Source organism: Terrapene carolina, unplaced genomic scaffold, assembly GCF_002925995.2.
Source record: "Terrapene carolina triunguis isolate 2854851 unplaced genomic scaffold, T_m_triunguis-2.0 Scaffold113, whole genome shotgun sequence".
Classification (NCBI taxonomy): domain Eukaryota; kingdom Metazoa; phylum Chordata; order Testudines; family Emydidae; genus Terrapene; species Terrapene triunguis.
Window position 1 is genome coordinate 15,823,535 of NW_020664464.1, and position 248,923 is coordinate 16,072,457.

The 248,923-nt window shown below is 42.4% G+C and overlaps 3 protein-coding genes and 1 long non-coding RNA gene across 6 annotated transcripts; 1 reads left to right on the plus strand and 3 right to left on the minus strand.

The window, feature by feature from the left end:
• Positions 1-31,481: 31,481 nt before the first annotated feature.
• KCNV2 (potassium voltage-gated channel modifier subfamily V member 2) lies at positions 31,482-37,320 on the plus strand. Its single transcript, XM_024200186.2, has 2 exons — positions 31,482-32,915; positions 37,051-37,320. The coding sequence occupies exons 1-2, from the start codon at positions 31,482-31,484 to the stop codon at positions 37,318-37,320; spliced, it is 1,704 nt and encodes a 567-aa protein (XP_024055954.2).
• A 20,347-nt stretch (positions 37,321-57,667) lies between these two features.
• Positions 57,668-96,439, minus strand: PUM3 (pumilio RNA binding family member 3). The gene is made up of 18 exons (XM_024200178.3): positions 96,364-96,439; positions 94,904-94,995; positions 93,019-93,201; positions 88,397-88,532; positions 87,731-87,806; positions 86,647-86,740; positions 86,298-86,364; positions 84,789-84,963; positions 82,946-83,049; positions 81,703-81,781; positions 79,896-79,994; positions 78,260-78,313; positions 74,536-74,616; positions 70,665-70,807; positions 69,235-69,457; positions 67,261-67,348; positions 64,924-65,014; positions 57,668-59,300 (listed from the first exon to the last, which is right to left on the minus strand). The coding sequence occupies exons 2-18, from the start codon at positions 94,983-94,985 to the stop codon at positions 59,171-59,173; spliced, it is 1,905 nt and encodes a 634-aa protein (XP_024055946.1). The 5' UTR covers positions 94,986-94,995; positions 96,364-96,439; the 3' UTR covers positions 57,668-59,170.
• Positions 96,440-120,025: 23,586 nt separating this feature from the next.
• On the minus strand, positions 120,026-241,254 carry LOC112106760 (histone-arginine methyltransferase CARM1-like). Of its 3 annotated transcripts, XM_026652349.1 has the most exons (13): positions 240,872-241,254; positions 199,140-199,265; positions 179,470-179,576; positions 179,160-179,264; positions 171,644-171,754; positions 150,901-151,078; positions 143,106-143,196; positions 136,825-136,906; positions 133,941-134,026; positions 130,531-130,620; positions 128,055-128,192; positions 124,663-124,752; positions 120,026-120,697 (listed from the first exon to the last, which is right to left on the minus strand). In XM_026652349.1, the coding sequence occupies exons 1-13, from the start codon at positions 241,191-241,193 to the stop codon at positions 120,688-120,690; spliced, it is 1,536 nt and encodes a 511-aa protein (XP_026508134.1). In that variant the 5' UTR covers positions 241,194-241,254; the 3' UTR covers positions 120,026-120,687. The 3 variants fall into 3 exon arrangements, with proteins under 3 accessions (XP_026508134.1, XP_026508136.1, XP_024055949.1); XM_026652351.1 differs by lacking the exon at positions 199,140-199,265; XM_024200181.1 differs by lacking the exon at positions 120,026-120,697 and having other exon boundaries at positions 124,659-124,752.
• LOC112106762 lies at positions 180,447-181,919 on the minus strand. The gene is made up of 3 exons (XR_002908124.3): positions 181,302-181,919; positions 180,746-181,069; positions 180,447-180,570 (listed from the first exon to the last, which is right to left on the minus strand). It is a non-coding gene; the product is annotated as an uncharacterized LOC112106762 (long non-coding RNA).
• Positions 241,255-248,923: the final 7,669 nt, after the last annotated feature.

Sequence of the window (248,923 nt, forward strand, 5' to 3'; positions counted from 1 at the left end):
GTTTGATAGGTCAGATTTTCTAAACCTTTCATCGTTTTTTTGTTGCTTTTCCTTTGTAGGATTCCTTTTTGATTTTCAGATCATTAAAGAGCTCCTGATGGAGCCATTTTGGCCTCTAACTATTTGTCCTATCTTTCCTTCTCAGTGGGATAGTTTGCAGTTGTGCCTTCCATATTGTCTCCCTGAGAAAATGCCAGCTCTCCTGAACTCCTTTATCCTTTAGATCTTCTTCCCATGGGATCTTACCTATCAGCAGTAGAGTGCCATGACAGTTTTAGTAAGGCATGCCTTAAGCAGTCCAAAGTGGCATCCTCCATGTGGCAAGACCTTTCACATATGGTGCACACAGCTGGTATGGCACACACGATATGCAGTGCATTCTTTGCTTACATAGACAGCATGCCACTGCCTATCAGTTCTCTGAGTTTGTTAAAGTCTGCTTTTTTAAAGTCCATTTTCCTTATTCTGCTTCCTTTCCTTAGAATCAGGAAATCGATCATTTCATGATCACTTTCACTCAAATTGCCGTCCACCTTCAGATTTTGCAACCAACCCCCCCCTGTTCATCAGAATCAAGTCTAAAATGGCTGTCCCCCTGCTTACTTCCTCTATTTTCTGAAACAAAGTGTTGTATCCAATACATTCCAAGAACGTCCATTAGATGACTGGATAGTTAAAGTCCCACATTACTACCAAGTTTTGTGGTTTAGATATTTCTGTTATTTGTTCTAGAAATGCCTCATCCACCTCCTCTCCCTGGTTTGGCGGTCTGTAGTAGACCCTCCCTCACTATGACATTTCTGCTATTTCCCCCCCCCTTTTATCTTTACCCAGAGACTTTCTACTGGTATGCCTCTCACCTCCTTCTGGACCTCAGAACAAGTGTATATATTCTTGACGTATAATGCAACACCTCCTCCCTTTTCTCCCTGCCTGTCCTTCCTGAACAAGCTATACTCCTCTATACCAGTCATGAGATTTATCCCATCAAGTCTGCTGAGCCGATTCCCCCCACTAATTGCTCCTATGACCCTATTATAACTTTCCATGTCCCCACCCAATATTTAGTTATCTGTTAAGGTCACCTTTTTTATGCTTACCTGTGGGCTTTTGTCACGTGCCCCCTTTGTAGGTAGCAAAAGCCCTGCTCACTAGGCTGGTAAGTCAGTACACAAAGGTGCTCTTCTCCTTCTTGGTCAGGTAGATCCCATCTCTTCACAGCAGTCCTCCTTCCTGGAACAGCATCCCATGGTCAGGGAAGCTGAAGTCCTCCCATCATCACCATCTGTGTAGCCATGAATTCATCACCAAGATGTACATGTCACTGACTGATACCCTCAAGTAGGAGGATGTACGAGAACGCATCCTGCACCCCCAACTCTTTCATCCTTGCTCCCAGAGCCCTGTAGTCACTGATGATCTGCAGAGGGTCATGTGCCCACAATTTGTGCCCACCCATCATTAGTGCCCACATGGATGAGCAACAGAGGGTAGTGGTCAAAGGATGGATGAGCCTCGGCAACCTTTCTGTAACATCTCAGATGGAAGCTGTGGTCAGGCAGCATACCTCTGGGACACTGTGTCAGGTCAGCAGATGAATGCCTCCATCCCCCTCACAAGGGAGACCCCAACCACCAGCACCCTATGCCTTCTCCTCTTGGCTGTGGTGGTCATGATCCTCCCAGCCTTGGGGACAGGTGGCTCCTCCTTCTCAGCCATTGGGGTCTGCTCTTCACCTCCAATTGCCAGTACAGTATATCAGTTCTTGACTGCAAAGGACGGAGGACCTGGGTGAGAGATGGAGCACCTAGGTGGCCAACAGCCAGTTTCTTCCCCTTAAAGCAGTTGGTTCTCCTTCCTCCTCTGATGCCACTGTTGTTATCTGTAGTTGGCTAGCATCCTGCATCCCAGATGTTTCGATATTCATTCTGTTATGAAGTCCTTGTGCTTCCAGATGCTACGCAGACGAGCCACCTCCTCTTTCAGCTCTCTTACCCGCTTCCTGAAGCACTTCAACAACAGACACCTCTCACACATGGTGGTTTCCCCCACCTGGCTTTCGTCAATGGGAGCATGTAGGCCACATTCCCATTCCTCATTCAAGACCAGGGCCCAAATGGAAGCCTCCAGGGTCAAGATGCCGGTCTGGCGGGTGAGGGGGCGGGTACAGCCAGAGGAAGAGCTAGTGATGGTGTTGGCAACATGCTGTTTTTCTCCCATTGCAGGTTCTTCCTTGCAGAGTATCTGCAAGTTAAGGAAAGAAAAAAAGGCTTTGTGCAGTGCCAAAGGGATATTGTGTTCTTTTTCATGTCCTGTCCTCCACATTTGTATAGAGTTACTGTCTGCTCTTAAATAGCTGAATACATGCTCTCAGCCACCTGGAAGCAGTTTTGATTCACTGAGGGTGAAACAATCCCTTTACATAGTTTATATGAGTTTCTATAGCAGTGTGGGGGTCTAAATTGACTGGATCATAGCCTCAGTTGGTGTAACCAGTGCAACTCCATTAATCACCTATGCTGATCTACGCCAGCTGGGGATCTGGCTAGGTGGGTATAGTGGAGTTTGGATAACATTAATTAGATCAGTGATTCTAATACATTGTATGCTTACCACACCACAGGTCTTACAGATAACAGGTTTGCACTGTTTGCAGTAGGTTAGCCATTTTGTAAAGAAAAAGGTGTCCAGGTGTGCAGTGGTCTTTCGTCTCTGAAGCTCTAGGTTTAAAGTTTGATACAGGAACTGAATTCAGTTTAGCAATTTCACTTTTTGAACCTTCACTGCATCCCCAGGAGAACTGAGATAACTGCATATCTGAGAGCCTTCTATAGCACTAATTAAATACAAGTACGATTTTGTTTCATAGAGCCTAAGGTAGCTGAGGCAAAGAGGTCAGCAGGGTTATCCAGCCTGACACGTTACAGTCTGTTGGAACAATCATGCTTTTCCATCTTTTTTATGACCTTCATTATTTGTCTTGACAGTGCCCAGAACAGACTTACCTCCCGTCTCGGTTCTACAAATGATTTGGAAACATTTTTCTGAAGAATTACTAACTTTGCACCGTGTCATCCAGATAACTGCAGTCAGACAATGGGATGACTGCTGAGATAATTATTGTTTTCCTTTTTATTATCTGAATCCTCTCTACATGAAAATAACCAAAATCAGACTGATGTTCACATTAGCAGTTTGAACCTTTGCACAGAGTGATGCTGTTGGCCTCAGTGACTCCCAATCAAATCAGATACAGCAAATCCAGTGCAATTCTGATCACCTCTTCCTGTGATATAATATACACCTTGCGTCTTTGTACTTGTAATAGGATAACATACTCAAAACTTCCATATTTTTCCAGGTGAGAATGTTTAAAGGATCCAACCCACCCCCCCACTCCTGCCCTCCCCATGCATCACCCATGATTGTTTAAGACAAACTCTGAGGCTGGATTTGCCCCTTTGGGCATAATCTGAAAGCAATAAGATGCCATGGGTGTTACTGAGGGCATAATTTGACCTGCAGAATCTTTATTACAGGTGATGATGTGCAAGAGAGGAGAAAAGCAGCTTGGTTTTCAGATCCCAGGATGAGTTTGCAAGGCTGGCAGTTTAGAAAACATCTTTTTACTTGTAATCTGAGCAGTTTTGCTCTGGTAATCACTGAATGACAACAAATATGGAGCCCCATAATGCCATCTTTGCAGCAGAACCACCGTTTTGGTGTGTGACTCCAAAGGTCACATTCATATCCCACTTTTATAATGAGCTGAAACAAAGCCATGAATCTGAATCCCCTTAACACTGAAGAGGTTAAAATCCAGATTGAAATCTGTATCTTGCAGCTGAGGCTGATGCCTTTTTTTAAAAAAAAATTAAATAATGGCCAGAATGGCAAATGTTTGATGAGTAAATGACAAAAATTAAATAATCAAACCCACAGATCACTTTTACCCACTTTCTTTCCTTCCCATTTGTTTTAAATGTGGGAAGTAATTAAGTAGTAAGAACAGTAATATAAATGGCTTATAAAAATGCAAGCCTGATCACTACAGTATGTTAATTGCTAGTTCTGTCCTTGGATATTTTCCTCCTATGAACAAACTAAAATGTAACTTAAAACTATTGAAAGTTTTTATTTGGCTCAGCCCACACACACACACGTCATGTACTTCTCTGGAACACATCTCCACACTTCATTTCATCTCATGAACTCCAGCATGCTTAGAACTCTTTCCTTCACGTGGTATAACACACTCCCTCCTTTGCACCTTCCAGTCCCTTCTTAAAACACACTTCTTCCTAAAAGCCAGCAAACTCTTGTCCTTAGGCCAGAGAAGTGCTAGCACAATACTGAACAAATCTGAGCAAATATCACAGCATAGCTAACAAGTGTTGTGCTAACTCTTCCATTCTCTCACTTTGGTCACTCTTGTGCCCCATCCGCTATCCTTTTTCTGTACGTTGTCACTTGAGGTTGCAAGCTTTTCTTTCCTTTTCTTTTCTCAGTGCCTATGCAGCGCTCTAGGTACTTTTCAGGCCAGGAAGCTTGTTTTCACACTTCTCTGTTAAGCACCGTGAGCCAGATTTTCAAAGGTGTTTAGGCACCCAAAGATGCCTAAGGAGGCACCTAAGGAACCTTCAAAAGTGCCTTAGCAAGTTAGGTGCCTAACACCCATTGAAATCAATGGATCTTAGGTGCCTAACCTCCTTAGGTGCTTTTCAAAATCCCACTAGACGCCTATCTGTGGCTTTAAGTGCCTAAACACTTTTGAAAATCTGATCCCTTCCTAGTACACAGTTTTCTCTATACAAATTCACTAATTAATTTGGATTACAAACCCCCTTCCTTTCTGTGTGGAATTCATCCCCTGAGCAGAGAGCCAGCACAAGTCCTGTGCACCAGTCAAACTCCATTTAAACCCTACTCTGAGGCCTTCGGTGGAACTTTACGTGGTTCATAGGCCTTGTGGTGCTCTCTAAGGAGGACTGAATTTCACTCTCTATGAATAATCTCACTGAGAAGCATGCTCTGTTATATTTGAAGTATCTACAGATGAATGCTTACTGTACCTTCAGTGATTGACTTCATGCTACATGTCTTAGTTAAATAAAATAGTATTTTTTTAAACCTGAAATACAGGGGAGAGTGTGATGCTGGCAGGCCAGATGCCAGCTCTTGCCCAGGTTGCAGGCATTAGCTAAGAACAGACAATCTTGTAGCTGGAGACCAGACCAGGAACCCTATATGTTAGTTTTGTTCAAAAGAGGTATTAGTCTTATAAGAATGTATTTAGTGTTTAGACTCTGTGAAATGTTTGTAAGTTGCTGCATTCATTAATCTCATGTGTAATGTCTGTATTCCATGTTATAAGGAAATATGTAAGTTTTGCTTTATAACTTTGAAAATATTTGCCCTGAACTTGTGAATTCAGGCACGAGAATCATTCCTTCCTCTCCCCTTCCCACTTTCCCACCACCCATCCAGAAGGATTATCAAAATCAGATGAGCCATCAAGCATCATTGCAATACAAAGGCTGGTTAATTGCCCTGTGATGGGGTGTTTGTCCGACACAAGTGCAGAAAGGGTTAACCTCAGCAGGGGGCAGTGAAGGTGAGTCCTCTGAGCAGCCCAGAGAGGCTGCGTGAGGTGCAGCCAACAGGAGAGAGCTTCAACAAGCATCCAATTGGGGCCCAGCAGGCTTACATAAAAGGACCTACAGGGCAGAGCTAAGGCCAGTTGCTGCTGGGCGCCCAAGGGGTGAGGACTGTGTCCCTAGCAGGCTGAAAGAAAGCTAGCACCATGGACAGGTCAGTTGCTGGCGGGGAGCAAGAGAGAGCTTCTGTTGGGCTGCAGCGATTGAGCAGCTGAGTACCCTGAGGCAAGGGCAAAGAAGGTGCTAGGGTCATGGGGAAGTGACCCAGGGGATCATAGCAGTTGTGAGAGGAACTAGAGACACAGCAGGATGCTGCTATCCATAGGGTCCCTGGGCTGGGCTCAGCCCAAGAGTAGTGGGTGGGCCCAGGTCCTTCCCCACTCGCCACTGGGAAAGTGACATGATTATTGGACTGAGACACTAACCCCTGGAACAGGGGAACACCGATGGTGACACAGCCGGAGGGCTGAGTCATGAAAAGGATGCTGCAGTTCCTGAGGCTGCAAGAGGGGCTGCAGGCAGACAACAGGGATAGGGCAACACTGTGGAAACCATGGATGGGGAGGTGTTGGCCTCAAGCTAATCCCCAGAGTAACCAGGAGGAGACAGCAGACCAGCAGTGAGTGACACACCCCATGACATTGTGGTGGAGAACACAGGCATACAATCACCCCTGATACTAGAGGACGGTGAAAGACTGTGGAGACGAGTGCCCCTGCTACAAGGGGAGGTAGCAAGACCTAGAGGGACTATGGAAAAACTGCAACAGGCAGGGAAAGAGACAATGGAGCTGCAATACGGAGAGGCATGTTTTGCTGAGGGCTCAAACCTTCCCAGGCTGGATTCCAGAGTTGGTGCCCCTGTGGAAAGGGGCTGACAAGCAGCAAGGGTGGCTGCAGGCCCTGCTGCTGCAGGCACTCAAAACCCAACAGAGACAGTGGGAAACACAGGAGTACCTACAGGCCTATTTGGCACAGCTAGCTGAGCAGCAGCTGTATATATTCAAGCTCCCGCAGGAAGAAGCCAATAGAAGCAGCAGAGAGCAAGAGAAGAAGCAAGGTACCAGAGCCAGGAGGCTGTCTGCTGGAATAGGACTGTGTTATGCCTGTGAGCAACAGCGACCCTTGAGGAGGGAGTGCCCCCAGCCAGGATGGGGGACAGAAGCCTCACCCAGAGAATGGAAAGAAGAGAAAGCCCAAGAGAGTCTGACCTGTGAAGAGAACAGGGAAGGAATGAGCATGTTGGGCCTGTGGGCAACAGGGACATCTGCAGAGAGAATGCCCATACATGAGTTATGTTGTCAAGGCTAGCCCAGGGGAAGGGGCTGAGCAAGAGAAGAACAATGGGAGGCCCCAAGACAAGGCAGAGAGATTGCTTATGGTGCCATGGGGAGGTCCATATAAAGAGGCATTGCCCCCTTAGGAGAAGGCGAGATAGAAAAGGGGAAGACGGACCCTGTGAAAGAGAAAACAAGGAAAGCGTATCTGCTCTGTTTTCTGACAGTCTGCTCAGGGGCAGGTACTCAGTCGTGAGCCCCTCTAGATAGTGTGACAGGGACCATTTTGAAAAGGGCCCAGGACTGTCTTTTGTTTTCCAGTTTCTTCAGCAGTTCTTCTCCTCTTGCCATTCCAGCAACATCTCTTCAGTACTTTGGTGAACGAGATGTTATGTAGTTCGGTTATGTGCTGCAAGAGGGAGTCAGAACCATACGGTGTCTCATGACAGAATGCTCCTTTGAGAATATTTCATCTTGGATGTTGATTCTATAGTACCTGTAGTAATTGACATGGCACACTGACTTTGCAAGACACTGTGATTCATTTTTCTGGACTGTTGAGTGGCTTAAGTTCTACATATATGCAGATATTATATTTAACCATACACATGTTTTTGTGCATCTTGGGAGCAATTGCTGCAGTTGGTGAGAGGTGCCATAACAATGGTAAATTGTGCACACAGGACAAGGTACAGAACAAAACAAGTTAAGGAACTGGTACAAACTGGTGGGTTGGATTTTAGTGATGTGTAAAGAGTTTTTTAACTTGTAAAAATCATACAATGAATGCTACTGGCTGAAATGCGTATCTTTGAAGCACACCTACTGCGTAAAACAAACATGCTGCAACAATTTGCGTCCCGGAAGGGGGGGAGGGCCATACCGGTCTCCTTTTCATATTGTACTGCTTTGTCTTTAGATAATAAACTTGGTTATTTGATCGCTTGAACATTTTGAAGAATGAACCACAGGTGCATTCAAACAATCAGCTCTGCATTTGAGACAATATTATGCCTTGTACTTTTTGAGCTATGAAATTTCCAGTATTTCATTGGGAATTCTAATACACAGCTATCTCAAATGTAGCCGTACATATACTCACTACTTAACACATTTCTCACAGACAGGGAAATTGTGAGGTCTCTCTCCTTAAACATCTCACAATATTCATTCAGGCAAGAAGTGAGACTCTATCTGGTCTCATCAACATACTAAATATTACACTCATCACACTGTGCACAGCGTATAACTCCAGGGTGATTAATTACCTAAAGTACTTCAGCTCTCAGAAACACAGTAATCCATTAATATAATTTAACTTTACAGCCAACACTGCAAATTAAAATACAGAAACAAATCCATTTTTTTCAGTTCATTAGATAGGGCACAAACTATCCTGTGAGCAGGCCTGATAGCTGGAACTTCCCTTCAGGGCGTTACTTATGAAAACTGACAAGTGTAACATTTCCATCCAGCACAGTGCTGAGTTTCCGTCAGCAAATCCCAAACCCTTACATGCTTCCAAATTGCTTAGAGGAAGATTCCCCTTTCTGTGGATCTCATTAGGAGCCCTTTTCCCCATAAAACGTATCTGGGCTATGACATTACAGGCTCTCCACTGAGAATCCTCAGAAAGCCCTCAGGCATGGCTTGTTGGCAGGAGGCCAGGTACAACTGATTAAAAATAAAAATTCCAATGTCTTGCCAGCTAGATGGACGTGCTGTGCTGGCACTCACTAGTGTGTAGGGAGAAAGAGGAACCCTTAGCTAAACTGACACTTTATGCCATAGAAAGCCACTATCAAGTTAACCCATCAATCTTTTTCTGCACCCAGTCACCCTGGTATCTTGTCCCAACAGAAACCTCTCTTTATGTATTATCTACATATATAGGGCCATCTTTCACCTCCAGGGCCAGATCATGCTTGCATTGCCCATCCAAATACAGTAGTCCCAATGGCTTCAACTGGGCTACTTCTGTGACTTAAATGAGCAGGATTTGGCCCGTAATAATGATACATGAAGAATCAAATCCTGAGGGTCTTTACTCTATTTTTACTTGGGCAAAACTTCCAGGGGATTTTGCCTGAGAAAAAAATAAAAGGAATTTGGTTTGTAATTATTTATCTTATCTGTTATGCAAACTATTATACATATATAATATGCACATATAATGCCTCAATTCTGATTTAAATATGGGATGTAAATATATTGGTCTAGAATCTCAACTGATGTAAATGTTGTAGCTCCAATGAAGTCCATGCAATTTTTATAACATATAATAGCATAATGATTTACACTAGTTTAAATGAGAGGAGAATCAAGCCTGAAACATACTAAGTACTGTTGTTGCAATGAGGGAGACGTGTTAGAAAATAATATGTATCTTCAATTATGCCTGTATAAATTAGATTACAGTCAAGTAAACAGTATTCATTTTAAGCTTCTGCAGTTACTAATAGACTATAACATCTCTCGAGGAATCATTACCATTTAATCTGTTAGTGTTCATGCCTTCGTGGAATGGATATTTATTTGCTCTTACTGCATTTTCTGAAAAGATAGCTGTGAAAAAAGGAAATGGAAGTAAATAAATTCCTAACTTAAACTGACATTGCCAGGACAATTTAACATCAAAACTTAGCTTTTACAAAAGCATAGTTTTAAAAAAATCGAAGTCAATAGAATTGTTTCTTTTAATTATTTAATTCCAATAATTATGGTTTATTTGAAATAAACAAATATTTGTCTGTAGTGTTGGTGTGATGGAATTGGAGCTGTTCTGTGACAATTTCTGAATACTTACGTTGGCCTGTTATTGGTGTGTTTACTATATGAACATATTGGTTTGGCTCAATATGAGCCTGTTTAGAAAAACAGGCGGGAAAGAAAAGAATAGTTCAAGATAAGTCACCTCTCAGCAAACACGTAAGGGTTGTTAAGAGACAATGCCAGAACTATTAGCTTTGGCTGGAGACAGAAAAAAAAAATCATCAATCTACAAAACTGGTTTAGACCAGGAACAGAAAAGGCCAAAAACCACAGAAGAACAAAGACCAATAGCCGCGTTTAAAGTGGAACATTCTCAAAAGAGTCTTTCAGGGAGAACCAGAGGGAGTTTCAGGAACATGTCAGGGACATCTGAAGAAGCGAGTCCTGCCCAGGGCAACATTAAAGGATGGTAAGGCTTTAGATAAGACAGATGTGTGTGGATGGTTTGTTCTTTAAAGATTTTTTTTTTCTCTAATCCTTTGTTCCTGTTGATAAAATAAAGGTTTGTTTGTTTGTTTGTTTTACGTAGGCTGTCTGATCACTGGATACTACTGGCCACAGGCTCCCTAAAAGAAAAGCCACAGAAGCCTGCATTCAGACCTGCAGGGTAAGTACAACTGATGCACAGGGCCCAGTCTAAGAGTGAGAGCACTGTGAAATTTCAGGCTGGGAGAAGTAAAAGCACACGACCTGACACCTGAAGGAGTGCACTCAGAGGGACCAGAAAGGAGACAGAGGTGCAGCTAGCCCTGTAACACACTTCACAACATAGACATTGCAGAATTTTGCTACCGCTGGGCAGTCTGAAAATTATACTGACTAGGGACAAAAGTGAAAATGATCTATTTTCATGGTGCAAGTTGAAAGAATGGAGAAAGTTTTTAAAAAAACAACAACCCAGCATTAGCGGTGAAAAGAAAATTCTGCCAGTTTGAAAACAAGCCTTAAAATGAAAACCATGTATGGACTCTGGCCCCTGCAGTGAGAATCATGTGAGCTCAGATGTTAATTGAGAGCTGTTCATGAGTGACCTTTTAGTGTATTTTGGTTTTTCAACCAACTGTTACACATCCATTGGCATATATGTACACATGCATGTGCACACACACCTACATATGATCAGTGTCCCCATAATTAATAAAATGTAAGGTTAAAAACATAAGAATTCTTAAGCATCAGTCTTCAACTGTCAAAAGCAAGGTGGTCTAATGAAGTAGATAAAACTCACAAGGATAGGTTGAATGAGTCTATATATCAGGGGTCGGCAACCTATGGCACGCGAGCTGATTTACAGTGGCACACTGCTGCCGGCCTGAGGTCCCCACCGCCGGCCCTGCTCAGCCCGCTGCTGGCCTGGATGGATGGAACCCCGGGCCGGCAGCGGGTTGAGCGGGGCCGGTGGCCAGGACTCCAGACTGGCAGTGGGCTAAGCCAGGCCGGCGACCGGGACCCCGTCTGGCAGGGACAGCAGGCTGAGTGGCTTAGCCCACTGCCAGCCTGGGGTCCCGGCCGCGGGTCCCACTCAGCCCGCTGCCAGTCTGTTCCATCTGCCAGCCCCTGTAAATGTAAAATGTATTACTGGCATGCAAAACCTTAAATTACAGTGAATAAATGAAGACTTGGCACACCACTTCTGAAAGGTTGTTGAGCCCTGCTATATATGTTTAAAAGGTTCCCAGATTTTGGTCATAAAGAACATTCAGGAGATAACAGAGATGAATTCTCTATTTCTGGGAATGGGATCAGATTGTTATAGTATATCATTGTTTCTTGACTTGTTCCCTTCTTCTTAAAACCCACCTCTGCTGTGTTGTCTACAAAACACTCAATGTTTAGGCAGCTGGTGAGATCTGACTGCTGCTTATCTGAGTGATCACAACCATTTCATTGTTACCTTGTGCTTCACCCATCTGTTTGTCATATCTACCTGTCTCAAACATAGATAATATCTTTTGGGATGGAGCCTAATTATGATATTTTATAGTATCCCGCAGCCTCCTTTGACACAGATGGATTTCAATACTTCTTCCCATTGCTCCATATTCAACAGTTCTTTAATTCTTCAAAGTCTGCTTTCCTGAAATCTAATACTCTTGTATTTTGTAAACATATTTCTGACTATACTGAATACAAGGAGTTCACAGTCACTGGTTCCAAGTTTCCGTATTCTTTGTAACCTGTTGGTCTCTATCAGGAAGGAAGTGGATCATAGAAGGTTTCTTTTGTGGCTTTGCTCTCTACTTTTGGGATTATAGAGTTGCCTTTTGTGTAGCATAACACCCGCTAGTACAACGGTTCTCAAACTGTGGGTCAGGACCCCAAATTGGGTCGGGACCCTGTTTTAATGGGGTCGCCAGGGCTGGTGTTAGACTTGCTGGGGCCCAGGGCTGAAGCCAAAGTCAGAGCCCCACCACCCAGGGCTGAAGCCGAAACCCGAGGGCTTCAGCCCTGGGCAGGGGGCTCAGGTTACAGCCCCCCTGCCCAGGGCTGAAGCCCTCAAGCTTTGGCTTTGCCCCCCACACACACACACCCCGTGTGGCAGGGTTCAGACTTTGGGTTTGGTTCCCCTGCCCAGGGCAGCGGGGCTTAGGCTTTGGTCTCCCTGCCCAGGGTCATGCAGTAATTTTTGTTGTCAGAAGGGGGTCATGATGCAATGAAGTTTGAAAAACCCTGCTCTAGTAAGATGTATGGTTGGCTATATTACCCAACAAATATCTGAATAGTTAAACCCCTGCATGTTTGTCATATTACTGTGATAAAGCATCACAGAAACAGTTATTTTCTTCTAACACTGAATAAGGATCTTTATTTGAATAAGGAAAACAGTGTTATTTTTAAAACTATTATTTCTGTCACTCTACTTCACCTTAGAGAGCCTAGCTAATATCTTCCCTAGTCTCCTTCCTGTCTGGCTTACTGCTACAAAATTATAGAAACATACATATAGCCATAAAACATATAGAAGGCAGTCTTTAGATTGAGCTCCTTGAGTCTATCACTATATTCAGTTAAACAAAGAGAAGGTTAAAGGGTGACTTGATCACAGTTTATAAGTACCTGCTTGGGGAACAAATATTTTATAATGGGCTCTTCAGTCTAGCAGACAAAGATGTCACCAGATCCAATGGGTGGAAGTTGAGGCTAGACAAATTTAAGGTGCAATGTTTAATAATGAGGGTAATTAACCAATGGAACAACTTACCAAGGGCTGTGGTGGATTTTTCATCATGGGACACTTTTATTGCAGAACTGCAATTTTTAAATCAAGATTGGGTGTGTTTGTAAAACGTAAGCTACACTGGCACAGCCCCATTGACATTAGTGGAACTGCACTGGTTTACACCTGTAGAGAATTTGGCCTGCAAAGTTATGACAGAGTTGGGAGGGTGCTGGGCTCATGAAAGAGGATGGTAACTGGGAAGGTCCTTCATCCAGTATTAGACCATATGTCCTCTTTTTTAAAGGTTTGTCCTCATCTGGTACTGGGACAAAAACACACGTAATTTTGGGGGGATGGGGGATGCCGCTCTGCCTCCTCCTGCTCTTAAAAATGGTGCCCCTCCCCCCCCCCGGTGGCGTGACTTCACATGCTCTGTGTGTGTGAGGTCACACCCAGAGGGTGGACCCAGGCCATTCCCAGAAGTAACGGAATGTCCAGTATTCTAGGAATGTGTGAGTGGCCAACCTAATGGTGACATGGGGTTTTTTTTTTAAGGGGCACTTTACCCTGGAAGGGGATTCTAGTGGATTATTGGGGTGGAAGTGTTTGGTATGTTGTCACTGGTCCTAGTGAGTGCCCGTTGCTGGCCACTCACTGGGATTACTGTAAGGGGAATCCAAGCCTCTGGATTTCCAGGGGGTGTTTTAAGCGCCTGGAGCCTGAACGGAGTTCAACCGCTGCCCCAGCCTCAGGATCCCAAGCCGCACGCTCTGGGTGCAGACCCATCTGGCACCCCCTTCCAAGTACTGGGACCTGCTGTCAAACCACCTACCCCCTCTGGGCAGAGCCCTGGCTACTTACATACCCCCCTCTCACCAGGGGTAAAGCTTCTGGTTTACAGTTAACAGAGTGGTACCCTTGGGCACATGGTAGTTGTGAAGCATATTCACACATGTACACTTTGTACTATATTTCAACTTTATGGTCGTTATGTTTAATCACACAAAGCGTAGGAGAGTACAGATCATGCAAAACAATAAAACATCCTAAACACAATGTCCCTCACTAACTCACCCTTCTCTTGGGAGCTCTTGGCCTTGGAAGAATCATCTTGGTTCCAGCAGGCAAGCAGGGTTCACTACCCCCTTGCCTACCCCGCCCCTGCAGCAGCCCCCCTCATCTGAATCCAGTACAAAATGACTCTCCCCTAGTTTCCACCTGTGAGGCCCTTTACAGACTGAGACTGGGATCACCTGCTTCTTTGTTCTGCCTTTGGTAATTTTCCATTATTTCCAATCCCCCCACCCCACCCTCCTTTCAGAAAAGAGGAGAACGTGTCTTCCCCAGATAGAACAAACCTATTGTCCCGAGGTATTTTGCTTTGAATAGATGATCATGGAATGCTGATTATTCACTATTGGCTCTGGCCTGGCAGAGACATGACACAACCCTGCTAACAATGACGAGAGCCACATATACAGCGGCTTTCCATGACACAGTAATTTCATGCTATAATTTCATAACATTATCCAAAATTCAGAAGTGGTACAGACAAAACCTTCCATTTGTCACATGCATCTTGTGGAACTTATTGAGTGATAGGACACATGCATAACACCTAAATAACCACAACCTTATATTTGTAAACCTCATCCACCCATCCTCCTATTTGCCTGATTTGTCTGTAGCTCTCCTTTATTGCAACTTGTCTCACATTAGACTGTGTGACCCGGGTCCCAGGGGAGCCATGCTGAGGTCACTCAATTAAGGCAAACTGCAAAGAGTGGGACAGACAATCCCCAAAGCTGGGGGATATTCCAATACTTAGATTTACCCAGCCAGCAGAAAACAGCTTCTGTAATACCTTACTGGTTACCCAGAAGCTAAAACACAGTTCCCTTTAGCAACCCAGCCTTGGGCTTCCACCCAGGTATGATGAAGATTACTGAAAATCTTATTCATCATATAAGAAAGTTCTACCAATCCCAAAGGATCGGACACATTACGTCCCAGGTTAATGAATATTCCAGATCTTACCCAAATACACACTTACAGCCAATTCTTATTCATTAAACTAAATTTTATTTAAAAAGAAAAGAGAGACAGTACTGATTAAAAGATCAGTATACATACAGACAGGAGTTCTGAGATCAGTTTCATAATAGAGATGGTGAGCTTTGTAGTTGCAAAGAGTTCTTTCAGAATTAGTCCTTAGGTGATAGTCCAGTGTTTATATGCAGGGTGATCTAGTTGGGACTGGAGATCTCAGTCTTACAACTCAAGCTTCCCTTGCATAAAGCAGCAAGCAGATCTGAGATGAAAGGATCAGATCTCAAGAGTTTTTATATAGTTTTCTGGCAGCCTCTTGACCATACAGTCCTGGGTGAACAATAGGCTTTTGATGTAACCTTCTGTTTCCCAAACATCACCGGTAATTAACTACATGTATTAACATAAGGTAATTTATCCATTTAGCAGTTTATCACAAACTTTAAAGAGACATATAGACAGTGACATTATTTTACCCAAGATTCATCTAAATGTTAATATTCCCTTTTGATCTCTGAATCAATAGCGATAGTAATAGCCAGGTCCTGTCTAACATCTAACAAGATATAAGTAAACACATACAATTAGGCTTTGTCTACACTGGACTTTTGTCAGTAAAAGTTTTGTCATTCAGGGGTGTGAAAAAACACACACACACCCCGAATGACAAAAGTTTTAGCGACGAAAAGCACCAGCATGAACAACGCTTTGTCAGCGGGAGAGCTCTCTCCCGCCAACAAAGAATGGCTACACTGCACACCTTTTAGCAGCACGGCTGTAGCGGCACAGCTGTGTCGCTAAAAGGTGCGTAGTGTAGACATAGCCTTAGTATCACCTCTAATTTTCTAACAATACAGGTTTCAAAGTTCTAGCCTATCTAACATGGAATGGCCCTAATTACCATTTACATACTTTTCTGACACGTCTCTAAAAGTTGAATCTGGGTCAATTAGCTTGCAAGCTGCTTAACCCTTTCTGGTCATGTGTCACAGACTGGTAAGGTCTTCAAGGTAGGGAATGTTTATAAATATGTTCTGTAAAGTGCTGAATATACCATGATCTCTACAAATAAATAATAATTATACTTTTTCTTCCCTTTCTATCTCCTAATGCAGATTGCATGGTGACATTCTAGTTAGGAAAATAATTTCACTGTTTCAGTTATGCCTAATTGATTATACAGTCGTCCTTATCATTTATTAACACTGTTAGTGTGCCTGGCTTGTTTTCTCCGAGATCCCTCTTATATTTGTGAATAACTTGCACACTTTGGTACCTTACTGCTGTTCTTATTCTTCATTTGCTGTTTCAGAACAACTCCATCCTCTGTTTCATTTTCTGTGTGGGCAGTACATGCCTGATCATTTGAGTTAAGCAAAAGATTTCCCCCTCCTTCCTTCCTACTTAGTTTTAAGACAACCTAACATGACCTGCCAGTTTCGAATCCTGAAAGATAGCACCCCATCTGCTTAAGTGGAGACTGTCTAGTCCCAACAATCATGTCCCATCACAAAATGCATTCCAGTGCTGTGTGAATCCATAACCCTCATCTTTGCACCATCTGCACATCTGTCAGTTGCTCTCTAGTGTCAGTTTTCTCTTCTCGTCACTCTGTACTTGGCACCAGAGGGTTCTCTAAGAAGATCATCTGGGCCTGACTTGTCTTTACTTCTCTCCCAGGATCCTGAAGTAATTCTTGATTATACTGATTTATATTAAATCATCTTTCTCTGGTATCATTTATTCTCACTAGAACTACAAGCAGTGGCAGATCTCCAGCATGTTTAGGCTATCTGGCACCCTGATTTTGATATCTTTTATCCCAGTGTCCAGGAAGCAACATATCATGTGCCAATATTGTATCTACTAAGAATTCTCACATGACCCTCGTTTTGCGGACAGCTGGTATACTTTCTTGATTTTATTCTAATTTCAACATATTTGAATAAAATATTGAAAAGAAGCCAAAGGCAAGGAAATGCATAATGAAGGATGAAAACTCCATGTTAATTCTTATCCTCCCTAATGCTATTTGCTTGGCTCCTGATATTTAACACTGTATTTAAGTTGATGCAGTTCCTCGGTCCGGTGAAAAGAAGGAACACTTGCCTTTAAGGCACCAGGCCAGATCCTCAACAGGTATAAATTGTCTCAGCTCTTTTGAAACAAATGAGTCTCTGACAATTTGTACCCACTGAGGATCTAGCCCACCTACTTTTGCAGAGCATAAACACCACAGTGGAGGGGGAATCAATCCCCCTGCATATCCCAGTTGGGGAAGTCCTGGCAGTATGGTTACAATAGAGCTGAACCCTGCCTAGGGAGCAGAGGAAGTGGGGCATACTCCACCTCAGTGGTGGTAGAATTCAGAGGAAACTCCTGTAAGGGACTTTCACAAAGTTTTCCTCCCCCTCAGAGCTTCTGCTTGAGAATCAGTGATCTAGCCCATAATTACTCCCTGCAGTACTGGCAGCATGTGCCTACAGAATACTTGGTAAATACTGTCTGCCAGGTAAATCTGAGAATAACTACCTTGCCATGTGGAGGTTTGAGATAACCTGGCAACTCTGATATGATATAAAGCATCATGCAATTAACCTGTCATTAAGTCTTCATCAGAAATTGGCATTCAGTATTAATAAATCAGGCTTTGGGGCCTGTTTCCAAAAAGTTGTGCCTACTATATTTTCTAAAAGGAATTATTTTCAGTATGATTTTCCTAAATGGTATTTTATGATGGTGGTAATGAGGTTAAATAGGCAGTTGGCTCTCCCCTCCCCTTCCAGTGACCTTCTGCAGATCACTCAACTGCAGCTCGGTCTGCCTTTCTTTCCTGCTGGCTATCCTGAGGGTGCTACAGCCTTTTCCAAACGACACAGAAAATGGAAGTTTAATAAAGGGTATATTAATGCTTCTCCTTTCCTTCAGAGACAGCACAGGCAAAATGTCTTTTCTGTCTCTCACTCTCAGAACAATGTAAGGAAACAATTTCTGAGAGCAGTAGAGGACACAGAAGTTGAACTCTTGGATAATTACAATACCTTGAGAATGCAGAGGAGTACAGAATTAGAAATTGAACTTTTATCCGAGAAACAATGGTCTAGACTGTAAATCAAACAAGCAGTACATAATGTTCAGTGGGTGTGGGAGACTAACAGACAATGCAAATAACCTTTTAAAACCACTCACCTATAAACTCATGAAATGCATGATGAGAGTTCAGGCTATTAAAGTGACTGACAAATGGCACATGGTTATGGTATGGATAACAATTCTGAGAATGTAAGGGAGACAGAGAACCACACACACAAAATATGAGAGGAGTCCAGGTTGCAAAACTTTTCTCTGCCCATATAGACTGATGTATGCCTCGGTACACAGCTCTGTCACCTGAAGTATGCCATTCTATTTGCTCTCAGAAAATCCTCCCTGCAACTTAAATCAGAGCTTATTACTGACTGAAGTGTCTTCATCAGGAGTGAAATCTCTTCTTCCGCAGCACGAATTCTTTAATACCATTCATTTTCTCTGAAAAGACCACTGAGTAGCTTGTTTATTTTTAAACAGCTTTTTTTGTGTAAAGAAGCGCAAATAATTTTGCAGGCAAATATTTCAATTTGTATGCTAAAACTCAACAGAGTGAACTTCACACTGACAGCATATTAAAGTCTCATAATGAATCTGAGAGATAAGCCCTTCAGTGTGCTGTATATAGAGTATATTTCATTCTATATACAGACAAGCCACAACTGAAATATACTCAAATCATTGGTTATACTTGAAGGGGCAAATCTTGGTTGCCACTGCACATACGCGTATGCAAGGTAGAGCAAGTGGAGTGAGAGATTCAAGGCAGCATAAGACAAGAGCACTATGTGCAGAATAAGTAGCCAATTACCAACTCCAGAAACAAGTGGCATAAAAGCAGTTATGTTGCAGCTGATGTGTGAGCCTGTAGAATGGCACAAAGTGGTGTCATTTGTGCAAATGAATAATCCACATGCATGGAAAAAAAACAGCTGCACAAACCCCCATGTGAGCTTAGAAAATCCACATAAGTATGCAGCACCAGAGTGCTCCATCTCTGAAGTGGAGTCAAAGGGGTCCACAAATGGGTTGAGGTGAAAGCAAACATATCGGTGACATCCTTCATAATAAGGAAGCTAGGTTCTGCTCCCAGTGGGACCAAGGCAGGATCCCTGGGATGTGTATCTTGCAGTTACAAGGGTTCTGGACACAAAGTTCAACAGCAAAGCAGAAGACCATGGGGCAGAACACAAGGGTGAGTGATGCCAACTAATTGCTAGGTGGAGTGCCTCACTCAGCAGGAAAATCAAGGACCCAGGAGTGGGAAGAAAAAGAGTCCATCCCTACCAGCTGAGAGGAAGGGCTTACCTAGGGGCATGACTAGGACGGAAGTGTCTGTCAAGGGAGGCAAGACTTGGAGGAAAAGTCTGTCAGCAGGTCCCCCAATGTTAGTAGATCTAGACCTTGTTGATGCTTTATCCACTCCTAGAGGGTTCTGCTGCAGACCACACGAGTTACCTTTTTCCTGTTACTATCCAACTGCCATGATGACTGCCTCTTATACTGAGTATTGGTGCCTCTAGTCTCTGACTAAGGCAGCATGGAATAAATTATAACAATGAGAACAGGCATTCTGAGCTCATGGAGTGTCTATTCAACCCAAAGCAGGTAGGTGTGTACCTTGTGGTTCTACCATCTTGTCCAGCATGACACCATCATTTCACCACAATGAGTCCACAGCCTGCTGATCACATGCACTGTCCCAGCTGTGATGTTTTCTGTGCAGAGATGGGGGTGGGGTCTGGATCCTGACAATATGGCTCAACAGTGTGCCTGGAATTTATGGCACCTGTCCTCAGAATTACAGCCACTACCCAAGTAGCCATTATCAGGATGAGCAGTTCCTGCTGTCAGATGTGATTATGCAGGGCTGTTGGCAGGCAAACATAGAGTAGCAGTATGATAAATGTGGTGAATGGATTCATGAGATTCTTTCAGATTGGGTTTACAGCGGTGAAGTGGCCAGGTACCAAGGCTCCAGCACACCAGAGGGACACAGAGTCCTGTAAGTGGATGTGTGCTTTCAAAAGGACCTAGTAATATTTTGTGGAATGATGCATTAACACTTCTGTTTCCTAGTGGAAAGAGCACTCGACTGAGACTCAGGACACTTGGATTCTATTCCTGGCTCTGCCATTGCCTACCCTGTGGCTGTGGCTCTATCATTTCACCTCCTGTGCCCAGTTTCCCCATCTGTAAAATGGGGACAATGATCCTTACCTGCCTATGCTTATGGCGCCGACTCCCCATAGGTTTGATTTCTTCCCATCCCCACTTATTCATAATCCCTTTGCCAAATAATTGTTTTATTCTGTTTTCCTTTGATGCTATCTGCACAATGATATTCTGATATCCTTCTGATATTTTCAAGCATCCTGGTTTGGTCAGAGTTCTCTGCTCTGTAGCCAGCATCATATGCTTTGTGTGAGCTAGGTCTAATCCAGAATAAATAGCCCACTGCTTGTAACATACTTCACATTACTCACTTTTCCAATGACCAGCTCACACTTTCTATTTTGAAGATAATGTCTTACCTATAAATGCTTTTTGGATGATATCACAGAGGGAATGACTGATTGTGTATGTCCCTTACTGGGCTCTTTTAAGTGCATCTGGGGTCCACTTCTGATTAAAATTGTATAGTATGGTTTTATTTTATTAAAATATGTGCAACTTCTGTAGATCAGGACAGGTTAACAGGGGCAGGGAAGAGGCACTACAGAGCCAGCTGGCTGAGACGGGAGGGAGAAAGAAATGGATAAGGACAAGGATGGGCTGTCTGGATGGGATTGTGTGCTGAAACAGAAAAAGGAAAAAGCAGACAGCAATGAAGTCCCCAAGTGAGGAAAACATAAAGCACCTGGAGAGGGGTTGGATTTAGGAGGAAGAGGAGGGATAGGAGAGACGCCCCAGAGGAAAGGGAGAGGGAGAGGAGAGAAGCCCCAGAGGAAATCTCCAAGTGGGTGTAGTGTGAAGGAGCCACGAGGGGGCGCTTGTGACAGTCTCTATTTGGAGGCAGCAGCAGCTGGAGCATGCATGGAGGAGGAGGAAGCTGCCACAGAGGAAACCCCAAGTCAGAAGCAGCATAAAGAGCTGGGAGCAGAGAAAGTCTTCAGCTGAGGACAGCAGGGAACTAGAAGAGACTGACCCTTCCCCAACCCAAAGCTTCAAACATCCCCTTGCCCACTGTGGCTTGTTTTCATGTCTTACGTAACTGGACGCGGGGGAGGTTCTCAGTGCTGAGGGGATCTAAGTCTTGGCATGGTTCTAGTTGAGGACTTTTTTTTCCCCCTCACAATCACTCCTTATAATGGATTGGTGTGTGGAGGAGGAGAAGCAAAGAGCAAGCATGAGCAGAATGCTGATGATGCTCCTCCTTGTGAGGGCCCCTCCCCACACACAACCCTCTGTCTAAGTCCTGCTCCCTGTTCTGCCTTGTGAGTGTTTACAGCTCATGTAGAACTTCTGTTGTCCAAATTCTCACTGGAGTCTAATGGTGAAATCCAGACCTATTTAAGTCAATCGCAAAACTCCCATTGGCTTCAATGGAGCCAGGTTTTCACCTGAGCGGTCCAAGCCCATTACCCCATACTGAGACTAAGTGAAAGAGCTTACAGTGAAACTAAACATACAAAGATTTGGTGTATCATGTTCATCAGCATTACCTAGTGTGAGTTTTCCAAAGAATTCCCCACTCACTAAGCCTGAGAGATTGTTCATATAGTGCCTGAAAATTAAACTTAAAGGCCCATTTCTTGCCCTCACATATACTGGTAAAAATCTAATTTAAGTCAATAGGAAATGCATTCGTATCTGAGGGCAAACTTGGTGCCCTAGCTATTTTGATAATTATACCCTTTTCTTGGAACTTACATCCTTGACAGATTGATTTTTTTTAATTACTTGCCACATTCAGTCTTAAAAGTGTGATTCTATGCTGAACAGTGATTTTGTGAAAACGGCTTTGTGCCTTGTTCAGTTTACAAGTAAAAATGTTTTTTCTAACTGCCAACCTAGCAGAGTCACCCTGGGATCTGAGAACCAAGCTGGGTTCTTTCTGGTTTGTGCATCACCAGTAAACAAAGGTCCTGCAGACCAAATGCTGCTCTCCATTACACCTGTGCTGCCCTTCAGTGTCTCTCTGCAAGTGTAACTGAGCACATAATTTGAAGCCCCTAGGGTTGAACAAAGACTCATGTTAATGGAAGTTGTGTTAACTTTAGTTGAACCACAATTGGCTGCAATGCAGGGATTGCAGGGTCAGGGTGTAATTCTGTGGTCAGTATTGGGTAGGACATCAGACCTGATTATCTTAACAGTCCTTCTTGGCCTTGACATCTATGAACTGATATTTCCTTCCAATTCGCTTTCACAGAGCTGTGCTGGTTGTGCAGGGCCAGGGGCAGTAAAAAGTAGTAAAATCATACTTTCTTTCAACCAAGCAAGCAGATCTGGCTCTGAATACACCCACGGAGCAGATCTGCTCAGTAAGAAAATGCCACTTTTATACAGTCACTTTTCAAGGAGGAATAGGCGTACTTCATGGCTTGCTTGCTCAGCTTTGTCTTCCCATGGCCTTTGTCCATTTTAATTCTAGATAGTTTTACCTTTTGTAAAAATGCTATTTTCAGGAAGTCTGTTATAAATGTGTCATCTGATTGATCAGTCAACATTTTCTCAAGGGATGCTGGCCACTGCCTGGTTACCTAAGCCTACTTTCTTCTTCCTCCAGCCCATAAAAATATCTGCACACACATAATTACTGCACATAATTGAAAACCTGCTACCACTATGACCATAAGCAGTACAACTGTAATGGTCAACGCCAAGTGCTGGGTGGTGGTTAATTAACCCAGAAACCTCAGGAAGTGCCAACAGCTTCGGGCTGATGAGTGCCTGAGGGGGGTAGTGCAAACCTTGATAGAGGAAATCCCATCAAAAGGTGGTTGAGCACACTCACTCAGTGTTTTTGCCAACGACATCAACACAGGACAGATTGGGCCCTCAGCGGTGGCTGATAACCAATCTAGGAGTGGAGCCCTAAAAGGCAGGCAGATGGAAGATCTCGTCTGCACTGGCAACTCCTGCAGTGTAACCGGTTCCAAATGTATCGACTCCCGTCCTTCCTTTGGTCCAAACCAGTAAAATCAAGAGGGGTATTTTGACACCTGGGCAAAGCAGTGCCTCCTTATCAATTGCCCAGGCTATTGCAGCCACATCACATGGAGAGGACACTCCGTCCTTGCTTGCAACATTGACACAACACGGAAGGTGGCAGTTATGGGTTATAAGTTCTCACTTGATTGGCGTAGGGCGGGCGCAAAGGGTCACCTTCGATGGTGGGAAGAATCACTGCATTCCATTGGTCAGCCACAGCCTGCCACAAAGACGCGCAGCCCCCGGACAGTTAGGTACTAACCCGCCACGGTCTGTCTGCCTCATGGGGTGCGTGGGGCTAGACCAAAAGTTGAAAGGCAGACAGGAACCTTGCACCTGGCAAAAATAAGAAAAGAACCCGTAGGAAGCAAGCAGCTCCCAACCAATATACATACATTTGCAGTAACTGCCAAAGATCATGCAAATCTCGGATTGGACTATTCTGTCACATGAGACATTGCAAACCATCTCTTCATAGGCTGCAATTCCCACTGTCTCTCGCAGATGAAAGGATGCTAATTTTGTGATTTGTGAACATAACACATCAGGCTTTTATCTTTTTCTTTTTTCCGCATTCCTTTTACTTGTTTTATTCTTTTTTTTAACCACTAGGAAATGTCGGTTTGTAATAAAAGCCGATGGTGGACAGATGCACAAAGTATTGACTAAAGTGGCTAACAAGAAAGGAAAATTTGTTTTACGTGTTAGTTTATTTCCTCAGAGACGGCAAGCCCACTGTCCATCTTATCTACATAGGCTTGGTACTTAGCACCTTAATACCCGAGCAACTCCCAAGTGTAAGAATCACACCAATAGCATCTCTCTCAACCTCCCCGGTCAACAGGAAGCAAGATTAAGGGTGTGTATTTTCTTTCAATTGTACATAAAAATGTGTGTGCACTGGTGTATGTAAGAGTAAAGCTCACGAGAAAAGCTGAGACAAGGAGGTGTGTTATACATTTAGTCCTGGAAGAGGAGAGGTGAGTGGTAATTCTTCCTCTTTCTAGTAGGCATTTCCATGGTCTTGGTCCAGCCCCTGAGAAGAGTCTGTATCCCACAAGTCACCTCTAGTAGTCAACATTTTTATTGTTCCAGTGGAATGTAGCTGCCTGGTGAGTTGGTTACTTTAGAGAGATGATCTCTCAGGTAGCTAGACCCGACCCCTATTACAGCTTTGCAAATCAGGACAGAGATCTCGAATGGGGAGCTTCAGCCAAGTGTCGGACTAGGGTAATGCTTTGCAGTTAGCCTTCAGACTGCTGTGTTGTGTTCGAGCTTGAGCTTTTTCAGGACAGGGGGTTTCATTCATCCAGAGATAGGATACAGAGGGACCTAGACAAATTAGCGGATTGGGCCAAAAGAAACCTGATGAGGTTCAACAAGGACAAGTGCAGAGTCCTGCACTTAGGACGGAAGAATCCCATGCACTGTTACAGACTAGGGACCGAATGGCTAGGAAGCAGTTCTGCAGAAAAGGATCTAGGGGTTACAGTGGACGAGAAGCTGGATATGAGTCAACAGTGTGCCCTTGTTGCCAAGAAGGCTAATGGCATTTTGGGCTGTATAAGTAGGGGCATTGCCAGCAGATCGAGGGACGTGATCATTCCCCTCTATTCGACATTGGTGAGGCCTCATCTGGAGTACTGTGTCCAGTTTTGGGCCCCACACTACAAGAAGGATGTGGAAAAATTGGAAAGAGTCCAGCGGAGGGCAACAAAAATGATTAGGGGGCTGGAACATATGACTTATGAGGAGAGGCTGAGGGAACTGGGATTGTTTAGTCTGCAGAAGAGAAGAATGAGGGGGGATTTGATAGCTGCTTTCAACTACCTAAAAGGGGGTTCCAAAGAGGATGGATCTAGACTGTTCTCAGTGGTACCAGATGACAGAACAAGGAGAAATGGTCTCAAGTTGCAGTTGGGGAGGTTTAGGTTGGATATTAGGAAAAACTTTTTCACTAGGAGGGTGGTGAAGCACTGGAATAGGTTACCTAAGGAGGTGGTGGAATCTCCTTCCTTAGAGGTTTTTAAGGTCAGGCTTGACAAAGCCGTGGCTGGGATGATTTAGTTGGGAATTGGTCCTGCTTTGAGCAGGGGGTTGGACTAGATGACCTCCTGAGGTTCCTTCCAACCCTGACATTCTATGATATTCTATGATTCCTAGATATAAAGATAAATAGTCAAGCCTGGAAATTATAAATATTTGTCACTGTGGCCAGATCTGTGTCAGATAGTATTGGGCACAGTCTTCTGGCCAATCACAGATGGGAATGGGCATTTTTTGCTATCATACCTATTTGGGTATCCAACTGCAGTATGGAGTCTGAGGGTCCCAGAGCCCCCAAACCATGGAGTGTGTTAACAATCTGAGGGCAGATATCTTTAATGAATGGTCTTGTGATGGAGAATGAAAACATTTTAAGCATGTGTTTTCCCCTCCCTTCCCCAATCAGCATCACCCCACTCTAGTCTGGGTTCAGCTTCAGCCAGCTGCTGTCTGCCTGGGTCCTAATCACAGTTAGGCCATTAGAAAGCTGTGTGGTGGTGCTGTTTAGGATTATAGTAAAGGAGGCATAGAGCTGGTGTCATCATCTTTGAATCTGCCTGTCAGCCTGTCTTGTCTCACCTCCGCCCTTAACAGATTCATAGAGATATTGAATAAGAAGATGGAGAGTACACTACAGAGCCTTCCATGAGCTCAATTGTAAGGGTCCTGGAGGTGGAGGAGCAGATGCCCATAATAACCCTTTGGGTTCAGTCTGAGAGGAAAGACCTTAGCCATTTCATTTCCATTCACCCCTGCAGCCTGTTAGAGCTGGAACAGGGGAGTTTACTGATCAACAGCACTGAGTGTCACAGAGAAGAATGGCAGGATGAGTATGGATGTGCTTTCTTTCTCTGTGGATGAAAGGAGGTCATTCATCAGGGCAACAAGTACTGTCTCTGTATTGTGCCCTGTCTTGAAGCCTGATTAGGAAGGATGCAGGATTTTGGCAGCAGAAAGGTGGCATTGTAGGCTATTTTTAGCTAGTTCTCAGTTAGCTGGCTTAGAAAAAAGAAGCCTGGAAACTGGGCATTAATTTGCAAGGTTGCTGGTGTCAAGTGATGGAGTACTGCATGTTTTAAAGTGTTAGGTGGATTTACTTCTACAAAGAAGGTGTTGGCAGTCCCTGTTAATAGAGGCCTTACTCTCTCTTTTAGCAGCTAGGAAGAATCCAACAGCAAAATGCTTTCATACAAATCCAAAAATTAGTAGCTAACAATCCAATCCTGATATTGTGATGTAAAGGAAACTATAACCATTCAGTGCAATGCACATGATGCAGATTGGGAGCAGTGGTATTATAAAATAGTCAGTCTGTAGCATTTGCCTGTAGGGGACCATCTCCAACAACACAAAACTATATGCTTGAACAGAGAAGGAATGCCTGGTCATTGTTTTTGCATGCCCTGAATTGCATGCACTTCTGGGATGTGATCATATACATGGACACAGATGCCGAAGGTTTGCAATCTATCTTCAAACAGTCTTTCTTATCAGTCCCAAAATCTACAAAGAATGTTAAAGAAAGTTCAAAACTATTGCTTGAATGTACAATACAAAATAGGATCTTTGATGTTCACTGAAGACTTTCTTTCTAGAGCTGCAGTGCCATAAAAGTGAATGACCCTTGAAATATATACCTATCTCATAGAACTGGAACGGACCCTGAAAGGTCATCAAGGCCAGCCTCCTGCCTTCACTAGCAGGACCAAGTACTGATTTTGTCCTAGATCCCTAAGTGGCCCCCTCAAGGATTGAACTCATAATGCTGGCTTTAGCAGGACAATGTGCAAACCACTGAGCTATCCCTCCCCCCAAATGAAACATCCAGTGTGCACCAAAACTTGATTCCAGTTAACCATTCTGAATTCCTTTGTGTGAGAGGTAAACAGCTTCTGTAGATAGACATACTGAGACAAACACATAGACTCATAGAGCCAGATCCTCAGCTGGTGTAAATCAGTGTAGCTTCATTGACACCAGCTGAGGATCTGGCCCATACTACTTCTGTATGGAGCTCTTATAAAAGCCTAGGGCAAGGATCATTGCTGCTGGTGTTAGTACTGCCATCACTGCTTCTTGTAAGAATGGTTTCAAATTATTTCAAAGAGGACATTGTGTTTCTTGTCCTGAGCTTGATTTGCTGCTGCAGGAGACTCAAAAGGCCTGGAGGCAGACTCAGTTTACATAGAGTGACCATATTTCCCCAAAATGACTTTCAGCAGAAAGAGTTGTGAGGGGCAAGACTTTGCTGTCTCTGTGGCAGATGAGAAGTAGGTTCCCTTTGCTTCCTTCACAGCAGTGGTACAGGTTCAGAGGAATTCTGTTCCTGCATCTGCCAGTCAGACTGAATTTTTCTCCAGTACTTCTCAGGTTTTCTTCTTTCTAGCTTTTTCTGTCGCATGAACGACACTAGAGCTGTAAAGCCCCCACTGGATAACATCGAGGGTGCCACCTATGAGGTACAAAAAACAGGATATCTGAGATGATCCTGAGTCCATTAAACTGGACAGCTAGCAGTGTGTACTGAGCACCTGTACAGAATTCGCGTGACAGCTACCTCCAAAAGGGGATGATCTTGGAAAAACCTGGACAGAGGGCAAACTTAATAACATCACTAGTGTGCTGTGATCTGTGGAAGTGGAGAAAGAGGATCAGGTTTCAGGAGGGACATGATTTAGTGCATTATCTGTGGCTGAGGAATGTAAGCTCTGACCATGCTACCATTCAGCAGGTAACATTAGCCTATGTTAAGGCTCAGTAAAGATCTCTTTCCTACAGCTCTGCCTGCCTCTCATGTTTCTTATTGCTAATGACACAGCGGGAAGCATTGCCTCTTCCCAGTGTTCTCTAGAGTGTTTTATCTCAGAGCTGAAAGATACTAATGATGCAAGTTAATATCTAGAAACTTTGAACAAGAGAAGATTTAATTTAAGATCATGAACTTTCATAAGTCCCTTTCCCTTACTTTTCAGCCTGTCTTTCTAGGTTGTGAGTCTGTCAGAACAGGGATCATGCCTTACTTAATTTTTTGCACTGTATTTTATTTTAGCACACTGAGCACTACTTTAAACAAATAGTAATAATTAATTATGCCAACATTGTCTAAATTTGCATGCCTAGAATTAGGCACTGAAATCTGTATGAATCTTTTATGTTGACACCTACAAAAAACCAACCTAATATTTCAGTGGCTCTGAATGCATGAAGCTCCCATTTAAGTCAGTGGAGTTACAGCACTGTAAAACCAGAATAAGTGTATTTATTAATATATTTAGATTTATACGGAGTGTAATAAAAGAGCATCCATCCAAAACTCTGAATCCTGGCAATATCTTTGGGGACCAGCCTCCTGAAAAGATTTAGAAAAGTAGCATGATTAGCACTGACACAAAAACACAAATTTTTAACACTAACATCAAGTCTGTCCTCTGTGGAGCAGGGTCGTGGAAATCCACAACAGCAATTGATAAGAAGGTCAACTCATCCCACAGTAAATGCCTGTGAAAGATTTTCAGAGTCCATTGGAAAGAGTTTATTATAACATTAGAAATTCTAAGTAGAGTACACCACCTTAAAGTATCAAACATGGCAAGAAGAAGACAATGGACATATTTAGGACATGCTTTAAGGGTATCACCAACATGACTTCCATGTCAACTGACAACATGGACACCAGCTGGAAAGACAAAAAAGAGGGTGACCTAGAGAAACATTATGAAGGTCAATACAGAGAGAAGCTAAATCCATCAACATGACACTTGGAAGCCTGAACAGACCAGCACAAGACCAAAATAAATGTTGGAAACTGCTGGATGCCCTATGCATCTGCAGGTACAGGAGGATAAAGAGAAAAGAAAGAGATCCGAAGTTCTGGTTGTCCTTGAGAATTTCTTTAAAATACATTAAAATAAATAGACCTGTCTGGTCCCCCTCACCAACCAAATACACAGCACCAACATTAATATAACTGTAATTAATTGGCCCTGCACACAGTCCCCAAAGTCCACTGCCATTGCTACCCTTTCCTGACATCTCCTCACCAGCCAGGAAGAAAAGGACACCCAGCAGTCTGACAAACGTAGGGATGAAATGAGTTCCAAAGGTCCAAGGCCAGACCAGAGAGATCCCTGCCAGCCACAGAGCGTGGATAAAAATCAATTCTTTTTTAATTTAAAAAAGCCCAGATTTTTTTGTTTAAATTAAATACACGGTTTAAAAAAACTATTTAAAATTAACTTTGACGTTGACAATGTATAATGAGTTTGGGCCTCAACCTAACATATTAATCATTTAAATTAAATACAAAAATAATATTAAGCAGTACATGTTTGCTGCCAAATTTTAAAGCAAGTGAAATCGCTGAACTGGTGGAAATCACTGGTGTGATTGAAAGCTCCTGTATTCACACACTCTGCACTCCATTGTAATAATCTTCGTACAAAATATGGCTTGTAAATTAGCATTTGAAACCTAATCCCTGGCTGGTCAATAATACCACGGTGAGATGTATGTAGCAACATTATAAGTAAAGTTATGAACATAAGCTGAAATCACAACTGAAGTGTGTTTACCACACAAGTCTGGGGAGTGGATAAACTTGTTTCTCAAAGATAAAGGACAAACTGATGCCTCTAGCCCAGTGTCAGCAAAGCTGATGGGCCATCACCTGTCTAGTGCCCATTCTTTGGCAAGGAAAAGGTCCAGGAACAAACAGTTCTGCATCTTAGCAAACAACAGCATGAAACCTCTTTCACCTCACCGCACCTTGTCTCTGTCCTCCCAGCAGGAAGGACATTTATCTAGGGGTACCCCTCAGGAAAATGCATTTCTGAGGGGGGCTGAACTATAAAAGCAAGGGGCAAAAACACTGCAAGTTCTCTCTCCCTATCCACCATGCCCTCCTTCACCCAAGAAGATAAAAGAAACAGCCTTTGGTCTTTGGGAGCAGATCCTGAGAATTTGGTCAGCAGTGTTACTGGGAACATGTGGTAAGGGACTTCATCTGGAACCAAGGCTAGTTTGTTAAGTTTTATATTTGGAAGCATGTTATCTTTATTTCTGTGGTAACTATTTATAGTTAACAGGCCCTAAGGGGCCATTCTGGCATCCAAGGATTCAGAGTATAGGGACACACCCTTAACCCCCTGCATTACAGCAGCTCTATACTGCCTGAGGATTCCCCAAAGTAGGCAGTGTCCTCATTGGGCCAGGTAATGTGGCATTAAGGCTGGTTAGCATTGCTGGCGCTATGTGAAGTTGCTGGATCAGGGCCAAGGATCTGGCCTATGATCTATTTCAGTGGGTCCAGAATAATAAAGAGGAGAGTTTTGTCCTGAATGGTGCCCAGAAAAGTGTAATTTTACACTTAAAGGTGACTGGTACCGGAAACATAAATGGCCTTGTACCCCTCTTTTTTCTCTATGATGTATAAAAAAAGGCTTGAAAGTTGGGAGAGAGGGGCAGAATGCGGGGAGGGGAATCTTTTTTTCTGCCTTTTATTTTATCTTAGAAATATCAGGAGTGACAAATCTGAGCTTCTCTGGTTTTGTTGGAGCAGTCCTTGGAGGGGTTGTATGTACAGTGAGTTTTCTCAGCCCTTAACCGAATAGATGGTATGTTGATTCTCCAACTGCATTTTCGTTTTGCCAAGGGAAAACGGGAATAAATATACTCACCCACCTTTTGCAAAGAGCTTTAAGAGCTATGGGCGACAATCACTAAATAAGGTCAATTTATTAATGATGAATTATTTTTATTACTATTATGGAACATTCAGACAATCTGTTGCTGTGTCTGGTGAAAGGCATCAATACTGTTCCCTATTTCCCCATTGCCCCCCTTTTTCAGGTTCAGAATATCCTGTGCACATACAAACTGGGGGTTGGAAAATGCCCTTTTTTTTTATTAGCAATGAAACTCTGTCTTTTTCTCCTGATTATCCACAGATTTATGGATCCATAATCATTCACGTCACAGACTCAGGGAGCCGGGGCTGAAACAGGATAATAGCCTTTAAATCCCCTTCTCTAAGCACTCAGATCTTCCCTGTCAGCAAGATTAAAGCGGTCAACAGCAGTCCCCATGTGTCTGTATCCCAGCCTGAGCTTTAACAACAACTGGAGGTGGTGGCTGGCCAATACAGAAATGTGAAACTGCAGCTGTGTTTGATGCTCCAGAGGGAAAGAAAGAAGCATTGTGTGTCTCAGTGGTGGTGGCAGTGGGGACTGGTGTTAGTGGCAGCAAAGGAAGGAGAGGAGGAGAAGGAGAGAGAAGCATCATGTTGAAGTTTAACCGAAGGAGACTGTTCCCATTCTCAGACTATAAAGGAAGGGAAAGAGCTGCAACAAATGTTGTTCCCCCAGAAACCAATGCGGGAGAGGAGAAAGAAATAATGCGCTCACAGATGAAGAGTGGGGTTTCTGCTACTGCTCCATGGGCCTCTCAGTCTTTGCTACCTGTGGGAACAGAGGGGAACTACCACTATTATGTGGATGAGGAGGAGGAGGAGGAAGAAGAAGAGGAAGATGAAAGGCAGCAGCAAAATCCCTCTCAGGAGGGAAGCAAGTTCTCAACACCCTTTCCCAACCCCCCTGCCTTCTCCTCCAGAACAGCAGCGTCTGCTTCTTCTATGCTGAACATAAATGTAGGTGGCAAAAGTTACCGCCTCACCTACCAGGCAGTGGCCATCTACCCCAAGACCCGTCTGGGCCGCTTGGCCACTTCCACCGATCGCCGTCGCCAGCTGGGGCTGTGCGATGACTACGCCGTTCAGGGGGATGAGTACTTCTTTGATCGGGACCCCGCTGTCTTCCAGCTGGTCTACAACTTCTACGCCTCTGGGGTGCTGCGGGTGCGAGATGAGCAGTGCCCACTCAGCTTCCTGGAGGAGCTGAGCTACTGGGGGGTGCGGCTCAAATACACGCCGCGCTGCTGCCGCATCTGCTTCGAGGAGCGGCGTGACGAGCTGAGCGAGCAGCTGAAGGTGCAGCGGGAACTGCGTGCCCAAGCGGAGTCCCAGGAGAGCGAGCAGCTCTTCCACCACATGCGCTACTATGGCCCCCAGCGCTGGCGCCTCTGGAACCTAATGGAGAAGCCCTTCTCCTCTGTCAGCGCCAAGGCTATGGGGGTGGCCTCCAGCCTTTTTGTACTCGTCTCTGTGGTGGCACTGGCTCTCAACACCGTGGAGGAGATGCAGCAGGTGGACAGGAAAAGCGGAGAGAGTCGCCCTATGCTGGAGCACGTCGAGACGCTGTGCATCGCCTTCTTCACCCTGGAGTATCTGCTGCGGCTGGTCTCCACCCCAGACCTGCGCCGCTTCGTGAGCAGCCCCCTCAATGCCGTGGATCTCATTGCCATCCTCCCGCTTTACCTCCAGCTGCTGCTGGAGTGCTTTGCCGACGACGACCAGCCTCGGGGCCGGGGCTCTCAGCACGAGCATGACATTGAGAAGGTGGGACGGGTGAGCAAAGTAGGGCAAGTGCTGCGCATCATGCGCCTGATGCGGATCTTCCGCATCCTCAAGCTGGCCCGGCACTCCACAGGCCTGCGCGCCTTCGGCTTTACCCTGCGCCAGTGCTACCAACAGGTGGGCTGCCTCTTGCTCTTCATTGCCATGGGCATCTTCGCCTTCTCCGCCATGGTCTACTCTGTGGAGCACGACGTCTCCAGCACCAACTTCACCAGCATCCCCCATGCGTGGTGGTGGGCTGCTGTAAGTAAATGCATTGCACTTTGCCAGGCAGCCATTGCTCCCTCCCCTGCTAGAGTTGCGGCCTGTCTTGAAAACAGGAGGGCCGTCCCAGATTTGTGAACATCTGTTCTGAATTCAGAGCTTTGCTTTTACAGGACATGCGCGCGCGCACACACACACACACACACACACCCCTCTGCTGCAAGCTTACATCGGTTACTGCATCAGGGGATAATCAGTGAAGCAGAGCTGGAAGTCGGTGGCTATGCCACACACTCTCGCTTCCACTGCTGCTCATTAAAGAAAGGGGGAGGACTTGTATGTGGGTGGTGGAAGTGTATCATTTCTTTCTAGTGTCAGCATTGCAGAGAAGTGTACTGCTAGTAGTTTGTGATAAATATAGTGTACAAGGTTTTTTCCCCCCTTTTTGGGGGGAGATTGTAAAAGGCTGTGCTGACCCAGCATGACAAAAGATTGTTCTGATTTCATAGCTCAACATTTAAATCCTCCAACTTTATGGGAGTTGAAGTAGCTGCAGAGGTCTGACCCTGTAAAATATTTTCTAATGGGCAGTTCTCCAACGGTAGGTGGCATCTCTACAACACACTCAAAATGGCATTTGGTTGTTATTTATATAATACCAGTGGCAGACAAAAATAGATCAGGTGGGGTCTGAATGACTCAAGGGATTGGTAATTGGATACAGAGCCTTTTGCATCTAGGTCACTAGTTTCAATCTAGTATAGGTCAGTAGTGACAAGAAGTTGGTGACATGACATTTCATGGCTGTTTAGGAGGAATGAAGAGGGGGTCTCAGGCTAGTTCCTAGTGGGCAGAGGTTTATATTGCAAAATCACCAGTGGCATGGTTGCTGGTGGTCTTAGCTGAGAGGCCAGAGACTGATCTCTCATGGAACCTGAGGGACCTTTTCATCCTTAGCATTTATCCTTATGGATGAGGTTTGAGGCACAGGGGCAAGTCTACATGGGGAACCTTTCACAGCCATTGCCTGTGCTGTACTTGTGACTATACGGAGGAGGTCAGTCTGTTGCCCAGCATTTCTCAAAATGTGGGACGCACTCTCTTAGGCTGAGCTAGGGCCCATTTGCACAGACATGGGACAGTACAGGTTTTCCTCATGCTGCCCTACTATCATGGCAGGGTTGAAGGCTGGCACGATTGCTTTCATTTTCCTGAAGTGGGGGCTCAAACTTCTGAAGTGTGGGAAAGGAATCCAATCCCACACCTGTGCCACCTCTGCAGAGTAATACAGTCACACAGAACCCTTACAGAGCACTAACGTTATTGTCTCAAACAATAGAGATGTCAAAATGATTGTTCTCTCCCTAACAGTGACCTGCCAAGGCTACAACACCACTACTGACGTTACTCCTAGGTGCTTACTGAGTACTCCTAAAAGCCAAGCTAGGAGAGCCTATGCATTAGCAGTGGCCCACAGATCCTTTCTTCTCAGCCGCAGAATTAAACATGCAGGGACTCAGTCTGGGGGTTGGGGAGGAAGAGGTTCTTCCTTTGCGACATGGTCTGCAGAATGAAAGAGCGAGAAGGCCACAGCTCTCTTGTTATTCTGTGATAGCTGTGGCAGGACAGCATGGTGCATGCTAGATTGTCAGACTAGAGTGAGAAACAGCCCGCATGGTAATATGGCTAGTGCTAAAAGAACAAAGGGCTCAAATCTCAGTTGCAGCCAGTATTGTCTGGGAGGAGCAGTTGTGGGGAGAAGGGGTGCAAAGGATCTGCTTGCAGTTCCCTGATTCTAGGGCCAGTCCTAGCCCCAGTGCATCCTTAGGGCTACTCCTTTTTACAGCAGCTGACTCTGGCCTCTAAGGAGCCATGGGTCAGCTGAGAATAGCTAAACCGCACGTGTGCTGGCCACATCCGTGACAGACTCCCCAGACTGTGGGCTACAGCCGTGCATTCTTTTCTGACTCTCTGCTAGCTGTGGAAGCTCTAGCAGGGGAGACCGAGCTCCTTTCCAGTCTCTTTGGATCACTCCAGCTACCAGCAGAAAAATCTAGCCCCATTATTTTTTAACTTCATGTGCTGAGTGCCCCTCTGAGCCTGGCTACTGGGGTGCCCAGCACATATTGGAAAAGTTACTGGAATGCAGCATTTTGCCTTTGCGGGGTCCTGTTTAATCAATAGATGTAGTACACCCAGAGGTTATAAATCTCATGCTGAACACTCCTGTGGAATATTATGACAGTAGACCTAGATCCATGGGTTCCCTTTTCTGCATACATCCAATCATTCATAGAGTTCAGAAGCAGTAAAAATATATCCCAATCCTGCAAACGCTAACTGATGCGAATAATATTTATTCATCCAAGGATTCCCATTAGACTTAATGGGCTTCTGTAAAAAAAGGTTTGCACATAAGAGCAAGGGTTTGCAGGACTGTCTTTAATGTGCAAATAGCAATTATGTGTCATGGCTCTCTTTTAGCCCCATGCATTATAGAAAAAATTTAAGAGATTCAGATAAGTTAAATAGTGGATAGTTTTGTCAGTCACACTCACAAATGATTATTTCCTCAAAATTCTAACACAAGAGTGAATGTAAGAGGACTAGACCCTTAACACAGGATAAAAATCTTGTAGGGGCTATGGTAGATATGTATCTTGCTTTCAACTCAGTATTTGAAGATATTGATCCTGTATGATCATTCAATTCCAGTGACTGAAGTGCCATTAAACCAAATGCCTAATGCCTTTTATGGTACAGGAAGCACCAGGTGCAGCCTTATGTAATCTACTGTTTCATTCATCTGAAATAACATTCTGTCTAAAAGGTGAGAGGCTGGCACACTGCCTGCCATAATGTTCAAAAATTAATTCAGTGCTATAATCACAAGAGCACTGGTTTCTGCTAGCATGTATATTATTATACACACACACACACACACACCCGCAAAATGTATGTAGTAGACGCAGACTGGTAATACCCGCTTGGGATTTATGCTAGACCAAATGTTAGTGGGACGCTTGATGCAGTTCTAACTGTTGCAGTATTTTGTGTCAATGTAAAAGCCAGCATAACACCTCCGCCATCGGTGTATGGTAGAGCAGGCAAAATATGCTACTGAATGAAGAGGGGCAGTCATTAAAGTCTCAGACGAGATATGGATGAAGAGCGGGCAGGATTCACACTTTCACGTAATATGGTGATGCCTAAAAAATTATTTCCTGAACTTTAAAAATGATTTCACTGAAACAGCTAGAGTTGTCACTGAGATCTGGTGTCAAAAGGTTTCCCAGTACCCAAACTTCAGTTAAAACACCCAGGGCAGTCCTATGCACTCATCCACCATCCCTCTGTGCCTGTAACATGGCAGAATTTGAGCAGGAAAGATAATCACTCACTTGCTGACATACACTTCAAACAAAACAAACTTTTAAGCAGCTGAAAAGGCTCTTTGTTATTTACACACTTCCTTAGTCTCTTTATTTAAAAAAAATCCATATTAAAATGAGCTAATGAACTGTTCTTCCCAGAGGCAAGTGTTTTAAAATGTATTTTACTGCTAGAGGACACACCCCAAGTCTGGGGCCTGCTCTTCACCACATTCACCACTTTATGCACCAGACAGGTAAAGGTAAAATTCACTTCACACACACACTTCACCCCCAAGTTATTGGGCTGAAGTGAATGGGGGTGGGGGGTGAGGACCAGTCCATTCCTTAAAAACAGGGTAAGGGCACAAGGCTGCCGTGCAGCTTCAACCCAGCCTCTACTGCAGCTAGTTGCACAGAGTGGTAGGGTTACTGGATGGGTCAGGTCATAAATCTGTGTCCACTCCCTTGAACCTAACGCACACGACCATCTATGAAGACCTGCGTGTGGTTGGTTCAGGGATGCTGTCTGCAGCACGCAGCAGAATCCAGAGAACTTCCTAATTACAATAGTGGAGTTAATTATTTAAGGATAGAGTTTACACTTTAGGATGGTACCCGGGGTGGGAGGTGGGGGGAAGGGGAACAATGTAGAGCCAGTGTGTAATAATTCAGGCTTTTAGTATACAAGTGTTCAAAATATCTTAACTGTGTTGAAAAGCTGTATCCCCAGCTGGATAGATTAAAGAAAGGTATGTGCGCTCCTCTGTTTGGATAATGAATTACTATTGATTTGCCTATAGGTCAGCATCTCTACAGTGGGCTATGGTGACATGTGTCCAGAAACTCACCTCGGGTGCCTATTTGCTTTCCTCTGCATTGCTTTTGGAATAATTCTGAATGGAATGCCCATCTCCATCCTCTATAATAAATTCTCAGACTATTACAGCAAACTGAAAGCCTATGAGTATACAGCTGTAAGGAAGGAAAGAGGCAAGATTGACTTTACACGAAGAGCCACGAAGAAAATGTCCGAGTGCTGTGGAGAAGGCCCATTATTTACCAAGGCCTAGATACAATTAATGCTCCAGGAAATATAAAGGGACAGAGGAGCAGAAGGGGAAAGCAGAGAAAACACTATTACAACGGATCACCCAAGTCAAATAAAGATAAAGCAACAGCTCTAAAAGGAATAAGAAAATACTGAAAGCGAATCTCAAGCTTTTGTCTTTTAAAAAAATTACAGATCTATTTTACTACAGTTTCTTCTCAGCTTCTTTTTGCTGGTGCTCATTATTACAGCAGCAATGCGCCTGGTTTATATGTGTGACGCCAGTATCGCTGGCACTCTATGAATTATCCAGCCAGAGACTCTGAGTTGTGCAGCTGACTCAGGGCTGTAATGCCATGCCCAATATACATCCTACAATAATGACCCACCATGGCCAAACCAAAGGAAACTGAGGCTGTTCCCATGCAGTGGCTGCTACTCAGCAATAGGCAGGATGACTCTTACCTCAAAAATTAAACAGATGTGGAAGGGGGAAAGGCAATATATTGCTTTGCTGTGCAGAAATAGGTTAGGTATTAGGTTTTTAAACATGGAGAGGACACAGATAGTATGTACCCGCTATAGCTACATCAGTTGCTTTCACATATAAACAACGTCTTTCTTGGGTTTTTGGACATTATTTGTGCTATAACACATAGTTCATGGTTCGATTTGCCAATATTATTTTTTAATGCAGCCTTGCAAAATTGTACTTGCTTCCTTGCTCAGAGCGAGTAACTTTAGGTGTGAGGAAAATGTTGATTTTATTCTTTTTGGTTTTGTTTTTTCAATTAATATCCTCCATAATGGCAAAGAACTGGTGAGTAAGTTTGGGTAAATGTTTGTGATAGATTTCCAAGCCCATTTTAATGCATAAATCTGTTTAAGAATGCAGATGTAAACTAAATGTACTTTATATGAGCAACAGTGTTTAATGTGAATATCTTCTATTAGTGTGTTAAGAACAATATGGGTTAGTTGTGGTTCAGATCTAAGTTCAAATAAAGGTCTCAAAACCAGCCAAAATGGAGTGAGAGGAACATAAGAACGGCCATACTGGGTCAGACCAAAGGTCCATCTAGCCCAGTAGCCTGTCTTCTGGCAGTGGCTAATGCCAGGTGCTTCAGCGGGAATGAACAGGCAATCATCAAGTGATCCATCCATTGTTTCCCATTCCCAGCTTCTGGCAAACAGAGGCTAAGAACACCATCCCTGCCCATCAGAAGGGAAAGGACGTGGTTAGCTAATAGGGCATGTTCATCCTCAGGGTTTTATCAATAGGTCTTCCAGTAGTTTTCAAAATATAATAGTAAGATAAGAAGCGTTTGAATTTTTTCAATATTGATAAAATCATAATAAATGGGGATATGAGTACACATTGATCCTCTTGATAGAATCATGTACCTACTGAGGATCTAATGCTGTCACCCCAGGTCACATTCAGTGGTATTTTATTCCATGAGAACATCATTTGAAATCAATGGGATTATTTGCATAACAAGGTCTATCTAATGCCCCATTAGTAAGAATAGCAGAATCTGACTCTAAATTAGCTGTAGCCAAAATCAAGTGGACATAGGGTTTCATTGTTTTAGTTCACTGGGAACATTCTTTTCACATAAGACAAATCATAGGGGGGTTTAAAATAGGAATGAGGGCAATGATCTGAAAGCTAGAAATGTTATTTGTATGCCTTCACATAGGGCTTAAAACGGGGAAAGTTGTCAGCTCTTCGAGGAAGTAATGATGACTGATGCCATCAAGGGCTGCTATTCAGCACAGTAGTCATTTCATAGCAAAATAACCTGACAGGGGATGTGTATTTTAAATGGGTCGGCTTTTGCTTGTTGTTTGCTGTTTGCATTGTACTGCTGAATGTAAGTTGCCAAGTTCAAGTCTTACAGTGACACTGGAGACCTCAGTGTGAGGCAGTCTCTCAGACAGCTGAGAAACACAAGGGAAGGGCATTAACTCTGCCATAGCCATGAAAATTTAACCGTGGTGTTAAGCAGAAAGAACTATTTTTCTATCAAAGGAGAAGTCAATTAGCAACCCAGTTGCTTTTCTTACTCTCGCTCGTCAGACAAACCTGTTATAACCCCGCCTCTCAACTCTCACTTCAAAAACCGTATTCAGAGCACCAGGGCTGGCGTTAGGGGAAATAGCGCTCTGGGTGAATTTGTATTTTGGTGTGCCCTGCCGCCCATTGCCACCCGGCCCCTACTGCTTGCCCAGGCTCCCCACAACAGGTCAGCAGTCCAAGGGGAGGCCCAGCACCTAGAGAGCACCAGAGGGCTATGGTGGCAGGGGAGTATGGTGACCTGAGAGCCCCAGAAAAGGCGGGGGGGGGGGGGGGGGAGGGGGGCAGGAACCAGAGGCATACAGAGTCTCACTGGTGTGGGGATGTGAGGGGCAGGGGGTAGAGCGTCATGGGGGCGCCAAAAGGGCAGATCTCTCCCCACACCCCAATACTGAGCATCCCCCTTCAAGTGCTCCTGCCCAGTCCCAGGGAAGGTGGGTTATTGGAGGATGGAGGAGGTTCAAATGCAAATGTCCCAGCGCACTGAAGGTAGCTCGGGTGGGTGGTGATGGTGGAAGGTTCGTGCCCAAAAAATATCTCCAACCCGCTGCACTACCACCTCCCTTTGGGATAAGCTCAAAAAAGGGGGATCCCCTGAGAACTAGGGACAATGGGAAGCTGGGGGGTCAGAAAAACAGCATGAGGGAACTGCAAAGACCTGGGGGGGGACACCCTGAGAACTGGGGACAATGGGAACTAAGGGGCAGGGGGGATGCCTCTTGAGAGCTAGGGTGGGCTGGGACTTGGAGGCACAGGGAGGGACCCCCTCCTGGGAGCTAGATGGACATGGAGGAGGACTAAGGGGACAGGGAGCCCCCTCCCGGGGGCTTGAGGGATGGGGACCTGGATGCACAGGGAGGGGCCCCCCTGGGACCTGGCTAGGCATCGTGCAGGGTCGGGGGCACAGGGAGGGACACCCCCCCCCAGGAGATGGGTGGGGCTCAGACCTGGAGGCACAGGGAAGGCTCCGCCCCGCAAGCTGGGAACACTGGGATCTGGGGGCACAAAGAGGGATCCCTAGGAGCTGCAGGGGCTGGGACCTGGGGACACATGCATGGGACTACTGGGAGCTGTGGGGGGCTGGGCCCCAGAGGCACAGGGAGGCGGCTCCTGGGAGCTGAGCGGTGGGGACCTGGCGGCACAGGGAAGGCCCATCTCAGAGCTGGTAGGCATGGAGGGGGTTGGAGGCACAGGGAGACTGCCCTAACCACTAGGCTAAAAGCTGTGAGGGAGGGCCTCATCCTACTCATGTTCCCCCTGGCCATCTTGTGTAAGCTCATCGATGGGGCCAATTCGGTAGGTGAGCTCTGAACACACTTACTGGATCAGGCCCCACAGGTAGAGCCCTGCAAATCCGTGGGTATCTGCTTTATATCCGTGACCTGTTTCTGCAGATACCAGTGCAGATGCAGCTTCAAATTTTGTATCCACGCAGGGCTCTGATGGTAAGAGCCAGGCGGGCAGCTGTGAAGAACCGTGGTGCACATCCTCCACCTGCCCTCAGCAGAGGGCCTGTGGGGGGCAGGGATACAGGCCGGGGGCTGCTCGGGCTCCCTGCCCAGGACAGGTGGAGGGTCACCCCCAGTTCCACACAGCTGCCCACCTGGCTCTTACCGTGGCCGGGCTGTGGCTCTGAGCCTCCTCCCCCCCCCTGGCCGCAGCCCAGTAGGGGAGAGCTGGACTGGCAGCTGTGGGGAGCCTTGGTCCCTCCACTTGTCCTGGGCGGGGGGGACAGGGACACTGGGTGGCGGGGGCAGGGACACAGGCTGGGGCCTGCTCGGGCCCATCACCCAGGGCAGGTGGAGGATCCCCCACAGCTCCCCACAGCTGCCCACCTGGCTCTTATCATGGCCAGAGTGCGGCTCTGAGCTGCCCCCCGGCTGGAGCCAGGCTGGGGAGAGCCATGTGGGGAACCTGAGTCCCTTGCCCTGGGTGGGGTGGGGCTGAGGAGCAGCGACACTGGGTGGGGAAGCTAGGGGCAGGGATAGGGACCGGGGGCTGCTTGTCCCTCCCTCCCCCCGCCCAAGGCAGGCGGAGGGTCCACCAAGACTCCCTACAGCTGCCAGTGCATCTCTCCCTGACCAGGTTCCGGGGAGGGGTGATGCCTCGGAGCCTCAGTCTGGCCCCCGGTGTAGAGCCCTGCAAATCTGCGGAAATCCACATATGCAGATATCTGCGGATACACAGGCTAATTAGGCAGAGGAAGTAGCACTTAGGCACTTAAACCCTTGTGTGAATCTAGCCCTAGGTGCATACATATAAAAAGCCTTCATTATTCTCACCTCCTCTTCCACATTCACAAAGGCTTCCATGTGTGTACTCAGTGCACTAAGCTTACTAAAATGAAAGTCAAGTACAGTATGTCAAGGATCTTAAAATCATCCAGTGCAACCTTGGTTATTTGGCCACCATGAGGAAAACAGTAGTTGGATAACCAAAGGAATGTTCAATGCACATAGTAGACATCAGCGGAAATACTAAGAGAGGCAGAGTATAAGACCTTAACTAGAAGTCCTTGTTTTGTGTAAGAGGGAGTTTGGGATAGTTAAGGGTGTTTCTTTTTTCATGGCATTGTGAAATTAAAATTCTGTCCTGTTAATGTGCCATGTTTGAGTTTGTTGCATTTTAAGCGATTACAGATACTAATGAGCCCTTGAGGGAGACCAAAAATCCATTCTTTCCGTATGTTTCAATGCAGGCTTAGTGAAGATCTTGACTCCAGCATTCAAGGGAGCAGCCAGTGTTCAAGATGGACTGGTCTCATCCATTAGAACAATTAATTATTGTTTCCCCCCCTCCCTTATTTTAGCCCTGCAGGATTAAAAGGCAAGGCAGACCTCCCCAGGGTGAGCCCCCAACATTAAGGATTAAAAGAAAGCTGCATTGGAAAGAGCTTTTGCAGAGATGCTTGTCTGAAAAGATCATCACGCTATAGATACAATTAAGCATCTAAGTTTATTTTTCTAATGTAGAAATATAGCTGTTGAAAGGGCAACCAAAGAATAATAATTTAATGGGAATCTGGTACTATTCCCATGCCTCCAAGGCAAGTAGTAATTTTTTATCTTAAACTAGGCAGTTTTAGGTTTAAGAATCATAAAAAGAGTTATCTAAAAAAGTTCAAATTTTTAAAAAATGAAGGGACTTTATTAAAACCCAAGATAATGGAAACCGCTTCTGCTCACTTCAGCTAGCTTTAAAAAGATCTTTAGATGTTTTGGTAACTGAGTTTGTTCTATTATTATGTACCTTAAAATATATATGTGCCATGCTTATCTGTTATTTACATAACCTTTATTAACTTCCTTATTCAATAGCAGAGAAATTGCACAATATATAACAGTCATCCAGGACTTTAGCTTGGATTGGTAAATGAACAGTCAGAGGCACTAGGTTGTTGTTGTTTTTTTAAATGTATTTTGGAATGTTATTTAAAATAATTTAATAAAAATAGTCTGAGTAACCTAAAAATAATCCAGGTGTCCTTAGACAGGGGATTACCAAACACCTCATTATAAAGCTACGACAGTTGATGTTCAGTTCCATTCATAAAGTGATTTTGTAAGAATAACAGTGTGAGGTTCCATATTTATTGTCTTAGTAAATTCCACATCTAGTTTGCTCAGTTTACAAGCAAAAGAATTTTTTCCTCCCTTAACTGCTGCCCATGCAAACCCAGGCTGGGATCTGAAAGTCAGGTTGTGCTCTTTCCTTCCCTTCCATCGTTACCAGTAATAAAGATTTTGCACACTACGTTTTCTCTTCATTGTATAATCCTATTGCCTTCATTGGTTTTGGTAGGTGAAACTGGCTGGAATATGTCCATTGCTAATTGACCCATGGCCACTGGGAGCTGCGGGCGGCTGTGCCTGCGGACGGTCAATGTAAACAAACTGTTGCGTGGCCTGCCAGTGGATTACCGTGACAGGCCTCAGGTTGCCCACCACTGCTTTAAGGCAACAGCATATGCTGGAAGCGGGTTGAAACCATAACTAAGAGCACCGCACGGTTAACGCCCGATTTTAGCCTACCACACTACTGTCCATACAGAAAACCCTATGACCTGGGTTTGAAGATGCATTAAGCCAGGGATTCGCACAACAAAATTTTTGGTGGCCTCAGAGTGCGGCCACCAACTCTTGCTGGTGGCCGCTATGATAATTTTTCCTAAAATACTTAATTAACTTTAGAAAAAACATATAATTATGAACATATACATGTCCAAATCATTGTAATCTATCTATGTAGGGTTTTTTTGCAGACTCAATAATAAAAATAATGTAAAGTTGTCTCTGTTATTTACTAGATCTAAACAGAATAGAAATGTAGATAAGGTGCTTTGCATGTTCTTGTCTTATTGTTTCTTTTGCTTTTTTTGGTTGCATTTTTGTTTTAGACTTGCTAGCTAGTAAGTCTGCTTCTGTAAAAAATGATATTTTTATGTTTATTAATATCACTTTTCACAGCAGCAGACTTGTTAGCTAGCTGGGAGGCAGTGAAACGTGATATTAACAAACATACAGATATCACTTTTCACAGCAGACTTACTCAGCCAGGGCAAGTTCGGGCACAAATTAAGGGCTTGTCTATACTACCCGCCAGATTGGCGGGCAGCGATCGATCCAGCGGGGGTCAATTTATCACATCTAGTATAGACACGATAAATCGACTACTCAGTGCTCTCCCGTCGACTCCGGTATTCCACCAGAACGAGGAGCGCAAGCAGAGTTGACGGGAGAGCGTCAACTGTCGACTTACCACAGTGAAGACACCGCGGTAAGTAGATCTAAGTACATCAACTTTAGCTACGCTATGCATGTAGCTGAAGTTGCATATCTTAGATCGACCCTGCGCAGTAGTGTAGACAACCCCTAAGCCTTGAATGAGGAGGTAGGGAGGGAGGCAGTGGGGGCCAGGGGGGATGGGGTGGATGGGGGATGGAGCCCACCTGGCCCTGCGGCTGGGGGGCCTGAGCCTGTGAATTGAGCCTGCCTGGAGCCTGCTGCCTGCCACCCCCAGGGCTGAAGCCAGAAGCCAGAGCCCCACCACCCCCAGAAAGGCAGGGAACTCACACCAGCTGTCTGCTCCTCCAGCATTTATGGCTCCAGAGGAGGGCAAGGCCCAACGCTGTCCTCCCCGCCCCCCCAAATCACTACCCAGAAGGCTGTGGCCGCAAGAAAAGCCCCTGGTGGCCACATGCAGCCATGGTGGCCACAGTTATGAAACGCTGCTTTAAGCCAAGTCTTGCTTACCTGGGAGTTGGGTTAGAGCCTGACTCTGCTTTAACTTAGACTGGAACTCACATGTTGCAGTGACGGCACAGGGAAAAATCCCTCTAGTGCTAATAGACCTCCAAACTCCTTCCAACAATTCCCCAATGAAAGGCAGAGAAGTTTTCCTGCAATTGACACAACTGACTGGGAAAGAATCATAGAGCATCTCAGCATAAAGAACCATGGGATATGCCCACAGCTACGTGAGCGTGGGCAGAAACAGTGATGACACAGTCACCAGGCAGGACTTTGCAGTGGAGACACTCACCACTGGGCTAGGGCTAGCCCAGGTGCCAATCACTCAAGTTAACTGTGGAGTGTAGCTATAACCAAAGGGTCAGAGCTTGCAACAGAATCGATGTGAGCATATCCCTGTGCCTGCCTGGAGCCCCACTGAAGTCAAGGGGACTCCATGCGGGGGCAAGAGTCTGCTCAGGTAGATCTAGTGCCTGGATCCTGTCCTCAGTGCTTAAAACATAGCAGCCTTTTTATATATTTTATTATATACTGGATAAACAAATGAAAAAATGTTCTGACAGGTCAGGAAGATTTGCTTTATATAATATCTTATCATCATGTACACATAGCTATAACACTGACTGTAGTGGTATGGGGGCGCTATCCTCATCTTATTGCACAAGTGCTAGGGCAGGAGTTCCTGGAGGATATTTAGGCAAAGTATTTTGTGTTGAGAACAGTGGACAACTGTCATCAAAAGGTTAATGGGTGAGCGTGTCTGATTTCCCTCTTCTGCCACTACTCCTGTCCTGCTAAAACAGAAGACAAATACATGAGCAGAGTAGAACAGCTTGCTTACTTTACTAATAAATACTTCAGTAATAAGACTATGTATCAACTTACAAGAGACACATTTACCAACAGCAACTCCATTTAAAGTCCCTGTTCTGTTTTCCATATTTATTCAATCAGTGGTGACGCTACTAAAAAGTAACTTTTTAACCTGCATTGTAAAGTCCACACTGTTACCACACTGAACTAGATGAACCCTCAGTCTAATTCTATATACATTACACCAGAGATGAATTTCCCCATTCTTTTTACTTGCATAAGACAATGTCAATGCCTAAATACTTCCCAAAAGTCACTGCACAAAACAGCACTGATTCCAGGCACCAGTCCCAGGGAACTTCAGGGATTTGTTTAATATTCAGCTTGCATGTTTCAAAAAGGTCAGTGAATGTTTTTACAATTTCACTGCCATTTTTTCTCCTTTAAGACCAGAGCCCACATTTCCAAGTTTAAAAGGAAGTGTAGATAAAATAAAAAAGTGCCAAAACCCAATTAATAAAAGAAAGAAAGAAACAAAAAACACCACCGTCACAACTGACCAGTGAATGAGGGCACAAGCTAAAGTTACTTTAATGGTAGGTTGAACATACTAAGCTTTAGACCAGCTTCACTAATCTTCATCTTTTTGCTGATGGGATTAACAGGCAGCGAACAATGCACATTCTCAAAATCACAAACATGTGTTTCTCTGCTTTAAAACAAGATATGGCTGGAGCCAAATGGCAAGCTCAGGAGCTGTAATGGAATGGTGGATCAGAAAGCCAAAACGAGCTGGCTTTCTGGGTAAATTCTTATTTTGCTGCATGGGGGCTATATGAATTTGTAAGTCTCCATGCACTGGAAGCAGTACAAAATCCTTTATGACCGTGTTGATTTAATGTAAACCTCTTATCTGCTCTCCCAAGCACCCAGCATGCAAAATGCAGAGCTTTTAGCATCCATTGCTCAGACAAATTATGCCTCTCTGAACACTTTCAATGGCTACCTCTTGTCTTCTGCATCAAGCTCAGCCTTCTCATCCTCCCCTTCAGAGTTCTGACCCCGGCTACATCTCTGCTCTCTTGTCCCCTTTGCTACACCAACACATTCATTCTACCACATCACTCCCTTGCCTCCGTGCTGTCTTCTGTGCTGCTTTCTATGCCTGAAATGACATCCCCGACCCAAAGCGCCTTGTGCCAACTCCTCTCCTCATTCAAACCCCTCCTTAAAGTTCACCTCATTCACAAAGCCCACCAATGCTAATGTCAATAACAATGCTGACAAGCAACCTAAAAATATGGCTCCCTAAACTAGAACCATCCCCTAGGCCAGTGGTTTGGCCGGGGAGGCTCAGGGCTGGGGCAGGGGATTGGGGCAGGGTGTTGGGGCGTGGACTTACCTCAGGTGGCTCCCTGTCAGCAGCGCAGTCGGGGTGCAGAGGCAGGCTTTCTGCCTGCCCTGGCACTGCAGACTGCGCTGAACCCCAGAAGCGGCCAGCAGCAGGTCCGGCTCTTGCCTGCAGACACCGCCCCCCCGTTTCCCATTGGCTGGGTGCTCGGGGCAGGGGCAGCACATGGAGCTGTGGCCCCCCCACCTAGAAGCTGTTTCTGGGGTGCGGAACGGTGTTGAAACAATTAGGCACTAGCCTGCCTTAGCTGGGCAGCACCGCCGATGGGACTTTTAACGTCCCGGTCGGTGGTGCTGACCAGAGCGACCCAGTGCCTGACATGTGGCGACCCAGTCCTGGGTCGCGACCCGAAGTTTGAAAAACACTGCCCTAGGCCCCTCTGCACAGTTTGGGTGTGATTTATGTTTTCGTCTGTTTAGGCTCTCAAGCTATTTCATATTAGGGAATAAATTTTAAGATACAGATCCCTGCATGGACCTTGCCTATACTGGGAAAAACACCATGTTAAAATTAGGGCTATCAAGGGATTAAAACAATTAATCATGATTAATCGCACTGTTAAACAATAATAAAATAGCATTTATTTAAATATTTTTGGATGTTTTCTACATTTTCAAATATATTAATTTAAATTACAACACAGAACACAAAGTGTACAATGCTCACTTTATATTTATTTTTGATTACAAATATTTGTGCTATAAAAAACAAAAGAAATAGTATTTTTCAATTCACCTCATACAAGTAATGTAATACAATAACTTTATCATGAAAGTTGAACTTACAAATGTTGAAAACAAAACAATGTAAAACTTCAGAGCCTACAAGTCCACTCAGTCCTACTTCTTGTTCAGTCAAATCGCTAAGACAAACTAGTTTGTTTACATTTACAGGAGATAATGCTGCCTGCTTCTTGTTTACAACGTCACCTGAAAGTGAGAACAGGCATTCCCATGGGACTTTTGTAGCCGGTATTGCAAGGTATTTATGTGCCAGATATGCTAAACATTCGTATGCCCCTTCATGCTTCGGCCACCATTCCAGAGGACATGCTTCCATGCTCGTTAAAAAATGTGTTAATTAAATTTGTGACTGAACTCCTTGGGGGAGAATTGTATGTCCCCTGCTCTGTTTTACCCACATTCTGCCATTTATTTCATGTTATAGAAGTCTCGGATGCTGACTCAGCACATGTTCATTTTAAGAACACTTTCACTGCAGATTTGACAAAATGCAAAGAAGGTACCAATGTGAGATTTCTAAAGATAGCTATAGCACTCGACCCAAGGTTTAAGAATCTGAAGTGCCTTCCAAAAATCTGAGGGATGAGGTGTGGAGCATGCTTTCAGAAGTCTTAAAAGAGCAACACGCCAATGCGGAAACTACAGAATCCGAACCACCAAAAAAGAAAATCAACCTTCTGCTGGTGGCATTTCTCACTTTCTGGTGATATTGTAAATAAGAAGCGGGCAGCATTATCTCCCATAAATGTAAACAAACTTGTTTGTCGTAGCAATTTGCCTGAACAAGAAGTAGGACTGAGAGGACTTGTAGGCTCTGAAGTTTTACATTGTTTTGTTTTTGAGTGCAGTTATGTAACAAAAAAAATCTACATTTGTAAGTTGCACTTTCATGATAAAGAGATTGCACTACTGATTATAATTGAAATCAATATATTTGAAAATGAGTAGAAACACATCCAAAAATACTTAATAAATTTTAATTGGTATTCTATTGTTTAACAATGCGATTAAAACTGAGATTAATTGCGATTAATTTTTTAAATCGCGATTAATTTTTTTGAGTTAATCATGTGAGTTAACTGCGATTATCGACAACTCTAATATAAAACTAAATATTTTCCCTACCATACTGTTTAAATCTGAACGTATAGTAGTATAGTAAATGAAACAATGAATTCACACTACTCTTTTGGGTAATGTTGATCAGTAGTTTGGCTCTTGAACCACTGAGATCTGAGTATCACTGACCTAGAAGGAGAATCATTTTTCCTCTGGCTAGGTGTTTTAACACAAATAAGAGCTCTAAATTCCTGAAATAGTCTTGTGAGTTATTAGCCATTTTCTACTGTATTAGAAAAACAATCGTTAACAGTACACACTGAATATATTGGCAATATTGTAAGTTACATTATCTAACATATCTAACACGAGTGGCTTACCAGGTACAATATTTCAGAGAGGGAAGAACAAGGAAATACTATCAAAATCCTTTTTATACTCAAGATCTTTTAATCACCATGTCTATCAATCTCCATCTCCACACAAAGGAGCTCCCACAGCAGACGAGGAAATTAACAACATGGTGTGTGTTAAATTAGTTTCACCAGGGATCAGGAAAAATTATCCCTCCCCCCCCCCGTGTCAAATCCTTTTTCTTTATAAGTAATTTATGATTTACATATGACTAGTTCCTTAACCCTCAAAAAAGCCCCTTTCATAACAGATGTGAAAATCTTCCTCCCCATCTCAGACAGTCAGTTTTCAGAGGTGTTGTCTGACACTAAGGCCTGGTCTACACTAGGCTTTTATGTCGAATTTAGCGCCGTTATATCGAATTAACCCTGCACCCGTCCACACCACGAAGCCATTTAGTTCGACATAGAGCCCTCCTTAAATCGATTTCTGTAATCCTCCACAACGAGAGGAGTAGCGCTAAATTCGAAATGGCCATATCGAATTAGGCTAGGTGTGGATGGAAATCGACGGTAATAGCTCCGGGAGCTATCCCACAGTGCACCACTCTGTTGACGCTCTGGACAGCAGTCCGAGCTCGGATGCTCTGACCAGCCACACCCCGGGAAAATTTGAATTCCTTTTCCTGTCTGGGCAGTTTGAAGCGCAGTTTCTGTTTGGACACCGTGGCGAGCTCAGCAGCAGTGGCAGCAGTGGCAACGATGCAGAGCTCTCCAGCAGAGATGGCCGTGCAATCCAATAGAAAGAGGGCCCCAGCATGGACGGATCGGGAAGTCTTGGATCTCATCGCTGTGTGGGGAGATGAGTCCGTGCTTTCCGAGCTGCGCTCCAAAAGACGGAATGCAAAGATCTATGAGAAGATCTCTAAAGCCATGGCAGAGAGAGGCTACAGCCGGGATGCAACGCAGTGCCGCGTGAAAATCAAGGAGCTGAGACAAGGCTACCAGAAGACCAAAGAGGCAAACGGACGCTCCGGATCCCAGCCTCACACATCCCGTTTCTACGAGGCACTGCATTCCATCCTAGGTGCGGCCGCCACCACTACCCCACCCCTGACCGTGGACTCTGAGGATGGGATATTGTCCGCGGCCGGTTCCTCAGCGGACGGGGAAGAGGAGGAAGGAGATGAGGAGGACGAGGCAGTAGACAGCGCTTACAACGCTGATTTGCCCGACAGCCAGGAGCTCTTCATCACCCTGACAGAGATCCCCTACCAACCCTCCCCAGCCGTTACCCCAGACACAGATTCAGGGGAAGGATCAAGCAGTAAGTGTTTTAAATATCCAAACATTTATTTACAACATAACTGGCATATTTAAAATATTAACAGTAGCTAAAGTGCTTTAAAACATGTAAACATTTATTTGCAACAAAACAGGAAGATTGAAAATATTAACAGTGGGTAAAGTGCTTAAAAACATGTAAACAGGAAAGTCAAACAAAAGGGGAATCAGTGCAAAGTGTATCATGATTACTCCGTCTTTGGGCGCCTCAATATATAGTCCGAACCATTTTAAAAAAATCTCACAATGTCCGCTTCATGATTATAGTGCCCAAAACCCTGCAGTCATTTGTCCCTCCAAGGGCACCTAAGCCAAGAACTGGTCAATGTAACCGGGGATCGAGGCGACATCCTCCGGGGAGAACTCCTCATACACCTCCTGCAGGTGTTTTTCAAGCCTCATCAGCAGGTTCCTGGGCAGGGACAGCTTATTAGGCCCCCCGTGGTAGGACACGTTTCCCTGCCACAACGCCAGCAGGTACTCCGGGATCATGGCCTTGCACAGCAGTGCAGCAAATGGCCCCGGTTTCTGCAGGCTGTCCCGGAGCATCTTCTCCTTCTGGCTCTCGGAGACCTTCAGGAGGGTGATGTCAGGCATGACTCCCTGCTGTGAATTAGGTAGGGGAAAGTTAGTATTGGGACTGCTTGCCCGTCCCTTTACAGAACTGCAACCGCCGGTTTACAGCCACGCGGTTTACAGCCGCGAGGGGCTGGGACAGGGCCAGAGTTCATGCTTGCAGGATTGCTGCCAGCAGAGACTCGCATTGCTTTCTATGTGAAAGGAGGCCAGTGCCACTCTTAAAGTTTTAAGCGGCCACAAGTCTACGGCTTACCATGTTTGCCATCTAGACAAAGTCCGGTGTCCTGCCCTGCTCCTCAGCTCGCCACAGCAAGACCGCAGGCACTGTAGGCGAGGGCCGAAAATTCGACCTTGTCCTCAGTGCGCGTGTGATAGGTGCTCTGCATGGTCTTGTTCACAGAGAAAGACTATGTTCTCTGTTCACAGATACATTGCTCTGTCTCAGGAATTCACTCCCTTTTTCCAATTCCCACAGCCACATCTGCCCAGAGGCTAGCGCACATTAGGAGGAGGAAGAAGAGGACACGGGAAGACATGTTTGCTGAACTAATGGAATGCTCCCGAGCACAGGCAGCCCAGCAGACACAGTGGAGGGAGAACTTGTCCCAAATGCACCGGGCAAACATTGAACGGGAGGAGAGGTGGCGACAGGAGGACAGGCAGGCTACTCAAACGCTGCTTGGACTAATGAGGGAGCAAACGGACACGCTCCGCCGCCTTGTGGATGTTCTGCAGGACCGGAGGCAGGAGGAGAGAGCCCCGCTGCAGTCTCTCTGTAACTGCCCTGCCCCGCCACCAAGTCCCATACCCCCCTCACCCAAAGTCCAAACACGGAGGGGTGGAAGGGGCCGGGAAAAATTTCACTCCACCCCTGCGGACTGCTCTACCACTAGAAGGCTCTCATTCCCCAAAATTTGAAAAGTCCTTTCCTACCCGCCTCACACAAGACCCCGTCCAAGTTTCACCCCCCCGTTCCATGTGCGGTTGTTAATAAAGAATACGTTTCTGTTCATTTCTGTTTCCATCCTCTTCTTTTGGAGGGGAGTCTGTCTGGAGGGGGGGGAAGGGCCTTGGTCATTGGACAGGACAGTCACCTTTAGCAGGGGGCAGGTGCAGCAGCAGGGCACATATACAGTGCAGTGACTAGTTATCCTGGTCAGTCTGGGAGGTGGTTTTCATGTTCTGTGTGGTGGGGGCGGTGGTGTTGCTCTGTGACTTGGTGGCGGGGGAGGGCAGTTACAGATCTTATGCAGCGGTCCTTACCCTGGATCACAGAGCCGCGCAGCAGGGGATCTGTAACCCTCCTCCCCCTGCAAGACAGTCACATAGCCGACACATACACGCAGTCCCGGCCAGGAGGGCTGGCAGGCTCCGTTGAAACAACCAGTCCACCATCGCGGAGCCTGTCATTCCTGGAGTTTAGAAGCATCATTTGCATCACAACCCTAAACCCGCTCCCCGCCACAGTCTGCGTCCCAGGTTTAAAACATTCCCGTGAAAACAGTAATAAAGACAACGGTGTCCATGAACAAAACAGAACAGATTTTATTTTTTGGGAAGGGGGTGAAGGGGGTATGTAATTGGAGAGGATAGTCGACGGCAACTGGGTAAAGAAACGGGGGCAAGTTCAGCTTCTGTGTCCACAAACTTAAAAGTCAATGGGTACCCTGCTCAGCCTTGAAACTGGCTTTCAAAGCCTCCCGGATGCACAGCGCGTCCCGCTGGGCTCTTCTAATCGCCCGGCTGTCTGGCTGGGCGTAATCAGCAGCCAGGCTATTTGCCTCAACCTCCCACCCCGCCATAAAGGTCTCCCCCTTGCTCTCACACAGATTGTGGAGCACACAGCAAGCTGCAATAACGATGGGGATATTGGTTTCGCTGAGATCACAGCGAGTGAGTAAGCTTCTCCATCTCCCCTTGAGACGGCCAAAAGCACACTCCACTACCATTCTGCACTTGCTCAGCCGGTAGTTGAACAGTTCTTTTTCTGTGTCCAGGGCGCCAGTATAGGGCTTCATGAGCCAGGGCATTAGCGGGTAGGCTGGGTCCCCGAGGATCACTGTAGGCATCTCCACATCCCCAACAGTTATCTTGTGGTCCGGGAAGTAAATACCTTCCTGCAGCCGTCTAAACAGACCAGAGTTCCTGAACACGCGAGCGTCATGAACCTTGCCCGGCCATCCGACGTAGATGTTTGTAAACCGTCCCCGATGGTCCACCAGTGCTTGCAGCACCATTGAAAAGTACCCCTTTCTATTGATGTACTGGCTGGCCTGGTGGCCCGGTCCCAGGATAGGGATGTGAGTCCCATCTATAGCCCCACCGCAGTTTGGGAATCCCATCGCAGCGAAGCCATCTATGATGGCCTGCGCATTTCCCAGGGTCACTACCTTTGACAGCAGTACCTTGACGATTGCCTTGGCTACTTGCATGACAACAACCCCCACGGTAGATTTGCCCACGCCAAAGTGGTTCGCGACTGACCGGTAGCTGTCCGGCGTTGCAAGCTTCCAGAGGGCTATGGCCACTCGCTTCTGGACAGTCAGGGCTGCTCGCATGCGGGTGTCCTTGCGCTTCAGGGCAGGGGACAGCAACTCACAAAGTTCCAGGAAAGTCCCCTTCCGCATGCGAAAGTTTCGCAGCCACTGGGATTCATCCCAGACCTGAAGCACTATGCGGTCCCACCAGTCCGTGCTTGTTTCCCGGGCCCAGAATCGCCGTTCAACAAAATCCACATGCCCCATTGCAAACGTGATGTCCTCGGCGCTGGGTGTCGTGGTTTCTGACAGCTCTGTGCTACTCTCCGACTTCAGGCCCTCACTCCGCTGCCGTAGCCTCCTCGCCTGATTTCTCTGCATCTGCCTCTGGGAAAGGTGTATGATAAGGTGCGAGGCGTTGAGAACGGCCACAACTGCAGCGATGGTCGCAGCGGGATCCATGATCGCAGTGCTGTGGCGTCCGCGCTGTCACTGATCAAAAAGTGCGCGAACTGATTTCCCGCCGGCGCTTTCAGGGAGGGAGGCAGGGCGGTAGTGACTGACGGATGACGACAGTTACCCAAAAGCACCCTCGCCACAATTTTTTACCCAGAAGCCATTGGGGGCTCGACCCAGAATTCCACTGGGCAGCGGGGACTGCGGGAACTGTGGGATAGCTGCCCACAGTGCACTGCTTCCAATGTCGACGCTTTCCCTGGTAGTGTGGACTGACAAAGTCGAATTACTGTCCTTAGTGTAGACACACACGTTCGACTTTCTAATATCGATTGCACATATTCGATTTAACTAAAATCGAACTACTCTCGTAGTGTAGACATACCCTAACAGAAGTTTGACCTGTTTCTCTTGTGAAAACAGTAGAAATTTTAGCATAACCAAAACAACATTTTATTGCAGTGCCCAGAGGCCCCTTTATGTTAGCTGCTGCAAACACATGGTAAGAGACAGTCCTTGCTCCAAAGAGCTTGCACTCCAACTTTCCTTGGTAGCTGCCAGTAGACGTTCTAATAAAAACCAAACACTCGAAACCAAAAACAAGCTTCAAGCCAAATGGTCATATTTGCATGGGATACAAAAGGAGGACTAACCTAATAGGAATTCAGGAGAAATAATTGAGTGAAAGTGTCTCTAGATAGAGAAACAAGATATAAGAAATATATAATCAAATTATGAATCAAATAACAGCAATCCGTTCTAGAGGCATTAGGATAATTTTGAGGCGGGGGAGAGAAAGCTAGGGGGATGTTCAGGCAGAGGTACTGGTATATGGAAATAAAGAAAATAAAGACCAACCAGGATAATGTAAGCAAATATTCGGATACAACTTTGCAATTCAATCTACCAGTGGTTATCTTTAGTGGTATCTTATATTTTCTAACGCTTGTAAGTTCTCTGTACAGAGAAATATTCATATATGCCAGACGTTTTTCTTTGATTGTGAGGCTGTTGAAGAAAGTAGCTAATGATCAATCTGACTGAAAGAGCCTTTTCTATTATTCCATCATTGCTATCATTAGCACTCAGTCACAAATGCTGCTACATGTTTCCATCAGGTTTGTTATTTAGGGCAGTAACTAAGACTTTGGAAACACTTCACTGCAGTTTAAATTCATTATCTGATGCTAATTAAAATTATCTGTTTCACTGTCACAAGAGAAAATCCAGTTAGAGAAATGGATGAGTTGCAACAGTCCTTCAATAGCTAATCCTGGAGTGGATACGTGTCTACAAGTATGAACATTTTATGTCACTGCCAACTAGGTCTAATTGGGATTAACCTTTAAGTGTTTACTACCATTTATAAGATTAAGTGGGATCAGAAAGAAGCATAGTCAGCACAGTACAGCCACATCAGTAGATATGATCTGAGATAATGGTGGAATCTCTTTGCTTTAATTGTGACATGCAAGTGTGCACTTCCAGGTTTAATTAACCTAATATTCTATTAATCTATTTATTGGGTAGGACTTTTGTTTTTTTTGTTTACATATTCACATCACAAGAGTTCTTTATACAGTAACTCCTCACTTAATGTCATCCCAGTTAACGTTTCGTTGTTATGTTGCTGATCAATTAGAGAACATGCTTGTTTAAAGTTGTGCAATGCTCCCTTACAACATTGTTTGGCAGCCGCCTGCTTTGTCCACTGATTGCAGAAAGAGCAGCACATTGGAGCTAGGTGGCGGGGGCTTGGAGCCAGGGTGGACCGGGAGCCCCACTATCAGCTCCCCTAGTTCCCTGTGCGGCAGCCGCCCAGCAGGCTATCAATTGCCGGGCAGTTCAGCTGCCCCTCCCCCCACTGCCCTGTGCTGCTCCTGCCCTCTGCCTTGGAGCTGCTCCCAGAGACTCCTGCTTGCTGTGCCAGTGGCGGGAAGGGGTGCTAATGTCAGGGTCTCCCCTTGCCCCCGCTCCTTTATCCCATCTCCACAGAGCAGGGCATGGGGGGGGACATGACAGGGCTCAGGACAGAGGGAGCTTGCTGGCAGCAGCTGCTGTCTCAACTTGCTGATCTACTTAAAGTGGGGTCACTGTACTTAAAGGAGGGTCAGTGTACATAAAGGGGCAATGCACATGCACACACACACTCTCTCTCTGCCACGCTGTCTCCCCTCCCTCCATTCGTGCTGCCTTGTAGAATGTGAGACTATATTAACAACGTGTTAACCCTTGAGGGTTCAGCCGAGTGCTAGATCATTTAGGAGTTCGGCATTCTTTGGGAAATATCCCACCCTCTGACTCCTCCACCTCAGCCAAGCTTCACAATCATCATTTCCCTGGAACCTAACCCCCCAGTTTACATTAATTCTTATGGGGAAATTGGATTCACTTAACATTATTTCACTTAAAGTCACATTTTCAGGAACATAACTACAACGTTAAGCAAGGAGTTACTGTATAGCGTGTTAATCTGTGAACAGGATAGTTGGAAAGCAAGAGAGATTTGCTTCTCATGAAGATTAAACAATGTGTTTCATTTGTTTTAGGATATGTATTAAACATAAAACTAGAAATTAATGCAAATAGTAGAACCTGGGCACAATACAGCAACACTGAATGGGTTTTCAGAATGGTAGCTGTGTTAGTCTGTATCACTAAAAAGAACAAGGAGTACTTGTGGCACCTTAGAGACTAACAAATTTATTTAGGCATAAGCTTTCATGGGCTAAAGCTCACTTCATCGGATGCGTGCAGTGGAAAATACAGTAGAAAGATATATATACACAGAGAACATGAAAAAATGGGTGTTGCCATACCAACTGTAATGAAACTAATCAATTAAGGTGGGCTATTATCAGCAGGAGAAAAAAAAACTTTTGTAGTGATAATCAGGATGGCCCATTTCAAACAGTTGACAAGGTGTGAGTAACAGTAGGGGGAAAATTAGCACTGGGAAATAGTTTTTACTTTGTGTAATAACTCATCCACTCCCAGTCTTTATTCAAGCCTAATTTAATGGTGTCCAATTTGCAAATTAATTCCAGTTCTGCAGTTTCTCGTTGGAGTCTGTTTTTGAAGTTTTTTTGTTGGAGAATTGCGACTTTTAGGTCTGTAATTGAGCGACCAGGGAGGTTGAAGTGTTCTCCAACTGGTTTTTGAATGTTATAATTCTTAATGTCTGATTTGTGTCCATTTATTCTTGTGTAGAGACTGTCCGGTTTAGCCTATGTACATGGCAGAGGGGCATTGCTGGCACATGATGGCATATATGACAATAAGAAGAGTTGCACCACTAAATTGATGCTTAAAAGCTACCCAGCACTTGAGAGTTGCAGTGCTAAAAGTTTTCCATTTTAATAAGGTACAAGTCGCTCTTTTACCAGAGAAATAAGCTTTGTCTAGATCAGGGGTAGGCTAACTTTTTGGCCCGAGGGCTACATCTGGGAATAGAAATTGTATGGTGGGCCATGAATGCTCACAAAATTGGGGCTGGAGTACGGGAGGGGTTGGGGGTGCTGGCTCCAAGGTGGGGCCAAAAATGAGGAGTTCAGGGTGCGGGAGGGGACTCCGGGCTAGGGCAGGGGAGTAGGGTGCGGGGGTTCAGGCTCCGGCTGGGGGTGCAGGCTCTGGGGTGGGGCTGAGGAGTTTGTGGTGCAGGAGGGTGCTCCGGGCTGGGATCGAGGGGTTCAGAGGGCGGGAGGTGGATCAGGGGTGGGGCAGGGGGTTGGGGCGGGGGGGAAGAGGCTCAGGGGTGCAGGCTCCAGGTGGAGCTTATCTCAAACTAATTTGTCATGCATTTCAATTCAGTAACAGCTATACAATTTACTATCAATGTTATATTATTCATTATCTGAAACCAAAGGAAGTTATATTTTACCAGAAAACAATGGCTAAATATCTGCAGTTATAAATATAGCAAATTTTTAATATACAGCCCTTCAACATTGCTGAAAGTTTCAAGCCATTTCAAGATTTCATCCTTCAAGTGATAATTTCTGAGCCTGCATTACTGACATATACTCTTAATATAAATACTTGCAGATACTATGTTACGTTTCCTGACACATTACGTTCATGTAATTAAAAGCTGCAATATTGCACAAGTATAGGAGGCAAAAATACTGTCACAATGCAAATCTTAACCCTGAGTTTCCTCATTTTGGGGAGATTAAAACCTCAACAGTATTTCACTAACTATGGTCCCACTGCTGCTCTCAGAAAAGTAAGTTACCATATTCCACAAATTTACTAGGAGCAGGGATGGGCTTAAACTCTAGGACTTGGTTCCTGCATGCCTTACTCTCAATGACTTCACTGGGACTGCTCACGAGAGCAAGTGCTCAAATACTAGCCAAGGATATATTCTATAAGGAAATGAATTAATCCTGTGCCAGATGTGATTACCCTGTGTTTTATTTCATATTTCTACATTCTGCTGTGCCAAGAGATTATATGCATGTTGTGGTTGGCAGCACTGTACCTTTCTATTTTCTCAAGGCTAATTAAAATTTATCAGCCAACAGTAATTGTAAGTAAATTAAATGTGTTCATTAAATTCATTTTTGTTTCCACTAAAAGGAGGAGACAAACAGAAAATTCCATTTGCTGAACACCTCAAATGTTAAGCTAAAAAAGCCTATGCTTAGTGGTGGAGTGAAGAAAAAGCATCTTGCCGGTAAGAAATCTGCATAACCCATTACAAATAACTATTGACGCCTTTCAGATCTATTTGCAAAGCCAAAGCAATTTTTGAGAGCTACTATCAGGAGCTCTCTAACTGTGCACGTCACATCCATCTCTGTTCAACAGGACAGGGCAGGATTTTGGTTTGGTTTGTTTTTTTAAAACAAGGCCAGACAGATGGAGAAGATCATTAAGAATGGATGGATTTGTCCAGTAAATAAGACTACCTCCAGAAGATGTGTTTCAGTTTATACAGTAATTAGGTGATCACTTTTAAAAGAAGTATATATAATTATTAGCAGTATGAATCGATTTTATACAAGATAATGGGAAAAACAAGCAGAGATTTAAATTTTGAGCTAGATGTTCAGATGTCTTGATAAGCTGTTATTAGTCTGCTGGAGCTTAAAATCCCCTGATGATGGATTCATGTCATTCAGGTTCTAAACTAGAGACAACTGGATTTATGAGCAGAACAGCCAAATCATTTTAAAAACAGTTTAATTTACAAATACACTTTTACAAAGGATATTACAAAAATAATCAAACACTGTGCAAAACCTCCACTGACTTGTATTTGGTTACAATGATAGGAAACTGGTCTTTCTGAACCTCATTTAAATTAGGAAGTTAACGTCTCTAGCAGAGCCTCTATTCCTTTTACATTTTTATTGCATTTCAATTGCGGAATGAGGCTTTTTAGTCCTCCTTTGACTTTATTTGCCACTTCTTGATCTGTGCTTCGGAGAAGGCTACAAGAAAGGGGGAGAAAACATTATATTTCAAAGGTCAACGTTTAGGTCAAACAAAAATAATGTCAGACAGTATAAATAAAATCATTAACTATTTAAAAAGAAACCCACTTCAGGCCAGACACACACAAAAATATGTCAGCAATTCCACCAGGCAAACACAGCAGATGATGGCATAGCTCTATAGTGGATCTAGTAGTCTCTACTCGATGCTCTGGGATTCCTATACTTCAGGACCATAGAACTTTACCTGGAAAGCCAGCTTTCTCGCTGAAAAGTAGCATTATTTCAGCAGTGATAAGGATGTATAACTAATAGGAATAGGATGAAATTAAGAAAGAAAACATTTAGGATGATCATCAGGAAAAAATCTTCCCAGCAGTGAGGTTAGTCTACAGAAACTTTTCACCTAGGTAAGCAGCAGTAGGATGCCCTGTTGCTTAGGACTTTACACTATGAGGAACAAACATCCATTGGCGGGGAGATGGCCTGAATGACAACAGATCTTTAACATCTCCAACTTCTATGGTTTTTACCATGAACTTGCGATTAGCCAACTATAACCTCTTGTTAATTTGTTAGATTCTTAACACGGATAAATAGTCCAAGCTGCATGGAATGTGAAAAGAGGAATTAATATAGCTTGTTTATATACATATCTGTCTTCTCCCTATGACCTAAAATCCCGCCGAGGCTGATGGTACAAGAGGCAGGAAGCCATGCCACATCCAATAAAGAGCAGGTCTATTTTCTGCTACACTATTCTGAGATGTAATTCTTTGACTATGGACTTATAAGTCCTACTGGGAATTTCTGTTAAGCTTTTAGTTATAACTAGAAGTTCTCTTACAATCTAAGGAGGAGCTTTGTTTCTTTAAAAAAAAAAAAAACCAACACAGATATAGGTCATATTCATATGGCCTATCTACAAGCAACACAAACTAGTAAGGAGCAAGAGAAGCAAGATACTGACAAAACATGCCAAGTATGTAGAAAATTAACACATTCTATAGGGTGAATAGCAAGGAGAAACTGGTATGGTTTACCATTTGGGACAAAGAGAATATTACAGTGTAATCCACTCTGGACTGCTTCTTATAAATTTCTAATTAAAAGTTGTATTTATCAACTGTTTATATGAGCCAAGTTTTGTATAGCAGTGTGCAAGCTTTTTGAATTAAACACACTGAAAAGGAATTTCTGGTCCCCATATTGTTTAAAGAGAATAATTGCTGAATATTTGCAATTATGTATTCCAAAGGGGCAAAATATATGTTGTCCTCTGACTCATAAGACCTCTTACTGGCATAAAAAGCTATGTGTTTTGTCTATACAATATACAGGAATTCTAAAAGCTATGCCTTTAATTCTTGACATTTGTTGATGCACATTTTTTTCATGATCTCTCAATACTGGATATAATCCTTATGGCCAGGTTATTAGGCATTCGAATACCATGGCGACGGTAGAAGTATAAGAACTTAAAGAGAATAGTATCATTCATGTAGTGGTTCCACATAATTTTAATTCTGAGCGAGTTGCCGATAGGAAGTTGCACTCTATGTGCACAAGTGAACTGGATTCTGATCTTACGCTAGCTGAACACTCGCATAGCTCCACTTACACTTCAATAGAGCTACGCCTAATTTACACCAGTCTGTGATCAAAACCAGGAGACCTCTGATTCTCCATTATAAAATCCAGTCTATCAAGAGTGACAAAAATATCGGAAGTGTTCAGCACATGCTATGGTGATTAACAGAATGCACATTTGACACACAAAATAGGGCAGCAATTTAAGCTTCTATAAATATCAAAGCCAAGACCTTCAAGTGAATTGGATTGGTAAAGCAGAGATTTAGACAGGCATGTGAATAGATGCTTCTATAAACCAACAAAAAATGAACAAAAATCAACTTCTACAGGCAGAAAGGCACTTTTAAAACAGGAACAAACAGAAGACAGATAAAATCCTACAGCCATTTGGGCTCCCTTACTGGCAAAAGAAGAAATTGACAGAAATATCAGGGGCACCTTTTATATATACATCTTTGTTTTGTTTTTTGTATTTCAATACATTTTAAATATTTTATATAAAAAATTTTTTGTAGTCATTACCCGTATCTGATTAAGGTACTTTTGAGCTCAGCAGTGCTGTATAATTTAGGCAGCATCTTTAGACTAAAAGCACACAATTAGGCATGGATAAGATTAATTATTGCACATTACGGAAGTTAAATGAGTGCCACACAAAATGGCGGGAAAAAAGCAGCTTGTCAAGTTGCTCTGAGCATCCTACAACAACAACAACAACAAAAATAAAAATGTATGAAGAGCTGATAAAAACCTGAAAGTTGTAATTTATTAATTAACAAACGAATAAATAAATGTGAAGCACTTGAAAGAATTCCTATCTACAAGGATTAATTTGTGATGAAAGCCTAGAAATTCTAGTACAAGAGGAAACTACATACTTATAACCAGTGTGTATGTGTGTCCCTCTCCTTTGGGGAGGGGTTAGATTTTAGTATTGCTGAAAGATGTTGGATTGGCAATCTTGGAAAATGAGTTCCTCTCTGTAGCCACAGAGCAGCAGTAATCCAGGCTTCCCAAACAACTTTCTTCAATCATGACCCAAATTACCAGCTCTTGGGGTAGGTAAGGTCTCCCCTTCACATTCTGTCCTTGATCTCTTCACTGAGATTACTACCAAGCATGTCACAGTTAGCACTAACTGTTGTGAGGTTTGAGGGGTGGACGCTTGTCTACTAGGAAATTAACTGAAACTACAAACTGTCAGGGCATCAATCAATGTTTCAATCACTACTGACCTGAACTGGTGACCTAGCAATTAAAAGGTCCCATATCCATTACAAATCCTGTGATTTATCCAGTTTCTCTTAACACTAGTGACAAGGCATGGTCATTTTCCGGGAGAATTCAGAGAAGGAAATGTGGCAGTCTACAAATTATTAAATCAAAGTGAATTATGTATATTTGACAGAACACATGTACAGTCATATGATTTTAGACACCGTACCTATAAAAGGTATAGATTTTTTTTTTTTTTTATAAATGAAAAAGTCAATGTGACTACCACACTCTACAACAGTGATATCTGAATCATCATTAAGGCTACGATTTTGTTGCGGAAGTCACGGAATCCGTGACTTCCAAACAGGGCCGGCTCCAGCTGTTTTGCCGCCCCAAGCGGCGAAGCGGAGGGGGAAGAAGATAAAGCCGGCGGCAGCTCTACCGCGCTGCTTCATTCTTCGGCGGCAAGTCCTTCACTCCGAGAGGGACTGAGGGACCCGCCACTGAATTCCCGCCTTAGACCCGGACGTGCCGCCCCTTTCCATTGGCCGCCCCAAGCACCTGCTTCCTTTGCTGGTGCCTGGAGCCGGCCCTGCTTCCAAAGACCTCCGTGACTTTAGCCCTAGTGGCGGGGAGCTGCAGGGTCCCACTGCCTCCCGCAGTGGCAGGGAGCCGTGAGGTACCCCCGTCGCCTGAGGAAGAGAGCCCCCAACCTCCGAACCGCCATGGGCAGCGGGGGCACCCCTGCAGCTCCCCATCCAGGCAGGGGCACCCCCACAGCTGCCACGTGGGAAGGGGGGACAGGGGCACCTGGAGCTCCCAAACATCCAGCCCCTTGCCATTTTCTCATGGATATTTTTAATAAAAAGTCAGGGACAGGTCACGGGCTTCCATGAATTTTTCTTTATTGCCCGTGACCTGTCCGTGACTTTTACTAAAAATATCCATGAGAAAATCTTAGCCTTAATCATTAAAAGGTGAAGGGTGAAGATAGAAATTAATTTCTTGAATGCTCTAATGTGTAGGATCAAAAAAATTCAATAGAGGGTACATATATAAAGAAAACTGCCAATGGCACCAGGGATGAATTAATCTTTTAAACAAATCTCAAAGCCCTAAGTTAAGGACAAATGTTAAGTAACAACATACTGTCAATGTACAAATCATTCTACACAAATCCTACTGAATATCTGTGTGCAGGATTAGAGAATTTAAAGGAATTAAATGTGCTCATCAAACATTAGGGGTCTGTTTATAAAAGCTAAGGAAAAAAGATGTGAAAACTCTCTTTGTAAGTCAAACAATTTTATCACAATGCAGAGTTTACTAAATTCGTTTGTACGCAAATAGTATGTTACACTACCAATTCCCATCAACAGCAACCCTACTGAAGTTTGCAAAACAGAATTAAAACTGAACTTGGATCACAATCATCACATTTTATCACTTAAATGGTTTCTAATTATCTACAGAATCAGTCTGAGCATCAGACTATCCTTACCCTACAGCATTAGGAATTAGAGTTGTAAAGCAAAGAGACAAGAGATTCAATTAAAAGATTTTATTTTTTTTAAATTTACAAAGGATATGTTGTCTACTTAAGAGTTACCAGGTGTGTTTGACTCAGTTCTGTCAGATACTTATGAAAAGCTAATTAGGTAATTTGTTATCTCTGCTGAACTAAGGGTTTTGAAACTTCACAGATTAGATGTTTAAGGTTTATTAAGCCACCAATTTCCAGATTTCCCTGATGTCACACTGAAAGTTTCTATTACAAAGTGAAACTGACACCTATTTACTAAATGCCAACAAAATGTATTAATAAGCAAAGTAGGATGCTTGGTGTGATAGTCTCATCCTGGGGAGGTGAGGAAGACCGTGAGCTTTATGGCTCATGACTTTATTACAGAGAGCAGGTTGGCACATAATACACTTCTGCATGGCTTACTCTAAGAACCACCACTCCTCCAGCCCAGGAAGTACAACACAAACATATCTCCAATGCCTCAGGAAAGGCCTTGAGAGACAGCCTGTACAACAGACAAACTGAATAACATTTTACAGAAGATGCCTGAATGCCTGTTTGCTACCTTTGAATACAGGTACATACAAGAACAAAACATATTTAGTATATACTGGCATATTGTTTCAGGATTTTCATACATGTGGTAGGGACACTGGTGGGCACAGTGTTAGAAATAAATAAGTTTTTCAATCTCTAGAAGGCTTTTTCAGCACAGAGCTATTTCATAGCAGTACCAAAGCCTGAGCTCAGGGAACTAATAGGTTTGGTCTGTGCTTGCATGTGCCAAGTGTTATTCTCTACAGCAGTTGTGGGCAACACACGGCCCATCAGGGTAATTGGCGGGCCGCGAGACAGCGTTTACATTGACCGTCCGCAGGCACGGCCGTCCGCAGGTCCCAGTGGCCGCGGTTCGCCGTTCCTGGCTAATGGGAGCTGCGGGAAGTAGCACGGGCCACAGAGACGTGCTGGTCGCCACTTCCCACAGTTCTCATTGACCGGGAACGGCGAACCGTGGCCACTGGGAGCTGCGGGCCACCGTGCCTGCGGACGGTCAATGTAAACACTGTCTCGCAGCCTGCCAGTGGATTACCCTGATGGGCCGCGTGCAGCCTGCGGGATGCAGGTTGCCCGCCACTGCTCTACAGCCTGCTTGTAAACACCACAATTAAAAGCAAGTACGTAAGTGCGTGAAAACTGATTTAGTTTGGTTGAAAACTTGAATGCCATTCTCTATATAAGAATTAAACAATGGTACCCAATTAGAAACAGACATGTCTTACATACCAACAAAGAATCATGGCACCTCGATTTACTTCTGCCCAGGACTTCATATTCTTAAGGCTGACACATTCCACCAACGTTCTTGCAAAATATCCTATTAGAGGGGAAAAAAGAGCAAGGCAAAATTACGCAACGTGGCCTATTCAAAAGTCCTCTGTAACAGTGATTTAATCAAACATTTTAATCCACTCTATATTTAGAAGCTCTTGCTTACTCTCAAAATAATTGACTATTCAATACAGTCAATACCTTTGCAAACGTGAGACTAATTCTAAGCAATGTGCAGAACTAATTAGACAGTAGCAACAGTGAATTTTATGAAAACTCACTGGTATAAAGACAGACACACATTTGTTTCTTTCTACTATTTCATTGTTTAACAGAGTACCAAAAGGTATTCATGTTTAAAAGCATGTTTCCACACTGAAAAGGAACTTGGTAAATGATGCCTTGCAACTGAAAAGATCTGCCTCCTGAGTGCATTCAATCATCGTCACTTACTTACATGACCAAAACAAGCCCATCAAGTTTTGAGCCTGTTATCCCTGCTATCAGCATGGCTAAGAGTAAGAAGGTTCTACCCCTTCTCATGCATTGCCAACAGAATTATTTAAATTTATTCCAATTACAGGCCTCCAGTTGACTCTGTTCAATCCCACTGGAGCAATAGAGTTTACACACGTGTCCCCGAGGGCACAACTGGTCCTGCAAAACCATTGCTACTGGTGATGTGTAAGAAGGGAAGAGCGCAGTGTGACTTTCAGATCCCAAGGCTGAGTTTGCACAGGTGGGCTTTAGAAAAACATTTAACTTGTAACATTATCAAATTTGATTTTGAAACTGAGAAACTATAAACACTGAATTCCATTTTAAAGTCACTTTACAGAGTAGAACTGCACATTAAGGATTGATCAACTACCAATTATCTAAATTAGGCTGGTAGATAAAAGATATTCAGACAAAATTCCCCCTTTTGAATGTGACAAAAAGTTCTAATTCAGTACTAATAAGGAATTAAAACTGTGCCAACCTAAACTCTGACAGGGAACAGTAGATATCAGAACTATAGCAAGACTCCAAAAAAAAGTATTAAACATAGACCAATATAATTAATGCACAAAAAAAGCCTAGTAACGTCCACTCCATATCCACCTGAACTCCTGTCTCAGCTTTTATATCAGCATTAGAAGCGAGCATCTGGTAAAAACGGTGAGCCCATACTAATAGGGATTTCTATGTATTGCCTTTGAAAGAAAACTGTAGCAGGGGTTGAACAAAGTTGCATGAAAATTGTTGCAAATAAGACAATTAAACATTGCAAAAAAAATTTGAGCTGTCAATAGGACAATTGTTTCACAGCAACTTTCAAAATTTGTTTTAGTTCTGCATTGGTTTGCAGACTGGAACCTGAGAGCTTGTGTGCGTATTTTTTCTCTCTCTCAATCTTTCCGTAGGAAAATTTAGTCAAAACCAATAAATTTCCACCTGTTCCCTGAAGTAACATATTTCCTCCAAAATATTCCAACTAGCTCCAATAAAAAACAGGCACACTACATAATCTGTTTTCCAAAGTTGCATTCGAGATACCTAGTGGTGCCAGGCTCAAAATAAAAAAAGAAATACATACAAGTTTTGCATAAAAAGATTAATTTTACTAAGATGGTAGAAAGACATCTTAGGCTAGGTTGAAAAAAATCCACGGGGTGCTAGATTTTGTTGCTCTGTAACAAAATGCTGAATTAATTTTTTAAAGATTACTTTCCGGATGACAACATCTGTGCCATAAAATAGCAGAGATGTCCTATGTTTGAGGTGAAATTTTATAATGAAAGTGGTAATCCAGCAGCAGTAACAAATACACTCTAGTAATTACAGGTCTGCTTAGCTGGTGATCACAATATTCATAAACTGGAATAAAACATCAAATCTTTTAATTAGAAAGATGCCATCTTCAATCTTGTCTACGTTTTTAAATGCTAGATACCTTTAACATGCTAAAATTTATTAAGTAAAATGGCAAAGGAATAGAACACACTCTTGATACCAGCAAAGCACATTTGGGATCTTATGTTTCTAAAAAACAGGTCAACCTCCTCGGATGGAAAAAGTGAGCTTAGCTTCCATCACTTCATTCATACAGCATCTCAACTGCACAGAGACAAAATACTTTTTATGAACATCTAAAGTACATGTAAACCATTTATTGCCTATTCGCCACCTTTTATATATTCTGATACATCTAAAAATCTACACAACAATCTTTTGTTTGAATTTACAAAATGAGTTTAATTATGCTGAAAGCTGACAGATGGTCTATTAAAGATGAATTTCCCAGCCTACCTTCTCTTCCATTATCTCTCATTTTTTCATCTTGCTCTATTAACCATTTCAGAACCAGATGGCCTGCTGGATGCTCTGCGATGTGAAGCTTTAAACAAATCAATGAGTAACTGTTAGACTCAGGAGTCTTTCACATATGTATTGGTGCGTTTATACTTGAAACGCAAAGTACATTGTCAGATGATTTTATAAAAAACATTCCAACTTGCTCTTCCCCCCAACACATCATATAATGCTATTTGATCATTATTAACGATGAGCAAATATCAATACAGATGAGAAAGCAAGTGTTTGGATGCTTATTCAAACATTAACTTACAGAGGTGCAACCCATTCCTCATTTCAGACTCTCAGTGCACAGACTACATCCTCTGCTCCTCACTAGCCAACCCTTTCCCCTGGCCAGCAAACACACCTTCAGCTTCCCATTAACACATAAGTATAGTTTCCTGGTCTAGCTGCCTCTATGCAAGTCTGTGGCTCTTCCAAATTTTCACCAGCTGACACGCACTGAAGAATGGCTTATATGGAAATCCAGAGCTTGTTGGAATATATAAGAGGTCCATGTGGAATCTAGTACAGATTGGTCATAAAATGGTGGAAGTGGGGGTCATGTGAAAAGAGAAGGATATCAGAGATATGGGCGGTGAGAGAAATCACAACTAGAAAAGGTAAGTCAGTGAGGTGCTTTGGTGGCAGTCTGGACATCATAGGGCAAGGAACACTGGTGGTCCTGAACTTTTATAAGTTGGTTCTAGTTCAGCTTGGAACAAACAGGAGGTTTAAAACAGCTCTTATTTTATAAAGAACTATATTTCACTTCCATCCCTAATCATTAAACCAACTTGCTGTCTCCATCTTCAACAGAATCTTGCAAGTGATCTAGTATCTCACAGCTCATATGCACTGAATCATAGACATGTACAGCTGGAAGGGACATCAAGAACTCACCTAGTCCAGCTCCCTGTGCTGAGCCATTCAATGTGTATGCAAAAACACGGGAAGATAGAGGGGTGGTTTTCGCTAGGGTACCACGAATACATGGACAACATGCAGCTTTACATCTCAAAACTGGACAATGCAGTATCTTTGCTTTCCCAAAATCAGGCTAACTTGGGGAACTGGGTGAGAGCAATTTGGCTGAAACTTCATTCAAGTAAGACAGAGGGAATGAGGACTGTAAATGCTTGCCCAATCACACAGTATGGTGAGGATGCCATTTGCATTGTGACTGAAGGGTCTATCGAGAGGGTTGTGTGTTGTGACTGAGGGGTTTATCAATAAAGCTTGTAATCTTGGGATACTTCTAGATCCCAGCTCTTCCTGGAGTCCCACAGGGTTGTGGAAACCACACATGCATGTCTGAAGGCACAATCTGACTTGAGCTTACTGATGAAGTTAGCAATATTACAATAAACTGCTATAGGAATCCAACCTTCTTTCCTTGTCAGAAAGTTAAGAAGTTGGATCTTGGTGCCCCTTCCCTGTGTGCAGGTGTGTGCTTATTTAGTAGCTCACGCCTATTGAACTCCCTCACATAAAGATAATATCTTCATTGTGAGCAGCAATTCTTTATAGTCTCATTTAATTGCTACCACTACAACTCGAGAGATTCTGTATAATATACATTTCTGCCACCCACAAAAAGTGTAAATCCACTGTCATAGAAAGACTTTTTACACACTAGTCTGGCAGATTCAAGACCACAAAGAACTAAGTACCCAATTCGGAGAGACAAATTAAATGCTTAGTTAAGCCATCATTATTTCAAATGCAGTTACAATATATAAATACACAAGACATGGCCAGAAAATGCAACAGAAAGTGCAGATTCCCATGAATAGGGAAAGTTTCAGAGTGCAGCCAGTAAAGCATGTGTTAGGTAACTGTAGTAAATCTTATTTAAATGATTCAATGGAAACAAATTCACAGCAATATCTCTACTGCTTGCCCTGTGTTAGATGCATTACCTACCTGCCCATCTTTGCCACCTGGAACCAGCTCCTCTGCTGCCAAACTAGCAATTGCATTCATGGCAGGCTGGACATCACCGAGAGCAGATCCTAAAATATCAGCCACCAACACGCACGTAGTTTTGTCCATCACCACTTCTTGGGCATGTTCTTGCAGATAACCTAACAAGGCCGGGGAAATGGCTTCTAAAAGTTCGCAACGGCGGACATCTGAATCTTTTTTACTGGTGAAATAGTATACACAATACGGTGGTCTAATTATTGCAGAAAACTTGTTTTGTATAAAAGATCATGTAAAAATAAATTCAATCCATGTTTGCTATTTAGACAGATGATGTCCTCATTAAAAGGTCAAATTAAAACACAGTCCCTTTTCTGTATTCCACAGCAAATCAGGTTTAATACGGTCTTTAGATAACCATCAGAGGATTTAAAAATAGCCAGAATGAGAAAAGTATCCAATCAGGTGACACTGTAGTCTTTAATTTCAAGGTGATTGCCAATGTGCCATACACACCAATTCCACCCTTTCATTTTAATTCTTATTTGTTCTGCCATTATCATCTCAAAGCTCTGACAGAGACTGTGTAAGGAAAACTGTTCACAGATCCTTTTGAAATTGCCGTCTCTTCAGTATTTAATAAACATCAGTAACAGTTAAACTAGCAGAATGGGAAAATAAATATCCATTAAAATCCCACAGTTTATCTTGGGCCTGCCAGACTGGTTTATTATGGTCTCAGATAAGGCATCACATAAAGAAGGGCTGCTTATGCATGAAGGAGAAATATAGATAAGTGAGCAATGCATTAATTATTCAAGAAAAACTCAGTTCAGCTTTTTAAACAATTATCTAAATTAAACCATATGGGGGGCTGAATTAGAACGAAAATCTTCCATTTTTACTGCTAGATTTCAAGTTTACTCTTGTACAACTTAGAACACCAATAATGGATATCCAAAATAAATAAATAAATAAATAAAAGGCTTTAAATCTGTTCTGAGACTTAAACAAGTTTAGCAATGGGTAAAATCTGTCCTCTCCTTTTTACAGCTGAAATACTATTGCAACCCAAATAGTCATTATGTGCATATATTAGGTATATATCTATGCAGAAATCACATCACAACTGTTACCATTTCTGTCAGATAGCTGACACATTTATTTGATTTTGGTGTTTTGATTTGTATATGGGTTTATAGAGTGAGAAGAAATAAAACGTTATAGAAACTGCAAAATATTAACTCTCAGCAAAATTAATGACATTATTTGGAAACCAAGAATTGTGGTAACTGATCTCCATAAAGAAACTGTCACTGTCATTAAACCAAAAAACCAAAACCAATGACTAAGCGTCCTGTTCAAAAAGCTGGAGTAGGGAAAACGTGTGTGGACTGTTTCAGCCTACTAGTTATGCATTTCTTAGTTACCTGTAAGCATTTCCATCTCCTTGTTGCAGAATTTTGACGATCTCTGGTAAGAAATGTGCAGGATCCCTTGGACTTAGCAAGTATAACAGGACTTTCCTTCCATATTTGTTGTTTATAATATCAGGCAAAGAATCACTTATCTCCTGTAAATATACATAAACATCAATAACACACTGCTGGAAGAATACTTTTCAGCAACAAGCCTGGGCTGAATATTTTCAGACTGAAAGCTGGGGAAAAGGGAGATGGGTGCCATCATTTATAGTTACATAATCCAATTCAAAACCCTAAGCAGTGTATAACGTCTAGGTGGGTTTGTCAATGTATAGTGCTGAATGAGACCAAGTTTTGATATTCAGCTTTTGTTTGTAAAATGCTTTGATATCCTTGGATGGAAGATACAATAGAAGTACAAATTATTATTTGCATTACCATAGTGTTCAGACATCCTGAAATCAGGGCCCCATTATGTGAGGTGCTGTACAAACACGTAGTAAGAGACAGACTTCGCCCCAAAGAAGTTACAATCCCAACAGACAAAAGATGGAAGGGAACATATTATCACAGCACCCAAGTATAGCCAACACTGCATGAGTAATCAGGTGTGATTATCATTTGTACATTGTACAATCAGGTGTGATTATCAATTGTACATCTGTGCAGCAGCCAGCACACAGAGGACAGTTGAGGATGGGGAAGAATACAAAGAAGTTATCCTGAATTCAGCTAGGCAGAGAACATCCAGCAGCAATAATTAATTGTAAGTAACAAAGTAAGCCACATTTCTGCTGGGAGGATAACCATTATCACTTGCAGTTTACTGAAACATTAGCAACAAATACAGCGGGCATTTCCTAGGGATTAACGGCTGGCTAGGAAAAATCATTACGTAAACAAGAAAGCCGGTGCCCAATGCAAGTTGGCAATATGATTTTGCCTTCTAAGTGCAGGACACTGCTGGAGAATTAATACCCTGTACGTTAGCAAAGAATTTTCAAAAACTGTTACAGCAGACTTATGGTAAATATTAATGCACATTTCAGTTATATTTTCTGAAACAAAAGGGATGGTGTTATAGAGCTCTGGGCAATTTCAGTATATTTTACAGTCCATACTGTTTGTAAGTAACCCTTCTGCTTTTTAAAATCCCTTGTTTCCACCAAGGAAATCCTTCCAACAACATCTGGTAGAAGATGAAGTGAACAATTGAACCAGTACCTCTTCACCCTTTGTCTCCCAAAAAACATGCTAATAAAGATTATGCTGGGGGTGGGGGAAGTGGAGGGGAGTGACTGGGCAGAAGACAGCAAGGCTCTTGTTATTACATAAAAATATGAAGAAAATGCACAAAATCAGGTAAAATTTTGTTTAGTGGAAAAATGTGCACATTTTACACACACTGCTTTAGGATATCCAAAGTATTAATCTGGCACTGGCTTCTGGATTAGATAATGTGCTTTTCATTTCTGTAGTCTTCACACTTCTGGCCTTATCCAGAGAAAGAAAAAGGTTGAGAACCCCTGCTCTAGGGGGTAAATATGACAAATAAGACACCGGGGAGCTCAAAAGACTATACTGAAAATTTGCAAGAGAAAATATGGACTTTGGGGATAATAAGTTTTAAGTTGATTTCCTGTGGAATTCTTAGGGAGAATTAAAGCAAATTCCCCAACTCGAGTTATGCAAAAAAATAGCCTTTTGAAGCTATGCACTGAGGAGAGGGTCATTGTTAGCTGACTATCTATTACAGAAGGCCAAGATCAGTAAAGAAACAGCTGATCTGCCCAGTCTCTGTTCTGGAGCTAAGAGAGATGAACTTGTATCCAAAGGGGAAAAGCCAGTTGTGGGTTTTGAAGAACTGAAACCTACCAGAGGCCAAGGCTGGAGTTTGGAGTGACCTCTGGTAAGCTTTTTCACATGCGTGTAGGTTCCTTTATTGTTTTTATGTTTTCTCTGTAATGCTTCTACCTTAGGAATAAATTTATTTGCTTAGAAGGAGCTGTGTGGTAACCTATACTTGTGGGCAATACACTGGTCATAGCCCTCAGAGAGAAAGCAAACCACAGGCACTGGCCTTTTTAGGCAGTCTGGCTAGCTGGAGATATCATAATGTAAGGCAGGGAGCTGTGCAGCATACGGTCAGGAGCAGTACAACACGCATCACCACCCAAGAGAGGTGATAACTGGGAGCTGAAAGCATAAAGGTGGTTGCCCTTGGTGGGCCATGGAGCAGGAATACAGGTGCACTTGCCCTGAAACTGTAATATTCTTTAGCCAATTTTAAATTTGACTTTTACATGTCAAACCTCATTGCCTACTCTCTGGTATATAGTGCCATCTCTCTAATAGCCATTGGTCTTCATTTTTAATCAGAAGAGCTGACTTTTAGTCCTAACTGATAATCTGAGACATTTCTATTTCCTTCTTTTCTTACTTTGTTCTGCTAGTTTGACCTACTAAGTTGATACTTCAAGCTCTTGGGCATTATCTCGGATTAATATTTTGATCACCTGAACCAAAAATCTTTGAATTTTCTTGTTAAAAAAGACAAAAAAACCAAACTAACAAAAAAACACCTATACCTTTCCCAGGCATTTGGCCAGGTTTCTTCAACTTCTCTTGGCAGTTTAATACAAATCTCTGTCACTTTGAGAAATCCAAACTTAGTTATTTTTCAATTTGCACTACATTTCTACCAAAGACAATCTTCATTACAATAGAATGTTGTGCAGTAAGAAACTACATCAGGGGTGGGCAAACTTTTTAGCCCAAGGGCCACATCTGTGTGGGGAAATTGCATGCAGGGCCATGAATGTAGGGCTGGGGCAGGGGGATGAGGTGTGGGAGGGAAGGAGTACGGGGTGTAGGAGGGAGTGTGGTGTGCAGGAAGGGGCTCAGGGCAAGGGGTTGCAGCAGAGGAAGGGTGCAGCAGGGGGCTCAGGGCAGTGGTTTGGGGTGCAGAAGGGGTGCGGCAGGGGGTTGGGGTGCAGGGTGGCAGGAGTGGTTTCGGGTGCAGGCTCTGCTAAGGCAGGCTCCCTGCCTGCCCTGGCCTTGCGCTGCTCCCGGAAGCAGCTGGCACCAATGTCCCTGCGGCCCCTGGGGGAAGAGGGGGGAAGGGCGGGCGGCAAGGAGTGCTCTACGCGCTGCCCTCACCTGTGGGTTCCATACCCGAAGCTCCCATTGGCCGGATCCAAAGCCCTGAGGGGCCGGATCCAGCCCGTGAGCTGTAGTTTGCCCACCCCTGAACTACATAGTGCTCGGTTGTAATCCTTAGATGGGTCAAATGAAATATCTGTTCTACGAGTCTTCTAGCACTGAAGAAACTTAGTTGAACTAGTGAGAGCTCTCAAAGTCATCTATTACTTGTAGTCTATTTTGAAGAATTTCAGTTAAGAGAAAATCCAGAATTTTGTAAAGTCAATAAATGAAATGAAGTTCAATATACTTTAAATTTCTAGCACAACCAGTCCCTAGCTAGGTCAACAGAAGTACAAAGTAGGGTTTCCAGTAGATTTTAGATCTAGTTTGAAGACTGTAGTAAAGGGGATATGCATCTGAAGAAGTGAGGTTCTTACCCACGAAAGCTTATGCTCCCAATACTTCTGTTAGTCTTAAAGGTGCCACAGGACCCTCTGTTGCTTTTTATAAATTACATAAACATTCAAAACCTTCACCAAGGCCTCCTCATGCTAAGAAAAATCATAATCGTTACTGTATGCATTGAAATAAAGACAGAGAGAACTCAAGACAAACAATAGTTTGAAAAACATGGCTAGAAGTCATATATTAGTATCCTAAGTATGAATGACCTCTTTTGTTAATTGCATTGGTAACATTTAATAGAATATTTTAGGAAAATTCAACTACTTACAGATATGATTAGCTGTTTCATGAGCTTGGTATCATCAATGCAATCAAATGCTGCTAGCAAGACCAAGTGAGAGAATTCACCCTGTAAGGGCAAGGCATCAAGAAGGTTTAGAGACATGCAATGCTGCCCTACATACATATCATTTCCTAAATGTTAGCTGTGATGAAAACTTGCCCAAATTGTGAAAAACTACACTAAGATCTGATGAATGATTTCCTCTAATGACTGGCTGAAGTAGTCCTACAACATACAATTATTTTCTGGAGGCAACGTTTATAATAAAAGCATCTTGTTTAAAACAAAAGTGATAAAAATCAGAGCTGTCTCTATAAACTGATGAATTTCCCTGTCTAGACAGCTGTGCAGCATGCTGCACTCTCAATAATTGCCAACTGGATTCTATGAATATTCATCCATTTGAGGACAAAGATTTGCTTTACAGAATAAAAAGTAAAATCTTATTTCTCCAGTAGCTTTACCTTACAGTCAACATCTTTCACCAGATTTCTGGAGAGCAAGTCTCAGTGAAATCCAAACCTACAGGATAAGGGCAAGATCCAACTCCCATAGATGTCAATGAGACACTTTCCACCAACTTCCCTAAGAGCACAACCAGGAGGTCTTGGCACAGTTCTTAACTCTTAGCTACCTGTTGTCTCTCACAAAGTGATTCATATATGCATATACTATAGCTTTTTTCATCTAACAAAACAGGAGCTGCTATACTGAAACAGACCAACAAGTCATTTCCATTAGTGGCCAAAGCTGGATGCTTCAAATAAAAGTTATTATTCCAATAATTCTCCAAACTGAACAATATGATACTGTGGAAGAAGGCAGATGGAGAAGGAAAGATTTCTTCATGGTTCCAGATGGCAGCTAGCTTTTGCTGTAAAGCATGTGCCATAATAGCTAGTGAAAAGGAGCAGCAAACAGGGGAGTTCTATGAAGGAGTTCTCCAGGTGAAGCAGGTGTGACTACGTGACCCTTGGGGTAAGTTTGTTACGTTTGTTTGCTTGCTGTGTGCCTGCTTCAATGAAGCTTATAGTGCGGTCTGTTTGGGGGACCATGTGCTGAGCCTAGTGGCCTGGTAGGCAAGGCTGAGAGTATTTTAATGAGACTTTGATCCCTAATCCCTTTAGGATCCGTTAACCAGCAGGCAGGGCTACTTGGGGAGAACAGGGGTTTAAAAAGCCAGTTCCTAAGTGACCAGAGGAGCTAGTGAACAGGAGCAGCAAACCTGGGAATTTTGCGAGGGAGTGTGAGCGCCAGATACACCTAACATTCTTCACACATACAACCCCAACAAAAAAAACCCCAAACCCAGAAAACAAACTCATGGCTCTGAGAGATCAAGTATGGACTCTTGATGCCAGAGTGGCTGAATTGGAAGATATGAGGGAGACCGAGAGGTACGTAGATGAGACTTTCCGGGACACGGTAGAATAATCCCACCCCTAACCTGGCCTTTGTGCTGTTGAGGAAGAAAGTTTTGCAGAGGAGAATATCAAACCGGAGCAGAAGGAAATGGTCCCATAGCTGGAATCCTCCCTCTTTCCAGATGACGTCATGGTATCCTCTCACAATGAAGATATTCCTCTTGGGCAGGAAGCCCCACTTATTAGAAAGAGATAGGTAACTGTAATGGGGGATTCGATTGTTAGAAATATAGATAGTTGGGTTTGTGATGACTGGGAGACCTGCATGGTGAATTGCCTGCTGGATGCAAAAGTTACAGATCTCTTGAGACATATGGACAGACTTATGTGCAGTGCCAGGGAGGAGCTGGTGATCATGGTACATGTAGGTACCAATGACATAGGGAAATGTAGGAGAGAGGTCCTGAAGGCCAAATTTAGGCTGCTAGGTAGGAGAGTAAAGTCCAGGATCTCCATGGTAGCAGACTCTGCAATGCATCCAGTTTGACATGCAGAACTGCAGGGTCTCAATGCATGGATGAGACAGTGTAGGGAGAACGGTTTTAAATTTATTAGGGAACTTTTGGGAAAGAAGGAGTCTATACATGAAGGATGGGCTCCACCTAAACGAAAACAGAACCAGATTGCTGGCATGTAAAATTCAAAAGGTTGTAGGAGTTTTTAAACTAAGAGCTTGGAGGAAAGCCAACAGGTGCAGATGAGCACATGGTTCAGACAGAGACATCCCTTAGGGGATGTAGACGCTCTATATTCTAGTAAAGAGTAGAGGATAGAAGTTGATAAAGCACAGGTAGGAAACAAAGAGAAACAGTCAAATGAAAAAAAGAGTCCCTCTCAAATACATCATGTGAAGGCAGACAACTAAATATTGACAAATTTTATAAGTGCTTGTACACAAATGCTAGAATTCTAAATACACCCTTACCCCGATATAACGCAACCCGATATAACACGAATTCTGATATAACGCGGTAAAGCAGTGCTCCGGGGGGGGGGGGGGGGGCTGCGCACTCCGGTGGATCAAAGCAAGTTCGATATAACACGGTTTCACCTATAACGCGGTAAGATTTTTTGGCTCCAGAGGACAGCGTTATATCGAGGTAGAGGTGTAGTAAGATAAGTGAACCTGAGTGGCTGGTATTAAAGGAAGATACAGTAACTCCTCACTTAACGTTGAGTTATGTTCCTGAAAAATGCAACTAAGTGAAACGATGTTAAGCGAATCCAATTTCGCCATAAGAAAGAATGTAAATGGAGGGGTTAGGTTCCAGGGAAATTTTTTTTTTGCCATGCAGTACAGTACTATAGTTGGGAGGTGCCCCCGCCTTACCCCACGCAGGCACAGCCCACTGGTACTGGAGACAATGAGGCAGGCAAGGAGGCTGAAGGTGCTGTGGGCTAGAAGCACGTTGCGCAGCAGCAGCGGCGGCAGCTTCCCCTACTCTAGCACCAGGGGCAGGGGGCTCAACCCTCGGCCCGCCCACGCCCCCCTCTTAACCCGCCTCTTCTCCTCCCCCCCTTTACTCCGCACACCGTGTCCTCGTTCCTCACCACTCCCTCCCCTGCCTCCTGCCCGCAGCAATCAGCTGGCTTGCAGCATTCAGGAGGGAGAAGCTAGGACTCGGTGCGCAGGCTCCCACCTCCCTCCCCTGCCTCCCCAACGCCGCAAGCCAGCTGATTGCCGCAGGCAGGAGGCAGGGGAGGGAGTATTTCTCTGAGTATTTCACACAGTAACAAGGAAGAGAAATATTTTGAAAAAAATTAGAAAGATAATAGATGTGCAGCACCTGCACAAGGTGCAGGAAACACAGTATACTGGGTACTTGTAAGATACTTTACTAGCATGAAATACAACCCCAGCTAGTGAGCTTTTTATTCTTGCACAGTCTTTCCTCAAAAATCATAGAATCATAGATCATAGATTATTAGGGTTGGAAGGGACCTCAGGAGATCATCTAGTCCAACCCCCTGCTCAAAGCAGGATCAATCCCCAACTAAATCCCCAAATGGCCCCCTCAAGGATTGAACTCACAACCCTGGGTTTAGCAGGCCAACGCTCAAACCACTGAGCTATCCCTCCCCCCCCAAATGTATATTATGTATATTAACATTTGATACAGTTAAGCATCAGTATTTTAAGACTAAGTTTACTATCAAGACTGCAGTTTCAGAGTTTGTTCTAACTTCATAATAAATTCAAATTCATAGTTTGTAAATTGGGAATGATTTGACACTTATGAAAATGCTTCAGTGACTACTTCAATATAAGGTTTATAAACACTCACAGTAGCTATTTTTTCAACATATGTCTTCATGGTTTTCATAATGATTTTTCTGTCCTATCCAAAGAAGAGGGAGAAACATTAGTAAGCCTTTGTCAACAATTTAATAACTAAGTTGCTATTTGCAGCTTCTTTATATGAATTTAATTTCAACTCATTTCTTAAAAAGAAGAAATTACTATTATAAGCATTACTTTTGCAACTGAGACTGTGAAATGTTAGACCCAAATTCTGTGGCAAGACTCAGCACAGTAGAGAAACCCTGGGTTTTTTTGCAAGATTGGGCTGGCTGGGGGGAGAACTGAGAAAGAGCAGCTGCTATCAAATTAAATATATTTGAAAGGTAAAGTCTGTTTGCCTAATGGACATCCTGTAGCTGCTGATTTCCTGCTGTGTACAGGAGAAGGTCAGTCTGCCAACCCCCCCCCCATGCCCAGACAGTCAGTTCATTGTGGCACAGCTCCTACAGAAAACAAGATGGAACTCTTATCCCACATACCTCAACTCCTCCTCTAGGGCAGACATCTGCTCAGCAAGGCTTCTAAACTATGCATCAGCAGGGACTCTGTTCTCAAGGGGCTTCACTAGGAGTATCTCCTCCAAAAGACTTCCTCTCCGGCCTTCATTTTTGGCCCTTCAGCCACTGCTCTGTCTCTTTTTACCATCCTACTTAAGGCCCATGCCCTATCAAGGTAGGTAGACTTAAATTACAAGTTCATTAAAATAATATATATGTAACTTTATTTCTTTTCACTTAAGGTATGTCTACATAGCAGCTGGGAGCATGCTTTCCAGCACAGATAGTGCACTAAGACGACAAATGTAGCCGCAGCAGCCTTAGCAGCATCTCAGGCTAACCATCCAAGTATGTACCTGGGTGGTCGAATGGGCTTGTACTTGGGCAGCTAGCCTGAGCCACTGCAGCTACACTACTATTTTAGTGCACTAACTCAAGCAGAGCTAGTGTATGTCCATTTACCTGTGCTGGAACGCACACTCCCCGCTGCTGTGTAGACATACCCTTACGTGGAAGGTTCCATGTAATTTCTGAAAGCGCTCCTGACACCCCAGCACCTAAAGCAGAGCAGGTAACTGCTATCCCTTACATGGCTTGACATATCATCAACTCTTGAAGGAGAAACCCTAAACACAAGTCTTGGCAAACAGAGAAGCCTTTCAGTTTATTTATAATTTTAAGCTTTTAAAGTAAGTTAAAAATGTTCTACATTATAAGCTTCTTTACCGTTCTTTCCCCACCTCCAAATTTCCTCCAGCTACAGGAAATCTAAGGGATAGATACTGAGGACATTGTAACACATTCAAAAAGTTAAAAGCACTATCTGGTGGCCTCCATAATTTTTTTTTTAAAGAAGTTTTTCCATTGTAAAAAATTGTGTGGCCATTTCCACCCTCAAATACAGAGTTTATATTTGCTAATAGGTCAGGGACATGGTTTGGCCCATTTTCATGCATGCCCTGACAAAGTAATCTATACAGCGTAATTGCATTAGTGCAAAGATCACTGGAAAAAGCAATACACAACAGTCTCAGGCACAAACAAAATCAAAGTTTCCAACGACAGCAGAGCCAACTAAGAACCTATTGCATAGGGGCGAGTAGGCTAAAGTGCATACTGTACCTTGGGTGTACCATGCCATAAAGCATGCATGGCTACTCGGGCTCCATCATGTGTATGTGCCAGGTAGATTACTGCTTCTCTGATTGCTTCAATCATTTCCTGAGAAGAAAAGATAACTGGGGGATTATTTTTTGAGAAGAGTCTTAGAGAAAAGATACATATTTTACCTGTAACCCTGTGAAGAGTATCACTGTGCCTAGATCCACACTCTTGTATTGTGCCGGCCTATGCAATTGGCATCAAAAGGGTCCTAAAGCTGTAGAAATGCCTTTGACCTGTCTACACGTAAAAGTAAAGTTGACCTAGCTACATCGCTCAAGGCTGTGAAAAATTTTGAGCCCTGTGCAACATAGTTCATTTGACTTAACCCCACCATAGATGAAGGTAGGCTGACAGAAGAATTCTTCCATCAACCTAGTTACTATTTCTTGGAGATGGTTTACCCACATCAAAGGAAAAAACATTTCCATCAACATAGGAAGCATCTGCACTACAGTAGCATTGTTGAAGCCCCATAGCTGTGTCGATGCAGTGTAGACATATGCTTAGACTTCCCCTCTCAAAACTGTAAATCACAAGCATGGTGACTGGGAAGGAGTTACTGTGTTAGAACCTCTGTAGGTTCTTAAGTCAAGAGTCTAAACATCTTGGTATAGGATGTGAAAGAAATTTCAAAGGAAGGATGGGCAGATGGGCAAGCAGCCTTTTACATAGTATGGCCCTCCTCCTGCACCAATAAAGTCTTTGCCACAGACTCCAGAGTGTAGAATCAAGACCTATTGTCACTTTCAGAGATCCACCACTACAAGTAAGGTACCTTTGGACAGACTGTTAAAGAATCACTGCACACTTTCAAAAAGATATATTCGTTGCAGTTATTATGGGAACTGTTTTTTAGTTATTGCAAAATTTATTGTGAAATCTCATTAAAAACATTTGTTGTACACAATGGGACAAAATATTGTTTTATTGTGAGAATGCATAGTAACCATGGAATTACTAGAGAGACAAGGTGGGGGAGGTAATATCTTTTAGTGGACCAACTTCTGTGGGTGAGAGAGAAGCTTTCGAGCTACACTGAGCTCTTCAGGTAGAAGAGCTCGGTGTAGCTCAAAAGCTTGTCTCTCTCACCCACAGAAGTTGGTCCATTAAAAGATATTACCTCAGCCACCTTGTCTCTATAATATCCTGGGACCACCAGAGCTACAAACATCAAATTACTACGCATTACTGACATATATCTCCATCTCCTAGCGTCTCCATAGGTAGAGAGAAACTTCCAATCAAGATGACAATGCTCGTTTACATGAAGGGACTTCAACTTAATTAAGTATATGTGTAATAATGGAGGACAGGAGTATTTCTTGTTGCTATAAAAATTCCTAAATAATATATTTTTGTAATTATTACTCAAATTCTTTGAATGTTTGTTTTAAAGATAACCTGCAGCTAAATAAAAACAAGGGTATCCTACCAATAAGAGCCTTGTTTAAGGTTGTCTCCTAAAACAAGATAAAGGGGCTTATCACCATAATTTTAATGTTTAATATCTTTTTGGTATTTGTTTCAGGTCTACAAAGCACAGAATCTTCTAGAGTCAGGGCCAGTGTTTCAGAAGGAAGGAGTTGGTGAACTGCTACTTCAGGAAGCCTAAACACAATACACAAAAAACCCAGCAGAAACATTTGTGTGCTGAATATCCCACCTAGTTCACTATCTGGGGCATTTAACAAAACTCTAGTTAGTTCATAAAAAATACTGCAAGAAATTAAAACATTTATACTTAAGTCACTTTAGAAATACTTACAGATCTTTGTTTTGGGAGAGCATGGATGAAAAAGTCCAAAAATACTTTATGTACCAGTGAGTGCTTTATCACAGCCTCTCTGTGTGTGGGAAGGAGGGAAAAGACAAGAAAGTCACACATTCTTTCAAACACACAATTCCATTTTCTCTGGTCTAACTGTAGCTTGCAGTTATCTGTCTTATGATGCTGAAAATATTAGGATACTCTTTCAGTTTAGGAAGTCAGTCATAATAAGGAAGAGAAGTTACAACCAGCAGCCCTAATGAGGCATAAGCGAAGTGTCATAGACAAAGTATTCTTAGAGGCAACAACAAAAACAGTTCTTTTAAAGCAGGGGTGGACAAACTTTTTGGCCTGAGGGCCGCATCAGGTTTCGGAAATTGTATGGAGGGCTGGTTAGGGGAGGAGGTCATGGCCCGGTCTCCTCCCTCTCCCCCGGGACTCCTGCCCCATCCACCCCCCCCCCACCCGACTGCCCCCGGAACCCCTGCCCCCGACCGCCCCATCCAACCCCTCCTCTCATTCCTGACTGCCCCGGGAACCCCTGCCCCTGACTGTTCCCCACTGGCCCATCCAACCCTCCCTCCTTCCTGACTGCCCCCTGGGAGCTCTGCCCCCTTATTTCCTGTCCTCTGACCGTCCTGACCCCTATCCCCACCCCCAACCACCACCCCAAACTCCCCTGCCCTCTAGCCAACTCCCCCCGCCCCCGCTCCCTGCCCCCTTACCACGCTGCCTGGAGCACCGATGGCTGGCGGCGCTACAGCAGCGCCGCCCGGCTGGAGCCAGCCACGCCACCGCGCAGCACAGAGCACCGACTCAGGCTTGGCTCTGCAGCTGTGCTGCCCTGCCGCCCAGAGCATTGCACCTGCGGCGGAGCGAGCTGAGGCTGCGGGGAAGAGGGAACAGCGGGGGAGGAGCCGGGCAGTAGCCTCTGGGCCAGGAGCTATGGGGCCAGGCAGGAGGGTCCCATGGGCCGTAGTTTGCCCCCCTCTGTTTTAAAGTGTGAAAAAGTCAATCAAGAACTGCACTTTTGCACACCTTGCAGGATGTTTTTCCAAGAGACCTAGTGGGTGGAATTACAGTCAGTCACTATGGCTTTAGTAGTAAATGTGGCTGAACAGGAAAGAAAACAGCACTTTTTGCAGTGTGACCACAATATCCCCCCTCCCCCATCAACATACACAATTGTCATGTCTCTGATTGTCATGTCTTGTCTTCAAAAAGTTAATTTTGGCCTTACTTTTGTGCCATTGGGGTAAGAATCTGTTTCATTTCATCCATAATGGCCTCTTGCTTTTCAGGATGAGCCTCTAATACTTTGTCCAGTGTAGGGTAAACTGGGGACTGAAATGAAAAACACCCCACACAAGGTTTAATTATTACTGCTGCTTTTCAGGTTCTAAAGAAAAAAGTTTTCTTCATCATCCATTCACAATTTGAGAAGGAAAAACACCCCACAGTATATGCAACAACCTTCATATCTTAATTTAGTTTTGTGGGTGTTTAAACAAAATTAAGTTACACCATTTTAAAGATGTCAAAAAGAGTTATAATTTAAAACTAAACAAATGTATACAAATTAAGCAAAAGCAAACAAACTGATCTACACTTGTACACTAACATATATTTCCAGATATTCATAACATCGTCAGGCATTACATGGAGAAATAAGAGAATCAGCCAAAGGCAACATGCTAAGTACATATATTTATGTGCCTCTCTCCCTGTAAGATTTCAAAGCATCAGGGCTAGGCATGGCAACACATCAGTTGGATTATAAATTACTATCCAATAGAACAGAAAGAGAAAACCTCCTGGAATTTTCCTATCCAAGACTATGCTGGTCCATCAAATACGAGAGCCCCTTTTGGGGTTCAGCCCATCAATTCACACTGGTAACTATTCCAAGAGAAGCTGCTCTTAGCAGAGCCAGCTGATAAGACAGAATGTTCCAGTGACCAGCATCTCATTAAAAGGAAGGGGAAAAAAGAGCTGGAAGTCTTTAGTAAGGAGTATGCTATAAATCATTATAAAACCAAAGCTCTGAAGAACTAAGGTCTTGCAATATTAGGATTCTTGGCTTCAGAAGAAAGTGAAATGATTTTCCTGGTCAATTGTTAAATCTGGTGTCTGTATAGAGAATTGACTCCCAAACCCTTAAGAATTAGAATTCCTAATAAAACTTTTTTCCATGACACTTCATCCAGTGCTCCTTCTCTAACATGTACATTTGTTACTTTTGTTTCCACATTAGGATAAAAGAGTAATTATTGCAATTTGAAGACAAAGGCAAAAATACTGAATTTCAAACTAAGAACACACTCGCAACTGTTGTACAGGCAATTTGGGGGGGGGGGGGGGACAAAAAAAGTATACTGCATGTTTAATTTATATCTTTAGGGTTCTGTTTTATTCCCAGCTAACATTATGTATTCATAGCCAGGGGAAAATATGCACATCTCTGAGGACGACGCAAAGATTTTAGTAACACAAATAAAAAGATGACTTGTCAAGGGGAAATAAATCCTATTGGCTCAGAAGACAAGTGTTTCTTAAATTTAAATGTATCTGAATCAGAGTAGTAAATGCAAGTGGTAATTTTTCTTTATATATCTAATAGATTTTGTGTTAGGAAGCAAAATTTCTCTCAAATGTTATTTTCTAAATGCTTGGCTAGTTTATGGTTGACATTTTCGACTCCAGGTTAATTTACAGACTTCACATTGGACAAGTTAAAAGGTTACTTTTGTCACTTACATAATAGATTTGGTGTTGAATAGGATGATGGGGAAGACAGTTAAGTCAACGAGGGATGAGATTTTCAAAGGAGGCTGAGGGATTTGGGTGCCCAATTTACTTATGCTCCTTTGAAAAATCCCAGCCTATGTTAAACGAAAGCAAAAACCCACTAATATATACTGGAAATGTGCTGTTAACCATTAATCTGAAACATGAAAAACAAGTTTACAGGTGGGCCATCCTTCAGGACATAAATTAATTTAAGGCTAGCAGATAAGGGGAATGACACAGTAACACCATGAATAAAATATCAGACTAGAAGTGGAGGAAGGACCAAACATTACCTTGTAAACTTGGAACGTATTCCCGTAGAGCTCTTCTGTTAGCATGTTCCTTTGCTCCAGAATGGCTTTATCATTGTACGCATACTCTACCACAGCAGATGCTTCAGAATGGCGGAGCATTTTTTTTACCTCACCTTTAAAGCTTTTAATTATTTCTGCAACTTGTGGTTTTGTTCTGTACCACGTGTAAAGATGGACACCGAGAGAGAGGAGATTAGGGAAAAGAGATGTTAGTAGCTTTATTTTTGGAAATGTATATATTTAAGTGATTAAGTATTAGCACAATAATACAACAAAGACAGGCATCTACACCTGGGACCTTAACTAAACACCTACTATGAAAATACAGTTAGAAAAGCTAACAAAAAGCTCATGTCTATGGTGGTAACAGTAGCGCTGCAACTGAGTCCCCCTGAGCTTCTCACTGGCATCCACAGATATGAAGGGAGCTCACCATCAGTTAACGCTACTGCAAGCGCCATTAACTGCAACTTAAAGTCTCTGCTTGGAAATGTGTGGACTGAATAGGTATGCTGATGGGGTGTGTTAACCATCTGAGTCATCTGGTGCCTGTAGGTGGCTGTGGTCTTGGATCCATCTAGGCCGTCTCACTCAACCTTTGTTTCCCTGTCAGCTCTGCAATAGTGTAGCAGCAGAGAGGGAAGGGTGAGGAGCACATGGGCCATACCTACACTACAGGTGCCACAGCTAGTCAGCATAACCCTGTGTGCAAATGCAGATTACAGAGACAGAAGGGGGTTTTCTGTCACTGTAGGAAACCTGCCCAAGCAATGGTAGATAAAGCAATGGAAGCACTCTTCCCATCAACCTAGCTGCATCTATACCAGGAGTTAGGTCAGCAGAGCTACATCGCTCAGGGGGTGGATTTTTCACCCCCATCAGCCCTGTAGCTATGTGAATCTAAGTTTTAAGTCTAGGTCAGGCCACAGCTAAGCTCCATAAACCTAGCTGAAGGAAAGAGAAGAAGAAGATGACCAGTGACAGTCTGTCTACCAGAGCAAGGTCAGAGCAAGCTATGAACAAACAGAAAGCTCCTTGTTCCACAGTAGGGGTGCACATTTATTTTAGGAGACTTTGGATAAACTCTGCAGGGGGTGGGAGGACATTTTTCTGCACTACTGTAACCTTGACAAAGGGAAGGGCATATCTTTGTAGGACTTTATTATACACTGAACAAGGGACGGTTTTGAGAGTGTTTTTTTCCCCTCTCTTTTGCACTTGTAGTCTGGTTTTTTTATTTGCTGTTCAGAATTTCTGAGAAGAGAAAGCCTATCCTGTGACAAGGAGACTGTATTATGGACAGCACGTAGTTTGCAATCCTCACTCCCAAATACACTACCAAGATAATTTCACATGGAGGGGACAGCCTGGGCCAAAGCCATTATTCATGATACACAGATTAATAATAAAGAAGTACATTCACATTCCAAAATTAACAATATATGTAAGAAAAAAAACATAAAAACTGGTTTACTTCTTCATACGCACCCATACATAAGAAACTTCTTTACAATATTTCTGGAATATTTGGATTTGCTCAATTCTAGTAGGCTATCTGGGGAGAAAAAGACAAAGAGCAGTTAGTTTTTATCACCCCTTGAAATTGCATGTTTGTTTACTTTCCTACAAAACAAAACAAAACTAAAAGCCATTGCTCAGTAACCTTTTGCACTCAAGCAGGAATTAATTTATCAGAAAGTGATACCTAAAGAGAAAAAAGTAACTCAAACATGTGTACCAATAGAATTTTGGGAGCAAAGAAATACATTAAGGAGAGCTACATTATACAAAACAGTGCCAATTTCCAAAGCAAATACGATATAAAAAGGAAAAATACCTTTTAATTCTTCAAATGTCTCTTGCCTTTGCTTGTCATTGCCATACTGAATGAAACACTGGATAACTCGAGTTGAGTCATGTGCAAATGCCATCTGTAAGATAAACATTTTTATTATCCCAGCCTTTTGCGTGACATTACGTGGCAAAAGTTTATTTTAACACATTTACACTGTTAAGAGTATAGTTTTATGCAGCACATAGGATGCTATGGCAAATAGATGCTATATAAATAAAATACATTATAAAGAAACAAACAAGTTTTAAACTAAGTGTAGTTTTAACAGTTTTCATTGCTCCAGTATTTCTTTACCAAACAGACTACAATCAATACCTGCTACTGCAGGCAATGGAATGTTTTGTGATCATCTGTAAATATGTACCATAAATATTGAATATTTTATTGATTGGAACAGCCCCATGAGATGCACATCCTGTTTTCTTGAGACTCTCACAGGGACAACAGTCACGCAGTCTCACCCTAGCACAAGACAATATGATCAGGATGCTCAATCTAACACAGGAGGCAGCACCGAGCAGCCACAATTTCAATTCATTTTAAAACCCAAGAGTTGACTATGCTTCACTACAATACACAGTGAACATACACACCCAAAAAATGAAGTAAAAATAATGAGACTGTTAGTATTTAAAATGTAATGGTAGAAATGTGCACCAGGGCATTAACTTTGGTGTAGGGTTTTTAAGAGAATCAATCGCAAAAATCCACTACAACTCTTACTGAAACTGCAAGTTAACCAAAGTTCACTTATATCCAATGGGAATTTTCGAGATTAGAATGCTGGCTAGCTGGCTAACAAGTCCCCTTTAAAGCCAGCTGATCAGCAGTTTTCCTGGCACTATTATCCTAAAAGACTGGGAGCACAGAGTGCAACCTTTTCAAACCCAATTTCTTCATTCACTGAAACCTTGTTCTATCTGGATATTTTCAATGTCCCCCGTAGCTTCTGGATAAACAGGGTTGTACTGTATAGTTCACAAGGTCATTTAGTGCAACACAGAAAGGGGTTTATCAACTTGCCCACTTTGATTTTTAATTACGTGTGTTACTGTATTTTTCTTACAGTTTTAATTTTCCCCTGAAGCAGTTTATGTAGTTCATTTATTAGCTTCTCTCGCTTCTCCTTGTCACAGTTTTTCCTACAAACAAAAACAGACAAGCAGGAGAATCTTAGATGAGAAAGCAGCTTTTTGGAAATACAAAAATAACTGGAAGTCATGAGCTAAAAAGCAAGGCAGCCAAAAAATTTTTTTTTAAAATGAGCTCCCACAAGGCCACATTTAGGTATCCATTTATGAAAGTCCTGGCCAGAAGCATAAGTATTTTTCACTCCCTAAGAGTAAGGACAGATCATCAAATTTCAAAGAGCCTCAGCCAGTGGGACTCTAAGGTCCTGAGCATTTTACAGGATCAGGCCTCAAATTATCTTAATCTAAATGATCTCCCCTTAATTTATGCCCACTTATTATTATTATTGTACATTTTTACAAAGATCAACCCAGGTGCCTCAAGACTATTTCTACTGTCAGCCATCAAAATTTAACTTGAGAACTCCAGAGAATTCTAATTCAAGCTAATTAAATTATAATCTATTCATGAAATTTACTTGGAGAAATACAAGCATACCCATTCATGAAGGTACCAAGACAGAATGAGCAACGCTTCACCACTCCATGAGTACTAATTAAAAAGAACTGTATGAAAGAAAATATAATAGAGCCATCATTACCTTCTCACACTTTCCCATATTTGTTTTGATTTGATGATTACATCATAATTTGTTTTGTCATTAAGTTGTCTGCTCTGCTTTAATTCCTTCTTTTTCTTTTTTAAATCATCCCATTTAGGCTTCTTAGGTACTGACCCTGATGATAAAAACAAAACATTGTTTGTAACAAAGTAATAGTCTTCTGTTGGAGACTGGGAGGCAGATCCTCAACTGGCCTCCAATGAAGTCAACAGAGCTATGGCAATTGACATGAGCTGAGGATCTACCCCTGACTGCCTACCTAGCCAATCTGAAAGGGTTAATACATACTAAACACTTGGAGTGGGATTCACAGGGGGACTCAGGTACTTAACTGCACTAAGACCAAAATGCCAGTGGCATTCACAAAACCCCTGCTCAGCTGCCACCTAACTGTAGAAGCCTAGGTTTCCAATGATAAAAGTGGGAATCATGCCTAACCCCTGGTGGGATGGGGATTCACAACCTTCACCTACAGGTACTGATCGAATAAACGTGCTAGGAGGCTGCTTTAAAAGCACATCTATCTGACGGGGCTCCACACAAAATGAAGGATGTAGTGATGGTGGACAGTATTCGTTAGAGCAGGGCCTTGTCTCCCACTTCCCAGGTATAGTCTGTAGCTCTCTGAGTATCGAAGCATTCATACATCTTCAGTAGGAGAGGTTAAGAGAGATCTACTACAGAATACCTCAAATTAGGGAACTCACCTGGGAGGTGGGAGACCTGGGTTTAAGTCCCTACTCCAACTCAGCCAGAGTTCAGACTGAGCCCTGGGCAACTGGAGATTGTCTCCTACATCCTGGGCAAGCGTTCTAGCCACTAGGCTATTGGGCTCTTCTTGAGCCCTGGCTTAAGTGCCTACTCCAGGTGAGAGTTCACTGCTGTGAATCATGAGTGGAGGGAGGTGCCATCCTCTGGCCTGGATTTAAGCGCCTAACTCCTTTTGAGGAGCAGGGCTTAGACCAAACCCCATCCTCCACATTTCCTATTGACTAGCTTAGGCAGCTCCACCCTCAGCATGATGACTTTTGTGAATCCCTCTTTTTAGGCACCTAACTTTCCCCATGCATTGTATATGGACCCTGGCTACCTAATTTTGGGTTGTGAATTCCACAAGGCGGCAGGTAGTCTAATAGTTAGGCACTGTAATGCTCAGTTGTAGCCCCCTTTGTGAACTGCATCATTGGTGACTTGCTAGGACTGGCAGCTTCTGCCTGGGAGATATCAGATATTGGAAGAGCAAGACAACTGCCAGATTATTCTGAAAGCTTTGACAAAGAATAGAGGTAAGTTAAAGTCTTAATAGGATGAATGCTGACCCAGATTGCACCTACAGCCCCTCTAATGACTTTACATCAGAATATGGCTCAACATATCCCCCCTTCTCTCCTCACTCCCCACCCCCAAAAAGTGGGAGAGTTGAATTTTTTTTTTTTTTTTTTTTACAAATATAACTTAAATCACCAATTTTTTGTGATATCTTAGATAACAAGGAGTATATACCCTCAAAAATTAAACTTGGTGGGGTTCTTGCCTTTCACATCCTTGAGATAAACTGTCAGAATTCAAAAATGTTGTGCTAGAAAAGAATACATTCCCAACTGCAAACACTACATCTGCCTCTGATCATTACCACTGGCACCCTCCTTTTATGAAGGAATGTAGATAAAAAATAAACATTCAAAAGAGGAAAAATGTGAAACTAAAGGGCACAATCAGTTTATGATCTCCTGCCCTCTAATAAATGACAACTGTTCTTATAAACAGATTTTGTCTCTTTTAAAATTTGTTCCTATTAATATGTTAATGTCTTTTACTGGGATCTGTTCAAGATGTTTTCAAGTATGTAAAGCACTGGAGGGGAACAAAAAAAGATTCTCGACAGATGAGTTCATTTATAGATTTAAGTATACCAGCTCTAACAATTACCCACTGCGACTTTATATGTAAAGCCTTCTTGCATGCTTAATCCTTTCATTCAGTGGGATTCATTAGGAGCTTTTACTATACAATGGCTAAAGACTGCTGCACAGCAAGATTATTACTTTAAAAGGATTCTTCATATGAGATGTCATAAATGAACTTCAAGGTACAGAAAAAGTGGACTAATGTTTGCTTTTAGCTTTAATCATCTCGTAGCAAAATTAATCACTATGTACAATACAGATTCCCAGAAGTGAAAAGTCAGGGGGTAAGGCATGCTAACTAGCACTGTTCAATTGAAGCCCAACAGAATGGATGAATTAAACGCGCTCTCTCTCAACAATACATTGTTTAACAGTTTAGCACTACACACTTCATTTTTCTCCAACATACCAAACCTTCCCTTTTGTAAAGGATTGCAATTTACACAGAGTATTTTAGAATCAGTTTATGTCTCAGAATAAATCACTAATTTTTAAAAAAAATAGAAGTGAGCAAATAAGACAAAAGTTAATAGAAAACCTGTCAGTCTCTTGATATAGTTAGTGACAACTGAAGTGTTGCTTGAAATTTGAATGAGCAAGACTGGAGGCTTACAGTTGTTTTAAGATAAAATCCATTAAAAAAACAACGTAACTCTGATTTAATTCGACCACCACCTCTATTTCTATAAAGTTTTCAAAAAATAGGAGTATTCCCCAAACTAAATCAAAGTTAAAACAGTGAAAAAACTTATAAAACAGAACTTTAATGTTATTGTATGAGCCTCCAGTTTCCCTCAATTATTAAGCCACGCTTCATTTGTGATAGCCCTTTACATGCAGAACTGTACGTCTGTGGGAAGCAGCAATCAAATGACGGCTCTCATTAAGAGACACCAGAACCAGAGAGTTATGAAACTATTAAGATAGTGACAGAACTAAATATTTACTAAAAAGTGTCTGTATATGCACATACACAGAAAAATAAATTTACAAAAATGCAGAAACATCCAGTATAAAATACTGATTGAACTGGTGAATAAATGCTATAGGCCTACAGACCAACAGTACAAATGGAGAAGAAAAGCCCTTGTTCTTCAAGTTTTGGCTATGATTGTTAGAACATGATACAAGACAAAAACTCATGACTTTTACATTTTGACACCAACACCAGTAGTTAGTCAGCAGCTGGTGCTCTTGTATCAAAGGGGGGGTCTTTCCTCAAAAGGAGACCATCTCCAAATGGCCCCACTATTCATACTGCCTTTATCAGATCTGTATAAAAATAATCAGTAAGGTTGAAAGGCAGATGACTGAACTAAAGCTGTGACTTTTTCTGTCATTTAATACTTGAAGTTCTCTTTGTCACTACAAACTATTATGCATCAGTTTATGCCAGGGGTGAACAACCTTTTTGGCCCGAGGGCCACATCTGGGTATGGAAATTGTATGGCAGGCCACGAATGCTCACAAAATTAGGGGTTAGGGTGCGGGAGGGGGTGAGGGCTCCGGCTGAGGGGTGCGGGCTCTGGGGTGGGGCCAGAAATGAGGAGTTCAGGGTGTGGGAGGGTGCTCCGGGCTAGGACTGAGGGGTTCGGAGGGCAGGAGGGGAATCAGGGTTGGGGCATGGGGTGTGGGCACATGAGGGGGTCAGGGGTGCCCGCTCCAGGCAGCGCTTACCTCAAGCAGCTCCCAAAAGCAGCGGCATGTACCCGCTCCAGCTCCTAGTGGAGGCATGGCCAGGTGGCTCTGTGTGCTGCCCTGTCCGCAGGTGCAGCCCCTGCAGCTCCCATTGGCTGCGGTTCCTGGCCAATGGGAGCTGCGGGTGCAGCGCTTGGGGCGGGGGCAGCGTGCTGAGCTCCCTGGCTGCCCCTAAGGAGTTTGTAGTGTTTGTAGTGACATGCCGCTGCTTCCGGGAGCCGCACCGAGTGGGGCAAGCCCCTGACCCTACTCCCCAGCTGGAGTGCCGGAGCAGGGCAAGCCCCGGATCCACTCCCTGGCGGGAGCTCGAGGGCCGGATGCGGTCCCAGGCTGTAGTTTGCCCACCCCTGGTTTATGCCATCATACCAAGAAATTAGCCAATAAGTTTAGTTTACTGGTGGACTGCCTATGTTAAACTGGAATTTTCACTGCTACAGACTGTGGGTCATGTGACTTGTATAGTAATCAGTTTAAATTGGCTGAAATAACATTTTCCATGGGAAGTCCAATAGGGTGCTACAGAGAAGCATTTTTTATAGTTAGAGTTTTATTAGTATTAGAAATACTATGGAAGCTGGTGATAATATAGGAGTGTATTGAAAAGAGTAGTAAGACAATCCCCTTCTCCCTCCATATTTCCAGTGCAAGCAGTTTGGTTCCACATATATTTGTGATCATGCCTATCTCAAATTTCTACTATGGGGTTCTCAGGATAACAGGGGCACAGGCATGACCTAGTTACTTATGCCTATGGTGATTACAACAGAGAACAGTCAACTCGTACCGTTAAAAAGTCTATTATACAATCTCACACAATTCAAGGCAATTATAGCATTACCCTGATCCCACTTAAATCTATTAACATATTTTAGAACATATATTGTTGAAAGAAAATACGCTTCCGTTTTATTGTAAGAGTATACTTTACAGATGATATATCACTTCAAAAGAAAAAAGTAAAAAAAACCAACCACACACCAACAATAATATACTCACCACCCTCATTATCCTCCTGGAGTTTTCTCTTCCTAGTGAACTTTTCTGGTTGCTGCTTACTCTTGAATTGTTTCCCACTTGCCTTACCAAGTTTTTTGTTTCCTTTCTCAGACTTCTTGGATCTGAATTTAGGCTTTCCTTCTTCACCTCCTTTGCTATGAAACTTCTTCGGTGGACCAGAATCTATGCACAACAAAAAAAAGAATTAGATTGAAAAGGACACAATCCTAGAACTGATATTATTTTCCAAGTTTCATTCACTATTAAACGTTTTAATAATTATTTTGTAACAATCAGAGTATTGTACATAATGCACCAAAATCCATGCATGCTGATACAGAATAAAAAAGAAAAATCAGATCCTGAAAAGCCCCCCAGCATTCTTACTAATCTATAACAATTTTATATCCCTCCCATCTGGCCTTTTCATCATAGCCTTATGATCCTTCTCCTACTTTTGCCCTAAATCCTTCATATAGATGCAATGCAATACCAAAGGTGAACAGAGGACAATTCTAAAGGAACAAAGCTGCCTTATTTGTAGTAAGAGTTTCACTGCCTCCGAAATCTAAGGCCCCAGTTCTGCAAACATCTTTAAACACACTAGTTGAAGAACACAAGTAGTCTAATTGGTATAATGTGAATGGATGCAGGTTAGTTTATCTCTGGCTTGTATCTGGTGACTCTAGATACAAGACGTGGTAATTGCTTACTCTTGGATGCTCAGAAAACTTCTACCAATGAAAGCAACCAGGCACAAATGGCATAAAATGGCTAAATGTTTTGTGTGATGGTTGCAAAGCAAATTGTGGTAAGTCTGTACACCTTCTGAAGGTCCAGTTTGACAGCAAGGACAGCAAAATACAGGAACACAACGTGTATACATTTTAACAGAGCAATTTCCCCTCTTTTCTGTTTATTAAAAGCCTCTAGAAAAACACTTAAAATATCTGTGGTATTCAGTTAAGTGACAGCACAAATTGCGAGCAAGTAGGCACTTAGAGCATGGCAAAAAAGTACAGAGATCTTATATACAACTCATCCCCTCAGTTGCACAATTAGATTGTTTTGTTCTTTTTATTTTTTTTTTAAACCTAGGCTATGCCTACAATACATACCTTTACGGTTTCCTGTGTAGCCGCTCTCCTGCCAGCAAAATAAAATCACCCTCAATGAGTGGTAGTAGCCAACAAAGCGCTGTCCACACCGGCGCTTTTCATCAGTAAAACTTTTGGTCAGGGGTGTGGGTTTTTTTCCACACCCCTGACCGACAAAAGTGCAATGTAGACATAGCCTTAGAGAAAATAACTGTCAATGAATTGTTTAGATTTATGCTTCCTGAACCTAATAAAGGACTCTGTTCTTGATCATATTCATTATTCATGTTATTTTCACAGTGAAACAGCTTTATATAATTAATCTGCCATCTGGTGATAATGCTGAATATTTTCCCCTTCGCATTTAATAAAAATAGGCAATGTGAAAGTGAAGAGACAAGCACCAACTTGAGCTACAGTTCCCTAAAGTGTCTCAATCCTATCTTGTAGCAATATTGTTATTCCAGTTGTGGGAGACTCTCTTAAGCAGAGAATGCAAAGTGACTACATTCTTCAGCATGGTTGGCAATTTGGGAAAATGTGGATTAAAATGAGAACATGTTCAATTTTAACCCAATATAGTATGTTAGATCAGATTTTCAAAGTTGAAGGGTTTGCACATTTAACCCACTTGCGCCATCTCAGCTCCTCATTTTCAATATTATAGTTAATGTATTGTTTGTAAGATTAACCCACTTATGCAGATGAATTTGAATTTGTTGTACCTCTTGCATTCTCCACCCTTCAATAAGAACAGTTTTATGAAATATTATTCTTTGCGGTCTTACCATTGTCTTTTTTAAATTTATGTTTTCTTTGTGGTGCTTTTCCATTTTTCCCCGTGAATCTCTTTTTACCTTTGGCTTCCATAGCAGTGACACTGAAATACAGAAAAAGAGGCACAACTTGTTGGGGACCATGAATGGATGCATCTGTTTTAGTTCAAGAGCATAATGACGTCTCTAACTTTAAAAAAAATCCTTTGTCATAAGCTATATGATAGAACTGACAAAGGAAAACAAGTACTAAAAGACTGTGGCAATAATTCATAATTTTGTATCTCTAACTGGTACTTTTCTCATTATAAATTTAGTTTCCCATTTCTCTTGTAATCATTTGTGCATCTGATTACCAAACCAGGTTAACTAAGATTACAACAGCTTACCTAAGTATCCCATAATGTTCATAATCAATGCCATTCTCCCTCCCACCAGAAATTCTCCACGTTAAATACCTCTATTTTTAACAGAAATGATAAAATGCTATAACTGAGTATTTTTGAATTTTTTTGTATAACATCAGGCTGAACACTAAATAAATGCTATGTTTTATCACTGGGAAGTTCTGTACTTCCATTTTTTAGGGTGACATCATCTATTTTCATTCCTAAAGGTCCAGATCCTGAAGTTAGATGCAGGATGGGGGCAGAAGCAAAAGCAAACTGTATATAAAACCTTGTTTACTAAGTGTTTATTATTTGTATTGTGCTCAAGAGTACAGTAGGCACCTTAAGGTCTCTGCCCTGAAGAGTACAGAATTAAGTTAAAACTGAGGAGTCAGAATAAATGCAAATAAGGAAGTAAGACTAGGACAAGGAAACAAACAAAACCTCTCTATCCTGCAATCATTAATGTGTGTGCTTAACTTTAAGCATGCAAGTAAGGTTAAGCACATACGTGTTTACTGGACTGGAGCCTAAAAAAGTACAATAAAGCTATAATAGTAATGTGTTCTTAGAAGCTCAAAGTGATACACCCACCCCATTCATTCATTGAATCTGTCCAAATTAATCCTGTTAGAGGCTGCTGCCCAAAGCACCGAGGAGGGATGTGAAGTAGGAGAAGGCAGAGCCCTGCTGGACAGGGGCAGGAGGCAAGGCCCAGATGTTTGTGGGCAAGGAAGCCAGGCACGAACGGCGCTGAGCGGGGGATGAAACCGGGGGTGACAGACTCCAGCGATTCAGGGCTTTGCGAGTCGCAGGAGTTCAGCGCACTCCGCACAGGCCACCTGCGCGGTTTCACCCGTCAGACGGGACAGGCGCAGCGCGTGTCCCGGGGCTCCTGCGCTGCGAGGAGTTTCTCAGCGGGCCCCGCCCCCGCGAGACTGACACCGACCCCGAGATCCCGCCAGCGCGGTGGAGCCAGACGGGCCGGGCAGGGAGGTCGCAGGGACTGGGGAGATCCACCCCTCCCCGCACGCGACCCCCGCAACGGGCGGCTCCCCCCAGCGGCCTCCGGCCCCCACTCACCCAGACACGTGCGCGGCCCCGGCAACCTCCGCACGCACCTCTGCTTTACGGCTACCGTGCTTGGGGGCGGGGGTCACCGGAGCGTTCCACATTGGCTAGCCAAGCGGAAGCAGCGCGACAGCGTCGGAGCAGGCTGCCGTAAAGCAGCAGGAAGGGCTGGGGTCATCATAGTGGGAGGATTATTCTGCTTGGCGCGTCCACGTCCATACACGCTCCCGGGCACAGTGTGGGGACGGGATCGCGTCTCCCCCGAGCCCCTCCGGCTGCGGCAGGCCCGGGCCGAGCAGCGGGGCGGTCGGGCCCTATGCCCGCAGCCCCGACACGGGCGGAGCCAGGCGGGGGTCGGAGCTGCCCCGCTGGAGGTGCAGCGAGGCCCGCGCGCACCTGCGGACTCTAGGCGGGGTGTGAGTCCCGGGCCGGGCGGGGGGGCTGCTGCCTGCACCCCCTGGGATAAAGCAGTAAAACACCCCAACTACATGGCGTCCGCCTTCAGCGCCCCCACTGTAAAAACTACCAGCATCACTGTGCTGGGAGCCTGTTTGTCTCCTTGGCACCTCACCGGCTCCCAGCTTCCCACCTATGCAAAGACAGTCTCTGGCGTCGTTTTGTGCCTGTGGTTATTGCCTGTCTGGTTCCACTCACTGCACCCTCGCTTCCATCCCATCTGTCACTTTGGGCCTACCTGGGAGCTGACCTGAGGCTGTGTCTCTTTGCCCTGGATGGTTCGAAGAACCCTTTGAACATTGCCATTTAACCACACAGTGTTTTCCTGTTGCAAGGTGTGCCATGCTGCTGTGGGCCTGCGATGGGCATGCTGGCCTACATGTAAAATCTAAGGAGTTTAATGTCCTTACGTTTGACTTTAGGTTGTTTTGTCTAGATTTCTCTTTAAAAATAAACCCACTGCTAAAGATCACTGTTTCAAAGTGCTCAGGTCCGGTAACTCCTCCCATAACAGTGCTGAAGTTAATTATACTGTAATCTATATTCTGTAGTGAGTCAACTCAGGTCTTGAACCACCTGTTGCATGTTACTTAAAGTAAGAGTAGGCTCTCCCCTTGGGTGTTCCAAAACTAGCACTTCCAAGGAGCAATATTAAAGTTAGTGAAAAGTTGCTTCTTTAAAACATGCCCCATATATAATATGTGGGAAGATAAAGTCACTCATACAGTTTTAGTTTTTAGCTGCTGCTTTGATTTCCCTGAACCTTGTATACTTAGTAACCTTTGACTGATCAGGAGGTCACTGCTATAACTATCAGTATATCTGTAGTATTATAATGCAGGAATTTTTATTTATATAGATCGGTTTTGAGCTATAAAGCCTTCAATAGACCTAAACAGGGCCTGCATCTCTAAGGCCACCCTCTACCCCCTTTGTACCATACTGCCACAGTTACAGTAAGTAGCCCCCTTGGTTTAAAAGAAAGAGAGTTGCTAGCAGGGCATTCTCCTGATCTTTGGAATTCACTCACCCACTTATGGCTAGATCTTCAGCCCCAGCTGGTTTATGTTGCAAAGCAGTTAGTAAGCTATCTTAAAGATGTAATTAAGGATTCCCCTACACCATCCTATCACCATGAACATGTAGAGATGGGGAAACTATGTGAGTGAGAGAGATTTTGGTCCCTGGTTGTCTCAGGGTGGGATGAAAAGGTGGCTTAGCGTTACCTTCCCCCACGTCAGCTGTGTCATGCTTAGCTAGGGTGACCAGATGTCCCATTTTTAAATGGACAGTCCCGTTTTTGGGGACTTTTTCTTATATAGGCGCCTATTACTCCCCCACCCCCAGTCCCATTTTTTCAGTTACTATCTGGTAACCCTATGTTTAGCACAACTCAGGATTTAGCTCTCAGTCCAAAATAGCCCAGATCTGTTGGCTGGAAGGACACAATGAAAAGTTTATCTTCCCTCTTTCCCCGAGGCTGGGATTGTACACTGAGGTTTGGGAATTGTGGCTGGAGAGGAAGGTTTTATTTTCTTCCTAGTTTTAGGGAAGCTTCTGCCTTTATTTTTGTTTGTATTACTTTGTTTATATTTTTAATATATGGCAAAGGCATCTAGAGCTCTGCTTTGGAGGAGGCTGTACCTCAGGGGTAGGCAACCTATGGCGCGGGTGCCGAAGGCGGCACACGGGCTGATTTTCAGTGGCACTCACACTGCCTGGGTCCTGGCCACCGGTCCGGGGGGCTCTGCATTTTAATTTAATTTTAAATGAAGCTTCTTAAACATTTTAAAAAACTTATTTACTTTACATACAACAATAGTTTAGTTATATATTATAGACTTATAGAAAGAGACCTTCTAAAAACGTTAAAATGTATTACTGGCACGCGAAACCTTAAATTAGAGAGAATAAATGAAGACTCGGCACACCACTTCTGAAAGGTTGCCGACCCCTGCGTGTAGCTCTTCAGCTCAGTGAATTATTACAACAACCTTGACTTGTGAACTAGTCATTTGTACAGATATTACTTAATCATGGTAATTAGTGTAACTAGATATTATCCAGGATAAAAGAAGAAGGTGATAAAGAAATGCATCCCACACTTAAGAGAAGAAGAAAATATGTTGTACAGCAAGCAGACATTTCCCCCCAGTTATACTGAATTTTTTTGTTTTACAGATTCACCTATATTTTCATTTTAAAAATAGATTTCCAGTCCAAAGGTAAGAGAAATGAATAGAGGAGGTAGTGATGGGACTAGGGGTCCAGCTCTCCGCCTTCTGAAATCAATGGTCAAAAAACACCAAACCCACCATTTAATTCAAGGGCTGCAGGATTGGGGCTACAGCAATAGTTAAGTATAATTTTAGAAGTGGATGTACTGTAAAATGATTAGTAGTAGTCATGTAGTATCATAGATGTGCATACCACTTTACAAAACAGAGCTGTCTTGCAATCCATGGATTTGTGAAACAAGTAGTTTTTTTTCACTGAACATTTGCTTAAAAAAATGTATACTTCTGCCTCTAAAATTAAAAAGTGTGTAGTCTCTGGATACTCCCAGTTGAGTGCCCCCCTCTCAGCTGTTCACTAGACTTTTGTGAGGGGAATCCAAACCTCTGGATTGCTAGCTGTATGACCTCTCCAGAGCCTGACTGGATCCCAATCACTGCCGTAGTCTTGTGGTCTCTCTCAGGGCACAGAGCTTCTGTCTTCCACCCCCTCTGGAGAGCTGGAATCTGTTCCTATGGCTCAGTGCTGACCTTGCAGCCTCCCTCATACTGTGACAGTCAGAAGTGATCCCCCCCCCCTCCCCCTTAACAGCTAGCAGCCGTTATGGCAGCCAGCGGCCATTAGGGGAAAGCAGACACCTCAAGTACACAGCAACCTGAACTTTTAAACTGTCTTCTCTCCTCTGCCTTGAGGCAAAAGAAACTGGCTCCAAACCGGTTTTCACTAACCAGATAACAGAAGTACGGAATCTGGCAACCACCAATCAAGTGTTAACACAGCAAGGGTCTTTGTCTGAATGTGTATAAAAATCTGTAAAATGTGTGTAAGACAGAGTTTTTATACCAAAGTGCAAAGCTCTCCTTTCTTCTGCAGAATAAAGCAACCTTTTCCTTATCCCTGTCTAGCTGTTATTAGCTCTCAGCTAGGCAGACCCAACACTTCAGTAACAATAGCTTAAACACACCCTTTCCCGGAATTCTACCCAAAGGTGTGAGCCTTCTGGGTTACAGTTTAACTCTCGCGGGAGGCATATAGCAGTTGTGAAGTTTTGTAGCGTTGTGCTGGGGTGGACCTTTGTCAAGTGACATCCTACTCAGTCTCCTCAGGTGATCACTGATCCTTGCCAGGTGACTTTGTTAGCCAAAGTGACCTCTCCCCTGACAAAGCAGTTCTGGACAGAAGCCAGCTTTTGTCTAGAGTGCTTCCTTCTTGACTAGAGAACAATCCAGATTTAACAATCCTGTATTGCTAGGCCTTTGCCACTCCCCTATTGGAATTTCAGTCCAAAATGGAGGCAAAAGAATAACAGAGAAGACAAAAGGCTGTAACTTCAAAATGTGGTTTGCAGCTTCATAAGGATACATGTAGAGTTTGTAATCTGAGACAGAATTTGTAAATTGTATAGCTGGAATCCCCAAATGACCACACATATAGCCATCAGTACAAACCAGACCAAGAGTGCTTTAGAGAATGTATAAATGTTCATGACCAAACTAAATATGGCATGAGGTTTTTGGTCACAATTTCAGAGGGTAGGATCCACAAAAGAACTTTAGCATTTCAACACCGAATTTTGCGGTATCTAATTTTTAGGTGCCTAGATAATCACAGGAACAAGACTGTGACCCACAAAGGCTGAGTTAGGTGCCTAGGCTACTATACAATGAATGGGGAGAGATAGGTACCTTAGATGGTGATCCACAAAACCAGCATGCTAGGCAGGGAGCTGCCTAAGCTAGCCAATGAGTGATGCTGATCAGAGGGATGTGTGCTAAGCCACATCCTTCTCACAGGAATAGGCTTGGCTACACTTGCGAGTTAGAGCACATTAAAGCAGCCCCAGGTGCCCTAACTCATGATGCGTCCACACTGGCAAGGCATGTAGAGTGCTCGGACTCCACAGCTGGAGCGCCCCTGGTAATCCATCTCCACGAGAAGCATAACGCTTGCTGCGCCCTGGCTGGAGCGCCGCAGCGCCAGTGTGAACGCCCTGGTCTATTAATGCGTTCTGATCGGCCTCCAGAAGTGTCCCACAATGCCTGTTCTAGCCACTCTGGTTATCACTTTGAACTCTACTGCCCTGCCCTTAGGTGACCAACCGTCAGACCTGCCCTTTAAATTTTCTGGGAATTTTGAAAAATCCCTTCCTGTTTGCTCAGCAAGGTGTGGAGTGCTCTCAGCGAATCTTTCCAGGTGACCATGCCTCCATGCCCAGGCGATCCCCAGTATGGAGCAACGGCGAGGTGCGGGACCTCATCAGTGTTTGAGGGGAGGAAGCTGTCCAGCCGCAGCTGCGCTCCAGCCTTAGGAATTACGATACCTTCGGGCAAATATCAAGGAACACGATGGAAAGGGGTCATGACTGGGACGCACTGCAGTGCAGGGTTAAAGTGAAGGAGCTGCGGAATGCGTATTGCAAAGCGCGTGAGGCAAACCGCTGCTCCGGTGCTGCCCCCGCGACCTGCCGTTTCTACAAAGCGCTGGACGCACTACTTGAGGATCTCCACTCCGAAGACCACCATGAACACTTCAGAGCCCAGTTCAACAAGGCAGGAGGAGGAGGAGAAAAGTGGAAACGGTGCTGAGGAGGAGGGAGACAGCCAGGAGCTGTTTTCAAGCTAGGAGGAAGGTAGCCAGTCACAGCGGACGGTGCTTGGGGAAGAACAAACACCAGAGGAGGTGCCGGGTAAGTGGCTTTTATTTTGGGAAGGAAGTTGTTCGGTGTGGGCTCTTGGGGCGAGGAGGGTTAGGGCTGCATGCATGCCTAGATGCAGAATAGGGCCTTGATATGCTCTCTCACATAGCGGTAATCGGCCTCAGTGATCTCTTCAAAGGTCTCATGCAGAAGCTGGGCAATCTGCTTGTGCAGGTTCCTTGGCAGAGCTACTGTGCTCCTTGTCCCAGTAAGGCTTACATGTCCACGCCACTGTGCCATGACGGGCAAGGGAACCATTGCTGCACACAGGCAAGCTGCATATGGGTCAGGGCAGAAACCGCATTGTAGTAGGAGACCCTCCCTTGCTTCCCAGGTCACCCTCAGCAGCAAGATATCTTCCAGGATGAACTCATCCGGTGGAAAATGTGGCGACAGTGTTCAGTATAGGGCCCCCTGCAGCTGTTGGCTCTCCCCAAGGCACAGAACCCCAGAGGACAGTACAGCCGTGAAACAATCAGTCCCCCTTGCCCCTGTGCTTACTCACCATTTGGGGGATCCATTGGGTTATGTGCGCTTGCTTTGGGACGGGCAATTTCTGCTATTGTGTACACAGTGCATGTCTTTAAGTATGGCCGAATCATTGCTCTGTCTGGTGTGAACAATGCTGCCTCTGTTAAGTTTTGGCTTTACAGATGCAACCTTGAGATCCCAGCCGTCCTTGTTATCACCAGCCAAAAGCCTCCAAAGAATCAGGAAGCGGCCGCGTAGAAGCAAAGAGGACATGCTGCATGAAGTCATGCAGCAGTCTCTTAATGAAAATCAAAAATTGCAGGAGTGGCGGGAGAGTGAAAGGAGGGTCTGCGAGCAGAATGTGGATCACTGGCACCAAAGCACGGAGTGGCTGCTAAGCATCATGGAGCGCCAAGCGGACTCGATACAAGCGCTTGTAGCAATGCAGGCGGAGCACTTCCATGCCTGCCCCCCCCCCTGCACCCTTGTCCCAAAACTCTTTCCCTCATGCCCCCATGTCACCGCCAACCCACTTTCCCCAACATCTGGGTTCTTATCGCCACCAGCTGCCTCCAACATCTGTAGCTTCACCATCCAGCCCTGCAAACTACGACCCAAACCCACTGCACTCAACCCCCATCCCCATGCATTTTAGCCAGCCTGAAGTGCAGCACTCATTGCACGGCACTCCAGACAGGAAGGCTGAGTATGATAACAGGACATATGCAAATCTGTGATTGTCCCTTTCCCCACGCCATCCCCTTCCCTCGTCCTAATCAGCACAGATGTGTCATGCCCTTTCTGTTTCCCAAGCAGTTGTGTTTCTTTTCAATAAATGAATTTTATTTTCAATAAATTAATTTTTTGGCTTTGAAAACATTCTTTATTGGTGCATAAAGTAAAAGATACCTGTCAGGGTTCCTTCCCCACTCTGAACTCTGGGGTACAGATGTGGGGACCCGCATGAAAGACCCCCAAGCTTATTTTTACCAGCTTAGGTTAAAATTTTTCCCAAGGCACAAATTCCACCAACAGTATGCAGCCACCACCAAGTGATTTAGACAAAGAATCAGGGAAAGGACCACTTGGAGTCCTATTCCCCCAAAATATTCCCCCAAGCCCTACACCCCCTTTCCTGGGGAAGACTTGAGAATAATATCCTCACCAATTGGTACAGGTGAACACAGACCCAAACCCTTGGATCGTAAGAACAATGAAAAATCAATCAGGTTCTTAAAAGAAGAATTTATTTTAAAAAAGATAAAAGAATCACCTCCGTAAAATCAGGATGGAAGATAACTTTACAGGGTAACAAAAAGATTCAAAACACAGAGGATTTCCCCTCCAGGCAAAACTTTAAAGTTACAAAAACAGGGATAAACCTTCCTCTTAGCACAGGGAAAATTCACAAGCTACAACAAAAGATAACACTGCTCTACAGCCAAAATGCTTCTGAAATAAATGTAGTCAAACTTTACTAATTCTGGGTCACTGAGAATGAAAATGATACTTAAAATTGTTGATTGGCTCTAGTTTTCAAGATATGCTATTGGGTCAGTATATACGACCCTTGACTTGGGAATGGCGGAGGATAAGTGAGTTATAAAGGGAAAGGATCTCAATTTAAACCAGAAATGACTAAAATACATCTTTGACTGGATCTATGAATAAATCTATGGGTTTGGACAGTACTTGCTTTTTAGGCAAAACAATGAATGATGCAATCTGAAGCTGGTATTGCGTCATACATGATATGAATTGGATCATGTTATTCCTAGAAGTCATGGATGATGCAATCATAACGAAGCTTACATCACTCTGCTGAACAAATTTCCCTATATCAGCTCTAGAAATCATACAGTGTCGTGCTCTCTTATTTGTCAGTGTTTGATTTTGCAAAGGGACACATTTCTGTTTAGCCAAAGTGAGCAGAGATGCCTCGTACTTGTGTGAACAGTGCAGATAACTTCTGCTATGTTTGTGGTGAAGTGACTTTTGCATCACAAAAGCACAGTATAACCACTATGGTTAAGAAAGCCTATCACCTTTATTTTGGCTGCAAAATTGGAGATCAGGACAAGAGGTGGGCCCCACACATATGCTGCAACACTTGTGCAACAAATCTTCGCCAGTGGTTGAATAGGAAAAGGAAATCTATGCCTTTTGCAGTGCCAATGATTTGGAGAGAGCCAACAGATCATACCAGCAATTGTTACTTCTGCATGGTGCCTCCAATTGGGAAAGGTGTGTCAAAGAAGAAAAAGTGGACTGTGCATTATCCAAACATTCCATCAGCTATATGCCCAGTACCCCCCGGAGAAGGACTGCCGGTTCCTGATGCACCAGAATCATTCTCACTTGAGTCAGACGAGGAAGAGGATGAAACTTCTGGTCCTGAACCATCAATGTCACAGGACCCACATTTTCTCCCATCCTCCTCTTCTGAACCACACCTCATAACACAAGGTGAACTGAATGACCTTGTCAGGGATTTGGAACTACCCAAGAGTAAGGCAGAGCTGTTGGGCTCCAGACTACAGCAGTGGAATCTCCTGGCAGGTGATGTTAGGGTTTCCATGTTCCGTGACCGTCAAAAGGATCTTGTCCCATTCTTCTTCATGGAAGGTGATCTTGTAGCCTGCAACAACATCGATGGTGTAATGGTAGCCCTCAACATTGTTCATGATCCAGATGAGTGGAGACTGTTCATTGATTCATCGAAGACGAGTCTTAAAGCTGTTTTACTGCATAATGGCAATGTTTTGCCATCAATTCCAGTTGGTCATGCAGTCCATATGAAGGAAACCTATGACAACATGAAACAACTTTTGAGGTGCATAAACTATGACCAACATCAGTGGCAGCTTTGTGGCGATTTGAAGGTTGTTGCTCTCTTGCTTGGTCTGCAGACTGGATACACAAAGTACTGCTGTTTTCTCTGCGAATGGGATAGTCGTGCAAGAGATTCCCACTACATCAAGAAAGATTGGCCACTCCGACAGTCATTGGAGCCTGGGAGGAAAAGTGTTCAGCATCCACCACTTGTTGAATCAAGGAAGATTTTGTTACCACCCTTACACATCAAGCTGGGTCTGATGAAGAACTTTGTCAAGGCCATTGACAAAACACAAGCAGCTTTCAAGTACCTCCGTGGAAAATTTCCAAGGTTAAATGAAGCTAAGATAAAGGAAGGTGTCTTTGTTCGTCCTCAGATTCGTGAACTTCTTCGAGATGATGCATTTGACCATGCACTGCGTGGCAAGGAAAAGACGGCATGGAAAGCCTTCCAGTTAGTGGCAATAAATTTTCTTGGAAACAACAAGGCAGACAACTACAGGTTGCTGGTGGAAAACCTCCTCAAGGCATACAAAAGCCTTGGTTGCAACATGTCACTAAAGATACATTTTTTGCACTCTCATCTAGATTTTTTTCCACCGAACTGCGGAGCAGTGAGCGACGAGCATGGTGAGCGATTTCACCAGGACATTACAACAATGGAGAAACGCTATCAGGGCAAATGGAGCCCATCAATGCTTGCAGACTATTGCTGGACAGTGTCAAGAGATGCTCCATTTAATGAATACAAGAGACAAGCCAAGAAGCGCCGAGTAGACACACTGAATAGGACTAAACTATGTACAGAATAGTTTTTTGCCTTTTGTTTCATAATAAATTTTATTTATATAACCCTTTTGGTGATCTTTAACGTGTTACATAAACAGGACAGGTGAAATATTATCATGTAAAGCTACCACAAACACATGAAAAGACCTAGGTTTACAATTTATGATTAAAACTCTACTATCTACACAATATACATAGACATAAAATGTAAAAACTTAAATATCTTAGAAACAGTAGCCAATCAGTTGTTTTAATTGTCATATTTGAATTCAGCACATCAAAATACATAATAAATAGCACATTTTATCTCTGAAGCAGATGACTTCTCAAAAATTGTAGACCAGTGTAATCTAACGCATTTCTTTACTATTACTTACTATTTCTGCAATATTAGATGCTTAGTTCAGATATGGCTTAGGAAGATATATTTTCCCTGCCCTGGTTCCTTGCTGACTCCGAGAGAACAAAAGAACACAAAAACAAAAACCTTCCCCCACAGATTTGAAAATATCTTCTCCCTTATTGGTCCTTTTGGTCAGGTGCCAACCAGGTTATCTGAGCTTCTTAACCTTTTACAGGTAAGGAGGGATTTTATGCTACCCTTAGCTGTATGTTTATGACAATACCTTAGCCCAGGAAAGCAACAGGCACTGCAAGTCAGCATAGCAAACACAGATTCCTACTAACATTGGAACCACTGCACTTCACTTCCATGCAGGGCACCAGACATTACTGGTGGCTTTCAGCCTCAAATTGTTCCCTCAAGGCATCCCTAATCCGTGCAGCCCCACGCTGGGCCCCTCTAATAGCCCTGCTCTCTGGTTGTTCAAATTCAGCCTCCAGGTGTTGAACCTCCGAGGTCCATGCCTGAGTGAAACTTTCACCTTTCCCTTCATAAATGTTATGGAGGGTACAGCACGCGGATATAACTGTGGGGATTTTGTCATCGGCCAGGTCCAGCTTCCCATACAGACCGCGCCAGCGGCCTTTTAAATGGCCAAAAGCACATTCCATAGTCATTCTGCACAGACTCAGCCTGTTGAACCACTCCTTGCTGCTGTCAAGGCTCCCTGTGTAGGGTTTCATGAGCCATGGCATTAAAGTGTAAGCGGGGTCTCCAAGGATCACAATGGGCATTTCGACTTTCCCTATGGTGATCTTCTGGTCTGGGAAGAAAGTCCCGGCTTGCAGCTTCCTGAACAGGCCAGTGTTCCGAAAGATGCATGCGTCATGCGCCTTTTTGGACCAGCCTGCATTAATGTCAATGAAACGGCCATGGTGATCCACAAGCGCCTGGAGAACCATAGAGAAATACCCCTTCCAATTTATGTACTCGGAGGCTAGGTGGGCTGGTGCCAGAATTGGAATATGCGTCCCATCTATCGCCCCTCCGCAGTTAGGGAAACCCATTTGTGCAAAGCTACCACAACGTCATGCACATTACCCAGAGTCACGGTTCTTCTTAGCAGGATGCAATTAATGGCCCTGCAAACTTGCATCAACACGATTCCAACGGTCAACTTTCCCACTTCAAACTGGTTAGTGACCGATTGGTAGCTGTCTGGAGTTGCCAGCTTCCAGATTGCAATAGCCACCCGCTTCTCCACTGGCAGGGCAGCTCTCAATCTCGTGTCCTTGCACCGCAGGGTGGTGGTGAGCTCAGCACACAGTGCCATGAAAGTGGCTTTTCTCATCCAAAAATTCTGCAGCCACTGCTTGTCATCCCAGACTTGCATGACGATGTGATCCCACCACTCAGTGCTTGTTTCCTGAGCCCAAAAGCAGCGTTCCACTTTGGTGAGCATGTCCGTGAATGCCACAAGCAATCTCATGTTGTATGTGTTATGTGAGTCAGCATCATCATCGGACTCCTCACTGTGAGTTTGTAGCTTAAGGAGTAACTTGACTGCAATTCGTGACATGCTGACGAGACCCATCAGCATATTCCTCAGCAGTTCGGGATCCATTGCCGCAGACCGAAAGGGAAGACAGAGCGCGCAGTACAAAAAAAGTTGAAAGATGGCGCCAACGTGGATGGAAGCACAGGGATTGCTGGGATGAGAAGCGATGCATCATGGGGCATTGGGACAGGGCCCAGAATGCCCCGCCCCTCCAGCCCTTTCCCACAAGCCACAACACCAGAATGGGAAGGGGTGCTCTGTGGGATAGCTGCCCATAATGCACCGCTCCCAATGCCGCTGCAAATGTGGCCACGCCAATGCGCTTGCAGCTGACAGTGTGAACACACTGCAGCACTTTCCCTGCTGCGGTCTCCGAGGGCTGGTTTAACTCACAGCGCTCTACATCTGCAAGTGTAGCCATGCCCTAAGATAGGCTGCAGGGAGGAGCCTATCCCTGTTTGCAATTCACAGACTGGGGAAGGTAGGTGTTCGGCCACTGAAGTCACATGTGGAGCCCAAAACAAAATGGAGGCTCTCTGTTATAGCCTTTAGCCTAGTGGATAGGGAACTCTCTGTTAGGATAACCAGGCCAACAAATTTATCCTAATTGTGAGTTCAACTGTAAAAAGTATGTTAAAGTTCATAACCTATAATAATACATATTGATGGGAAAAGGTACAAAAGGGAGACAGAAAGACCGAATTAGTCTAAACAGAAAGGGCTAACTCAAAGACTATGTTAAGATCATGTTTGATAAACAAGAAAATGTGGGTCTAGAAATCAGTGAACCAAAATTGGTGTGTCAGAAACTAGTCCTAATTGGACAAAATAATGAGGGTATGGGCTAATCCACCCATCAATCCCTTTTTGGGTCCTTACAGAAACATTTTTTTGGGGGGGAGGGAAATATGGAAGAACAGAGATGCTACTGGAGTGAGCTTCGCCATTGTGGGGCCCATGGGCGGTAGGTATAAGAGGCCACAAGAGGCTAAGCCTCCCTAAACAGGATGTGGGGCACCTCCCTTTGGAGGCGCGCCGTCCAGCCTTCCTTGGAGTGCCACAGCCGAAAGGGCTCCATCCCACCTGTCCCTTCCCCTCCGGGAGCCGTGGCCCCACTCCTGGCCCCAGCTCCCGACTGCATCTCCTGGGGGGGAAGAGGGTTATGACATGAAAAGTTTGCAGACCACTGTGTTAAATTTTCAAACAAGCTCCTCTGTGCTTTATCCCATACTGTCCCTCACACTTGGAAGGATCTCCCCACAAATATCTGCAAAATTAAAGCATTATCCCCCTTCAAATCTTTCCTTAAAGCTCTCCTTTTCTATCATAGCTACAAAAACCTTGACAATGGTTATAGGCTGCTGGTGTGCTGAGACCACTGCCTATCATGCTGACCCATATTGTCTCATTGTTTTCTTTTACTCCCCTGTTTCTGTGTATGCCTCTCTTGTCTCATATTTAGTTTGTAAGCTCCTTAGGGTAGGGACCCTCTTTTAGTGCTGTGTTTATACAGCACCTAGCAAAATGGGGTCCTGGTCTATGACTGGGGCTCCTACAGAAATACAAAAAATAAATCCTAATAATAAATATGACATGCCACCAGATGGCACCATTATCTCTAAAATAATATACAGATGGTTGGCTCTGTGAAATGTCAAAGTCAGATCTGTTTCAGTTGATAGGAGGAGTTAGACATAGCTATGTCACTTCCAAATGTAAAAGGATCCCATAGTCATACATGCGACTGTCATTATTCTTGCTTCATCATGGTAGCTATGAAGTAAAGACAGAGTTTCACAAATACTTCTGCAATATGACTTATGAATATAACCGATTACAGAAGTGATACAAAGAGACAGACAGACAAATACTAACTTAATGGGGGGAAATTGTTCTGTTACTGTTGCCAATACTGTTTTTTTCCCCCTTTTGCTATTATTTTTGTCACCAAGAAACAATTTGCAAAACATTATTCCTTTTGAGGAACTGCTTGAGCTGTAAAAAACCTACCTGTTAGGTGAAGTCATTCTCTTTTTTTAGAACGAGAACTTTTAAACAAAAGGGGCTATGTGTAAAGTTTTATTATTATTATTATTCTAAGGTCAAGAAAGGAAGCGAAACTTTAAGAGGATCTTCACTGTTTAAACCCAGGGTGTCATACCACATTATTTAGATTGCTGACAAGTTGCCGATGTAACCCTCAGGATCACATGTTTGGGCCTATTCTTATGAGGCCCAATCCTACCCTGAAATATTTCTTCACTGGCCTTGCTGGGAGCATCTGAGAGCACAACTGGGTATATGTCAAGCAGATTGGACCACTTTTCTGAAGGATGGACTCAGAGCTCTAGCTGTTTTCCCCCCATCTATATACAGTGCTAACAGCCTTTATTCTTTAGCCCCTATTTAAGGTAGTACCTACGGTATTTCACTATCACGGAATTGTATCATGGAATGAGCGCACTGGCAGATTTGGGGAGGATCTCTTACTGTTTGAAGGACTAGAAGTTTGTTTTTTTTAATCTGGCGTGGTCTGTGTTTCTGGAGTTACACGATTAGCACATGTTAATTAGAGGGAGGCGAACGCTGCAAAGTTTGGCTCCCTTTATAAAATCTAGATCTGAACTTCCCAAAAATCGGTTGAGGGGTGGAGCTAGAATTCTAATTCAAGCCCCTCCCTAATGTTAAATGTACAATTCTCTCTCTAATGTAATGCAATGTCTCTCAGGGTCAATTTCTGTGATGGGCTGAATGCCTTCAATTTCCATTTATATTATTTCTCAGCATCTCATAGAATTGTACTCTTAGTTATAACTATGCTTCTGAATGTTCCCCCACTTTACCCTTCTCCATTTTCCTTTCTATCTCCCTATCTGTTTTAGAGGGAAATGGTAAATATTTAAAAAGAAAAAAATTATAGGCAAAATGTTATCATTTAGATGTCTCACCACCTGGTACATGGGCACAGTTAGGTAGTTATCTTAATGACATCAGTATTGCAGGTTCACAAAGACTAGCTTGAAGTCATGCTGAAAATAAGGCACAATTTCACAATATCACAAGCTCCCACCACAAATGTCTTGCATCAAAGTGTCATACATTTTCCTCTGGCATGTTCTGTATGAGTGAAGTCTCATCTCCCCAACACATTGACACACACTGCTGATTTCTTGTCCAGAAGAATGACTATAGCATTACATCTCAAATAGGAACAAGTACTGCTATGAAAGTGTCATTGCTATAATTGCACACCAAACAGGCCCCTTCCTATTTTGCATACACAAATGAGTGTTTATATGTTTGGGCATCTTATAGGCAAAATGTAGGTACTTTTTTTAAAATATAGTCCGGAATTGATTAAAACATTTTCCAAAAGAAAAGGATGCAGCTGGTCTTCGGCCTAGGGGGAGAAAAAAATCTGAGAGACCTCCTAAAGTGAGAAAAGGGAAGTGCACTGGATTGCTTGAAAGACCTCTTTCACGTTGTATTAAGAGCCTAAGTAAGATTATCATCTAAGGTATTGAACGTTTTCTTCCTTAACACAGCAGATACATAGCCAAGAGACTTTGTAATTGCAATATAATAGCTGTAGCAAATGTGGACTCAGTGTTAGCATATTTATACTGGAAACCAGCTCCTTGCAGGGCATCTATGTCAATCTGACATTGATTTGCAATCTGAAGAAACGAGTGGTAACATTGAACAGTACTGGGGTACATACTATGCGCTCTCTCCTGCTTCACTCAACAAGTTGAAGGGATAAGAGCTGTTGTAAAGATAACAAGAAGTTTAAAAATAGTAATTGTTTCAAGTTACATAAGGAGGCACTGAGCATTAGGATACCACCTCTGTCCATTTCGTTCTAGCCAAAATGGGATTATATATTGTCACTGGTAAATGGGGGTGGAGGAAAAATAATGGGTTGACCCCTTATTCATACTTCTGTTAAGTGAAGTGGGTTTATGACCCCCTCACGATTTCCCATTTATCTGAACGCTTTTGAATATCTCAGAAACACACTGGATAAATAAAGCTGTGTGATGTAACGGTTTTTAGCTTAATTGCTGAGGCAAGTGCAGGAAGGATGGTAACAACGGAATGTTCCCTAGTGGCTTGTGTGCCAGGACCCCTGGATTCTATTCCTTGCTCTGCTACCAATTCACTGACTCTCTTTGGGCAAGACACTTGAAGATGGCCTGCAAAGCTAAAATGAAAATAGAGCCAAGCCTAGCTTTATGTCATAGATTCATAGAAAGGCCAGAAAGGACCACTGTAAGCTTCTACTTTGACCTCCTCTATAACACAGGCTGCAGAACTTCCCCCAAAATAATTCTCAGCGCATGTCTTTTAGAAAAATATCCAATCCAAATTTAAAACTTTGTCCTTCTAACCATGTGGTGGGAGGCAATCAGCACAGAAACCAGTTTTCACTAACTTTTTATAATTTAATTTTTACCTCTGTGAAATTCTCATGGCACTGTCTCAGTCACTGAAGATATCCTAGGTTGCATTGTCTGTGGTGTTATAGATAGCATGGGCTGCACACAACCTACTGATATCTGTGAGGTAGGTTGTTCTCCTGCTCTCATAAACATATTGGTTAGTGTAACCTAAGGTGCCCTTTTCCTACCATTCCTTATGGTCCTTTGAGGAATGGACACCCTTCTGGTACACACATTTGATAAGCGGTTCCTCCTTCTACTAGTCCTCATCCCCTTCTGACACTCCCTAGAGAACAGAAATTCTATTCTTCTTTATAAGAATGGTCCACAAGCTGCTCCAATAAAAACAAATAATATTATTATTTGAATTATGGTAGAGACCAATGGATATTGGGGCTTGTGGCGGGGCGACGACTCGCGGCCGCGGCGCCTCCTGCTGGTCATCCAGGGAATTAGCTCACCAGCCTCAGGAGCACCCTCTGCAGGCCGGTGTCTCATCTTGCTGCTGGCCCCCATGTCCCTCCCGGACCCCGGTGCCCCTTCTCTCAGGGTTCTTCTCCCTGCAGTACCCCGCAGTCTCGCTGGGTCTCCCCTCCCCGGGGAACCCCCAACCCCCTATCCCCACCTCGCCTCAGTCTTTGGCTACTGCCAGTCACCATCTAGCCCCCGCTCACTGGGGCGGACTGCAGTGTCATTGCTACTCTTCATCAGCAAGGAGGGTTTGGACCTGCTGCCTGTGCCTACCCTCGGGCTGCCCTCTGCAACCCCAATACCTCTTCCGGCCTTTGTCAAGGCATGCAGCCTGGGGGTTTTCCAGGCCAGAGCTCCCCAGCTCCTCTGGCCTTTCCCCAGCCCTGCTCCACTTTAGGTACCCTACTCAGCTCCCAGCAGCCAGGCCCATCCCTCTCAACATCTAGAGAGAAAGAGACTCTTTTTGAGCGCTAGCCTAGCAGCCCCTTTATAGGGCCAGCTGTGGCCTGATTGGGGTGTGGCCCCAGCTGAGGCTGCTTCCCCAATCAGCCTTTCCCCAGCCACAGCCGTCTTCAGGGCTGTTCTTAACCCCTCCAGGCAGGAGCGGGGTGACCACCCCGCTACAGGGCCCCATTGTGCTAGGCACTGTACAAATACTGAATCAAAAATAGTTCTTGCTGAAGACTCAAGGTCCCTCAATGACCTCTCGAGGTCCCTTCCAGTCCTGTCCTTCCATGAGTCTAAGACTTCACCATCTCAATCCAAAGTACCTTAAAGTAAGCAGTGTTTATTAGAAAATTGAGAGAAAATCAAAAGCACAGCTAGTCGACCATCTGGCTAGCTATGGTAAAATAAACGTATCTTCTTATATTGCCACCATGACTGAATACCTCAAAAACATTTTGTGAACTTATCCTCCTACCAGCTCTCATTCTCCTCATTTAGAGATGGGGAACTGAGGCACAGAGATATAAAATGACTTGCCTAAGGTCACTCAGGGAGTCCATGGCAGTGCCAGAGATTGAATTCTGATCTCCTGAGTCCCAGTCTAGTGTCTTAAACACAAGATCTCCCACCCTCTTGTAGTTACAGTTGATTTAAGGAAGCTTAAAAACTTACCTTCTGGACTTGAAGGGTCTGTCCCTCTTCCCCCGCTAAAATGCATTTTTCCTGAGTGTCCTGGGGTCTGTATTTACACATCTTCCAATAAATCTCCCTCCCAACCAGGGTGCATCTCCTTAATTGTTAATGTAATCAGAGTATGCATAGCCACACATTCAAAGATCCCCTTGCTTTGTGGTTTTTATCAATTACTTCTGTCTGGTAATTCAGACTGCTGCAGTCAGTGACCAAACAGTCCAATATATTGCATTCCAGTGTGCTACCAATCTGATGTCTCTGCCCCGCCCTGCTCCAGAACAAGTACCATCAAGGCAAAGACAAGATTGTGCATTCAATGGTAAATCCAGGCCCCACCTCTGCGTCTGACAATGGAAACAGTGCAGTTCTGCTGGCAGCAGCAGAGGATATGCACCATCTGTATGATGTGGCGCTTGCTCCACGGTTGTTCTTTGTTCGGCAGGCCACAGAAAACCCATAGGAAAGTACGGCAGGGTTACAAGAGCCACTGCTGCACAGATGCTCCAATCCCTCCTCCTCTCACAGAGCAAGAGAACACACTGGTCACGGGCCAGAAGTAGAGTGACCAGATGTCCCAATTTTATAGGGACAGTCCCGATTGTTGGGTCTTTTTCTTATATAGGCTCCTATTACTCCCCACCCCCATTCCGATTTTTCACATTTGCTGTCTGGTCACCCTAGCCAGAAGTAATACCGTGAAGCAGCTGAGGAGTTGCTATGTGGTCCAGTGGTGGGTAGGATTCCTTGGTCCATCGCCCTCTTGCAGAGACATTCAAGGCCTAGCCCACTACTTCAGTTTGACACTTGGTCTCTGGGTTAGCCCTAAATCTTCTAAATTGAAAAAAGGTTACACTGCAATGAATCAATTGTAATGTTCAGTAATTGGAACAAAAGTTAAGTACCTGACAGGGGTGTTCTAATGCTATATAAGTGCCACATATTATTTATGATTAAAATCACCTCTATTTTTAATATTAAGACTCAGAGAGGAAGGATTACAGAGGAAGATGATTGTGTAACAGCAAATGTCACAGTCCCGTCATTTAACAGTGAGCTGGTTAGAGACCAGCAGCAGATGGAGGAAAGCCTAGAGGGAATAGGGAAGAGGTGATTAAGCAGGGGAGGCAGAGGAGTAGGGATTAGAAAGGAAGAGAGCACAGTCTGGACAGAGACACTGATTAGCGTGTTTATCTGTGATGTCACATCCCACCAAGCAGCTGGCCATAGGGCCGTAGCAAGTGGAGAAATATGAGGGGAAGAGGAGAGGGCAGAGCACCAGCAAGTGTACATGTACCAACTAGTATTTTCATAATGGTTATAAAGGTCAATGCTGTTAATTTGTATTCGGAAGTGAGAGAAATTAGGAAACACGTGTTTCCTGAGTTGTTTGGCATCATAGTGAGCCTCTTTAGTGCTCCAACTGGTTTTGGACAGACCTAAAGCAACTACTATTGCATTCCTTATTTTCTTAATAATTGATTCAGCCAGCTTCCCAGATTAGGCATTTTGGCTGCTAAAATTATACGTCTGAGAGTCTCAACAAAGGCAATAATGAAAGGGATTAGTGGATTACTCTCTCAACTACAATTGCATGCCGTAGCATCCTTAGCCCATCACAGCACACACAAAAGACACAGCTAGTCCAGGCCACTTGTGTCTCACTGCTGATCCAGCTACACTGCACCCAAAGCCTGTGGCTGTTTCTTTTTTTAGGCACTGTAAGAAAAATGAACCTTTACAGCAACAGTGAGTCAAATGTTGGCAATTTTGCACTGAAGAATTATTTCACTAAATCCTTCCATTTGGTTATGCAAAAACTACTGCATTCTCACAGTTTTAATTGCAAAACACTGGTATCCTGTAATCTCTTGGTGGACTGAATGGGTTGGGATTTTTCACTTCATGAATCATTTACAATTCACTGCAGTGATTCCACAAAGTCCTCAGACTGAAAAATTAATAAATACTTCTTTTAAAAATTCATGACCCTTTAGTAGCAATTAGAACTAGTTACATTGGGACAGCTGAGCTGGTCTCATAGGGAACTGCCACCGATTTACATCCATGTTACTCCCTTGCTGGCTTGATTTACACTGTGTAAATGAGAGAAGAATCAATTCAACAATGTTTATAAATTGCAAAGGCTTGGGGAAATTCATTAAGTCTAATGTGTCGAATAGTCACCTAGAAAAGCACAGGTCAGGCCTTTTAGAGCCAAAGGCTTTGGACTACCAACCATCTTGATCTTCATTTGCTTTTATTTTCAATTCAATCTATCCTGATTTTAATGTCTTTATTCTACTTAACAACTTTGGTGTATTATAAATCAAATTTTTCACTGGACACCCCCAACAGTAAACACAAGGCCAGCTGTTCTTATCGCAGAAGTCTCCATTTTGGGTGTAAAAGAGAGACATTCTTACAACTTATCTGCCAGCTTCAGTGTTTGTGAGATGATTTCCAGGAACTTCTGATATCCAGAATTACAGCTGAAACCTGTAGGCGAGGACAGGCTCATTAATGACGACTATTCTTTCTCTTATATTGTCTTCTATAAAAAGAACTGTGGCTGCTTTCTGAGTGAGCCACATGTTTGGCTTATTTGGGGGGCATTTTACTAACAGATCTCTGGAGCTGGCTGTTCAGTTAAAATTCTTTTAACGTTTCAAAAAGTGTCTTGCTAAAGCCTAGCAGGAACCTGAAGAATGGCTCCATCCCAGTATCGAGACACTGCACATGTGCATGACCTATTTTGCTTGTTATTAAAGGGAATAATTTGACCTTGTTGTGATTTTGGAATTTAGAGTTTTATTTACAAACTTCCCCCCCCCCCCATATTCCTTTGAACTTTACTCTGGTTCATGAACCAATTGTGTGTTAGAGGCTGTGCAGCTGCTACCTTTTATTCCTGCCGATACTGGAGTTCTAGCCAGAGTTACCAGGTTAAGGAACATCAAATGACCTGCATCCTGTTCGCTCTGGGTGGTAACCCTAGAAAACCAACCACAGAGCTGAAAACTAGTAACAGCTCTAAATGCCTCCATTTCATCATCCACTGAATGAACTGTTAGTGGAACAAGCATACAATCTGTTGGGATGCCTTCACAAGAACTCAGGAGCGCCGCCAGCTTTTCTGCCACCCTAGGCGGCGGAAGGTCCCGCCCCGAAATGCCGCCCCCGACAGAGGCGGCGGAAGGTCCTGCCACCGAAATACCTCCGCGGTCGCCGCCCCCCCAAATTGTAGTGCCCTAGGCGACCGCCTAGGTCACCTAATGGGTTGTGCCGGCCCTGCAAGAACTAGGACTAGGTGGTACCACATAAGCTGTACACCATAAACTAATTACAGAGAAGGTTAGTGGGTAGTAAGTTAGAGTCAGGGTAAGTGAGAACACTGGCTCTGGTTCAAACGTCAAGTTTATTAAGAAAGAGGATTTATCATCACTAGTTCCAGTGGTGGTGACCAATGCTCCCTCTCTTTTGTCCATGCAACAGTTGTGGGTGATCCTGACCCACCACAAATCTGGTTACAGGCTGGTTAGCTAAGGGGTACAAGCTCAAGGTACGTCTACACTTGCACTCTTCTTTAAGTGGCATGTAGTGTACTTACATTGCTAGCCCCTCTAGCCTGGGTATAAATAGCACTGTAGATAATGAGGCACAGCTTAGGCAAGTAAAGACACACTTGAAGCCTATGGGTATGTACCAGTGTATTTGCCCTACATGGCCTCTTCATGCCCAAGCCGTGCCTCCCTGGCTACACTGCTATTTTAGCAGTGCAGTGTCCTACTGCCTCAACCATCCCCCACTGCAGGGAAAGACTCTGCCAGCTCCCCACTGCTGGAGCCTTTCCCTGCCTTAGGGAGACTCCAGCCACAAGGAAAGTCTCTGGAGGGAGGAGGCAGCAGGGAAAGGCTCAGCCCACCAGAGCGTTTTCCTGACACGTGTAGCTACACACTGCGGTGTGGACGCAGCTTGTTTTTCAGTGTGGTGTGTAGCTCCATGTACCCTACATGCCACCGACACTGGTGTAAAGTGTAGATGTAGCCTTAGACACCTTCCCATAAGCTGTATTATGCTTGCAGTATTGCTGTTCCATCTGTACAACACACCACATGCCAGTTGCTTGACTGGCTGAGTTGAGAGAGAGAGAGAGAGCGCGCCATTAGAGAAAGGAATGCAGACTTTTGATTCTCACTGTTTAATTCATTGTCATGTATCCATTTACATTTGTGTCTTTTTTGGAAGTGGGGGTAATTTTTCACTGCATTGCTGAATGTGAATACGTATTGGTGAAGCCATAAGGAGTGAGCTGTTGGGCAGCACCAAATAGGCTTGGGTATTAAACTCTTGACCTGTACTACTTTGGCTAGAAAAACAGAATTGGTGTTTTAGGGCCCAAGTTTTAAGCTCTCAGTTCCATTGACTCAGCTCCTGCTCTCTCCCAATGCCTTGTTCCACAGCTCTGCCTCTTAAAGGCAGAATTTAACCCTAAACTTATGACCCAGTACAAACTAGTGAAAATATATATTTGGGGGAGGAGAAAAGAATTCTAGCTGCATACCACATATGGCTGAATGAAGAGGAAGAGAGCAGAATGTATATGATGTTTGTGTTTTTGCACCTGCAACTGCCATGGTTTGTAACTTGAGAGAAGAGCATGACTCTTGGAAATCAAGCCAAGAAAATAAATACCAGCTCCACTATGCAGTTCCAGTGCAGTCAGAGCCAGATGCATCAAGATTGTTTCTGGGCATCATGACCATTGTGAGTGCTGAAGGGGTATCACAAGGGAAGATTTCTGAGTCTGGCACACTTTATAGTGTGTGGCAAATGATTATATTCCTTGGCAGTCTCTGTAGTAACATCAATCATGCTGAATTCTTTTAGTATTCTTATGGATTAAAATATCCTATTTATCCATTGGGATGAAGGACAGATACAGATAGAATGTAAGCTATTGAAAATGCAATTTATCATGAATAACTGTCCATTTATTAGTATTATCAACTCTTTTAATGCATCTCTACTTCTAGGGTGAAGAGAAAATAACCAAGAGCAGTTGAACAATAAGCTGTTAAGAAGTATCTCTTCCCTGTTACTTCTTTGAGCAGAGCCACCTCAATGACTCTAAATCCTGCAGAGAATGAAAATTCACAACTCCTAGCTGTGATACTTAGCATGGCCCCCTGTGGTGCTTTTCTCATGTCTATGGGATGTATGGCAATCTGTCATTTTTATAAAAGTTTGAAAATAGCCTCTTCATCCTTAAAGAAACATTGTGTTTCACAGGGCAGTCAAATTGATGCAAGTCTCAGGCAGCCCACCACATTCTCTTTGCTTCCTCCAGACATCCTCTCCCCACTTGTTTCAGCTTCCCTAAGCTGCAGTTCTCTGCATTGAGAGGACAACTGATGTATATAATGTTGTATCAGTTTTTAAATACGCATTGCCATCATGTTTGCTTTTTGCATCAATCAGATGTTTTCACTGACATTTTAAAAGCATGTTTCAAGTGTATTCTAATTTTTAGAATAATAGACATGGAAAGACTTCTAAAACTGAGGCTTGTACATTGTACCACTTCAAGATAAATTGTGTATGCTACATGGTTACCTACGCTTCATAGCAGGAAAGAAGAGAACATAAGAGATTATGAAAAAACTAAGACACACAGGACCACATTCTTAAATGGGAATGATGTGTGATGTATATAACACTAATCTCTTCCTCCATTTTGGATTGCAGTCTGAGAATAAATAGAATTTCTGAACTGAATAGAAATATGAATACCAGTTTGACCAGATCATCCTGATTCCCCCCACCCCCAAAAGTGACTAGTTATGAAATACTTCTAAATTGGTTAGAGTGCGTAACAAAGCAATAATTTCCACAGACTCTGTGTAAGCAGCTAATCAGATACATCCGCTTTTTTTCATTGAATTAATGTGGGGAAAACTACTTCATATCCCTGTTTTGGTTTTTTCTCCTTTCATCATGTTTTATTTTCAGTATGGTAAGATTGTGGGGGGAAGAGAGTAAAGCAAGTGGACTCCATCCACAAGGAGAGAGACCGCATTAGAAACTGGAAAACTCATTATCTGGAGAGAGACCTTGTTAGAAACTGTAGCATGGCTACAAGTTTCTCTCTTGACCTGCTGTGCCAGGAATAAAAAAGTTCCCTAGAAGTACTGGACAATCCGCAAGTTTCCACTGAGCTACAGAAACAGTAAAAGTCTCACTTATAGCCCATATTTTATTTTTTATTGTAAACTGTATTAGCAGTAATTTACAAATGTGTAGTGTTTCACTTTTATATCTACAGAGTAATCACAGAATATTTATAAGGTTTATGCATTTTGTTTCCATGTTTCAGAAAGAACAGAATTAATGAGTCCATATTTAACATTGATAACCTATAAGACCAGCTCCAAACATATTGAAATCACCAAGAAACTTGTGCAGGAAACTCCAAGAAACTTACATATGAATATTGTGTTCTGCTTTTAAGATTCTACAATGTATCACATATATAAACATGAGGTAGGTTTGTTTTTTTGTTGTTTTTTTTTAAAAAAGCAACAAATGTCAACTTTGCCGAAAACCCAAACAAAAACCAACAACATTTTATATATATCAACAAAGCATTTCAGAACAAAGTAATGTGCTGTGATGCAAATGTGAGCCCAAGCAAAATTTCAGTTTTTAAAAAATGAATGGAACTGCAACATTCCCATATCACACTGCTTGCATAAAATCTTTTATTACAGATATGTACAGTTACAATCTGATTTTGCACAAGGACCAGCAAGCCTATTACTCTGAATAGGTTTTCAGTCTTATAGGTTACTTGGCTTGGTGAGAATCTTGTTTCTGTTTTTCGTTTGCCATATAACAATATATTCTAGGCATACCTAAAAATAAAAATGGATAGGAGAGAACACAGGAGTTAAAATAAAACACAGTCTTTGATGGCTCTAATTGAATTAAGCAAATGAAATAATTTCTATGTGGCTTTTCTGATTAGGCCTGGGGAGAATAGTTAAATGACAGCCCTTTTATATATATATATATATAAATATATAAAAGGCAGAATGTCAGATGTAATAAAGACCCATAAGACAGGAAATACTGTGGGCCGGATCTTCAGCCAGTGTAAATCAAGCTAGTGTTGTGGAACTAGGGTGATTTACACCAGCTGAGGATCTGGATCTGGGTTTGTATTAAAAGTAAAATAAAATACAAAGTCACCAGAATGCTATTGCATATGCTAAAATGTATATGGGAGGTCTTTTTTGCTCTCCTTGTTTACAATTCTGGAGTTTGGTTCTCCATTGCCCTGCCTCCTGTGCAAAGGGAGTGAGACATGCTACCAGATCCAAAGGGTGGCATTTTACAGAGCCCAAGGGCTTTCAGAAATATCTACTCTTGCATATATAGTGACTCATGGCTAAGTCTCTAGAGAGCAGGGGCCAGAGCGGAAGCAACACTAAGTAGCTTTAAAGGAGCCAGACCCAGCCAATGGAGAACTCTCCCTGCGCAGAGGAGCTCTCCACCCACACTACTTCTGTAAGGGGAACTATACGAGTGTCTGCGGCATTCTAGGGCGGGGAAAAGTGGGGATGTGGTGGGGTGGAGCAGAGTTGTGCTATGCCCAGTCATCCACTGGTGTGTTCCTGAGGGATTTTGCACCGGTGGCATAAGTTACAGCTGCCGTGTGCATTCTCACTCAGGTGCCCTCGTTTACAAAAATCAGTTCCCCAACTTTTCATTTTAAAGAACTTGTCAAGGTTGAAAGACCTAAGTTTGAACTATTTGTTAGAATAGTCCATGTAACATTTAGAAAATGCTCCTTTCTTTTCCCTCCAACCCTGGGCTACCTGAGGGTGGGTTGGGGGGACACAACCACTGAACAACATAACAGTGATGCACAACTTTCCAAAGAGAACCCTGTGTGCTCATGCACTGAAGAGAATTAAATGGTCTATGGAAGGAGATTACAGTGTCAAGCCTGCAAAGATTCCTGTATAGAGTGGGAGTGAAACAGTATTTTTTTAAAATATGAAAATTGTACTTTAAAGTCTGGTTCTACTTTGAAAAGTGCATATACAAATAAGTATTCACAATTTTTCATTCCTATTAGTCCTGCAGAGTCCACATAGCTAAGGGAGAGTGACATGGATTCTATTTCTTCTTGTGTATCAAACTGTTTACTAAGTTCTAATTACAAGATCAATCAATTATACCTGTGCAAGCCCAATGAAGACAGTGAGGATGCACAAGCATCAATGTGGGAAGAATTTGGCTTTACCGATTTTTTTAAACTAGAGGTGATGTTCAAGAAAGAAAGTCCCCAGCCTGACTTTCAGATTCCGTGGTAAGTTTGCAGGGCTGGCATTAGGAAAAAAAATAAAAACTTGTAAACTGAGCACATTTCAACCGAAGAGTGTGAGGGGATAATTACAGCCCATGCAGTTCTGGAAAAACCCTCTCTTACCTGGATTGTGCTGGCAGCACCACCCACAACATTTGCAAAAGGACCAGGTTTCCCCATGACCCACTGTGGGCATTACTTTCCTTTGAGAGCTGGGAAGGAATTTTTCCCTCGCCACCAGTTTGGCTGAGGCAGGGTGGGTTTTTTCACATTCCTCACACCAGATTTGGGACCCAGTGGGATGGAGCCAGGGGCCTAGGTTATAAGGTAACTGCTTAGCACATAAAACTGGTGCCAGATGTCCAGTGCAGGTACTTGGTACGGAAGGGATATTGTTATCAAATAAAATGGAGTGGAAAAGGATTTGAAGGAAAGCATCCCTTAAGGGAACTGACAAAGGTTTTTTGGGGGGCTTCTGTATCTAGTACAGTGGGGAGCAGACTCCTTTTTTCTAGCTCCCTCAAGGGAACTGAGGAAGGGGGTTTGGGACTCCTACATCTAGTACAGCAGAGAGCCAATCCCCACTCCTGTTATAGTCCCCCTTCACCTCATGCAAGGAGAGGGCAGCAGAGTCCCAGCAACGGGATTGTGTGGAAATGATTAAAGAAATGATGATGACCTGCACTGTCCTGTTTATTGCTGGGTACTCCCGGGTATGTTAGGTGAATAAAGTTGCAGCCTAATTAAACCACATCCATTGCCTCCTGTTTTTCTTCTGGTATGGGCAGACAATTGCACTCAACGGGGATACTGTACATGTCAAATGGCAGGTCTGAGGAAATGCAATTTTTACACCATGGAGATTTGCTTAGAGTGACTGCAGGTTTGCCCAATCTTTATTTATTTAACTGCATTTTAATGTATACACAAAGTGACCCACTCTTAAAAAGACAATCTCTAATGTGCTGCATGTATAAAGGAATGGGAAAATGCCTAAAATTTCACAACACACAGGGGACAGCCTGCCTTGAAAGGCTTACAAAGGAGTCATCATGTCAGTCTAATTAATGTGGGAAACACGTAATGAAATAGGGAAACACCATTTCCCATGTGCACCTCTGAAAAGACCCTAGAAAAATCAATTCCACCATTTCTATTAGTCCATCAATTCTTTATGTTCCTGCTGCTGCAGTGTGAATGTGTGACAAGGAGGAAAAGGCAAGGTGGCAACTGCCTCAGAAACCAGCCACTACCTCCCCAACTACCTTCCAAAATAGCCTTACAGATTATGGAAGCAGCCCTCCTGAAGACTTGTGGAGTGGGGAGCAGACAGCCAGCATGCCCCAAAGTGAACAGGAAGCCCTTGGAAACAGGGTCATGAAGGAAGAAATGAGTGCCTGGAGAGGATGGGCAGCTGTGTAATAACATCCCTCATTACTTCAGTCACTTCTCTTCATACCTACTATGAGTTCAGCTCCCACAAAGTCAACTACTCCACGTGTCCTAAATTACTGTTGCCCTAAGTAGCAGTACTGCAAAAGGAGTGTGGGCCAACTGCAACCCGCCAGGTGCCCTGCAGCTGGAACTGCTGCTGCTGTCTGTAGGAATGGACAGGCTGTTATTCCCGCAGATCTCTGCCCTCTGTGAGAGTTGACGGGCCTGCTTCCTGGCTGTTCTGCTCTCCAACTGGCAACTTTTCCCAAAGGGAACTATGCAGCAGAGAGCAGCCCAACAAAAGCCCACTGAACTGGTTGGGGAGGGTGGTTCTTTCCACATGGTTTTTATAGAGGAAGGTGGGTTCTTGGCACCAGCATCTAATCTCAGTGAAGTTGCAGATTTCTCATGATTCACAGCGGTGAGTCACGTGGCTGAAAGGTGCAACTGATTCTATGCGTAAATTAGCACCAAAAAATTCATCACCACATTCTGTGTGACAGACTTGCTGTGCTCAGTCACAGCATTGGACGATTAAGGGGCTTGCGCATAGTTTCCCTTGTAATTCTTTAGTAAAATGTACATGTAATACTGCCTAACTATGAGACCTGTATTCAAATTAAAGACAAGAAAATACCACTCTTTGTTAGTTGTGTTCCTGGTCTCAAAAAACAGTATTAGGACTCAACTTTAGTGCTGACATTTTTAGTCTCAATAGAACTCTGTATCTGTGTGGGGAGGGAGGGGGTTGTTGGCTATAATATTTATTTTTATGGCCTCATTTACGGAGAGTGCATTGAAGTTAATTTGTTGCACCTGTTTTAATGGAGAGTTTTTTAAACCTTGCCTTTTCCTCCTCAGAAAGAAAAAAAGCACAATTGCTGCTAAGTGTATAGTGATGGCTAAATGCTAACCTGCAGTTGTCTCTCCCTAGTATCTGCAAAAATAAATAGCCTGTAATATCAGAAATATAGCTAGCAAAAGTGATGTATTTCTGAGACAAGATCTCCCCATCCCTATATTTTACTATATTAATAATGATGATGTATTTTAGCCAAGAACATTTCTTACCTAAAAAATGGATTCTTTAAATCAAGGATGTTACCAGATTTAAAGCCTGTCTGGTCCACCACAGCCACAATCTGAATGTCGTAACTCTGTCTGTATCAAAAATAAAAAGTACAAAAAAGACAACATAACTGATCTACAATTATATCGGTAACATCTGAAGTCAAATAACGGCATTGTCAGCATACCTAGTGTTTGAGTTGCAAGCATTTGGTAAATGTAAAATGCAAGGGGATCAATACCTCCGATTTCATATATGCTTGACTAAATTAATTCCTTATTCATAGCCAAAGGGTAAAATGTACAAAAGTGCATGGATGACTTAGGATTCAACATCTAAAAGAAGCTACATAATATGCATTCATTGCAACTGAGGCTGACATTCAGCAATGAGTTTTGTTGGCCAAAAATGCAGTAAATATCAGGAAGATATAGTGTATCTATACACATTTATTTAAGCACGTATATAGTTAAACATACATATGTTCATATTATTAATTTTACAGTTTTTATTGTGTTAGAAAACAGTGAATGAGACATTTCTTATTTACTAGATTGGAATTTAGTACAAAAACAATTTCCATCCAAATGCATCTATTAAATCCTATTAAAAATGTACAAAACCAGCATTTTAAAATTATTTTTCAGTAATTAAATAAACCAGCCTTAAATGTGCTGGATACATAAAAACAAAACTAAGTTTATCAAAATTATTTGCATTTCAAACTGATTTATTAAACAAAGGAAGAATTAACTGTAGTTAGTGAGTTGACAGATTGTTTCTGGTCACCATGTGCCATATTTACAAAGGCATTTAGGCACCTACATATGTTAAATAGGTGCTAGTAGTATTTTCATAAGTGCCTAACCTGCTTATATGCTTTTGAAAATTCAACTAGACACTTATCTGCATCTTTAGGCACCTAAATATCTTTGAAAATCTAGTTTCATGGCCTTCAAGTTTTTAGAATTAATAGATCTCATCTTCTCCCACCAGGCTTTTATTCACAGACTGGAAGAAGAAAATAAGCGTTCCTGCCTTTTCAGCTCCCAGTCAGTTTCTCAACTTTGAACGAACTAGTCTAAATGAAGAAAAAGATATTCTCGCTGCACCTGCAAGCTACCGTGAAACCAAAAGTAACTAAGGCAAAAACTCTTTTGCGTAACAGAAATTGGAAGTACATAAATTTGGAAAAATGTAAAATACCATCATTTGCTCTATTGTAAAGACTGAAACAATACAGAAACTTAATGCAGTACAGTATATGATACTGTGACATATATAAAGTTTGAGTGGACCTCTAAATTTAAGATGTTTTCTCCCTGATTCTATATGTAATTGAAAAAGAAGCACCCTTTATCTCATTACATTTTGAGGGAAGCTCATTGATGCACCAGACTTTTAAAAATTATTTAAATGACTTTAATAAATTATAGTAAATTTTGGACTTAACATAGGCTGTCAATTTAAAACAGGTTTAATTTTCAAAAAGAAATATGTGTTTAATGTAAATAAAAGCATGTGATTTTTTTTTAAATCACTGATTTTTATCCACCCTGATTTGCGGAACATATGCCACACACACACTAAATAGCCAATCACACGCACATGTATAAACAGAGTGGATGTGGACAGGCATTCAGACACCATAATGACAGGTCTGTATAAAACACTAAATAGATAAAAATAATCAATTTTAAGGATTCATTAAGTGTCAAGTTTCAGAGTAGCAGCCGTGTTAGTCTGTATCCGCAAAAAGAACAGGAGTACTTGTGGCACCTTAGAGACTAACAAATTTATTTGAGCATAAGCTTTCGTGGGCTACAGCCCACTTCTTCGGATGCATCCCATGAAAGCTTATGCTCAAATAAATTTGTTAGTCTCTAAAGTGCCACAAGTACTCCTGTTCTTATTAAGTGTCAAGTTTGCTTCTACATATACTTTCATCTAATCTTTGTCATAAATATAAAACCCTGTCCTTAAATCCTTAATCCAGCAAAACTACTAAAGAAGCTGGGCCAAAAATCCATCAAAGAAAGCCAAGATACACTGGAACTTCCAGAAAGCTTACTATAGTTCATTTGCCAAGGCAGAATTGCAAGGAAGACTATACTACTATGTAATTACAGTAGCAGCTGTATGGTCACTTAGTGCAGCACACTGGTTCTCTCTTTACACATTTAGTAACTGATACTTTTTACTTTGAAAGGGATGTATTGTGACTTGTGTTATTTATCTCCCTTAAGAAGAGCTTCTAACCCAAAAACTTGGAAACTGGAAAAATTCCCACATTGGGCATTTATTGCAGGTGTGAATGAAGTGCTTTGAGAGTGCTTCTACCACTTTTGATCTTATGAGAACTCTCTGGACTCATAAGGCATATATCCAGAGTTAAACAACAACAACAAAACGATTCACATTTCTACATTTGCTTTCAGTTACAAGCACACATACACGCAGGTGTGCTGGATTGAAATGAACCAGCTGTGCAAACCAGTCTCTTCAGGGAATGTTTTCATAGCAGAGCACAGGGGTGATAGTTCTCAACTCCCATTGACAGCAAAAGAGTAGGAATGCAGCTAACTAAATCTGTTCTGACAAAAATGTACTCCTTAGAGAATCATCCTCTTCACTAGCCACACTAAAAAGGGAAGGTTGTGTCTCAGTGATACATGAGTAGTGTCGTAAACAGGGAAAAGTGCATCCATAGGAAATCCTTTTCAGAAGTGAAAATTAGCAAGGATATAGCACCACCTCCACTTTACTTGTCCCTAACACAAGACTCACTAAGGGAAAAAATACAAATATTCAAAATCTGCAGAGGAAAAATGTTGCATTGAAAAAATGAGGGTGATGAATGCAGAATGAGATATCTCAAAAACCATTGACAAACTGGGACAGGTGTGCACTTCAAACTAAAGAACACGCTGCTTCTGACAATGTTTTTCCTTCCGTGAAAATCAATTTTGCTGTGCTAAATTTGGGATTGTGTGGATAGACAGATGCTTATAGGCACTGAAAGCTGATCTGATCTTTAAATTGGTTGATAAATCAAGTCATTCGGCAGATGTACATTGAGCTAGTAGTTTTTCCAACCTCCCCATGATACATGGAAATACGCCTTTCATATTTTGGCAAGATGTGTTTCCTTTGGGCACCACGATGAAGGGTGAATTTATACCCTGCAGTCTTGGATGTAGAGATGTGAAGCACTAAAACAGACCCTGTGCAACTTGATTTTTCCATTTCCCCAGCTTTTTAGACTGTGTATTTGTATCCCTGATTCTACCCTCTCTATACTACTAACTACCCTAATGGGTGCAGCATTTTGGAGAACCTCAGCATCAGAGGCACACCACAACGAGATGTCTCCTGGAGTTGCTTTGCCACTTACCGTTTATTCGCTACAAACAGGACTTTCCCTGAGAGAGTTTCCCCTTCTTTGGCAAAGAGGGGAGTCTGAAGGAGGCAGCGTACTTGATACCAGTGAGTTAAAGGTTCCGTCGGAGCAGTTGACAACCAAACAGTTACCCTAAAAAAAACAACAAAAAAACAATACATAGGCTCCTTCTCATTTGTTCTATTAGAAAGCATCACAACTTATATACTTTAAACTACTTATGAATCAGTTGTGCAAAGTGCAAAATTCTTGATTTATAAGTGTCACTGATTTACCTCCATACCTCTTCCCTTCTCACATCTAGTATGACAGACCCACACAATTAAGGTTCGATCCTGCATCTGAAGGATGGGAAATGGGCAGACATGCATCAGGGCATACATGCTCAGCAGGTTTGCAGGCAGCAACTGAATTAAAAAGTACTCAATAGCTGCCCTGAGGCCTTCAACTTCTCCTCCAGAAGTAACATCACAGCTGGGCTTCATGTAGTCCTGCTGGGAAGGAGGTTATTGCTTTCTAATGTCAGATAAGTGTTATTTTTCTAATTTGAGGGACTTTCTTTCCATTCCCCTTCTTCTTACTGAAATAGCATTTTGTAAAACAGCTGCCTGGAAAGCCATGCAATGGATATTGAAAGAAAAAGAGGGAGAGGGCCTTTTATTTTTTCCGTAAGGGAAAATTGGAAAGATTATTATTGATATAGTTTGTCTCAGTGGGAACAGCAGGAAAGATAGAATGAAAAAGGAATTCAGTTATTCCTCCAGTCCTCTTTCCTTCATTCATAAACTATTATTAGTTAGTGGACACTATTCCTTGTGTTAAAAAGCCAGAGGAAATGTGTGTTAAACTTGCACTGTGACTGGTCCTGAAGGGATCCTATTCGATTTTTATTGTTGTTTTTAAAACTTTAAAATATCCATCTGCCTTCAAAGAACAATCAAACATCCGGGGATTTGGTCCATGATGAAGGCGAGGTTTCAAATGTAACAACTCACGTGTCTATTCTGATGTATACTGTGTTTGTAACCCTGGTATCTGCACACCTAGCCAATGTTGATTCAAAACAGATGCTCCCTACAGGACCCTGTATTTTCTATTCTCTCTATTTCCAAGAAGTAGGATGTTCATTTCTCCCCCATTTTCCCTCTGTTATTGGTTTTTTTGTTTTGTTTTTGGATCTAATTAAGGGAAATGATGGCAAAGAGATGGGATTGTCCTGAAAATAGTAAAGTTTGTGGTCTTTCCTTTATGCTGTGGCAAGGAGTCTCCCTGCAGAGGACCACCCATTGAGAATGTTCTGTTTCCAGCTTTCATGCCTCTGGCCAATGAGATTTCCATAAGTCTCTAAGGAGACTGTGGTTGTGAAGATAGGGGCAGCCTGTGAGATATCCTCCATCCAGCCCTTGAGAGCTCTGAATACTAAGAACAGGAATTTAAACATGACTTGATATTTAAACGGTTATCTGATGCAGTGATCAAAGTCCCACTCCTGTCAGCCAATGTTGGTCAGCAGACAGGGTGCTGCATTCTACACCAAAATGGAGGCTTCTCTGGTTGATATGCTTCAATCAGCTCCCACATAACTGGAAATTTTCTCTGCTGCTTTGTGCCACATGGGGCTAAAGATAGGCTCTATTGCGAATCCGCTTGCCAGTAAAATTCGAGTTCTATAGTAAACTACTACTTTTTAAAAAAAGAGAAAAAGAAAAAAGGGAATGTAATGTTATTAGAAAAATCCTTTCTCGGTGAGCCTTATATCAGGGGCTGATGAAGGGTATTTATCAATGAAAACAAAAAGAAAATCAAATAATTAAAGACTTAGCTTCCCGGGGTCTGGTAATAATCCTTTGTTTCTTGAGGATGTGTCCAATTCTGGTATCAAGTTATTTAATATGAAAGAAAAATCCCACCCCCCCATAGGACATGATTTTTTTGTTAGACTTAGGATGACATTCTCTCTGCTGTGGAGAAGTTTACTCTTCTTTTCCCCTGTGCAGCTCCACCACTTACTTTCCAGAATACTAAGTAGTAGCACCAAGCACAGCAGGTCCCAGCTGCTCTCTTGAGATGCCTCTGGCCCCCGCAAGAAAGACCAAGCACATGTTCCTGTTCTTCCCCATAACACTGAACAGTTACACTCAAATAAGACAATAATTAAGGAGTTGTTTTTGTGCAGAAAGACATAGGGATGGCACCTAATAGAAAAATACTTAAAAATCCCAAACTATCACAATTCCTGAACATACCCCACATAAGGTAACAGGGAACAACCCCAACCCACAAACTGCTGGAGGCAAGAATGTCAGTGCTGTGTTGTCATTCCCATGGTTGCTACCTCAGGAAGGCATTACCTACTGGGAATAACATGATAAGTTCAACATTAAAGTAAGATCACACCTTCCTGCATGAATAAGGAGGCAATTTTTTCTGCATTTAATGTTTCATGGGAATGATTAAAAAAAATACATACAGTGATCCCACAAATGCCACGTCAAACCAAAAAGCCAGGCCATGGATTAGTCCGGATTGCATCATCTGGAAAACGAAGGGGATTTCCACTCTGCAGGAGGAAAACTAGAATGTTGCCAGGTTAACATACAAACGTAGTGCAGACAAAATTCCAACAGAAACATTCTACTGAAACCTGTCTGGTAGGGTTTTCCACACTTCTACCTTTACCACAACAATTTGTGCTTGAATTGTCACATTCCAGATAAAATCAGTTAAAAAAATTACACTAGATAATTCTTTTACGTCATTTAGAAACATATAGCTTGATTTTCAGAAACGCTGAATAATGACAGCAAGCTATTTGTAGGATTATATAACACCTACAATGGTCCATGGTACTTTTAAAATAAAAACAAGTGATGTGTGTGTGCATGCTCGTACACATATGAGAGAGATTCTCTGTACCTGCTTTCTTTTCCCCCACGATTAACACGGTTGTACAGTAGTTTTAAATAATGTTTCAAATTCAACCACTGCCATACTTCTCAAAACTTTCATTAAAAATCTATATAATGAAAGGCTTTCACCTACTATTAAAGGCAACAATCTTAAAAAGATTTAAGCATGTGCTTGACTTTAGGCATACAAGTGGATTCCTTGGGGATCTTTAACATGCCACCAAGACAGCCACTGAAAGTGGAACAGAAGAGACATGCATTCTCATCCCTTCTAAAATCTCTTACAGCAGTCAACACTGACCAGAAGTCCAATTTTTTTTGTAAGGAATTTGAACTCAACCTTCTAAATAAAGCTGATCAAAAAATGGAATTTCCATCCTGCAGAAAATTCTGATATTTCAACATCTTTTTCCCCGTCTCAAATAAGGACAAAAAGTCAAAATATCGTAACTTGTTCTGAAAAAATATTGTAAAATGTTCTGGAAAAAAAATTTTTAAACGTTGAATGGCTTCATTTAAGCTTTTCAATTAAAACTAAAAATTTCATCACTCCCCCACTGAAATGTTACATTTTGAGTTGAGTCAATATTAACCTCTGCATCTGCCTGAGCCATGGGACTCCCAGGATGCAAATGGCAACTCAGTGCACAGACAGACAGACTGTAGTGCCTTATGGGATGTATAGTCTGGCTGAAGAGCAGGTCCCATAGAAAAGAACGGGGCCATGAGAGACCTGGAACTACAAGTCCCAAGGGGCCCTCAGCAGTGCAGGCAGATGCAGATATTAATGTTGACCTGAAACATAAGGTTTAAATTTTACTAACAGAAAACTCCACTAAAAATCTCTCTTTTCCTGCAGAAAAACTTCTATTTAGATTAGGGTCATATTTCCTGCAAGCTTTACTCCTGAGCCAGAGGCAAGCATGCTGCTAATTAAGCCAACAGGCAGTAGACTATTACTTCACTTCACCTCCAGGATTACCACTAAGTAAGGCAGTACTTCTGGGAATGACATATCACTGGCTAAGTAGCTACACTCAAATCTCTACCATTCCTGGGAATATGAACCATAAAACTAACACTTGGAGGGAATGGTAATAATCAGAATAGTGATGTTCACCAGTTTAGAGGAAGGTATGGGTAGCATACTTAAATATTTCTTGTGAGACTCATTGAAGCAAGCCAGCATACTAACCAGGTGAAACTGGGAAGCAATTCTCTCTCACTAGACCATGCTATTGTGCCATAAAATACAATTGACTGCAACTCATACTGGAACTATAGGAGGTCTGAATTTCATCCAAAAGAGCCTGGCAGATGTGTGTAGGAGTCTGTGTCTGTCTGTAGTTCCTGTGGTGTTCCCTGGAAGAGACCCAAAAGTTCTCCCATTCCGGTAGGGTACACCTCATTCCAGCTGTGTACTTAGGGGCTGTCAAGCTGCACAATGGCCTAAAGTTTGGGGTGAAAATCCTCAACGAAAAGTTTAGAGGCAGGCGGCAGCCAAAGAAGCACCATTAGGAAGCTAATAAGGTGCAGCTAAGCCTTTTTAGGCTGAATAATTTAAAGAGAGTTACTCCAAGAAAGGAGAGGGACATGCAGGACAGGGGGTTTGTGGCAATGCTACCAAGTCAAATGGCGATTGGAATCTTTCACGGTATGTAGACTGCACAGTGGGGCTTGGTCTGTCACCAGGATGAAAAGGGCCCCTGCAAATAGTGCTACAGAGAAACCACTGCTCCCTGGTATACAGATAATGTCTTTCTATAGTGAACTTGCTTGACCCAATCTCTCTCTCTCTTTGCAGGAATGAAAACATATACAAAGGCTACTCCACCAATGCCTTTTACAATTAATTAATCTAAAGCCAAACAGCAACTACCTTCCCTGACCCCTCATTCACGCAGCATTTTATCCAAGTGACATTATTCTTCTTGGTGCTGGAGGTACTGCACAAAATAAAGGAGCTGTTATGAATGTTGTTTCTACACCATCAAGCTTTAGTAACTTAAACATTCCTGTACAAAAGCTATTTTTCAAAGACCTTATTGAAAGAGAGAGAAAATACATTCTTGAGTCAGGATAATCATAAAAACTAGTACAAAATTGCTAGTGATTTTCTAAGGCTGGTCAAACAAAAGGCTCTGCATTGTTAAGATACTGAATGAGCTGGCAACACATTCAGTCTCATAATTTCCACTGAATATTAAAAACAAAAAATAAACTAAAAGATCAGGAATAGGAGAACTCAAACGGAACCTCTCAATCATACATATTTTTATTACAAATCTCAAGCAGGCTGCATATCACAGCGACTGTCTGTATAAACAAAATTACCACATAATTCGGCACAAGCGGTGGCAACCTGTGTACCGCACATTTTCCCATTCAGATTCGGTGTTAGCTTCAAAGTTCTCCTGATGCCCAAGGAAATCTTTCGAAGCCTTGTTTTCACTTCCCTCCCTGGCAGGTTGTGAGGATTAATGAATGTCTGTAGAGAGCTCTGAAGATGAGAAGCCCTATCTAATAGGGATGTGTGTCGTGAATAATAATCTCCCCAACGGCCTGAATCTTGGCATATCTGGGGGACCTGAATGTTCCTAAATATCAGTAAATGTCATCCTCAACCCTGCAGAATGGTCACTCTTCTTGAAGAAAATAAACACACAAGCTATTATTTTCCTTCCCCTTTAGAGGGATTTTTCTTTTCTTAGGTTCGTTCCCAATAAACTACCATTAATGAAAATCCTGCTGCCTCAATACCAGTTACTGAACGAATTTACTACCCCCAATGTTGCATATGTGCTGCTGTTGTAGGGGGTAAGAGGGCACTGCAGGTGACAATTCTGATACATTGCTAGAGCCACGCAAGTAATGTACCATGGACCACAGCTCCAGCCAGAGCCAACAGCTTCTTCTAAAAACACAAATAATTAAAAAACTGAGTAAGAATATGAAACTGATCAATACTAACCTATGCAAATCTTCCTCTTCAGCTTCTGTAAAGTTAACAGTGTACTTCACTGTCCGAGCCATCAAAATTCTGATGTCGAAAGTGTCCTGAGGAAAAAAGTCACAAATTTTATCATTTTGTCTTGCCACCTTCTAAACTAGGTATCTGACAAAAAAGAAGATATCTTTATTTATTTTAATGACACGTTATCTTTAACATGTGTCTCTAAAAAACACTCTACTGGAGTTTACATTACTATTATCTGCAATTAATGCATTTGATAGTTCACTTATGTTACAAAACTTTTTTAAAGACCCTGCTAAATCATACAAAAATACTTTTCATTTTGTTTTCATCAACAAACACACAAATAATTCATGTGGCCTCCTCCACCACACGTACAATGTTTGACCAATTAGAGAATTCTGGAGATATGAAGAGTTAACTACAACTACATGCGAATCAAAATTATTTATGCAGAATAGTAACCAGGCTAGGAGCAGTCAGTACACCCATAATTGAAAACATCTTTTTCCCACCTCGTTTTGCACATCCACTAATCCAGACCCTCCATGGACCACAAACTCCCAGTTGATGTTAAAATCTTAGCACAAACTCTGCTTGTGATATACTCTGAATTTAAAAACTAGAGTCCCAATGGGGAATGAAGTGTATGTATGGGGAAAAGGCACATCCCAGGGTGTGTGTTTGTTCATTTTAACAATTGTGTGTGGTTTTTAATAATACACTCTATTATTGATCTTAATGGAAGGGCATAAATTAAGAAAACAAAGGCTTATAAACCAAGCACACATCTTTACATATACATATATATCTTACATAGGACGTGCTTTACCTCTACAGATTAGCTTCATTCTCTAGTGGACTGCCAGAAAGCGTGATATAACCAACACAGTGTGCATGTTGGAGTGCTAGGTTGAATAGCTGCAGAGACCTCACAAAGGGCCTGAACCAGGGCTGGTGGCAAATTTTTGAAAAGCTCAAAATTTAAATGGAAAATGAATTTTGTTACTTTTTGCCATTTTTCAATCAAATGGAGTCAGGCCTGATGCCAAAGAGAGAGAACAGAATTGAAGAGGCTTATTCTGAGGCAGCCAATAAATAGGAACATATGTAAAAAAATAATGGTTGTCTTTATATAGAAAGCTGGCTACCAGCTTGATTTTTTTTTATTTTGTTTTAATTTGCATGGTAGAGGAGGGAAGGGAGAAACAAAAGTATAATGCAAATTCCAGCTGAAAGCTGCAATGCCTCTTTTAAGGATTCTGACCCCGCGAGGGTTGGGTGGAGAGAGAGAGACCTTTACATGCAGTGGACAAGGAAGGGACTGTTCAGAACTGTGAAATCATGGAATTTACAGGTTTAATACTTTTGGAAAGGCACCAATATCCCTAAAACCCAGGAAAACAAACTATAAATGGTAAGACATGAGTGGTTTAATGATAAGCAGCCGAGAAACCAATGACTAGAAAGTTGTAAAAACTAAAGAGCTTTAAAAATCTAGTTTTCTTTTAATTCTGTAACAAAACCCACACAGGTTTGTTTAAAAAATCATCAGCAGCTTGTAAACATAGGGCAGTGGTGGCGACGGTTTGAGAGCAATCAAACTGAAAGATAGAGGGACAAGCTAGGTTTCCTCTTTAAGTAGGGTACACAAGAGGCGAACAGCTAATGTTGAGCTTATGCCTGCAGCTGAGGAAACTCTGGGTCTCTAGACTAGGTCACTTGAATTTATTGTACTGATGTTACAGTTTTCAAACATAGTATCCCAAACTGGGTACAGAGTCCTGATCACATAACAGACTGATGTGGGCATAAGTGGTGATCCCTGGAGAAACAGAGCGGCAGTTTAAGGTAAAGAGAGCTCAAAAGTATTAATTTTCAAAGCCAAAACCAAGTGCATTCAGTCCTATGACCTGCCTGAGATTTTGCAAAATCACCTGGAGTTCTTTGGATTGCAACTTTGCTTTGAAAAGTTGTCTTCTCAGGAGCTCACCCAACATAACAATAACTCTGTTTCATCTGTATGCTAACATCTCTTCTGGCTAAGCCAATGCCAGTACCTCATTTACTATTATAGTGCAGGTGAAGGGGACAGAAATACTTATAAGGGAGCTGTGCAGCCAAGGACATAGGGGTGTGGGGGGAATAGGGGCAGGTAATCCACAAAGATAGCTGGGCTTTTCTGGGGGATGGCCTAGAAACTAGACGATCTGCAGGCTGCATTGCCCCCTTTCCCCTTGAGAAAAAACTTTAAGTACACCTCTACCCTGATATAACGCGACCCGATATAACACGAATTCGGATATAACGTGGTAAAGCAGTGCTCGGGGGGAGGGGGGGCTGCGCACTCTGGCGGATCAAAGCAAGTTCGATATAACGCAGTTTCACCTATAACGCAGTAAGATTTTTTGGCTCCCGAGGACAGCGTTATATCGGGGTAGAGGTATATAAACTCATTGCACTTTCTGTTCCAGAGTTTTCCCTCTTTTTTCCCTCCAAGAGGGTGGCATGTAACACATCTCCTCTGAACAATCTCTCTGTTGACTTTCACACCAGTAAATGTAGATAAGCAAGGAGGAGACAGGATGCCATGAGGATCAATCATGACAGTTTGGCATACTATATATGAAGTAGCTGCCACAGGGGCATACAACTCTGCACTTCTGTTATTCATGACAAAAGAGGAAGCCAGGTATAGTACATACAGTAATTAACCTCTGACTGGGATGCTCCTGGTTCTAACAGAACTGGTCACTGGAAGCCAAAGTTCTGTACACAAACCAAATGGCACCATACAGTTACTGTTCAAGCTCTCCTAGACAGGGTACTGCAAAACTTCATGGAGGGGATGAGTTAGGCAAGAGAGAGAGAAAATACTTACTACGATAGGTTGTCGGAAGTACTCATCCACCGCTGCACTGCGGAGACTGGACAGATTGACCCCATAAAAACACTGCTGGTACCTAGAGACAGTAATGTATAGTAAAATATTTAGTAGAAGAAGTCTCTCGGGGCTCTCACACCCAGAGGACCCATGCACAATTATGTCTCCAAATAGAATGTGATGTGTGGCTGAACACTTAAACCCCTTCCTAGAATTTGTGGCGAGCTCAAATCATCTCTGTCCCCACCTCACTCTTCACCCCCACACACCACATATGCATGTTCCGGGTTATTTCCTGGCATCAGTGAAATCGACTGCTGGTTAGACTATCTTGTGCATTCTTCCAGGTTGAGGAATCTGATGCCCTCAGGTAAACTGGTGAGAGGCCTCTCTGCATCAGGAAAGAGCTCCCATACTTCACCTCTTACTGGCAAGGCACAGAATCCACAGACTGGGGGAGGGGGACCTAAGGTGGCTTTAAGCTACCTTTGTGCCCTCCCAACCCTGGGCTGCTCTAGAAACTGGAGAGGCTTCTGGAACAACTGAAAACTGCCCCGAGGGCCTATTCTAAGTTATGGCAGCCTCCCTAGGCTGCCTTGTTGGCTGCAGTGCTGCCCAAAAACCCTACAGCACTGCAGGGTGCAGCCCCATCCTGACACACCCCTGCAGCCCTCACCGTGCCCCCTAAGCTTTCAAGGATGTCCTCTGAAGACATCTTATGGCTGTCTCCACAGTGCCTGTGCTGAGGGGAATTGTACCCTAGCTGGATCGAAGGCTATTAGGGCCCCTATATATGTCTCTGGCCCTTTTACCAGGCATAAAGGGGGAAATGGGTGAGAGGATCTCACCCTAAGTGAATAGGACTTTTTTTAAACAATAGAGACAAGTTACATGCTCAGCTAACCAAACTGTGCCAAGCCCTCACTGACAGCAAATCCAGCCCCCCTGTAAAACTCCTTTGAAATTAAAAATACCTGCAGCCAATAACTACCCAGAGTCTGAGGTTTGACCCTCTTATCAATCCAATGGAGAGCTGAAAAAGGCTAGAGACACTCATTAAAGCTCAGGAAGATTCAGCACTTCTCTGGCAATATAAACAAAAAGATGTCTGCAACCGAGGCAAATTTCTAATGGTGAAATCATCATGCAGATGCAAAATCAAGGTCTCAAGTCTACTGCAGTCTCTGAAAACACCTTAGGAGAATGCTTAAAACCTCAAATTCCTGTTTTAATTTTAAAGACATTATACAAATATTTTAAATATTGTCTGCATTTTTTTCCAAAACACAATTTTTATGTTTAAAACAGGTTAAGAATGCCCCTTTCAGATGTATTAACTTTGCTTTAAACTATTAACTTAATTATTTAATCTGCTACAGTGTGAACTGTGTCCTATGTCCCATTTCCAAGTGAAAGATGCTTAAAGGGAGTACTGTACTTCCCTTCTTAATGGTAAGCCTAGCAGAAGAGATCATCTAATACCACCAATCACAGGAGATCTTCTATCCCCTTTTCAGCATGATTACTGATGCACAACTAGAGAACCTCTTATCTATTGTGGCAGAAAGTTCAGTTAATCAATTGAAACCTCCCCCATTCATATGGAGGGAGCATAAGAATTTCTGTGCATCTCAGTGGTTGGTATTAAACACTGGACCACGCTCCCTTAAAATTTAGTCTGTGCGGTATTATTCAATGGAATGTCCATTCAATGAAATGAATTATCTGGAGATACTAGAGAAGAAAGTCTGTCTCTCATTTAAGCTGGGGGCAGTCACAAAGTACACAAAAGGCAAAGAACACACTGTTTTAACCACCTGGTTTATATTTATGCTTCGTACCGATCTTCAGAAGGCTTTTCACAACAGAAAGAGTGGTCCCCTCTTGTAAGATACATTGCAAACAATCACCCTTTCCAGCAGTGTGCCATCCCTAATTTTGACACACACAACACAAGTTAATTTGCATCTGTCAAGCATCAGGGTAAACTAGCCTTGAAGTGTGAAATAACAAATCCTGCCAGGGCCTCGCTGGATCGTGGCCATTATTGGATTTGGCTAGTAATAATTCTGTGTTTGCGTTAACTATTTCATCCTTCCTTCCCTCCACTAATAAACAAACTATGCATACTCCTAGTAACTAGTGATATGACATGCACCAGGATTCTGCGATCAGGTTTTTTTGGACCATTTCACAGACCAGATGTTTTCACAAGAGCCAACTCAAACTGCAGTTCCAGCCATTTCTTTTACTCTTCTGTTGCTTACAGCAAATGGGACAAAGAATGTGAAAGATCTGCAGCAAAACCCCCTTCAGACACTATTAGCTATATAGGAAGGATTATTAAACATACAGCAGGCAGATTTTCTAAAAAACAAACCAGGGAGTTAAGTGAAAAGGGAGTTCTGAGGCATGGAATTTTCTGCTTATACAGGTGCTGGCTAGCACGAAACAGCACAAGCTGGCACAACTAAAAAAGAGCAGATAGACAGCCTAAATTTGCCGGGGACCCTGTGCCCAGGGACTGTGCTAGGTATATCAGTATATCTTAGTACAAAGAGAAGACTACGGGGAATAAGTGAAGCAGTGATAAAAACACTGCACTTTCACCTCTAGAGACCTGGATTTCAACTTTTTGCTCAAGGTTCAAATGAAGTTAATTTGTTGGTCTTTCCACTTAAACACCTGGTCCTGCAAAGTGCTCAGACACTCCAGGAGTTGCTGGATACCTTGTGTGATCAATCCCCGCTGGACACCCATCCACACTGAAAGACCACTGCATGATTTAGGATAACTTAGGATATGAACACTTCTGTTCCAGAAACTCCCAGGGCTGGAAAAACTCCAATGTTGCAGGTGCATTGGATTATTCATGTAAACTCATGTAAAGTATGTAAGAGTTTATCCAGTGTTATTAGCCCAACATTTACATGGCAAATATGTTCAAAGTTTATTTACCAAAAAATAAGAAAAGGGGTAGTGAAATGAGCTGTTGAAACACTGGGGAAAGGATCCTGTTACAAAGACTGTAAGCTCCTTGGGGCAGAGACTCTTAGTTTATGTTTGTACAGCTTCCAACACAATAAGGTTCTAATCCTGACCCGCTCACTACTGCAATACAAATAATAAACAAATAAATAAACGAACAAATAATAATGATCATGGTGGGGAAGTGAATTAAGTTCCCAGATCCAGTTATCTGTGAAGGACTTCCAGACCTGAACGATTAGGATCTTCCACTTCTATCATTCTCTTAGCAACCCTGTAGTGACTTGTTCTGAGTATTCACCTGAATAATTGTATCAGTGTGCAATATTCTAGGACACAATGTATGTATTAGATCTAGATGTCATTTTGCAGGTGCTCTTAAATGCAGACTGGATATTTTTGTTAAGAAACTGGATGTAGATAATGTCACCAGAACATCAGCAGTTCAGAGCTTGTGGCATTAATTAATGGCAGGAATAAGTAGAATTTTTTGCCATTAATACAGATACTATATACATACTGTATATGTAAAGATAGATACAGACAGAATATTTGTGTGTACATTACACCATTTGTATTCTCCACTTGTAAGCTGTCAAATAGAAGTCTTACATTCCCTAACGATGGAGATGAAGCATCACAAGCAACCTTAAAGTGAAATGCTTGGATACTGCCAATAACATCTAGTTCTGTAGAGCCCTGTGAAAAAGCTGTTATGTTTCTGCTTAAGACTGCTAATTCAGCATCTATTTCCCTCACTAAGCGATAACAACCCCTATTAATCAACCCCTAGTTTCTACTATGGCTTCCCAAGGAAGCTGGCACATGGAACAAAAAACAAAATATTGGGCCCCATTCCACCCAATTTGTAGTTTATTATAATCTTTTTTGTATTCTTGAGAACATCCAAAAAGAGCAGAAGCTAAAGATTAAGTGGGGAGAAACTGAAATGATAGATATGGTTTGAAAACATTTTTTTGATTAGATAAGTTTGAGTAATAAAGGTAACAGAGTTGATGTAATATACTTCAACTTCTGTAAAACATTTGACTTGGTACCACATGAAATTTTTGAATAAAAAACTAGAATGACATAAAATTAACATGGCACACATTACATGGACTAAAAAAATGGCTAATAAATAGGTCTCAACTGTAAATGGGGAATTCTTCATCAAGCAGGTATATTTCTAGTGGGGTTCCACAGAGCTCAGTCCTCGGCCCTATCCTATTTAACATTTTTATCAATGACTTGGAAGAAAACATAAAATCATCACTGATAAAGTTTGCAGATGACACAAAAATTGGGGGAGTGATAAATACTGAAGAGGACAGGTCACTGATACAAAGCGTTCTGGAGCCCAAGCAAACAATATGCATTTTAATACAGCTAAATATAAACGTATACATCTAGGAACAAAAAATTTAGGCTATGCTTTCATGATAGGAGACTATCTTGGGAAGCAGTGACCCTGAAAAAGATTTGGGGGTTATGGTGGATAATCAACTGAATGTAAGTTCCCAGAGCGACACTGTAGCCAAAAAAGCTAATGCAATCCATGAGTGCATAAAACGGGGAATCTCAAGTAGGAAAAGAGAGGTTAGTTTAACTGTGTATTTGGCACTGGTATGACTGCTGTTGGAATACTCTGTCCAATGCTGATGCCCACCATTCAAGAAGGATGTTGATAAACTGGAGAGGGGTCAGAGAAGAGCAATGAAAATGATTTAAAGAATTAGAAACCATGCCTTTTAGTGATAGACCGAAGAGCTCAATCTCTTTATCTTAGCAAAGAGATGGTTAAAGGTTGACTTGATCATAGTCTATAACTTCCTACATGGGGACCAATTATTTGATAATGGTCTCTTCAGTCTAGTAGACAAAGGTATAACAAGATCCAATGGCTGGAAGCTGAAGCTAGACAAAATTCAGATGGGAAATAAGGCCTAATTTTTTTCTAACAGTGAGGGTAATTAATTACTGGAACAATTTATCAAGGGTCATGGTGGATTCTCCAACACTGACAATTTTTAAATCAAGATTTAAAAAATAGAGAGACATGCTGTAGTTCGAAAGGAATTATTCTGGCAGAGTTCTGTAGCCTGTGTTATACAGGATGGTCACAATGGTTGTTTTGGAATCTATGAAAAGCCCACCTGAAGTTGTTTCTATTTTTTCTAGACTCTAGATACATAAAAACAGTTACAATTTTCTCACATATAAAATTTCAAACTAGACCCTGTTCTGAGTTACACTGATGCAAGTCTGTAGAACTTCTAGATTTAAACCAATGTAACTGAGGGCAGATTCTGGCCCTACATTTTCAACTAAAATAGAGTGTCCTGGACACGGAGAATTAGACTGCTACATTGAAGAGAAACACTGACAAGCAACACTGTTGTCTCTAAAGCAGGTGGAGAGTTTTCATATAAGCATAAAAGTTGCCATACCAGATCAGACAGCTGGTCCACCTAATCCACTATCCTGTCTGTGATGTTTGCCAGTACCACATGGTACATTATAAAAAAGTCTTATAGAATTTTAACAGAGACCAAGATAATATAAATAGAGAACAATAGTCTCTCCATAGGCTTTTTGAACCATCCTATGGAGTTTCATAGAAGAACTATATGCCTATTATGGAATTCTACAGGATGGCCTGACAAACCTAAAGAAAGGATAAAGGCCACATTCTCAGGTGGTGTAAATCAGCAGGTGATGACTTCACAGCACCTGTCTAACAGTGCACCCCAGCATGAACAACAATTTAGGGCAAGAAGTGAAGACCATTGTTTCTAGCTGAAGTTGCAGGAGGAATTTAGGTAGACAGAATGTAATTACTGACTTAGAATTTGACCAGGATATGGAAGTCAATACCTTGTCTCTATGAAAAACGCCACTGGATCTTTGACATCTGTGTATGGTCAGGAGCCTGATTTGTTCAACGCCCCTCAAGCACCATCCTGGGCCATTGGCTTATTACTGACACAGAGGTGCAACTACTAACTATGGATTCATAAACATCTTTTTCTGCAGCACTTGAGAGCTCAGTGGACGTGGTTTCCCATCCCAGCTCTGACCTAGCCAGACCCTGCTCCTCTTGCGAGATCGGATAGGCTCACACAGCATAGCTGCGGACCAGGTTAAAGGAAGCGAGCATGGAAAATTAGAAGGATTTTCTGCCATGTGCTTTGCTTCACTTCATTCAGATTACAAGAATGAGTTTCATTTTAAAACCTTTACTGAGTCTCCAAGCAAAATTTTTTTTAAAAAAACATAACAATCATTACCAAAAATTGGCTCTGGAGTAGTGTTCCATGTAGAGCTGCTCATCGGAAAAAGGAGCCAAATGAATGTCACTAAATGTTGGAAACATCATTCCTAGTAAACAAAAGATAATATACAGTAGCAAAATTCAAATGTCTGGTTAGCCCTATGGAAACATGTACAGAAAATACCAGCAAGCAATAATTGCTTTGCACCTCGAACAGACGAACATCAAATCCCATTACAGGTAATATGTAGTTTATTGAAATGCAGTTATAGGTTAAAGCAATCAATAACAAAAATATCCACTTATGAAGTGGGTCAGAATATTTCAGAAGCCTGCCAAGAATGATAAAGCATTATAAGTTTTATGTCCCTATATTAGACATTTAAATCATTTTCTCTCTCTTTGAATTAAGTAAAATGCTAGATGTTACTCTAAAATACCTTTTCACCATTTCCACAATTGGAGAAACAGGTTTATTTAAAGCTGACCATTACACAAATCTTTCCACAGATATTATCACAGAAGATATGTCAACAGACTCAATCATAAATCAAACTGCAGAGTACCAACTAGGTAATCCTCAAGGGGTCTAGCATTAGCAGCTTGACATAATAATTACATGGGAACCTTGTATCCAGATATCTCAAAAACGCTTTACAAAGCATTAATAAAATAAAGCTCAAACATGTAAAGATAAGTATTATATCAATTTTACAGATGGTGAAACTGAGGCATATAGAAGTTTACATAACTCACACAACAAGTTATTGACAGAGCCGGGAAAAGGATCAAGGTGTCCTGACTTACAGACCTATATTAATTAGGGACTGAATCCAATGGCCACTGAAGTCAATGGGAATTCTTCTACTGATTTCAGTGGGCACTGGATTAGGCTGCTTGATAAGACTTCAAAAATAATATTCAAGAAATATTTTGCACACTGTTGTTTGTGCATCAATGGGGAGAAGGGGCCATAGAGCAGTCATTTTTGGACTGGAACATGTTTCTTCAAACATCTGTTTTAACTGGTGCAAAATGTGGTGCACAAATGAAAGAACAAACGGCTTTCTTTTTGCAAATACAACATGTAGCAAGAGACCACAGGAATTTCAAAAAGAATCACACACCCACTCAGTAAATAAGCATGCCTTTTAAGACCTGCTGCTTAGAGAATACTAATACTTCTGCAGAGTAAAACCTGGGATGGGGATTAAAGGTTTTTAAAATTGCTCATAAGACCATGCTGCTTCAGCTTCTGCTACTACACACTTGCCACTTATACATCATTTTACATTTTCAATGTGCTCTATAAACAATAATTAATTCTGGAGAAACAAGGTGGGTGAGGTAATATCTTTTATTGGACCAACTTCTGTTGGTGAAAGAGACAAGCTTTCGAGCTGCACAGAGCTCTTCAAATCTGAGATCGATGCTGCTTGAAAGCTTGTCTCTTTCACCAATAAAAGATATTATCTCACCCATTTTGTCTCTTTAATACCCTGGGATCCACATAGCTACAACAACACAGCAAATAATAACTAATTCTAACTACCATTCTTGTGTGAGGTAGATATAAATAAGTCTCATTTATATTATACAGATGGGGAAACAGATACAGATAAATTAAGGCCTACATCCACAAGTGTCCATTAATTTTTGATTCCCTTAGTTTTTAAGTGAGCAACTTTAATTTCAAAGGGCCCAATTTTCAGAAGTGCTAAGCACCCACAACTCCGACTGAAGATAATAGCACTTGCAAGTCATCGACACTTCTGAAAAATCAGGCTCTACCGTATGTCTACATTGCAATGAAAGCCCAGGCTCGGACGCACGCTTAAGCCCAAACCCCACTTCCAGCTGTACACAATTCTGTCTGACTCAGGGCTGGGCCCAGGTCTCAGGACCCTGCAGTGTGGAGGGTTTGACTTGGCTCCAAACTCCATCTATTGCAGTATCGATGCAGATCAGGCCCAGGCCCCCCAGACTCTGGTCCTGTGAGTCTGAAAACTTCTATCTCACAATCCCGTAGGATGGTCTTCTTAATCAACACAAAGGGAAAGGGAAGCCACCCCTTGGTTCAAGTACAGCTGCTCTGCATTTAACAGTTCCATTTTATTCTGTCTGCTGAGCTGCAAGCATAGGGAATCTTCTCCGTCATTTGTAATGGCCACCGACATGAAGAAGTTCTTTGCCAATCGTGTTGCTAGCTGGTCAGAGAAGCGCAGCCAGATTTTGGTTAATCTCCGGTGCGAGGCAAGCAAAGAGTGACTTTAGCAAGAGTTCCAGGGATGACGACACATACAGTACCAGGAAATAAGAAAGAAGCTTGCAGCATTGGGGATTCACTGGACCAGTGCAGGCAGCGGATTAAGCAGCACAAGAACAACAGGAATTTGCCATCATCCTGCCCCTTTTTGAAGGAGTTTGACCGGGTGCTGGATACTGTGCTGAGCACTGAGCTACCAGTGCTTCACAACAGCCTGGTCAGCCGGGACAGTGACCTTCTCATCCCTAAATCCACTCTAGGACTGGAGAGGAGCCAGCAAGTGCCAGATGAGGCTGCCAAAGTGACTCTTGTGCTCAAACTGGTCCCCAAGGAGGCTTTGCTGCCAGAATAGCGGCAGCACATTCTGGATCCCTACTCGGAGGAGCTTTTTGATGCCTCCCTCACCCCGAGAAAGAGCCGGCTGTGGAACTGGCAGCAGAAACATAAGAGGCAGAAGGAACCCCTCAGCCTGGTAAGTTTCTGGCACCATGTTTGTTGTTATTAATATAGGGGGTTGGAAGGGGAAGGATTTCCAGTTTATGACCCAAATGAAAAATGTATTACAAGCCGCGGGCAGCAGCACGTATCTCCTAATGGCGGACTGCAGGGCAGTACATTGGCATCGCCCCTCCGCCTCCCAAACCACAAGGTGGAATTCAAAATGGAGACTGAGAAGTGCAAACAACAGCAAAACAAGCATTTAAAATTAACTTTTTACTCAGCACTTACAGAGATGTGCTGGGGTGTTAAAAGTAAGAACTTTATATTGCCTTTCAGAATGCCATGCCATACAAATCAGGCATTGCACAACGTTAAGAGCTTCACAACAGCCTGGTCAGCCAGGACAGTGACCTGGTCAGCCAGGACAGTGGGGGGAGCGATAGCTCAGTGGTTTGAGCATTGGCCTGCTAAACCCAGGGTTGTGAGTTCAATCCTTGAGAGGGACACTTAGGGATCTGGGGCAAAAAATCAGTACTTGGTCCTGCTAGTGAAGGCAGGGGGCTGGACTCGATGACTTTCGGGGTCCCTTCCAGTTCTATGAGATAGGTATATCTCCATATATAAAAAAAAAACCCCTGTAAAAAAGAAAACGTTGGGTGGGGGCTGGAAGTGTGGCAAGTTGAATACAATCCACGGGTGACGAAATGTATGGCCAGGGTTTTTATGCAGTCCAGAAACGTGCTGGGGGAGGGGGTTGGCTGTTTAGTTCTGTGAGAGTTCCTGTGTGTTTGCATGTAGTCCCAGGGTGGATGTGTTCAGAGCAGCCTGCACCGGGAACTGTGGGAGGCAGTAATTCATTTGGATGCTAATACAGTATCCTGTTAATTCACTCATAAATTTTGATCTAGTCCTGGGCACTGACAGTCACAAACTTTTCCTGTAGTAGAAACTCTAGACAGGTAGTCAAATTTCAATGAAGGGCATATTGTGCCCGCCCTCTTCTGTAAATCGCCAGCCCACTTCACTCATAGATGTGCAGCTCCGTCACCATAAATCTGAAAATCTCTGTGACATACTCCTCCACCCCATCCCAAGGACCAAGCAGGTCTGCAATTTTTAAACAAAAAACAATTATAAACAGTAACTCACCATTATTTGTGCAGTCTTTTCACTGTGGTTAACGGAGCTGTGTCCACGGAGCTTCTGGGATACTTTTTCAAAGTATCATTTTTTGGCCTTGGAGATTCCACAAGGCGCTTTTGCCTACTGAACCTGTTGTGAAGCACTGAAACAATAATGCGCGGTTTGATGTCTGCTTTTTGGCCCTTCAACCTCCGCTGGTCCTTCCACCTCAGCAATATGGGCCCACTGCAGCAGGACCTTGGGATGCAGAACTGTAACAGACCAGTCCAAGCAGAAGTGTTTCCGTGATGAACTTATAATGGACATTCTGGACAGTGCCAACAAGCGGGTGCAGCACCAGAGTAAGCAGAAAGGCACAGGCAGGCTGCCGAGTGAAAGGACAGAATTTCAGCGCACCAGGAGAGGCTTGCAGCACAGTTTCTGTAGCAGGAACATGGGCTGAGGGTGACGACAGAGCCCAACAGAAAGACCTGTTTGAGAGGCTGCTTATGCTTGTGGCTGCCAGATTACAGGCTCCTGCTGCACCCACACCATGTCCTGGGTCCCCTCCACGGAACCACGTGCTGTAGACCAGGAACACTTTGAACAATTCCATGGCTGGGTGGCCCATGCAATTGGGACTTAAAAGAAAGTGAACAGAGCAAATGTACCACATGCAGTCCTCCCTACCCCCTGCAGGCTTCCACACCTGTGCAGATGCCCACCCTCTGCAGCGGCACCAAACGTGTGCTAAATGTGGAAGGAAGGGAAAGGAGAACAGGGTGCTGGGGGACACACAACAACGGAGGGTTTATTTGTTAGCAATGTTTTACTGTTTAATGTGTGGTTTATGCACTGTGTTTTATTAATGGTTTTGGTGTTGGTTTATTACTGGTGTTTTGGTGTGCAAATGACAGCTGGCCTGCTGGCACTTTTTTCTTCTCATTCATGTTAAAAAATAAAGGCTTTTCTTTTATTAGGACATTTCATTACCATTACTGCATCACATCATATAAGCTGTATTTCACATAATAAAGATAAAACACATGATAAAGGACAACTGGTAAGTTGTATCCAAACGCTATTTCTCAATACATTTATCTACATCAAGCCATACTGTGTATCTATAGTTCTTGCCACATAACTGCTTATGAAATGGGGAAATGGGTATGTCATTCACAAGTACAATCCATGGCAATCAATCCCTGCCCCCACAGTCCCATTTTGTTACATGATGTGGCTGTACCTCTTTTACTGTAACCATTGTACAAGCACATGAATAAAAACACACTACTCTCCCATGCAAATCCATAATGTGTGAGCATAGAGCATCCCTGATTTGTGTTCCCTGGGCACATCCTGCCCCAGATGGGATAAGTGCGCTTTCCGATCCACTACTGTCATAACTCCATTCAGAGGCAAATGGCTTACCTTTGGCTTCAAAAAGACTGTGAAAAGCACTGCAAGCCACAGTGATGCAGACAGCACTGATGACACTGGAATCCAAACAGGTCTGCAAACAGCACCATACCAGCAGGATTTCATTTGCCAAACACACATTTAGTCACCATTCTGCAGCTGCTCAGAGCATAAATAAACCTCCTTTTGCCAGGGCCTCTGAGATCAAGATATGGTTTCATAAGCCAATGCAAAAGGGGATGCACAGAGTCCCCCAGAATAGCAGTGGGGATAGTAACTCTATTTATGACAATGCCGTTTGGTAGCAAGAGTGTCCCAGTCTATGCATGAATGTAGACTCCCAGTTGTCAGAAAAACCTAGCATGCTGAACTTTTCCAGTGCAGCCCATATCGGTGTCCATAAGTTGGCCTCTGTGGTCCACAGAGGCCTGCATGACAATGGAGTAGTACACTTTGTGGTTTACATACTCATGTGCTTCTTGAGGAGAGCAAACTGTCGGCACGAGTCCCATCAATGGCCCTAGTCCAGTCTGGAAATCCCATTCTGGAAAGCCAGCAATTACTTCAGGAATATTGTTTATGCCCACCACTTTTGGGTAAATCACATGCCTGATTGCCTCAGAAACTTCTGCCACCATCTTACCCACAGTTGACTTTCCAATGCTAAATTGGTTAGCAAGAGACCTGTAGCAGCATGGGGCAATCAGCTTCCAAACGGCGATAACAACCTGCTTCTAGACCCATGTGGACACCCTCATTTGTGTTTCCTGACACTGGAGGGCTGGGGCAAGCTGCTCACAAAGCTCCGGAAATGTAGCTTTCTTCATGCGAAAATTTTGGGCACATCGCTGCACCCCCGAGGTCTTCACCACGATCTGGTCCCACCGATCTCTGTCTGTGGCCCTGCTCCAGAAGTACCTGTCTACATAGGGGGTATCAGCACCTATACTGAGAGTCGCAGCATCGGCCAGTTCAAGTCTTCCATGTTTCCATGTGCGTATCATCCTCGTCCTGTCAGGTGCCTTCTGTAGGTCAGAAAACGATGTTGGAATGTCTACCAGCATCTCATGGATGCTCTGTCTGTTTGCTGAAACTTGAGTGAAAGCACAAGCAAGAGGAGCACTTCAAATGCGACTCCTTCATGTTGCTGGCTCCAGTTGCCGGGAGTGTGCAAACCCAAAGATAGCACAGCAGGTTATGTTGGGAACTTGGCAGGCTGCAACAAATTCCTGTAATGTGTAGGGTGGATGGTCAATTTTTCCCATACCGTACCGTCAACTGAGGGCTAGAGTGGCCACAGCTGGGGAGGGTGCTAGGAACCCTGGGACATGGTGGTCTGACTTGAGTTTGCGTAATGCAGTGTGGACACTGGAGCCCCAGGTTTGGAGCCTGGGTCCAGAAACTGTAAACCTAGGGTCACCAATGAGTGTGGACCCGCAAGCCTTGCAAGTCTAAGGTCTGTGGGCTCAAGTCCACCAATCCTGAGCTTACATTGCAGTCTAGACATACCCTAAGAGTTTGTAGATGGGTACCCAAAATCAGAGGCACTAAAATTAATGAACACTTTTGAAAACACCAGCCTAAGTGACTTTTGTAAGGCCACAGACCAAGTCGGTGGCAGAACCAGGATTAACTCTCAGTAGTTCCCAGTTCCTAGTCCTGTGCTCAGCCTATTAGCCCATGTTCCCCTAAGTAGTTTAATATGCTAAAAACAAACGTCTTCAACTTCCACATCCTGTTTTTCACATTGGTGTCATATGAGAAAGTCTCTCTCTTTTTAACAAAACCTGTTTGTGACCTTTTAGTTTGTTTTCAGGAATTCACCTAGTGAAATATAACTTATGGCAACTGCAGGTTCAGACTTGCCTACAAGGAAATTTCTCAGGAGGCCCCTGGATTTAGAAGCCTCCTTCAAAACTTCTCCAATCAGTAACAGATTGAAACACAGATCCTATTGAACTGACCTGTGGATCTCAGTTGTCTCTGACTGGATTGGACACATCACTGGAAAAGAGTGGGGTACCAAGAGGCCTTGGAATTAGGAATTTGGGTGGGGTCTGACTAGAGCTGGTGAAAACATTTCAAATTTCATATTTTTTTTCAAAGAAAAAAGAACACATTTTTCATGACGTTTCCCATTCTTTGCCCAACTCTAGGTCTTTATCTTCTTTCTGTTGCCTTGCATTTTAGTTTAGCTTGCCATCATGTTTTGCATTATAAACTCTGAACTGAGAGGCAACCCATAATGCATACGGTGGCACGTTAAATTCAATGACACAAGAGGCAGCCAAGGGCAACAAATCCAGCACATACAGTTTAAGTGCTCAAACAGCTGGGCTCACCAGCAAATCACAATATTAAATAGTAACAGTGGTGCTTCCAACATGCTCAAATGAAGGGAGAAAACTCAACTCTCATTCCCATAGAGCCTACAGGAGGTGGTGAAACACAACACCAACCAGTGCTATCCAGAGCCACCATTTGGAGGTCCTTCTTGTCTCCTTTCTCTGAAAACTCCCATTTTCCCCAATCCATCACTGGGCAACGGTGCTGGCATACTCACCATTTGACTTCAACCATTTTTTGGAATGGAGGTAACTTTCCAGCATCCTCTCATTGAACAGCATGTAACCCATTGGTTCAGAAATAACCACATCGACGTTCTCCGGTAAAGAGATTTCCTCAATTTTACCTGATAAAACCATGATCTTATCAGAGAGGTTGTTACTTCTCACTAGTATCTGGAAAGAGAAAGGAAAAAAAACCGAATCATGTTGGCTTCTTTGATTATGCATGGTTCTACCGGAGGTCTCTGGGTAATGTGAAACCCTCTGGATTGTTCAGTATCTAGTAACTTCATCAGCCTTTGAAAAGCCTGCACTGTAATTAAACTTTAAAAAATGGTACAGACTCATTCCTTACTACAAACAGAGTTTCTAAATACCCTGATGAGAGCAAACTCATAGAAGTGTGCAGAATCAGCAAGTAGCAGTACAAATTACAGCATCTTTTAAGAAATAATTAGAATCAATATCTAGAAGAAAAGAATACAACATATGCACACACAGAGAAAGAGGGAAGTTAATATTCACTACAGAAGAACACACAGTAGGGATCTTTAAGATTCTTCACAGAGAGCTAGAAAAGGCTATTCCTAACTGATCTACACAATCATAAAGGCATGAATGTTCTCAGGGGATGAATGTTCTCAGAGGCTGAGGAAAGTCTGAGGCATGATGTTTCTAAACAAAAACAAAACAAGGAATAACCTTTTATAGAGCATGCACAATCCCTAGGTACCATGTGCAGAATCCTATGCAGGCTGAGAACCTCAGGGCAAACTTTTCTTAACTTTTTGATCTACATTTCTTTCATCTGAACAAGGGAAATGGACTCAGAATTTTAGGTAGTGTGTGGCAATATGTTTGGGGAAGGAATAATCTCTCTAAAGTCACTCTGATTAGAAATGTATGTCGTATTTATCTGTAATGTACCTTGGCACTCAGAGAACAAGTCTCTTTGTAGCGCCAAAATATGTTTAGACAATGTTTAGAATTTGCCTTTAGGATACAAATACATACTGTGTTATACATACTGATAACATTATCTCATATGAACCAGTCTGAATGGGGAAAGGTTGTGCAAGGGGATGCTGTACCATGGAGCACTGCTCTGTGGGGCACCTTCTGCAACAGCACAGTGGGAGGAGATTCAAATAAGACAGGGACACGCCAGGAGAAGCAACCATACAAATCCATTGGCCAAATATAGTTACTGACAGCACAATGGGGCTGCAGCTGCCAGCAAAGCCTTGAGACTGCACCAGAGGTGGCATAGAGGCTGTGTATCCTGTCCCTGGATTGAAAGACACCTTCACCCCAATCCTTGAAAGCCCATTTCCTGCTTTGTGTATGGGACCATGATTTGAGTCTATGCATTCTGCATTATAATGTAGAGTCAGACCACAGAAAAAAGGAGGGAGTTGGGGGAAAAATCTTCTACATCAGGGATGGGCAACCTTTGGCACGCGGCTCGCCAGGGTAAGCCCCCTGGCAGGCCGGGCCGGTTTGTTTACCTGCCGCGTCCGCAGGTTCAGGCAATTGTGGCTCCCACTGGCCACAGTTCACCGTCCCAGGCCAATGGGGGCTGCGGGAAGTGGTGCAGGCCAAGGGATGTCTGTTAGTACCCCAAGGTAGTGCCCAGGTGGAGTGGAGAAGGAGAAAGCCACCTGAGTGGTACACAGAGGGATGAGGACTGGATGCAAGAGCCAGAGAGTGGGGGCAGCACTAAGGGAGGGGAACAGGAACAGAGGGGGACTGGGGGAACAGGAGCAAAACAGTTTATAACCACTAGAGAACACTCTCTTCAAGAACCTGCAATTGAACCCAGGAGTTCTAAGTCTCAAACCGGTGCTTTTGCCAGTATAAGCTGCATCTCCAATAGGAGGGTTCACTGATGTAGCTATACCTGTACAGATATACACCTCTACCTCGATATAACGCTGTCCTCAGGAGCCAAAAAATCTTACCGTGTTATAGGTGAAACCGCATTATATTGAACTTGCTTTGATCCGCCAGAGTGTGCAGCCCCGCCGCCGCGGAGCACTGCTTTACCGTGTTATATCCGAATTCATGTTATATTGGGGTAGAGGTGTACTGAGAAACCTTTTCTAGTGTAGTGTAGGCTTCAGCTAATACACTGGCAAACTGTCTTATCCCTTTCTAACAGCTGGTCCCCATACAAGATAATAGACTACTACTGCTACCCAATTACACAATCAGTTCAAGTATTAGAGGTCTGTTCTGTGGATCTCAAGATTTGAACCCTGCTGAGCCTAGTTAAGGGTTAATATGATTCCATATGACAGAATTTCAGGGGTGTGTGTGTGTTTATTTGTTTTTTTTTAAATTAGGAAATTGCATTAAAAACTATATTAAAAGATTATGATTGCAAAGTCAAGCACTCAAAAATTAGGAAATGCCACGATTTCCACAAATGTGCAATCTTTAGTTCAGCCCCCCTTGGGTATATGCATTAGGACATAATATGTGATCATGTAATGAGGATTGCAGGAAGAAAAAGGATGATTTAATGTGGATAAATGTAAAGTAATGCACATTGGAAAAAATAACCCCAACTATACATACAGTATGATGGGGGCTAATTTAGCTACAACTAATCAGGAAAGAGATCTTGGAGTCATTGTGGATAGTTCTCTGAAGACGTCCACGCAGTGTGCAGCAGCAGTCAAAAAGCAAACAGGATGTTAGGAATCATTCAAAAAGGGATAGAGAATAAGACAGAGAATATCTTATTGCCCTTATATAAATCCATAGTATGCCCACATCTTGAATACTGCATACGGATGTGGTCTCCTCATCTCAAAAAAGATATACTGGCATTAGAGAAGGGTCAGAGAAGGGCAACTAAAATGATTAGGGGTTTGGAACGGGTTCCATGTGAGGAGAGATTAAAGAGGCTGGGACTTTTCAGCTTGGAAAAGAGGAGACTAAGGGGGGATATGATAGAGGTATATACAATCATGAGTGGTGTGGAGAAAGTGAATAAGGAAAAGTTATTTACTTGTTCCCATAATATAAGAACTAGGGGCCACCAAATGAAATTAATGGGCAGCAGGTTTAAAACAAATAAAAGGAAGTTCTTCTTCACACAGCGCACGGTTAACCTGTGTAACTCCTTGACTGAGGAGGTTGTGAAGGCTAGGACTATAACAGGGTTTAAAAGAGAACTAGATAAATTGATGGAGGTTAAGCCCACTAATGGCTATTAGCCAGGATGGGTAATGAATGGTGTCCCAAGCCTCTGTTTGTCAGAGGGTGGAGATGGATGGCAGGAGAGAGATCACTTCATCATTACCTGTTAGGTTCACTCCCTCTGGGGCACCTGGCATTGGCCACTGGCGGCAGACAGGATACTGGGCTGGATGGACCTTTGGTCTGACCCAATATGGCCATTCTTATGTTCTCATGGTTAAGGCAGCTGAAGGCTGCCCTGGAGAACTGGATCCTAACCCTGCCGCTGCCACAGAGTTCCTATGTGATGCTGGGCAATTCACTTGAACCAAACTTCACAGGTGGTCACTAATTGTGTGTTCCATATTTTCTTGGTGCCTGAGACACTTGAGGCCAGATTTATAGAGAGTTCATGACTGCAACTGACCTCAACAGGAACTGTGCTCTATAGTAGGGAGCTTACATTGGCCAGAGACAAATTTGAGCATAGACACATGCACAACGAAGTCAACGTAAGAGGACTTCTGTTGACCTAATTTTGTAGCGTAGACCAAGCCAAATTTGGTGATTATATTTTGGCCTCACTTGGCCCGGGTTTCTACTGGAAGAGGAGCTATGAATATTTCATATGCATTCATATAGTAGGCTTATTTTTATGAATCTGTTGTAACTTTCATCTCTCTCATCTATAGAAATTTTATCTAGGGGAAAAGGGGAACACAATTTGGGATGTAAAATCCTTAACTCCAAAGTGTTTAATGCAGTTTGATTGGTGAGTCTGCCTTTTCATCTCATGACATGAGTCACTGACCAGAGTTACAACTAGTGTTAAATTCCAGGTGCAAAAATATAATTTGAGGTTAAAAAATGGAACTACGTCACAACTCTAACTTTCAAAATGGTAAGTTCTTTATGACTTTACAATTAAAGTTTTATTGTCATAGCAAGTCAGTTCCATCCTATGTCAGTAGCAACCAAAAGTTACTAGCATCTGATAGCTGTTCTGTGGCCTAGGTGAAATAACTCCAGTGGTCTCAGTTCAGTTTCTGCCAGACAGGTGTTTTTCCCTATAAAAACTGGCACCTAAACTGGCACAAATTGATTCCCTTGTCGATACAGGCAGACTGAGGTTTGAATAGGTGTAGAGGTGCCATGATCCCCCAGATCAATCGAGACATTGGCAGGGCAGTGTGAGGAAGCTGTCCCTGCTATTGCCTGTGAAGTACCTCTTAGATGGCAGTCCTTTGGTTATCCACGTATCTCTTGGGCTGTGTGATGGGGCAAGGCCAAATGGCTACAGTAAAGTAGTGAGGAACAGGTATGTTAGCCCCAGGCTAAACAAATCCCTGGTACCATGGTAACCAAATGACAGTTGCTCCAGGTTAATCAAGACACCTGGGGCCAATTAAGATCCTTCTAGAAGGCAGTGGAGATAGCTAGATTGATTGGGACACCTGAAGCTAATTAAGGACTGGCTGGAACTAGTTAAAAGCCTCTCAGTTAGTCAGTGTGGTGTGGGTGTCAGGAGCTATAGGAGGGAGCTGTGCTGTTGGAGGAACAAAGTAGCACGAATCCATATCAGGTGCAAGGAAGGAGACCCTGAGGTAATTGTGAAGAAGATATTGAGTGGGGGCTGCTGTGGGGAAGTAGCCCAGGGAATTGTACATTTCCAAAAAGTCAGCTTCCATAGCTGCTAATTTTAGGGTCCCTGGGCTGGAACCCGGAGTACAGGGCGGGCCCCGGGCTCCCCCCTCCCCTCCCTCATTAATCACTGAGACTGGGAGACAACAGAGACTGTGCGAGGGAGGGTTGTTTCTCCTCACCTCCCTTGCTGGCTTATGATGAAAATGGCTCAGTAGACTGTGACCCTTGCCTCTAGAGAGAGAAGGGCTATGTGGAGGGTCACAATGAGCCTCTGAGGTTAGCAAAATCCAACAGGAAACGCAGTACCCACGGAGTCAAGGACAGAACTTTGTCACAGGCTGTCATAAAAATATTAGAACAGCCATACGGGGTCAGACCAATGGTCCATCTAGCCCAGTATCTTTGTCTTCTGACAGTGGTCAGTGCCAGATGCTTCAGAAGGAGTCAACAGAACAGGGCATTTTATCGAGTGATCCATCCCCTGTCATCCAATCCCAGCATCTAGCAGCCAGATGTTTAGTGCCCCCTCCATACCCGTGGAACGCTTGACCCTGACGAGGAGGAGAAAGAAGAGGACTCAGGAAGATAGGTTCAGCGAGATCCTACAAGCCAGTGCTGCATCAGACCATGAGCAAAAGGCCTGGAGGGTGAACATGGCAGATATCATGGAGAAGGAAAGAGTGGACAGGAGAAAGGCCCAGGAGTCCCAGCAGGAAAAGTAGAGGAAGATGCACCAGGAAATAATGGGGCTTGTCTGGAAGCAAACACACACTCTTGTTGCCCTACAGATTCAACAGTCATGGGCTCATCATCCTTTGCAATCAACGGAGAACTGCATTACAGCACTTCCCTACACCTCCCAACATTCCACATGGCAACAGGGGCCACATCCCTACCACTACAACCGCACCCACGGGAACGGGAAGGACAACCCCAGCTTCCCTTACACTGACCTGTGAGAGCCACAGTTACTGTATGTGTAGCCAAAATGGCCTGGAATGGACATGAATATTCTTTCCCCTTGTTAAGTTCTGTTCCATTAATTTATTTTTTTAAGTTTTATTGTGTTTGTTTCTGGAATTGCATACACATGTTTCGCACTGGTTTTGGTAAACAAAGAATTTCTATTTTTTTAAATTAATTAGTCTTTTTTGCTTCACAACACGTACTGCAGAATGCCTAGAGCTACTCAAAGCACTGACAGCTTATTATTGTACCAGGCCACAGAACTCATAAGTTCAGTGAAAAACACAGTGTACATATTAAAAATATACAGCAAGCACCACATAATTCAGAGGTGCATTAAAAGACACAATCATAAATATTCATCAAGCACTACACATCTCCTTCCTAATAGCCCCTCCCCTCCCCCAAAAAAACTTTAGGGCCAGGTAGAGCAAGGTTCACCAAACCCATTACTGTGGCTAACTGTTAAAGTGCTCTTTCAAGGTCTCCTCAGCAGCATAGCTCTGCATTGAGTTCTTCTAATGGCCTTTGTGTCTGGCTGTTCAAACTCAGCAGCTCCCCACCTCTGCTCTTCACCCCAGCAGCAACTTCCCCCCCCCTTTGCCTTACAGATATCACTCAGGACACAACAGGCAGCTATAATCATTGGATATTTTTCTCACTGAGATCCAATCTTGTGAGTTACCACCACCAGTGGCTCTTCAATCTACCAAAAATACATCCAACTGTCCTCCGGCACCTGCTGCGCTGGTAGCTGAAGCTTCCCTAGGTGCTGTCAAGGTGGCCAGCATACAGCTTCATGAGCCAGAGAAACAAGGGGTCCCCAAGGATCTCTACTGGCATTTCAACATTGCCAATGGTAATTTGCCAGGCGGGAAAGAATGTCCCTGTTTGCAGTTTTTTGAACAGTCCCATATTCTTAAAGATGCGAGCATCCCGCATCTTCCCAGCCCAGCCCACACGGATGTCAGTGAAGCATCCCTGGTGATCCACCAGTGCTTGCATAACCATAGGAAAGCAGCCCTTTCTGTTGATGTACTCTGAGGCAAGGTGGGCTAGTGGCAAAATAGGGCTGTGTGGGCTGTCAGTTCGGGAAGTCCATTACTGCAAAACCATCCACTATGTACTGCACATTGCTGAGAGTTACAGCCCTGCGTAGCAGGAGACAATTAATGGCCCTGCACATTTGCATGACAACGGCCCCACTGTGGATTTTCCAACTCCAAAGTGATTGCCCATACTCCAGTAGCAAATCTGGCACTGCACGCTTCCACATGGCAATTGCCATTTGCTTCTCCACTATCAATGCCACTCTTATTCTGGTCTCCTGGCACTGGAGGGCTGGGGTGAGCTCAGCACACTGATCCGGGAATGTGGTCTTCCACATCCAGAAGTTCTGCAGCCACTGCTTGCCATCCCAAACCTGCATTACAATGTGATCCCACCAGGCAGTGCTTGTTTCTCAGGCCCAAAAGCGGTGCTCCACTGTCTGCAGCTGCTCTGTGAATACCAACAACCACCTTAATCAATTTATACACGCATTGACAGTGTGATAGTCTCCTACACAGCATATCACAAATTCCTGCAATAACCAACCTTGCCCATAACCAAAACAGACATGCTTTTATTGTGTACATCAGTGTATTTAAACTAAAGCACCAAAGTACCTGGGTGGTTTCAGTGTTTCATAATAAAGAAAAGGTTTACAAAGAAAACAGAACATTCCATCTCTTTTCCCCCTTCTCTGCCTTTGATTTTTCAGAGAATGAACAGTGGGTATGTGTGTATTGTTTTTAATAGCAACAGTGTCCAGCCAGTGACCTAGATTTCAGAACAATAGGAAAGCAGGTCAAGAAGACATTGATGAAAAGATAAGACTGTACACACACATTCCACAAAACAAAACACAACAGCTAAATTACTCTCTGATGCAATTCCATTGACTTCAAAGGAGTTGCATCAATCTGCCACCAACTGAGGGTATGTTAGTGTTTTGGTTATTTTTTCCCCTTCATCTTCTTTATGCAGCATTCATGACACAAGTCCTAGTCAAACAGGTGGACCTTTATTTGATCAGTGAAGAGTTTCTTGACTAATCTCAAATACATACCGGTAACAACAGATCTCTCAGGTACATCCCTCCTCATCAGGAGCCCTAACCTGATTCCATTGAAGCCCTGGCAAACTCCCACTGAATTAAACGGAAGCATGATCAGGACAAGGTGTTGTACAATAAACTTCTTACCTACGATAATTTTTGAGGATCAGTTATACCATCTCATCCTCCACCTGGCTTTCTCCAGAGAAACCCCACTACATCTCTTATACTCTGATACCTGATAATTAAGAATGTATTTCCTCTCCCTTAGCTCATACTGGTATACTAAACAAAATACTTTTAGCTTCCCCTATGTAACAGTGGTTTTCTTCTTGCTTATTATGTAACTTTGTAATTTGATTTTAAGAACACAAATTTCTTCAAAGTACAATGCATCTCCCAAAGCCATGACAAGCAGTATAAAATATTTCATATATTTTAAAAAGTAGTCTGTTTGCTCAGCCTGCCACAGGGCTTTGCCAAAATGGAAAAGTGACAGCAGCCTTAGCAATTAAAATATAAATATTGAGTAGACAGCTTTTTACTTGGTAGCCAGAAATTTTTGAGATTCCTCTTAGGAATTGTGTCCATAAGTGCAATTGTCAGAGAGAAAACCACGTCTTCTTATCTGAAAATGGACATACACAAGTTTCAGAACAGAATTTAAGTTTAATTTTTTTACGTTTTCCAACAAAGGATCTAATTCTGCAAACCATTACTCACACATGTAGTTCTTACTTTTGTGAGTACTCTTATGCACACAAAGATTATTCACCTGAGTAAGAGTATGCAGGATGAGCTCCGAATTCAGTAATTTCAAGTTATAGCACAAACTAATTTTAAAAACTCACAACACATGTATACAATGCCAAATTGAAATCTTTTCAATTTTGAAAACTGAATTAATGGTAATTTCCAATGCTACCTCTGCTCATTTGCCATTTGGGGTTTTTTACAATCACACTTTCTTTGAATATATAAAGTTTGTCCCTCCTTGGTAGCCATTCGAAAGATAAACACAAACAAAACAGGAAAGCTGACTATACAGAGAAAGCACTGAAACTCATTACACAAAATTGCTATCAAGTGCACAAAATTAACAAACTAAAAACTCTAATCTTTCTTTTATAGAAATTTTAGGTGCTACTTGTAACAATAGTTCATAAAAAAATTGAACTCCAATGCAGCTTTTACATTGACAATGTGTCTAACACTTTCATACAATTTCTAATTAGGCTTTGATAAAACCTTCGATATCCACTCATATTTCAGTTGCTTATTACTATTTTTTTTTAAATCAGCAAAGGCACCAATCTTAAATGCTAACATTTACATTTCAGCTATTTTTGCTGGAATCCTCTTTTTAAGAATGCAGGTAGCTGTGATTATTTTGTAAACAACGGGGGAAAGAATTATGGAGGTGAAAGGACAATGGCTCAAAACTATCCTTGAGCATCATTCTGAGAGAGAAAAATGCAGTTATTGGACAGCAGTCTTGTCTATTCCCAGTAGGGTTCACAGGCTAGTTAATGCCTCATAATTATCATTCATTAAGTGGGTTGCAGTAGCACCTAACAGCCTCAGTCATGGACCAGGACCCCGTTGTGGTAGGGCTGTGTAAGCATAGAACAAAAAGATGGTCCCTCTCAAAGAGCTTACAATGAAAGTAACTGATCTACAGTACCGAAGACAATTGATCAATCTAACAATATTATCATGGGCTCCTGATTTTCATCTAAATACCAGGTGCTCATCTACCAATGCAGTCCAAGTTTGTACTCGGACTGATCAAATTCAAGAGGATCAGAGGCATTTAGATATTCAGAATTTTCTCACCACAGCCTTCTCAATTATCTAAGCCAGGAACAGGAAGCTACATAGCAAAGGCCAGAGACTCTGCTCTGGCTGAGCTGGACTCAGTGCATGGTCAGGCTGGGGGAGAAGCAAACATGCTTCCATGCCACCTTTGTAGCACCCTAATCCTGGGACTACTTAAGCCCCAGATCACCTCCCCTTTTCAATCACTGTACCCTGTTCACTGAGTATAGAGAAGCATGTAGGAGCCACTAGGCTGGCTGTAGAGCACATACAAATTTCCATGTACACTAGGGGAATCCTCAGAAGGACACTTAGTGGCTTCATGTTTCTTTTGTGCACCTGGAGCAGGGCCAATGATCTGGCCTGGGAGAAACAGTTTGCCACATTCTCAGCATCCAGTTGTGTTTTTCTGAGCAACAGTCATACGACAGCTTCCTCAAGAGAAGCCAACAACCTGCCCCTCCTAAGGGAGGAAATGACATACTCTCAAGCCTTTATCCAGTGACACTCTGTGATGCAAAGTCCTCAAACACCTGTTTTCCATCACCATTTTACATGAGCCCAACAAAACAGCACTGGATGTTAACACTCAGTGTAGCAGATGAGATAACTGCAATATTTACATGGTAAATTGTTTGCTAAGACACATTAATGTAAATAACTGAAAATGCAAACAGGTGCAGTTTGTCTATTTGTTGCTCAGATTCCAATATGGTACAAATAAATATTAGGTAAACACTACACTACAAACAGGTGCAAGTGTTCTGCCTCTGTCACCATTTATCCTTCATCTCTGCTGAAGTGGCAACTGCTCCCAACTCATGTGAAACACCTTTCTCAATTACATTAGCTGTACAGCATGCATGGGCACGTACACACAAATCAATTCTCTCAAGACTACCTTTTTTTTTTTAGAAGATCTGTACCCTCACTGTTGGTAGTGGAAGCAGCTAAATGGCAGCCTTAAGAAAAATTAATACTACACAAATCTCTTCTTCTTGATTCTCTCATAAAATTAGTCATCATGGAGCTCCCAGAAGGGCTTTCCTTTACTGGTACCGCATGGCAAACACACTTGGATTCCATGACTACTTGTTTATTTCTGATGATCCCATCACTAATCTTTGCAGTTTAATCATTTTTAACTCATGCATAGTAACCCTTTCTTCCCTTTTATTCAAGTGCTCTACATAAAAAAAATGTTCAGCCCAGTAATACTGTTTTCCCCCCGTGGCCTTACATGAGCTGCTTAGAATAACTAGGGTGACCATACGTCTGGTTCTGGCTGGGACAATCACCTTTTTAAGCCCTGTCCCTGCTGTCTCGACTTTTTTTTTGCTCTTGCCAGCTTGATCAGTTGGCAGGAGCAAACAGGACAAATGCCCACTTCTGTCAAAAAAGTGGGGTGCGGAGGAATGTGGGGGGAAGGGGCAGGGAGGGGCAATGCCAGCCTTGTACTGGGGCCAGTCAGTGTTTGGGTGAGCAGCGATGCTAGTCCTGTGTGGGGGCTGGGCTTGGGCAAGCAGCTCGGGCCAACACCATGCCAGGGCGGGGGGAGAGGGACGGGCGCTCGGGCTAGCTCCATGCGGTGTTCCTTTTTCCCTTTGGGAAATATGGTCACCCTAAGAACAACATTTTATGTTTAAACAAATCTAGTATTATTGCCAGGTACCCACTCCCAATCTTGTTTCCCCTGTTTTTGCCTAATGGATTTACTATAATGAAGTTAGAAGACTGAGATTATGCATTCATTTCATGGCTCATTCGGACACCACCAAGGAGTATTAGCTATACCCCCTCCCTCGCCATGCACCAAATTGTTTGTTTTCTTGGGCAAAGGCTGTTTCAATCTTTTCCCCCTCCTGCAAGCAAAGTGACTGTGTGGAGCAGGATCCAGCTGTCAGCAGTTGCATATCCAAGGTGTGGAGTCATGGAACAGGAGAAAAGTTGGCACACTGGTCTGAAAACCAGCTAAAGAGCTAGACACACAGGGTTTCTCTATACCGTACTATATACTGAAGCTGGAAAGAGGCTACTAATAGATGAATCAGTGCTGGTAGGGATGGAGCCACTCTTTTATAAAATTTTCCAGTTTGCAGGCAATGTTAACAGGAAGGCACAGCACAGGATGACAGCTATAATCTCATTATTTTAAGCATGGTACACTGTCAACTGCATGGGAGGAAAAAGAACAGATTATATTCCTTGGACTGTAATAGGGAGTCACATTTGATATCATTTTTTAATTCTTGCTGCACTCTTTAGGCCAAATTCTCTCCCTTACATGAGCTTAAATCCAAAGTAACTCTATTGGCTTCTCTGGAGTTACGCCAAATGTACACCCGTGGTATGGACCGTGGAATCTTTCCTGCACAGTTTAGTGAAGCCACAGGAGAAAATGTAAATGCCAGCAAATTAAATTACCAAACACTGAAAAGGTCACAGGAGTACTGCACAGTACAGAGTGAAATAATATTCTTAGAATATTGCAAAAGGAAATATCTTAAACAACTAGATAATTCAGCTATAACCAGCATATCTCCTTATGCAGCACCCATTATAACTTCCCCCTTAATTGCCCTATTTAGAAATCCTATGTAACCATTGCACATCTGTAGGCAACACACAGCATTCATCTTGAACTTCAACCCTGTCTTATTGTTGTGTACCTTTGAGTGTCTGCTAGTCATTGTACAGGGTTCAAATCAATTTTACACAACTCCTTCAATAAAAATCTCTATAATCAAGCAACAAAAAGATCTACTGCAAAACCACCATTTATCTCAGTAAAATACTACTGCATTACTTTCTATGGTGCAAATATAAGGAATATGATTTTACTGCAGTCAGCAAATCAGATCGTTGCATTGTTGTCATATGGCCCATGTTAAAGTGGAAAGAGCACAGAATGAGCTCACTGCAACTGAATGTGCTCTGTCTTTGTTCAGTTGGCCAGAAGAAAGGGGGTTGTTGTCCCTCTAAGAGCCCCCACTCCCAACTGGGTGGGCAGAGGTGATAGGAAGGGGAAAATTTTCCTGGACAGAACGGGGGGGACAAGAGCGGAGCGGGGGGGGGGGGGGGGGGGGGGGGGGGGGGGGCAGTGCCCTCCAGGGACCTGGGGGTGGTATTTATACTCCAGGCACTTCCAGAGAAGCCCCCTTTCACAGCAATCAGGCGAGCAGTATTATACACTGGGCACATAGGCAGACTGCTAAGTCACCTGGAGGTTCGCAGCTGGGCCTTGGTAGCAAGGAAGGCTGAATTGGTATGGAAGGAGGGCTATGCTCTGGGAACAGGTGATGCCCCTCGGGCGCTCTTTGGCAGCCCGGGCACAGACATCAGATGTGATTATTTTTCACTCTGATGTGGGACAGACCCAGATTTCTGTGTGAAGGTGATGATTATTTGGTCTGAGATGTTACAGAGGAGGAAGCCATAAAGCCCCCACAGGTTGATAAGGCCAGGAGGCACACGAATAGGGAGGTGGCTAAATTCGTATGCCACCAAGATGGATTGGCAATTGCTCATGTGGAAATATCATATTGGGCACCCAAGTTATTCAGGAAGGATGAGATATCCCTATCCAACCAAAGAGTGGATATATTTATGGCCCATATGAGGGAATGAATTGGTAAATATCTGGGAACCCAATAAAGGTGAGGAGGAGGCAGCCAAGCTAACTGCTGATGCTTCCTTGTGGCAGGTGTCCAGTACAGGTACGCATTACAGAGGGGATAATGGTTCTCTGATCAAATGAATGTGGAAGGGGATTCAGTGGAAAGCATCCCTTAAAGAAGCTAAGGAAGAGGGGTTGGGAAGCTAGGGAAGATATTAGGGGGCTCTGAAATCTGGTATGGTGGAGAGACAAATTCTCCCCCTTTTTCCAGCTCCCTTAATCCTCATACAAAGGGAGGGGTGCCATCAGCCCTTCCAAAAAGATGGACACAATTAAGGAAATAATCATGACTAAGGCTACGTTTTAATCACGGGTATTTTTAGTAAAAGTCACAGACAGTTCACAGGCAGTAAACAAAAATTCATGGCCCATGACCAATCCATGACTTTTAATAAAAATACCAGTGAATAAAACTTGGCCGGAGGGGGTAGGGGGAGGACTGCCCAGAGCCCCTGTGGGTGCTGGGGGAGGGCGGCCCGGCTGCTTGGGTGTGGGGGGGGAGGCGCGGGCGGCGGCACACAGCCCAGGACCCCCACTGGTGCTGGGGAGGGGGGGTTGGCAGGGCCAGCAGGCTCTCTACCTGGCTCCATGCCTCTCTGCCCCAGCAGCAACAGAATTTGGGTGTGGGAGGGGGCACGGAGTTGGGGCATGGGACCGGGTGAGGCGGGCTCTGGGCGGCGCTTACCTGGGGGGCTCCCCGGAAGTGGCAACAGCCCTCTTGCTCAGGTGCTTGGTGGAGGCTTGGCCAGACAGCTCTGTGAGACTGTGTGCTGCCTCCACCTGCAGGTACCACCCCCACAGCTCCCATTGGCCATGGTTCCTGGCCAATGGGAGCTGCTAAGTCAGCGCTCTGGGCGGAGGCAGCACGCAGAGCTGCCTGGCCAAGCCTCCACCTAGCAGCTGAGCGAGAGGAATGATGCCAACCCCCCCTCCCCAGCACCAGTGGGGGTCCTGGGCTGTGTGCCGCCGCCCGCGCCCCCCACCTCCACCCCCAAGCCGCCCTCCCCCAGCACCCACAGGGCCTCTGGGCAGTCCTCCCCCCCATCCAAGTTTTATTCACTGGTATTTTTATTAAAAGTCATGGATTGGTCATGGGCCATGAATTTTTGGCCCGAGACTGCCCCAGCAGTGGCCGGTGCGCCTGGCACAGGGGCTGCCTGAGCTGCCCCTGAGCCAGCCACGCTGGTCACTGCGGAAGTCACAGAGGTCACGGAAAGTCATGGAATCCGTGACCTCCATGACAAACTCACAGCCTTAATCATGACCTGTATTATACAATTTATTGTTGAGTACTACCGTACACATTGAGTGAATAAAATTGTGGTCTAATTAATCCTCATACATTGCCTCATCTTTCTTCCAGTGGGGCTGGGACAATCATAGAAATGTAGGGCTTAAAGAGACCTCAAGAGGTCATCAAGTCAATTCCCCTACAATGAGGTAGGAGCAAGTATATCTAGACAGGTGTTTGGTTAATCTGTTCTTAAAAACCTCCAATTACGTGGATTCCATAACCTCCCTTGGAAGCCTATTCCAGCACATAAGTACCCTTACGGTTAGAAAGTTTTTCCTAATATCTTATTTAATTCTCCCTTGCTGCAGATTAAGCCCATTACTTCTTGACCTAGCTTTAGTGGACATAGAGAACAATTGATCATTGTCCTCTTTATAACAGCCCTTATCATATTTGATGACTTATCAGGTCCCTCGCTCAGTCTTCTGTTCTCAAGACTAAAACATACCCGTTTTTTTTAACCTTTCCTCATAGGTCAGATTTTCTAAATCTTTTATCATTTTTGTTGTTCTCATCTGGACTCTCTCCAGTTTGTTCACATCTTTTGTAAAATGGGGCCACCAAAATTAGACATGGTCCCCCAACTGGGGCCTCATCGCTGCCAAGTAGAGCGGAACAATTCTCTTCCGTATCTTACATATGACACTCCTATTAATGCGCTCAGAAAATTAGCCTTTTCTGCAACCGCAACACATTGTTAGCTCAAACTCAATTTGTGATCTACTATAACCCACAGATCCTTTCCAATAGTACTACCACCTAGCCAGTTACTGTATTTCCCATTTTGTAGTTGTGTGTTTGATCTTTCCTTCCTAAGTGTAGTACTTTGCATATGTCTTTACTGAATTTCATCTTGCTGATTTCAGACCAATTCTTTAATTTATCAAAGTTGTTTGGAATTCTAATCTTGTCCTTCAAAGTGTTTGCAACCCCTCCCAGCTTGGTTTTATCCACAGATTTTATAAGCCCACTCTCCACTCCATTATTCAAGTAATTAATCAAAATATTGAATAGAACCAGACCCTGGGCTGACCCCTGCAGGATCCAACTAGATACATTCTCCCAGTTTGACAGTAAACCATTGATAACCATTCTTTGTGTATGGTTATTCAATCAATTGTGCACCCACCTTATAATAATTTAATCTAGATCACCTTTCCCTAGTTTGCTTAGGACAATGTCATGTGGGACACCGTCAAAAGCTTCACTAAAAATGATCATGTCTATCGCTTCCCCCCAGCCAGTGGGCCAGTAACCTTGTCAAAGAAGGAAATTAGGCTAGTTTTTCTTGCCAAAATCACGTTGGCTATGACTTATCACCCTATCATCCTCTAGGTGCTTACAAACTGATTGCTAAATAATTTCTTCCAGTATCTTTTCAGGTAGTGAAGTTAGGCTGATGAGTTTTTGAAGATAATCATTAATAGTTCCAAGATTGCTTCAGCTAGTTTCTTAGGGTGAATTTCATCAGGCCCTACTGACTTGAATACATCTAACTTATTTAAATATTCTTTAATCTGTTCTCTCCCTATTCTGGCTTGTATTCATTCCCCCTTGTTCTGATTTTGTCCCTACACATTTGTGCTATTCTTTTGTACTCATTCTAAGCAATCTGTCCATGTTTCCACTTGTAGGATTCCTTTTTGATTTTCAGGTAATCAAATTGCTCCTGAGGCAAAACATAGTGCCCTCTTACTATTCTTCTTATCATTCCTTTGCATCAGGATAGTTTGCTACTGTGCCTTTAAGACTGTCTCAGAGAAACTGCTAGCTCTCCTGAACTCCTTTCTCCCCCTTAGATTTTCTTTCTAAGGGACCTTATCTACTAACTCTCTGAGCTTATTAAAGTCTGCTTTTAAAAAGTCCATTGCCCTTATTCTGCTGCTCTCACTCCTTCCTTTCCTTAGAATCAGGAAGCCTATCATTTCATGATCACTTTCACCCAAGTTGCCTTCCACCTTCAGATTCACAACCAATTCCACCCAAGTCAGAATCAAGTCTAAAATGGCTGCCCCCCGGTTACTTCCTCCACCATCTGAAACAAGAAGTTGTCCCCAACACATTCCAATAAACTTACTGGACATTTTGTGTTTTTCTGTATTATTTTTCCAACAGGTATCTGGGTAAAGTCCCCCACTATTACCAGGTCTCTGGATATTTGTTCTAGAAATTCCTCAATGAATGTAACTTGTTAATTTCACATTCTACAGTATATACTTCAGACATCTGAAACAGATGGCGAGAAATACCACAAGAGGAATGATGACTGTAACCAGGAAGAAATTGACAGAAACTAATCCATTCTTGTTAGAACCCAGGTGTTATATTTTAGAACATTGCTAATGAAGACTCACTGTGTGTTACTAGATTTTGAGAACTAGTATGTGAAAAAGCACACAATAAAAATGTTAAGGTTACTGAACCACTCAGTGTGCTTTATTTAAACTATTTTTGTCAAATTGTAATATTTCATAATGTATTAGTCAACCTCTTGCCGTATATTTTAAAAAAGTAAGGAAGGGATGACAGGTTACCCACTAGTATAGGCTCTGCAGCTGTGGGAGGGAAGCCATTTTATTTACAGCAGCATTTGTTGTTGCCTTCTCTGTCACTTTTAGAGTGAGTGAACTGGTGCTTATGGCAGCTATGGACAGGTCCCATTGAACGTAACAGATGATGTGCAACTATCTGCAGGAGCAGTGTCCCTGCACTTTTGGTTCTCAGAAACAGACCAGAAGGGAAAAGAGGCTTATGTGGTGGTGAAGGAATGTGCAAATGGGCGCTTGTGCCCTGTAAAGGCAATAAGAGCCTTGCTAAAAACCTGGGGCCTGCAACCAGGACCGCTGTTCATACACGATGATGGCAGTTGTCTGACAAGGTACCAATTCAACGCAGTATCGAGAAAAACCCTGCGCTGCTGTGGTCTTGACCTCCCTCCAAATTCGGTACTCATTCTTTCAGGATTGGGACAGCAACATCCGCAGTTACAAGGGGTTTCAGCTCACAGCAGGTGCAGGCAAGAGGGTGCTAGAAATCACGGTGTTACAGGACTTACGTCTGCACCAAGCAAAAGATGGCAGGGAAGAGCAAAATGTAACTAACTTGTTTGTTTCAGAAGCTACACGTAGCATATGCAATATCTGGATTTGTGGGCACTCTGTGGTGCATTGGGCGCACAAGAGGGCAGCCAGTACGGCAGCTGGTTCTCAGCTGGGCTGCAGCGGTGAAGTTGTTCATGTCGAGAAGAGACATGCAGTGGGATCAGCTCATGCCACTTCTGCGCTCACTGACAGGCAATGGCTGGGAGCAGACCTAGGGCATGTGGGCAAGGCTCGTAAGAAAATAAATAAGGGGGTCACCATGATATTCCTGGAGAAAGGGGGCTCAGTGATACAGCATGGGGACATCCATTACAATCAGCTAAAAGTTTTGGGGGATGACGGCGTATAGCGGTCAAATGGAGGTTCTGACATACAGCTAGAGGATGTGCGGGCATGGATTGGACAGGTGGTGTGATACCAGGCGGCATGCTTGGGTAGGGAGTGACCTTGCTAGAAAGTTGGCATTTGGAAATTCAGTGCTCTGTCAGCTAATATTGTTTGTGTTGGTGACTGACTACATGACATTCTTCCTTCTAAAACAATAATGAATCCATATTCTAGAACAGGGAAGGGAGTACTGTGCTCCTGAAGGTATCATAATTTGAATGAAATGTAAAACCAAGAAGCTGAGAAGGCCATTCATTAACCCAACTTCTTCTTATGTCCAAGGTAAATTCCAATTTGGGCAACTGCATTTTTCCCACCCAACATTCTCCCCCCTGTAGTTACAACTGAATAAGCTGTTCTTCATTTCTGCTCCTAAACTGTCAGATATTGTTAAGCAGTTGTAGCATTTAACCCTGGAGGTAGTTGACATTGTTATATATATTCCCTTTTTAAAAATTATTTTCAGTGTTAATTTAGTGCTTGTGAGAGTAGCTAGGCTGACAGCCTTGGGACTGAAGTTTTCTGTCTATCCACAAAAATAAAAGTGGTGCAAGCACAGTCAGCAGCAGTGCAATTTGCCCCACCAATGTACGTTAGACATCACCTGGAGAAACCAACTCTGAGAGTGGGAAGGCAATTCAGTTACCGGACCTAGTGGATTCTTGGTCTCTCTCTACCAATAGGGCACCAGTTATTCTAATAAAAGGTCTATATTGCACCATAAGTTTATATAGCACTTGACAGAACACAGACATGGCATGAACTCTATCACAACTGTGAGGGGTGTGTGTCTATTCATTTCTTTATGTATAATCTACCTGTCCACAGGCTATCAGCTCATTTCATGTAAAACACTGATTAACCTACTGATAACAATGACTTTTGTTTACTTCTGACCTGGACCAAATTCAAACCTGTGATCAAAAGGCAAAAAATGCTATATCTCATTTCCAATGTCCCGGGTCATTTGAGTTCCCTTTTGTTCTTTATTATTAGAGATCTCGTATCCCATTATCCTGACCACTGCTAGTTAATACTTCAGTTTACCATGAAACTAAGAGACTGGACCACAATTTTAACTCCACTGAACTTGTCCTTGCAGCTCCAGCGAAGTCAGAACTTGGACGTACATCATTTTTTGGGGTGTGTGTAACTTTTCAGATGTTTTTTGATGTTTCTGGCAAATGACAAACATCACAAACAGTTCTCACTTTAATTAGCAAAGCTAAAACTCAGTGAGAGTTCTTCCATAACCTAAATTTGAAGACAGAAAAGATTTTCCAGAAAAAAAGTGGGCCTGCTATGCATGTCTTTCCACAGTCCTTTCGAGTGATTACACTCAACCTTTTTCTATACTTACCATCTACAAAATGTCTATACACAATATCTTGATTATGTATAAGCAAATTAACAAAAACAATGAGTAGCCTCTATTCAAGCATTTTCAACCACAGCATAAATAAGTTGGAAATATGAAGGTGATGCTATTCGATTCCTAGCTCAATTCTACATCTATCACATTATTTACCTTTGTTAAATCCAGAACATTTCTATAAGACATTCATTCACTGATACAAATTTATAAAACAATGAACAGGGAGACTCTTTGGAGCCCTGTATCAGAGCCAAAAGGAAAATGTTAAAAACCTACAGGTTTGTAGCTATGTATATTTGGAAAAAAAATAAGTGTCTAATACTGCAGATGTTCTTCCTTTAAAACCCAAACAGCCTTAATTCCCAGTTGACAGGTTTCCTTATCACAAAAACCATTATTACAATTGACAATTGGCAGACAGCCCAAGGACTGAATTGGTTCTGCAGGATGAGCTCCCATCTCAACTCTAGCAGAGCAAGATAGGGTCACATTGTTAGGGTAGCATTGGCAAACTTCCACTGCAGCTCCTTAATTGCTTTGTCTATGCTTAAAAGACTGCCAGTTCTGAGTGCTGTCCATCTAACATCTTTAAATTAGTATTTAATTTACTAATTACTCACTGAAAGAAAAATAAGATATCTGGATCAGAAAGACGTACACAATTACATTATTTAGTAATCAATGACTTTAGTGGTTATTTCCCGCTCTCGACTTAAACAGGGCGAATATTATAGCTCAGTAAAGTGAGTGATTATTTCCTAAAACCAGGGAAAGAGCTGACCAATCACACTAAGGGATTGGAAATTAAATCAGAGCACCTACCGCCAAAAGAATTTTTTTAAAAAATTTAAAAAATACTTAGTTGCACAGAAACATCAAAAATAAGGGAAAGGCAAAAAAAAATTTGTGGGGGAGAAAAGATTTAATCATTTGTATTTTAAGGGCACTTGTGACCTTATTAAAAAGGAAGGCAAATGATTTATTATATTACTATCAGTATTACATTGTATCAACTAGAACACCTTTAAAGATATTTTTAAATGATCAACACTAACACCACACATCCTTAGTCACGTTATAAACAGAAATCTGCAGCATTGCCAACTGTAACATGTGGTCCTAGATATCTGTTGTCTTTGTGGTGCACTAGTTACCTACAGACTAGTTTAACACCTGGTTGAACAAAACACTTACCTCGGCATATTTTGCCACTGAACTGGCTTCAACTGCATAGACTTTTCTAGCTCCAGCCTGCACTGCAAAAAACGAAAGGATTCCTGATCCACAGCCAACGTCTAGGACCACCTTGAAAACAAAAGGCACACCAAAAAAAAAAAAGAAGTTTAGAAGGTGGATTATTTTTAAAGCTGTTATTACATTCTTGAGTGTCTAAGTCCCAGAGGACCAAGCATGACATCCTAAAGAAATATTTAAACTGGGAGGAAAAACAGTGTTAAAAAGCCAATCATCATAAATTTTATTTTGGGTGCTTACATTTAAAAAGAAACCAAAACTCCAGCTCTAGTTTCCAACTTTTCAGAGGATGAGGATGTCACTATCATGTACCATAGAGAGTTACACTTCACCTCTGGCTTCATGCCTTGGATACATATCACTGGAACCTGCTAGTGGGTTTCTATTTCTGAGACTTGGCATCCTCAGATTTGCTTTGTTCTGTGAGGCAGTAATAACACAAATTATTGTTGAATCCACATAGGGGAGGCTGGGAGTTTATGAGAGATTCAAATAACCTAAGACATGAAAGAGTTACTGAAAAATTGTACTGGCCACAGCTTGTGACATGTCAAAGAAGCTCAAGTGAGATTTTTGATTCTCCCTTTGTTTTAAAAAAAGTTCAAGTTTAAATACTCATAATGACAGAAAATTTGAAAAAGCAATTGAAATGGCTACACCCCACTTTGCTATACATTTTATTCTGATCTATTTTTGTTTGAAACTTATTCACACACACATATTTCATGTGTATAAAACACAAAGGTTTGAGCTTTAACTGTGTATTATATACATACAGTATAAGAATACAGACACTGGGTACAGTATTAAGATTTAGATAGATTAGATGTACATGCACGCACGCACACATATATGTATGTATTTCGTGCAATATTTTTACATACTGCTAGGACCATAAGTAGCTGGGTGTAGTTTTCAAATGACGGCCCTGATTCTGAAAAAACTTATGCACATATTTAACTTTAAGCAAATAGTATCACTGCAGGATCGAGTTTGGGGTTTTTTTTTTTTTTTTTTTTAAATGAAAACACTTATGCAGATATATAACTTTACTCATATAAGTAGCCCTGTGGAGTCCTCCAATGGGATTCCTTATGTGAGTAAAGTATGCAGTGGGGGTTTCTTTCAATGTATTTTCTCTTTTCAAATGCTGGTGCCAGAGATGTTGCCTAAACAGTCTGCATTTTGCTGCTAGCTTTATTACCAACACCAGTAGGTCCACACAACTCCCTCTGTACTAAACTGCATAAAGATTGTAGCAATGGAATTACAAGTCACTCAAGAGCTCACGGTTAAAGAGATTCATAAGTGCATAGATATGGCTGAAAGCATGCTCCACTTTTAAAAAAAACTTACTTTATATGAAACCTAGGCTACGTACTAATGAAAGCAATCCAACCGCCAGTGCATATTGTAGCCAGTCTGAATCTCTGTTACACAGATACAGGGAATACTAAGGCAACTAACATTGTTTCTTTTATTTTACATAGCTTCAAATTAGGCCTTGGGGCCAAAACATTGCCTCTAATATTATTTTCTTTTCCTAGTGCAAGATTTTATTAAGATCATTTTTTATTTCACAGACAACAGGCTGTCACAAAGCCAGTTTTGTTTCCGTGCTTTGGCGGGTATTAGACCACACCTCCATGCCCAGAGGAACTAACTTCAAAACAGCAAATTACAGCAAATATTGGGTAAAGGGGAATAAAGAAAAGGTAGAGGGATGGAGCCAATGACAATCAAGCACTAGTTTCTGTTTAAGCACAGGGTCGACAGAAGGATTTGTTGGTAGAAGATTTCTCAAAACCTACTGGGGAACACTGCTTATCATAACCTTTCCTCTTTGTATATGCTGAGAGGAGAGGGAAGAACCAATGGCTATAGTTAAACATTACCAATGGAATGGAGAAGTGCGGCTTTCTACTTAGGGCCAGATTCTGAGCCCTTTCCTCACATCCAGTAACACACGTTACTTCTCAAATGGTCCATCTGACTTTGTGGAGTAAGGTACTGCTGTAGGGCATGGAGGTGCTCCCTGCTGAGATAACTTGGTGCTGCAGGCATGCCTGCCTTGGTTTCCCTTCTTTTAGGGCCTTTTAAGAACTCCACACAGTCCAAATGGATGAGAGACAAGATTCCCCTGAAGGGGTTCTACTTTATTAAATCCAAAATAAGCTTGAACTAAAGTCTCTTCCCTTGGGCTCGGAGGTTGCACAGCCTTCTTCCTTGGGGCCTGTGGTTCTCAGTCCTGGGAGCGTTTCTTTCCTTAGGAAAGTTTCTTTCTCTGTGAGGACCTTCTGTAAGGAAGCCCTAATAGTCTTTTATCAGGCCCAGGTGCTCATTATCCAATTAACTACCTAGATGGGCTCATTAAATTAGCTCTTCACAGGTAGCCTAGGCCTGGACTCCCTTTAAGGGGCCAGCAATGTCATGACAGGCACTATCCACTGTAAGGGCATCAGAACCCAGCCCCCAGTGGGTATGTCTACACTGGGAAGAAAACCCACAGCTGGCCATGCCAGCTGACTCAGGCTTGTGGGGCTCGGGCTGTGGGACTGTTTCATTACAATGTAGACTTCCCGGCTCGGGCTGCAGCCCAAGCTTGGAGGCCCACCCTACCTCGCAGGGCCCTACAGCTCATGCTCCAGCCTGAGCCCAGAAGTCTACACTTCAATGAAACAGCCCCACAGCCTGAGCCCCATGAACCCAAGTTGGCTGGAACAGGTGTACAACAAGTGTCTAGTTGCTGTGTAGACATATCCACTGTGGTCACTAAGACAATGCACTGTGAAATTTCAATACATGGAATTAGCTTTGCTTTTTTTTTTTTCCATTCTTCAATAGCATTTTTTTCCCCAATAAGAAGTCAAATATTCTCAATATAAGTGTCTAGTTTTAGGACTGGCAGTTAGTGAGTTTACTCTATAAATGTATTTGCACTCATGTATTTATATCTATGTATAAGTAAGTAAATAAATAAATAAATAAATAAATAAATAAGGACAGGGACCAGCTCAAAGGCCCAATTTGTGGGCATTTCGAGAACTAGTCTGAAGTAGATGAGTGGCTACTTAAATAATTGTGAAAAATCAACATTTCAGGGAGGATTTGTGCTGTACCCATCTAATTAGAGTTAGGCATGATCCTGCAAACTCTCACACAGGTGAGTAATTTTCCATATGTGAATTTAGTGGGACTATTCACATGTGGAAAGATACACACATGCCTAAGCATTTGCAGAACAGAGATCTGCTCAGGCTTAATTTTTAGGCCTGACGAGGACCCAACCTGATCCCTACCTTTCCTCCCATCCCTGAGTCAGCGCTGCCACAGCCTCCTGCCCATGGGGTCGGCAGTGGCTGCATGCCCCATTCCTGTCAACCACTGCCCTCTGCTGTGCTGTGAAATAAGATGTGCTAAGACAGCCAGCAGGACCGGGGGACGCAACCACTGCCACTCCGGCCCGACCAGCAGCAGCGGGAGAGTGCCTGAGGGGGTCCAGTTGTTATTCCACCTGACCTGGACCCAACACTTGTAGTCTGGACCCATCGGGTTTGGGTCGGGTTGCAAGACTCTAGAATAAGGGCCTTATTCCTGAAAGGGACACCATCAGTTTAAAAAAAATCAATCACAATATGGTCTAACTATTTCTACCATACTATTGTTACTTGTAACATCTAATTATTATCTGACTGAAAGATTAGAAAGAGAAAATGAATTTCTCTCTCTGTTTACTGAGTGCCTTTGAGAGCACTTTTTATATAGTCTGCTTCCCTGTAGAATCAAGTCAGTTCCTCTTTGTTTGTGTGAATCTTTCATACAGCAAAGGAGGATGGGGAGGGGACTTTTTAAAATACAAGAAAAATGTGACTTTAAAAGTCACAAAAATTGGCTGGGGAGACTTAGGGCAGGTGTAGTACATAAATTACTCAAATAATTTGTTTTAAAAATACACTTATGGGTAACATTTTCAAAAGTGCCAAGTGACTTGGGAGTCTAAATCCCATTTTCAAAAAAGAATTAGGAAATTATTTCTAACTTTACACTTACCATCTATTTAAAAATATTTTATTTTTCATTTTAGGTCATTACTTCTAGTTATACCACAAGAAGACATCTTTACTTGCAAGACGCCATGTTAGTAGCACTTCAACGTTTGAACTCCAGGGTAAAATTTTCAAAAATGACATAGGCACTTAGAAATAATTTCCTAATGCTAAATAGTGAGGGAGACCAGACAAGAATAGAAAAAAATTTATGATTAAAAAGTTTGAGGCAACACTAGTGAAAGTACTGTAGAGACAACACTTACAAGGTTGTTATAGAGAAGAGGACAATTTTAAGTAGTGCAGAGGACAACCCAAGCAATGTTTTCCAACTTTATTATCTAGGATTCATTACTTTTTAAAAATTGTCTCCATATTCTTTAGGCTTCCTTAAAAACACAAATGGTTGGTACAAGCACTACCCACAGTTGGTTCTGAAGTATTTCATCTGTTACCCTATTACAAACAGAATGTGTATTGAAAATACCGCCAAGAACATTATCAAGGGGTCCAGAATCAGTTTTTACCACCACAACTAAGACCAACTGCTTCATTCCTTCACAAGGATACTTTTTCCAAAAAATAATTGAAATGTGAAGGTGATTGCTTCTCCACCATAAATGCCTTTCACTCCAGGTAAGTTGACTTCCTTACATCAAAGGAGCAAAGTGACAGAAATGTGAAAATCAACGGAATGGCCAAACTGGCTAGGAAACAAGTAACAGCTGAATCAAACCTCTTTTTGAAGATCTGAAAATTACTGTGCTCTTTTATCCTCATCCTACTCCCTCCCCCACCCCACATCACCCTTCTTATATATTTCAGTCTTTCATATGCCTCTACGCTTTCTGGCTTTAACAGTAAACACTGGTGCAGTATTTCTGCCCTGGCTAGCCCAAACCTAAGCAGCACTGGAATTCTCAGATTCTCATGGGAAAGAGTTTTCTCACAAAATATCCAATCCAATTTTTCAACCACATTTGTTCTGAAACTTCTCATTTCACAGGACAGGGAATAGGGAGATCATTCTCTAGGTGGGTGGCCAGCAGCATCAAGTTTGTAACAAGCTTTACTATGAGGTATGCTGAACAGAGGCCAAGGCAGCTCCAACAGTTGGAAAAATAAATACACCAAGAGAGAACACAAGCAGCTGTACAACAGCAATAGCTGCTAAAGGGGCCAGCAGGTACAAAATATACACAGCCTACACACTTCCTCCTCCTTAATTCAGTGTAAAACAAATGTGCACAATTGGGTTCTGCTGTTCATTTTCTACCTTCTTGCTGTAAAAAGCAAAAACACTCATTGGGGTTCTCATTGGTAGGGAGCCCAAGGACAAGGAGTGTCCCCAATCCACTGCTGTTCTACTAGTTACAGACCCTGCAATACAAGATTTCTACCTGTTCTGGTAAGAAAATTAATCAGTTGATGATGGAACAAATCAACAATCCAATACCATTCACACTCTTATGAGCCAGGTACTGGTGTTCCAGGCAAGCTGGGCAAGCCCTCCCATGCTCCTAGCTCACTGGTATTGTTGAGTTGATGGTAGGGGAGGGTTGTCTCAGGCAAGGGGTTAAGGTGTCTTAAACCCCTTTGTTTTACTTTTACGAAATTAAACAGTTAGTATGGTTTGAGGTTTGCATAAAGGTATGACTGGCCTATTCCCACTGCAAACAGGCATCATAAAATGTATCTTAACCTTTTACTAAACACACAAAAAGAAGAAACACCCAGTTAGAACATTAGAAACTTAAAAAAGTGAAGAGAAACTTTATTTTAACTATTTTCTTTATTTTGACTTAAGTTTTATGAGGGGGAAATTTCTTGCTTAATAATTTAGATTGTATTAAAAGTCTTGTTTTGGGGTGGTGTCAATTTTAGATGGCCCTGAGTTGAAGTCAGCCTTGTTTTTTGATATTGTCTTAAAAAGCAGATAAGTGCACACAGAAAGCAGGAGTTGGGGGAAGTCATTACAGGTGCAGTGCACAGTCTTAGCCATTTACAGACTTGGAAAACTTTTAGCAGATTGGTAAACTGTTGCTTTCAGATTGCATTTTTGGTTATAGCAGTGTTCCATACTGGATCCTATGCTGCTTAATATGTTGATTAATGTTCTGGAAGAGGGATGAATAGTGAGACAGCAAATTCTGCAGATTACACAGTTATTTAGGTTAGTCAAGAACAGAGAGACAGAGAGGAACTGCAGAAGGACCTAACCAAAGCCAGGTGTGACTGTGCAATGTGGCAAATTAAATTCAGCACTGAAACAGAGTAATGCAACTTTGGTGTGAAAACATTTTATCTACTCATATACACCTTACAGGGTTCTAAATTAACCATATCAATTCAAGAAAGGGGACTGGGGATCCCCGTAGATTGCTCAATAAAGACTTCTACCAATTTGCAGCAGGGACATTCAATTAAACTAAAAGATGGCAAATTCAAAACTGATAAAAGGAAACTTTTTTCACACAATGTGTGAAAAAGTAAGTAAACAAACTGTGGAACTCATTGCCATAAGATGATGTCTTTAGGGGTCAAAATTTAACAAAATTCGAAAAGGGATTGAGCATGTATATGGTACGATGGTTAAGCACTGGAATAAATTGCCTAGAGAGGTTGTGGAATCTCCATCATTGGGGATTTTTAAGAGCAGGTTGGACAAACACCTGTCAGGGACGGTCTAGATAATACTTAGTCCTGCCTTGAGTGCAGGGGACTGGACTAGATGACCTCTCGAGGTCTGTTCCAGTCCTATGATTCTGTGAATATCCAGAGGTATGATATGATATACATTTTGCTTCATGATTTAAGCCAATCTCTTAACTATTAGCAAGTAGGAGGAGACCTAATCTTTTTTGTTTTGCGGTTTTTTGGGGCGAGGGAGGGAAAGAGGGTAGATTGCCCCAAACCTGCCGAATGCAAACTTTATCGCACATTCCTGTGAAGCATCTGGGCACTGTCAGAGACAATACACTGGACTAGATGGAACCGTTCGGAGCCAGTATGGCAATTCCTATGTTTATACATATATGTATATGTATATGTATATGTATATAAAAAAAAGGGGTGGGCCTAAGGTGCCAAGTTCGGCTTCTGATTTCTTTGCCCAAAACTTTCAGGAGTGTTCAGATTTGGGTTTCTGGTTAGTCCACAGGGGCCAGCTGTGAAATTCCGATCTAATGTTTGGATCCAGGGTTTAGGTGCAAGTACATCTATCCTAAGGTGCCTGTAATGCACCCATCACCATAGTGCCTCGGCATCCATATACTTGACACCTATTTTTGTAAACATATGTGTTACATATCAGTACACTCATGCACAAAGTTCTAGGAAAGATCAGACGGGAGAGTTCAATCAATGTTATTCTTCCGGACACGATTATGTTTGGATCCAACAGAGCTTACCTTGTCTTTAAAATCTATGTGGTTCTGTAGGATAGCTCTGTGATATGTGGCCGTCCTCACAAAATCCTGCATCATATTCTGTTGTTGAGATAGACAGCCATAAAACTAAAAGGAAAGGAGGAATGGAAAAATAGAAAAAGATAAAGCCCATCTTCTACCAAACTACCTGTATTTAACAGTAACAAGGGCCTGACCCTTTGCTGCAGAATCCTGAGCTAACTTTCTACCTGGTCCAGTGACTAAGGTCAGAAAAACAGGGAAACATCTATAACTTAGCTTCCACAAAACTAGCATTAGATGGCTTTGTTACCTGAAAATACTGAGCAGCAGATGCCTCTTCTGTTCGCTGATTGAAAACAGAGTGTTCCTTCTTCTGATTCCGGCACCTCTTCAGTGCATTTGAAAATGTGCTGTATTCTAGAAAAGAAAAAAAGAAAAATGGAGCAAAATATGAATGCTACTAACGCACAGAGAGCAAAACAGCATGTTCACAACAAGAACTCAGTGACAGATTTTGTTTGGGAGTGGTGAAGGGGAATGGTGCCTCTTATAAAGTTAACTATTTATTAGCTGACACAACAGTCTCAGCTACAGATGATTATTTACATTAAGAAAAATGTTATGTTAATGCAAAACAGCATAAGATGACGGCAGAGCTGGTAATGGAATGCATGTGTTAAATTATTAGGTTATATTACATGGTATGGAATTCTCCATCTTTGTTAAACTTTGGGGAGCCTTAAGAGAAGAGTCTCAGTATCTGAACTGATTATTGAGCACGTGGGTGGACATGACACTGGTGCCCTGTGGAGAATCCCAGACAGGCCTGTTCAAGTGGCCATGAGTTATAGCTGACTCTGTTGGAGGAGTTTCTTTGTGTTGCAGAAAAGCTGGGTAAAGGGGAGTTAATGCTCAGAGTCCACCTAGAGTAGCCTCGGCCAATAATGAGAACAATAGGGATAATTGGGGGAGGAATGGCTTTGTGCTAGGAGGTATCCATCCTAGGATTAAGTAACAAAAATTTGAGGGGCAGAGGGATGGTCTAAGAAACCACTAACTAGAGGCTGCTGAGGACCATGCACCTTACCAATATTCTAGCTAGCACCCCTGGAACGGGACAGGCTGGGCGTCTGTGGATCTGAACATTTTTTACATTGGACATGTGATAGGAAAACTCAAGCAGGCCCAAAAGCAGACAACCAAATTGCTCAGCAGCTTTTGGATCTGACTGAAAAAACTGAAGCAAAACTTTTCACACAGGGAACAAAAGACAACACGTACTAGAAATTCAATAAAAGTAAAATTTATTTAGAAAAGGAAAAGCTCTGAAAAGAGGTTTCTGCATAAAAGTAGCATAAATGGTAATAAAACCAAGCATGAAAGTCTTTCCTCCTCTGTTCATGGCTGGCTCCTGAAATAAAAGTTAAAACAAGAGCAGTCAGAACAGTTTTAAATAAACCACGCAATACTAACAACTTACTGACCCCCCACGCCAAAAAGAGAAAGGGGAGGTGGGGGAGAGAACTCCAAAACTCACAGGTCTTCAAATAAAAATAATTAATTTCTGAGGAATACAAAGTACATACACAAGGAAGTAGTCACTTAGTGCTCTAGTCAAGTAGGAACTGTTTGAGTATCAGCCCTTCAAACCCAGAGATCTGGAAAATAAAAATAGAACAGCAGTTAATTAGCCAACAATAATAAATCTCAGAATATGGTAACCAAAGAAAACAATCACCTCCTCCATCCTTTCTTCGATTTTTGAGCTTCCCAAACCAGGACTTAAGTTGTACTGGTCCCTCTCTGCTGGGGACAGCTGCCACAAACAAGGCAAAGACAGATAGGAAAGACAGCAGCTGGCTTTCCTAACCCAGCCCATAAAAACTTCAACAAGTTGGACATGAGCTTTCCTAAGGGGAAACACACACACAACACAACAAGAAAAAAAAGTAGAACTGATGAATCAAATACAAATAAAGGGTTCTACCCTATTGTCCTTGCTCAGGCAAACCTTAGTCAATGGGAGTTCTGTTTGAGTAGGAACTTCAAAGACAGACTCAGAACGTAAAATTTTTAAATGTTTGGTAAAAACGTAAGGCAAACAGCATGCAGAACTCACTAGAAATTTAGCAAGCTACTTACTTTTCTGTTGCTGCTACTCAGGTCTTTCAGCCCTTGTCCAAGTAGAGTCACTAAATCTGGAAGGGTGGACTTGAATAGAGTCTCCACCCTCCCTACATATATATTCTGTTTCAGTGAGAGGGCTTAGCACTGATGAGTAAGACAAACACATGCATGATTCCTCAAGCAAGTCTGAACCAAATCATGTAACAACCCACTGAACTTGTGGGGCAACCCAGGGCCAACTAATGCAAAGGCTTTATAAGGTCTACACCTAAGGCCTAGATAACACACTAAGGGGTATAAAGTTCAAAACCCATTGCTCTGGCGGACCCTGCCAACACAACCCCAACAGGGGGCTGTGCATATAGCAGTGGGAGAGTGCAGCAGGCCTGGTTCACTCCCAACCCAACCAGGTACACTTTGGCTGCAGAGGTAAGTACTGGGCAGGGGGAGGGAGGAGGAGCACTTGCTGCTACCATGGCGGGGTGGAGGATCCCTGCTGCCACTCCTGTGAGGCAGGGGACAAGAAAGCCCATACTGCTACCACTATCTCTTTGGGAAGGGCAGGACCCATCCGCCTGCCACTACAAGTGGGGCTCTGTGATGGGATCCCTGGGGTACAACCTGGAACTGGGATACCACTGTGCCCTCTTAATGCTCCAGCCTGGGCTGTATCTCACAATGCTTTGCTAGTGACAAGCAACAAACCCCTCAGGCGCTGTTATCACTCAGCACAACTGCATGTAGAGCCCCACACTCAGCTATATTGCGTGAATGCTCCCTAAGCCACTCACAAATCACACAGAGAAAGGCACCAGCAAATCTCCCAAGCTCCCAGCCTTGCATCCCCGGAACATACTGTCTTGCCCTGGTCAGAAGCCTGTTGCCCCTCCCTCAGTGTGGAGAGGACACGCACCAGCCTTTGTAAACTGAGCTTAGATTTCCCAAGCACTTCAACCAAAACACACTGTTTTTGGTAAAATATAAAACAAATGTATTAACTACAGAAAGATAGATTGTAAGTGATTATAAGTGGTAGGCACAAAAGATCAGAGATAGTTACCTAAGAAAATAAAAAGTAAACATGCAGTCTAAATCTTAAACCTTATTAGACTAGGCAGTATTTGGATCAAGCAGTTTTCTCACCCCACTGGATGTTGTGGGCAGGTTACAGTTCTTAATACAGGTCTCCTTTAAGCCTGGGGCAGCGTTCTTGTTGCTTCCAGCTTAAGTTGGGGAGGAGAAAGGTAAAAGCATGATGCCACTGTTCCCTATTTTATATCATCAGTCCATGTGCCTGGAAAACACTAGCCCAGACGTTTCCTGGTGGACTTTGCTGAGTCACAGAGGTGAGCAATCCCCCACTGTGTGTTGCTTGCGCAACCCTCTTATGGCTTTTGTAAACCCCTTGATTACAACTCCCCTGCTGATTAAACAAATACTCTCCTGGGAGTGGGTTGTACGATATATATATTAATTATATGTCATGGGTGAATATGGAGGATCCAGAGTGCTGCATTGAGGTAGAGTGCCACAGGCTCCTGTGTGAAGATGGGGCCATGGTCAGTGAGCAGGGCCAAAGGATTGGGGTGGGGAGAGAGCCTGCCTTGCCATATGAGCCTAGGGTCCTGGACTGACTACATCCAGCCCTGCCTATAAGCAATCTGGAATCAACATTGCCATGACATGATGTATCGCTGACATGCCCCTTTCCATCCCTCACAGCACAGAAAAAAAGTAAATTTGAGAAACCTCATTAAAAAGATATTCAGTCTCCATGGGATGAACAGAATCTTGGGAGGCCCAGCTGCTTGCCCTGCATCTAGAGGTGGGCCAAAAACTAACCCATTTCACTCTACTGCTTTACTTCATGGGAAGATAACAGCAGAAAACAATCCTGTGTCAGGGGAAAAAGTTTTTTCCAAAAACAGCCAATATCTTATGCCTCTTCCATTCCTTCTTAATTATTTGAAAGGTGAGAGCTGGTGCAATAGCTTTGCCTTCCTTTCCCCTCCAAGGACAATCTTCCCTTTCAGACACACACATTGTTTATCCTGTGTTAACACTTTTGCAGAGAATAGGAACCTTAACTATGACTCATCTTTGATCTCAGAGGATGTGCATGGTGGGAAGAAGAGAAAGAACTATGTTCATCTGCTCGTTGTACTTTCTCCTCTGGGTCTGGATAGATGATTGCAACAGTAATTGTCCACTTACGATCCCGGCAAATTATAAAATTAACAGACATTGGGTTAAAGAAGAAAGAATAGTGGTCCTACATGAAGTGTTCCTACAAAAGTCTGGTCTTTTTCAGTACTGGCCTCGGATGCCCTTAGTCCATCAGTTTCCTTTACATAAGCCCTGGGTGGATGCTGGAAGAATATAAGAGCCTCTTGAAGAATGCAAAGGGGAGAAATGAGGAAAGAGACAGATGCTCCATGTGTCCCTCCCCACTCTCCTCAAAAATACAGAATTGATTAAAAAATCCCTGCAGTTGGCTACTAGAACTTGCCGTAATAGTGGAACTGTACTGCCATCCTGTTATCCAAATATCACACAAGGTACTCAAGATTCAGGAAGAAAAAATACCGGCTGCATTACATCTTCTAACTCCCAGCAAGCTTACAGTAAGCTTTTAATCCTGTCTCTATTTTCTGTGTGTACCTCAGTGGCTTACGCTACAGAAACTATTTGAGCAACTTTTATATAAAGAAATACGAATCTTGATCATCATTTTTGAGTAAGAAACAATGGATCCATTCCAGCAAAATGAAAAATAAATCTTAGCTGAATAAATTAAAGCATCAGTTTACAACGTTGCCATGAAAAAATAATTGTTTCACCTGTTTGAAATCCCCACAGCCTTCTATCCAGCTTCTGACTGAATCAACGTACCATACAAAGCTCGCGCCTCTTATTTTGTTTCCATCTACTGAAATTTAAATGTTAAGCCCCTTCAACCTTTACAAATATCACGTCTAAAGAGAGAGTATTTTACTTATGCAGATCAGCCTGCAGATAGAAATTATGATTGCAGCTTGGAGATTTGATTTTTTAAATTTATGTTTGTTCTCTTCCTCATACAGGACACTGTTCCTAACAGGAAATCATTTAGATTTCTTTAGGTAATAAGTATTCATTACAAGGTTACCGTTTTCAGATATTGTCTGTTACTTGCGTTTGTCTATGTGAATCCCATGGTAAACAGCCACAGTTCTACATGTTTACCATTGACTGTGTAAAAACTGAACGAATGACTGAAAAAAAACCTGTAAATAAAATGGATACAGAAGATAAATGAGAAGTGACAATCTGTAAAGGAAAGCTGCATACTTTGAGTTCTTTTTAGTATGAATGGGGTGACTATTTCATTCATAGATTGTTCCTGAAGGAGGCAGAACATTGCAAGCTATTCTGTCTTCTATGTGAAGCAGGTATTTCCAATAACTCCTTTGGTTCCATTTGCAGCCCACACACTGATGTAGTATTTTTCCTTTCTGGTTAATTACCCTACTTAACACAAAAAATCTCTTCAAACGTCTTTTAAAATTTACAACTCCTAGCTGCTGCTAACCATCACAGATCTTATGAATATGTTCACGATCATATATTGATTAATGTTCTTTGATTGAAACCTAGTTTTCTGACTTCCCAGAAGGCTAGGAATTTAATCTGCTCCAGCAGATCTGGAGACATGCCAAAAACACTACCCCAGCCACTATGAAAATGGACTATGTATACTTCTGTATTTAACAAAGATTTTATCCCAAATTGTCTTATTTTAAATATCTATTCAACTTCAGAATGTAAAGCAGGCTTTCAAAGCTGCATGCCAGTAGGAACATTCATAATTTTACTTGGACAACTAAAAAACAGTGTCCATGTACAGGAAAAAAAAAAAAAAAAAAAGGTTAGATAACTTAAGGCTGACCGTTCTCTGTAGTCTCTTTGTTGAATCAGAATTACTTGCAAGTCTTTGTTTGAAAGTAAAGTTCAAAAATAATCTACCCCAAGAATGGTTAAACACATAACTGGCACACTTCTGGGTTGCCCTGATTATAACTCTACATTTTCCAACCAAGTGCCAAACACTTGGCACTAAAAATCTATTCAACATTCCTGCTTGATTTTCAAGAACAAAGAGAATATTTACTGTTAATCCTAGGGCCCCATGTACCTTACCAAAGTTCCAGGACTCCGTACAACAAGTTTTCCTTCTAGTACGGTAGTGGAACTGATTCCCTTTTCAGAAGGCTGCTGGGTTGCCAGAGATGGTGCCACACTACTACCTGTAAGATTGATTCTGCATCTCTGTGTCTTTAAAGTACTTTGTACTGTTTTGTGGTCTGTAAATCCAAGTACAGCACTATTTAACCAAGCAGCGCATGGCCTAGTAATCTGAGTCTCAAAATCCAGACTCCTCTAACTTTGCTCTGACAGAGGCTCCTTCTGTTGCCTTGGGCAAATTACTTAATCTAGCTGCTTGTTTCTTCATAGGTAAAACACAGTAATGCTTACCTACCTACTTCAAAGTTCTTGTGAGGATTAGATTTTCAAAAGCATTTAAAGGTCATCTGCAAAGGAAAAGATACTGGGTTTTGCGGCCCTTTTTGCTTCTTTATGTCATATAAGGATGGCCTGAAAATTTTTTGCCACCTGCGTCCCAAAAAGTTTTTTCTTTTTTTTTTAAATAGTAGAAATTCAGGTTTTTTCTACTTTGGTCTTCCTTGAAGATACGATGGACAACTTGAGAATTGGAAGGATGATATCATAATATCAAGCAAGTCAAATCAATTTGAGAGGGGAAGTGCTTATAATATTTTGCTAAATAAAACCAAAATCCCAACCACACTTATCTAACTCACAGTGTTCTATAAACAGTTGAAAGGAAAAATCTGTCAAAGTTTCAACTCTTTTCTCTCCACTAATTCATATTATGAGACCTCTAATAAAATCCTTCAAAACCCCGAAATTCTTGAAATTCTGAAAGACTTGAAATTCCCTAGCCTCTGTTTGCCAGAAGCCAGGAATGGGCAACAGGGGATGGACCACTTGATGATTGCCTGTTCTGTCCATTCCCTCTGAAGCACCTGGCATTGGCCACTATCAGAAGACAGGATACTGGGCTAGATGGACCTTTGGTCTGACCCAGTATGGCCACTCTTATGTTCTTATGTAATTCTCAATATTTTTAAGTAAAAAAACCAAGTAGTTTTATTTATTGCCTTTTTATACACATCAGAACGAAGCAACAAAAAAGGCACACCCATTCGGTTTCCTTTTCAGGTCACATAAGGTGGAAATTGCTATGTGCAGTAAACGACAAGTATTTTTAGGCACTGTGCAGCAGTCACCAATACAGCCTTGTCTAACAAGCAAAATTGCATCAGTTTGACTAAAATTGGTTTAAAAACCAGTTAACCTAAACTGGTTCAACCCCCCTATGTAGATACTTTTAAATCGATTTAATCCTGTCTCATGTTGATTTATCTTAAGTCAATTCCTTCACAAATTAAGTTAAATCAATTAAACCAGGGTGTATGCAGGGGTTAGTGCCAGTTTAACTAAACTGATTTTAAAACAGACCTTTAGTTAAACTAGCGCAACTCAGTGTGTAGACATGGCCTTATTAGTGATACTACAATGGATTATGCGCTTCTGACTGATTTTATCAGCTAAGTTAAGGAGCTTAGGGTGGAACTTTATGGTGGCCTTAAACAGACACACAGCTACATGCTCTTCTTCCAAATGTAGTACCCAATTAGCTCCTTTTAAATGAGGCATAGAAGGTCCCTGTCATGGAGTGGTATAGACCCCCTGTTGGCTTAGCAACTAAAGGGTTAATGGGAAAAAGTGCCTGCCTGCTCAGCTGGCACCTATTGGGGTATGTCTAGATAACCTGTGGCAGTGAGCCTCCTCCCCAGGCTTCAGAGCCTGATCTGCACCTTCAAAACGCTGTCTATACAGCTATTTATAGAGTGCTAGCACAAGCCTCTATCTATCAGCCTGCAAGCTCGCTGAGACTAACAGGACCCCAGCAGTCTGTCTACTGATTTCTTATTAAGGACTTGGCCAGAGGACGAGGTGATTGACTAAGGGCAGAATCGGAGTCAGACTCGGTAACAGTCCCACACAGCTGTAAGCGGGTGCCAACTGGCAAGGCAGCCTTGGACACTCCCCTTCGACATAGCGCTCCCGCGCATGCTTAACTTTAAAGCAAGTGCTTTAGTGGCCGGCTGAATTGAGACCTAAGACTTCTTCACATGGCTGCCTGGATTTATTGGATTTCTTTTATGTGATGCAGGTAAATGCTGCCCAGAGCCTGCACCCCTGAATCCCTCCCGCACCCCAACCCTCTGCCCCAGCCCTGATCCCCCTCCCGGCCTCCAAATCCCCTCGATCCCAGCCCAGAGCACCCTCCTGCACCCCAAACCCCTAATCCCCACCCCAGAGCCCGCCTCCCCAGCCCTGATCCCCCTCCCATCCTTGTTGCAGCTGGGGATACGTTATATCCATCTTTTGGCATGTGCCACCTTAGAATGTCTATACTGCAGTCATGGGGTGTGATTACTGCTTGTGTTGACATACCCAAGCTAGATTGCATCTAGATAGCTCAGGCACCAGAGCAGTGAAGCTGTGGCAGCGTGGGTCTCAACGTGGGCGAACTGCCTGAGTAATTACCCAGGGTTCCAGGTGGGTTTGTAGAGCCTGTGCTGAAGCCCAGTGCTGTGGCTTCACTGCAGTACCAGAGCGATCTAGATTGAAGCTACCTCAGGTATGTCTACATGAGCTGTAATCACACCACGTGACTGCAGCGCAGACATACCCTTAGACTCCATTACCCAGCACTAGAGAGGATGCAAGTAGCTCTAAGGGTTCTACAGTCTGTAAGTCAGTGTAAGAGGAACTAACTTGCTCCTCACCTGTGAAATTGGCCCTCCGTCTTTGAATAAGATTCTAAATAGCTTTAAGGAGAAGACTTTCCTCATATTGCAAACATTTTAAGACAGGCATCTTCAGTTCTGAAATTAGACCTTCCAATACATTACGCACCGTACTGTGCATACATTCAATTTGGCAGATTTTCCCCTCTCCCAGTTGTTGTTTGCTCTGTGGCTTTTCTCTGATACCCCACACTTCTTTGTCAAATTGCCTTTGCAATACATCAGGTTGGGAAATGATTTTTTCCTGCAAAAAATTTCAAACCACATGAACAATTTTTCATTTTCAAAGTTTTCTGTGAAAGGTTCTGGTTTTTTGAGAAAAACCTGATTTTTTAAATTTTCAGATTATTTTTTCCAATTAAAACCTGAACTATCTATTTAGACAAAAGGGATTTAAAAAAACAAAACAAAAAAAACTCTTATTTTTAATTGAGGAAAACCATTTTTTGTAGAAAAATGTTTTGATGGAATTTTTTTTTTTTACCAGCTCTACCTCTCAGCCATCTGATGTAGTTATTAACATTACACAAAAATCCCCACAGTCCAAGAAAATCTATACAACCAGTTTGGTAACCTTTCAGAGATATGCTGTATCTATACTGTGTTTATACACTATTTTAGTGCTTAGTGACTGCAATGAAGCAGTTCAGAGATCCTTTGTGGGCATGAAAACTGAACTGTGCAGTCATTGAGTAAAGGCAAGTTCTAGACAGGACTTAAATTCCCAGGATACAAACCAATAAATGGGTTTTTGTGAGGGGGCCAGCCTATGATGTGAGTGGCTCGGACTTCTTTCAAGAGGAGAGCAGATGCCCCGATACTCTGTCACAACTCATGCTGACCAACCTGTACCGTACCACTGTAAATGCCAACCAAATGCTACATGACATTGTATTAGCAATACAGCTATACTGATTTCTATCTGAGAGATGCCTAGCCTCACTGTAGATGAAACATACTCAAATATGGAACATAATATTAATGCACCTCTCCCATCTGCTCAGAGCAGATGGAGTCTCTCAGCATTATCACCGTGGGGGCCTCCAGTAATAAAACTGGAAGGGCGTGGGAGAGAAAAACAAAACAGAATATGGCAAAAAGAGAATCATGATTGGAAAAACAAAACAGAGTACAAAAATAAAACCACTAGTGATAAGTCATTAAATAAATGCATACTACAATTAACCTCTAGCCCTTTTGATTTCAGGCGATGGGACTTAACAGCAGTGGAGAATAATTCAGACACATTTAGATGGAACATCGGCTGGAGTCTGCAATTAGAGAGTTGTGGTTCTAACAACGGTAAATTTGGGCCGTGATTTGTAAGTTTACACAGCAGTGAATTTGGTCCCATGTCTGAAATAGAGGAACACGAGATTCTCTAGGTGATGATTGGGTTATACAGAATATATGAAACCCTGCTAGGTTCATCACCTCTTCTACTGTTAATCAGTGAAACGCTCTTACATGCACAACACCGGGATCTCAAAACTCCAACCAAGGAAATGGAGGGTTAATTCTCCCTTTGATAAGGACAGTACCATTGATGATGGCATTAGCATTGAAATCAAATGTATATGCTCATCAAGGATAGACTCTCTTCCAAGTATCTGATGCAGAAACAAAATAAACAAACCAACCTACCCTTTTACATACTCAAGATGATATATTGGGATTTGAAGTTAGCAGTGACCTAGCAGACACAGTAACAGCAGTAGTAACAACTGCAACAGGGGCAGCACACACCTGAAGGAAAAGGCTCTCAGGAGTCCTTGTGGATTGCCACAAGTTTGGTAGCAAAGGAATTTTTCTCTTAAAATAACAAAACAAAATTCTGCAGAATGTGAGCCTTTACATAGCCATAAACATGGCAGACTAGACAAATGGAATTCAGATGTTCATTTTAACACTTAATTTATTAACATTTCAATCAACATTAAATAATTTGTTTGTGAACATGACGACTGAACATTACATTATAATTTGCAAACTAATTCAGTTATTTGTACTGCTTGTTTCCAAGTGATTTCTCTTCTGTCCTTTTAAGCTCTTCTACTGATTCCAAAGTTACTGCAAAAATGTTGGGAATGGTTTTGTCCCACGCACACTAGTGGATGAATCACTTCCCGCAACAATACAGGAGAACTTGATGCTCACAGACTTTGTCCTCAATGGGCCAATTTGCAAACATAGAGGGGATTTTATATCAACTGTGGTTTTTTGATATGCAGCAGGACTGATGACACCAAAGTGGTTCATATCCAAAGTAAACCAATAATGATAAAAGGAGCCAATCACCATCATCAAACTGTCTTCTCAGCAGGATATTAAAATAGTACTTTCAATTTCAAGCTACTATAATACTACAAAAACAACTTAACTTCCTGTAGCTCATCACCCATTGTATCAACCTCATACTAAAATGGATTATATATAAACTTAAATCAGGACTGTTTTAATTATTATATGCATTGTAAAGTATGAGATATAGTGGAGCATTTAGAAATAATCCTGCAAATTGGAGAGAGCAGTGCCATGAGATGTGGCTATTAAAGTTCCATACCAACTTTGCACAAAGATTATATAATTACCAGAACCTCTCTGATTTAAACTAAAATCTCAGAGCTAAAGGAAAGTGGTGTATTCTCCATCTTTTCAGATCTGCACATCAAAACTAGATGCCTTTCTGGAAGATATGTTTTAGCCAAAATACAAGTTATTGGGGTCAATACAATAGTAACTGGATGAAATTTAATGGCTTGTGATATACAGGTGGTCAGATCAAATGATCTAATGGTCCCTTCTAGCTTTAAACTCTATGAATCTATGTTAATTACAGAGAACAAACATGTTTGGTAACAGTTAATTTTCATAACTGAAGCATGGTTGTAGACCATATGCACCACAGTAAACAATTAGTTTGACATGGAAAATGTGTTATTGCCTAATTTTTTAGCTCTGTATCATACTTAAAGAAAATGTACACAATGCTATATGTCTACATCTAGGTGCATCCTCTAATAAGGTTGATGAATATATGGGGGTGAGACGCTAGGTCCGTCATGAGAGATCAGGGACATGTTTCTCCTCACTTAATCTAGAGTGGGTGAAGACTCACAGTCCCAGTGTGCATAGAGCAGGCAGAAATCAACAGATACATTAATCAGTGTGCAGATTTTAGTTTGCTGGAGTGCACTCCAGATTTGCAGGGATTATATTTTACTAGTTTTCAAAAGGTAATGGGTTAACGGCATGGTATTGTACCAAACTTATTCCACAGTTTCAACGTACAATCCATGGTGTGTTGACAATCATCCACAGAGTGTTGCCCACAACATCATTTTTAATCATTTCAAAAAGAATATGTTTCGCCATGTCTTAAGATACTGATAAATTACATAAACAAACGCATACTGTCACACTCACCTTTTAAAAGCAACACAAACCCTGAAACTACCCTCTGTTCACATGGAGGGAATAAAGCTCTGTACCTTAAAAAGCTTTGATCAAATTCCAGCCAAAAATTTAAACAAAACAAAGTTTAAGCATAGTGTGTTTTCTATGCTAAGTACTATAGATTAACCACAGAAAACAATACAGGACCAGCACACGGCACCACCAGATTTTGTGGAACATACAAACTATGGTGAGTAATGACATTAGACTGGAGCTGAGCAATTGTAATTTCTGTCCCATGGGAAATTAGGATACTTAAATATTTGTTTTCATCACAAATTAGGATGAAAAGTTGACATATCAGAATTTTCCCAGAATGAAGAGTTCTGAAAATTTTTCATTTAGAAATGGTGAAATGTTTTGTTCCAGCATTTTCAATTGAAACTGACCATTTGGATATTTCCAAATCAAAGTGTTTTATTTCAGTTTGCTGAACTGACACTAAATGTTTTGTTTCAAATCAGTTCAAATTGAACTGCATCTACTGGTGGTGACAGTTTGCATCATGGGAGCTGTAGTTCAGACGTCTGGTGCCCACATTCTCTCCTATGGACCAGACTGCCTAACCAGACTATATCTCCCATGATGCAATGTGTTTGGCCTCTGATCACGCCTCATGGGACAGCATGCGAGATATAGTCTAGCCAGGAAGCCTGGCCCATAGGAGAGAATAGGGACATCAGGCAACTGTCCTATCACTGCCACAAGGCAATCTGGCACCATCAGGAGATTCAGTATTAAATACAGTTTAATACTGAACTCAAAATGGAACTGTTTGTTTCAGGCCATCAAAGTGAAATATTTCAATTTGGGTAAAATCAACTCAAACCAAAATATTTGCAGGGGGAGGAGCGGGTTAAGAGAACACAAACTGTGTAGTAGGGGGCTATATTATTTCATTCATCCAGCAATTCTACATACACAGCCCCAATTCACCAGGCATAATATTACATGCCCAGCTACATATAGGTGGAGATGGGTCCCTGAACACCTTACTTCACATAGGGTCCAATAAAAGCAAGGCCCACCCTTGTTCATGACACACTGACACTTGAATGACTTGGTAGATATAGCAGTTTGTAGAATAGTTAACCAACTCAATTTCAAAATAATACCAACATTGTCTAATATCTGTCCTGCTTAACTGATTGAACTAGAATATATATTTAAACAAGAAATTAACCCAACAAACCCTGTACTCTCACTGGAACATGAAAATTGAAAATTAAGTGGGAGTGAAACACTCCAGGTGCTTAGACATTTCCCTAAGGCATAAATTTTAAAATTTCAATGCAAAGTGGAGAAAATTTTTTATTGAAACACTCTTTGGAAATTCCAAGGGATGTCTTTGCTGAGACTGAGAACGGAGCTACCAGACAACATTAAAGAAGAAGACAAACAAACCATAACATGACTTTTTCAGTCAGATAACCCCCTCTTCTCAGAGAAAAACAGATCCATTATGTAGAGGTTTACATGCAGGTGTATCAAAGAGTGGTGAAGAGAGCTATGGCTGAGCTGAAAAAAAAAATCAGTTTCCAAGTAACTGTCTTCATGTCATTTACTCAGACAGTTTGGCGGAATATTAATAATATTGACTGTAAAACACAAAATCTGGAAATTTAAAATTATCCAGATCAGAACTAAAAAAAGACATGAAGGAAACAAAAAGCAAAAAAATGTTCTAACTCACGCGGCTACATAATAAAACAAAAAAGCACTGGATTACACAGTTGTCACATTTGATAAACCACATTAAACTTCAAAAAATAAATATTACCATACAGGGAGAAAGAAAACAACATGGATTAGCTCTTAGATTAGGAGTTCTCAAACTTCATTGCACCGTGACCCCCTTTTGACAACAAAAATTACTATACGACCCCAGGAGGGGGGACCGAAGCCTCAGCCCATCTGATTCCCACTGCCCCGGGTTGGGGAGCCAAAGCCTGAGCCCCACTCCCCTGGGCGGGGAAGGGGTCAAAGCCGAAGCCCAAGGGCTTCAGCCTCAGCCAGGGGGCCTATAACCTGAGCCCTGCTGCCCGGCAAGTCTAAGCCAGCCCTGGGGATCCCATTAAAATAGAGTCCCGACCCACATTTGAGAACCGTTGTCCTAGAGCAATGGTGGGATGTCACATGACACACAAAAGCTGGGAAGATGGGATTGATCTTTCTTCTGCTCCCTTAATTCCACTTTTTATAATCATTTTACCAACTGCTGACCTTAAACGCCAGCAATGGATACATTCGCACAGATAAACTAAGCAAGAGATTGAAGGAATAAGAGGTTCTGAAAAACAAGCAGCATGATATCACATTGAGATAACATGGCATCAGCAGAATCAGATTAGCCCTTGGGATACCCTTTAGATCTTATTGCCTTGCAAATAGTCAGTGAGATATTCAAAATAGCGTGTATGTTTTTGGTTGGCAGACTCCCTCATTGGATCAAGGAGTAGAGAGTCCGTAAAGGTCATGACAATGGAAGCTATCACTCAAGGGGGATGGCAGACTCAAAGTACCAACAGCAAGAACAACAGACATGAAAAATAACAGAAGGCATAAAAATCATTTACTGAGCCATCCAAAGAGAGAACAGAACAGCAAGCCTCAATATCACTTTATGTATCTTGGATCCTGCACTCCAAACACAGCCTGGAAAACAATGAGGAAGCACACACCTCCCTGTAAGCAAGACAGGTCATAGTGGTAACTATTTTAATGAACAACTATATTTTGATGTCTAACAAATGCTTGTTCCACTCATGCTGGAGAGATCCTCCACTGGGTTAAAACTTTAGGGCACTGTGAACCCGCAGAGGTGAAAGCAGCCAGAGCACTCCAGGACCAGGACCTCTATTTATATCTGCAAAACTAGGGGGGCAGTTGTGACTGTATTGAAAAATGTAAAAATGCACACTTTATTCTTATGCATTAGTAACATTTAAGATTTTTTTTCAGTAAATTCTGTGAATTTAACCCTGTTCTAAACTGACTGTAATAAAGCAGGTCTAGGTGAAGCAAACCATCTCCTCTTTTTAGAGTCTCATGGAAAAAAGTCAGAACTTTAAAAAGAAACTAGCAAGTGATTACATAGTTATATTGGAGCAGAACTTCACATGATGCATATTAAGATTCTGAATCAGCAAAACACTTAAGCAGGTGCTTAACTTTAAGCATGTGACCAGTCTCATTGAAGCATGTGAGTAGTCAATGAGACTACTCGCATGCTTAACATTAAGCATTTGCTTACATATTTTGTTGAAACAGGGCCTAAGTGTGCAGCTGAAGTTGAAAAAGCAAAAGTGTATGAACAAAAATCAGATTATTTTCAGAATTGCAGCTAAAAGACCTAGTGCAACCAAAAATTACTCAATATAGAGGTGTGCAAAAATACATGAACAAATTAATCAGTGGACAATCCAGCCATAAGAGAGCCTTTCTAGTGATCAAAGTGGTCTCTATATGCAAATTTCAGAACCACGTCTGGGCACCACAATGGAACAAATATGCACAAGTGTTCCGCATGGAATGTAATATGAGTATTTGCATTTTTGACACGCCTATGTGCTGTTGCATTCAAGTACAGGCATAATTTTTAAAAGTCACTATCAAATACGTTATGTCTGCTTAGGTCCATATCGCATCAACAGATACAATTTATTTATATAGCAAATACATTCTTTTGGAAATCTAATATTCACTGTATATGTAAAAATTCTGTGCCTGGAGATCAATAACATCAAATACTTAAAGTGAAAAACTATAGCTAACCTATTTCCTTTCCCCCCTTTTACTGTACCCACTTGCATGTAGCATAGAGTATTGTTGCTGTCTGGTTTTTTTTTTTTTTTTTTTTTTTTTTTTTTTTTTTTTTTTTTTTTTTAAGGATTTGAGAATTGAGTTGATTAGGCTGTGTAAACACAACTACTGTTTGCTTGTCTGTTTGATTTCTGGAGTCACTCCTCAAATAGCAATATGTAAAGGAGGAATCTGCATTCCTACGGCCACCCTGGAAGAGCAATTTATCCTATCATCATCATGTAATTCTGTGCTAAATTAAGCAGGGCATCTGTACTATGGAGCAGACCTACACACCAAACCTACCACAGATGGGCTACAGACTGGTTGGTTAATCTGTTCCAAATAAATGATCTTTGTTTTTGAAAGAAAAGCCTGTAGGTACTAGATACATTAACTTTCATTTTTATGGCCTGCTTGAGCCTATTCAGATGTTGCACATATGTTCAGCAGGAAATGGAGGATACAATCTATGATTTACTGCTGTCTAAATGCTGGAAGCAGAAAGGCACAGAACAACAGTTCTCTGCCTGGGCACAAGTGGGGCATGAATTTTTCCCCATCTAGAAAAGAAATAGGACTTTATGTTTTAATAGCTGTGGGTGCTCATTTTCATAACTATAAAAATCTCTTGAAATTTAAAAGGACAAAGTCTTCACTTCAAGTTAGCATTATTTTCTCTCATTTTAAAAAAAAATTATATGCACCAATAAGGCCTATGCCTAGGACACCAGACAAAAAATGGCTGCTGCCCTATAATCTTTCATTCATAAAATGTTGTTAGCTTTCTCACAATTGGGGCACTGTTCAGTATTATGCAGTATAGTATCTTTATACATTTAAAATATTATTTAACTTGTGATTCAGGAATCATGCAAAAAGAAATGCCATTTTTATTGGCAACTTCAAGTTTACTCAGCAGCTGGTACATTATATTTGATATCAACAGGGTATCTTTTTAAACTCAACAGACTTTTTTTTGTGTCTCTGGGTAAAGTAACTTGCATGGATTTACATGGACATTTCAATTTATTTTTTTCCCATTTTCAAATATAATAAAGAGAACATTGGACAATGGCTTGTTTCCAACTAGCTGCACGTAATACTGTATTCTCAATTTCTTATAAAATTTTTAGCTAACAGTTCCATAATATGAAGCTGTATTAATAACTAAATCAGATCTCTCTAAAGAGTAGGACCAAGCCTCATGAAATCTTTCTTTCCTGGCAAAACTGCACTTGCCCCCTAATGACCAGACCTTTGGAACACAGTGAGCTGGGCAGGGGACATTGCTGACACTTTTGAGTGCTTGTTTGGAGTGATCCTTTCCTGCTGTTTGTGGCAGAGGGCAGTAGAATTAAAAACAGACTCCTTGTGCCCTGATCTCCTAAACCTAAAATGCTCTGCAGAATTGGGACCTTAATGACTAAATGAGACACTTCGGAGAATACAGAAAACATTAAAAAAAGAAAAACTTGTCAGGCTAAATCCTCAAGACATACATCACAGATTATTTACGGAAAGATCTGTTAAACAGCTTGGAAATTTAGCAAACAGATAACTGAAAGGTCAAAGTGTGGTTTTACATTGGTGTACTGTATAATGTCGAACACTGGGAAAGGTCAAGAACAGTCAGGATTTTAAAATAAATTATTCAAACCCTGGCACTGAAGATTTATCCAATAATTTATCCACACAGCTATTCTGATTATTTGTCAAGTCCCCATTTATTACTGAATTGTTCTATAAACACTGTTTTGGCATTTTCATTTTTTTTAAAGTATTATTTCTTCTCAATTGTGACACTATTTTGTAGGAAACAATATCGAGCTATAACTGTATGTTGTAACTGTGTTGCTCTAGCAATGTAGGAGGATGCATGAATGATTTTCCCTTATAGATGCAAGTGAGATGATCTAATAATACACCGATTTTAAAAACTGCCAGGAGGTGGTGGTGGAAATGGTTATGGTACCTGACCAAAGACCAGGTGATCTAGAAAAAGGAAAATTCTATTCATCATCGTCATCATGTTCCCATTACGCCTCTGGCGTTTAGGGCAGCAACGAAGTTCCTCCACTCCTGTCTGTTTCTGGCAAGTCTTTCAGTGGTTCTCCAGCTGTGCTCCAGGTTTTTCACCTTGGCTTCCACAGCTCTTTGACATGTTGTTTTCGGGCGGCATCATTTTTGCTTGCCTTCAGGTGTCCATATTATTGCTACTCTGGTGATGGAATCAGTTTCCCTCCAAAGCACATGGCCAATCCAACTCCAACGTCTCCTGATAATGATGGTGCTCAGATCCTCTTGGGTGCACTGTGTCAATAGATCTTGGTTTGAGATTGTTCTGGGCCAAAAGATATGGAGGATTTTTCTGAGGCAGCTTGCATGGAATGAAGACGGTTTGGACATGTCAGACTTTCTCATTCCCCAGCATTCTGCACTATAAAGTAGTGTTGAAAGTACGCAGCTCTTGAGTTTGGTTTTCGTGTTATTTTGATGATTTCCAAACTGTATTTAAGCTCCTGAAGGTGTTCCTGGCTTTACTGATTTTGTTCGGGATGTCCTGGCTTGTTCCACCATCCTGGCTGATGGTGCTGCCCAAGTATGTGACTGTTTCTACATTGGTGAGAACATAATCCTCTATCTGTACTGGTGATGGTGAGGCACTATTAAAGGTCATGATATCTATCTTATTGCGGTTGATTTTCAGTCCAATTTGCTGGCTGAGTGCGTTGAGTCGAGTTGTTTTTTCTTGTATATGGTGTTGGGTATGTGATAGGAGAGCGAGAATTCTAGTCATGCTATGTCAAAATTACATTTGGTCTGCAATGCACATTCCTCAGAATAAATGAACTAGGCTTTTGAATTGCCCTGCACAGGAACTAAGCAAGCTATGAAAAGTCAATGTGAGAACATTTCTCTTATTTATGCATATGGCTATTATAATAAAATTATATTACAATAAATTTTGCTGCTGTTAGACTTAGGACGAATTTGGTCAAGTGGAACTGCAATTATTAAAGTTTCACAAGTTCACTTAAATGCAGTTGATAAATGATTTTTTAAAAGAATGACAGTGGGATTCTTTTTCAGCATCAGTAGTACACTAATGTACAGAAACAGAATACATACAAACTGCAGATGTATGTTACAGTACACCAATGAGCGTAGATGCTTATATTTTGGTAGAAAAGCTAAAAACAGTAAGGAATTGCTGGTTTCAAAAGCATTTGAATTACCAAACTGTTCAATGACATAATTGTACAGATGAAGAGCTTAACCTTAAGGTAAGGACAGCTTTCAGGACAATTAAAAAACTGCTGGCTCTTACACACAGAGGCTTACTTACATTTATCAAGGATGAAATGTTAAGAGTACCATATTCAACTGTTATCTGTTCTCAAGAATAAGAATGGGTTTTTGGTGGTGTTTTTGAAAATTGATGCCTTCTATGTCAATGGCTGGTTAGAATCTGAGAGTGATATGTCAAGTCACATGGATCATGAACTTCATAACATATTGCAGTGTGTAATAGATAATGTAGAACAGAGGGAAAAGATAGGAGGAGTTTTAGTAAAAATATTCATAGAGCAGCAAAGGGAGAGAAAGACGATTCTCAGAAATGCAAGATGTCCGTGATGCGGCAAGCACTTACCAGAATGTGACTTGAATTGGAGTAAGGCACTGTTGTACCCCAGTGTAATTAGGACAGACTCTTTGCCCACACGACAGTATTCAGTGTCTCTGTTAACCAAGCATTTAAACACACAGACTCCATCAGCTGAAGGGGAAAAAAATACTTTAGAAATTTTTAAAAAGTTAAACACATAACACAAACAGAAGTATAGATATCTACAATTTAAAACTGTCCTAAGCATGCACTAAAGATGGGCGATTTAAGGGAGAAATTTATTCTCCAGTACAGTGGTTCTCAAACTCCCCGCCCCCCAACCCCGTGATCCACAAAATAGCTGAAAATTCATCCCCCTACCATCCATATGCCACAGGCCTTTGTGAGCTGTGCTGGGGGAGGGGGGCAGAAGTAGATGCAGCAGGAGGAAGAAAGGTGAGAGTTACTCCTCCTCTCCACAGCCCTGGGTTCCCATAGGGTCTTAGCAACAGTGGAATTTTACTGGTTGCTCAGCTGGTGCAGGCAGTCCTGTAAACATCCTCTAACAAACCACTTTTGGGTCACACCTTTGGTTCAGAACCTGCTGCTCTAACCAGTGGAATTGCAAAGAAAAAAAATAGGAATCAAGCTGTAGCAACAAAACAGAATGAAGGAACTTCAGAAATTTTTTCTTCTTTTGCATCTTTGGCATTTGGGTGTCACTAAATGCAGTTATACTATAACACACTGTGTGCGAAATGAAATCCACCCATAAACCCTACTTTCTACAACTTTAGTGATGATGATCCAACTATTTGGCTAAAGAAGAATATACTTTTAAGAACTCTTCAGCTGAGGTAAGCACAGGCACTACTCTTTGGAGAGGAAGATCCAAAATCAGAGGGTTGGAAAATGGTAAATGATCAGATTCTCCCAGAACCATCCTTGCAGCTGTCAGAAGGTGAGCATGTGACGCAGTTTGCATGTGTGCACGCCCTATAACAATATTCACCCTTACTTCCAGCAACCTGAAAATGGCTGGAAAGCTTCAAATTTATCTGGCATCTACAAAGCAGGGGCTACCAAAGATGAAGCCCTCAAACAGGGTTTTAAACTGCCACTCATCACCATAGTATCTAAGCTCCAGTGTTTTCAGAGACAATACCCTGATAGAAATCCCAGCACTTTCCCTTTCCCCTGATATTTGGGAGTCGGGAGGAGATACCATCTCACTGTTTCCAGACAGTTGCTCCTCTCATTATAGTGTAATCCTCTGTGTAATTTTAGTGTAAACCTCTGTCAGTTAAGTGTCTAGTAATTTTTTCAAGACCTACAAGTAAGTAAATGCGTTGGTAGAGCTGAATGAGTGAGTGTCGGGGGAGGAGGGGAAGAGATTTTGGGGGACAAATGAGAAAAAGCACAGGGGAAAACGTGGAGCACATAGTGTAAGGAAAGAAAAGGACATAAGAAAGTGGATTGAGAGAGAAGGGAAAGAGGGTACAGACAGTCAAAATAATGTAGAAAAATATACTATGATCTGGTATAGAACATGAAAGAGAAAAACTAGAGTGAGGCCAGGATGGGAAAGGTAGCACAAAAAAAAGCAAAGAGATTTAGTAAGTTACATTTAAAAACAGTAATTCAACAGAAAGTTAATGGTAACATACTGTCCATCAAATACACTATATTTATTCTCTTAAAAAGCAGGAAGTTCCACTAGAGCAGGGGTCGGCAACCTTTCAGAAGTGTTGTGCCGAGTCTTCATTTATTCACTCTAATTTAAGGTTTCGCGTGACAGTAATACATTTTAACGTTTTTAGAAGGTCTCTTTCTATAAGTCTATAATATATAACTAAACTATTGTTGTATGTAAAGTAAATAAGGGTTTTAAAATGTTTAAAAAGCTTCATTTAAAGTTAAATTAAAATGCAGAGCCCCCGGGACTGGTGACCAGGACCCAGGCAGTGTGAGTGCCACTGAAAATCAGGTCACATGCTGCCTTTGGCACGCGTGCCATAGGTTGCCTATCCCCGCACTAGAGGGAAGGAGAGATACATAACAGCACACATACACCCCACTCCACCCCGGACCATTGGGCTTAGTCCTGGGGCTAGGAGGTGTGAGGTACTTTTTTCAAACTCTGCACTTCAAAGAGATCTGCTGTGGTGAGAAGTAAATACAATATAAAGATAGTGACCACTCTAATACACATTTCATACATTATTTTAGGCTTAACTATTCAAAACCTACAAATTTTCAAGAGTGTGTTCCCAATTTGAGCTTGTACAAACCCAGACAAATACCTACACATTTGGGTTTCAAGACACACGCACTTATGTATGCGCAAAAAGAACAGGAGTACTTGTGGCACTTTAGAGACTAACAAATTTATTAGAGCATAAGCTTTCGTGGGCTATAGCCCACTTCTTCGGATGCATATAGAGTGAAACATATATTGAGGAGATATATATACACGCATACAGAGAGCATGAACAGGTGGGAGTTGTCTTACCAACTCTGAGAGGCCAATTAAGTAAGAGAAAAAAACTTTTGAAGTGATAATCAAGATAGCTCAGTACAGACAGTCTGATAAGAAGTGTGAGAATACTTACAAGGGGAGATAGATTCAATGTTTGTAATGGCTGAGCCATTACAAACAAAACTTAAGTATTTTCACACTTCTTATCAGACTGTCTGTACTGAGCTATCTTGATTATCACTTCAAAAGTTTTTTTCTCTTACTTAATTGGCCTCTCAGAGTTGGTAAGACAACTCCCACCTGTTCATGCTCTCTGTATGCGTTTATATATATCTCCTCAATATATGTTTCACTCTATATGCATCCAAAGAAGTGGGCTGTAGCCCACGAAAGCTTATGCTCTAATAAATGTGTTAGTCTCTAAGGTGCCACAAGTACTCCTGTTCTTTTTGCGGATATAGACTAACACGGCTGCTACTCTGAAATTTATGTATGCACGTACCTTCCTCCCGGACTCGTGCCCATGAACACATCAGGATGGTCCATGAGTAATACAATTGCCTAATACATATAACCACCTCAAGTAACAAGCCAAAGTGACTATGCAATCAGCTACTTCCCCACAGTTATATAGGGGTTCTCCTTTAGTTCTAGTAGTAGAGGCCTGTGCTTTTCATGGTAAACCTCTCCAGGGTTCAATCCCCACTGAAAACAGCAATATCTATACAGCCACAGTCCATTACACAGATCTCACCTTTGGGAAATGAGACATTTTCTTTATCAAAGAACCAGTTCAAATAATCTCTTTGGAACAGTGAGCACACATGCATTCGAGAGTGAATTTCACTCTTCCGCTACTCTATTATGTTACTGTTTTCTCAGTGTTGCAACTTACTTTCTTCTGTCAATTTATCCAGTGCCCACAAATCAGATACACTGATTGCAAAATTTAGCAGAAGTTTCATGGAAGTGGTAAGGCTGATACACAGTACAAAGTTACAAAGAGAGACTGGAGCTAATATGGAAGACAGAGCTATATTGCTAGATTTACTGGGTGGCTTTATGTATAGACAGACCTCAACTGTAAGAGTACAGATCCAGATTTGGAGACTTACTCCTCCAAAATCCAGATGTTCTGAGTCAGCCCCTTAGATAGAACTGAGCCACAACATATGACATCAACAAATGAATCTGGATGTGGATCCCAGCTTTTCTAAAATTTAGAGAGGAGCTGGGGAGAGCAGGTTCAATATTGTGGTTCAGGCAGATTTCTTCTCGTCAGTTTCCCAGTGTGTAATATTTTCACTGCCAATATGAAAGTGTGATGCTCACATACGGTATTTTTTAAAGAGGCATCAGCATATACTACACCAGTAACTTAAAATGTAAAGAATAGGGAGAGTAATAGAGTAGTAGTAATAGTAGAGTAATAACCTGAGTGTAAGGCCTGGTCTACACTTACCCCCCAATTCGAACTAAGGTACGCAACTTCAGCTACGTGAATAACGTAGCTGAAGTTCGAAGTACCTTAGTTCGAACTTACCTCGGTCCACACGCGGCAGGCAGGCTCCCCCGTCGACGCCGCGGTACTCCTCTCGTATAGCTGGAGTACCGCAGTCGACGGCGATCACTTCCTGGTTCGACTTATCGCGTCCAGACAAGACGCGATAAGTCGAACCCAGAACTTTGATTCCCAGCCGCCGAACTAGCGGCTGGGTGTAGACAAACCCTAAGCTTCACATAATTCTCAGTAACATCAACGAGACCTGGCTCTAGAACAAGTGCAGGACATACAGAAACAGATCCATAGTATCCTTCTAAGGATTACCTTTTGTCATATTTGGATTTATACCTAAAACTAAAGCTGCACAAATCTCAGTGGTTTTAATTCACATGGTCTCATATAAATCCTTTTCTTTGGTTTCTTCTTTTGTGAGGATTCATACTCCTTGAGTTTTCCTTTGAGATCAGGTAGGGGGGCAGCAGGAGGGACACTCCCACTGTTATATAATTGCAACGAATCTTATACAAAGTGTGACACATGGCCAGAAAGGGTTAAGCAGCTTGCAGGCTAAATGACCCAGAGCCAACCTTTAGAGACATGTTAGAAAAGGATACAAATGGTAATTAGGGCCATTCCATGGTAGATAGGCTAAAAGTTTGAAATGCAAACCTGTATTGTTAGAGAATTAGAGGTGATACTAATTGCATGTGTGTACTCATATTTTGTTAGATGTTAGCTATATAAACAGACAGTTCCTGTCTATCACTATAGCTGTTGATTCAGAGATCAAAAAGGAATATTAACATTTAGCTGAATCTTGGGTGAAATAATGTCATTGTCTATATGTCTCTTTAAAGTTGTGATAAACTGCTTAATGAATAAATTATCGTATGTTAATCCCTGTAGCTAATTACCAGTGATGTTTAGGAAATAGGTCTACTTCAAAGTCTCAATAATTGCCTATTTTTCGCCTAAGGACTCTGAGCTATCAAAGAAGGCCTGGAACTGTATAAGAATGTCTGGGGTCCTGATCCTTTTAATCTCAGATCTGCTTGATGATTTATGTAGGGGAAGCTGAAGCAATAAGGCGGAGATCTCCAGTCCTAACCTGGATCACCCTGAATATGGACATTGGATTATATCCTATGGACTAATTCTGAAAGAACTCTTTGCAACTACAAAGCTCACCATCTATACCATGGATCTGATCTCAGAGCTGTACTCATATCTGTATGTATATTGATCTTTTAACCAATACTCTCTCTTTTCTTTTTTAATGAATTTTAGTTTAGTTAATAATAATTGGCTGCAAGCGTGTATTTGGGTAAGATCTGGAATATTCCTTAACCTGGGAGGTAATGTGTCCGATCCTTTGGGATTGTTAGAACTTTTTTATATGACAAATAAGATTTTCAGTAATCCTCATCATATTTGACTTGGGTGTCTGGGTCGAGGCCTAAGGCTGGGTTGATTTAAGGTAACTGTGTTGTTGGCTTCTGGGTAACCAGTAAGGTATTACAGAAGCTGTTTTGTGCTGGTTTGGTACATCTAAGTATTGGAATATCCACCAGCTTTGGGGATTGTCTGCCCCACTCTTTGCATCAGCGGGTTGGTGTACTCGCTTCATGAACTGTCATGGTCTCTGTCTTTGTCAGCGAACAAAGATAGCGCAAAAGCTGCTGAGAGATCTGGAAGAAAAAATCGAATCTTTCCAAAGGTTTATTATAAAACATCAAAAGGAATATGCATTTGAGCGGTCACAAATAGGAAATATGGATGAAATATCTATGACATTCGATCTCCCGAGCAACAGAACAGTAACCGGTGTTGGTAAAAACAAGTTTTATTTAAAACCACTGGCCAGGAAAAAATCCATTTTACGATGGTTTTATCGTGTTTGGCCAATGGATCAAAGCTCCCTCCTGTTGTTATTTTTAAAAGACAAACCTTGCCTAAAAAATTAAATTTCCTGCTGGTGTCATCATACGTGCACACGAAAAGGGATGGGTGGATGAAAGTGGGACTATGAATGGCTGGAAAAAGTGTGGAATAAGAGACCAGGAACACTTTTCAAGAAACCTGCTATGCTCGTTTGGGACATGTTCAGGCCCACAAGACGGATGAGGTGAAAAATGTGACCAAAAAAACAACTTTGGCAGTAATACCTGGAGGCTTAACTTCTGTTCTACAACCGCTTGATGTCTGCCTGAACAAACCCTTTAAAGACAGGCTATGCAAAATGTGGTCTGAATGGATGTGCTGAGGCATGGCGAAGTTGACAAAAGGCGGGAATCTTATGAAGCCCAAAATCAATCTGGTCGCCCAGTGGGTCAAGGACGCGTGGGAGTCCATTCCCTTGGAAATGATAGAAAAATCGTTTTGGAAATGCTGTATCAGCAATGCGCGTGACGGGTCAGAAGACGATGCCATATTTGATGATGACACAACAAAGACTGATGATGAGAAGGAATCTGAGTCTGAAGAAGACACTGCCGACATCTACGGTGACAATGCAGGTGCAGCTGTGACTGAAGCAGAGTTTAATGAACTGTTTGGTGAATCGGAGACTGATTTGGACTTTGAAGAATTTTAAGAGCAATAGGAGACTTTAAAATCAGTAAACGGATATTTAAAACATTGACGGTAATTTTCAAGGTGACTACATATTTGTTCAGTTATTATTATAACAGGTTTTTCGTTAGATTACATTAAAATAATTCTAGGAAAACTTGAGTGTTTCTTGTGATGCCAACTTTTAAAATATAGCAGGGGTCAGCAAATTTTGTCTCCTGGCCCGTCAGGGTAAGCCGCTGGTGGGTCGGGACGTTTTGTTTACCTGGAGCATCTGCAGGCACGGAGCCCCTCAGCTCCCAGTGGCCGCGGTTTGCCGTTCCCAGCCAATGGGAGCTGCGGGAAGTGGTGCAGGCCGAGGGACCAACCCCTGAAATATAGGGTCAGCTTATGAAAGGGTCATACAGTTTTTGCCATTTTTACCTATCCATCTTGGGGGGTCGGCTTATAAACGAACGGGCTAATGAACAAGTATATACGGTAAGTGGTTGAAAGGTCAGTTATGTCCATTAAAAAAAAACAAAAAAACAACAACTCACAACACTTCATCTTATCTAATTTTTAGTTGATTATATAACTGATACTTTGTTGGACTAGTAATCAACTAGTGGTCAAATGGTCAGAGTGCATTTTGATAATCTGCCCTCTGGAATATAGCAGCATTCTCAATTAACTGGAGTTCACGCATGATCATATTAGACAGTAAGGTAAGGACTTGTAAATATTCTCTCCCTCTTTTAAGAAACACTACCCAAGGATCTCAAAAGGTTTTAAAACATTAATAAATTAAGCCTCACAATCCACCTATAGAACTAAAATGAATGCTCCCCATAAGTCACTATTTAAGATTCCAGTAGATATTAATGGCACCATTTTATCACAAAGCAAGAACTCCCTCCCTACCAAACACAGCCACCAGGAGCACATTATTTGGAGGAACAATTTGGCTGCCATCAGTCATTTAAAATGACAAGGCTGGGAGCAACGTTTTCTTCATATCAGGTTTGGAGTTAAGTTCTTCAAGATCTAAAACCAGATATTAGGTAGATGTGATGATACACATGATATAATTACTGGCCTCTCAGAGTCAGAATAAATGATAACAGTCCTACCTCTTTATATAGCCCTTCATCTGTAGATCTCAAAGCACTTTACAAAGGAAGTCAGTAACATCATCCCCATTTGACTGATGGGGAAACTGAGGCAGAGAGAGGTGAAGTGACTTGCCCAGGGTCACCCAGCAGAACTGTTGCAGAGCTAGGAATAGGACCCAGGTCTGCTGAGTCCCAGATCAATGCCCTATAGAAATTACAGCCCTCCTCATTCTAAAGAAAAATACTTGCTAGAGTATCTTGTTAATGCTACAAAACCAAGCAGTGAATCATCTCATGCTGAGCAATGATGGGATCATAAGTGAGACTATTATGAATGGCAGTGAACTGAGTTCATTAAGACAGACTGGTGATAAAAACCAAGCACTGAACCCAAGAGATCCATTAATAGTCATTAGTGCATAATGCAGTCAAGCCAATACTTTGTTCACCGTAAAAGTCTAATGCAACAGATCATTCAAGTTGGATGAAGGCTGAAGGAGCAGAGGCAAGCCTGGTAAATAAACTCACAATACCTAATAAGCACCATTTTGGTAGTATGGTCAGAACTGAAACTAAACTAGAGCTTCTCAGATAGCTAAGCATTACTGAAGACGGACAGCATCTTTGAAGCAATTAACACATGTTTGAAACTTTGCTCTGAAGGGAGTTTTGATGTTGGTGGGAAATTAATAGTCTCCCAGGTTAAATTTGTTTCTCTAAAATGTAGCAGTCTTAAGAGTGAATCCCAAGAAGGAATTCATTTTTGAGACAAAGGAATTATCATTCAAGAGTGCTGCACAAAAGAGATATTTGGACCTTCAACTGCTCTGGAAGCTATTTTATACAATACTGCCAGCCAGTTCAAAAACATCTGATTCCAGTTTCCCAGAAGATTAATCATTTATTTAGGAAAAGAGATTACAAGAGTGAGAACATAGTAAGACTATTGGAGAAGATTTCAGCGCCAAGGAACAGTTTTAGAAACGTAGGAAACAGAATGAATAACTACTTAAGACTATTGATCCTTGCAGGTAAAGCACTGAGTAGTGAGAATCTGGCAGTCTCGTCACCTTCAATCTCTGTCTTAAAATTCAGGCTATTTTATAGAAATGGAAAGTCTTGCATTACACATTTCAGAAGAAGCTAAAAGATTAGTACCTTGCATGGCTTCCATATTCATCCACTCACCCACCCACCCTTCAAAGCAAACACAGGCCCTACAAATTAAAAGAAAAAAGTGAATTATAGTATGAATGTTTGGCCCACTTTTTCTGATCTGCCACATAATCTGATCTTGCTACACACCTAATTATGATGTATTGCTTTGACTGATGCCGTACCATTTGCTTAGTTGGTTTATAAACAAATAAGGAAATGTGCACAATCTGTATGTCCAAAAGTCTCTGCTAATATGCAGTGTTTAACAGATTTTACATTCACCAATTTAAAAAATTCCCACATGGGATGATGACTAAAATTACTGAGCTCCTATCAGCAGGTTCTTTACAACTTTAAAACTTGATTTACATGATTATAATTTTGTTGATAATGTGAGAAGAGAGCTGGCCACCTAAATAGAAGATGCCAAGATGTCACATTGTTGCAACCTATGAGATGACCATACTGATTAGTGCATACTGAACCAGAGTCCTGCAACTACGTTGCTAAAAACCAATGCCATTCACTTTTTATGGCTCATTACCTTAAAGACAGTAACAGGAATGAGAAAGTTTCTTTTGAAAGGAAAGCCAACATATAAGGGAGAGCTAAGAAAGGTGGAATCATAAACATCTTTAGCATCTTTTACAGAATATCTTTGGAAATAATGATACCTAGATTGCAAATGCTGAACAGGGAAGAAAAGTGTGAACAATTCAGAGGAGGCAAAGGTAAGGGGGGAAAAATCACAGGTCAGCGAAAGAATAAGGTGACTAAGAAAATGAGAGTTGGTAGCAATTATATATGTGACCTTCATCTACTGAACAAGACAATGCATCTGAAGTTGCCACACAGTAATGTAAGAAAGAATTCAAAACTGTACCCAAGTAGATATCATAGTAATCCACAATCACAGGCACAATAATATGAACTAGTTTCCAATAGTAGATCTACTAAATCAGCAAGAAAGTGAACAGAAACAGAAGTTCCAGTCACCTAAAAGAGAATTCTAAGAAGAGGGGACATACTAGCACATATGGCAGGACTGGTCTGGACTCAAGTTATCTTGCTGAAATAAAATGTCTGACATTCCCTCTGCATCCAGAATTTAATATCTTCAAGGACTAGAGCCTGAAACACTGCTTATGATACAACAAACCATGAATCAGTTGGGGCCTCAGCACAGTCGAGTTTCATATTGTCATGGATGGCGGGGGGGGGCAAAGGAAATCCAGGAAATGGAAAACAGCAGTGGTCTCATCACTGCATGGATGGCAAACAGACTATAGACTGTTATGGCAAAAGAAAAACTGGTTATTTCTAATACAGACAAACATCATGACTACCTGTTATGTCTCAGAATTGTTAATACATTGAAAGCTACAAGGTTTATAAAACTTGACCAACTGCAGAATACACACCAACTTTAATAAATACAGGCCATAGTTAGCTGCTCCAGGCCAATGGGGGCTGCAGGAAGGGCGGCCAGCACGTCCCTCAGCCCGCGCCACTTCCCGCAGCCCCCATTGGCGTGGAGCAGCGAACCGCGGCCAGTGGGAGCTGCAATTGGCCGGACCTGCGGACGCGGCAGGTAAACAAACCGGCCTGGCCCGCCAGGGGCTTTCCCTACACAAGCTGCGGCCTTAGTTTGAGAACCACTGCTTTAGAGTACAAACAGAGCTCAGTTGAATGAAAATTTTACTTGTGAAATAAAAGGGAAGGCCAATAAGAATGTAAAGCTGTGGTTTTATCCAGTACCTTAAAAAAAAGCCATTTAAACAATGAGAAGGGGAACTGAAATATCATCTATACTGTAGTAAAGACTATTTAACCCAGATTATTCTTTGATATTGCTTGAAAGAAAAGCATTTGAAAGTGTCAAAAGGCATCTAAAGAGAGCTACGCTAGAATTTCACTCTTATTTCCTTCCAGGCTGAAGGCTGTGTTCAAAATTCTGACATATCGTTTCCTTATCAGAAGAAACTACCAGCATCTGGGATCAGTGTGCACAGGAGACCAAAATACAGACCCACCAAGTATCATGCATCTCATGTGACATTTATGAATTTGGCAGGTCTGTCCCACATCTCATGGAAAACTCATACAGGGAAAAAAAGAGAGAGAACTCATTTAGCAGGATCAATGTGCCCTTTGGCACCACTACATACATCCACACAATTTTTTAAGTAGAAGTTTATGGCTATATGCAACTTATTTACAAAATAATCAAATTAGTTCACTAATTTGTATAAACATCACACATGGAGCTGCACCAAACTTGGCAGCTATGAAAATGAGTTTGCCAGTTTCACTGCCTGAGGGCTCTATTATCTGAAACTGTCAATATTAAAGAACAAAATTATGTAATTGAATTTGTTTAAAATTCATTTCTGAGTGTTAATACTCATTTGCCAGAAGGCCAAAAGCATAAAATTTTCATTTGGTATCTAGGCCAGAAATTGTCTCTTCTTAGATGCCTTGTATATACTCTAATTCTAGACATAATTCATCCCATATCACGCAAAACCCAAGTAATTAAGACTTTGCATGGGGAACTCAGGAGGAGTAGCGAGAGATGAGATTTGCAGATTGCCAAATTGCAGATAGGTCCCTCTGGGGCTACTGTTCCCACCTACATATGGGAAGATTGCATGCTGAGCACCTGCACTCCCCAAACAGTGATTTTGTGCCAATGGATACATTTAAAATATTGATCTAATAGTCCCCAACTCCACTCCCCGGCCCTTACTTAAATCTATGTCTCCACTCCACCTGGCTTATCAGGGTTTTCAGGGACCCCCATCTCCAGCATGCAGAGGCTGTCTGCCTGCAGAAACCCCCATGCCATCCTATAGAGAGCTAAAGCAGATGTAAGTTGTGTTGGAAAGTCTGCTGCAGGATCTTTCTGCTCAGCTTAATTTCAGTTTGTGAATTTCCTCTAGCAATTTTTGAAGAGTATCCTTATCTACTGGAAATCAGGCATGTGGGGAACTCATATGGCACAGTGACCTCAGAGGAACTGTTTGGAAGGTCCTCCTACCCCAAAATTTTAGCAACGCAAATTGGCGCATAAGCTGAACTCCTTCAGATCTCAAACAGCCCTCCTCTCTCCAGTTTTCTTGGGTACTATAAACTGAGTAAATCCCACTGAATTCCTTCCCAGCTCATTGGACTTATTTGACCCCAGCACAGCATTTCTACTTGGTTCCTTTTTCTGAGTTCCCTTTCTCACCATTGTTTGTCTTGTTTTTTCCCCTCCACTTTTTTTTTTAAAATTGTTCTCTTGTTTTTAAGTTCCTCTCCCCTCTTACTCAGCAGAAAACTACATATTGTTTGGCACAGGGCTGTATGGGCACGGCCACTGGTATTCTCCACAGTTGTGCGACGTGCCATAGGAACAGAACAGAAAAGCCCGAGCTAGCAGATTGCTGATTGAACCTGCAGCAACATACATGAGAGCTACATTTGGGACTGCCATAGGAGCAAGGAGGCAAGATGGGAGACTTTCAAGCAGTCACTTGCCACCGGCAACAGAAGCAACTGTGGCAGGGTTGGGAGTTGGCAGTGGCTACGGAACATGAATTCTCCACCCTTTAATTCCTTTGCCCTGCATCCCCCTCCTCTCTAAGGGCTTGTCTACACACTTATTTTGCAGCAAGCTGAGATGTAAATCTACATTGTGCTGGCCTGCCAGGCATGAAGTGTTCACGTGGACCCAGCTGCTGCACATTAAAAGTTCCGCGGAGTGCTCTGAAACAGGAGTAGATTGAATGGAAACGTTTAGTGCATAGCAGTGGGGTCCACACAGACAGTAAGTGCTTGTTTGGTACAAACTAAGCATTAGTGTAGATAAGCCCTAGTCGAGAGAGAGAGAAAACAATTTTTGTGTACTACAGTTCTACTTAAATAATTGATAGGTTAGAAAATTATTTAATGAGTTCCACAAAGCCAAAATAAAAGAAAAAAAGGGTAGAATTCTCACTACCCAGAATACGATTGGCAAACTAACAGCAAAAGTCTTTTGTGATATAAATTGACCCAACTGTGGATCTGAAATACATTTGGTCCTTGATAAATTGAGCAGTATGAAAATCAGCAACAATTCTTTAAGAGCCCGATTCTCAATGTTCACATGAATGCTAACAATGTTTACAATTGTAAGAATTAGAAACCAAGAGAAATCTAACCACTGACAATTGTTAGAGATAACAGCTAGTATGTCAAAAACATCAGTACTAATACATTGCATTTATTGAACCCCTGCATTAGTTTATTTTCACATTAGTTATGTTTGAAGCAGAATGTCTAATGAAACCTATTTCTAGACGAATCCTGTTACTACAGGTGAGCATCTCTGTTGCAGTCTGTCAATTAAGGTAGGGTAACTTTCATACAGCAGTATTAGGCTTGACTCCATATGCAACATAGGAAAAGAACTGCAATGTCCTTGCTGCCCCCATGTTTTAGCTGACAAAAAGGTTTGAATTTGGCAATAATGGCCCACCATTTAGTACCTAAAAGAGTATACAAATAGGCCTTTGGGGGGAGGGATAGCTCAGTGGTTCGAGCATTGGCCTACTAAACCTAGGATTGTGAGTTCAATCCTTGAGGGGGCCATTTAGGGATATGGGGCAAAAATTTGTTGGATGATTTAATTGGGGGTTGGTCCTGCTTTGAGCAGGGGGTTGGACTAGATGATCTCCTGAGGTCCCTTCCAACCCTGATATTCTATGATTCTTTGCAGTCTTTTGCTGATGAGTTATCAATGAACCCTGAAACAGTAAACCAAAAACTCCAGGTGTCTATAAAATGATTGCTGAGCTTGGCAATAGTGTATATAACGTTTAAAATGGCACTAATTCAAAGCAGTCTTAATGAATCTCATGTGGAATTCATATTGCTTTAAAACATTAGATCAGAGGCATGTGTGTTTTTAATTCAGCTACACTTAGTAGAGAAAATGTTCTGTAGGATTTATGATTCAATGTCTTCTTAAATTATTAAAAATTGAGAATAAATATAATAGGACTTGTTATAAAAAAGCAAGACCTGTGTACTAAATTGGCGGCGGGGAAATCAGAGGGACAAGCTTAATATAATAAAGTACATGCCAGACTGTAGTTGTCACTAGATGAATACTCTAGCTATGTCTCTCTACAAACCCTTCCAGGCTGTTGCTAGATGATAGCATGATATGGATAGGTTAACTGATTCTACTAGTCAGAAGCTAGCCTACAATTCAGGTGTGCTACATCACAACAGGTTTTCTCTATAAATGGAAGATATTTTAACACTTACATGCTCTGCCTCTTCAAAGCCTAATGGTGTTGATTTAAACTGGATGAAAACAGCAGCAGACAAAACTTTAGGCCAAAAAAATACATGGCAGATTTTTAAAAATTGTACTGTACCAGATGAGACAATAGCCAATCTGCCATATACACCTCTACCCCGATATAACGCGACCGATATAACACAAATTTGGATATAACGCGGTAAAGCAGTGCTCCGGAGGGGCGGGGCTGCGCACTCCGGTGGATCAAAGCAAGTTCGATATAACGCAGTTTCACCTATAACGCGGTAAGATTTTTTGGCTCCCGAGGACAGCGTTATATTGAGGTAGAGGTGTAGTTTTATACTGTCCCCATCAACACAGTATCTGAGAGCCTTCATTATAAGGCTGATTCATATATGGCTTGCATCATCAAAACCATACGCATGCAGAGTATTTGATTTTATAATAATATGTGTGGTGATGCAGATTACACATCCAAAAGCAAGAATGAAGGCAATATTCTTCCTTCAAATTCCATGAGTGGAGGGAAACCAAAACCCTTCCTTCCTTCTTCCCTCTCCCCGTTTTTAAAGCAAGAATCCAGTTGAAATGATCCTTGGCAGCAGATACTGAAATCCACAGTCTGAGAAGAAATATCATAAAGCCTTAAAAAAAAAAAAAACCTAGAGGAACAAGTTCTGCATAATTTCACTTTCACAGCTCAGTGCTCAATGATATTTGAAATGAAAACCCTTTATCCCCTTGCTGGAAATATGTCTAGACAGTGATTGTTTACTTGAAAAACACAGTTATCGGCAAGATCTCTATTTCTGCACATATATCCCTACTTTACAGTTGAGAGGCAGTAGATATTTAGTTTTATTTGCTTTTGGACTGCTGTTCCTTGACTTAAGGTATTAGGTGAGTTGGCTCTCTCCTAGAGGCCTTAAATAAATGCCAAAAATGTACTCCCTGATACCAATAATTATCTGGCCAATAACACCGAGGACCACCCAAAAAAAGCCTGTATATCACAGGATGGTTTTCCCTAAACTACTGAACTTTTGCACGGAGTGTGCAGTCTTCTTGGTCTATTTTTAAATATATTTTATTGACTTTTCAAGAAAAAGTTTTTTTAAAATCCCCAAAGGCAATACTCAAAATACAGTATTTAAATTAATCCAACAATCGTTATTACCAACTTCCGGCCAAAGGAATGCAAACATACAAGTCTACTGCTTTAGCTTCTGTATTCTCTCTCTTTCCCGTCTCCACAATATATTTAAAAAAATAGGTTGTGTGTCTAGAGGAAGACATACATAGAAGACATTCACCACCAAAACAAATTCCCACATTGCCTCCTTCCACATAACCTTGCCCCTCCACCTATTGTGTCTTTTGCTCTTTACACACCAAACCTAAAATGAAGGAACCACACAGGCAGGGTGGGGTCCAAATAACCATGTTTACTAAATATACACAACATGCAAGGCCTAGCTGTATATACAAACTGGTGGTCTCGCTGGCTTCTGGGGGCTTCTAAAACACAGAACACAGGGAGTGCTGCTAAAGGGCTCACAAAATACGTAAAGGGACACTACACTATTCCTATACACTATGCCACCCCCAGAAAATAAAACCAAAAGTCACTTTTGGTGCACTAGAAATTTCGACAAATGGTTTTGTTCTTTTAGGACTCAGTCCTGCAGTTTGGAAAAACAGAGAGAGAGGGAAGAAAAGCTGCTCCTGTGCCACCTTCTCTCCCCCTGCTTCATAATACAAATAATTGCTATTGACTTAAATGAGAGTTACTCGTATCACAAGGAGTGAAAGCAAGGACCCCTGTGTGCAACGACAGCACATCTATCGTTGGCCCCCGTTATTGGGTGCAAGAAGGCCCAGCTGTGACCACATCTACTCTGACACCATGCCCCATCATCTTCACAGTGTGAATGTGGTCAGACAGAGTCAGATGATCCATTTTTATGAACCAGGCAAATGACATCAGGAGTGAGGACTCTCAATCTCTCCTTATGCTCCTTTAAAAAAAGTGAGCAAAATGCAACTGTACTTCTATCTAAGGTTCTTCTGTGGCCCCCGTTATTTTAGTATCTGAAACACCTCACAATCCAATGTATTTATTCTCACATCATCTATGAGGTATGTATGCCAAATATTTTTCCTTCCATTTATCTGGTGGAGAAGAAAGTGTATTGGATGATTTTTTGTTTTAATTTTTAGATCCACCTCCACCCCCCTTTTAGGTGAGTTCCATTTTACTGCACATTAATTTGGGTTGTAGAAGGTCTTATAACTGGACCTTTGCAACTATAGCAGACTATTATGCACATGCACCTGTGAGGGCTCTAGTCTATCAGCTTCAAAACTCAGCTCTGTCTTTGTATTCTGAAATGTGATTTAAGCAATACAATTTGTAACCACAAGCAGATTAGGAGTCACTTTCACTGCAAAGTGTGGGAAGAAAACCGTGTCATGAATAACAATATGATTTGTTCCGATAATAGGAAAGTATGCTGATTGCTCAAACTCCATTCTGTGGGCCTCAATGGGATGAAGTGTCATGTTGTGATTACCACACAAATTGTAACCAAACAAATTACCTTTTTCAGCTGACATGGTAGCACGTACAGTAAAAATTTTAGGAGCAAAACTCAGGTTATAAAGGAGGAAGCTAGGGTTGGGCAAATAGGTTGATATTTAGATCTAGGAGTTCTAATATTTTTAGGATAGTCAAATCACCAAATCCAAATATCAGCCTCAGCGACATCTTCTCCTCAGCCATGCCTCCTCCAAATATTCATTGTTCATATTAACAAAGAGTGTTACCCAACTAAAAATGGTGCCCGAGTCAGGAGGTGGGGCGCGGGTAGCTCTGTAACTGTCCTCACTGAGCTTTTGTCTCAGTCAACCACTCGCTGGATATTCTAGATTGTTCTAGAGGTAGCCGGCAAAATGAAGGGTCAGAGACTGGAGTCAAGGAGAACACTCTAAAACAACCAAGGGGGTGTGCGACTGAGAAAAAGGGTTGCCAGTTTTGGTTGGACATCTTCCTGGAGGTTTCATCACCTGACATAATCCTTGGTTAAAGATTAATCTTTAATTCTTGGAGACTCCAGGACAATCCTGGAGAGTTGGCAATCCTCCACGTGAGCAAAGATGTTCAATGTGGAGTGACGCATGGATGTCGTTATATTGCAGCACCATTTTGGATACAGATTAATTATTTTTGATCAATATTTTTATTTGTCTTAAAACATGCACATGTACTTTGAGAAATGCACTGATGAGTCACCTTGAATGTCATGCAAGTACCTCGGAAAATGTTGGATGAAATTCTCTGCTGGTATAAATTGGTGCAGCTCCATTAGCTTCAAATTGGAAAATATTAATCAGAAGCTACTACTATAAATCCTTGTGACTTACAGAATACCTGCTGTAGCACTGGACCTGCACAAAGTCCAGATGCAAAGAATCCAGTAGAAGTGCATAAGCTATCTCCCTGTACCTTTTAAGGACTTAGGGCAAGAAAACCAAAAATAGCATTTCATAATGCCCTGTGTACTGTTACTAGTAAATTGATCTCACACTGTTGGCTTCTGCTTAGCTTGACATTTAAGGAGTCTGTGCACCAATCTCTCTATATGAAAATGTCTTGGAGAGGACTGGTGTGAAGTGACCAGCCTTGCAGAAATTAAAGGTTAGACAATGTTTCCTCAGTCACCTTTGCAACTGCTTTTTTCTGTTTTTCTTTTCACCTTTCTACCTATTACTTTTACAAGTGAAATATGATTAATGTTTCCTAAACAGATGCACCTTGACACTATTTTATAGGACAGAAGTAATTTGTCAAATAGGGAGTCGAACTATTGTATGAGAATAGGCAGGTCTGTGAAATATGGGCAGTTATGATATTTACATCCATTCTATATGCAAAACGATACTTCTCTCATGTTAAGAGTGATTTTTTAAATTAAGTTCATATACGTAAATACATGCAATCAATAGCTAGGTATAATTGGACACGTTCTTTTGTCAATAAATGCTAAATCTCAATACTTGTTGTTTTCATTAATGTTTAAAAGGCAATATAAAATAATGCAGCACAGTATCCTAATAAAATTTTTTGTACCAAAACATAAAAAGGCTAATATGTAATTTTTTCAAATATATAAAGTCACATGAGGAAAGTGATCTGATTTTGTGTGCAACAAATATCTTTTAAATGTCATTAACTTGCCTCACATTTTCATTTAGGTAGCAAAAAACAAAAACAATACAGAACACACACACACAAGAGTGCTATATCCTCTATGACATGAAATATTTTGAAATATAAATGAAACATTCACAAATCATCACTTTATTTTGCAATTTTATGTCTATAAATATGTTTTGAATGTCTTACTAAATTTTGGCTATATCAGCACAAATACAAAACTTTAAAGGGTAAATTGGCATAATATGATTCACCCCACTTTTTTTTTTTTTTTAAACAATATATTTTAGATGGTCACTGAAGTAAAAACGACAACAAATTCGATCAAAGGCCTGGTATTCTGAGCAACAATACACAGTTAAAAACTAAATTTTTTTTTAGGTAAAAAATAGGAACTTTATATTCTAGCTTGCTCATCTTTACCATCAGCAACTTTAAGCACTTGTGCGTGGTATAGCAGGGAAAATTCCAGCAATTAAGGATTTGTAACACTTTATTTAAAAATATAAAATGAAATAGACTATGAGGTGCAAATTAACATCTAGTATTTAGCACCGGCATTCTGTAGTCAAAAGAAATGTCAAGATATTAAGGAGAAACGATTTTATTTAAGAATTCATCCCCAAAAGAGAGAGAGAGAAAATCCAGAACATTTTTCTCCATGAAGTTCTAAGGAATCTAGTCCATTCTTCATAATCCCCACCCCCAGTAACTGGACTGTAGCCATTGCCTGATGCACAAGATTTGCTGAACCGGCAGGATGCATGTGTGGAAGTATTAGGTTTCTTTAGTCAATTCCGGGGGGGGGGGGGAAGAGACTTATTAAATCTACAGGACTTTAGTGGAGCTACACCAGTTAAGGATCTGGTCCATCATTTTATATCATTCCTTCTTTTTGTTTCCAAACAACGTTAGAAGTATTGTAACATCTAGCCTCAAGTTCAAAGTCTTTCCCCCAGCTCACAGATATTATTGTATTTGATTCAGAAATGCCTGTCATGCATGATGTGCCAAATATACATCCAGCCAATAAAATCTCTTACTACTCAGACAAACAGGGGCACCTGCACTTTGGCATGCCAAAGCACTAGATCTATAGAACATAGTAACTAATAATAAAATTCTGGCAATGGTCCTAGAGTTCAGCCAAAAAACTAGAATCTCTTCCTATGTTACTTTTCCATGCATTTTTGTACATGTTGTAACTGTCTAGATGCTAGTTCAGTTTTGAACAAACTCTTCATGTTTCTAATTAGCTAGTTGAACACATAACCTGAGCTACAAACAACAAAAATAAAGTTCCCCAATAATGTATTTCTGCTACAATTCTGGAAACACATTCAAACAATTCCATTTCAGATTTGGAACATTCCATACATCTGACAATATGAGATGAATGGGAGGCTTCTCTCTGGAATACACTTCTTAGTTGCCAGAAATGTTTGGCATAAAAGCAATTGGCACTGAAATGGTCACACCATCATGATCTCAACTTTCATGGTTCAGTTTCCAGTTACCTATTATTAAACAAACAGTCATGATTATTTGTTTTTGGACACAAAGAACCTGATCCTAGAAACATATGTAGGAGTAACACATTACTCAGTTTACGCACATGAATACTCCCCAACTGAAGTAAATGGGGTTATTCATATGAGCAAAATTACTCATACATGTTTGCAGGATCAGGAACTCTGACTGTGACTAGAATGCTTATTGGATTTATTTAAATAAATACAAAGTGACACCAACACAGAAAAGTCACACTTCCACTTGAAGAAAATTTAACTACTTTGGGTACAGATAACACTCAAAATTAATACCAAGTGAAAGACTAAGAGAAGGAGGGTTTTTTTTAGTTCATTTATTTTATTATTTGACAGTCAGAGAGTTGTTTTATGGAGAAACAAAAGAGAAAAACATTAAAAAAAACAGGAAAAAGTGATCAAAAAAATTGGTAGAGGGACTATTTTGAACTCTCTCTTTTTTTTAGGTCTAAATTTCAAGTTGATAGTGCTCTCTTAAGTTGGACTGATGTTTTACCATACAAACATTTTAAGGATACTCCTGCCCTTGCTTGCGGGGAGGTTGGGGGGGGGGGGAGGAGTTCCCTTGGCTGGATTACAGCACAAAAAATATTAACATTTAAAAAGAAATATTAATATAACGATTTGCAGTAAATAAACAAAATAAAAACAGCAATGACTTCTTGGCACACATTTGCAGCAAAACTGACAGCAGGGGTGCAAATGAAGAAAAGGAAGCACTGTCCAGTGCAGCAAAACTGAGTTGTCAAAAGTTGTTCTAACCCATGCCAAGTTTACGTTTTGTTGCTTATATGATATTTGTCCCCTAAGGTGGTATAGATTAGACAAAACAGGCTCTTGCAGGGCTGATCCAAAACCCACTGAAGTCAATGGGAGTCTTTCCATTAACTTCAATGGGCTTTGAATCAGACTGTCACATGTTTCTGTATCTATCCATTATTTTTCTCTGTGCTTGAAATGTAGCAAATCCAGCAACATAAACATATTCCCCTGCAACAAACAAACAATAAAACAAAAACAAAAAACCCAGCACACATCTATTTTAAGGGTAAGTTATTCCTTGTCTATATAATTAAGAAACTAAACATAGTCTACACTTCAGGTCTTCACTACCCGCCGGATCGGCGAGTAGTGATTGATCTACACTAGATGTGATAAATCGACCGCCGATAGATGTGATAAAATCGATCCCCGATTGCGCTCCCCGTCGACTCTGGAACTCCAGCTCGCGAGAGGTGGAAGTGAAGTCGACGGGAGAGCAGCAGCGGTTGACTCACTGCCGTTCTCACAGCCTGGTAAGTCGACCTAAGATATGCTGACTTCAGCTACGCTATTCGCGTAGCTGAAGTCGGCGTATCTTAGGTCGATCTCCCCACTAGCGTAGACCTGGGCTGACTTTCACACTAATCTGCAGATTCTTACTGTTTTTAGAAAATTTAGTGCAATTTTCCTGATTCCCCTGCTCTCCGTGCTTCAGCTTCCTCATCTGTAAAATGGGAATTATACTTCTTCCTCTCCCCTATTCTTTGTCTGTCTTGTCTAGTTAGATTGCAAATGTTTAGGGCAAGGACTGATTCTGAATGTATCCTACCCAAACAAAGCCTCAGCTTTGGCTGGAGTACATCAATGCTGTTGCAATAAAGAAAGGTGGAACAGGTACTCATACTATGGTGATAAGCACAGCATAAAAAGATAGATAAAACAAAATATGCACAAGTGAATCTTGATAGTTCATTACATAAATTATATAAATGCCAGAGAGAGAAGTTAACTCAAACCAGGCTGCCACAACTGTGACCGAGCCTAGTAGCATTATAACTAGGGCTCTGTGTTTGTCACAGAGGTCGCAGAAGTCATGGATTTAGTGACTTCCTGTGACCTCCGTGACTTCTGCAGCGGTCAGTGTGGCTGACCACAGGCCAGCTGTTGGCCCCCCCGGGCCTCCCTCCATGGCAGCAGCCGGAGCGGCAGTGGGTCTGCCTGGGCTCCCTGGCTGTGCTGGTGCTGTGGGCCCCTGGGGCTCCCCTCCGGCAGCTGGTGCCACGGGATTCCCCCCGGCAGCACCTCCCCCCCTAAGATTCAATCAGGGGTATTTATGGTGTAAGTCATGGACAGGTCACGGGCTGTGATTTTTTGGTTCTTGCCCGTAACCTGTCCATGACTTTTACTAAAAATACCCATGATTAAATTGTAGCCTTAATCATAAGTCAACAAAACAGTTTGTTAATAGTGATATTTATTAGTGAGAAGAGGGATTTTCAGTCTCTTTGCTTGCTAACATGTTTTTAGGCTTGAGGAGTTTGATGCCATCTGTAAACCAGAGACCACATTTAGAGCTGAAGTTTAGAAACGGGGTGGTGGTATCGTCACACGCGCACACACATATACCCTGCCAGTACCTGAGGCCAGCCCAGAGCACGTGCATATGTTCAGGTAGGCCAGGAAACTCAGAGTCTGACATTATTCCTAGAAAGCTGTACTTTCAGAATTAGCCCCAGAGCCAATCAAGCTGCACTTTCAAACTGTTGCTACTATTTCAAACTACAGCACATTAATTTCTAGAGGAAGACATAGGAGGAGGTGCAGTGGGACTGTTTTGGAAGTGGTCATTTTCATACATGTTAAGGCCAGAAGGGTTTATTAGATCATCTGGTCTGACCTCCTGTATAACGCAGACCATAGGCTTTCACCAGTATTGCGTGCCCAATAATTTGTTTGACTGTAGCATATCTTCCAGAAAGGCACCCAGTCTTGAAGACATTAAGAAAAGGAGAATCCATCACATACCTTGGTAGTTTGTTTTATCCTTTATATCCATTGGAGCAATTTCACACTCAAACATGAGGGGGAAAGTTGATGATTGGGGAGTCAACCCCCCTCCTTCCTCCAGCAACCTCCAATATGGACAAAGACTCAGGAAAATAATTTCCTTCCCAAAAAGATGTTGCTGAAGTTAAAGTGCACATGAAACCCACCAAATCTAAGAGGATTTCATATCACTACTTGGTAACTACATGGAAAACAACAAAATCTGAGGAGATTAAGTAATAAAAACTGATATCAAAAGAAAAAAAGGTGGAATCTGAGGTGAGGGATTATAAAAAAGGATAATTAGGGAAGTGGAACATTTTGAGGTCCAATTATAAGCAAAGGGGCAAAACCTGAGAGGATTTTATATCAATATTCTAGAAACAGATAGAAAAGGGCTAATATGAGACTTTATATGAGAGGAAAAAATCAGAGAGGATATTAAGACAATGACAGATAATTAGAAAGAAAATTGAGCCAAATATTAGGCGGCTGTACGTTAATATTTTAGAACTAGGAAGAAAGGGGGCAAAACCTGATTATTTGATAATATTAGAAATAAGCAGCATGCTCTGAGCGGATATTATATAGATATTCATAATATGAGAGAAAAGGGGGACTCTGAAGGGGGGGGTTTATATCAATGTCCGATAAATAATCAGAAAATGGTGATTCCCCCCAGCCTGTCATTCACACAGGCAGCAGCAAGCTCTGGACTACTGTACTTTAACAAGGGAAGGCGGGGTGATGGATCGGTGGAGTGAGTAGAGGGAAGCAGTGGGGAACGGACAGCTGGTGGTTCTGAGGGGAAGAAGGTAGGACAGGGAAAAGTGGGATTAGGTGTATATTCGTATTAAATAATTTAGTAAAAATGGGGAAAAAATCTGTAGAGGATTGTACATCTATATTTAATAATTAGTTGGAAGTTTAAAAGCTAGTCAGTCAGGGTGTGGCCACCTGTCCCACCAGCAGCTCGGAGACACTGTTCACTCATATTCCATTCAGGCCCTTATTACCACCCTCATCACCATAGTAGCCGAGTCCCTTTCAGCAGGGCACCAAATTGCATGACTAGCAGTTGTTACTAGTTGATTCTCTCTCTCTTTTCCCCCCAGTGAGAAATGAGCATGAGGGGCTCTTTCATTTAATTCATTTGATGCCTGCTGCTGGGCTCTGTTATTGACTGAGAAGTGCAGCAAGCATTGGGATTGCAAAGTGAGGATGCTGGAGGAGGGTCTTAGGGTACAACTATACTGCTGCTAGAGGTCTAATTTCCAGCTCAGGGAGGTGTATACACACTAAGCTTTGATTGAGCTAGCATGCTTTAAAAAAAAAAAAAAAAATACAGCATAGCCATGGCAGTGCAGGCAACCGCACAGGCTAGCTGTCCGAATGTGTACCTGTGGTCTTGGATGAGACTGTGCTCACCTGTGCTGCCATGGCTACACTGCTATTTTGATCAAAGTTAGTGTGTGCAGGAGTTTGTTCCACCTAGGAGCAGCTCCAGAGAAAGATACAGCTCCCGCACAGACAAGCTTTACCCCTGCCATGAGCAGCTCCACTGTACTTGAAGAGTGGACTTCAGTCTTCATCCTGATGCTTCAAGCAATCTTTAGGTATCCTGGGCCCACCCAGACCATTCTGCACCAACACAGGGGCTAGTCTGTCTAATATACTTATATGGCCCTCATTACTGTAGTATCTGAGCATCTCACAATCTTTTGTGTATGTATCCTCACAACACACCTGTGAGGTAAGGAAGCACTATTCCCCCATCTAACAGATGAGGAATGGAGATATGGGGGGCATCAGGTCCGAGGTCACACAGGAAGTCTATAGCAGAGCAAGGAACTGAACCTGGGTCTCCCAAATCCCAGGTTACCACCCTAACCACGGGGCCATCCTTATTGGATTAGGGTGAAGATAATATACCTTGGTGATGGGTGCAGTATAAAAATCTATGACTAATAAGATATGTTTGGGACATCCTATAAAACAGCAAAACCCTATCCAGAATCCAGTCTAGTCTCCTGGAGGTTCATTATGAATAATGCCTGCAAACTGTTATATCAAGTGTCCTATCATATCTATTTACACCTCTGATTCATGTACATATATTCTGAAGTGTTAATAATTAACAGTCTTGGGCTCATTGCACATCCCCCATTTTTACTTGCCTGTATGTCCAAACCTGAAGAACCATTACCTTGAAATCTGCTTTTCTTAATGAGAGCATTTCAGTCCACGAAAATGTGTCAAAATCTCATGTAGTTTAGCTTAGTCTTTTAAGTTACACAAGTTTTCAATAAAAACAACGTTCCACTCATCAAAAAGGCTAATCAGAGAGCATTGTTTTTGGACAATCAAGGTATGTCTACACTGACAACAATAATAATCCCTGGCACCAAGTCTCAGAGCCCAGGTCGCCTGACTTGGGCTCGTGGGGGTTGTACTACAGGGATAAAAGGAGCAGTGTAGAGGCTTGGGCTAGAGCTCAGGCTCTGACTGAGACCCTCCCTTCACACCGGGTTTGAGTCTGGGCTCCAGCCCGAGCCCAAATTTAAAAATTTTATTAAGATTATGTTAAAAAAAATAGTTAACAGAGTTTGAGCATAGAAGTTTCTGGTTATCAGGGAATAACATACAGATTATCAAGGGTGCAAAGTCTGGGTTAAGGTCAGGTGGCATGAGGAATACATAATCTGCAATATCCCCGACTGGGGTAAAAGGTTGATGGGTCAAAGTACAGACATTGAGGTATGAGGGTATGAAGTTCATAGAGTGGTTGTGTTCCGGTGTGGAGTATAATGAGTGGATATGATGATGAGGATGGACTGACCCTCATTTGGTGAGATTTAATGTTTAGGGAGTTTATGGTTCCAGTTCATATGATCCAACGGAGAAGGTCACTTGGTCCCTTTCTCGTAGTGGGAGAATGATGTCACTCTGGCTCACGCCTCCTGGTACTGTCGGTGGCCGGTGATGTGCTCGATGTAGATGTCCCTGGACCATCGGATGGCGTCTGAGACCATGAGGCGCCGCATGAGACGTGCGTAGCGTCGACCGATCCCGCAGGTCCGCAGCACAGGCTCGTTGCAGGGGTCCCAGGCGCCCAGGGCTCCGACAATCAGGGCATCCATCTGCACCTTATAGCCCTTCGCTCTCAGGGTGTCAGCCGGGGGGCGTACTTTTCCAGCTTACGAGCTTGGGCTTTGCGAAATGCCGGAGTCCTGTTCTCAAAGGAGACCGTGACGTCGACGAGGATGATCTTTTTCTGGGCCTCGTCGGTGACGACCACGTCAGGTCGTAGCTGGCTGTCGGTACCGGGGATGGTGCAGTTCACAGCGATCTCCCCCAGGTGTGGCGCGATGGCTTTCACCAGGCGGTTCTGGATGGCGTTGTGGCGCAGCTGCCAGGCTCTGGAGTGGGGTTTGCAGCTGCACAGGACATGGGGCAGGGTCTCGTTGGAGTAGCCACACTTCCTGCAATGCTTGTCTCGGTTCCTGTGGCGGACGGCTCCGTTGAGCGGGACGCAGTTGAGCCGGGCACGGTGGATGAACCGCCAGTCAGCGAAACGGGTGAAGCCTCCCCCGGCGAGGAAGTGGTTGCTGGCGTCCCACTTGCTGGTCAACTCAAAGGCTTTACCCTGGTCCGGTTTACGCTTCAGGGTTTCCACGTCCAGCGAGCGGATGGCGGCCTTCAGAGTCCTCTCCAGCAAGCCCCTGGCCGTCGGGGTGACGATGGTGTTGTCGTCGGACCTGATCTGCGGCACCCGGACTCCCAGCTCCTGGCGCTCCTCGCACCACTCCCAGCGGCATCCGATGCGCTTCCCCAGGCGGCGCGTGGCGTTGCGAGTGCGGGACCACAGTGAAGCGATGTCGCGCCCGTCCCGTCCGAATTCCCCATCCAGGGAGCCGCTCAGAAAGGTGGCGATGTCTTGGTTGGAGGGGGCTCTGCCGATCCGCTTCTCTGTCGCATCACGCAGGGCGTTCGCAGCAATGTTCCTCACTGTGGCGTCGGGACATGTCAGCAGGCGGAAGGCGTGGGTGATCACCGCGACGTCGCACAGGTCACCCATGCGGGGGACGTTGGCGCCGCCGTGCCTGTGGGCGATGTAGACCAACTCGCTGCTGGCTCTCTGGGGAAGGAACAGCCACTTCTTCACCAGCTTCCAGATGATCTTGTCTGCCTTGTTGAGGGGCACCTTCGCCACGGCAGATCCCCTTAGGGTGAACGAGATGCGTGGGATCAGGAAGGTGTCCAGGGCGTTTATCTTCTGCCACGGTGCCAGCAGGGAGGCATCAATCTTGGCGGCGTCCTGCAAGATCTCCTGGATGGTGTCCTCGGGTGTCTGCCGGACACGGAACCCTGTTGGTGTGCCCAGGTGCTGGTATGCCTGCCCCTCTGCCAGGGGGATGACAGGCTCACCCTGGATCTGGAACCCCGTTGTCTGCGCCAAGTCCCTTTTGCTGCCGTCAATGTGCAGAGTTGCGCACTTCTTTGCATTGAAGCGGAGCCCCATCCAGTCAGTAGCTCGGCTGGTGGCATCTAGCATACCTTGGAGGCTCTCTGGGTCGTCCACGGTCAGGACCAGATCGTCCGCGTAGGCCAGAATGCTGAGTTTCTTGTCGTGCAGGTCGAAGCCGGTCGGGCCGCTGGAGATGGCTCATCTACACTGCAGTTTTAGCCCCCAGAACATGAGCCCTGTGGGCCTGAGTCAGTTGATCTGGGCTCAGACTTGCTGCCACAGGGCTTATTTTATTTATTTATTTATTTATGCAATGTTAACATACCCTCAGTGTCCTGAGGCAAACATATACTAAGGGGATGCTGTTGCTATGGCCTGCCTTACATACTTAAACTTCAGTCTGTAACCAAGATGGATGTGAGCGAGCGGGTGTGGAGCATGGAGAAGGGGGAAGGGGGAGGAAATCATACACTCACAGTAAAGCACTGAGATACTCTGCTCTTCATCAGTTCCTCTTTATAGTAACTAAGTATCATGCTACCCAGAGACATTCAGAAACCAAAGAGCTAGTGCCTATTCACAGGCATTTTATCAGCATTGATAAAGAAAAGCAGCAGCAAAGATACAAGCAAACCATTGAGAAAGTCACTGCAGAAACAAAGTCAACCAGTGTTACTCTTCAATGTTAACTGTTCGAGTCTCTTGTTCATTCTGACTAATACAAATAGTCAGTGCAAGACTACCATGCACAGAAGGTCAGATTGACCTCAAACCGCAGCTGACCTTGGAACAACACACAGCTGCTCAGAGCTCCCAGATACAAGAGGGTTAAACCTATTGCTCCACCCCTTAAGAGGCTGCAGCATCTCATTGCCCCACAGCAGGTTCAGCCAACTCAGGTGGCCTGTGTTGTGGTAGAGGGTGGACGAGAAAGGTGTTGTGTAACCGTGGCCCAGGCGCTCTCTCCCCCTCCTTGGGGTGAAGGTGTATAAATGGTAAACGTTATTCTGTCATTCAGACCCTGTAATAAATGAGGAAACCAAGGCCTTTCTTCAGCAAAGTAACCCTATCCAAGAAAGCACTTAAAGAAATGCTTAAAAAAATTAAGTATGTGCTCTAGTGCTTTCCTCAGAACAGGCCTAAATCTGAATATAGGAAATGAAACCAGCACTGACATCTAACCTTCACCAGTGAGATTGTTTTTTTTAACCACTCAAAGAAATAATGCAGTCACTATATCCACTATGTTTGAAATAAAGGAGAAAGAAGAGTGCTCGCTGTTTCTGGATAACCATTGATTGATAACCCCACAGCCTGGTGCATGTTCACTTTTCTTGTACTGCAATTCTAAGAGGACTGCTGATTAGAGTGGAAAGCTAGAAATGTTTATAGCTAGCCTTTTGGATCTAAAGGCATTATAGGGGCACTAGATTTTTCACAACTCTATTCCCCATAATTGTGGATCACCACCAGTATTGTCTTTATGGCTAAATGCAGTAAAGATTTAACTAGTTCTCACTTATTTCCCACTAAAAATTAAAAAAAAGAGTTGTTTATCTGATTTAGGGCTTTTCTTTTTGTAAATGGAAAAGCTTGAAGATTTATATTAAGAAGTTCTGACATGCCAGTATTTGTTATTCGTCTGGCTGTGTTGTTCTAGCAGAAACAGTACAGACAACACAAGAAAAAGTTAAGTATCTATTGTGCACTCACAGTCTAATCAAGAAGAATATGTGAGATTTACTATTTAGGTTGTCAGCTATATCTGACGGTCTTGGCTACTTAGAACATGCATGGTATAGTTACATAAAGCACACCATCTAGAGCATGGTTCCCAAACTGGGGTTCACAGAACATTACGGGGTTCACCAGAAAAATTTCACTAATGGCGGACAGAAGACCCCGGGCATTAGAGACAGCAGGTGGGACCCAGTTGCAGGGCAGACTCCCCGAGCCCCAGGGAGAGCGGGGCCGGGCAGTTGGGGCTGGCAGCCTGCGCCCTACAACCGTCAGCGGGGGAGCCGGCAGCCCGAACCCCAGTACTCCCCACGCAGGGCTGGCAGCCCAAGCCGTGGGAAGACTGGGGCCAGGCAGTTGGGGCTGGCAGCCCCAGCTCTGCCCCTGTCAGCGGGGGAGCCGGCAACCCAAACCCCAGCCCGAGCCCCAGGAAGAGCGGAGCGGGCAGTTGGGGCATCCATCACATTGAGGAAATTTAAACTTAAATCCCTGAAAATATTCATTTTTAGGAGGTGGTTCACGAGATTTCACAATTTAGTGAAAGGGGTTCGCGGGCTGTTAAAGTTTGGGAACCACTGATCTAGAGCATCCCATTTTAACACTACTCATTGTTGAACCTAAGAATGAATTAATGGTATCTACATTAAGGTTTTTCAAATTTTGAGAATATGATCACTTACCCAGATTACATAAAGGTCACATATCGTTAATATTGTGGTTACTATAAACATAGATGTTAGGCCAGATATGCTTCAAACCTATGAAGGTGACAACAAGAGCTTGGCCTATGTGAAAAATAAGGGAAATAAATGTTCAGAATGTAGTTATTGAAAAGTCTTGAGTTATGATCTGTTCTCATGAGGAGGCATGGAACTATGAAACAGAACAGCTACAGGAAAATCTCAAGATTCCTATCTTTAATTGCACCACATTCAGCCATACTAATTCTTCCTTCATACAGACTAATCTGCTCCCTTTCAAGAGCTGCCTGATGGAAAGGACCTGCAGTTTCCCCTTGAAAAAAGAAAAGAAAAAAAGTAATCCTCTAAAATAGGTGTGATAATTTAAACAACCTTTAAATTATTTGTTTAATCCCTCCAAGAAATCCTCTATGCTTCAATGACACTTCTGAAAGACATGGAAAAGAGCAATTATAAGCCTCCATACAGCCTGAGTACCAGGGAGGGCCTGAATTATACTCCCAAAGTACCATCTTCATGATTTTCTTAGTCTTCAGGAGCAACCATTTGTCCTCACTAAGAAAAAGGAGGATTTGCATGGCATAAAACATAGATAAGAAGCTACAACAGCTTTGCTGCTTAGAACTGTTTGCAATCACTACTGTACTTGGGCAGACCGTTGTTGCTAATAAAGCCAATGCATATGTATTTACAGCACTAGAATAGATGTATAACTACTTTTCAGTTCCTAATACAGATTTCCAAATTTGATAAATTTGGTTCAGTTTATAACTAAATTGTAAGTTTTATATGTTTTAAAACTTATCAGGAGATTAAACAATCTAAATATCTGCTTGGGGGAAGTAAAATAATAGTGCAGTTCATCAAAGTATCTGATGTGGGGAAATGAATGGCCCAGGGGACTGGTAACAGAGTATGAACTGTGTCCCCTCAAGATTAACTGCTTGTATCCAGCTCAGGTCAGTATTGCCTGAAAATCATTATAATTAGTGTTTAGTGGCCTATGAGAAATGAGTTGGTCATCTCAAACTAGTTTCATATCTCAAAAAATTCACTATTGCAAATTACAGTAGTTAGCACTCTTATGCCAAGGATTATAATGAAGGGTAGGAATCCTACATATTTTCCGTGTTTCTGGCACATTACATACTTGTCATCTTTACTCAGTATTGACAATTTTACACCAGCTAAGGATCTGGCCTAAGATACGTTCTAACAATTGGGCCTATAATTTTGCCCTGCTTGAGAACTAACTATAAAAAGTAAGTCAAGTTGTTTTTAATAGTGAATGTTATTAAACAAGTGCAAAACCCCCCCCAGAGAAATTAAAATTAGTCCAAATAAAAGGTCTAGCTGCCGTAGCTCAAGGATTGTGAGGTTGAATTTAACAAATAAAAAAATCATGGAAACAAAGTTACCTATGCCAAGTTTGGCCTTACGCAAGTGAGTTAAATTGGTTAATTGAAATAATGAGATGAACTATGCTGCCCATTTTTCAACCCACTCCCCTTTGTGGGGCTTCTTACAAGAAGACTTTAAAAAACTCTCATCTTATGTTCCTCGATCCCAAAACAGAAGGAAGAGACCAGACAAAATGATTTTCTTTCCAAGAAGAAGGACACCAGGTCTTGCTCTTGTTTAAGGAACTTTGTTCTTCACTGGGCTGCGAGTCCTGAAAGTCATCACATCATCATGATATCCTGTCCTCAGCCCATCAGTAAGGATACATAATTGTGGTATTTTCTGCCCAACCATTCTTCCTCCTATCCTCTCTCTCAGCTTTTCACCAAATCCTAAAATCAATTGCATTGCATTCGTCAGCACAGCAAGATAAGATGGGCCATCCAGCCCTGCTTTGTCTGAGAAGAAGGTGGCCAACCAAATGACATTCCTGACTGGAATGTGAGCCAGGGTCCAGAGCAACAGGTGCTGTGGCCAGCGTGCCAGACTAAAGCATCCATTCATGACTGACCAGCGTTCCAAGAACATGGACAAAAGCCTTATTCAAACCCCCCCCCACCATCTTTTCTATCCCCTCTCTTTTTCACCTTGTGTCTGTCTGTTAAAACTGGAAAAGTAAATACCCTTCATACATCATGACTTACTTTTACTCTAACCCTTTCCTTTTCATCAAGGAAAGGTTGTTAGTAAAATAAAAAAACTAATATTTTGCCTCCAAAAGAAGAAAGACTTTAATAGGTTGTAATTAGATTCGTTTTGCATAATTACTCAATTTCAGTTTCAAAGTTCTTGTTTTGTTTCTTGTTCTTTCTTGCATTTTAATCAATAACTTTCTAACTTTAGAATAAGTGCTTTTGGGTGTTTGTCAAAAAACAGAGTGAAGCAGCGCCTCCAGAAAATGAATTGTAACATTGAAACAATGTTGGGCAGTGAAAAGATTTACAACACCTTAAACTCTTTTGACTCTTGAAATCAGTAAAACAGGTATCAACAATGGCGGAGGTGGTGAGGAACTTCTTTAGTCAATGTAGCCTCTGAGATAGTACTGTCCGTCCCCCCGTCCCCCCAAACACACACACACACACTTCCTCCACCTTTCTGCCCTAATCTAGCTGTTTATAGGTTTGGCTTCTCTCATGACTGAGAGCCGATCATGCACTACTGAAGTCAGTGTGAGTTTTACCATCTACTTCTGTGGGCAGAAGACCAAACCCCTGCAGAGGAGGAGGATACCTTAAACAATTTATATCACCTCATTAAAAAAATGGATGAAAGTTGGATACTATTTCTCCAAAGATTCAGAAGTTGGAAGCTTCAGCAGAACAAAGGGAACACTTAAGATATTTAATATTTAAATATAGCATAATTTGATAAATGTTATTGAAAACATTAGTACCAGACAATGTTATGTTGCTTCTGAGATTGAAAGCCCTGGAAAAAAGTCCAGTGTCTGCAGTCTATAGCCAATAGGCTTTAAAAAAAAAATACTAAAAATAATCTTTTTACCTCAATGCTCAAATTATTTGAAAACTGTTGGATGAAAAATTTAATCCTGAGTTAGCCAAAGGACTTTTAATTTGTCTCAGTTCAAACTTTTTGAGAGAGACGGGTATACAGAGCAGGGACCTTTCCAGAACCCTACACCTTATTTTCAATATTCTCAGAAGTTGCATTTTTAAAAAAAATAATCAAAAGGGAAAAAAAAGGCTTAATAATTTCCCAAACTTAAGACCCAGTTCTGTAAGACTAATGTTTCAATTTTCAAGTGAAGCATTTGTAAAACCTTTCTGCTCAACATGCAAGTTTTTTTTTCCAGCAAAACTTAATACTAAACATGATACTTAGATATCTCCCTCTTTTTATGATGGAGTACAAATTTGTGTTCCCACAGCTTACTTCTGAAATCTTAACTGTAAAACTAGCACTTGGAGGAAAGACTTTGGTTTTGAAAATCACTATAAATTCTTATCTTCCTGATTACTGAATTGAAGCAAATCAACAGAGCATTTATTAGACTTCAAACTATGTCTTTGATTGAAATAGGAATTTGTCCTATGTAATGTTTATGTGGAGCTGTGAATAGGTTTTTGATTGGCCTAATGTACTTCCCTTGGTGATTTCCTTTTTGGTTAATGTTCTACTGATTGTCTTGTAATTCAAGACCACTCTCAGATGCCCATACTTTTAAAAATAATAAAAAGCTAAAAAAAATTAAAAAGTAAACTCACACTAACAACCAATAGAACAGAAATATATTTCAGTTATCCTCAAGTCTCCTCTCTTCAGTTTACACAACTTTCTCTTTCCCCCTCCCCCAAAACTCACAAAATATACAAAGAACAAAATGCATACTTATTCCAGATGTGAATTTCGACTAGCATGAGGCTACCAGTCTCTGAATTGGGAAGTCTGTTTTGAGTAAGATAGGATAGTTTAAGTGTAACTACTGTGTCAGGGAGAAAAAAGAAAAGCAGCAGTGTTTAGTAGAGGAATTTTTTTCTTTCTGGTCGAAACAAACAAGCCTCGTCATCCAGTTCACTTTTGGCTCCTATACACTATGCAATGCAGGTCTTGTGAATAAAACTGTTTCCATCATTTAGGCTATCATTCTTATATGTATTTCAAATATAATTAAATATATTTGCTAGACAGCACTACTGCATTTTCCTATACATTCTATAAAGCCAGAAAATGTAATATGATTTAAGTTACCCTGGTTCACAGTCTAACTTTTTGTTACAAAAACAGCCCTAAAATTGTAAGAATTTTATTTCCCATTCTGGTAACAAAAATCAAAATGAATTCATCTGGGCAACAGTCGATGTATCATTCACTTCCACTCATTCCCTCCACTTTGATACAGAAATAACGAGTAGATGCAGCACCAGTTCTCTCACAAATCCTATTCAGAGCTGTTTTGTCATGAAGACACTGGGGGCTCAATCCTACAAAGTGCACAACACACTCAATTCCATTAAAGTCAGTGGGAGTTGAAGGTACTCAACACTTTGCAGAAGCGCTTGGCATCTTGAAATATGAACCCACCTATGAAGTGTGCAAGTTAATGTTAGTTGTATTTGTAAAATGATACAAATTAAACATTTGTATAAGGCACGACATTATCAGTAGGGTAAGGAAAAGAAATTTTAATATCCAGCTTCTGAAATTTTACACTGTATTTTTGCAGTGTAAGCATTAAAGCTTATTTTAATTATTACAATGCAATCAGAGTGATTTTTTAAAAGTATAAAACCTTGATCTCAAAAGTACTGGCTAGTGGTCTTTCACAGCAGTTAAATATTGATTCCACACACCACCACAAAATAACAGATTGTAGTAGTTGGATAAGAGAAGGATGCAAGATTTTAACTATTTTAAAATTAGTCAAATTTGGGAACTACATAGCTGCACAATCTTCACTTTGCTTTTTGAACTATGTAGTTTGTTTCTAAACCAAAACAAGCATGTTCTCTTTCTTATTTTAAATAGCTTGACAATAATATTGTGATTCTATAAAAAAGCACACTCTAGTCTCATTAAAAATTTGCTTTAGAATGTTCAAAGCTTTGCTGGCTTGAATTTAAGGTTGCTATTTCTTTGTATATCAAGGAGTGTTACGGGGGAACACCCCCTCCCGCCCGGCCAAATCCTACAACTTCTGAAGCATGGAAATAAATATTTAAGGGTGGGTAGAGAAATATTAAATATTGCAAACTCTTGTGATTTTATCATAAATCTTGTGATTTTGGGGATATCTCCAGAAGCTGCAAACCAGAAATTGCATGAGAATCTCAGCTTTCATTTATTTAAAAACATTTCTACCCCTCATGGTTATGGAAAAAAGCTGATCACGAAGTGAGTGAATCCTAAAGTCTCAGAAAACAGAAGGGGGGGAGGGGCAACATTGATGATTGAACAATAACCTCATGATTTTAAGTCACTCATGATTTTTGAACACCGAGGTAGGCAGTACTAAAATATTCAAAATCACTCATAGTTCATACATACAATTCCACTGTACTATTGTAAAATCAAATCACATATTCGAAAAAAAAAATCTTAACTCCACCTCCATATACCTCTCTTGTCTCAGCCTAAAACACCAGACACACATTGCCACCCAGCTTAGCCATCCTACATTATCATAAAGACTACAAACTCTGGCAAACTACCAACCACAACATATGGCCCACACGCAACCACACCCTGGTCCACACTAACCCCCTACTTCGAACTAAGATACGCAACTTCAGCTACGTTAATAACGTAGCTGAAGTCGAAGTACCTTAGTTCGAACTTACCGCGGGTCCAGACGCGGCAGGCAGGCTCCCCCGTCGACTCCGCGTACTCCTCTCGCGGAGCAGGAGTACCGGCGTCGACGGCGAGCACTTCTGGGATCGATCCCAGAAGATTGATTGCTTACCGCCGGACCCGGAGGTAAGTATAGACGTACCCCTATAAGTTCACTCTCCCATAATTAGCCAGAGACGACATCATCTTTATGTTCTTATGGGCCCCATCATCATAGTACCTAAGCACTTCACAAATATTAATGAATGTATCTTGCTTGTTACTATCCATATAAAGACCAAAGATTTGAGCCTCCCCACCCACCTACCCCACATGGTCTAGAGATTAAAATAGGTCACATCTTATTTTCCATGTACATTTCAGAAGCAATGCACCTTTTCCCCACCCCACCATCCCAGCCATATGCAAAAAGTCAATCTGCTACATCCACTTTCCCTATAATGGCTGGAAATCCCACTATTCACCCTTTGAATAAGAGTCAAAAAGTCTGTCCCCTTCTGGACACAGTATACATGTTCACCTACATTCAATCCACCCTATAAATACAGGCCACACACCTGTTCATCACAGCAAGATAGAACATTATCTAATTACCACACTAGAGAGAAGAGAGTCAACATGTTTACAGTATGTATTACATTTTGATTCACCATTAGAACTAGCCAAAACTTGGGATTTCTGGTTCACAATTTGCCATGAACTGGAAATTCAGAAAACCTTTTGTTTCAGAAACACCAACCACGTGGCATTTCTGAAAATAATTATGCTCCTTAGGAGCCCATCTCAGGACTTCTAGGATCCCTGCTACACATCTGGGAACCAATTCCCAGGTTCCTGAAAGTTTTGGCATGGCAGAGCTGCCCTGCAGCCACAGACCCTGGAAGTCTGGGCTCCACAGCAGCCCTCCAGGCGATCTGGCAGGAAACCAGGCAAGTTTCCAAATGAAACCTACCTGATGGACAGGGTTCCATTGGAACCCTGCCTGTGGTACAATGAAAATTCATTGAATCCAAAGAGTTTCATGAAACTTTATGGGTTTGACAAATCTGCCTCTTCTCTGATGAGCTCTAGTCATGGTCAGCATACAAAAATATGGTTAGTATTATGTCTTTGCTCTCTACACAACATTAAGGATATGATGAAGCCATATGGACACAATTGGACTTCAAGTAACTGTATTTGCTACCTCCCCTCCACCCCCCAGTCAGAGAGTCTCTCTCTCTCTCCCCGCCTCTCCCTATATATATATAAAAAATTTAGCTACTCTGTTAGATACCTGCTGCTTCTGCAATTGAAGATATGAAGGCCCAGTAGAGGGCTCCCAAAGGGATGTTACCCAATTCCTATATACTACAGTTAACAGAAGCATATCCTTGCTAGATGGATAGTGGGAAGCCAAAGAGGGACAGAGTTACAGTTATTTTTTGGAATAGGTGATGTAGATGTTTTATATGTACACTTACCCAAGACTTTTAAGGACCAAGAAAGTATCTGAACATTTTTCTACCTTCCCTTGTAAGTGAGCAGCTAAATAATTATACTTAATACTCTTATTAACAGTACTATTATATAGTACTTGTCATCAATAAATCTCAAAGTGCTTTCCAATGGAAGTATCATTATCGCCATTTTACATATGGAGAAACTGAGGCACAGAGCAATGAAGTGACTTGCCTAACGTCACCCAAAAGTTTATTGGCAGAGGTGGGAATAGAATCCCAGGTCTGCTAAGTCCCAGTGCAGTGCTCTATCCACTAGGCTACACTGCCTCATTGGTTAAGATTTATTTATTTTTTAACTCTAACATTCCTTGGTATACATATGTAGCAGAGCAACATTAATCAAGATTGAGGAACCAAGTTTTTTATTTAACTTCCCTGTTTACAAAAAACAAAAATAACAGCAACAAAAAACGTACTAGGCCAATATAGAGCTTAGTATCTCCACAGTGTCTTCTCTCCCACCATTCCAAAATGCAATCTGGGCATGACTACAAGTCCCTGTTGCCCCAAGCTCACACTGTCCAGCAAAGCTCATGAGCTCCACAGGATCTCTGGCTCCCTATGGCTTCCATTTTCTGGCACAGCTTTGGAGCTCTGCAGAATACCTGTGTTTATGGCTCCCCTCCTTTAGCTCCTACATTGCATATGGCAACGTATCTTCAGCATTCCCGTGACCCCTCCACTTCTGCACAGACTTTATAAAGCATCTGTTGTGCCACGCAGACTTCACATTGGTATACTGTACATGCTTTAATTAAAGCTGCAAGGTCTATATTGGTAAATAATTTCCAACATTTAAATTCAATTAGCCTATGCTTTACATGTTAGTGGTATGTGACTGTGTGTAAAGTTTGAAGATTTGCAATCAAGCTGTTTTTAGCTAGAGGGACAACCCTCTCCCCAAAAGTGGACTCAGAATAAAATGTCAAGTTTTTAATCATTCATAACTTAACAATGGTAGGAGTAATAGACTTCCAAGGTTCTGAACAAATGGTCTAGTGATCACAAAATTACTTGCCCTGTGCAACGTTAGAAGTTAGAAGTCAACAACTTTGCACCTGTGGTATAATGGAACTCTCTACAGGAAACGTAAAGCTCCTCTGTGCAGGAGACGGTGCTTCCTCAGGGGCTGGCCCAAGACTGTGGAATGGATTCCCACAGGAACTAAGGACCATCACAAACCTCACCCCCTTCCGCTCCAAATGCAGGGTACACCTCTTCAATGTTGCCTTCTCTAGCATAAACATATAGCAACGTGTGTGTGTGTGTATATATATTATAAAAAATTCCAAAACACTCCACTGTGCACCCACTCCTCCACTGAGGGAAAGGATAAGAGAACAAACACATGACAGAAGTTGTCGTGATGCTTAATGCACTACTGGAAAGCACTCGGATAAGATGATGAGCATGGTATAAAACCCAGATAGAACAGAATAAATGGACGTGATGACAGGACTTATGTTGGAAATCAGGGCTCTGTTATAACTACAGATCTGCTGCTACAGAGTGCCTCCATATTGACAGTCATTTTTAATCATCTGTAGCTCAAAGACAGGGTAACCAATTTTCCTTTACACTTTGAAGAAAAAAATAGTGTGCCATTCTACAATGAAGCCATTGCTACAAATATAGCCTACAATTAATAGACAAACCACGCAAGTCAGCAAAGACCAGAACAGAACCCTGGTTCTTAAGCACCAGAAAAACCAGTCTGCTACTCCTTGAGCTAAGAGAAAGCCTTCTACCTTGGTTAAATAGAGGAGGAACCTTAATATTTGCTCTAAGCTGCAACCATCCACCAGAGGGCAAAGTACTCATACACAATAATCATTACAACAAATATTAATAAGTTTGCTGAATTACAACTTTTTGCCTAAACTTAGCCTTTGCACAATTTTGGAAGAAAATTTAGTCACACAGAAAGTTTGATGGGTTAGAAGTCATTTTTGAGCTACAGAGACACTAAGAAACAAGTCAAGATTTCAAGTCAGCATTATGTCTTTTAAAATAACCTATTTTGTAAAGAGAAGACACATCATGACCAATTTTATTCAACCTTCACAGAAAAAAATCCTCCTTATCTTTTAAAGTAAATGTGACAACTTTCAGCCCAAATCAATTCTAACAGCCAAAGTCATAGGGGGCTAAAATAAGGCACACAACAGAAGTGTTTGCAATCTTAATCTCTCTCCTAATACAGTAACTGCTCAAGCAACAAATGATAAAACTGCCATATGGCTCTAAAAAGAATCTCACCTCACACCTGGTCTGACAGTGCTTCGGGTGCTGTGTGAATGTGCAGGAGGTGAGGACAGGCAAGATGTGCAAGCCATCTAAAGAGCTACAGTTGTGGATGTATTCCCCTCTTTTGCCAAGGATGGTACTGCCCCCAATGCTAGTCAGTGTCCAAAAGCCATAATTGAGCCCTTAATAAACTGGAGCCTGATCCTGTACTCACATGAGTAGTCCTCACCGAAGTCAAACACTTGCATGATTAAGGAACTGCCTTTGGTGAGTAAAGGCTGGGAGGATCAGGCTTCAATTCTGTCCAAGTATCACATGTAAATGCCAGCCTTTATTAGATTAGCATGGCAGCACCGGGACAAATCTGTGAATTGGATCAGCAGCAGAGAAACCAAAGCAGCATAAAAGGGTTTGGGATTTGTTATGGACTTCAAAGGCTGTTTAAAAACCTAGACTTGATCAAAACAATGTCTTCATTGTATTTCTCAAGTTTTCAGTTGGGTCACATGATCCTTTTCCAATTCAAATATCTGTTAACTTTAAATGCTGGTAGAAAAATAAAATCCAGTGTATTTAATGGATGATGATTGTCAGTGCTTATAAAAGCCAAGCGTATCTGAGGCATAAAATGGACATAACCAGTCAGATAGGTGATATCCAATCTTCCAAACAATGGACCTCTAAATCCCAGTCCATACCATCTTACTATCCTTACCTATGGTCAGTTTTGGAGAGAGAGAGAGAGAGAGAGAGAGAGAGAGAGACGGACAAATGCTACATTATCTGATTGTTTAGTAACATGGACAAGTATCTACTAACAATTAGGATGAGAGCAGACTGATTTACACTATTGACCCAAACAGGATCTTAATCTGCTGTACCAGCTAGTCTCACACTCCCTTTCAGCACTTTTTGGGCCTAGTCTTCCAAAGTGCCAATGGGAGTTAAGGGTGCTCAACACATTGCAGGATAGTCCCAGGGTTCATTTGCTTTGCTAACTGACAGCACTCATTTTCCTTTCGTAGCCATTACACTTCCAAAGTTTTTTTGGTTTTTTTTACTGTGCTCTCCCTAGCCCCAGATCCCTTCCCCCATTTTTTTTCTTATTGAAAGCCTAACATACTAGCAATTAAGTGTATAAAATACACCATGCATTGGACAAAGTGACCAAAGTTCTCTTTACATTTTGACAGAGCATGTGCACAGATTAACTCTTTACCTGTGCTTGCCCCTTTTGAATCCTAAAATAGCATGACACATTTGCAGACAACAATAAGAAGTGATTGGAGGGCTGATCCTTGCCATTCACAGTGTATGGAAAAAGGGAAGTATTTTCTTGGATTTTATTTATGAGACTAATTGAACACCACAGCTAACAGTGGTTGGACATGGCTTTGATACATTGCCTTGCAGCATTACAACCAGACTAACACAGGGAACCAGTGTGTGAGAAGTTTTAAGTGTTAACATAAACACAGAGTCAAGTTAATGCATCCAGGGAATGGTTTGCCCCCCAACCCCCTTCAATTTCGTTGCTTTTACCCTCCTGTCTATGGAGGAATCAAGAGCTTCTCCTTCAAGGATGTTAAACAAAGACCTATTCTATCTATGTCTGGTTAACGTTAAAAATCCCATAGCACACACTTAAAATAAAAAATAAAAATAAAACAGTAGGGGGAACAACCCTGACATTCCGGCCAATACTTTTCCTCCATAAAATTAGTTGATATCAAAAGGTCCTATGTGCTATTTACAAGCACATAATGGCAGCTATGTTTTCGCTAAAGTCACAGTAAGAACCTGTATCTAATCCATTACTTCGTAGGACATTGTGAGATAGATAATACCATTTACCCCACTATTATCAGCGGGGTTTGGTGCTGTACAAACAAATGGAGTCACAGCGCCTGTCCAGCTGCAGCGTCTCTCCCCAAACATTGCTACTGCGCTCATCACCACAGTATTGTTATTTATTACTTGTACTGCAGGAGTAACAAGGGACCCCCAACGACAGGAGGTACACAGAATAAAGGAATAGCCCTGCCTCAAAAGCTGACAAAATGCAGTTTCTTCACCAGATGCTAAGTCACGTTCTCCTCCATTCAGTCACTGTTACAGCACCTGAAGCCGAGAATGGTGCATGGAGTAACTGACTCAAGAAGGGGCTCAGTGCACTGCGGACAAGGCAACTACTGACTACGCAGGAAGAAACTTCTGTCCTGCAACTGAACATGAAAATCAGGTGGCCGCAGTCATTACACCGGATCTCGGCCTCAGCGTGAGTCTAGAGACACAGACATCTGCAACAAGTTGTGCTGCCTGCCGCGGGGGGAGAGGGATTCCCGCGTTCAGAGCAGCCGCCCAAGCTGCGCTCGGCGCAGCAGCCGCGCAAACGAAGACGGGCTGCGCCGAGCTGCCCAGTGCGCGCACACGCCCTCCAGGGGAGAGTTCCTCGTGCAAAGCAAGCCCTGCCCCTGGAGGGGCGAGCCCCGGGGCAAGCGGGACCCTGCTCGCCGGGCAGGGAGCTCACTCCCGCGGCGGGGGAAAGGATGGAAAACAGCTTTCACCAGCAAGCCGGGCGCTCCCCATGAGCTGCCTTGTCAGGAGCGACCCCCCGCCCGCGACAGCCACCAACCCACCCACGCATCCTCACAACCGCGCGTGCTCAATACTTCACCGTCTGTCACAGTCACGTCTGCATCCTCCTCGCCCGGCTGCACCGCCAGCTGGAGCGCGCCCTGGTTGGGGCTGGCGAGCTGCAGCCCCCCCCGCAGCTGCTCCTCGCTCACCAGCAGCAGCTTCACGCTGTACAGTAGGAGCTGGTGCTGCTGAGGGGCAGCCATGATCCCTGCCGCCGCCCAGCCTCTGAGCTCAGGCGGCTGCTGCTGCTTCCCCGGCCCAGCGCAGCGCGCCAGGGAGCTGAGGAAAAGGGAGAGACGGCGGGTAGGTTTCACTGATAAACAAGTCCCACAAAGACACCTCCCGGCTCTTTCTGGCATTGGCAACGCAGCATTCTCCCCTCCCTCCCTGCCTCTACAAAGCCGGCTCAGCCACTAGCAGTTTCCCAGCCGCTTGGGGTGAGCCCTGTTTGGCGACACCTCGGCGCTTGCAGCAAAACAGTGACATCTCCTGGCCACCGGCGTGGCTACACCTGCGGACTGGAGGGCAGCCATGGCTTCCCCCACGACTCTCCAGGCAGCCGTGCAAAAGCCTGGCTCACGTGAGCACCCCCTCGGTGGAGACGCATCGTCAGGCCTGGTTCAGTGCATCTCACCCTCCTGAGGAAGGATTTTGTGATGAAACATTTAAAACCGCTTTTCCCCTCTAAAGCACCCACGTTCCGAATGCAGCAGTTGGCCCAAAAGCTGGGTGATGTGTGAGTCACTCAGAGCAGGGTGTCAATGAAGGTCACAGATCACATTCTAAATGTGGGAATTTGAAAATAGCAAAACATCTGGGGGTAAGGTTCCTTGACCCCAGCTTTTCACATTTTGGGGAGATAAAAGAGCAGTAGGGGTGGAATTGGTTTAAATTGGCTATGTCTAAACTAGACCCTATTTTTAAAATTGTATTCTGGACTTCATTTTTGTGCTTTTCAGAATGGTTGTGAAGCTAGCCAAGACACTCAAAAATTCTCTCTCCTGGCAGTGTAAAAACTGTGGGCCTTCAGCATGTAGCTTGTTTGCCCTATGTCTGCTGAGAACTAGGAAAGAAAAAGAAAAGAACTGCTGTTTATTTGGAATGTAGTAAAACACAATAAGGCTCCAATCCTCTAAACTCTTAGGGTGGAATTCACAAAGGGATTTAGGGTGCATCTACACTGCAAAAAGAGACCTGTGGCAGCCAGTCTCAGAGGCTGGGTCAGCTGACTTAGGCTAGCAGTTTAGACAGCAGGGCTTGGGTTGGAGCCCAGGCCCTGAGACCCACTCACACTTGCTGGGTTTCATAGCCCTGGGTTCCAGTCGGGCCCAAACATTTCCATTGCTATTTTTAGCCCTGTAGTGTGAGCCAGAGTCTGTTGATCCAGTCCCTGAGACTTGCTGCTGCAGGTCGTTTTTGCAGTGTAGGCATATCCTCAAGCGCTGCAATGCTGAGCAAAGAAATGCGTAGAAAATCACATGTACAACACTGCTATCCCTGTGCGTGTCCTAACCACTGACTAGAGTCATTCTCTCTCTCTGCCCCAATGACCATGTAAGTATTTATCCACAGTGGAACAGTCATTGGGCTACAGAGTGAGAATGACTTTGTAATCCGGTAGTCAGGACAGGAGGTGGGAGTTGCCGAGTCCAGGCCCCCTGCTCCAATCACTATTTCATTATTGATCCACAATGGAACACTTTCAATAGGAGATGCTGTGGGAGCCCCACATCAGAATATCCCATAAAACAGTGGTTAGAGCACTCTATTGAGAGATGGGAGAGATCCCTGTTCAAATCCTTTCCCCCCTTCCGGCAGAGAGAGGGGAATTGACGGTGGGTCTTCGACACCCCCGGTGAGTGCTCTAACCACTGGACTAAAAATTAGACAAAAGTTAAGTGCCACTTCCTCCTCCTTCTCTGGCTGGATTTTGAATGGGACCGAAACCAGTAGGCTTGCTCAGAGGCTGCCCATCGGATCAAGACTTGCATATGACTTAGGTTGCAGAACATGCGTCTTCCCCCAGTTTGTGAAGTGTTCTGGGGCTCAGGCGAGAGAAAGGCATCCAGATATCTAGAGTGGGGCTGCAGTGCACACACACCCCAGTATCTAAAACATAGGCACCTAGTGAGTTTAAGTGCCTATAGGGTTAGGCAGCAGCCAAGTGGGAGTTTCATAGATTGCAGCAGTATTGTGCCTAGGGACTTAGGCACCAAAATTGCTTCATGGATCAGACATGAGTATGGTTGTGCACACAAGCCACCCCATTCACTTCAATGGACCTACTTAAATGCAAATCAATAATATGTGTAAGTTAACAGTATGCCTAATTTGCAGCACTGGGGCCTAAAATCATATACTCAAACTAATTTTTAAAAACATTAATAATTATTTTATCATTCAGGTAATTCTCAATTGTTCATATCCAAGCTTATTTTAAATGAGTTTGTGAGAGTGATTTAGTAAGATAATGTATCAAATGATTTACTAAAATCCAAATAATTCAGTCATTTTCTTCCCTGGTGTTTCTCCTTTATCCTCTTTGTTTCCAGAGAACTAATCAATGTAGCCAGAGTGGTGACCAGGAGATGTCACTATTTTGCTGTAAGAGCAAAGTTTTCACTGAGCACTTTTCACTCTTGACAAGAGAAAAGTGTGAGGACATTATTAGTGAGACATTTTTGCTGTAAAAGTTAGGTGCAGGGATTGCATCATAGGACAAAAATGATTTATGATTTTATTTTTGACGGTAAACTGTAAACTTTAAAAAGTAAATTAACAGTTTAAAATCCTAAACTAGAAACACAGCATGCATGTAGACTTGAAAATGAGAAATAAAGACCAAATTCAGTTCTACGTGTTATAAGCATAGCAATGGGCACTTAAACCACTACTGGATTTTAATATCAAAAAACAAACAACCCCTACAAAAAAACAAATCCCCATATAATTTGCAGCTCATTTGAGAGGTTCCATTCTCTCCTTGATGTGTGGACGTACGTTCCCCTTCTCGTCAATGTGAGTAAAAGGCAAGCATGAAGACTAGAGAAGGGAATTCACAGTATTTCCTTTAAAATATTATTATAGCAGAATTATTTCCCAAGTGGGAAAATTCTCTTTTGCAATGAAAATATTAGTGGCAGGAAAGAATAACTTATTTAATTTAGATAACATGAAAGTAATAGTAAAGAAATAATAACTTACAAACAAAAACAATTATAAAATAGAATTGTTTTCTGTTTTTAACTCCTCCTTTCCTGCTAACCACAGCAACTACTCAATTAAAAGCAAACAAGATGGGGTCTGTGGAGATTAACTATTAAAATGGTTAATTTAAGCAATGAGGATGGTATTTTAATTGAAACTTATAACACGTATGAGCAATTATATTAACTAGCATAAAAACGACAAGGCAACCAATCCTCCTTTTCAGGTCATAAAATGAATATCATGTCAAGTCAGCAAGAAAATTCCCCCCTTCCTCCTATGGTACAACAGTATATTATTGTAGGGTTTGCAGGGTCTATTGTATTTTTCTTCTTTGCCTTCCTCCAAAGCTTCCAGCACAGGCAACTGTCAGAAACCAGATATAAGACTAGATGGTTTACTGGCTTTTTCAGGTATCACAATTCCTATGTTTCTAAATGTTTATGCTTTCTACAATGCTAATTAAATGAACACACTACAAGGACAATCAGTTTGCTAATTAATATAGGCAAGGGTAGCTCATTTTGCAAAAGATGGGTGTTCTGATAACAGCTGCATTCATAGTGGCGCCAACTTAGGTTTATGGGAATGTAACGTAGTGGGTGAATTCCCCCTGTTGTGCAGAGGCCAGCATGACACCTGTGCACAACGTAACTCCCACTTAAGCATATTTTCTCTTGATATAGTTCCCAACTTGTCTCGCTCAGATGTCTTTGCTTTTATAGTTCTTTACTCTGAAGTTGCTACTGAAATTTCAAGGTGAATATTTCAGATCTGGAGGGACTTTTTTCATGGCATTACCTCCAACTGGTAGGGAATTACTCTGCAAACAGCTGGTCATTGCAGAATCTGTTTTAGGGGCATCAGACCTGAGCTTAACTTAATCAGCAGGAAAATTATGTAATTTGCCAGAATTCAGGGCTGCATAGATTATGGTATTTCATTTCTGGAGTGCTGGGTATCATCATCAGGCCTATTCTGCTCACAGTTAATAAGAAACACTGCAGGACCACCTGAAGGAGAAGGTGGGATAAAACTTTAGAACCCTGGTAATTTTCCTGCATAGAACCAGCAGGTCCCCCAAGGAAAAATAGCAGGGCTGATCTGGAACTTCCTTGTGGAGACAGTTGTTAGCCAAGAAATCTGAATCCTTCAAATCCATTTTATTGAAGCTTACCGGAGAGAGAGAGTTAACAGAGAACTCAGAGTCTAATGCTTTAATGCCCTTCTAGACTAGGTCCTTCAAGTGAGGCCCATGCATCTAAGGCAGGGGTGGGCAAACTTTTTGGCCTGAGGGCCACATCTAGGTGGCGAAATTGCATGCAGGGCCGTGAAGGTAGGGCTGGAGCAGGGGTGCAGGAGGGAGTGCAAGCTGTGGGAGGGGGTGCAGTGTGCAGGAAGGGGCTCAGGGCAAGGGGTTGGGGCAGAGGAGGGGTGCAGGGTGCGGCGGGGGCTCAGGGCAGGGGGTTGCGGTGTGGCGTGCAGGAGGGGTTTCGGGTGCGGGCTCTGGCCCAGCACTGCTTACCTGGAGTGGCTTCGGAGTAGCAGCGGCACGCACCGGGGCCAGGGCAGGCTCCCTGCCTGCCTGCCCTGACCCTGGCCCCACGCCACTCCCGGAAGCGGCCGTCACCACGTCCCTGCGGCTCATGGGAGAGGAAGAGGAGGAGCAGAGGGCTCTGTGCACTGCCCTCGCCTGTGGGTACCTCCGTGGTTCCCCATTCCTGGCCAATGGGAGCTGCGGGGGGTGGAGCCCTCTGCCCCCCCCATCCCACCCCAGGGCCGCAGGGACGTGGTGCCAGCCGCTTCCGGGAGTGGTGCGGGGCCCGCAGCGCCACAGGGGTGGCAATCCCATGGGCCGGATCCAAAGCCCTAATGGGCTGGATCCGACCCGCGGGCCATAGTTTGCCCACCCCTGATCTAAGGGAACGGTATTACTGGGAATTTCAGCGACAGTAGCTAACTTGACCTTGACTGGTAGGGCACTGGAAGATTTGACTAACCCTTTTCTACAATTGGCGATAGGGCTGTAGCCTCTACAAATGCTTTTGCTAACAGGTTTGGGAGAAAGGAGGAAAGAAGGACAATAGAGAGACCCAGTAGTAACTGTCCTTATTAATAGCTTTTTTCTAGCTGGTCAACTGATTGTAAGCCCATTGAAGATTGTCCTTCACCAGAAGATTAAGAGGATGGTGGTTTTTTTTACTGTTTCAGAGACCACCACAGATGGCAAAGTTCTGGGAAGTCAGGCTACAAAATCTGGAGAGCCTGAATTAAATTGCCTTGTCATAAAAGTTACCTTGATTTATTTTTCTTTTGGCCTTTGCAGTTTTGTCAGATAGATTGTCACCCAAAGGGGTTATTAGAAGAATTACTGGGAGAGTCTAAGAAGGAGAATGTTCCAGAATGAGACAAGGGACCTCAGAATGAGGCACAACTGGTCTGGGGCATATGGAAAACGGAAAAAGGTGCTTGGATTAATGGTAAAAAATTCAGCTGTATCAAAGGTGGTATGCCTGTCTGCCTCAAATGTGTGACGGAAGTGAAAACTCATTGAGTTGTGGACTAAATTTGCAAACCCAGAGAATATAATGATGCTCCTGCATATCAGACATTCTGAAACCATTTCACTGAGCCATACCTATTTATTATTTCTATATTTGTCTGGCAGAGGAGAAATAATAACGAGCATTTGTGGGATGTGAAATCAATCTCATTCAAGGACAAACACTTTCATCATGTGCATTTGGCTTCTTCGTCATGAGTTGTGCAGTTATTACCTCCCTAATGGGATGAATTCCATAACTAGTGATGCTCATAATTCTGTTTCCACTGATAGGTAAAGAACTTTGGGGTCCCATGTCTGTTACAGAGTTTATTTTACTAAACTGGTATTTGCTACAAGTACAATGAAACTAGCTGCAGTAATTATGGGGCCATGTTCATTTAATGAAAACGAACATATTTCTGAGGCCACTTTCACCCTGACAAGTCCTCCCTATTATAAAAATTGGCTCAAGCTAGCAAACACTTTTTGTGGAAAACCAAGAAAGCTAGGACTAGCATTATCAAATACAAATGTCCACAGAAGTAGGAGGCCTCATCTTTCTGAACTGGAAACTACAACTATGCAGCATTGCTATGTGTGATGCAGGAATGGCTACACTTAGGTTCTAGCCGATAACAGGTACTACACCATGGCAAATGGTTAAACAAGCCATCATTTCTCCTGTAAGACTGAATTCTTTAGGCTCCTGTCTAAAGCATTATCTTTTGACTACCACATCTGTTTTTGTACTGGCTCAACCTGCAAACGAAAATCAAACCCTAGGTTGATCCAAGGATTATAACTCTCTAAATGACTGCTTCCTCAATACCATTCTTATGTCCCTGAACCAACTGTAGCCACAACACAATACAGAAACAAAATAATTTGACATATTCTTCAATTAAGAGAGTTTATAACAAAGGCTAGATCTAGCTCTCTATTGTCAGTTCATATAAAAGACACAGGGAAACACCCACAATATGAAAAGCCTCTGACATTTTATTTCCACATTTTACACAATCTTATAGAATACTATAGATGAAAGATCATTAGTCCCCATAAGTTCTGACAAAGATGTGGATTTGAAGTATTAGAGGCTAACTTGTCTAGAGCCTTTGATGCCATTTATAAAATATTAACTTGCAACAGATTCATAATCACAGTATTACATCATCCATAGACTGTAATAGTCCCCTGCAACTGCAAACAAAATTTGGCCAGCACTGCCACCTAACAGTTCAAAATGCTATTTTGAACTGTTAGGTGGCACCCCCATTTCACTGTTTGTGGGAATGCCTTATTGTATAGAATTTATGGGTCCAGTTTCAAAATTATTCTATAGAAATAATAGGAATGATAACTTTCACTCCAGTTCTATGTTTTCTGGGTATCCGCAAAAGTCATAACTTCAGTGTGTGTGAAATTGCTGTTACCAGTCCATTTTCACTGATAGTGAAAAAGCTTATCCTAAATTTGTGGTTATCTGATGCAAAGCCCATATTTGACACCTGGAAACTTGAACTAAGTATACTAAGTTTGTAAAGCATCCTTCCTTACTATCTACAAGAACACAACAACATATTTTATTGAATGTAGTTCACTTATTCAGACTTTCTCAACCTTGAAGACTAGATTGGATCGATCAATGCTCATTCCACAGAACCATGTGCCCACCCTTCATATATATACACATTGGTGGTAATTATGAAAGCAGCCCCAAGATAGGAAAAGTACTTCAGATTTACCACGGACTAAAATACCTATCCTGGAAGCTGCTCCACACAGTTGGAGCCCTGCACCTGTGCAGAGACAAGCTGACTTTAATGTGGGTCTTCCTGCACAGAGCAACTTGCAATTTAGGAGTCTAAGGGCCTGCCTGCTGTGGATAAGGTTGGCAGAATCAGACCCTATATGTACAATATTCCTTCAGCTGTGAATATAATATGGAACGTTGGGTGTAATGGGTTAGCTACTTCATGATGTCTTGATTCTTAAATAGTCTTTATAATATTTCATAGATTATAAATTATAATGAGTGATAAGAAACAATAGCAGTTATATTTTTATATATATCTGTATTTATTTTTATTTCCCCCCTGGTTTATTTTACTTGATTTACAAGGGAAAATAGTATTTAAGATATTGCACCAAACCAGGAAGAGGGGAATGATTAATAAGTACTATAATAGCTAAATAATTCTTAGTGCATATTGACTCATGATTGCATCAGCACAAAGGCCTTGTATCAGGACACCATTTTGTCTGTAATACCCTGTGCTTTTTAACTCCATCAAAACTAAAAAAAAAAAAAAAAAAAAAAAAAAAAAAAAAAAAAAA

What these genes read in the sequence shown, in the direction of transcription:
- KCNV2 (XM_024200186.2), top strand. Translation starts at nt 31,482, where the DNA reads ATGTTGAAGTTTAACCGAAGGAGACTGTTCCCATTCTCAGACTATAAA. An exon ending in ATGCGTGGTGGTGGGCTGCT is followed by an intron (nt 32,916 to 37,050) that starts GTAAGTAAATGC and finishes ATTTGCCTATAG; the next exon opens with GTCAGCATCTCTACAGTGGG.
- PUM3 (XM_024200178.3), bottom strand. Translation starts at nt 94,985, where the DNA reads ATGGAAGCCAAAGGTAAAAAGAGATTCACGGGGAAAAATGGAAAAGCA. An exon ending in ATGTTGAAAAAATAGCTACT is followed by an intron (nt 74,617 to 78,259) that starts GTGAGTGTTTAT and finishes TTGCCCTTACAG; the next exon opens with GGTGAATTCTCTCACTTGGT. An exon ending in GGAGATGGAAATGCTTACAG is followed by an intron (nt 69,458 to 70,664) that starts GTAACTAAGAAA and finishes CTATTTCACCAG; the next exon opens with TAAAAAAGATTCAGATGTCC.
- LOC112106760 (XM_026652349.1), bottom strand. Translation starts at nt 241,193, where the DNA reads ATGCCAGAAAGAGCCGGGAGGTGTCTTTGTGGGACTTGTTTATCAGTG. An exon ending in CAGTGGCAAAATATGCCGAG is followed by an intron (nt 151,079 to 171,643) that starts GTAAGTGTTTTG and finishes TTCTCTTTCCAG; the next exon opens with ATACTAGTGAGAAGTAACAA. An exon ending in AAAATGGTTGAAGTCAAATG is followed by an intron (nt 143,197 to 150,900) that starts GTGAGTATGCCA and finishes TTTGTTTACTAG; the next exon opens with GAATGATGTTTCCAACATTT.